The 234,507-nt window shown below is 40.2% G+C and overlaps 2 protein-coding genes and 1 long non-coding RNA gene across 11 annotated transcripts; 1 reads left to right on the top strand and 2 right to left on the bottom strand.

Moving 5' to 3' along the window:
* Window positions 1–2,530: 2,530 nt before the first annotated feature.
* LOC137175471 (uncharacterized) lies at window positions 2,531–4,066 on the bottom strand. The gene is made up of 2 exons (XR_010925618.1): window positions 3,929–4,066; window positions 2,531–3,835 (listed from the first exon to the last, which is right to left on the bottom strand). It is a non-coding gene; the product is annotated as an uncharacterized lncRNA (long non-coding RNA).
* Window positions 3,832–41,865, top strand: acss3 (acyl-CoA synthetase short chain family member 3). The gene is made up of 16 exons (XM_067581080.1): window positions 3,832–4,226; window positions 6,158–6,302; window positions 6,946–7,134; window positions 8,494–8,628; window positions 12,053–12,193; window positions 12,934–13,014; window positions 13,245–13,340; window positions 14,898–15,049; window positions 21,126–21,229; window positions 37,588–37,683; window positions 37,973–38,036; window positions 39,534–39,615; window positions 40,074–40,196; window positions 40,291–40,390; window positions 40,558–40,733; window positions 41,312–41,865. Exons 1-16 carry the CDS (start codon window positions 3,904–3,906, stop codon window positions 41,393–41,395), a joined length of 2,091 nt encoding a protein of 696 aa, XP_067437181.1. The 5' UTR covers window positions 3,832–3,903; the 3' UTR covers window positions 41,396–41,865.
* Window positions 41,866–42,681: 816 nt separating this feature from the next.
* Window positions 42,682–201,141, bottom strand: ppfia2 (PTPRF interacting protein alpha 2). 9 transcript variants are annotated; one of them, XM_067581070.1, is made up of 32 exons: window positions 200,807–201,141; window positions 190,756–191,011; window positions 89,915–90,016; window positions 85,075–85,239; window positions 83,776–83,850; window positions 78,230–78,340; window positions 74,177–74,398; window positions 72,547–72,693; window positions 69,584–69,718; window positions 68,831–68,914; window positions 67,526–67,657; window positions 67,369–67,431; window positions 66,864–66,955; window positions 66,174–66,306; window positions 64,855–65,072; window positions 63,159–63,399; window positions 61,415–61,444; window positions 61,147–61,277; window positions 60,395–60,576; window positions 59,908–59,998; window positions 55,891–55,972; window positions 54,817–55,017; window positions 51,745–51,807; window positions 50,261–50,293; window positions 49,924–50,099; window positions 49,725–49,822; window positions 49,445–49,620; window positions 48,797–48,865; window positions 48,148–48,304; window positions 47,830–47,886; window positions 46,457–46,548; window positions 42,682–43,229 (listed from the first exon to the last, which is right to left on the bottom strand). In XM_067581070.1, exons 2-31 carry the CDS (start codon window positions 191,002–191,004, stop codon window positions 46,490–46,492), a joined length of 3,774 nt encoding a protein of 1,257 aa, XP_067437171.1. In that variant the 5' UTR covers window positions 191,005–191,011; window positions 200,807–201,141; the 3' UTR covers window positions 42,682–43,229; window positions 46,457–46,489. The 9 variants fall into 9 exon arrangements, with proteins under 9 accessions (XP_067437171.1, XP_067437172.1, XP_067437175.1 ...); XM_067581071.1 differs by having other exon boundaries at window positions 46,511–46,548; XM_067581074.1 differs by lacking the exon at window positions 47,830–47,886 and having other exon boundaries at window positions 46,511–46,548.
* Window positions 201,142–234,507: the final 33,366 nt, after the last annotated feature.

Here is a 234,507-nt window from a genome sequence, read left to right as displayed (position 1 = left end):
TCACATGGCTCGCAAAGCATGACTTCGCCATGACAAATGTGAGCTGTAAGCATGAATACACACCTGAGACAAGGACTAATATTTTGGGGGGTTTTTATGTGCACAGCTTCACGCCACATTCCCCGGTATCATATAGACAGTAAAATCATTTGAATCTCATATGTCTTGCCTCGCATGAAAAGAAAAATCACTTAACCTATACCCATTTGGGAAGCAATTACCTCACTCCTGCTTCACTTCAATTCAAATCGGCAGCTACGGGATAAATGAAATTTTAAAAATGTAAAATCGATGCGCCTGCTGATTCCAGTTAGATTTAATTTTCATCATTTATAAGCATTTCGGGGAACGTTCTCTCATCATAATCTTCTCTGTATATGATTGAAACCGCTACTAAACCTGCTCACATCTAATCAACTGCGCACAGTCCATATGTGCTGGTGAATTCCAGCCACCCCTATGGTCCCACCCAGCTGCATGCAGATGTAAACTGGTGGTAAGTGGTGGTGCTGGAGGGACGGATGAAGAGGGAGACGGCTTAGAGAGCGCACAGAAAGAGGGCACAAAGAGATTACAGCCTCCCATCCATATGGGCTGGAATACAGTTCTGCTTTTTTTTTTTTTTTTTTTTTTTAAGAGGTGGGATTACGCTGCAGTGCTCTTAAAGCCCTTTAACTGCAAGTGAATTGATTTCTGAAAGGCGTCCACTCCCGCAGAAGGAGATGCAAGAGGCCATGTAGACAGAGCAAACTGCACTCAAGTATGCTTGTCTATCAGATTAAAGCTCTTACTGTAACATTAGTCAGGTCCAGAGCTCCATTTAAAAGCGGCAATTCCCCATCAACACTCAGGGAAAAATTCAACAGGTAATATCATTTGACGGACAACATGTGTGGGATGCTTTCATTGCCTTTCTGTAATTCTGCAATGAAGGACGGCAGAGTGTTGTTTCACTAAATGAACACATTGGTCCAGGTAATAACTGTTCATCCTGTTCTTGTTAAAAAGGAACATTAGGCAATTCATTTTGATAACTGCTGACTCTAATCCCTGCAGTCTGACGGTTATCTTTGTGGCATGTCACACTGGAAAAGTCCTGGGAAAAAAAAAAAAAAAAAAAAAGCACATGGAAATTTACTGGTGACCTGATAAAGACTTGAAAATCATGTTCTTATGTAAATGTTTGTGTTGTGGTTTTTCTTGCTTGTGACAGACTTTTTCTTCCCCACCACACAGCAGCCCTGTTTTTTTTATTATTATTATTACCGAGCTCCATCAGGCAGCGGCTGACAGATAATGAAAGTACATCATGTAAACATGTGGGAGGCGAACTGGCAGACATTTTAATAAATTGATTCGCAATTAAAAAGGCAACTTGACAAAAAAAATATACTATTTTCTTTGCAGCAGCTGCTAAAGAATTGCAATATTCACTCACTATATTCAAGGCTTTGTCTTTATAGACTGTTATTATGGGTGACTGCCACATACTAATCACTGCTTTGGGATTTAAACCTCTAATACAACTTTCTTTCTAACCATTAGGCTGCTGACGCCCCCTTCAGGGAAACAGCACCCACTTACTTTGTCAAATGGAAATGACCCAAAAGTAATAACACTGCTCATTAGTTTTCTTGTTTTTTGCATCTATCAGCTATCGGTGATTTAATATCATTTTGTTTAAAAAGAAAGCTAACAGGATGGGCAGCATGTTATTTTACTACTGAAAATAAAATGAGAAAATTCACTGATGCTATGCCATAGCTCACTTAGCATTTTAGCTGCTCGTGGACTGATTACAGGACATTTATATTCATATTACATCCTCATATCCCACTATGTCAAATCTTTAAGAAATAACTGTTAGCCTTGAGTAGCATAGATTAAAGGAATAATCAACAAAGCATAATGGCTTTTACCTGGATTTACATCATCAGTGTCCCTATTGTATTTTGCATGTTCAGTTTTAGGCAGTTTTTTAAAATAAATTCAGTCATCTGTAATAACCTGAAATGATGTATCACTTATTTTAAAATAGGGATAATGTTGACTGGAATCACTCAAGAGCTCCTCTGCCAACCGCTGCGTCTAGAAGCCATTCAAAATGTGAAACAGCAATCATTATTTTCAAACTAATTTGATTATAAATCCACATTTAGACACTCTGCAGGGGAAAAAAACATTGACTGGAGATTAATCATTTGTAGATAAACTCTGGTAATTTGCCTCTGACTGTTTCTGAAGGGCAGCTGACTGATTCCTGCTTCAAAAGATTCACACTCATCACATCAAATCAAAGAATAGGGCAGGACGGAGGGTCCTGATCGGCCTTTACAAGCCGCTATTAGTTAATGCTCCGTGCACGTCCGGTGCCAGAGAGCGTAAGAATGATACATATTCTGCCAATAGCATCTGTACTGCTATAAAAAGAGTTATGGCAGCATCTGAGGGGAGTAGTGATTTACAGAGACCTTTTGGCTGAACCAATTACAGTACAGGAGGAGAGGGAGGCATCTTTTTGCTGTCAGAGTTTAATTATAGTTATACATGAAAACAGATTGTAACTTATATGCGCCGTTGAAATGTGATAAAATTCAAATCAGTATGAAGTAAAAAAAACAAAAAAAACAAGCACAATTTCATCATCTCTGAAAAACCATGGAAGACTGGGAGGTGGTGGATTATAGAGAAGACCTTGATCAATAATTCAAAATGTGAAAAAACGTACAAAAAAATGACGTTGTTGTACCTTATTATAGGTGCTGATTTCATGGCTGATATCTTTTAGTCTGTCAGTTTATGGGACATAGGATTTACTGTTTATTCTCCTAATAAACTACTGCAAACGTGCAGCAAAAAATGGTCCATGTCAATTGTGCAATTTCTTTAAAATTCACAAGTTTCCTGAGAAATGTAATGAACTCTGTCTGTACACAAGTCAAAGCAATACAAAGGTGTCCGTAGAGATAGACACGTTTGCATGACGTTGCCAGAACGGGAAACACTGCTCTGCATGTAAAAATAGAAACAGATGACTTGAAATATCAGATGGATGAGTTACTCAACCGGGGGGGCACCAGTGTTCAGGGGTCACCTCCTGGAGGTTCAGCTGGATTATGGGTATTTACCAGCAGCTTGGATGATGGCGGTGACGAGAGATGTACGCCAACACCGTCTGAGAAGACAGAGCTGCTATCCAGGTGGTGTGAGTTGTGCAGATTGCACAAGCTGCTGTTGTGATAAGACCTAACAAGTGACTAAGCTTAAGAAAAGTAGACTCTGAGACCTTTTGTTTCGACATCACACACATTTAAGCATGCCTTTCCTCTTGATAAGAGTTAATGAGCGGTTTGCATTCTTCAGGAGAGAAGTATCATGAAGACTCTGCAAGTTTAATGTTGCTGGTAAACAAAGATTTGAGATGGAGAGGAGCTAAAAGCAGTTCACAAGTAAATATCAACCATATGGATTTCCTCTTGTTTTGCATAGTAAAAGATATGCTATAGGTTAAAGCTATTCCTCAGAAATGTCTTGAGGACTTAAGACTGTTTTTGACTTGTATGCAGAGCCCTCAAAATGAACTTTTAAACATTTTTCCTTATGTGTCATTGCAGCATCCTTTGTTCTTTGCTGATTCACTGTTTGCAGTGCAACCAGTTAATCAGTTGTGAAACAATTCAGACTGTGTCTCAAAGCTCCTCCTGAAACAACTACATCCAGTTCATAGTTCGCATACCAAGAGGATATTGTAAGGATTCGTGTTGCAGGATTTTCTCCCTTTAGCCGGCCTCAGATGACGTCGCCCAGCGTTGAATTGTAGATGCGGGCCCCCCACCTGCAGAGAAACAGGAAGAACGAGAACTCTGTGAAAGTTTAACCTACAAAACAACAACAGCAGCAGCAATGCACTTCCAAATCAAACACTTACTGCGCTTGAATCACTGCGCCCCGGTTCAGCGTAAGGGGACACTCGGGAGGTTATTGTGGACTGTTTCAGCGCAACAACGTGGCGTAAGAGCAGCAGGATCGCATGCATCTGCACACATCAAGAAGTATTTCGCCCTGCAGTGCTGCAGGAACTATGCATCCGACACGGCGTACAGCCGAGCCTTCGCATCGGCGAGGGACAACCCCGAGACATTCTGGGCTGAGATGGGACAGGACATAAACTGGTTTGAACCGTGGAGTAAAACTTTGCACGTTGAGGATCCAGTGTTCCCAAACTGGTAGGTTTCACTGTAACAAACGAGAAACACCACGTGAAATTTGGATCTTAATGCACCATCCCAGTTGTGTATTCAAAGTGAAACTTTATATACAATTTGCGCCTGAACGCCACATATATCCTCAAATAAATCAAAGCCTCCTTATTTGGCATGAGTCTCAATTTCCCATGGACCTCATAATCCTTGGCGAGAATATGAGGAAAATATTGGAAGCCTTGAAAGACTTTCAAAATTAATTTATGGCACTGAAATTTGTATAATTAAATCACGACAATCCCAATTCACCAATAAACTCCGTGGTCCCTCTCTACTGTAGCAATCAGAGGAGCCTAAGGCAGTTTGTTCTCAAACTTCTCACGTCAAGGATCCCTAAACTGACACAAATTACACACCACGGACCCTCATTTGTTGAGATTTTGTCCCAGGGTCCCCCATCTAATAAGATTTCTGCTTTTAGCTGTTTTATTGCAGAAAGTGTATGAAACCTATGACCAAAATAGTCAAACATTATTGTGTTACTCATGGATGTAAGTATATTGAAAATAAATTGTTCCCCTTTTTTCTGGGGACCTCCTGGAAACCCCTCAAGGACCCCTAAGTGTCCCTGGACCCCACTTTGAGAACCACTGGCCTCAGGGTTTAAGGGCTTTGTAGAGTCTTATTTTCACTAAACTCAGTAGGCAGAGTATTTTATATTCAACTCTCATCTGGATGATTAATTAAATTGGAGTTCTAGATAATCTTTTTTTCTGGGAGACATGAAAAATCCCCTCAGAACAAACTAACCAAAAAAAAAACTCAAAAAGTAGATCATGCTTTTTTTGAACTCCCCATCTGGCTGGAATCAGATTTTTTGTTGTGGCACAAAGTCTTAAACCAAAGATAATAAGTGGAAGTGGCTCCTCTGCTAGTTAAAGGATGTAAGATAAATACAAACAAGTTGAAAATATACAGTTTTAATTATAAAATATACATACAAATGACAGTAAGTGAACAAGATAAAACATTCAAATGTAGTGATGAGACCTAAAAGAGGAGCAAGTAGATATGTCACTTCCTGCCACCATCTTTGTTTGGCTAACAAAGCAAATCTTTTGCCTAAGGTTAAAACAAAAAAGGACTATTATTTTAGATATCAGAAGAACACTTACAGCCTTAAGAGTTGCACCAAGTTAACTAAGTCTTACCCAAGTTTTGCAGTTCTTAAATTGTACCAGAGAAGACTAGAAATTAAGTTCTTCAATGCTCAAGGCAAGTGTAGGATGTGTGCAAGATGGATAAAAGTTCTCTTTCTAATATAGCTGTGGGACTTTACATCATGTTTGCGTGTTGCTTTTCGGAAAGCTAACATTATCTAAATGCAAGACAGCCCCTGCACATACTCCTGCACTGAGAATGATGCAAACGCAGAAATTATTTTCTTTTTTTGTTTACTGGTTGGGGTTGTAAATTCCCACAACCACCCTGGTGGGGAAAAGCCAGGGCTGTCAGAGCCTTGTTCAGCTAAGATAAAATGAAGGACACAGCCACCACCTCTCTCTGGCTCCCAAAACACAAGATCCCAGACACCATCTGTTCAACCTGCTTGGTGCTCTTTATCCATATGCAGAGCACCATAATGAGTTTGAAACTGCCCCCTAATCAAGTACATTGATTTGCTGCGTGCTGCTGGCAAAAGCAACTGCATGCATTTTTGTCTGAGTTGGTTTCATCAGGCTGTGTTGTATTTTTAAATGAAAGGAATGAACCCTACCTGCCACAAATAAACACTTCAGAGAAGTATGTTGTTAGGGATGTGCTGATAGAGGTGATGACTGATGATTATATATTTGGAAACATGCATTATGTGTGCATATTTATAAAAGTTACTTTAAATAACAGTGTTCCTGCTTGTTAGTTTTTAGTACAATGATGTTTTCTCATTTTGTCAGGTTTGTTGGAGGGAAGTTGAACATGTGCTACAATGCTGTGGATCGTCATGTAGAGAGCGGACGTGGAGAGCAGCCTGCCATCATTTATGACAGCCCAGTGACTGGAACTAAACAGATCATCACCTTCAGGGAACTTCAGGACCAGGTAAATATTATTAGAGCTGCATTGAGTCATTTTGTTGAAGCCTGATCAGGGCTGCGAGGATGTGTGGTGGTAAAAATGAATTCCGTGAGGCATATAAGCAATTTTTGGTTGGATTTTGAGGACTGAAATTAGAATTTGTGCGTGTTCACATGACAATAAGTACATTTTCCATCCTTCAGCTGAGACATTTGGCCAAGTGTTTTGCCGTGGCAGCTGGATTGAGCTAACATTAGCATTAAGGACAACAAACATAACAATGGAAAGAAGGGAAAATAATTCACTTGACTGACATTTGACTCACTAACTTGACAGATGACATGTACTGCAATGGCAAAGAGGCATATTTAATTTAATTTGATTTATCAAAAGATGTTGAGGTCTTTCATTTGTAAGATAAGGTCCAATTGAAGGTTATCAGTGATGAACTTTGGATAAATTTACATTATATGTTCATATTAATAACCTGATAATGTGTCTTTTTGACCTCACTGCTTTATGTTGGTTAAAGTAGTCAAGAACAATGATCCAAATTATATTTAAGCAGACATTTGAAATGGTACAGTGTTAACTTTGCCCAAATGCATGTTGATATTTAGTACTCTACAGTGTTTTTTGTATTTGCTCATCTGTATCTTTGATTCAGGTGTCAAGGCTAGCAGGAGTGTTGGTGAAGAATGGAGTGCAGAAAGGGGATCTGGTGGTCATCTACATGCCCATGGTGCCCCAGGCCATGTTCACCATGTTGGCTTGTGCACGGATCGGCGCTCCGCACAGCCTCATTTTTGGTGGCTTTGCTTCCAAAGAACTTTCTGTCCGGATCAATCATGCCAAGGTTAGAAAATTTTGTTATTCACCTCTTGTTGACATCAATCTTTTTTTGGAGCAGAACAATTTTTATTGAATCAGTGTCACTCTTTCTTATGGTAGCTTGGCCTCATAAAAAATGAAGGACAGACTGATGCCATGACTCTTTGCTCTTATATGGCAGCTGTGGCTCAAGAGGTAGAGCTGGTCATCCACTAATTGGAAGATCAACGGTTTGATTCCCGACTCCTCCAATCCACATGTTGAAGTGTCCTTGGGCAAGATACTGAAGCCAAGTGTGTGAATGTGTGTGTTAATAATTAGATCCTCCTGATGAGCATGTTGGCACCATGCCATCAGCATATGAATGTGTATGTGAATGGGTGAATGTGGCTTGAGTGGTCGAGAGACTAGAAAGACGTTATATAAGTGCAGCACATTTACCATATGTACATATATGAAGCAAGGCTGCAATATGGCTGCAACCAAATTTCCTGTTTCAATTTTCCATAAAGAATGTGGGCTATTTATCCTGAAAAATATCTGAAAAACTGAATGCCGGAGGTGCCCGAGGCTTCTTTGTTTCTTTAAGTTCAGTATGAATCATTCACAGCGGAAAGCACTTGGCTCGCCTTTTCTCTCTCAACTCAAGAATAATGTTCTTGCCATATGAAATGAGATTTTTAAACGGGGAAACCGGAAGAATTAATAGATAACTCTGACACATTGACAGGGAATGTTTGTGAAGATAATGATTCCTATTGAGTGATGTGTTTATATGAATATAAATCTGAGGAAATTCAGTATTATAAAGTATTGCCGTCACATACTTGATCAAGTGTTAGAGCTCGTGTTGTTGATGTACACTTCAGGGGACAGTAATGTTGAAGTATTGTAGACTCAAATATTTTCGGATGAATAGCGGTAACATTCTTATTTACATACAGTATGAACAAGGACGCTCTTGTCATAGATATCAATCATCCATTGCAATTCAGTGGTGAAGCAGAAAAGAGACCTTATGATGGCCATTAGGGGGAAATGAGCTAACCATGACTGAGTGTGTGCCATTTAAGGGCAATCTCCTTCAAAGTAGGGTGTATGAAGGTATGTGCCTCAGGCTTTAAAATCTATAAAGTTAAATGACATAGTGCTGACAACATATATACGTCTTAGGTGTCTTGTGTGGCAGCCTGCTGCATTTTAACACTGGACGCTGGAGTGCTGCTATACACAACAGATTCTAATATCTTGTTAAAAATGCAGCAAAGCAAATATTTAATTCGAGGGTGGGAGTTCTGGCTGCTGTTTCTGTCAAATGTCATGATGCTGTATGTTTGACCGTTTGACATTTCAACACAATCCAATCCATTTTTGTGTTTTTCAGCCCAAGCTGATGGTTACAGCCTCATTTGGCATCGAACCAGGCAGAAGAGTAGAGTACATCCCTCTGGTGGAGAAGGCCTTGGAGCTGAGCTCTCACAGGCCCTCCAAAGTCCTCATCTACAACCGGCCTAATATGGTAAGTACCACAAAGCACCGTGAAGCTCAATTTGAGAGTGTGGTGTCATTACTAAACCTGCCAAGTTATGTGACAGAATGTAAATATATCTGAAATATGGCAGCCTGCTGTTGTGAGAAATCTCCAAAATGTCAAATTATCCTTGATTCTAACTCGACCACTGTACTGCACATTTTTACTTTATCCAGTGGGGCGTTTAACCTACATTATAAGAGAGCATTTAATTATCCAGATGAATTTAAAGCATTGGATTGTAACATATTCTCGTACATTGACTAAATCCATTTTCTGTCATTGGCAGGGGTGGAGCAGCGATTTTAAAAGCATGGGTGGGTTCTAGGGGTGGGACATGAGCACCGCCACCCCCCTTATATTTCACAAAAATATAAAGATGAGACTTTAATGCTCTTTTATCCTATTTCATCCGCAATACACAACAAGATGAAAACTGAGCTACATTGTCCAACTCAATCATACCCATTATTACTCAAAACCAGTGTCAGTGAGTGAAATTGGCAAGAACACAGCAGCTTTCACATTACAAGTACAGTACTCCACTCAAAACCAGTGTCAGAAATAACAAAGGGCAAAATTGTCCTTATCACCTAGTATTAAATAGCTGTTTCATACCTCTGATCTGTTATTCCCTAATCTGTTATCACAGCCAGCAGCGAGTGACAGAAGCACGCAGGTAACTTTATCGTACTCCAAATGTTTACCCTTCACTGGCCTGGTGGGTTGGTCAAATGGTTATGATAGGCTGGATGGCCGTTCAATCAATCTAACTTGACCAATAGGTTTTCATGTAGCCTATGGGGAACTCAGTTTCATGTCTACCTCAGCAAAAGTGGTGGTGGTGGTGGTGGAGGGGGGATGAGGGGGTGGAATCATGTTTCTGTGAAAGTTCGGGTGTCGCAACACCCATAACACCCATGGCTGCGACGTGCCTGATCAGTGGTGTGACAGCGCTGCAAATCCTGCCACTGTGTCAAATGATAAAAGGATGTATAGCTGGTTCAAGTAGATGAGACAGGCTGAAAATGTGCATAGTAAGTTTGCAGCTGAGGGATGGAGTTTGGTGCCTGTCATAGTCAGCCTGGCATAGATCAAATTTGATGGCAAGTTGAGCTGTTAATAATGATTATAGAGCACACAATAATGCATTAATATGATGACAGCAAGCTAAAAAATACCTCCCTTATACACAGGTGTCATGGACATTCTGTAATAAAAAGGGATTTAGCAAAGAGGGATTGTCTTTCAGAGTTTTATTCAGGAGTCACACACGTACGCATACAGGACACAGTGTCTGAGTTAGACAAAGAGCCCCGAACACAGTCTAGCTGTCATTCTTATACTTGCAGCGTCGCTCCTCACAGGATGCTCTGGAACATTTTGTGACCTGTCAGTTACACACACACTCTCTCCGGCTGCATCCTTGCTTATTGCATCACAGTCACAAGATTAAGTTCCTCTCATCCTAAGCCTCATTTGAGAACATCTTCAGATATGAGAGTACACAATAAGAGCTCAAGTTAAAAATTGTTCATTACGCTTGCACGTCTAGGTACTAAACACAGGTATAGCAAAGTATTTCCATATAAGGAGCTAATTTTCCGTCGCAACATGCGTGAAAGAAAAGCACTCAGTTTGGGGCTTGGGGAAATTATTCTCAAAATTGATAGCATAGTATTGCAATCATTTCTCTTAAATTGGTTTTCTGACCTCCATGTCTCACCCACATTTGTTTTCTGTTACACAATGTACCTCTTTCTGGCTCTGTGGTGTTCTTAAATGAATATTACATTGATGAATTTATCTGGTTTGGCCCCACTAGTCTTATCAGTCAATGAATCATCCAGAGATTGCAGATGGGAAGCAGCATTTTTTTTTTAGGAAGATATACAAGGTGGACACAAAACTGTTATCAGATAAATAGTTTTCATGGGAAATTCACTGTAAACTCAACCCCTTAAAATCATGTGAAGCCCTGCTTTGAAGGTGGTTGCAGCTGCTTTTGTCAATTATTGCATTCAGTAAGCAAGAGGTTGCGGTTCTGTGAACACAGCTTCCAACATGAAAGCCTTGTTGCATCAGCCAGGTTTTGGTCTGGCTTGGCTTTAGTGAGTAAACAAAGATGCTTTTTCAGAAAGATGAAGGTTTAATGGGGATCCTTTGCCTCAAGAGTCTGTCATTTTGAATAAAGTCTTGGTCTTGAGTTCATTATCTGAGACCCAAGAAAGCCAAGAATGAGACTGCAGTCTACAAGGGTGATTAAATATTAATTAAATTAAAGTATCACAGAGATTTACAAAAGTTTGAAATGAGACAGATGTTGGCAGTGGGAGATGTATGGGCTCCAATCTATGACCTGTAATGACCTTGTCTGCCTTCCTTTTAATCAATGACCTTGTCATTACAGGTCCGTAGTTCCGGGTCTGAAAAGTGAGGCAAGTGCGGAAGTGCCTTAAACTCGCAGTTCTCTCTAATGGCCATCAGGGGGCGACTTCACTGGCTCGTAAAAGAAGCCCAATTGTATAGAAGTCTATGAGAAACTGACCCTACTTCTCACCTGATTTATTGCCTCACTAAACCATTTCCTAATGAGTTTATGGTCTCAATTGCTAGTTTCAAGTCTTCCTCAATACTGCATGGTGTACATGTTGTAAATTATGGTCCCATTTAATTTAAATTTTGACGATAAAGCAGGGTATGCTTTAGGGCGTGGCTACGTTGTGATTGACAAGTCAACAACGTTGATTAGGTAAAGTAAACATGGTGTAACTCCATATTCAGGGTATAGGCGTAGCCATAGCTGTCGTTATATCAGTGTGTTTTCAGTTCATGAAAGTTAATTATAACATTTTGGTCACATAAAAAGTCTTTTAAGTCAGCGTTTGGTTGTACTAAAAGACCCTTAAGTTCAGTTTTTCCGGTTAGTACATTTGGTTTTAATTGATGTAAGCCCGCTTTTACTAGCGAAAATTTGCATTAGCATTGTCACAGTCAACCATAGACTGTAAGTGCTAACTGTGCTAACCAAGCTACCAGCTAGCTTTCCACCCTCTTATCCAAATATGGTCACTTCTCATCACTTCTGGCTCAAAAAATCCAAGATGTCGACGGTCAAAATGCCAAATGCCAAACTCGAGGCTTTAAAATGTGAGTCCACAAACCAATGGGTGATGTCACGGTGGCTACATCCATTATTTTTATACAGTCTCTGGTTAGAACAGAGACTACAGTATATCGCTACATGAAAAACTGAAATTGTAATACTGCTTTATCATGTATTATTTTTGTCTTGAAATGAAGTCAACAACTCATATAACCTCCTCAGAGAGCAGTAACACCCTTCACCACTTTAGATAGTTTAATTAGAGTGGAAATAAGTGTATCTTCCTCTTATTACTTTGTGTTTTAGGAGAAGGTATCAATGAGCCCGGAGCTGAGTCTAGACTGGGAGGAAGAGATGGCCACTGCTCGACCACATGACTGTGTTCCTGTTCCCTCCAACCATCCACTCTATGTCCTCTATACATCTGGGACCACTGGAACACCAAAGGTAATTGCATTCCTCCGAGAAAAGATGGTATCAAATAAGAATCAATACATTCATAGACTTGTAGATGCCATGTAAACGCACACAATCTCACATACACAAGTTATACTGTGTGCTTTACTGCTTGCACTGTTTGTCTAAATACTGTCAGTTCTGGCTGGAGCCTCTGTGTGACTCATGTGCTCTTTGACTCTACAAAACAATGCCGGCCCAATCTAAACACCATCACTATGACATACCTGTAAATAAGAAGGAACGTTTCCACTGCAAGGGCTGGAGCTCATGCAGGAGGAATTGCCTGCAGCCAGTATGAAATGGAAAACCCTCGGCTCCTTTCAAATAGCATCATTTTGTCTTTGACCAACAGATGATATAAAATATCCACCTGCCGGCAATTTCCTGAGCTTAATAGTGCTGTTATTGCCAGCTTTTGTTTCTGGGAGCTACTGTGAATTTCTCTGTTATGGCTGTAGGGAGCCCATAACTTTCAGTAAAACTCCATAATTGTGGACGTCAGGACTCTAGGACACACTGCTTTGCTCAAAAATGTTTATACAGCACCATTAACTAATAAAAGCTTGAAATTGGAATCGGTTTGAGAGGCAGTCACTTAAAAACAAAATACCATCCTCTTCAGCACAACCGGCCTGAGTGGCCGACTTTAGATTGATATTGAACCCCTGCTTCTTTGCCTAGTGCAATACTTGTCACCCGTTTAATGTTTTTCTTATCTTGTCCCCCAGGGTGTTGCGCGAGACACTGCAGGCTATGCTGTGATGCTGAAATGGACCATGTCAAATATTTATGGACTCAATCCTGGAGATGTAAGGCAATAAAGCATCCCTCTGAGTTCTGAAAGTTGTATTTTTTTTCTGTTTAATTTATATTTGTAGCACTTTCAAGTACTAGTGTTTTTTTAGTGTTGGTTATATTGTTAATGCAATCTCCACTAATTAAGTTACAATTAATACATTATGTTGTTTGACTAAATAACATTAGATGATTGTGAACAGGTGACTCTGTACATATCCTCACCATATTCCACTTTTTGCAGGTTTGGTGGGCAGCGTCAGACCTGGGCTGGGTGGTTGGCCATTCTTATATCTGTTATGCTCCTCTGCTCCATGGTAACAGCACAATTCTGTACGAGGTATGTTCCTGTAGATCAGGTTTAATCTCAAACTTAACCACTGTGGTATAGCAAACAAGAAGAAATATCAAAAAAATGTGCAACAAGCCTGACTACCAATACACAACGCCCAAAGCTGTACAAGTAAGGAAATGGAAAAAGAAGCTTCTTCATGGTAGTCTGAATGTCTGTCGGATATCTGCCTTTGTTGGCTCTGCAAGCTGAATGCATCCATATTTGGTTAATGACATCAGATTTTGTAGACTGGGACTCGGTTCAAGATGCGGTGAACTGTTTGACACTGTCGCCATGTTTTACTCTGGCTGCCACAGCCTCCTGTCAAGAGACAGACGGCAGGCTGCTTATTCCGGTTGTCTGTCCCTTCTCATTTTTCTTTAGTAATTCTAGTCTGTATTTCACCTTCATGCACTCATTACGGCCTTCCACACTACCATTAAAAAGGGTGAAATGAGTGAATGTATTTTGTAATAGTGCTTAAATGTTGGTTATCAGTGCATCATTAGTTGAAGTACCTAAAAATAGCACTTTAAAAGGGCAAAACACAGTCATGAAACTCACTTAACCTCTTGTAAAGATTAATAGTAAAGGAATAATTAAGCCGTTATGATGTTTTTTCTGCATGAATGTTTGCTTTTAACAGCCACTTGATATTGATGCATCCAATTATTACAAGTGATTTGGCTTTGCTTTGTGAGACCATTACCTATTGGCTAGTGAAGTAGCCTCCATGCAGGCTCTTGTGTATGTAACAAAATCTGTAGGGCTAATCTGCTGTTTTGTTACTGTCTGTTTATCTTTCCGTGTGTGTCCTATAGGGTATTTCTTATGTTGATCTTCATTCGTTACATTAACCCTCTGATATTCTCTCACCGTGGGAAGAATCACAACCGGTCAATGAATTAATCTGCCTTCCTTTTAATCAATGTTTGACTCCAGGCGGCTGGATTTCTCACGTGTACCTTGTTGTAGCAGCCCTTCTATCTTCAAGCATGATGCTGCCAACCTTTTGTCTTTTTCTTTGATCAATACACAGACACAAATATGTATCCAGAGCAAAAAAATGACAGCCAGAACTCACGGCTGCTGTTTACCATTCTCATTCATCTGCAGTTGTCTTCCCACTGCAGGGACATGCTAGTTGAATACCAGTGTAAACTGTGAACCTGAACACATTGGAGATTGTAACTGTCTGAGGTGTTTGCCTGCAGGCCTCTTTTTGTCTATATCTTTTCTTCTAGACAAACAATACTTCTATAGTGCAACTCTGTTTTCTAATCCATGGATTTCTGGGCCCATCTGGCTTGAAGGCATTCTTCCAATATGCCTCTCCCTTGTAAACAGCTGCTCTATGAATACTCATGGAGTGTAGTTTGTAGCTGAAGTGAATTTGTATTGTGGAATAATTTAAAAATATTGCTGTTATGTATATGAGATTCAATAATAATGTTTGTATCTTCTGTTTATGCTGTAGGGAGTCAGATAATATATGATGTACAGTACAGTGCGTCTATGTTTCAGTTTTTCAACTAACCAGTTGTTGTACTGTGTGTTTTACAGGGTAAGCCTGTAGGGACTCCAGACCCCGGGGCATTTTTCCGTGTCCTGTCTGAACACGGAGCCTCCTCCATGTTTACAGCACCCACCGCCATCCGAGCCATTCGCCAGCAGGACCCCCACGCTGCAGTTGGGAAAAAATACCCCCTGTCCAGGTAGACATCATCACAAGAAAATTAGAACCAAGACCGAACAAATTGTTGATAGTGCAGTGCAGGTGAAGGCCGTTTTTATGTTGTACCATTAGTTGATTAATCAATTAGTAAATTGAAATTAATTGGCAACAATTCTGATAATAATTAACAGTCTTTCAAAATGTCAAACATTTGTTGGTCCGAGCATCTCATCACCATGTGAGGATTTGCTGCTTTGCTCTGTTTTATGTTGTTGTTATTTGCAAAACAATTTGAAGTTGTTACCCGGGGCTCTGGGAACGTGTGATGGCCGTTGTTAATTATTTTTTAACTTAAAAATAAAAATTGACAAATTAAAATAATAAAAGGAATTGTTAGTTTAAGCTCTAATGGCGATTGAATTCACCATCAAATGTAAAATGAGCCCATATCCAAGTCTTGTAGGATGTTCAGAAATTAAGATTGACATATATTTGTGATTTGAAATTTTCTTGAAAGATGCTTAAATTTTTTTGAATGCTAAAACCTTAAGTTGATATGGTAAGACATAAAGACAAATTAAAACATTTTTAGCAAACTCTTCAGCCCATAGACCTTTATACCTATGCTCATATCACAAGGATTGACTAATGCGTAGACTGAAAAACAGAGCTTATCTGTCACTATCCAGAGAAACTTGCTGTGAGAAGGAAACAGGTACAGACCTTAACCTTCAAATACAGGTTGAAGGTTGATCTCTGAAACGGCAGGAGTGGTGTGTTAAAGCATCTCATGGCTGACGGTGGTCTGCACAGCCTGTCGAGCCTCTCATTAGTCTCTGACCATCTGTTGATTCGAAGCCCTCTTCCACCTCCACTAGCTCACAGTCAGTACCCTCAACTCGACCCGCATGGGTGTTAATCAGGACGGATAACAAACAGCCTCAAGTCACTGCAACACACCTGGATTAAATCATACTGCATGAACTTGTTTTCCTGGCTGCTATCTCTCTCTTCAGGTAAAGGTCAAGTGTCAAGAGTTAAAAACAAACATTTTTTACAATATTAGTTTGGCCCAGAGAGTGAAATACTTGCTGAGATGATCACAATTGTTAATTTTGATCATCTAAAGGGTTGTGGTGTCAATTCACCTCTTCCAATCTGTTCAGCAGTCTGAAAATGCCTTTAAGCACACAATCATAAAGCAATTCTGAGTGCGGATGACCTATAGCTCCAGTGAATCATTGAGTAACTCTGGTATTATGTGCTGAATTTGACAATCTTTGGCCGTTGGCTGTGCTGAATGCTGAGCACCTTTTTTAAATGCTGTTCTTGCAGAGGGAAATTATTTTCTGTAATATTTTGCCTCAAATATCGGCGCCATTTATCTTCTCAGTTTCGACCCTGCCACAATCCTTCATTTAAGCGACATGCTGTTTCTGTGTACACTTCCTTGTTCCTAATGTGTCTTTTCCCCTTGGAGGAGGCATGGTGGTGAAAGATTACTGCATTTCCCTTCGGCGCTGAACAACACATGTCACCGTGACACACACAGGCAGCGATACAAAGGCAGCGATGAAACATGGATTCATTTTAGCACAGGGTGATTCAATGTCTGGTTGAGGCTTTCGCTTACTAACTTTTGATTTTTACAGTTCCAAAGAGAAGTATTGTGGTATTTTTAAGAATTTTGAGAATGTCTAATATTCTCATAGCTTTTAAAATATTTTCATGTATTGAGCAGGATGATAATGTGTCATCTCTTGTCTCTTAAATGTCTAGTTTTCTACAGACATCGGGAAAGCGTGACGTATCAAGGTACCACTTTCTTTTAAGAAGTTGACATTGTAGTAATTCTGTGCATTGCACTCAATTCAGCCGACCAGAGGGACTTCTACAGGCTGTATGGTGTGGATAAGCAAATTCAATCCAAGCATAGTGTTTGTGACAATATTGCCTTATGGATCTACTCTGTGTATTTTGTCATGACATGGCAGAATACGTCAATACCAATAACGCTGGTTGTAATTAAAACTATGCTGATGAAAATGGCAAAACCTTTCAGAAAACTCCGTTAGCTTTATTATCAAACACATAATTTCATTCAGCTCAACATCCTTGTCTGGGCTTTATTGACGCAGTGGGACATTTACTCCCTCTAGAGCCTGCTCAACTGTAACAGCCCCGGACCCTTATTAATGTGCTTGAGCCATATTACTTGTCACCATGAAAGCTTGCATTGAGAAACTGGCTGCAGGGCTGTCTGCAGCTGTGATGGTAGCAGAGCCCTGCGTTGGTGTAGCATGACAGAAGGGGCACACACCCTTTTCCACAGTAGTGTTTTTAAAGACGGGAGAAAAATCTCAAAGCTGAGAGCCTCAATCAGATGCAAAGTGCATGACTTCAGTCGGTGGTGGTGCTTTTTGGTGCTCAGTGAAACTTGGCACCATTAAAGGTAGCGATGTTTGCACCTGTTTTCCTTTTAATTAAAAGTAACTCCTGAGAATATATATCAGAATATTCTCTGGTGAACTCATCCCATGTTGTGGATATATTTCCATATTGGGCAGTTGCACTAACTAACTCAAACATACACACAGAGTTTCTAAGTTTGGGCACTATTTTTAGAAGGATAATCCATCTGTGTGGACTGGATCTGCTTCACAAAATTTCACTGCAGCCAACTTCAACTGCAGCAATTCTCCTTTGCTTAAACCAGTGACTCATTTATTCTCACATCAACTTTGTTACACTGACCCCAGAGTATCACTTTTAAGTATATTAATAATTTGTAGACTTAAAACATGTGACAAAAGGGCATTATGTGTATAACCTTAACCCCTAAGAGTGCTGTTTTTCCGCTTTATTTGCCCGCTCCAAGGTCTTACTGTTGAGATTAGTGTGGGCTTATCTTTACAAAGCTGTCCAGTTTTTATTGGTCAAAGTTGTGGCTCCTGATTGGACAGAGTTCTTTTTATCACACCGCACCAGTAAAGTTCAGAGTACATATTCTATCACTGTATCACTTCTAACCTAGAAGTGGTGTCAGGATAAACTGTGTGGTACACTTGCTTGTTGAATAATCAAATATTTGCTTGTCCTTATAGTGTATGTGTGTGATGAAGTCAGTTCAATCAGTTGAACTGCATGCAAGCTGTTGAAACATGTTAAAAGAAGTGTTAATACTGTAGCTTTATATAATATAGTTGCTATCTGAAGTTACTGGCTCATCACGATCACTGAAGTATAATATGTTGTTCGTGACACTTTGAGAATGATTTCGGGGAGGTTGGACTCCTGATTTTTTTTTTTTTTTCTTTCTGAAAACAGAACACGGATGTTTACACTGACTATTACTGACTCAGCGCACAGTCTCTGAGCTTGGGCAGCAGCCAAACCGTCGCCCTCCTACTACCGTTTCTGAGGTCACAGTGTCTGCGTGAATCCACCAGATTTGTATTTCCATCAGAAAACTCCATAAAGAATCTGTGCACAAAGAACAGAAGGTCACCGCCAGGGCAGCAAGTCAATCACTCATTTATTCCACAAATTATTTGGTTCAATTCATCCAAGTCAGAATCTATCTGAGAGCTGAATTGGAGGTACATTATTAATCTAGAGCCTTCATCATAGTCTTTGATGTACATCTTTCATATTTTATAGTCTAGACAGTCAAGGCGTTTACTTAAAGCTGTTTATCCAGAGTGCGCTATTATGAGTCAAACAGACCTTTTTAAGTACTTAATCAACACAAATAAGAGCATAAAAGTTTGGAGCCAAATTGCCAGATGGTAGGGCTCAAAGGGTTTCCATGCTACTAAGGATAATGCATATGAAAATTTGTAGTAAAAATAAGTTAAAAATTTACATATTAATCAAATGGGCACAATCATTTGCGTCATCTAAAATGATGTGTTGATCTGGATGGTCAACAGTAACAACCGTCACTTCATCATTTTTGCTTCTATGACTATAAAATGTAATTACCTTACACATAATGATACATTATCATACCAGTGATACTTTTAGATATATATTTGCCTATAAACTGTTTTAATATGCAATAAATGTGAGTAACAAAGTAAATTTAAAGCCCATAATGACTTGCCATGACTTCTCTTAATAATATCTTAAACCAATCACAACTGTTCATGGAAACAAAGACACAAATACCACAATTTGTATGGATGCTGCAATATAGAAGAACAGCTTTTAAACTGACCTAAGGATGTGAAATCACCTAAGATTCTTTATCAAGCCTCTTTGTTTATCAAAACTGGACATGACACATCAAACAAGAGGTTATATCGGATAAAACAACTAAACTACAGTTGCATTATGTTAAAATCTTCCCCATTATTGAAGGGGAAATGAGTTGAAAACTGAACTGACTCAAGGCTGTCAGGCAACCTTCAGCAGCGTCTGTGTGGTGATAAGCAAAAGCAGAGCATTCTTGAGCATTCTGTTTACTAACAGGAATTCACCATTTTTCAGCGGTGAAGTCCATATTCTGCAATCAGAGTGCTGCAGAAAACTAGAGACACCAGGCTATGTAATATTCTGAGGCTGTAGAACAATCAAGTTAGAGAGTATTGAATGAAAAAGAGAATAAAATATCACCCAGGGAGAAAGCAGAAAGGGAAAAGATAATTCAGTGGGGAGAGAGTGACATGATGAAAATGTTCTCGCCTGCAAAAGATAGAATGTGACTTGAAGTTTGATTGGAGTTGGAAGGTCATTTCTACATCGGGGAGGGCTGAGACCGATGAGTGATGACCTGCAGTCGTTTGTGGGAAAATGCAGTGATCAGACTATAATCTACAGCTGCACTGTGGCCTGGGCTTGTAGGGGGTTATAGATCCCTTTACAACCTTGTAGCGAGCAACTGGCAGTGTTTTGAATTAGATATGAGCAGCCATCAGTGGGGGGATTATGTGGGAGAAATCAGGGAAACTGAAGATAGAAACTGTAGTGTTTTGGGTCATTCGTAGGGCATGAAAGGGGAGGTTTCATAAAGTCAGGGAGTAGTGGTTGCCCAAACTAGGATGAGAGTAAAAAAAAACCAAACTAGGAGTGAAGGACAATTTGACAGATTCAGATGTCCTCACAAGAATTTGTTGTCTCCAGCTACATGATTCAAGGTCTCATCAATATGTACATCAATACAATACTGAGATGTCATCGAGAAGATATATTTTTTTCTTTGGAAAAAGAGCAGCTTAGTCTTACCAAGAATGCTTTTTGAGATGAGTGGAGATGCCTGTAGGTTTCAGAGGACATAAAATGTTGAATGGACTGTTTTCTGCAATTAAGTCTATGGAAAGAGGCTAATTACTGAGGTCTTGGAGACTGTAGTGAAGCTGATCCGCAACACAAACAGGGATTAAGGAAGAAAACGATCGTAGTGAGGCCACAGAGCTCCTCTAGTCAGCAAAGATGAGGAGAACTACTACTACTATTACTACTACGACTACTACTTCTGGACATTGTCAGAGGCAGCTGGAAAGGACTGCAGGTACCTCAGTCTCAGCCAGGATTATAGGGAAAGTAAAGTGGAGGGTACTTGCTTAAATGCAAACAGATTTTGGTCCAAAACCATTTTTCTTAAAGATATATTATATGAGATAAGAGTGACACTGAAGAGTGTCAAGAGAAGTTGTCAGCTACAGTGTCTGGTGTGTCAGTTTTGCACATTTGCTATGATTCAGTATTCATAACGCAAGAGTTTCACTTTGCAAAACACTCAAAAAGAGGTAAATCCCAAGCTCACAAGCTACACAGCTTTAAACCCACTCACCTTTAAATAAAATGTTAGTATGCCAAATCCATTAAACTCCCCACACAACAATATTGAATTAAGATGCAATTAAAATGCTGCTCATTCAATAACATACCCATGCACCACTGTTTTGTGTATGTGTAAATGTTTCAGATGTCAATTTAAGTCTTCAGAAATCTAACATAAATGGCTTTGAATAGGTTCGAGCATGTGGACACTGACAAAAAACAGAAAAAGGATACTTCTTTGTGGTTTCCTCTTATCTTGACCATTTCCGTGAGGGAGTAGACATGACATGTTTCGTCACAGTGATTGACAAATGAACTCTGTGTCCTTGCAGGCTGCGGTCGTTATTCTTGGCAGGAGAGCGATGTGATGTGGAGACACTGGAATGGGCAAAGCAGAGCTTTGGGGTTCCTGTCCTGGATCACTGGTGGCAGACTGGTAAGAAAGCTTTTACTCTCCAAAGACAGAAAACACAGACTTCAGAATCAGCAAACATAATGTTGCAATGGTGATCCATTTAAAGCTACACTGAGAAAACCTTTTATATAAATATACACATCTTATCAGATTCTATACATGGTTTCTATTTGCCCAGAGATGCATATTAATCAGAAGGAGGTAAATTAAAACCCTGACTTCTGAATATATCACAGAACCTCTGGTGGTTAAAGCTCAAATTGTTCAAATCCCTGATCATATGCTTTGTGTGAAGTTGCTTTGTGTAGTTTTAATTATGTCAGTTTAGTAGGTTGACAAGCTCTTAAAACTCAAACTTGAGGGATTAAGTTCTTATGATACAGATACTGAGAAAGCTTTTCAAGGACCCCAACTACTTTATTAGCATGAACTGTATATGATGTTTTAATTCAGCTTGATCTTTAAGCCTCAGTCTCATCTTAAGCGTATCGGTGTGAGAAGACTATAAATGTGCTCTTTGCTGTATTTATTAGCCGATTGACATTAACTTGGCCTTGAGATGAGGCATAACTCCAGAAAATCACTATTCCCTAAAAGCCGGCTGTCATTGTAAAGCACATTTTTATCATTCTTCCCTCTTTGATGAATCCCCTAGTGTTTTGTATTGTATACCAGGATATTGGACCCCTTCTACTTTAGTAATTAAGATATTAAAGACCCCCCAGCTTCCCTGGGAATTGATCATCAGGAAGCGATGTGTCATCATTTGCAACAATTATTTGAGCCTCAATGAAAATTAGACAGGAATGTGCAGACATGGACAGACCAAACAATGACTGAGGTCACCGGGGGGATACTTTTGGGGCAAAGACATCGTTCCTTGAATCAAAATGGATGTCAAAAAATGCCATTTAATATGAGTTGTGCCTTCCCAGATGTCTTCACCTTAGAAGGAGAAGTGTGTGCTTGCTGCCGTAGTCAGGTGGGAAAAGTCCCAGAGGGCCTTTCAACCAGTCACATTCGAGGGCAGCATTTAAAAGGCTTTGATTGGCATTGCCTTTCATTGAGTTCACTGATGTTTAATAGACTTTTCGGCCATATGAGACACTGAGTGACTAGCTGAGCTGTGGAGACTAAGTTGTTTGCTTGCTTAGCAAAGAGATAAAGGGAAGAAAACAATCACGGGGGACTTGTCCATCAGTTCAGGAGTGGAAATTGAAATTGCTTCCCCAGCGAAGCATGCACCGAGTCAACTACTTGATGATGAGCCTTAACCGTCTTGTTCCTAACTTTTTGGGGAGTGTAAAATGCACAAAACCAGACTAAACCAGCGGTATGTGAGTTCTGTCGATTTTTCACAAGATTGCAATAATTTGTGGTTAATCAGCCTTCATTTTGATCTGTCTGTTTTTCAGAAAACCCACAAACATCGTCAATATTTCAATGCCACATCGCACCAGTGCACTTTAGATTAATGTTGTCCTCACAGAGGTTGAGTCATGATTATTCTTTAAATACGTCAACTCAACTCACAGTCCAGTGGTAGTACATTAAAAAAGTGAGGGGGAGTTTCCGAGAAAGTGTGTAATCTCCCTTTTTCCACCTAACTATCGACCTATAATACATCATGGCTGTTGCGGGGTGGCATGAGAAGATACAGCACCAGTCAAAAGTTTGGACACACCTTCCAATTCCCTTGAATTAAAAAGTGTGTCCAAACTTTTGGTACCGTATGTAATTGGAATCTCAGGTTCCCAGCTTTTCCCTGAATTGTTTCTCAGGCTGCGGTTCGTAATGATTCTTGAATGGGTAACAGCCTATTAGCTTCTTGGATTGGAGCCTTGAGTCCAGGCAGTGTGCCATCATGGTAATACCATGCCCCCTCCCCCTCTCAGTTTGATCGTTGCCCTCCGCGAGTACTCGTGAACGGTGACAAATGCGCCAGCAGCAGAGAGGGAGCACAATTGGATGTTTCTTTGTTTAGTAATATCCTGCCTAAGCAAATGGACGATCGATGCTGGACAAGGCGACATTTCTGTGTTAAATATGGAATCAATACCGCCGTTGGACCGTTGGAAAGTCATCGACCTTGTGTTTGTGCAGGCGACACACTCTGATATGAGTTGAGATTAGCTCACATGGCTGATTGGTCTGTCCAGGGCTCAATGAGAGTGTGAAGAGCTCAATATTACAAAAATGCTTTTTATCAATTCAGGCTCTTGAGTTTAAATGACTGATTCTACTGTTGGATTGCTGCAACAACAAACAAAGTCTTATGCAAAGTCTTAGTAGTAGCATTCCATCGTTAAAAATACGCATTTCAAGACTGAATACTTGTATAACAAACTGAAAAGACTGTCCTATTTTAGTCAACCATTTCTGACCATCTTAAATCAGCCAGGAAGTAGTTTGGAAGCAGAGGTGCAGGTTCAATCTGGTGTATGGGTCTATTCGTGGACACATCTTCCTGGGTGGTTTCCATCCAGCTCCTGAATTGGGACGCTATCGCTCTACTGCTACACTGTAGCTTTGAGCTGTGTAGCGGTCTCACAGAAACTGACAATTAATCAATTTGCTGAACACCAATTATAAAAGTGAATCCTCTCTCTTTGGTCCTTTTAATACTCGTTTTAAGCCCCCATACACTGATCTTTGGTGATATAATGTGTTTGGATGAGCATTTACTGTTCGTATGAGCAGTGTGGGAGTTGATTGGTTTAGAGTAAGCAACCCGCAAGCAAGCCCTTTGGTGCGGTGTGATTTAGTTGTTTACTCTGTTATGTATAATGCATCCCATTGCTTTCTCTACCTGTACGTCCATCTTAGGTAGAGTCCGACCGCGAGCGCAGATGGTCGGACTAAAACAAACGCTCACCACCCTGGATGTGCTGAACAGAGTTACTGATTCTGATCTACTGTAGCTTCGGTGTTTGTGAGATAACATTTAATTCTTCTTGATTTCAGGGGTGTTTGTATCACAACCAAATTTGATTCTCACTTCACTTCCTTTCTCTCCATCACACACACACGCACCCAAACAAAATCCTTTCACACTTTGTGGCTATCCCAGCCAGGTGATTTATTGAGTTTGGAGAAAAAAAGAACCTCTGGCGCCCTCTTGATTTCTGTCTAGATGTGTAAATCCCATTGGATTTTTCACCCCCTGGTAAACCCAATAACTGGCAGCTTGCGGCCGGCGCTGCAATCCAAATGTGTTCTTCACTTTTTCATGGTAGACCGAGTCACTTCTCGTCTCACTTGCTCTCTCTTTGTATGTCTGTGGCAGCTTTACTTCAAATGTGTGGGTGTGAAAGAGATTCTGCCATGTTACACACACACACACATGCATTACATACAGAGGGAGCAGAGTTTATTTTTAATCAGCTGTTTGAAGTCACACACAACAAACATGGTGAATGCAGTTCCTTCCTGTATAAAACATTTGTAAAGCTGATAACTTCCTGCATCTTTGATATCCATGTTCACTTGTTATCAGTCTTCTTCTTCATTGCCTTTGTGGGTGCGTTTATAGGTTAATTTGTGCATCACCACATATTGATCAGTGGAATAGTATAACGACTGGCAAGAGTGTGTATTGTGCATCGTCATGTGTGTTCATGTGCATCTTTGTGCACTTGCAGGCTACAAACAGAGGGACCCAAACATCACTCCATAGCACTATTAGTGTTCAAAAACTGCAACGGGTACCTTTTAATGGTTGGAGTTTGTGCTATTTTATCTTATTTTTTAATAAGAATTCCCCAAATTACACTAAAACCTACAGTTAATTTATCTTAGTAACAAGTATCGCCACAGCCAGATATAGATACATCGAGTGAGGCGGCTGTGAAAAGCTAGTAGAGCTTGCCTGGGTTTTCCCTGTTAATCCACTTGGTGACCTTGCAGTCACAAAACTACGCCTCTCACCTCCTTATGGGACATTATCCAAAAAAAAAAAGAGTCATGTATTGTGCTTTAGTGCTGCACATATAAACAATAAAGATTTATTGGTATTTTTAAATTGACAAACAGGTGTGAAATGTCAGTAAAAAGATAAAAAGTGCACACACATGCCAGGAAGATTCAGTGTGTATATACAGTTTCCTCCTGCCTGTACTGAGTTCATGTGTGACCCTGCTGGGAGTGCCACAGTGCACTGTTGGACCGTCTCTCCGGAGACAGGACATCGATCAAGCAACTTTTAGCAACGTCTGTACCTTGACAACTCTCTTTCATCTTCCCTCCCAATAGAAGAGAATCAGCTCGGTCAATGGGAAGCCAGTTTAGCATTCAAGGCTCGTTTGCTCCAAAATGGGAATCATATGAAAGGAGAGACAGACTCCTCCTTGAGAAACTCATTATACACAGAACACCTGAAAAGCAGTTTGTTGGCATCTTCTGGCTTTCAACTCGGAGTCAAGTCATATTTCAGACTTCTTCAGACAGTCTTTTTAAGTCCCCCCCTCTCACACACATTTGGTTTTCATCTATAAATATTGATAGATCTCTCCCTCTACTCGTACGGGGCTTTTCACTTTGTAGTCACCTGCAAAATAGATTTTAAAATTGAACAAAATCAATCACCAGCGCGGTTGCTCATAAATCTTTCCAGCTGAATGTTTGTAATCCTGGAATGTAATATTCAGCAGCCAAAAGCTGTAATCGATTGTGAGAAAACAGGCACCGTGAGCAGTGAAGGGAGCAGAAGGTGAAGAGATTGGACAGAACACGGGGCACACTATATATATATAAAAGTACAGTAGGATTAAGGGACCAGGTAAGCAGATTTTTAATGTTGTTGTTTTTAGTCCGTGTCCTGGTGAACAATTTTTAAAACCTGGAGCAAGAGCGAAAGTACAATCGAAATTACAAATCCCTCCTTGTAGCTGAAAGTCTTATTCAAGGTTATTTTCAAATGTATTGTTTATGTTTTTGATTACTGAAAGGAAAAAAACATTTTCTTTTGAGATATAGTACATTAGTATTGCTCAAAACATGCGTGCTAAACAAATAATTTATGAGATAAAGTATTTGGCTCTCGCGGCTACACCCTTAGATGCTTTTGAAGTGTATTTTTCGAGTTCCTCTGTGTAAAGCTGCTGTATCATCACTGTAGGATTCTTTATTCATCAAACAGAGCGTGTGTTTGCCAGCTCCTGTTAAAAGATGCATCATCTAATTCATTATCTTTGACATCATCCCTGTACACTGGAAACAGTTCATCAGCCGTACCTGGTGTAAAAAACGGCTCAGGGTTTGATTCACATCGTTTTCTCATCCATCCCCCTGTAGGCTTCCCTTACCTCGCAGCCAACTGTGTAGCATTACTGATTGGTAAACAGTCACATCACGCAAAGAGCCGGCAGCACTCTCTCCTAGCGGAGCTCTCCTTAGATCTGCACAAGGCCCCGGTTGGAAAAAAATGAAACAAAGTCGGCTAACATGAAACAACCGCTTTGTCGTGATGGTGCCAATGGCGATAGGCGGCATTGACGTACAGCAGAGAGGAGTTCACGTCCCCTTTTGTTGGAAATATTTATGTGTGCTAACAAGCTCACGGATGAGAATTTGACTAATTTGACCAATTTAGATCGTGATTAGTTTTCACTCCGGCGCGCTTGGCTGGTGCAGTGCGAGATTAGTTTTCTGATACAGAGTGGAAGTGATTGGTGTGCTCGTTATTCCCATGTGCAGCGGACTCAATCATTTCTCAGCCGCCCGCTGTCATCTCATGTGCTGATTCATCCTGTCTCATCAACCCCAACATGACACCACAATGCTTTTCTTTTTTTTTTTTCCCAGTTGCACTTTGGCCTACATATTTCCACTTTTACCTTCACCAGTTATGATATTGTTTACATTTACATGCTTTGACATGCATGCAAAATGATATACATGCATTAACACCCCTCAATAACCCCCCCGCTTGTCCAAGATACACATGCACGCATAGTTTGTCACCCCTTGAGGCACCTGAATCCACCGGCTTACTCACTTTGCCTTATGTGCATATGAGAAATGTCTGCCATTTTGAAGCCTGATAATAATCTGTGTGCTATTTTAAGCCCCAAGTGCCATTGGCATGGGGTGGAGGGGGTTGATGATGAAGGTTGCTGATGTCACCGGTGTTGCCTGGCAACAAATGTGTGTTTCCAGTTGGCAGGGTTCGGCTGCCTCGTCAGTGAGTGGTGGCGGATGGACTTACAGTAGTATTTTAGGTGCCCGGGTCTCTCTCTATATCTGTATAGCTGTCTCTTTTCGTTTGTTATTGTTTCTCTTACTCTCTCTGACAGACAGCAGATGCCAGCAGATGCCCTTGTACACAGAGAGAAATTGTCTTAAAAGGTGAACCGGACCTCTTCAAAGGATCTGTCTTGTCAGATAAATGGTAGAATTGACAATTTCTCCCCCTGGCCTTTGCCAAATGCAGTGCTGGCACAGGATTGTTTTCTGAGAATCCCCCCCTCATGGAAAATAGTCTTCAGAAGGTGTGTGAAGGGCAGTTTTACAGCCCCCTTGAAAACAAATCCACTCACTGAAGAAAAATAGAGGCTTTTAACAGCCTGGCATTAACTAACTCTGCAAATAGACAGCACTGCACTGGATTAGGGGTTAATAAGAAATCTTAACCTGAAACTGAAGAGCTCAACAGTAATATTACCTCTGCAGTGTTGATTTAGATCTGAATATACCAGCGCCTGTAGGATGTCTTTACACAAGTCTGCTTATTAACTTCTTGCTTGTAACTCTGTTTTTTTTGAGTCTGTGGAGGTACTGTGATGCAGGAAATAATGAGAAACTATGTTTTGCATTTACTGGATCATCCTTATTTTGAATGAAACAGGTAACAAGTTTTTTCAGTGTTGGGTCTCATGGTTAAATTTGGATAATTAACAAAGAAGATACAATAATTTGTGCTGTATTCATGCCAAGTATTCATTAGAAGATGTGATTTAACGGCTCCTTGTTGAAACCTGTTGGAAAAACTGACAGATGATAATGTTAGATTCAGCCTCCCACATGATAATAGAAAGAACAAAAAGTGAGACCACACCTCTGTGTCTGCTGTTTTTTTATATTTTAATATTCTTTGAAAACAAAACAAAACAAACGCTTGCAGTAAGAAGCGCACATCAAAATGACAAGCATACTGATAATTATTCATGATTTTTGCCATCTTCATTCATATATGCAAACTGATTTCCAGCAAGTGAAGCAAAAAAAAAAAGCGAACAGGCTGATACTCCGTTCATTTATTGAACAGTTGGAACACTTCAGCAACATTTGCGTCGGGTGAACTGGAGTGACTGGAGTAAACACTACATGGCACTTTAGGTCTGAAGCTGTTTTTCATGGTTAAACCTTCATAACATAGCTTAAAGTGTTATTTTAGACAATCATGTGCTTCTAACTTTGTGCCAACAGTTTGGGAAAGGCCCTTTTCCTGTCTCTACATGATTATACCCCTTGTGCACAAATCCAGGTCCATGCAGAAATGGGGTTTTCACAGTCTGGTGTAGAAGAACTTGACCCAACATCAGTGACTGACCCCACTCACTAATGCTCTTGTGGCTGAATGGAGAGGAAAACCATGCAGCTAGCTTACAAACTCGTGTGGAGAGCCTTCCCACATTCTTACTTAATTTGTTTTCATAGTGTGTTAAGTTGGGCTAAAAATATATCTGTGTAGTCAGTAAGTTCTAGATTGATGTTATGGGTCAGTATTATCGAATATATACAGCATATTGTCCATGTAATCTACATTCATAACCTACATTTTAGAATATTTGTCACGTATAAAGGACTCTGCATCAAGCAATATGGGTTTAGTTGTTTGTAATCATATGAGAATACAGAATACAGAAGCGTTTTAGTATAGAGGAGTTTAGTTTTATACAGTGCAGTGTGTGTTTGTCATTGGCTCATGACTTAATTGTCGGCCCTCTTGGGGAAGAAGTTTGTTTATTTCAAATAGACATTACAGCATAATACCAATAGTATACAGTATTTGCTGGTTTAAATGTATAAATTAGAATTGTAAAAAGAACCCACTACTATTTCCCTCATCTTATTAGTATTCCTTCCCACCACTTTACTGCATATAGATCAGTGCCTCATCTTCCCCTTTTAAAAAACAAATCAGAATTAATTTGCCTTTCAGTAGAATTGTTCCTCAGTCATGTCACCCTTGTGCTATGTTGCCCACCCATGGGACACGCCAGGGAGCCTGGACTTTGTACCTCATGTCATTCAGCACCGAACACCAAAAAGCCGCCGTCCCCCACTTGGTCTCATTACATTGCTGCAGAGACAGTAGCGCAGATGTCGTGGCTCCTGTAATTACATCTCCGAGAGCTGAGGTGCCACGTTCGTGTTACCTCGTTGTTTACCGGGGGGGGGGGGGGGCTGCTGTCATCAGCGCTCTAAACTGGGAATTCATCTGGTATTTACTCCGAGCTATTGTAGCATTTGTCTGCTGCGATTTCTAAGGCACAAGACGGGGGTCTTTCATTAGCAAATTAAGTAGCACATTTGTATGCATAAACTTAGCTCTGAGTGAATGAGCCAAGCTGTCTGAAAAGTGATAAGGGAGGCAGTGTTTTTAAACTGATGGAATGAAATTATCCCTTGAAATGGCCGAGTTGTAAATGGGAGAACATATGCAGATTTGTGTGTGTGTGTGTGCACAAGTTATACTTGATTGCTCATCTTTCTTTCATGTGTATCTTTGGCGGGCGGCATCGGCAAACCTTTTGCAGTTGCTGGGACATACGCTGATTCGCCATGTGTTTTACTTTCTCTTGTCTCTCTGAACTTTTCTTCACTTGTTATTTTCCTTCATTTTAACAATGAGCTCAATCAGAAAGGCTTGGTTAACCACCTCTCTGGATTTCACCTGCTCTTGGCTCCTCTGCAGGCTGCCAATGAGATGGTCTTAACCTGAGCAGTCACAGCAAATTCCAACCCAAATTCTCAGAGAAAAAGCAGGAAAGTGAAATGCACTTAAAGTAAATGGGACATTGTAAATAATATTTCTGTGGCATCTAACAGAAATGCATACATAAATACAAAATGTCTCTAGACAGGTGAATACTGTGTTTTTACTTTATTGTCTACTTATGCATGTTTGTTTGGCTTTCATGTGAAGAAATCTGCTGTTAATAAGAGTACATGAAAACACATATCACATCCAGACAGGACACATTAAAACATATTTACATAAAAAAAAACAATAGAAGCTACATTAAAAGGAGCATCAAGTGCTCGATGGTGAAACTGAATCAGGGTTAAATAAATAGATATAAAGTGCTGTGTCGGCTGATTTTGTTGATTTTATTAAGCAAGGATCACACATTGGAAAGCGTTAATGTGGGTAGTGAGAGCCTGCTACTTCTCTTTACCCTGTTTCGTATCCTTCCTCTTGATGCTCTTTTCCTCCCCTTCCTTTCTCTGGGTGCTTTTGTGTTCTGTAGAATACACAAAGGTATACTGGCATCTGGTTTAAATTCGCTGGGCACCCTGAACTGCAGATCCATTAGGTTGCTCCAGGTGTATTGGTGCCTGCTCACGCTTATGTGGCTCAGTGTTACTGCTGCCAGCTGCTGTTCCAGACAAAGCCAGATGACCCAGAGGAGGACAAGAGATTTTATTGTAATGTTGCTTGACTATTGTGACTAGAGAAATATACCTTTAACACACTAGGACATTAAAAGAACAAAAAAAAGCCCAGTCTTTGCACAGTTATAAGTCACCGGTCGCTGACAGCGTTGCGCCCTGGAAGTTGTTTAAATTTTCATGTTTCTCTTTCACTACTTTTTTATATGAGGTGGCTATATTTTAGGTTTTGCCTGAAGCAAGCTGAATTGAAACATGTATTATATTATATATAAGAATGGGGGTAAAAAAACAACAACTTTGTATTTCACAGTCTGGCCAAGCACTTTGCAGTCTACTCTCTCCTATCATCCCCTTATCCTCCTACACTACGTCTTTTCAGATGACCTTGGGTCGTCTATCTTGTTTAGCTCGTGACCGAGTTACCCCAGCAACCACACATCACCAAGACAACCACGAGCACTGCTGTGCATATGTATGTTGTACAGAAAGCCCCCCCTTGGACATTTATGACAGGGCTGTTTATTGCACACGACACAGTGCTGTTTGTTTATGTGTTATAGTGGTTACTGTAGGTGGCTTCAATATTGACATTGGCATCTACGTCCAATCGGTCCCAAACTTAAGCTTTATGGCGCTTGTGTTGTCGTCTCCTGACTAGATCCCTGCTTGTGTTGTATCAGTCTCATATGTACATCGCTTTGGATAACAGCATCTGCTAAATGAAAAAATGTTAATGTAAATTTCAAGCACAGAAATGTCTCTTTGACAAACTAAAGAAACATTTTTTTTTTAAAGTTTTGTTAATATTTTGCATTTGTGCTGTAATGCAAGGTAAACATTGATACAGAAGAATTTACCAACCTGTGCAGGCAGCACCGTTCACCTGACACCTAATTTAAATGTTTCAGTGTGACAGCTACATTCAAAACTGCAATCAGGCCAGCCAATTAAATGGCTTTCTCCAAAGCAGACACAATTGTTTAACATTTGTTATTGTATATTGGCATCTAGTCTAGCACATTAGATTTGAAAGGAAACTTTGGATTGTGGATTTTCAGTTTCAAACCCGTATTAACTGATTTTTGGCTGAACCGCAGTGACCAGTCCTGTAAATGAGAATGTCTGTCCGTCACTGACTCACTGACTGAGTGATGAAGTTACACTATTGGTTGACTGAAGCCTGGGCTTGGGACAGCCAAGTATCCCAGAATGATTTTCGCACCAACTGGCAGAGATGGTGGAGATGAAGCTGTTGTAATTTTCGCCGTAGGGCTGTTAATATGTCACTTTATTAAGTTTTAATATTTTTTCAGGCAAGAAAGTAACCATTTAGATTCCCAGTATGTGGTCATTTTATCCAAATAACGCCTATTTGGAAATTTGCTGGGATGTTTTTGGAGATGTGGGGAGCCGCTGGACGGGTGAGACCAGCCGGTCATCTCAGCTGCTAGCGGCTCGACTCCTGAAAAGATCAGTTGGTCAACGTCCGTCATCATCCCGGGGAGAAAATGATCCGATGAGCTGATCTGTGCAGCTCTTTGGTGATTTACCGCTGGCTCTCATGTCTGTATAGCATTTTGATATATGATATTATTCCTTATGGAAGATAAATGTTGGTCTCACAGATGAAATCTAACAGTTGTAGCTGCCACATCAGATTGTCTGAATGTAAAGTGAAGCTTCATGTTTTTACTGAACAGAACAACAGTACTGCCTCTGGGGCTCTATATGTACAGATATCACTACATTTCAGTAAATATAAATGTATTAAAATGAACAGATCAATCTATATTAAATTTAGTTTTCTTTTATTAAGCTACATAACAGTTTGGACTTTTATTATAGCTACATTACAGACTGAGTAACATAATTTACTGCATCTCTCTGTCAATGAGAAAAAAAGCTCAGAAGTTTGTACTCCAGAAACTTGTCAAGTCCGAACTAGCAAGTACACAAGTCTGAACTTATATCTACTACTACTTATATCTACTAAAACTACCAAACATCTGGCGCTTTAGCTGCTAAATGCTCCACGGTATTCACTAGCTAGTACTGGGCAGGTAGTGTACAGTGAGGTTTCAAGAGCTCAGAAATCAAAGCTATAAGAACAGTGAGATTGAACCAAAACAGCAAAGTCGAGGGCTGTAAAGCCAAAACGATGAGCTGGATGTTATAAAGCTCTGTAGAGCTGAAGGGGAACTGAAGAGTTCAGAGTTAAATCTCAGTGGGATTACCTCTATGAGTGACCCCTTTCACATTACTCATTTGGTCCATTATGAAAAAAAAATTATGATCTGTGATCACATCCATTTTGGATGAACAGTGTTATGTTCAGCTATTTTTGTACTCCAAGTCCTCCAATTTTTGGATAGTGCACAATATTAAACTCTGAAATGAAAGCTGAAAGTTGGCATTTTACCTTCAAAGTGATTGATTGGTTTCAAATCCAGAGTAATGGAGTAGAGAGCCAAAACAACAAAAATGCATGGATGTCAAAACACTTACTGACTGTACTGTACTTATCATCTGAATTGTGGTTTTATTGTTTGAGTTTACTGGTGCATTTTCCCTTTTTTTGTTTGAAAATGTTTTGTGACGTGACACTTGTAGTGCTGCTGTGTTGATTGATGTGTATAGTTTACAGTGTATAGTCTACTGTACCTGAGCTGTACCATTGCCACTTTTCAGATTTCCCAGAACAGAAGTGAAACTAGTGAGGTGCTGGTTTGCAGGTAGACATTTGTGAAGAAGGATAATGAGGTACACTCAGCACTCTAATACCATCTTTTTATTTTAATTCTATGATTCAGCATTTCGGCACATATTGCATGCAGAAAGATGGCAGTGGAGTTATAGGTGTAATAAGAGTGCTGCTTACTCTGTCCTTTTCCAGGTTTTATATTCCAACATTGGTCATTCCTATTCTCACCCCGTTGGCCAATTCCGCCTGGCTTTACTGACCTTGTGTTTCAACCTGTATCGCTTTTTTTTTTAATGTCTCAGTGTGCAGGTTCTACAAATAGGGTAGAAGAGCAGGGTTACATTGTTGAGGGAGAAGACAGATGCTTCTGTTTTACAAAGAAGAAGTGGAAGGCTGGAGGAGTTGCAGAAAGAAAAGCGAGTGCAGGATCAGAGAGCCAAGCTTTGTTTTTCCTGAACAGCAGTTTCCCTCCAAGCTACCAGTAACGAGCACGGCTGTTCGATACCACCTTCTCAGCTGAAAAAGGAGACACCGTTTTTGCCCATCCCGCTCTTCCGGCGTATCCTCCGACAACCCCTTCCCCTCCTTCAACCCATTCATCACACTCAAAATGCATCTCACTGGCCAAGCTCATCTCCAAGAGGTCGAAGGAAGATTGATTTGTTTGTGTACAGAGCCAAAGAGGGCACCAGGGAGCAAGAGTAGATGCAAGAGGAGAGGAAAAGACAAAGATGGGAGAAGAGGGAGACAGACAGCGAAGTGTGTGTCAGTCAGACAAGCGAATAGACAACCGCACAACTGGAGTGTGGGTGTGATCGACCCCCAGCCCACAGACTATGTTTTCACTCCTCCTCGTTCCCCTCTAGCGTTCACCTGTCAGCTTGTGCTATCTACCTTTTTTTTTTTATAATACAGCATATTTAATCCACCGCACAATGTGACCAGAATAGTAGCAGTAAAAGTATTTTGTCTGTTTCAGCTCAGGGACGTTTAAAGGACCCTTAAATAGATGCACATAAGATTGAAGACCCAATTGGATTAGATTTTGTCCCTGTGGGAAGATTTTTATGGTTGATATCGCTATGAGTTATTCAAGTGACAAAACTGTACAGGAGCGTATCATAGTGCTGAGTGTCAGTAGTCATATTTCTACATTAATAGAGATACTGTCTGCTTATTAGACTGTAATGTTATGATCTATTGTGCCTTCATAGTGCGAGCCGAGGACGGAACAACATCTGAGTCAGCTTTTAGAAACTTCTATTCTTGTCAGTTCGCCATCTTTCATGTAAATGTGAGGATAAAACACTTAAGTGATGCATCTAATTGTCATTGAGAAATCTTTGCTTTGTAAAGGTTTGATTTTATGCCCGAAAGCTGCACAGCCAGTTCTCTGGATCTTCCTGTATGGCATGTGAACAGTCGAGGTCTGATTATATCGGTTGTTTTCATTTGGGTTTTGAATGTACTTACTGGGCTTGAATTGCTTGCCAGCAAGCCCCGGCTCCTGCTGTAAACAGCCAGGTTTAAACACTCCACTCATGCTGACACAGTTCAGTGGTTTTGTCGAGCCCTAATCGACGTGCAGTCCAGTAGAGCTGAATCCGTCCTTCAGGGTCAGAACGATGTATTGGTTTGCCAATATTAGCTGTACGGTGGTGCAGTGGTTAGCGCTGTCGCCTCAAAGCAAGAGGGAGCTGGGTTCGGATCCACTGGCCAGCTGCGGCGCTTAAGTGTGGTGTTTGCATAATCTCCAAAAACATAAAGGTTAATTGGTGACACTAAATTATTCGTAGGTGTGAATGTGAGTGTGAATGGTTGTCTGTCTCTATACGATATGTTAGCCCTGTGATTGACCTGTGAGTGACCTGCCCTGGTTGTACCCTGCCTCTCGCCCAATGAGATTGGCTCCAGCTCCCCCGTGGCTCCCTAGAGGATAAGCGGTAAAGAAAATGGATGGATCGATGGATGGATGGATAGACAGTGTCCTCCAGGTTCAATAATGCAATTTGATTACATATTCATCATGTAATTGTATATTAATCTGTAATCAAATTTGATTACTTTTTAATTTTCCACAGAATACAAGTCATTATTTCCTTTTTTCTGAAAATACTGATTATCCAGTGTTTATCTATCAATCCCATACATAGCATGATTCCTGTCCTGTTTACATACAAGCTGCAGAGTGTTTCCTCTTTGCTCTAGCACCAGTCAGATTATATGATTGTCATAATCGTTGGTGATGCAAGGATTAGTCTGTTGCTACACACTTGATGGAAAAGTGAAGGGTGCGATTGGTCAACAGGGCATCTGTCATCACTCTGTCATGACCCTGCTCTCTGACCATGCAGGCAGTGACTAAATACCTGCCTGAAGGCATAAAAATCTTTTTTTTTTTAATCATTGGCAGTGAGCACAGCCTCCACTGACAGTGATGGGCTTTGAACACTGCAGGGAGTGGCAAACCTGCCAATGATGAATGAGGCATATGTGGTTGCCAGTTCAGAGGCCATTGCAGTTGGGTAAAGTGTTCAACTCTAGAATACCCCTTCTCCCTGTTTTCATTTGATAATTTAATCCCCCTCCTCAGCCAACAGCAACCTCCTGCCCCTGATCTCATGTCTTTGAAGCCTGCTGTGCTGAAGTTGGAAGCAGGTCTATAGCTCTTTTGCACTTGTTTGATTAGTTGTAGTCTGTATCCACTTCAGTCCATAGAACTGGTACCTCAGCAAGATGCTTGTGATGATTTTTGCCCTGGTCCATGCTGACCTCATAGTGTCCCATAGTTCCCTAAAATCTTTTAGATGTACATGATGATATGAACAATCTGCTGCTGCTTTTTCCCAATGGATTCTGTTGTGATCTTTGGACTTCATTCATGGATTTCTGCTCTTTACTCCAAATTCTGACTCTGCATTCGTCATATTGCAATTTAACTCTGAATCTAACATAATGTCCCACTGTTTTCATTTAATTTTGGTTAAGTGAAGTGTTCCCTTGGTCTCCTGCTGCTGTGGCTTTCCCTGACAGTTAAATAAGGAGTGTAAGATGCCTTTTTGCACATCACTGTTTTATAGACTAAGCTGTTCTTTCCATATTTGGCCAGCAAGCTAGAATATTTTGCCACTGGCCTTTGCCCTCTCAGAACACAATGCTCCTCTGCCATGAGGACTGCCACCGACTGCATATTTTAGAAAAATACACCATTGGAACTGTTTATTCCCTTGTGCGCAATAAATAATCTGATTCAGTTTTGGTGCACCTTGCTGCATACATTTGCATATTAACATAGGAAAAATGCCACAACACTTGTGGTCACAATAACTCCAGAACGATACATGACAGAAACATCATATTTACACCACAAGCACTCCCTACAGAGTAGATGATCTGATTATCTTTTGGCACAGACATTTGCACATGTGTGAAGAACAATGACAGCACATCAGGTTCCTAAAATGCAGTTACATGTCTGATCTAATGTTTAATTGAACAGCAGGTGAAGCTCTCACTACTGTCTATAAGAAAATAGCTCAAACCAATTAACTTGTACCAAATAAAGTACATATATGGTAGAAAAATGAGAGAGACCATGATGTAGGAGATTAGTTTGTGTTGTCTTTAATCTTAAAACACGACGAAGACAGATTCTGATCTTGGATTGATTTGCTTATGCTTGATTTCGGATGTAATCTTGATTACAGAGCCGGATCAATTCTGTTGTTCCTTCGCTGTGTGGGCTAGTAGGACTGACAAACCGGCAGGTCTTTGCTATAAGTGGAGCACAGTTGGGTGGTGGAGCCGAGGAGAGCCCATAGGAGCTGTCATAGTTTTGTGTAATGTAGGTTAATGTTGCTCAGAGGGAATGCAACTCAATACCACACAAGCTTGTTTGATCAGCCCACCGTTAGAAAGCATATTTGCATAGAAAGAAGAAAAGACAACTAGGAGGCTGTCATAGAATTGAAACGTTACTGTTGTATTTGGACTGAAAATGTAATTGGTTTCCATATGAATGCTCATGAATCTACATCTCTGTCTGTGTCTCTCTAACCAGAAACCGGCTCAGCCATCACCTCCTCATGTATTGGTCTGGGGAACTCACTCACGCCACCTGCAGGCCAGGCTGGCAAACCTGTTCCAGGTTACAATGGTAAGAGTCAGAGTTGTCGATGGACATTAGCTCTTTCATTAAAGCTGAACACAAACCCACCACCCATGTCTATTAACTGACACATGAATAACTATTGGCAATTCATTTTCATTCAAATTTGCTGCCCCTTTTTCCCTTTAAACACATATTGATGAAGCAATATAAACATGAATAAAACTTAGCTTGTGATTCCCTTTTGAGTATTTCAAATTTTTGCTCTTCCAGTTTGCCAGTGGGTGATACACATCCTCTGAATATGAATTGCATGCCTTTTCCCTTTTTCCACTAGTCACAGTGATCGATGATGACATGCAGGAGGTGAAGCCAAAAACCCTGGGAAATATAGTAGTGAGGTAAGCTGAGGGGCCTGTGTTCACAGCCGTGTAAGCAGCTTACTTATTGCTGCAGCTTTCTTCTGTCACTCGTACAGGCACCCACATTAAAAATGTGACATAAAAGCATTTTGCACACACTGATGTATTAAAAATCCAATTTCAGTTCTTAATCTGAATAATACACTGTTGGGCAGTGAACCTCAGTCCTTTCCGTTGCTGTGGTTGGAAAAGGAAGAGTGTGTGTGTGGGAGTACAGTAATGGAGCTGCTTGTGTGAAGTCAACCTTAGCCCTTTGTGCTGCCTTATCTTCAGGCCTGCTACCTATCTGTTATCACTCTCCAACCTCCCTGTTCTATGTAGCCGCTGGTATTGACTCAGTGCCAACAAAAGGGGGGATTTCCAAGGGTTTCACATGTGCGGTGCATCCAGGGATGACGACAGGTAGAGCTGTAAACAGACGGGAACAGCTGTGTTACTGTACTTTCTCCCAGTAGACTGGATCTGTTCCAGCCACTTCTTTGACCAAAAGCTGTATCAGCAATGTCATAAAGTCACATTCAGTTTTTACAAAGAGTGAAATCGTTGGCAGCAAGAAGACCTACCGTCTTAAAATGTTACAGCTCTTAAATACAATGTGTTTTAATGCAAAGTAAAATAAAAAAGAACATTAGTTTGTAACTGAATTATGTTGGTTTTACTACAAATGTGTGGGTTTTGTGCACAGGAAGTGTGTATGTTCTCTTAAAATTAAATGCAGGCAGCCAAACTGGTACATTATTAAATCTCTGTATTATTATTTTTTTCCTCTTGACTGAGAAGTTTTGGAGGAGATTTTGCTGCAGTCACTGACAGCCAGGAGGATGTTTTTTGTTGTTGTTTTTTTTTTTAAATTTTGTGTGTGTTTGTTTTTAACAGCAAAAAAAAGCATCTCTGGTGTGTTTGAATATTCTCTTTGTATTGAACTGAATCTATGCAGAGGCATGTTTAAGGTTCAAACCTGGTAAATGAGACCGTCTTGGTTGAGAACCTGGTTGAGAAGGGGGGGATTACTTGTAGTCTCTGGATAAACAAAGACTGAGTGACCTGCCTACCCTTTCTACCCTGTATGTGTGTGTGTGTATGTGTGTGTGTGTGAAAGACAGAGAGTGAGTGAGTGAGTGTGTTTGCCTGCCAATTCTCAGCATGGGGCAGGCAAGGTGAAGTCCAGCAGAGCCTGGCTGTGTGTCTAGACTATCTGCAATGAGGTGAAATGAAAGAAATCTGTCATCACACACCCTCATAGCTTTATTGAGTGAAATCTGCTCTGAATGCACACTGAATTTAAAATGATTCAAACCTTAAAAGACATTCAACATCTCAAGGTTTTCATGTGTAAAACCAGTGCAATACCTAAGTCACTTAGACTTACCTTATTGTATTGTTTTAAATGTTATACAAAGTGGTAACAAGCAATATAGGGATGGAACTTTTTATGTACTAAAGAACACTGAACTAAATTTCACCTTCATCCTTTAGATTACCTTTACCGCCTGGTGCAGCTTTGTCCCTGTGGCAGAACAAGGATCTCTTCAAAGAGCTCTACTTCACTAAATTCCCAGTAAGTTGTCTCATCATTTTCTCTCAATTTTCTCTCAATCTAGTGTATTTTTTGGGGGGGGGGGGCATGAAATAAGTTGCAGAGTAAACAGTTTGTCTGATGTATGAACAGAAAGTACCAAAGACTAATTATATTTCTTTGAAGTTTCACCCAATTCTCCTCTTGTGGCACTGGCTTAATAATACAGCAGGGTAGGTAGTGGGTATGTATGTGGTAAAAGGTGGCCCTCTAGTGTTTAAATCCGCCATTGCAGAAACACATGGCTTACATGCAGATGAGAATATTGGTGGTTTTTGGTTCCTTAATTGTCTTAAATTCATTTCAAGATCATCCAATGAGAGGTTCCCACTGAATCTCCTCGTGTGTTCAGATGAGCGAAGGATCCGCTACTGACCTCATCCAAACACGATGATGATGTAACCTAATACCAACACATTTCCTTCCTGTTTCACCATCAGGGTTACTATGACACTATGGATGCAGGTTTTGTGGATGAGGAGGGTTTCCTTTACATCATGTCCAGGTCTGACGATGTCATAAATGTGGCAGGCCACAGGCTGTCTGCTGGAGCTTTGGAGGAGGTAAGAGGAAGAAATTACAGAGGAAGTGACATGAAGTTTTCTTTGTGGTATAACCGTGTGTGTATGTGTGTGTGTGTGTGTGTGTGTTTTGCAGTCAGTGCTGCAGCATCCTGCAGTAGGGGACTGTGCTGTAGTGGGTCTAGAGGACACTCTGAAGGGTCACGTTCCCTTGGCTTTATGTGTACTCAAAAATGGTGAGACATCCAAACTGTGTCATCCTTTTATACCTTATAAAGTAAGGTAATTTGCTCACATGCTTGTCCATACATGGTTTAAAAAATTACGCATGTTAATGAAAATTCAATTCCAGGTTTCATTTGAAGTATCTGTGTTTGGTTTCATGTTGCTCTGCGTGTCTCAGGTGTGCAGAAAAGTCAAGAGGAGATCATAAAGGAGATGGTGAAGCTTGTGAGAGACACCATCGGGCCCGTCGCTGCCTTTAAGAAAGTGCTTTTTGTCCGTGGGCTGCCCAAGACACGCTCTGGCAAGATCCCTCGCTCCTCTTTAGCCAACTTGGTCAACGGGAAGCCTTATAAGGTACAACATGACTCTCCGGGAAATATTTTGTGTGTTATTTCCATCACTGCTATTTTTTTTATTTTTTTTTAAAAAGTGTGCACTACAGAAGAAAGTGCTGAGGGGAAACATTGTTTGCACATGTTTATTTTTTGTCCCATGTGTAAAGATTTACAGCCACTCGGGAGACCGTAAAGCTCATTTTGCATTTCAGAATTAAGAGTAATGATGCTGCATTAGTGGGCCCTGCACTCATTAAATAGAAGTGAAGGCTCATTTGGGGTTTCATCTCTTTATAGTTATGACTCAGTTTTCTGCTGATCAGGTGCTAAAAGCCCCAAAAGACAAGTGGATGACAAACTGAGGAAACAATACTCGTTAATAACTGTTCTGTTTACAGATGTAAATACAAGGTTTCCATGGATACACACAAGTCATCAAAATCCAAGAATGTATTTGCATTGCACAGCGGTTGTAGATGTTACTTTAATTAGATATTAATCAGCAGGTTTTTACAGCTGCTTATCTCATTACTTTTAAATTAAGTGTGTTTCTTTCACAACAGCGTAACAAAGGAACTCTTACTTTTCCCCCGACAGATCACTCCAACTATAGAGGACCCTGATGTGTTCAAGGACATAGAGACGCAGATGGGAAAAGCTCTGAGACCTTGCGGAGCCTGAACTCATCTGTCGGATGGAAGAAAACTGAGGTCGGATCAATTTGGGCTTCAAAAAGTCACTCCCCTCAACTGGAAGTGTGCGAGCGTGTGCGCGCCGTTTACAAGGTGCTGCAAATATGAACTGAATAGAGTAAAATTAGTGATTCTTTTCCTTTTTAAACACTCCAATCTTGACTATGTAACGTCGATGTGAAATAATTTTGTCGTCTAGCTGAGAGTAGACGTTTCTTCACCAACGCTACATTTAACCTTCACCTCCTCTGCCTTGCAGCTGGGCTGATTTATCCATTTGTAGTAATTGGGAACAAATTAACACTCTGTTTGTATGTAATCTGAATAATAATGTGAAAGTATACTGCACTACAGGCTTTGTACATTTATAATTCATGTATGGAAGCGAGGTACGGCTACTTTTTATACAAGATAAAGCCCTTGAGCCATAAACATTTTAAATTAAATAATCAAGACTCATTCACTGACAGTAGTTTTTTTTTTATTGACAATGAAAATTTGTTTGCTCACCACTTAGTTTTGACCAAAGTACAAGAAGTAATAAATTAAAAAATGGACACAAAATAAAATGATTCATTGTTCGTGCAAATTGAAGATGTAAAAACAAATCAAAAGCGTAAGACTTGTCTGAGTCGCCCATCAGAAATAACTAAAAGACAGAGAACAGGGCTGTACAATAGTTTACCCTGGAAACTGACAGAAACAAAGAGTTAACAGTTACACCAATGTAAGTCACAGCAAGCAACAGGTTTTTGTCATTAAGTCACCTCACTTCAACATGGTCATATACACTCTATGCACACTATGAGCTAAAGCGGTCTGTCTTTCAGTTATTTCCTCTGTTCTGTTAAACGTAGTGTCTGAAGGGGTGAAGGGGGGGAGAAGGCCAGCTCGGCTGAGTGTGTGGTTGTCCTCGTTGTGTTGACGTATCGCCTGACAAAACATACAGTACAGCAAGTGACAGTTTCTACGACTGACGTCCTGCTTTTTTTTTTTTTTTTTTTTGTTCTCTGAGAGGAAGTTTTGTGCAACTTCGGAGAGCGATGGCGTCTCTTGTTTTGTCCTTGGCTACTAAAGAGTCCGTTGAGTTGATGCGGTTGTATCAAAGTGCTTGTCATGTCTTTCCAGTGCGTCAATGCGTTCGCTTAAAACGCTCTTTTTATGCCAGCGAGTCCATAAGAAAGGATGATGAAGTTTGTCGGTGCCAGAAATGGGGCTCAAAGTGGTTTGTTTTTTTCTGGTAAACCACTAGAGGGCAGATTTTTCACACATCCAGAGTTTTCTTCCTCACTATGGTGCAGCACAGGTCCATCATCATACAGTTATCATCAGCACAATGAAAAAATAAAACCATATGTACAAAATGATCTAGGGGAGCAGGGTAATATGGAGACAGTTTAAAGAGCAGCATATATTAATCTATGGTCCACTAAATGAGGTGGCAGGGACATTTTTTTGCACAAACTCTGAATATCATTTTATACATAGATGTGTGTATATATTAAAAAATGGCATATTTATATTAATTTACAGATAACCTACACGTCTCCTGTAGAAGAAATACACAGTACGTTATGCTTCGACAAGTTACTGTACATGTAAAAGGTAGAAATGGTGACAACGGGGTAGCCTGCAGGACAGTTTAGCACCGGCATCTGGTGCCCACATTTTAGGGATGGATGGTCGTGGGAGGGAGGGAGGGAGGGGGGGTTCAGAGAGGAGAGCAGGGCTTCTTGGCAGTGCGTGTCGTCAGAATGGTTTGTTCCTGGGCGGTTTGGCCCGTCCAGCAGCTCCCCCTAGTTAGTCTCCATTCAGAACTGTATCTAAAGGGAAACAGAGTGAGTAGGTTTTAATAAGAGGTCTGAAATTCTCATAGTTGTTGGAGTTTTAAAAGAAAAGTATAACATGCCAAAAAACCTAATCTGACTCCTGATTGAGTCCATTTAGTACCATGCTGGCTGCTGGGAAAGTAACTACTGACAGCAATAGGTGTGGGTTTAGTCACATAAACCTATTTTTGACATTAAAGCCTTATTTTTGGCTAGACCGGCCACGGACCAGCCCTATAATCGCAGTTGTTTGTGAGTGACTGAGTGAGTGATGAAGTTACACCATTGGTCGGCCAACCAAGTGTTGGAGTTTCCTCATTGGCTGTTGCTATTTCAAAATGAATCTGTGCAAGCTCTAGTGTTAAATGCAGCGAAGTAGGGTAATCTCCTGTTTAAACAGACGCATACCAGCGTCTCTACTGTCCAGTGTCATCGACTCTCCGGCTGACGGCGCTGTCAGCGGCCGGCAGGAGAGACGCTCCGCGGCGCGTTTGGATTTTATAACTCAATACCGGGACGTGAGCTTTTTATTTCTCTGACATTTTCACAAACAATGAACAACAGCATTAAACATCAGTCTTGCAGATAAAACATGCAACTCGTGTAGCTGTTATATCAGTTTATTGTGTAGCGGCTGCTCTGAAGGTGCGCTTGATTTGACTGTAACTGCGGTAACTGGGTGGAGATAAGCCTCCTGAATTTGCACCCAAAATGCTGTCAAAACTTTCATTTACATTTCTCACCGCTAACAGATAATTTGAGTAGTTATAATTAGAGTTAAAATAAGTTCTCTTTCAAATCAAACTTCCTAAGGTATGACTGGGAAGTACTGTTCTTGCAACTGCATTTATAACCTTTTTTTTTTTTTACTCAAACGTAGTTTAACGATGTCATGTGATGCTACTTCAGTCGACCAGCAAATATTACTGGGACCACTACAAAGAGTTGCAGATGAACATTTAATATCTATGAATTCACATTATAGACACAACTGACTATCTCTGTAACAAACTGGTCACAATTCCACACATTGACCGTACACGGTCCATCTATATACTAGGTTTACTAGTCTTGTTGACATTAAAGCGTCTACACCAGTCGTCTGATAGAATAGATACACTTCAGTTTTAAGGCGGCTGTTTACAGCAGCTGCATAACTATTCCTGTTTCCCTCAGCTTTAGACATGTAGATTGTTTTCTTTTGAGTTAGCAGCATAACTACAGTGATTGTGTATCGGGTTGATCGCTGCTGCTGTGAAGCTAATGCTACTTGGCTAGTTCAGACAAGAGATGCTCACTCACTCATTTACTACTCACTTTATAATAGACATTCAGTTTACTATAAATTGAGATTTTGGACATTTATAATCATAATTTTGTATCATCACTGATGGATGTAGTGTCTTTCAACTGTAAATTTAGCATTTATAAAGCACAATGCATTGCATTGTTTGATTGTTAGCACAACAGTGTACATGCATAGACACTACTTTATTATTCCAATGTGGGAATTTCTGAGACTTTATACTGAACATTTCACACTCAGAACAAGGACACTTAATTAAAATTGTTGAAGGTAAGTATAGTGCACTACTGTATATAAATAAGGATAACATAACTTTCAATTTCATATGCTGAGGCTATAATGTAGGAAGGAAGAACGTCGCCACGGTGTTACTTTTTGGGCGCCTCTATGCAAGTCTTGTACTGCATGAATTCATTTGCAATGGCAACTGCTTGTGTGTGTGTGTAGCAAATAGTTCAATAGTTTTTGTTTTCCTGTGCACATGTACAAAAATTCAACTAGCTGCTCCCTGAACTTTGCACTGTATTCTGTCTTTTTGTTGTGTGGGAGTACTTATAAAAATAAGCTGATGAAAGCATTAGAAACAGCCCGCAGGGCGCTCCACGGAATGAGCAAATACTTTTGAAAACAAAAAGTTTCAGTTATGAAGATGAAACTCACATTAACTCTCCCCCACTGAATCAACCTCCTCTGTTTTGTTTTTTTTACTTCCCATTCTCTCCCCCTTTAGCTGTGTTTTTATGTATTTTTCTAACACTCCTGTCTCATATGATCACGCTGCACTCCCAGAATTATACTGTAGCATTATTATCTGTCTACTGCGCCTCAAACCTTATCACACTCTCCAGGCTTGTAAGGATTTTGTTTCAGGATTACAAAGTTTTCTCACCTGTTGTTGTTCTGACTGCAGCCAGACGCTGCAAACCAGCAAATATAAATGTGTGATATTATCAGGGGTGTGAACGATTATGACGATGATACTGTAGAAGCAGTTGGAAGAAACTTCATGATTGTTGACATTTTTTTGCGACTTTTAGTTTGGAGACGTCTGACTTCTAGTCACAGGTGAGCAGAAAATGACTGAAATGATTATTTTGTGTCGATTGTGTGCTCCTTGTGAAGAATTTAGGGACAACTGATAATATATCGATGGCGATCACATGACTGGAATTTGTCATTTGACTTTAAATGCAGTTTACATTTCGAGCTGCGGGAGAAGCTCAGCGTCTTTGCTTAATATATCATCACAAACCAAGTCCTCCTCTCTGTCTCGTCTATCTGGGCTCTTCATGCTAAACAATACATCTGAGGCATGTTGTCTTTGTAGCTTTGGCATCTGGCTGTCATTTGAATTGTGAGGGCATTTCACTACAATACAGATGCAAAGAGACAGTTTTTTTCAGATAGCGTATCAAATCAAAGCAAATCCTTATGAGGAATGACACTTCCACTGCACCTGGCAGTACAAAGCAGACAGTTGGAAAGAAAACTAGGGCGCTTTGTAATCATAGAAAGTCTGGATAACTCTCCAGTCTATTTTTAGGAGCCTTGAACTATCATGATCATGTAAATGAACTTTGTTAACTAATCTCTGTGTAACATACTGCACTCCTTTTATTTGAAGTAGATTTCTAAAGCTCCAATCATGACTACTCATCTTTTTTTGGACGGACATGAAAAGAGGAGACATCAGTGTGAGACCGTGGCTCGCTGCTAGCCCTGCAGTCTCCCATCACCTTATCACAGCTACCTGGCAAAAACACAGCGGAGGCTCGCCAAGCCAACGACACAAACATGCTTATCTTGGGGAAACAATTCGTCCTCGTCTCTTTAATTCAGTCTATTTTTTTTTTTTTTAAAGTGCTTCTGAGGAAATCGGTGTATTTGACAGAGCGAGAGTCTGTGTGTTACATACAGCGTACAGTTTAAGGTCCCTCTCTTCCTCCTCTCAGCAGGAGTAGGTTCTCACCGTGGAGCTGTCCAGCCGCTGCACCGCAGAGGGTCCAACTGTAGGGGGAGACAGCGAGAAAGAGAGTCTGAATATTGAGGCTTAGTGTGTAGCAGATGGACCCAGAGTGAGAAGGAGAACATTTCCTCCACTTGGTTACCACCTCAAACAAGTGCCACAAGATTTAGATGTCCTTCAACAGTATGAGTGAGATCACACACAACTTGTAGTGTCACCCTCAGAAGAAAAAGCCACGGATCACGCACTCAAAGGAAAGTTTTGATTTTGAGTGGATGACATTAGCAAACGAGATTAGTCGTACTGTGGACGTCACAGACCGGGGGGAGCACAGAGATAAGAGACAGAGGGACACAGAGAGAGGCTGCTTCACTGGGAACACCTTTGTTAGAAGAGAACACTGGCTAACATCAGTGCAGTCTGATGGTTTCCAGTCATGTATCACAACTTGTGTCATTTGTCAAGACACAGTTGCTAATACACTCTGCATCACTTTCAAGGATAATTCCAGTTTATTACAACGTGGGTTTAATTCTTATTGTTTCGGCCGTCATTCCTTTTGGTGCTAGAAATAAATGTATTTCCAAAATCTGGGAAAGCAGTAAAATTGCTAAAAATCAGTCAGATCATAATACAGGTTTTAAACAAAGCAAGAGGAAACAAAAGCAAATGAAATTACCAAACATTCATCAGTTTATGTGTTTTCAATTTACAATCCCTTTAAGTTTTATGTCCAAATTAAGTGGTTTAGATCATTTGTTTCTTGTCCCGTCTGACTTTTTTATAGCAATGCTGCTGTGTTCCCAGATCTTCGCGGGTTTTCCCCACAGCATAATAAACCAGAATGATCCTTCAATGAAAGACTGTATCAACCAATGTCCTCTTAACAGCAGAGGGATGAGAAATGACACAAACTGTCCGACTGAGTTATCAAAGCATCCAAGACATACTGTTTACCTCTGTAAATGAACATAGCAGCACTCAACCACCTTTTTGTTTTGCCGCTTAATTACTTCAAGGGTTACATCAGCAAGCATGGGTCCTAATCCATAACTTGACTCCCCAGCTGTTACCGCCGGGGTGAACAAACAACTATTTTGCAACTCTGCAAAACACCACCCTTGGAGTTGGATATTAGATCAGAGATTGAAGAGTAGTAGAGAAACGAGAGAAGAAAAGCGCGGGTGAGAGACCACAAAGAAAAGGAGAATTACAACAGGACAGTGGTTGCCAGAGACCATGTGAAGAGGAGGGAATATATGTATAACCATAATACACGCAGGGGCCAACAAGCCCAGAACCTTCAGAGGGGCATAGCTGACCTTGAAACCAATCCAAATACATGTCGTCAGGACTGTCATCCAGCGCCTCATAGAGGACTGCAGAGCAGCCGTCACAGAGTCAGAGAGAACAAGAGACATGTCAGAAGGCTCCTTCACAAATAGCAACAGCAGCGACTCCTGTGCTCAGGTGTCGCGCTTTGTTCTATCTGTGCAACAGGTGGATTTAAACTCTTTGTTTTGTTGCTGCGTTTTAAAGCCACACTGCAGAAAACATCCAGATTGAACATGTTTCATGTGATATATGACAGGAACAAGCCTTAAAATCTGTGAAATAATAGTGCGGAGGCAGGCTCTTACCCTCAGGGGGCAGTCTCCGGGAGTGACCAGACGTCGCGGTGAGACGGAATCCAGCAGGGAGCGTCTCAGCTGATCCGGGCATCATACTGATACCGTGCACGTCCCGGGGCGGGAACTGCCTCCTCCACGATGGACCTCTGAAGTCTTTGTCGTCACACTGGTGGACAGATCGTTTTTAATCTCATTTTTAATCATGTAAAGGTACTAACAGTGGTTCATAAATGCAGTGGGTCATTGCTTTAAAGGGTAACGTGAAAATTGGGCTTTTCTTTCAAAATATTCTAATTAATCCCCTGATCTAAAGGCTTACTTTATTAATCTAGGGACCTTGTAAATGGTTTTTGTTGCACTGTTGAGGTTAACTTTGACCTTTTTTTGTCTTTTTTCAAAACCTATATTGGCAAAATTTAAAATCTTGGTCAATACTGTTGGGAAAAAGCTTAATTGTTTTTTGTATAGGATTTCAGACTCTTTGATTACAACTGGATTGCAATTATTTTTAACTATTGTTCTGGTTTGAAATATAGGATCAAGGATGTGAAGGCATCAGACATTTAAACACAAAGCTTTTACTAATTATGATTTTAGCTCTTGAATGGAAAGGTGTGATGTACAAAGTTCAGTCTTATAGGTGATAGTTGCCGCTCACCTCATCCAGTCTCCTGTCAGTGCCCAGCGCCAGCAGATTATTGTACTCTCGCTCCAGAATCTGACGTGCCTGAGGGAGGAAAAAAAAACAAACACATTTTGATTTTCACAAGGCCGACTATTTTTAGCAGCATGGTAACAGAGGCAGCTGACACATTACATTATTTGCGCTGCATATTCATTTTACCCGAGTATAGATGAGATAAGCAGTGAAAATTCACAGGGCAACCTGCCAGAGTGACAGTTGGCAAATCTGCATGTTCTGATTTAGATTCGACCAGCTTTGAAGGCTGATACCAACATACCTCTATTTTTGGACTGAAGTTGGTGACAGATGATATATCATTCAGCACCTTTAAATTTGGCTATATCAGTGCTAAAAAGGAAAAAAAAAAACTGAAACATTAAAAATCTTTGTTTTCCTCACAATTAACCCTTCATACAGAATATGGAAAAGCTATCAAGTGGGATTCAGCACATCGGATTCAGACCAGGAAAGTCCTCTTACTGCATATCAGACATTATTCATTGACATCGGATTTACCAAAGTTCAAATTCAAAACACTTTTCTTGCGATCTTCCTGTCTGAGTTGCTGAGGAGGATGTAACTACAGTATACTGTATAATAACAGATCACAAACAGCAGTACCTGAGTGTTTTGGTTGGGGATTTGGAGGAGCAGCGCCAGGCTGCTGTAGTCAAAGTTGTCATCGAGGGCGACCAGGGCTCCGTGCACGCCGCTCTCCAGCAGGATGTTGGCATAGTCCCTCAGGCCTATGCTCTGCACCCAGCGGATGACCCGCTCATTACTCCACACCAGCACGTCTGCAGACACCAGTACAGACATGTCATCTCAAATCTCTTTTTACCACTCATTTGTGACATATTGTTTTCATTTGTTATGATGTATTTTATTCGGGGACGCTTGCCTCTCATTTCATGCTGGCTTTGCTCCCTACGTCTCTCCAGTTCCTTCCTGTCATAGTTGAGCTTCTTCAGACACATGATTCCATACTGTAAACTTGTTCTGGTGTCAGAAAATCACAAACAAAACCATCCATAACAGGGAAATTTACTGAAAATGATCAAGAAATACTCCCTGACAGTCACCATGAGACACCCCAGTACCTGTGGAAGCTGTCCACCATTTTGAGGTGCACCCTCAGGTCCTTCTTTGTGAGGTGGTCCAGCATGCGAGCATCCACCAGGCACTCCATGAAGTAGCTGCGGTACTGAGGTAGTCCTAGACTGGGCAGCCACTCGTTCCCTATCCACTCATGATTCATGTCGCCATAAGCTAGAGTCTGAGAGAAGACAGGTCAGCTCAGTCAGAACGCTGTTAACCTGCAGTTATTCAGTTCCTCACAAAACACAGCTTTTCACATTTTCATGTACAATTGAATCTGTACTAAACCTTAAATAGACAAGAGGAAGAAATGACATAAACAACAACAACAGGGCTTACCTGTGCCCAGCTCCCCTCTTCAGACTCTGATTTCTGATTTAAACACAAGAAAAAGGAACAGGAATAATTGTGAGAGAAAATAAAGATCACTGTCATCTGATTGTTTTATATCAAACCCTCCAGTTGTGTCCAAAAATGTCCCTCAAAATGCGGCTGGCATGTGACTGATAACACAGTACATGAGTCTAATATTGACAGCCCTTGAAATCTGTAAAAAAAAAAAAAAAAATCTCCCACAATCCAAGTTACGCCCATACACAAACATAAAAATACCCGTGACCTTACAAGAAATCCTGCATCCAGGATCCAAATAAACAAAGGAAATATCAGATAATTCAAGCAGCGCCTGTTTCTTTGCTACTTTCACAATCATACTGTAGGTGTCAAAAATAGGTCCTTTTCCAAAGTATGGTAGAGTTTGTGTATAGTTCCACTGCCTCTAAGAGAAACATGCTCTTTCCAACATTTTTGACAAACCCTTTGAACTGACAGCAAGCAGCCTCCAAAAACATGTTGCACTATGAGCTTGAATATTCAAAACATGGTAAAAGGCTCGTGGGAGCAAGTTTGAGGGAAAGAAAGCTCAAACTTAAATGTCACGTGAATTGGTCTCCAGGGAGACTTTTTTTTTTTTTAACCTCAGATGTGATCTGGCCTGACAGTTTCAGCATTCGTTATGGAAATCTGAGTGCAGTCCAGAAAAATGGCACAAGGTTGGTTTTTAACTTTGCATTTCTTAAAGCCAGATCGGAGATAGATACACCGCATCTGTTGTACTTGACTATGTTTGTTTTGACTTGGAAAAGGATAAGATAGGAGCAAAGTCATCTATTTTACTGGTATTTCACTAGTAAGACATAACATTATATGGTTACCTGATGATTATTAGCTTTATTACATTATAAAAAACCTGTCAACCTACCCATCCACAGCTTGGAACAGCTTGATAATGATGTTGAAGTTCAAATATCACTTCACATCAGATCTCTATAAGTTTTTCATTATTTCTGCACATTTCTGTATTTCTGTTTTGTTGTTTGGAAGTAAAAACACATTTCACATGCAGCCTCTTCAGTCTTGCTCATTGATGTGCAAACATGAAGCTTTAATGCAAAATACAATAATATAACTTTATGCGATCTGGCGCGTGGCAAGTTTTTTGTGTGGTGTATTACTGACAGTACCGTGGGGAAATGTACTGGTGATTCCTGCTTCCTTTTATAGCTTGTATACGATCACAAACCAGCATTTGCTATTCATGACAGAGGCTCCTTCATCTAAAACCCAGTTTAAAATTAGTATTGACTAGGAGGTTCAAGGACCAGGGAGTGGGTTAATGGATGCATTCCTTCTCCATCAGTCACCGCTGTCACCACTTTGAGGTCTCCTAATTCCATCCTTCTGATATCCACTCTCATAGACACAGACACACATGACTGACAGAGAAAGAAAAGGGTGACGGTAAAGGACACAAAGGGACTGACCGTTTTGGAAGGGGCTGCCAGGGTCTCCATCTCCTCATGGGTCACCCATACATTGCCTGACGGCTACAAGGGCAGAGCCCAAGAGACAGAGCAGCAGCAGGGTTGGTAGTAGAGGTCCGGTAGGAGGGGCAAGCAGTGTTAAAGAAGAAGAGCAGCACCACTGTAAGCCAATAGTGTTATAGCATCACAGTCAGATGATGAACTGGCCCCGAACCCGCCAGGGGGTCAAAGGGCATATGCAGAGGACAAAAACACAACACAGTACAGCAACAACAACAACAACAACATCCCAATTTCCACATACATGTACAGATAACACAATTAACAGAGACAGTTGCCATGCACAACAAGGAAGACTGAATAAATTAGTACCATTAACACCAACAGGCACAAAACCCCCCACAATACTCATCCCTCTGCACCCGTCAGCTACCAGTCGATTCACTCAAATTACAAAAAGGACACTTATCTCTAGTGTTATCTAACCATGCAGATCATTGCAGCTATCAATTATTTTCTTCAGTGATTGATTTGTTGATTATTTTCTCAATTTATTGACCGTTTTGTGAAATATAGTGCCATAGCACACATTTCCAAACCCAAAGGCGACGTACTAAAGTTTTTAAAAACAAACAAACAAAAAAATGATATATTTACTACCATATAAGACAAAAAACCCAGCAAATTCTCATATTTAATAAGCTGGAACCACAGAATATTTAACATTTTTGCCTGAAAAATGACTCAAACTATTATCAAAATAAATTCATATAATGTTTTCATCCATCAACTAACCAACTGATCAGCTCTAGATCAATGTCCCCATGACTCTGGATAATCTAACATGCCGTCAGCAGTTTTAATCAGACTATTTCTTTGGTAGAAATATGAGGACAGACATCTACTGAACTGTCTGCATTGCAGAGAACCTCTAGAGATTACTGAGAAAATATGTTTTTTTGTAACTTGGGTGACCCGACTCTTTAAATGCTTATTCCAGCATAATTGTTGTCCATTTTGATGCATTGTTCTGCAGTCACAGCAGTAGGTCAGGCTGTCATGACCCAGATAAGAACAGTCAAAGACGCACCCACAAGCAATTTAACAGCGGTCTCTGTTAAAAGCCATGAGACTCCCGACAGTGGACCACTCCTTCCAGTTTTATCACCGGAGGTAAAATGGCGGATGCTTTCCCCCCCTCTCTCTCTATTTTCTGCTCGACATACACGTCGCAGCGTATTTACAAGGTCAATTAACCCCCCTCCGTTAAGTGTGTGGGGTTTTTAAGTGCGACAACAGGCAGGAGGCCCGTCACAGTTGGGGGACTTTGTGATTGGACGTGTAATGAAAGTTTCATGAGGTGTGGAAGTAGAGCTAAGTGGCTGAGGAGAGAGAGTGAGGTAAAGGGGGGGCAGGGGGGGGAACAGGCAGAGGGTAAAGTATTTTACAAAAAGAGAGGACAGAAAAAGTGCAAGATTTATCACTGCTGCATGCATACTAGTTGTGTAGAGCCTAAAAGCATTAATGAATGTACTCAGCAGGGTTTATATAAGGATGCACAACTTCTCACGTCTGTATGATATATGGTCTGCATTCTCTGTGTATGTGTACCTTCAGTGTACAGCATATTAATCCTTGCTCTGCAGCGTTTACAGTCACTATCTTTAATTGTAATGGGACTTTTTACTCCTATGTTACTCTTATACATATACTGCTCTATGATTCACATGTTTATACTTAGATGTGCATGTGATGTGTAAGGTTTTCTCTTGTATATAACCCTTGTATGAGAATACTTGAGAAGTGTTGTTAGGAAGAACTGTGTGGTATGACCTTCAACATTTAGTTCCTGCTGGCAGATTGACGGGGAGGCAGAACTCCCCTAGAAAGAGACTGTGATAAGATATGGACAAAGGACCAACTGTGTACAACTTATGAACTGCCAAGGTGTGTTCTGTAACAATCTGTGGAAGACATGGCTACGACTATAAATCTGAGTGTTTGCCTTCGCTCTGGGTCTCTCTGTCTGATCCAGACTTAAGAGTCCCGTACACATAGATGTGTGATTACGGAATAAAGCTCTGAAAGACAATCCCTCTTTGTGAAATCCATCACTATTACATAAATTTCCATGACATTAAGAAACAGCAGAGTCCTTAGTGACCATATGCCATGACAGCAGGGAGCTACGAAAGCAACTGTGCTCTGGAATAACTGGAAAGCTAAAACACAGAACACACTGGAGCAATCTCTTTAAAAAGCAGCCATCACTGACTCCCACTGTAACATTCACTGAAGTTATCACGAACTGTAGCATTGAAAATTGGCCAGATGTAAAAAAAAAAAAAAAAAAATACTGCTGATAAATTTGCTACGCATGGGCGTGATTTCATCGTCGCTGCTCCACTCGCTTGTTGTCACCCGCCTACACATGTGTCACCCATGTGTGGAGGCGTCGTGCATGTAAGCAGAGAGGACATTCAGTCATACAAACATTTGTCAGAGCTACTCTGGAGGCAGAAATCATGTGAGTATTCTGTTAACACAACCCGTTTTCTGACTAAATAACAAATTAGCATAAAGACTTGAAATGGTGAGCTTTAGAGATGCGGGTAGGTGGATTTTTTTGCCTTTGGACAGAGCTAGACTAGCCTTTTCCCTCAAATTAACACCTGTAAAACCACATATTGTTGCTTTTCCACTTTTGTCTCTGTACAGATTAAACAAACAAGATATAGTGTGTTAACTAGTGAGCTTTACAGGTGCTGGTAGGTGGGTTTTGTTACTGTTAAACAGAGCCAGGCTAGCTGTTTCCCCTCTGTTTCCAGTCTTTATGCTAAACAAAACTGACTGGCTGCTGGCTCCAGCTTCATATTGGTATAAATTTTCTCATCTAACTCGTGCCAGTAATGTAAATAAGCATATTTCCCTGAACTGTTGCTTTAAGTATTCAAATTGTAATCCAAGTACTTCTTCAGTTCTGCCTCCAGATCAGCTCTGCCTTCTGCAAATGTTTGTACAAATAAAATTCCAGTCTGCTTCCATGTCCCCCGTATTTCCTGTATGACTCACGGTTCTGGAGGTTGGCGGGGCGGAGGGGCTGGTGAGGGAGACCATCTCCTGGATGGCCAGGCGAAGTTTGAGCCGGTGAAGAGGGTTACTGATACCGATCTCCCTCTGGATCTCGGTGTCAGATAAAGCTGACATGATGGCTCCGCTCTTCACGTTGGCACGGCACGCCGCCACGTACCAGGCCGGCATTCCCAACCACAGCTTAACCACACAGAGAGAGAGAGAGAGAGAGAGAGAGGAGACGAAGGAGAACAGGATGATGAGCTTGAGATTGAAGGTAAAGCTAGACAGATAAAGCAGCTCAATTCTGTGTTTTTTGCAAAAAAAACAAAAAAAACCCATTTGATTTGGTTCAATTCTACATTTACTGTATAAAAGATCAATACTAATAGTTATATAGAAAAGGCTCCTGACCTTACCTAAGTATAATTTGGCAAGGTACACTGAATACTCTCTAACATTATGTAATTTTAGCACAAAATGCTATCTATCAGCAGCTCAAAAGATAGCATTAACTGAAAAACTGAGGTGTGGGATTGGTGGGGTCATGATTTAGCAGGTGGCTGTGGGTCCTCCACTAAACATTAGGGGGCAGTGGTGTTTCTATATATTGGCTTTTTCTACTTTATATTCCAATACTGTTGTTGGGTAAAAAACCCCTTAAAAATGGTGCAAAAACTATGAAAACCAACCCTTAATTTACACTTTAGCACCTTTATTTTCTTATTCAGGGAAAATTCAGGGGTGTTTTTAATGGGGTTTGGTCCTTTTGAAGCTTTTTTTTTTTACCCTTTTAAAACTCCTTAAAATTGTATGTTTTCAGGGGTTAATTAAGGAGAAATTAATGGTATTTTAAAGGATTCTTGTTTCATCAATTGTTACATCACATGACATGGCATGGTCAATGTTAAAATTTATGAGACTGTAAGTTTAGTAAAGCTCTCAGGTCCTTTACATGCATCTTCAATACCTGGCAGAGTGTAACTACTGTGAAAAACCTAATTAGATTGATATTTTAACACATCTGTGCACACACATGATGTAAAAGTTTCTGTAAAGACAGTGACTGCTCACCTCCAGCCAGGCTACAACCGTGGGGCCGTCCCATTGGGCGAAAGGTAAACCCTTTCTCCTGGCCTCCTCCAATAGTTCGTGTCTGAAGGCGGGGACAGAGGAGATACGGGGGTGAACACATGTACTTATAAATCATGATAAACACACATTTGCTCACTTTGATACAACACCACACCCTCTGAAACTCTCACACTGCTTTTCACAAATCCCTGCAGTAACAGTGATGCCAGTGTGGGTCTGTGTGTGTGTACAGGACTGTGTGTGTGTGTATAGTAAATGAGAGAGAGAGAGAGAGAGAAAGAGAGAGTTCTCATACACATTTTATCTCCAAGTCCAGCCTGTACACCAAGAGTGTTGAAAAGGGCAACATTTTATCATTCATCTCTATGCTGCCAGAGAGCGGAGCAGACACTTCATAACTGTGGCTCCACTCAGAGAGACACACAGTCACACATACAGGCATTCATCCCTGAATCCTAATGTTGACATTTTACCTGTCCTACATGTGAAATAATCCTCAATTTACTGCTTGGAGAAATTAGAATTGGGCCCTTATGCCTTAACGTTTTAGTCTTGTATGTTGTTAGTTAGTGGATATCTTAAATACTCAAAGTGTAAAATGCATGTGTATATGAATGAGGCCTAACAAACATGTTGAATGCATGTCCTTCCTCATAAAACACAGAAACCTGCTTTGTTTATATTCTGTGACCACTGTTGATCATTGGAATACTATTAAAACCACCAAATGGGACCTGCTCATAAAAATCATTGCTCCATAACTAGTGCTCAAAAACTCAACAGGTTACCTTTAACAGACAATGAATTTGGTGGAAATTTATGCTTTTAAATTTTTCATATGTTCTAACTTTTTTGCAAAAACATTTTTTCCCCACTACAAATGTCATCGAATTCTCACCAAATTTGGTGTTCAGCATATTTTAAATGTCCTTTTTTTGCATGCAATTTTCCTACAGTGTGTTGCTAACTTCTTGTTACTTTGGATATTTGGATATCTTCCCTTAGATCTTAAACACACTGGGCAGTTGCAGCCAAGTTTTGATGACATATGGGCGGCGGTACAGCCATAACTCATGAGTCATCAGTCTGACTTGGGTAAAAATTGGAACTATTAATAAATAACAGTACGTTTGTATTCTCTGAAAGCAGCTCATCACAGTGTATTTTGGTGCAGATCTGTAACCAGATGCAAATTAAAACATATTGTTAACTTAAAATACAGGATTGTTCAGCCTTGGTGTATAATAGGTATACACATATGCACCTGGAAGGCACATGACTATAGTACCTGCTCAATCAAGCTCAATGCACAATTCCCAAACTCATCCCAGCCCTGCCAGTCAGAATTTACTGTGCTGAGAAAGATTTTTTTTCGCATGGATACTTTTGTCGATGCGGTTTTTGAATCATGCAGCAAGTCATTTTTAAGAGTTGTTCACATTTTCTGGGCTGTGCTCCGTGGTTTTGTTTCGCAGGTGTTGAGCTGTATTGTATTTTGTTTTTGTCTCACTTTGAGAGCCGCGCCGGGCGCCGGTGTCGACCTCCTCGGCACGATATGAATTGCACCTTATCAACAAGGACCAGCCAATAGATGCTCTTGGTCTGTCATGCATAGAGCTGCGGTTATTTGTATCGGGCTGAATCCTCCCACACTCAGCAAGACATGGAGAACTGATAAAAAAGCCTAAAAATGCCTGACAAACAGGGGACCAAAGAACACACTCGTACTCACACCCACATACAGAAAAAAAACAACAAACAATGCAGTTCTTATTCTATTTACTGTAGTGAACACATTTCATAACAGAAAAACTCTGAATCAACAACCCATTCCCTGAGTATGTTGTCAAAGAACTTGACGAATGGAAAGAGTGGGCTTAGTAATAAACATGATACATGGAGCACTCTCAGCGTTAAAGGCCTCAGTACAGTGAAAGGGCACTTAAACACAGCATAGATGGCATACAAAAGCCTACAGGTGACAGAGGTAATGTGTTCATCCAAACACAACCAGATATATCCACTTTCTTATCTATCCAGCATATGGGAATAGCTCATGTTTTATGTTCAGGTCAGGTCTAATGCATGGAGAAAATACATCCACTGAACATAGCTGGGGAAAGGGAAGTAAGGAAACAGTTATGACAAATCATACAAACAAAAAGAACATTTGACATTCCCATAACCAGATATTGCAGCTGGTTATTTCACACAAATAGATAAGAGACACATAAAAGGAGAGGAAGACATTCCCGGGTATAAAAAATTGAGCCCCAGTTTAGCGGCGGCACATTCTCTGTCCAGCCGTGGATGCAGCTGCCATTGAACTGTAAAAAGGGGGGAAGAAACGTCTTCAGATGATAAATGGAAGAAAGAAAAAAAAAAGAAAAAAGAAAGAAAGCAATGGCGTCGTTAACAGCCATGAGGTATAGAGAGATAAATAGATAGATAAGAGACGTCAGCTTTGGCACTGGTCTTTCAGGAGAGGGACGGATGGCGGACAGACAGGAGAGATGGCAGACACAGGGCATATATGGCTGAGACAATGGTCATATCCAGGAGGTCAGTTATACATCCTCACAACTTACCCGCTTTGTTAGAGTCAAAGGATGATGAGAGGGAGAGGAAGGGTAAGAGAGGAAAGAGTCAGAGAGGAGAGAAGAAGAGAGAGAGAGAGAGAGAGAGAGAGAGCGACGGGGAGACAAAAGTACAACAAATGTTAATGAGTTAATAGGCAATAAACGATACGGCTCTAAACAAAAAAAAACACATGCACGCACGCGCCCGCACACACACACACACACACACACGTATATATCTCACGATGAAGGACATTCGTTAACGGGAGCATCTGTAGATCAGTCAAAAAAAAAAAATAATGTCGTCTTCTACAATGCAGTCTTGACCACATCTCGTGCAGCAGAGAAGATGAGAAATGCACTGAAACACGGCAACAAGACCCCCTTTCCACGGCCTTACATTCAAATGCTCGGCTACATTCAGTTACTTGTCGTTAACCTTCTGAAGAAAATAAATAAATAAATAAATAAATAATAAAAAAAACACACACCGACAATGAGGACCACAGCGGTATTGATCAATCAAGATGCTGAAATGGAAATAGTGCAGGCAGCTTAATGGCATGCAGTGTGGAGGAGGCACCAAGATGCAAGGTGGCGGTGTGGTCTTAATCCTCGACACTGCTATGGAGAAGTCAGTGCGGTGGAAGAAAAAACAACACATTTGTCAACAAACAACGAAACGATTGACTCTCTATTGACCGACTACATGGGAGGCAAAGTTATTCGTCATGACAACTCAATGTGCACTTCGAGCAAATGACATTCATCATTTGGCACTGAGGCATGGCAAATGCACGCACACGCACGCACACACACACACACACATTCTGCAACACTCCTGCTGAAAGATTTGCAAAAAGAGGGGGTTCCCCCTTTTTTTCCTGTAGAGCAGGATACACCCGATCTGACTCAAGAGTGTAATCTATGGGTGGAGTGTTAGGAATTAAAGCCAGCTATGGCTTCCAAATTGACAAAGTAGCTTTGTGAGATTAATTGGCTTTTCGGCCTGGATCGATAATCTGATTTTGGCTCTGCGTCTGAAAACAGTGAGGCTGATCTCTGCTCCTGGATACTGATCCAAGCTTCTGCTTTCTATTGATCCTGTTCTCATTGTGGGTTATGGTTTTATATACTATGCATACAGTAGAGCTAAAGGTAAACACAGGAGGTGGAGGCTACAGCCACTGTCTGTGTCAAAGGGTCATATTGGACTATATACTGTAATGTGAGTGTACATTTTGAACATAGCTTGCAATAAAGGTCTAAAACATACAGTGAGATTACTTCTAAATTGACCATATGCTTTATATAGCCACGAGCACTAGTAGGTATATTAAATGGCTCTTTTTTCCTCACTATGTATGACAAGACTCTACTAAGGAAGTAGTGAGGTGGCGCTCGTATGAAAGCTTACTTCTTTTTCAACCTGCGGTCCTTCTCAGCCTGAGTTCCCAGCTTGCCCACCCCCATGTCCTGGCCCGCCATGTCAGCGTCCATCATGGTGGCTGAGAGTGGAAGATGAACACAAGATATCAGTGAATACAATCTGAAATTAATGTGGTACAGAATTAATAAATACATTTTTTTAAATGTCTGTATTTTTCCCTCTGATTAACGTTGTAATGCCACATGATAGTTTGTTGTAGTGTTAAATTGCTTTAGTGCTCTGCAGGCATATTAGACCATTATTATCTTTTTGTATTAAAATATTTCAGTGTCATTCACCACAGATATGATGCATTTGATGGATTTTTTCCAGCTGTGCGTGTATAACATTAAGTAGCATTTTGATTTGTTTTGTAGAAGCAGTATTACCGCCCTGACAACACGAGTCAATACAAGTCAGTACTCAAATAAGATATTAGTGAAATTATTATAAAACCTCTCGGAGCAGCACCAACCTTGTGGATCGACCATGACTTGTCTGTGTGCCAGATGTGCCAGTCGGCCCTTCTCCTTCTTGCCGAAAAGTCGCCCGATGGAGGATTTGATGCCTTTCTTCTTCGGTTGCTTGTGGAGGGAGTCTTGGCTGCTGGCTACACTACTCAGGGCGCTGGCCTCAGCCTCCAGAGAGGCCACGATCCTGTGGACACAGCACATGAGATAAGATGGAGCTTCGGTGATTGGCGTTACAGTGGGAGTGGGGAAAGAAGCAAACGCTGCCAGGATGCAGCTCAGAAAAAAGCTCAAGAGGAGAGCAAATAAAATAAATTGAATATAAAGTAACAAAGATTATTTTCACTAAATTATTTTGTATTGGTGCAACATTTAAATGTTTTTCTGCTGCTTACTCACCCATTCACACACAACAATGGCAGCAAGCTACCATGCAAGGTGCTGCTGCAACCATCGGGAGCAATTTGGGGTTCAATATTTGCCTAAAGACACTTTGACATGCAGGCAGGAGGAGTCGGGGATCGAACTCCCGACCTTCTGATTAGTGGACGGCCTGTATGGTGTTTAATTAATCTCAAAACCTGTTTGTGGACAGGCTAATTAAACACCATACAATTGAACTAAAAAAACCCTCACATACTGATTGACTGCAGCCTTAATGAGAGTTTAGCCACTAAACATTCAGTAAACAACGCAAACATCTAAACCAATGGGATTACCTCCGACTTTAAGAAATATTTGCACAGCTGACACCTACCCTCGTGCATCATTGTGCGAGGAGGCTGGCAGTGTGTGTGTCATTCGGACGGTGCGTGGCGTTGGAGGGGGGGACGTCTCGCACTTGATGGTGGCCTTGTCCTCGCGGCCATCCTCTTCCACCGCTGCAATCTGAAGGACCAGGATGAGGGGAAGGGACATTAGATGCGATGATAAATCACCTTTTCATCCAGGGTGTAATTATAGCAAACATTAAAACCTTGAATGAATGTGAAATTATGGTTTAATCAACAATTTGCTGTGTGTACCTTTCTCCTGTGTTTCCTCAGATCACTGGGCTGTTCAGAAAAGATGAGAAAATCATCAGTATCCATGAGCTTAAGCATGGACAAAAACATTAACACCATGTTGGCAATAAATGAAAGACTATTGGCTCCTTCATACAAATGTCATTAACATTAGGTGCTCATGAGCCTTTGTCCAATACCAGCGAGCACCGATTCACAATCACAATCAATACTGAGGGGACAAAGAAAGATGCGTAAACAAGACATTTATTGAATCAATAAATTCAAACCCTTATTCCCTTTAAAGCTCCTGGGTAAAAGAGACATTTTCATATTATATCCCTCTTTTGTTGTACCAGATTGTGGGGGCATATATGAATATTTTTAGCATTGTAGTGTTCAGAAAATCCTCTTGATGGGCACATCTGGAATGTTTAAGCCTCAGGTCAACGTTGTGAGAGAGTTAGAGAGAGAGAGACAGCGCGGTAGAAAATACTATTGTCTATTCTGGGTGAGACTATAAACCATCCTTTAGACACCTGGGTTCCATGACAACAGCTGACAGAGGAAGACAGTTTCTGTCACGACTTTCTCTGCACGCTAAGTCTTCAAAAATTAGCAAGTCTAATGTACACAGATACTTTATGCTTCCCTGACAGAATGGCTGCCTAACCTTTATTTCTTCTGCTTCTTTATCTCTTTCTATAAAAGTTTTGTTCAATACTGGACTGTGAGTATATTGTACTGTAACCTGCAAACACCAGCTAAATCAATGCACACAGAGAGGCGCTTTGGACATATACTTTGTACAAGGGAGTGAGCAATATATTACGGGAAAAGACATCTCTCTACACATCTATTTCTTTATGTTCTTCTCCCTGAAAATGCTCAAATGCTTACACTTTAATCACATAGCCTTTTTGATGAAAGCACAGTAAATCCCTCACAGCCTGAAAGGTATTTCAGTCCATCATTCGCAGCAGCACGACAGACACAGAATCAGAATCAGAGAGAGTCAGCGACTTTCATAAAAGGCTGTCTCATAGAAAAACCATGTCACATCTCACACTTGTAGCTCTCATAATGTAATAGTCCTGTGATATCTCAGACAACACTTGTCTGTATGAGATTGAGGCTGGTGACATGTGTCGCGTGTTCCAAACAATACAAAATAAATAAATCATTGTGATACAGTGTAATTAAAGGTCACAATTTTTTTAATGGAAAAATCTGTTGACATCACAGATTTGCCCCATTTCGATCCTGTATGCTGAATGGCCTGATGGTGGCGCTGGAATAGTTAATAACTAAACTTGTTGATTAGTAACCCAACTCTTCAATTTATATCCCACATGAAAATTCCTCTGTAATAGTTAAATGCTCTTAAAATTCCTACTTTAAACAGTATCTCAGAGGTTTTTGGCACCATGTTTTTACTTTTTTTAATGAAATGCATTGACAGACCTAATTAAAAAGCTCTTACTGTCCACAAGTCACAAATGCTGAAAAATTCTGTAATGAAATAATACCACTTGCTTCAAACAAGTCATTTTCAGAAATCTTTCAAATAACTATTACATTTTAAGGAAAACACTCGTTACTCATTTGCATGATTTATTTGGGAGGACAGTTGTTGCAGGGTTTAGCTGTTCCTCTAACAGTTAACATGTGACCTGCTGTATTTAGACTCCCAAGGATGGATATGTGTATGGGGCTGGTTGGTGGTGAGATAGACGATCCGTCTGTAGGTAGTAAAATAACTTACCAGTGTCATGACCCCCATCCGCTCCATGTCACGAGCGGGGCTTCGAGGGTCAAGTTTAGGGGTGGAGTGTCCGCTGGGTGGGGAGGAGGACGCAAGGGACGAAGCGGTGGCTGAGGCAGTGATGGAGGCTCCGTGGTGGTGCATACGGGCCAGGTTGAGGCCCTCAAGGCTGACGCTGGCCACCCGGTTCTCGATCTCCTCCGCCCGTAGCTCTGTCGACTCTTTCTCCTCCTGTATCAGCCTGCGGAAAGGAGGACAGGAGGAGGAGGCGGGATGAAAAGTCAGTTGGAGAAACGGTATCTGCAGAGCTTATATAACAGTAAGATCGAACTGCGATAATTTCTGGCTTGACTTGAATAATAATGGACTCTGGTATACAAATCTGGTGTCAAGTGCTGTAAGTCTTAGGTGACTCAAAAGGATAGCTTGATATGAGTATCACTGTTCCACAATTTAGCCCATGGATTCCTGGACTACCCATTAAATAACTGCAGTATAAGGGGAACTACAGTAATTAGGAGATAAAAGGCTAAAAGTCAGGTCATTAGTTTTAACCATACCCAGGGTTTAACTTTGCAATTAGCTGAGAGCTTGACTCCTAGGATTCATGAACACTATCTGCCATCTGATTTGAATTAACTGTTCCAGAAAGAAATGTGGCGCTGTGTCTATTGATGGGGATGTAAATTAGCAAAGACCAAAAGGCACATTAACAACCTTTGGAATAAAGTGTAGTGGCGCCTGGGGTTATGAATACTCATCAGTACAATATAATTACAACATTAATAAGAGGCAGATCACATTTCCCGAAAAATTCTGTGCGTACAAGAATAGTGTCTGGTTCATAGACAGGAAGAGTAATCCACAGACACGCTGAAAACTGATACCTTTAAAAGGTGCAGTGTGTAGAATTTAGTAGCACGGACTTGGCATAAATGGAATATAATAATCACAAGTATGATTTAATTAGTGTATAGTCCCATGAAAATAAGAATCGTTATGTTTTCGTTAGTTTAGAGTGAGTCCTTTATATCTATATAGGGGGCAGGTACTCTTCCATGGAGCCTGCCATGTTGCACTATGTTTCTACAGTAGCCCAGAACGGACACACCAAACACTGGCTCTAGAGAAGGGGCTGGAGGGTTGGGAGGGTCTGCTGCAATCTGCAACCTCACCACTAGATGCCACTAAATCCTACACATTGCACCTTTAAATGATGCTCCACTAAAATCGATATTTTTAGAATGACCTTGACAGGTCTTTAAATGCACAGATAAAGTGTATTTATCTATATTTTTGTATAATTTTAGGAACATATATGAGTGTCTGGAACATACTGATAACAATATTGGAAAAAAAGCTTCTCAACAGGGTGTTATTTTCTAACACAGAGACAGATTTGATATATTCCGGGTGGAATATCTGAAATATTTCAGAAGCCAAGAATGGTAGTGAGTATCCTTTGTAAACAGGACCCAATCCAAAAGCAGCATATCACCTCTAAGTCAGAAACAGTTTAGGTCATAAAGGCAAAATGAATCTGCAAAAGGGCCAGCTTTCCAGGACATGATCTTAACAACTTGCTAACTGGATTTCAAAATGGATTAAGAAAGCAATAAGTATAGGAAGCAAATCAATATGTCTGGGAATTTGGCCTTTTATATATTCAATTTATACTGCAGGGTGTGTCAGGTACCGAATCTCCTTGTTGATGGCGTCCAGCTGCTCCTGCAACATCATGGCCAGGGTTTGTGCATCAGAGTGGCCGCTGGGTGAGAGGAGGTCCATGGAGCTAAACAACGTTTCCCTGTCGTCATCATCGATGTCTGACATCTCTGTATCGCTCTCGAAGTGGTGGCCTCCCAGAACCCCGAGCTGCTGAGAACGCCATTCGTGCTCCCCGAGCGACTTAGCCTGCACGTGGAGAGAAGAACGGACTATGAAAACCAGACTAGTTAACTATTCTGCACAAGTTAATAAAGTTAAAGTCATCGGGGAAGATGAAGGGATTAGGCCAGTCATGTAAAGAGAATTCTTATGGGAAGCTGTTAGTTTACCGTGTCATTTAAAAACCTTAAAATATTGATCTTATCACAATAACTTTCACGGCAAATCATTATATGTCAATGATTTACATATATTTTGTAACATCTATGTTTTATATTCTATGTGGTGCTGCTATTTTGACCAGGAAACTCCTGTAAAAGACACATTCAAGGTCAGTGAGGCCCTTTTGTGGTTCAATAAAGTTACACATTTGCAAGGCTGTTGTATCTGCTAGTTAATATAATACGCTTTTATTAACTGACTGAAACCCTCTTAATCACCTCAATAAAGAAAAATATACGCATATAAAGACAAAAATTATGAAAGCATTTATTGTACTACAAGCTGCTGAGACATCACTGTCCTCTAAATTAACTTGTAGTGCCTTATTATGCCTGGAAATCATTGGTGACAGTGAGTTTGTTGGCTCCTGAAAGAGACATAGTCTACCTGTGGATCTGTATTTGTTTAACAATATACTCATATTTAATATGTAGTATGATTAGTAGTCTGAACTTCCTGGACAAATTTTATCCTTAGAGAAGCAGGTTTCTACCTTCCTGGCCAATAAAAAAACACTTTTAAAAGAGATGAGAGGGGCTGATCTGATTACTGAAACCCACCTATACTCCCCTGCTGATAATTTGTTCCTCCTACTGTACTAACAATGTATTTAACCTACTTTTCCCTGCTGCACCGAGACAGGAATTGTTCTTTTGTCTCAGGTCATCGAAATTGCACTAACCTAGAATAATCTTAAACATTCAGTTAAAAGTACATACTGATAATAATGCATTCAAGATGTTAATCTGATGCTGCATTACAGCCTCAGGGTCTTCAAGATAGATTTCATACTTAATGGTTAATGGTGTTTTCAACTCAGTGTATTGAAACTGAAAACCAGGGATGATCAGCAGTTATAAAAGTAGAAAACAATAGCAACAGACGAACACATCTTGTGCCTCATACCTTGGTTTCCCGCAGACCCATTCGACCTCTCCTTGGCCGCCGGATGACCTTGGCTGAGCGGTAGTGGTCCGACTGGGTTTCAGCCAGAGATCCCAACGAGAATCGAAGCTCGGCTGATGTGTCCAGATGAGACCTGAGAAAGATCTTTATTTAGTAATGCTGCGGCTAAAGTTCTATATTGTGTATGGCAACATCTCCTTGGTCTCACATTAAAGATGAACAACTGTTAAACACTTCTGTAGCATTAACAGGGATTTTGCCTAAACTGTGAGACAGATCGCAATATTTAAAAAAAAAAAAGTATGTTAATGTTCAGTCACCGTGATGTGGTGTAAAGTGCACTTCTTGAAGGATCAGAGCTCATTATGCATGCCTCTATGGCTGCAAATTGTCTATGGAGGAGATTAAGGCTACTACTGTCAACACATCAGCGCTGTAATATTAGAACTTCATGCAGCATGAAAGGGAAGCCAGAAAACATCCAAGAATAGATACGGAGAGTTCAGTGATACCACTGCTTCTAATAATAGTGAAAAGCAATTGTTTCATCAATGACAGATTAAATAACGACTTCCAAAGCTACTGGAATCAATAGATTGGGTTATCAATTGGTATGGATGCTGAGTTTTTGCATGTATGGTGTTCAGTGTAAAAAAAAAAAGATTACACGCCCACATAGGGACAACCTACCGTGACAGGGTGGGTTCTGTGAGGGAGCCTGCCCTCAATCTGAACTGGTCGAGCTCTGATCTCAGTTTCTCAATCTCCTCCGCCAGCTGCGTCTGGAAAAAAAACAATTTGACAAGATGTCGTTTACAGGACTTGTCTGTGATACTGCACGCCCCAAAGAATTATTATCCCAGTATATCATACCACAGTCATATTGGTGCATGTCAACGCTGCGGAGTGACGTGGCTGAGAGCAAGCGGGACCGATAATCTCCGTGCTGCTGAATACTAACTGACAGAGCGATACCTTCAAGTGTTTTCCATATTGCTCATGAAATTCATCTAATTATCTTTCCCCATGCGGGAAGCTTATGATTATTCAACAGCAAAGCTTTATAAAAAATAAAACTAATGCCAACAACCAACCTCATTATTTCTCTATTAAAAAAATACTTTATTAAGGCAACCTCATGTAAAATGTACAAGATTTTTAAAAAACTGTTAATTTCTCAATTTCTGCAACCTACTTTTTCTTGTATCGACTCCTCGTACTGTTTTCTGTAACCTTCCGAGTCTTGGATTAACAAATTCTGCAAGGAGAAAAAAAGGTTTTTAGGGAAATCCACGTCCTCCTGACATTCATTGGACAGAAGTGATGTTGTATGATATGCTGCCGTCTTTAACCTTCTCTTCTAGAGCTGCCATCCGTTCCTTCAGGTGGAGCTGAAGACGCTCGTTGGACTCTGTGAGGAGCCGGTCCACCGTGTCCGAGAGGCGCTTGTTGTGCTCCTCGTTCATCTTTTCTCTCTGTCGAGCCTGGAGGGATAACGAAGTAGAAGTAGGAGTTTTATTCCAAAGTTGTATATCTACCAACTAAGCCCTTACATGTTTGCAGTAAAGCTATTGGCTACCTTAAAGGGAGGGTATTCTGGAGAATTGTCTAGTCTTAGTATGGATTTTGCAGTTAGAGGTGTTATTTAAGTTGCGTACTCTTCACTGTTTCACCATCTTTTCCCGAACCAATTTGATGATTGTGAATCAGACGTTTTGACCTGATCTAAATTTTCAGACCAGAATTTGACTGATTGAATTAAAGAAATTTGTATCTATTCCTTTGATTTTTGGAATTTTTTGTTTATTTTTATATATAAATTCCTTAAAAGAAGTCAAGTCAAAATAGCACCACTTGAAATGACCTACTAGAACTCCAGTGAGGAGAATTTCAACCATATAAATTCAGATAGCTGCTTCTCAAAGTCAAATATTTTCAGTGCTATAAATTCAGTGGCATTTAAGTATCAAGCAGTGGTTATATTCTCAATTTTGTATTCAATTACTTAAAATATTTAAATTATTACAGCTATTATTTGCTTCCAAACCAAACTGCCTCTTTCAGGTGTTGAACTCTGAACTTACATTTTGTGAAGGCACTTTATAGACATACAGTCTTCATACAAATATCTAGAAATAAACACCTGGTACAATAAGTAATGTATGTCAAAGCTGATTTAAAATTGAATCATATATATTGTAGAAAAACATCATATTTGTGATTCTAAATCCAATTTAGACATGAGACATGAAATTCTTCCTCTTATTTAATGACAGTATTTATCAACTGCTGAGATCTAAGCTCCCGACAACAACAAAGTATTATTTCTCATTATGATATGTTCAATTAAATTCAGTTTAATTCAATACAACTTTAACCCTGTAAGAGCAAATGTATGCAACAGCTCTTTTGGAATCAAATGTGACTTTGAAGATCATTTCATCAATATGGCAATAAAAAGTTTGAGCTACAAATTATTGCGTCTTTTATGAGTGTTTTACAAATCTTCTTATCAGTAATGTGTGTGTAAAACACTAACTGGGTCACGTTTCATTGGTAAATAAGACATCAGTTGCAGTCGCCTCAAGCTGTCATGCTCATGAAGGAGTGGCTGCCTGGGTAACGTCGCCTGGCACGACGCCTCCGCAGTGACTCACCCGTAGCAGCTCCTGGTTCTTCTCCTCCAGCTGGCATTCCAAGTGCCTCATTCGCTCCTCGATGCTTCCGTGACGCTCTTCCGCCTACAGATGGATCACAGCATAGACAGGACAAAAGAGGGCACGATGATCTGGGTTTCTGACAGCCTGAAGGGTGACAAAGAAAAGCAGTGGCGACGACACAAGCCAAAGCCTCTACCCCAAAACTTAAAGATGGAGATCTATTGTTTTCAAGCGTAACGGGACACAAGAGCTGATTGAAACAAAGAGCGACAAGGAAGAAGATGGAGAACGAGGCCACCAAAGGACAGAATGAAAGAGGAAGAGAGCTGCTCCAGCACTGCCAAGTTATGAGCTCCAGCCAGAAGTGCCATGCAGCTGTCCCATGGTGGTAGAACAGCCAGAGCAGAATCCCAGTAAACACACAAAACACTAATAAGATAAATGAATGAAATCTGCTCTCTACAGGAGTTGGCAGTAGCTGTGATGCCCTGTGGGACTACCTTCCTAAGAATGGAGTTCATGTCTTGGAGTTTAGCTTCCATAACAAAGTGATAATCATCAGGGGAGGAAGAGGAGCTGGAGTCAGACTACGTTGGCCGAGGAAGAGGAGAGGGACATGTTGAAACGTCATGACATGACACCACGTGCACACTTACACATAGGTATAGAAACATCTAGAGAGGAGGGCATCTGTGGGAATGTGTCAACAGTACAGTGTAGGTAGGTCTTTATGCGTAGGCGTCTTCCTACCTTAGTGAGGGCCGCTATCCTCTGCGCCAGCTCGGCCTCTACCTCCGGCAGCGTCTCGGCCTTCCTCATGGTCTGCTGGAGCTTCTGCTCGGCGAGCTCCAGCCTCTCCTGTAGCTGCCTGTTCTTCTCCTCCATCTGCACACAAACACACCAATAGAAAGCATTAGATTTAGAGTTAAGAATGAAGAAAAAAAGGTGTTATTTAAGTTGTGTTAAAGCATCACGTTGTTACTTGTCACTGTTTCAGCATCTTTTATGATGTGAAACAAATTAGTTTGCACAAAAGTGGTGATAGTTGTTTCAAATGGCCACACATGAACACATGGTTAAGATCTGACTGTCACGGAGAGGGATGACTCGTTTGTTACAAAAAGTGACAGACATAGTTGAAAGGGGGAGCTTGAAAGAAGTTTTAACTTCAGCTCCTTTCTTCTTCTTTCTCACACCTGGCCAATCACTGAGTGAGGTGGGCGTGAGTGTCTTATTGAAAGTTACAGAAATTGATGGATGCAGCTCCCTCAGTTCACATGTGTGGGTGGAGGGAGTTTCTGAAGCTGTTCGACCATCCTTCAAGCACTTCTAACAAAAGAACTGTGCACCGGCGCCTTAACGCTTTGTTTGGTGTTAAGTTACTGTTAATGAAAGTCAACATTTCCTGCAGATGTTTGACATTAAAAGACTAACAGCAAGGTGAAGGGATCATATACAGCATGTATTATATACATATTTTCATATTGTACTTTTTTGTAGTTATTATTAAGAAAAATCTATGCACTCTGACACAAGACATGTGCCAATGGTTATTAATCAAACTGCTTCACAAAGAAAAAACTATCTGTACTGTACTACTATACTGTATAAATATACTGTATATTGTATACACTCCAAACGCTGAACCCCCACACCGAAAGAAAGATGATATTTCGTACTGCTGGGATGGGTGCTGTGGAAATGTACGTGATCCTGAATTCATCAAGACAACATAGAGGAAGTGCTGAGCTTGCATTAACAGCATACAGCAGCAACAGCAAAATAAAACTGGAGCAGATGAGAAAACAGGGAGTCTTCTTAAAAAAATGTAATTAAAAGTATTTATAAAATAAGGGGAATTAGGAATAAAGGTCTCTAATACCTATTTCAATAGCTTGTTTCAAATAAAGCCTGTGCAGATGTCATTAATAAAGGAGTGTGGACCATATTATGATTTGTCCCAATTTGTCCTGACTATAGACTGTATATGGAGTAGCATATAATGAAAAGCTCTTGTGAATCTCTATGCAAGTGTTTGAGATTATTTTCTTTTTGTTTTTTATGCAGGCGGAGCATCATAACCTGGTAGAAAATAGAAATCACAGCTATCTGTCTTTAGTAGGAGTTCTGGCTCTGGCTGTGTGCCTCAACCCATCTTTAAAATAGCACCATAACAGAGTAAGAATAGCAGCAACTCTGCAATTGCCAAGAGTGACAGTGGCAACTTTTACTCAGCAGATACCGGTAATTGACCTGATTAGGCATTCAGATACAGTACTTTTAGCCTTTATAAATACTGAAATCAAACCTAGTAGTGAAACTGCCACGAGTGACTTATACTTCCTGGTTGCGTGTTAAGATTTTTCTCCCCGCCTTGCTCGGGGGGCTGATCAGTTTTAAGACTTTTTTTTTTGGGGGGGGATGGCTTGGCAGCCTTTGCCATCAGCGACAGATGCTCTGCTCCCCAAAGCATCAGGCCTGGCAGCTCAATATGCAATAATTAGACTGGAGAGGGCCAGGGCTGTGTTGCGTTGTGTGTGTCAGTGATATTTTCTGTCTGTACCCCCTATCACCATCACCATCCGATCGGTGTTTGAGATGACACTAGGGGAAGCATGACAGCATGTTTCTGTTTGCGATATCCTCCCTAGGTGCCCTTCCAGCCATCTTTTTTGCCTTTTTCCTCAACATTTATTCTCATCCCCTGATTTCTCTGTACTATCGGCCAAGCCTACAAACCCCCCCCCTGAACAACTCATCCTCAGACATCAGCAGCCAGATCCCAGGGCTGAGCTGCTGGCACAACAAAAAGTAAACTCATTACACAGCCAGAGAGGAAGAATGTTTGTGTGTGGTAGCAGGAGTCGGCCCTCCAAAGGCTTTAGGGTTAATTTTTAAGGAGGTTTCTGGATGCATGTATGTTTTCTAGAAGAGTGGTCCTGTAGTCACCTTGATGAGGTGCTTATGGTTGGTTGTATATAAGAGGAAAAGTTGACAGAGATTAAATGTTGTTGAAGATAATTTAACAGAGAAATCACTCGGTGTCTCAGCCACTTTCTTCACAGCAAAGCTGAACGGTGCTTTTGTGTCTCATGATGTCTATGTGATTTCTTCTGCTCATATTTGTATGACATTCATTCTATCCTTCCAGAGCTCAGCTGGTGCTAAAGCCTGTACTCATGAAAATGTCACTCAATCTTCTATGGCCAGGCAATTTATCTAATTGGCTGCGATGAATCACAAAGAATCATCAAAAGAGAATAAATCCGTACCATCGTTTGATCGTACAGCATTACATCAATTATGAGGATGACTTTGAGCCATGTGCGTCTGTTCTAAGTAAACTTTTAAAGTAAAACCATCAAAATTCCTTCCCCGGTAATACAGTAATTTCCTCTGACATTATTTGACACAATGTCAAGAGGTTTTTCTCTTTGTCGAACCTCTGTGGAACAGCTGTAAAAGGCTCCGTTGACTGACAGGAACTATCTAGCTTACACAACCAGCTGCAAGCATAGTTCTTCCCTGAATCCAGTTACATTGTTGAAAAAAATGTTTTCAGCAAGGAATGGTTCCATTTCAGTGGCCACCTGGACCTTAAGAGCTCAATTTGAAAAAAAACAACAACGAAAAAACATGAAATCTTTTGAAATCAAAGTTTTTTTTTTAAAGGAAAGCAGAACTGTCAAACACATTCTTTGGATTGTACGAACCTGTCTGAGGAACGCCTCCTTATTGGCCAACTCGTTCTCCAGTTTGTCGTTGATGTCGTGCACCGAGGTGGACTCTCGTTGGGCGCTCAGGTAGCGTTTCTCCAGCGTGACGATCCGTTCCTCCATGTCCTCCTTCTGACACATAGCCTGCACGCAGACACAAAAACAGTAGTCAGAAAACAACAGCAGTAAAACAACAATTAAGACGAGATTGTTCTTATCGAGGCTTTTTTTACCCCCCCTAAATTTCAGCTGTTTCGTTCATGTGCAAGTTTGGCACAACAGCGAAATCATCTGCAGTTCTAATTTCAGTTTGTAAACTCATTAATGTATTTTGCATAAATGAATTTTAATATCCGCACAGGCTTGATTTATATCACTGCATAATTTAATCCTGAAACATGACACAAACTGTAATTAATGTAGAGATGTCTATTAAATGTGTGCAAAATGTCCACATAACAGTGTGCAGTCAAATATAACTCAAACAAGGCAGCTGCATGTTATTAGTACAAAATTTTTGTAACGACTATGGAAGCTACAGCTGCATCTTTTCATCACATGTAGGCCTTAAAACAGTCACTGAACCTGAAATGTGACCACAAAGTAGAGCTCCGAGTCGACTAAATAAAACTCACGCCATGACCGCGGTGTAATCTACACAAGAAACGAGTCAAACACCGAATAAACACGACAAACAATGAAGCCTCATAAAGGAGAAACACACAGCTCTGATCTTCTATCTCGCGCTGCCTCCGCGATACGAGCTTCCCCCCTCGTGACGGCAACATTATCTCTGAAGCTCTGAGAGTTAATTTCCTGCGTGGGGAATCGCTGCAGACGCAAACCCAATGCGAGCACATGTGGTTTCAAAAACGCTCAAAAAAAACCAAACAAACAAAAAAAAAACAGTAGTCACCAGGAGAGCTGAATAAACTGCTGCCCTCAGAGGAGACGGTGCAGCGTATAATAACACACGGTCCGTCCGATAAGGCCGTGTTTGCCAGTCCACAATCATCGCCTCTGCCTGCATTGTTAACAATCAATAGCAATTTCAGCCCAGGGCTATGGGGGAGATCAGCTTATATTCATATACAGTCCACTTCTCTGGCATTCACCTCACACACACCCACACATGTGTTGAATAGGCCTATGATGGGAATCTTAATTGCCAATTTATGACACAAACATTCTCATTTTTTTTCAGAGGAAAGTGGCTGGTTGTGTGCTTTACATGTCGACGCTTGAAAGTCTTCAAGGAGCAACTGGTGGCAGACGCAGAGACAGCTGCTCGTTGTTCCTTGGAGCTTTTCTAACATCGAGTGTTAATGTGTGTCCTTGAGAAGTGTTTATATAGACAACTGGGGTTTGTCTCTATGGTATATTTGTGGGATTCACTGTTGTTTCAGGAAGACATGTTAATAAAGGCTTTTTTAATTTTGTAGCATGTATTTGTGTTTGAGTGATACATACAGTCATAGGGACTGGGAGAGTGTGAGACTGTATGCTAATAGATGCTTTTTTTAGGCCACTGCAAGCCTTCTTTGATGTGTCTCTTGCAACTGTTATTCCCAAATGTGTGCGTGCATGCTTCTCTTTCTATCCTCAGTGTGTATTTGTGTGCTGTAACCTCTTTGATGTCCCTCTGGTACTTGTTGTTCATCTCCTCTGACTTGATGAGGTCCTTGCGGGCGGTTTCCAGCTCCTGCTCCACCTCAGAGACCCGGGAAGAGAGGGAGGACATGCGCTCCTTCATCTGGGCCAGCTCGTAGTTCTGCTTCTCCAGCAGGTCCTGCAGCTCCACCACCTGGCTAGCGTCGTGGGCCGACTCCAGGGAGCCATTGGACAGACGCTGGGGGGAGAGAGAGAGAGAGATGAGTAAAGAAGGGACTGCACCATCAGCTTGAGTTTGATAAATAATTAAACTCCACATCACACATTCTTAGAGATCAGAGATAGCGAGGTTATGGAAGGGTCTGGTTCAAACGGAGGAAAAGCTGACAAAAAAAAGAAAGAAAAGGTTGACCAAAGGTATAAAACTGGGATGGAGCACACAACTATCCTTGATCTAGGGATGCTGCCACAATATTTTTGACTTCCTCACTTTATTTTTTTTATTAATTTCAGGAACAATATGGGTTGAAAAAGACACCCTTTGGTGAAAGACACTTCCAGTAGGGTACATAAAATAAATCAACAATCTAGTGTCTTTAAAATTTGCACTCTCTTATACAAACCTCTCTTTTAAAAAGTGCTTTAACCTAAGGAGGACTAGAAGTTAGAACATTTGGAAGCATCCAATAACATAAACACATCTTGTAGGAAAAGAAATACGTTAGCAAAATTGAAAATGACAGAGATAAATAGACTTATATTTTCTGATTTCCTGTCTTGCCCTGGTTTCCTGAGTGAGCCTTGAAAAATCACTCTTACTCCCACTACAGATATTTACTGTATTTCTCCTTTTGAGAGTTACACACATTAACACTAATAAATTCAAGTTCAGGAGCTCAAGGCTTTGGCTTTGATTTTGGATGGGGACAAAGAGCGGGTGACTGAGAATCACTCCAGACTCCACCGGAGAAATTGCTTTGACACTTGCGTTAGTAATATGATTAGGTTTCGCTGAGTTCTCACTCTGTGCATCTCCCCGGGTCTCCACATGAGGTAGATTAATGATTGCAACTTACATAGAGGGTTCAGAGCCAAGACTAACACATCAGGAAACAACTTAATTATCACAACTAAATAACAAATTCACTCTGACGGACTCTGAATACCACTTAAATAACAAAGTCTGTGCTTTATGTTCAAATGTAATTACTGTAAAACAGGTGGAAGTGAAGATTGAGGAAAAGCGATCTCTTTATTCTCTATCTATCTCTGTCTCTGTGCTGTATCAGGCCCAGCTGCACGTCCTCAGCCATCCATCTGTGAGGACAAACCTAATTGGGCCTCTCAGCCTGGTGCCTGTGATCAATGATTCGCCCGAGCAGGGAACAGGACCCACTAAATCACACCGCTGATTTTAATACCAGTGCTTCGGCACCGGTCCCGTCTCGTACAGTAAAGGACCAACTTCAAGGATGTAGCTCCGCTTTACTCTAAAATGCCTCAACTGTCCCACAGATGATACAATATGCAACTGTGGCTCCAATTATTGTGCTCATTTCTCCGTCCTGAAACACTGAGGTAGCTGCATTTTAAGGACTGGGAGTTTAAATGGGCAATCTTTTATACAGAGAGTTTAGACAAAGTTCATCCGTGCATCTACATAACTAAATATTTTCTTACCTACCCTAAAAGCAGGTATGTTTGGTTTGGTTTTGAGATATGTTTGAAGTCTGTGGCTTGCTCTGAGCAACAAGGACAGTTTTGGGAGTAATGGGAGTACCGCAAACAAAACTACATTCAATCCCTTTGTACTGGGGTGAAAGCAGAAATCTCAGAGAAATATATCTCCAAACTTGGACAAATAAAACCACAACTATCTGCATGGCTAGACTCCTCTTACTAGGATAAGTGAGAAAATATGTTGGGAGTTTTTGGGGTTGTTTTTTTGGCAATTTGGGTGAATAGACCCTTTAAAAAGCATCTATTATGAGACTATCATGCCATGTTTAAGTCATATCATACAGACAATAATTGGAACAAATATTCAGATTAGCCCTTTAGTTTTTACAAGAGGCTGTGGGAAATTTTGGATGGCTATGTTATTAAAAAGAAATACCGAAGAGTTAGTGAACTGGTGCCAAAATGGCAGCACAAGTTGTTTATATCTGTTTTAACTTGTTTGTGCTGGTTTTATTGGGCCAATGACCCAATAAAACCAGTAGTTACCATCTTGGATTAATCTGTGAACATTCCTAATTTGTACCAACAGGAACTGAAAACGTTCACACACACATTCAACTTCTGTTACTGTTTTAAAAAAGTAACCCAGCTTTAGAGTGTTTTTCAGTAAAAGCTTTTCCAACCAGTCCAGTGTTGGATGTTTACCGAATGAAAAATTTAAAACGGTGAAGCAACAGGCCTCGTCTGTCACACTGCATTAGCTGGTTATCAGGCAGATCCGAGTCTACTCTAAAGGTTTGAGAGCTCAATGGGTCAATATGCACTTGGAGAGCCTCGCTCCATCTGACTCTCTCTTCCCCTCTCGCTGACCTCTTTCCACCTGCCACATTAATCGAATACTGTGGAGGGGACCGTGCTTCCTGCAGATCACGGTTTGTCATTCCACCTTGATGGCATGTGTCTGTCTGTCCCTCTGACTGCAGGGACACTGAAAAACTAGCCCTCACTCTCACTACAGTCACCTTACTATGAGAATTATACATTTCAGACGCACGCATGCGATTTCTTTTGCAAATAAAAACAACAAGTGATCATATTCGGTCTTTTTTTATCTTCACAAAACAGAGCGGACTGAGAGCTGTCTCCTCATTAGCCCATCCATCTACACAACACACACTTCATCTCTTTACTGTCGACGTCCCCTCCCCCCCATCCAACTCCACTCCTCCAGCAGACCAGCCTAGTAATAGCATTTCCATTGATCTAGCCAGGTATCCTCTGTGGGATGTAGATGATGCTGTCTGCATGTAAATAGGATTTCTAGGGTCTGCTTTGGGGTTGGGTTTTTTTTTTTTTTTTTTTTTTTTGGGCTCTGATGCTCCTGACATAAAACAGCGTCAGTCTCTGTTTTGTATAATCTAGTACATGTGGATGCAGTTACACCTCGGTCTTTAAATTAATAATCAGAGGGAAATTTGTATTCAGCTATGCCGGTCTATGTGTGCTCCTGCATAATTGGAGGGGCTGAGGTCACAGCGAGAGCTTTCACCTGATTGTGGGTCACCTTCAGAATGCCTGAGGAGCTAAATGTACGATCAAAACCTTTTCATAAGATGTGCAAATATTTCTACGTGTTATAGTGACGATTACATCAGCAGGGAAAACAATACCACCAAACCAAAGGTGTAAACATAATGATTTTTGCCAGTGCTGCAATTCTGGCATTAAGTGCATGAGGATCAATGTTTAAAAGACAGATTGTGTGAATATTTTGAGTATACAAAACTTGAAACTACCCATATAGGATGGCGTAAAAATTATCATGACATTTCAAGATTTTGAGAACGTTTGTTAGAGTTTTAAGATATTACCTGCTAAATCTGAGCAACTTTAACCTGAACTGACTCTCTGACATTGCTTATATGACATTGTATTTATTAAATCTAACTAATTGGAATATTCGGTGTTATTTCTAGTGAGGGAGTTTTTGCAGTGTTGCGAGTTTTTTGAGGCAGATTCTGATATTTTTTAGATACGAAGATGTTATAAAATAATCTTTCTCCACCGACATTATACAGTATTCCTGGCAGTGTGAAGAGGGTTTTGAAACAGCATTTAGACCGCCATGTAAGGAGATAAAATTGATTGAAAATATAACTGAGGATTTATGAAATCAGGACCTAAATTAGTCAGTTCAGTTTTTACCATGCCAATATAAAACGTGTTACATTTGTCCCTAATTAGACTGATGCTGTGCTTGACCACATCCTGCACGTTAAAATGTGTCAAATGCACCCTGCAGAAGATTTAACCAAAGCACATTGATGTGTCCATCCATATAATTAAAAGAAAATCATTTTCAGTTTTTTTTTTAATCGAGGAAGCTCACCTTGCTGTGGACCTTCTGTTGAGCTTCGCTACCCTCCAGTATGTCTTCTCCTCCATCTCCGGATGCCACTTTCCTCTGGATGTGAGCATTTTGTTCCCGTAAGGCCACAATCTGCAGGACGGCAAAAAAGGAAAGAGGTCAGAGTTGAAGATATGATAAGAATACCTCATGCACATAGAAACACACAGAATTAATGTTGGAGGTTGTTGAAAACCTCATTGTTTGAACATGAAATTAGCACAAAGGCATCAACTGCAACCCTCATGTTTCCCTCTTACGCAATACTAGTAAATTACAGTATGTCCCTCTCCCGCAGGAATTTCTGGAACATGGCTTTAACCAACATGAAGCATGTGAGCACTCACTGATACAATCACTATAATTATCTTGTTCTGCGGACCTCGTGTCTCGCTTCGGCACCTTAAGCAACTGTCCTAAAGTCATAATCCTGTCAGACGAGTGACTGACAACAATTATTAGGTTCTTCCTTGACAGACACCATGTGATTATCACTTTCCTCACGGCAGGGAAGGGTAAGGGAGACAGTGTACTTGGCGGCTACTTGTCTCTTATTAACAATGTGAAGCCCCTTTAGACTTGGTGGTGCCTCGTGGTGTGCTTTCCAAAACAAGACATTCCTGAACCATAAAGCTGTGGGCGTAAGATGGTGATTTGCAGCGCACAAACCATTAAAAATGATGAAGATAGCATATTTCTGTGAAACATCCTTCTCATGAAAGCAGTTATTCCGGTGCTGGGCCTCAAGCACAATATTTGTGCTGTAGTTGTAATGACCCTCTGCTCTCTGCAGGAGCATGGAAGACGGCGGAGTTGGGTTATCAGGGAGATTCAGCTCATCTGGATTACTGCCTGATTACTCTCCCTTTCTCCCTTGGCTTTAGTTCTTTTCTCTTGTAGTTATGTGAAGTAAACCTGTTTTAAGTTATAACTCGTGTGGTCTTCTCCTTTTTGTCCAACCTGCTGAATTGGCCATAATTTCTGTTGGTTATAATAACACTGGACTCACCAAACTAATTGTTCATTTGGGAACACAAAGTCAAACAGGTTGTTACAAGTTTATCTTGACCACTTTATTTGGAGGTTAAAAGTTCATGCACCTGAAACACTGATAACTATCAATCATTGCACATGAAAAATGTGTACGTGCACAACTACAGTATGTACGGAAGGTCGAGGCTGAACCAGGAAGTTGGTCTGTAAACTGATTGACATTTAAAATGGACGTTTCGAGTAACAATTTGACTCTCACTTCAAAATAAATTTGGCTATGATCATCTGACAGCATGTGTTTTTTGCCCCATAGATCCCAAATGAAGCCCAAAGCTATGAGAATAAAACTCTATGATAAGTTGTATGAAACTGGAATTTCCTTTTGGAAGTCATCATAAAAAAACAAAACAAAACATATCCAATCACAGAAAGCAGCCTACTGTAACATGCCAGGATGTTTCACCTCAAAATGATTACACTCTTATTCCCTGCTCTAGTAATGAAACATCTACAAAACCAATACATGTCGAGTGCTATTAGCAAGACGCTGTGATTAAAGTTGCACCATGCTGGTTCTACTGTACGAGCATTCAGAGGCTTTGAAAATGATTTAATCTCTGAGTCACCAAGGACTCTTCAATCTGCATGTTTTTCCTCTTTTGTAGTTGTTGTCTTTTAGCTAATTTCACATTTCAAGGCAACCTAGATACCGTGATGCATCATAATATATACTCAACGGTATTCATACAGCTTGTTTTAAGAGGATCTGGAAGACAACTGAATTTCTCTTAACAGATATTTGCTCTGAATTATGCAGGACAGCAAAGGACGCCTGAGGACAATCAATGACGTGACTGTCGATGAAAGGAACAATACTCACAAGTGACTTTGGCTGCCATTGACACTATTAAGCTTAAACTCCAATCCCAACCCGCCCTCTCTGACACCAAAGCAAGAGTCACATTTGATGGCAGGATTTCTTTAAAGTAGGGACAGAGGGCACTAACAGATGATTATCTCCCATCCACAATGGATGGGTTTACCTTACATTAAGCTTAAATCTGCAGCCTGAGACTTCACCAACAACAGCTTGGCTTCTTCGCTGTTGCACGCTGCCTTTAGTACATCTCTGTTCATTATTTTTAACGAGGGCATAATTATGCCTCCGTATGTTTCGGTACCATTATTCTCAGATTGTCTGTAATTTCTCCAGCTCAGAGATCAAACACGAACACAACCCCTGACATAAAGGCACAACAAACGATGAATGGAGCGCTACAGATGCTTCTCCAGCTCTAAAATTAGAGAAAGGAGAAGTTTGCCAGATGCAAAACGAACACGGATCCTATTATTTCTGTTTGATGTTGTCGATCTACCTCTCATCAAAGGCAGACATCTAAAGGAAAGACGAAAAGAGGGATAAGAAGCACAAGATGAGCTTTTTACTGCGTAGGATCATGATTTCCTCATCTTTCTTTAGACACACTCCTGTGTTGGATTGAGAGAACTGCCTGAGTTAATGTGATGAAGGAGAGATTGGACAAATGTGAGGAGGAGTGAGGGGAAGGTTGGCAGGGGGGGGGGGGGGCGGTTCTTAGAGTATAAAAGATTGATGTTGTCAAGGTGAGAGCCAGGGGCATTGAAGTGTCTGCTGCAATGCGCTTAAATTACAATCAATCACATGCCTAGGAGAAAATGCACACGCAAACAAACACGCAATACAAATATATATACACAAAGTTCCTGGAAAAAAACAAAGAGTGAAAAACACATTAATTTTGTGCATTTAAACTTGGCAGTGGTACCTTGGGATTTCTTTAGCAAAGATGAGAGAGCGCAGGATTAGAATAGACAGGATGAAACAGGAACATGTTTCCTCTGACAAAGTCTTCAATCTTACTTTGACCCGACTGGTCCCAAGGTAGATCTCCGTCTTACCTGTTATCTATTATTGAATGTAAAAAGTGAGGTGAAGTGAACAACGATCTTCAGTAGAGTGCGATAATGTTATACTACAAAGTAACAAATTTAGCAGGTATGGTGTTTAACATGTTCACCATCTTAGTTTAGCATGTTAACATGCTAATATTTGACAAGTAGCACTGCTCACAAAGTACAAATGCTGATGAATGTAAATAGTTTTGCAAGTATTTAACCAATGTCGTGGAGAAATTAAAATTTGACCCGATTGTGGTGCCAGTGTTGTTAAAATTCATCCTGATGGGAACATGAATGTCTGTACCATAATGTCTTAGTAATTCATTCAATATTTGTGAAAATATTTCACTTGAAAACCACAAATATTAACCTCATGGTGGCACAAGAGGAAAAGTCAAGGGATCACCAAAGTCTGCAGGCTTCATCCTCTGGGGACCATGAAAGTCTGTACAAAATATTATGGAAATCCACTGTTGAGATATTTCAGCCTGGATCAAAGTGGTGGATCAAGTGATAGACAGATATTGCCATTCTGCTGCTAGTGGGGTCAAAAAAAGGGGAATGTTTGGACTGAAAAATTAACTAATGAATTAATTGAAGTTTTGGTGATTTTTTTGGCATGCTTGTCAACTTTTCATTTATATTGTTGCTTTACTGTGTGTCATTTCTATTTGGTCAGTAAACAGTAAAACAATTTATCCGCAGACAGATTCCAACATAGTCTGTATTACAGTGCAGTGAGTTCCATAACAGCAAATTGCTGTTAGCAATCTCACCAACAGTAATCAGTGTGTGGCCACTTAAAGACCTATGACTGTATGAGGTCAAAGGCCACTGATTTCATCAGGCATGGCTGCGTTGTCCAAACCCCCGCAGGGAGAAGGGACTCATACCAGACCTCCATCCCAAATCAATTACTGGTTCGCTGGCTCTCGGCTCTGCCCGCCTCCCTAGAGCCTCTGAAGTGTGGACATTTCTATTCGGCAAAGCCAGTTTAACAGCCTCTCCCAAAGCCTCAAGGTCCAATCAGTCATCTGTCTACCACACTGACAACTGTAGTGTTAACCATTTATGAGGGACGGCCTCGCAGATGTATTGTACGGTATTTCTAACCTTGGCTGTGTGATGTGAGAAAATTCTTCAAAGTGCTCTACAGAGATGTCTGTCATGGACTTTACAGTTCAGTTAGAAAGCAGAGTTTGTCTGGTGGTTTTTAAAGGCTGTGAAAGAAAAATGAGAGACAGCTTTGGGAACCAGCGACCTGTCACATTATTTTTTTAACTGTTCACCCTTTCTTTTTTATTCTCTCTGCCCGGATCCTACATCACCTATTCTTGGATTCAGACCACAGGCAGCTTTAGCTCGTACTTACCATCCAAAACACATCATTACAGTTTGTCTGTAAAGCCTCACTCTCTCCTCGCCGTCTTGTTTCCACACCTTGTCAGATGCTCTTTGACCAACTGCACCCCTGCACCCTCATTAACACACACACACACCTTCACACACAACCTGTCTCTGCTTCCCACCTGCCATCTCTATTTCTGTCTTCTCCCTCACTTTGCTCTTTTTGCATTCCCTCCTCTCTTCTCTCCAGCTCGATCTTGTTGTCTGTCCGTCCATCCACCCACTCCACACACCTCCCAACCTTTTTCCCCCCTCTGCTTTTCATCCCCCGCCCCTCCTTCTTTTCCTTACCGACTTTTATTCTAGGACTGAGTGTCAGACTGGCATGTCTGACAGGCTGTGAAGTGCCAGCCTGAGGGTTTTTCTCAGCTGGAACAAGACCATCTGCAGTGCGAGAGCTGCTCTGGTACTGCTGTTGGCCTGAGCCAGGAGGTTGAGAAGAAGTTAGACCACCGTAGTATGAGTGACCCGTACTTCTGTCAGAGCTATGCTTCATCCACTCATGTGCACAGTGTTATTTTGTACTACTCCCTGGAAAGATGAGGGCAAATGAAGCCTGCAGAGGTGCTCTGGTTGTATAGGAGTTGATATATAATTCAAGACACATCCTGGTATGAATTAGATGTATAGTTCCAATCAAAAGTTTGGACACACTTTCTCATTCAAGAGAACGGCATCGTACATCCACAAAAAACAAGCAGAGCATAATCATGGGGATTTATTCTATGAGCTGGAACATGTGAATGTGCAGTGTGATACATATACAGCCTTTTAATGTATGATTCATTATTTTTATGGTGTTTTTTGCTTTCATTTTTTCATCATTAGGCTTGCCTCTAGATTTGCAAATAAGTAGCAATGTTTTTTTTTACATGTCTGCTTGTTTCTTTTATGTGAAGCACTTTAAAACAGTATGTGTCAAAACAACATATCTTCCTTTAAATTAATTTCTTATATGTAAAACACTTGCCACACTGTATATGTATGTCATTCCGTTTTACTTTGATGATCAAATTTCCTCATGATAATCTGAAAAGTTTCATCATTAAAAAAAAACAAACAAACCTTGAGAACTATTACTTGTGTCTGTCAGAAGACTCTAATTCATGTTATAACCCATCTGTCCATTCAGGAAGCATGACATAAAGGAGAATGAAATATATCAGAATATGTTAATTGTCATCTCTTACCTCCTGATTGGCTGCTGTCAGCTCCTCCTCCAAGGCAGACACCCTTTCAAGCGACACCCGTAGTCTCTCTCTTACCTGAAAACCAGAACAACCAAACACATATCATGACCTGCCTCCTCTCTGATGAACCACCTTATTAACATGTGAAGGTTTGATTCATAACAAAGGGCCTTGCAGAAAAGTACTTTTTTTCCTTACTACTGATAAATTTAAGTCTAGGCAATAAGCGGTTAACACGGTAGAAAAGATGCTCTCCTGCTGCAGCGGAAAGAGATGTCCTCTTTTCCTCTCTTAGCCTCACAATAACACTTTGCTCTGGCATCAAAGAAGCATTATGAGGCTTTTATTGCTTTTAAAGCACCGGTTACTGGGAGGAGATTCCCCTCCTACGCTTCTCTCTTCCTCTGTGAACTCACAGAAACTCAGAGTGTGTGCTTCTAGGTTTGTCCCAGCTGTGATGGAGCAATTACTTGTGCCGCGTGGTGACTGTGCACCACTGCTGCTGTGGAGCAACAGGACGCCAGATTTCAGAGGAGGTTGATCCTGGATTAAGAAGTTAGCCAGGGTCCGAGTCAGGAGGCCTCCCCCCCCCCCAGCTGCCCAAGACAGCTTTTATTCCCTTGAACAGCACGCTATTGGACATGCTTTTATAAATGATGGCTTTTAGAGGAGAGGATGAATGACAGGGGCGGTGGTGATGTTACACAGGGGGCTAAGGTCATAAATCAGCAAGCTGTGAGGAGGCAGGAGACACGCTAGCTGGGACATTTATAGGCTAAAACAGTAACAGGAAAAAAGATGACACTGCAGCGGCATTGTTTGCATCAACTGGTGTTAGCTGTTCAAGCCATCAATATAATAATACATTGATATATATGTTACTGATCAGATATACAATGTGTCACTGTCTCAGTAATTATATATGATGCCCTTTTGGTTCATAAATTGAACTGAACACTCAATCAAACAGTTGTCAAGGAGGTTGATAGCAACATTATGTTTTTCTTAATTCATTTTGTGAACGTGAATCTCACAACAAGGGGTGCTGATGTACCTGTACAGCATCAGAGTAGTGATCTACATGGACCTCATGCTTTCCAAGAGGTCCCCCATCACTTACATTGTAAGCACATTAGGAAGGGATCTCTTAATGGCCAGTATGAACAGGATGAATGATTACATGTTTCAATGCTCATTTAGACACCTATTCAGGCACATATTCTTGATATAACTGACTGCACGTGTTGCTTAGACAGACACCTTGACAATAAAATGATGTGCTAATGGATGCAGGCTTACCTTCTCGTCTAGGGCTTTATGGTGTTCAAACAAGGACTTGAGTGCTTTGAGGACCTCGACTTCGCTGGAGACTCCCGAAGGAGACTGAGCCTGCCGCTTGACCACTGTCATACGAAGTGACCGCTCATGTCTGGACACCAGGCACTCCAGATGCTCCAGCAGTAGCTAAAGAGACACACATGAGAGGTCATTAACATCATCATGTTTGAGAGCAGAAATCCTCTGCACAGAAGGATAATTCAGTCAGGTGCAGGTATAATGAGAAAAGGGTTTGCAACTCCAGTTATTTGTAGTTGATCAGATGTGTAATAGTCATTTACAGTAATTAAATGTACTTTTTAGTGAAATGTGTAACATGTGTAATGCCTTGACATTTTAAAGTTATGGACAATGTAGAAAGAAAAAGTCAAATCTACTCAAAAGTGACTACAATCCTTTCAACAGTGCACAAAAGGGATTATGCTAATGTAGGTTGCTGCCAGGTTGCTAGTTAGCATGTTAAGTCAACTGCCAGGAGAAAGCTTCACAAGGACAGAAAAGAGATGCAGAGCTGTGGGGTTGACTTCCAGAAATTTAGCTTATACAGCATCCACAACTGGGATAAAAAAAAAAAAAAAACAGTATGTGACTGGGAGGAAGAATATCCATCCGACTGCAGAGATAAAACATTAATCATTGCTGCATCTCGCCCAGTTTCAGCTGTTATATCAGTGTACAAGATCCTCTGCTTTCCTTTCTCTTTGTTTCTAAACTGAATCATAGAGACACTGTGGAAGTTTCATGGTCATACTGATCTCAACACTTCATCCCCTCCTGGGTATCGTCCAAGGATATAATATTATAACCCAAAAATAATGATCTGGTTTGAGGGTGTAGTGCCAGATTTGGAAAGTTACTGTATATGAAATTGATCCCTGCAAACCTCGTTGACTTCATCTCTGGCATACCTTCGCCTCACTAGTCTAAACATCCCCCTTCAGAGCCTGCCAAACAATCTGCAGCTGGATTAAATGTATTGTGCAGCTTGCATTTTAAACAAAGCTCTACAAACATTCTTACTAAGCATCACATACTAAGCATGATATTATTTAATTATTCAAAGAAAAAGAAACAAAAGAAACCAGAAAATATTCACATTTAAGAAGCTGGAACAAGTTTTATACAATATCTCCTCTTTTATATTGATCTTGGTTTATGTAAGTGGTAAAAGAAGACGGCAAAAGCATCACTTTGCTGTGCATAGCCAGCTTACATGTTTTCTCTCTCATCAATAATGACTTCAATAATAACAATAAACTTTATTTATATAGCACCTTTCATACAAGGAACGCAGCTCAAAGTGCTTTACAATAAAGAAATTGCATGCACTGAGTGCTTCACATGAAAACAGACATAAAATCAACATAAAAGCACAGAAAGAACGCCATAACTCGTGTAACAAAGGATGGAAAATAAAACATAGAATGCATAGAATGTACAAATTCAATTAAAATACAACATTTTAGAAGAAGCAGCAGAGCATGAGAGCGAAGCAAAGTGCCAAAATGAATTCCTGTATCAGGAAAGTCATAGCTAGTTAAAGGCTATAGTGAAGAGATAAGTTTTTAACTTTCTTTTTAAAGTATTAAGTGAGCCGCCTTCCTTGATATCTATCGGTAGTGTGTTCAGTAGCTTTGGGGTGTAACTGATAAAGGCTTCATCCCCAATTTTCTTTCGGCTGTTGCTGGGAGCCTTCAGTAAACCAGCAGGAGATGATCGCAGTGTTCTTGAAGGCAGATAGTTAATGAGGGAGTTTGTAATGTAGCTTGGTACTTTGTATGTAAGGAGGAGGACCTTTAAATCAATTCTGAATGTTAGAGGAAGCCGGTGCAGAGCAGCTAAAACTGGACTAATGTGCTCTCTCCTCTTGGTTCTGATTAATAGCCGAGCTGCAGACTTTTGAATGAACTGAAGTCTGTCAGTGGTTTTTCCGGGAGGCCAGTACAAAGTGCATTACAGTAATTGAGTCGGCTTGAAATAAAGGCATGAATCAGTTTTTCGGCATCTTTTTGATTTATAAATGGTCGTACTTTAGCTGTGTTTTTTAAGGTGGAAAAATGATGTTTTCGTCACCTTGTTGATGGGACCTGAAGCGGAGATCTAAGATAACAGCCGACTAGTGGGATTTCAGTTTTGTCCTTGTTTAACTTAAAAAAAATTATTGCTCATCAATTTATTTATTGCAAAAAGACAGGTAGTGATGAGTTTACAGCTGCAGCATCATTTGGTTCAGCAGAGATGTAGTTATGTGTCATCTGCGTAACTATGGAAACATACATTGTGCTCTCTAATGATGTCACCAAGTGGCAACATGTACAGTGAGAATAATAATGGTCCAGGGAAGCTCCCTGGTGCAACCCAAAAGCAGTTGTCATGTTTCTCAGACATTTGATGTATGTTTCGAACCAGTTTAACAAACAGTCAGAAAGACCAGACAACTTTTCAAGACGATTGATTAGGATATCACGGACAATCGTATCAAAGGATGCGCTTAGATCTAAGAGGATAAGAATTGAGACCTTAAGTTTCAGTTTAGTAAGAGCAGTTTCGATGCTGTGGTTTGTTCTAAAACCTGACTGAAATTCATCCAGAATATTGTTTTCAATAAGAACAGAGTTTTGTCTAGATGGTCAGTGTGTTACCATCTAGGTTTGGTTTCTTAAGTAAAGGTTTAACAGCAGTTGTTTTGAAGGCATCTAGGAAGATGGCTGTTTGATGAGACATATTTATAATCTTCAGGACATGACTTGAAACACTGTCGAACACCTGCTTAGAAAAACGCTGTAGGTACAGGGTCCATACATGAGGTGGAGGAGTTTTACACCCAGCGACAGTCTTGCAAAGCTCAGTTAATGTAATATAGGTGAATTTTCCCATGGTTACATCATTTTTACAGGATTTGCTGAGATCATCTGTGTTTACATCAGCAGCGTCTTCGATGATGAGATCTAGCAAGCATGAAATTGAAGACAAGCATTGTATCATGCAGTACAGCCAAAGACTCTGGGGTCTGAAAAAACGGGATGCGAAGTAGTCTAATGTGAAAATAGAGGGCTCTAAATCTATATTTACCTTAATGCTGGTTGGAACAAGTGGTCAGCACCATCATCATGGGATAAAATTTCATAAAAGCTATTATTGAGCTTAACCACGCATGTCCTGTAAATGCATCGTCTTCCAGAAAATGTTATGCATCCATATGAGGTTCCAAATAAAGTAACAAAAGAGAAGCAAAATTGCCATCCCAACCCCAAATCTGATCAATAACATAAAGTCTGCTGCATCTTTTGTATGACTCTAACTTTAAGAGAAACAGAGATGCAATGAATGATATTTCTATCCCCTTTTTTGTTACCACCGTCTCAAGCAAAATCCATTGTTGCCTGTAGGATGAGGCAGACAAATTTTCAATAGAGACCATTTTTAGCCGGCAGAGGTAATCAAAATCTCTGCAGGAGGGGGCGATAATGGTCGGAAGTCCTGCAAGAGCACGAGGGGTTGAAAAAGACCCGGTGCAGACCTCTGCTGTAGTTAAAAGAGACTGAGTGCCGTCTTGTCTGTCATCTGTCTGATTCAACTGTCTCTGAGAGCTCCATCAGCAGCCATCATGTCTGCAGACACACTCCTGCACACTTGACAAAATGCCCACTATTGAATCAATCAGGAAGTGCATGTTTACTCTTGACTTCTGTGTTAGGTAATGCCTCCAGAATAACAACAGACAACAGCCACAGTCTCCTCCTGTTCGGTACATATTTTCATATGCTATCTTGTTCCGTCTTGTCGTGTCTCCGCAACGTTTCTGAGTCTTTGAATTTACATGCATGTTATTTGATTGTGATGCTTTCCGCTGTCATCATATCTGTTGTCAGCTCCTAAGTCCACTAGCTGCCTGCACATGTCTTTTAAGATTTAATTATAAACTGTAAAACCCTACCAGCCACAGAACCAAGCTTAATTAAAGTTTGGTTAGTAATTGCCCATTGGAGGATTTGAGGTGATAATAAAGTGAGAGAGCGAAAATGACTTTTGTCTGTCCCTGTTTCTTGCGCCTCACCTCCCTCTTTTTCTTTTCTTTTTTTTCTCTCTCAGGCGTTGTTGTGCTTCAGCCTTCTGCCTCCATCCAGAGAAAGATAGTGCAAGACTGTAAATCCACACTTAATCAGCACCGGGATGGAAAACAGAGTCTTATCTGTCAACAGCAGAGCATGCCTACTGCTTTATAAAGGAAATGTTGTTTTTTTTTTATTGAAAATACAAGACTTCAGCTCTAATGGTTTTCGTTTTTTCAAATACTTTGAACTGGACACTGCAGGGCATCAGTGCCATTTGGACTTAGTTTTACTGTTGAGCAGCCATCCAAGTGAAGTAAGTGGAAAAATGCTCAGGCAGAATGTGGGGAGCTAATGAGGTATGTCTGGGCATTGGAAACAGAGAGTGCACATGGTTGCTCCAGTGCTTCTACAGCCTTAAGAACCGTACCCACCAGATAGCTTAAGCTTTCTCAGGACGCTGTCTATCACAGGGTGCAGCAGCAGGCTTTGCTTTTTTTGGAGCTGACATGAAAAATTTGAGACAAGTTTTTGAAACTTTGGAGAAACTTGTTGGATGCAAATTTAAGAGGTTGAATATAGAAGACACAAGCATCAGTAGAAACGCAGAGAACTTTCCTGCTGAATCAATGACAAGGTAAAGGCTCCTTAAATCGTGATTAGATGGAGATTCTAATCGATTAGTTGTTGACAGGATGGCGTAAACTGTTAAGTAGATGCTCTGAAGTGTGTGTGGAATCCGCCCTCACCCTGGTGTTGTTCCTCTCGGCTTTGAGTTCAGAGATCTCCTCCTCCTTCTCCAGCAGCTGCTCCCTGCAGGCGTTCAGCTCCTTGGTCAATGCAGCAAATTCCTGAGCAACAACAAAAAAAAAAAGGAGAGAAAGGATGGGGTCAGCATCACACAATATTCTGCAACAGCCTTCCATGTTGTAAGGTACAGTGATGCAATAAAACATAAAGTAGCAAGAATGGTTAGATAGTAGCTGACTGTAAGAACTGAACAATGAAAATATATCAAAGAAGGAATCGTCAGCCTTTAAGTCCAGGTCAAAAATGATTCCAGATAATATTGGACTCCCTTCTGGCAAACATTTAAAATGTGAAAAACCTTTCAAACTACAGCTAATTTGATATTGTACTAAGAATAGGGCGGTCTTGCTACTACATCTGGGTAAAAAGGTTCAATCCATCGGACAATAGGGGGGAAAGGATTGGATGCACTAATGGTAATCTGTGGATAAAAGAGGATTGGCTCTATACAGTGGTGCGGGCGCGGTGCCAGTCGTAGTGGGTTTACACCTACTGACTGACGGCACATGGGAGGGATGAGAGGACGGTGCTTTTCTACTAGCTGTAGAGTCCTACTATAAACCGACCATGACGCTATGAGCTGAGAGGAGAGACATTTTTTTTTTTAGGGGAGGAGGAGAAGAATAGGAAGAAGACAAAGGAGAATGAGTAGGAGGAGCAGAGAAGAAGAAGAAAGAGGAGGAAGAAAAGAAGACTTAAAATCTTTTCTGTTTCCAGAGCAGCTCAGCTCTATTTAGGCACTATTCAGCACTAGCACAGTAGTAGCACTAGTAAAATGTAGCTTAGAGGTTACAAAGAGCAGAAACTAAAGGGCTGTGGCCTCTGTTATGAATGGGGGTTTGCCTAGAATAGTAAAATACCTACAGACAAAGGAATGCAAACTTCTGCTTAATATCTCAGTCAAGTCCAAAACATACAGTTCCAGCCTGCTGCTGCAATGCTTTGGTCTCTTCTGCCAGACCAACAGCTATGCTCTCTGTTTGTCTCAGTCTATTTTTCTGCAGATGGATACTGACAAAAGAATTTAAATACGCCTGAACTACATTTATACAGCAATTACAGCCTGATCACCCTGCCGGTCCCTCTCCCAAACCACAAAAACCAGTCTTCCGGCACTCTTGTTTCACTCTGGAATATTTGTGTTTTATGACAACACTGTAATGTTTTGGATAAATAACCATCAGAGGAGGAGAGGCTGCCTGTCACACAGGAGGGCTTCAAACCTTTGTCCCTGTCATCCTGGTCTAAATTAAGCAAAGACTGAACAGACGTGTCTTCGTACGTGCCTGACGTGACCCACTCCAAAGACATGACTGTCTCCGTTGTGACTCCTGAGTGACAGGAGGGGTTGTGTTACATTTTAATGTCCAATGGGTTGACGTGACGCAATAACCAGCATGCTATATGTTTGATTACATACAATAACCTGAATCTCAGTAGCCAAGGGTTGCAGCGTATATTGATTTTGGTCAATGCAGAAGCAGTAGCACGAGAAACCATTATGAAATCTTAAAATTAACTAAAATAATAAGATTGATTAACACAACAGATTCCACTGATTAATGTTATTGTTTAGAACTGAAACAATAAGTAGATTCATTGGTAAACTGATTGACAAACAGTTAATTGTCAACAACTTTAATAGTTTGTTTAATGTAAGTTGTTTGTCAGGAAAAAATGCCAAAGATCTGCTGGTTCCGGCTTATTAATGTCAGGATTTTCTGCTTTTCTCTAATATTATTTTATTATTAATTTGATATTTGTGGGTTTGGTTCAGACCAACCAAATAAGTAATTAAAATAATTCATGTTCACTATTTTTTGACTGACAAAAGAAATTAATACTAAGACTAATCAGTAATGAAGAAAGTCATTCATTACAGCCGTATTAGTGTCACTTTATTAATATAGTACTTGTCATAACAACGTTACAAACTGTCTGCTTCACATGAAAAAATAAAGTTATAAAAATAATGAATCCTCAGAAGCCGTCAGTTAAATAGAGCTATTGTAGTGATCTGTCTGTCTGACACTGTAATTCAGAATCTGTGCCACATCTGCCCTTCAGGAGACATAGACAATCACTCTGTGTTACAGACAAACTCCAGGGAGTGTGACAATATTGTGTCTCATAGCTACAGCGGCGAAACAAATCCTTATAGACCTTATAGAGCAACAAATCCTCTGCACAAAGAAACCATACTGCTAACTCACGCTGTGTTATGAGTGAAGGCTTTGAAAAGATTTTAAGTAATTTACAACAAGCAGTGCAGCTAGGTGAAGTAAGACGGCCTCTCCAGTCTGTTACAATATGGGATGAATAGTGTGAAATCCCAGAGTTGCAGGCTTCGGTCATGCTCGTCTCAGATCTTTACAAGGACCTGAACTCCTGTAAGTAATAGTGGGACAACCAATCCATCTGCAATATTCAGGATCAGAGGCTTTGGGATCATGCAAAATCTTTCAATCCAATTAATTTCTAAGTGGATTGCTGCAGGCTGCTGTTGCAACTTTCCACTTGGAGTGGCAGGAGGGTGTGAATGCAGGTTTTAAAATATGGAAACCCAGAGCAGCCATAATGGCTCTTAATGTTTCCTGCCGGTTACCTCGGGATCATAACTAAATCATCACATCTGTGTTTGCATGATCAAAACTTAATTATCTCATAATTAATTAACATTTTGTAGTGCTCATGCTTTATTAGATACACATTTACAATCTAAATCAATCCGCACAGCCCTGCAAAAAGTGAAGATTGCAGACAGATGTTGATTTAACTATGTGGCAATTTTTATGGCTGTTAGTGGTGGAGTTGGACTGCATTATTATAGTTTTTCTAATGCTCTGTCCAATCCATTTTGATGATTTTACTTTATAATGTCATCAAATACTGATGAAAAATTCATAATTCTATATAGCAAACTTGCTTTTAAAGATTGTGATGTTTTTTTTTCCTTTCCTTAGCCGACAAGGATCTTTCAATGTGGCCCCTTTATCAAAATATGATTTTCATCTTTGTCCGACACTGACAAAATACAACCTGATGTGTTCAACAGCTGTGGTCTATCCTTGTGATTTTATTCAATTCTGTAAGGCAACTTGAGCAACAACAGTAGGGCAATCAAGTTGGAATCTTTGTGGTGAATCTTTAAAATCAGGATTTTGTTAAAAAGTGAACATTTGTTTGACTTTTTGTCTCAATGCAGTGACAATATTTCCACTAATTTCCAATCCAAAATCGCATAAAGTCTGTATCAAAGTGTTGGAAAACATCAGGGAAAAACACTGGGGGAAAGGTGTGATAAATATTTTTATTTAACTGGGTAAAGCTGTCAAATGACTGTAATATGCCACTTGAGACCACACAGACAAAACCAAGCATTTGGTCCCGACTTCTCTGACAGGAAACACCAATGAAAACCTGATTGCGGTTGGTCCGCAAAAGTCAAGAAACCAAAGGTTAAACTGTCAGGACAAATGTGTCTGTAAAGGCCTGTAGAGTTAACATCTGGATTATCTACAAAGGAGGACCAGGTCAACTGTTGAGGACCCAGCTGGTGCCATGGCAACAAAAGATAGTGGAAAAAAAAGTGTTGGCGTGGTAACCAAGTCATCTCAATCAAGAGTTGACCTACAATGGGCCACAACTGATTGAAGACAGAAAAAACTTTACATATGCAGTTTGTAAGATAATAAGGGCTATTTCATTAGTATTTGTTTTAGATTAGATTACATTTAAATCATTCCCAATGCAAGATTATATCTGTATATTGCTATATATTTAAATTATTATGAGGTTACCACACTAACATTAAAATTACATTTCTTGAAACCTTTTATTATTTTCCTGCTAAAATCATCCAAATTCCCCACAGTGATCATTACGCTTTCATTCTATCCTAAATTATCATGGGAATAATATGTAAATGAAGCCTTTCAGTCATTAAAGTATGCAGTTCTTCTTTGCCTCACTGCATTTTACAAACTTGGTGTGTGCTTTAGGTCAGGCACAAAAAAAGAAGCTTAGAGCTCAAAATCTCTCTCCCAGAGGAATGTAGTTAATCACCCCCTCTTAAGAAAAAAGCCCTTCTGCAAATTGCACCATTTGCTTTAATGCTAGTGAGACCCAACAATCCCTTGGTTGTGCCCCAACAGTGCTGGTAGGCTTCAACTTCCTCAGGATCTGACTATAGTATAGACTACTCTCTCTGCAGCTTCCTCTTTAAACCAGCTGTCTCACAGCAATCATTTCTCTTAAAACCAAATTAAAGAAAAGGCTGTGACCTCAGGGGCGAAGAGATGTTTTTAAGACTGGCTTCCTCAAGGCTACACTGTCAGGACCTTGATAGATTATAAGCTCCACTGAAACAACATTTCACATAGTTAAATTCCTGCCCTTAGTGGAATGATCTTTCCATCGCACAGAAAACCAGTAACGGATGAACAGTGAAAAGACTTCTCCATCAGAATTAAACTGATGTTGGTATTTGTGGCACCGAGAGTAAGGTTTCAGTTCATTTAACAACAATAAAACTAGCATGCACTTTAATTAACTTCACCGTGTTCTATCATCTAGTCATGTCTCAGGCCAAATGTGGTACATACAAACACAAGCATACACACATGGGCTGGCAGGGAGTATATAGCTTTAAAATAATCAAAGGGTGTGCTCAGACAAGTACCAAACAAGATGTAATAAAGCTTTAAGAAGTAACCAGATAATGAGTGCTAATAGCAGCTTTCTGGTTAAAAAAAATAACACAAAAGACTGTGATTAAGTCAAAAAAGGAAGGAAATGTAAGGAAATGTATTTCTATTTCATGGAATAGTTCGATATTTGGCTTTCTCTCTGGGGGTTAGCTTAGCCTAGCAAAAATAAGCTAAAAAAAGTCTGCCTACCAGCCACTCTAAAGCTAATAAATGCAACAATACAATGTCTGTTATCTTTTTTTGTTTAATCCATGCGCATTATTGTAATAAAAAACAACAATTTATGTTTTTTAACTTAGAAAAGAGTCTTGCTTGCTGGTTCCCCACTTCCAGTGTTTATGGTAAGCTAAGCTACTGCGCTCCCAGACATGACGGCAGTATTGCACATCTGGATAAACAATCATGTTCTTACATCACGGCCTTGCAGTATAGTTTAAATGCTCTACTGTGATTGAACTGTTAGCTGATGCATTACAATTTAGCCAAGACAATTTCTTAGTTTTTACCTGCAAATAGTATGAAATATACTGTATTCTGACAGAAAATTATATTAAAAGTTAATCAAACAATAATACATTCTAGAAAAGACTCATTTTTATAAAACTAAGAGTGGTCCTTTCCTTTAATTTTCCAAAAAAATGTTTCTGTAAACTTATATGTGACTTAATATGACACTGTGCTTGTTTGCATGTCTATTACTCTGACATACTGCATCTACAAATTACTGGCAACGCCTGTAACATGTAGACAACCACCAGTATCAACATAATAGAAACCATATGAGGTGTAACATAAACCACAGAGCTGCTTATACGCTGGCCACACTGAATTATTCACAGCATTGAAAATGCAGCAAATGGGAGTTTTTATTTCCATTCAATGATATTTATTTTGCTCTATCGCTCAAGGAAAACACAACCTGGTGATTTTTTTATTCCCAGGAAACACTGCCTCCGAGGCACTGCTCTCATAAATAACCTGAAAATGGGATGGTAGGGCGGAAAGAGAGAGAAGCGAATGGCCAAACGCGTTGTGGTGGAAATATGATTCAGTGAGCAGAGAGACACAGAGAAAAGTACCAGCACATAAATAAAAAAAAGGTGAGGATGCACATGCTGGGCTTGCGTGACAGAGCATCTTCAGCACATCAGGTGGACAAGAGGACTTTCACCTCTGCAAGCCAAGCAGAGATAGAGGATGATTTACAGTATACACACTCACACACACAGTGCACTGTTGGGGGCTCGGGGACATTTGAAATCTCCCTCAGGCGAAGAGATGACAGTAATGCTGACATTCCTGGATGCTGCCAACTGCTGCCCAGCTGTGAACAGCAGCAGAGTTTCCTAACAATAGTAGATCTGCGTTTTTATGATAATTAGGAGGTTTTGATTGCTGTGTCGACTGTTAAATAGGAAAGAAAAAGGAGCATCTGCATAGTTGGCTGAATAGTGTACACAAGCTCTTTAAGGGTTTGTCTGCATTTTCATTCAAAATGTTACACAAGGTCATTTCAGCAGTGGCCAGTTTTGATGAAGTGTTACTGCTTTGTTTTATAGCCCATTCAAACAGCTGGGAAGTATAAAATTCCACTTGGATGAACTAAGGTTTTGCTCCAAGCCTCTCTCTCTAGCACTATTTTACCCATGACCTGCTGGACAACTATCCCCCCACCTCCCTCTTTTTCCCCACTTCTCATTACCAGGGCAAACTGCCTAGCAAGGCAATATGTCAGGTAGAGTGTGTGTGTGTGTATATGTGTGTGAGTATGTCTGGAAGGTGAACTCTAAATGAAATGGTGGACAAGACTTACTCCCTGAGTGGGCTGACTGTCAGCCAAAATTACAGCAGCAGCTCCATCTTTTTTTTTTTTTTTTTTTTTTTTTTAAATAGAGGTGTGTTTCTGCAGGAGAGTCATGCTTCCAGGCTAAAAACAAAACCCGCCAATTGCACATTACTCTCAGGAGAGACTGAGAAATGGTGGTGTGATTGACGGCGTGATGATTCACCGAGTGAAACACGGAGCGCAGCTAGAAAAAAAAAAACTGCCATTCATGTGACGACACTACCTCCATCTCCTGCAGCCCAGCTAAGATAAGAAATATAATATGAAATTAGGCAAATGAAACTGAAAAGAAGTAAATACGACTTTACTGTATAACCTCTAAACTTTCATGGCAAGAAGCTCTCAAACTGTAAAAAGGAGCTGCTTGTGAATGCATCGTGACTCTAATTTGGTGCACTGGAAAAAACACTCCTGGAAAGTACCAGACGATGAGCAATGATCCACAAACAATATTCTGTTTGTGATATTTGTGCTTTCTCAATTATTACATCTGAGTTCCAGAGACGCTTCACTGTAGGTCTTAAATATTTGATAAACAGCGTTATATTTACAATGTGAGACCAAAGAGAGGACATGGACAGAGGGTGCTGGTGAATAAATGATGAGATGAGCCTCCTGCTATCAATGTTGCTTTTCTCACGGTTAACAAAATGTCGACGCTGCACTAAAGCAGACTTATGTCACTGTAATCAAATTTACACATTCAAATAAGTTAATGGAAACCTACAGCCTTGTAATTACACTGTATTTTGTCAGGGCTAGGGTACAGTAAATATGGGAAGATGACTAAGCTGCAAAAGACTTTTTTTTAACTTAAGTATCCAATTTCTTTCCATTTTCAGATTATTCTATATTTTCCCTGTACTTTTTTCTTCTATGTACCATGCTCTACTGTAGGTATCAGGGGGTGGAGGTATGTTTTAATTCCTCTGAGCATTTGAAGGCTGGGACAATGTTGTGAGTATGTCTTTTCAAAAAAATCCCCCACAAATGTAAGTATCCAATCCTTTCCAAAGATTTCTAAACTTATCTGCATTGAACAGCCTCTGAAACAGCATTTAAACCATCCATTTGATGACGGTATGGAAAATAATATTGAGTATAAAGCTGATAGATGACAACAAGCAGGAACAGCTAGCTCATAAGTAAATAAAATAAAGAAACAGGACACTGAAACTCAACACTGAAAAGCATATCCTGACATTTTCAGGTATTTTATTTAGCTTCTAAGCAGGTTTCATATATTTTTTTACAAACTGACAAACTATCTGAAGCTGAGGCACCTCCATCATATCAGACACAACAGCAACTCTGAGCGGTCCACTCAGGACCAGTGCCAGCTGGATTCCTGGCCCACATCTTGCTGATAGAGAAGGATCGGTCACAGAGACTTTAGTTCCGACATCAAGGAGCCAGGGAGACCATGAGGAACAGACTCTGCGCATGAGTTTCAGCTCAGCCAGCAGGCTCGTTTCTTTCAGCTTTAAATATTCAAGAAGGTTATCCGTGCTGATCGAGCATCTCCTCTTCTTCGTGGCGACATGCCGGTGAGTTGAAGGTGGGTGACGAATGTTACAACAGCAGCAAGCACGCTCCTATCGATGAGGCCTCTCCAGGAACTGTGCGGTTATCTTTCATCTGTGTCAAAATAACACACAAGGACACCCACCGACTCAACTGACAATCAAACCCAGCTGTCATACAGTCCCATAATACCTGCAGAACCTATGTGAGAACCTCAAAGGCATGAATATTCCAATATTTGTGGGCCCACTCATCTTGTTATTCTCTGAAGAGAAACTGGCAGGTTGTAAAGCCATCACAACTTCAAAGAGCAGCTCAAACTGAAGAGTATACAGTAGAATGATTCAATGTACACACAGAGGAGCCGTAGGGGGGGAAATTGTAAAAGCATCAATGCAGATTGCATTTTTATTGCTCTCCCAACATAAGAAACACAATACAACCTAATAAAGCAATATGTCTGTCTGATTTTATATCTCTTTGTACATGTCCTCTAAAAAAAAATCCACATAAAATCTAACGACATTTCCTAGAGGTGGATCGTTTATGCATAATGAACCTTGCAGAAATTAATCATTCACAATTAACCATTAACTCAGAGTGAGCCAGCCATGAACAACGTGAAACCACTAAATTCTCACGGTTGAATAATGCATTGATTTTATTCAGCTTGATTGCCTGTGATTATTTTTGGAATTAGACAATCAAACAGTCTGACAAATGAGCTAAAAGAGACAAAAGGGCAAGTGGAATAAACAAACAAGTGCCAATTTCTTGAAAAAGGACAATGAGTGGTTGTGTTCTTGCTGACATTGCGTGACATTGTTGTGATGTGATATCAGGACAGTGTCGGACTGGTCACTGCACTGATGCCTTTAATGGGACTAGGGGTAAAAAAAAACCCCAGCAGAATAAAAAACAGGTGCTTGCAGATGCGAGAGGATTATTTCATGTACAAGGGATGAAAAAAAAGGGAAATGAAACGTTAGGCGTGTTTGTGTGAATAGATGTGTGTATGTGAAAAAGAGTGTGATGGTGGTTGAGGGTAGGAGGGGTGTGATTTACAATAACCTTTAGCTGGCGAGGTAAGAGGGGTCGTCTCTATGCTGTAAAGGCCCCTTCAGGCCAAGTCATAAATCTGAAAGTGGAAATTACAGCCTGGCAATTTACTGCCCTCTGAGCACCTAATAACTAATTTTGATCCCTTTGAACTCCCGTATGAGGACCTGCCACACCTTAACAGCCTTACATCAGCCATAGCCGACAACCTCCAACCACCAAAATCCAAGACAATGAAAGCAGTGCAGGATTTATCGAATTGTGTCTCTTCAAAAGGGACGTATGAGGATTAGTCTCACCACAAATACTAGGATAGAAGAGTTATGAAAAATAGCTTGTATCTTGTTTACTTGTATGTACCAGATATAAAAGTTGTTCATTTTCTGCAGACAATGTTTGATGGCTTGCAGTTGGAGTACTTTCAAAGTTCGAATGGGCATAAAGCACTTTAATCATCAGCACAAATGGTGAGCAACCACATTTGAAAATATCTATTTCTTTGATTAAAAAAAATTTACAAGAGTCAGTGCAAAAAATGTAATCACTGAGCTTAATATTCTTTTGCAAGTGACACCAACGGCAAGCTGAATCTTATGATTATGGTTCGTAGAAACCTGATAAACATTCAGCAGTTTAAATCAGTTCACTATAAGATTCTGGTCTGATAATCAGATATATTCAGCAACTTTAGCGCAGTGTTGTGTTCTGCAATTTGCTCCAGCTCTGACTCGCCCCTCTGACTAGCTACCTCCATAGCAACAGTGGCCCAGAGGATCATGGGTAGCATAGTATTTAGAGAGTTATATGAGAGGATCGATACCGCTCTCATGTCTTTACAGTAAATATGACGCCAGCACCAGCAGTCTGTTAGCTTAGCTTAGTTTAGCACAATACTGGAAACAGGGGGAAACACCAAAGTCTGAAGTTAACCAAATCTGCCCACTAGCATCCCTAAAGTTCATTAATTATAATGATACAGCATATTTTTAAGCTGTTTAACTTGTACAAAAACTAAAGAGTTAAAATGACTCCAAGCTTAACTCACTGGCTGCTGCAGCTCCTTCATAATTATTAATTAATGGACAAATATGAGAGTGGTATCCATCATTTTATCATACTCAGCAAGAAAGCACCAGCACATTTCCTTTAACGTAGACTTCTGGCCTCAACATCATATCTGCCATGGTCAAGACTGAATGGAAAAACACATTATTGCCTCTTCTGTTTTTTCTCTATATTTTAACAGCTGCTCTCTCTTTCGAGTTTTATCATTTGTGCCCTGAAAAAAGTCTTCTCAATCACATTTTTTCTGCATCCACAGCAGCTCATCAACATGTTCTTTATCTGTGTTTTATCTAAATGTAAATACAGTCTGTCCCACAGGTGAGGGGATACCTAGCAAAGCAGTGAACATCCCTGCGTTGTCTGAAATGAATAATAATTCAAATATTATACTTGGGAGAGACCAAATAATACATCCTCTAATCATTTTAGATAGTACACCTCAATCTCCTGGTTTCTAAGGCACAGAACCAATAGGAATAACTGCTACAGTCTGATGTACTGTGGACAATGAACAAAAAGTGCTGTCAGCACTGAGGAGACAGAAGCTCCGCATAAGAGATCCACCTGGCCTTGTGTGTGTGTGTGTGTGTAAGTGCAAGGTCAAGGTCAAGAAGCAACGAACCTCATCTCCAGATGGATTATTTAGCTTTCATCGGGGGAAATGAGAGTGAGGCTATGAAAGAAAGTATCCCAAAGAGATCTCCAATATATGTGCTCTCAGCTTGACACATTCAGCTCCAGTATATGGTACAATGATAAATTGATGGCACTGCAATGCATGGTGATACTGTGCCCATATTAAAAAGGTCAGGGAGGGTGGGGGGGGGTGGGAGTCTGTTTTATTACCCGATGAGAATGCCTACTCTCTGTTTTCCACATGTAATGTTCTGCCACACTCTTCTCATTTGGTCGCAGTAATGTCGGGCATCCAGGCAGCAACGAAGCTGCATATCGCTGTGAAACACCCAAACAAGCATGGCCGGAAATGTCAGGCCATCCATCATCTATTACCCATGGAGAGCAGAACGCAGCAAAGGGGATATATAGTCCATACTGTCTTGTTGGGTTTTTTTTTGTTTTTGTTTTTTTCCAGGGACACAACAGCTGCAAGCTGGATCTTGGTTGATGTGTTGTGACTGACATTCACCTTGTACAGCAGGAGATGATTCCCATGGCTGATGACGCAGTGTCCTCTTCCTTTAGCTATAGCTGAGAAATAGTATTACTGTTTCTTCTAGGTTTCTGTTTCTGCAAGTGATGATTATTATCATTATATATTAACTCCTTGTACCCTAGGCTAGGTCTTTATTTATAGGCTCATGACAAATACTACACTACGAATCTTTTTAGTCCACTCAGAAAGGCCATAATTTGATATATGAGACGTACTATACAGTATAAAATCTTCACACAATTTGAAATTATTTAGGCTTTTGTCCATATCTTCAAATGTTTCCAACACATGGCAAACATCTGCAGATGAATAAATAAAGGCACAGCCGTGTTCTACAGCACAAAACACCTGAAAAAACACCGCAACGGTAGATGAATGGACAGAGCAGAGATGAAAGCCACAGAACACGAGCCTCAGTGTATTATTGTAAATCAAAGTCCGGTTCCCAGATAAACGTGGCAATTTTAGTTAGGCTGATAACCAACTGAGCAACAGAGCTGCTTGGTTGTAGGCGAGATGCCACATTTGGAAAATTCATCACACAAGTGGTGGGATTTGCAAAGATTACAGTGGGGAGAGGGTGGGCTTTGGAGCATTGATGATTCAATCCCTGTCCATGCAGATAACCATGATAAACAAAACACCCTCTGTGCATCAAAGGAGGTCACCGTCTAATGTCCTTATATGAAAAAAAAAAAAGATTTGTAAAATCAGGAAAAAGTTGAAGCTGGTTCAAGAGGAATATGACAGAAAACCACTGGCATACAGAAGCTGCATATAAATACAGAGCTACATCTTGAGAGTAGTCAAAGAGAAGAGATTCCCTCTCAATCTACTAGATTTGGCACCAAATTCAACAGATATGAAATAGGTTGTCCTCTCGTGACCCCCTTCACATTTCCCTCTCCTCTTCTACTTTGTGGCGCGGGAGTTTCGTCTAAAATGGAGATTGAAAAGTGATCTCAGATCCTCGGGGAGTTCTGAACCCGGTGGCCTAAACCTCACTGTCGTTTATCGCAGAACCTTGAAAGGAAAGCACTCTGAAACCCTGATATTAAATTGAAAAATTCTTAAGGCACAGGAGGGTAAAGGTATGCTGCACTAGAAGAAGACAAGATAAAAAATATATCTGAGAAAGTACTGGACAGAGATAGAAAAACTTTTGAGGAAAACTGGTGCAATGTCTTGATTTTCTTGTTTATCCCACCAAACCATACTATTTTTCTTTGTATTATTACAATGTCTCTATAATTTTAAAGGGCTATTTGCTTTGTATTTACACAAGTTACTATTTTATGGCTCCAAAGAGAACATAACATTTTCTAGTCGCATCTCAAACCATCAAGGTGATCATATAATCTCTGTAAAACATTGTGTGTGGTGTAGCGAGCTATTTAGCCCAGGACACGGCATTAAAGCTAAATGGCTTGTAAATATAAAATGGCATGAATTAACAACTATTGTCTCTGTATTTTGAGCCTGAGGATGGCATTTTAGAGCAGCAGAGTGAGCAGCCCACAGGGAGAGATTATAGTACTTGCATCACTGCTATTTCACTCTACTGTATGATGCACATTAACTGCTCTAAAGGATCAGTCCACCCAAATAAAAAAAAAACTAACTAAGCTCCATATTTTCTCACTTACATCTGGTGATATGTGAAGACTTTTTAAGATATCTATCTGTAAATTTTTGGTAGGTGTGGCGCTCACAGCCTTGAAAGATAACATTTCAAAAGCAACGTCACTTCCCAAAAACGAATGTCTCGGTTTCTCTAGATAATCCGCAGACGTCACTGTGATCAGTTTTCATTGGAACATCTTTCTACATCATTGATTTTACTTCTACTGGTCGGCTCAGGTTCAGCCCTCTCAAACCGTGTTGAGAGCTGAGATGTATCAACATTTTTTTGACCCCATCACTTGTTTCGACAGTCGTGATTTCTGACTACTGTGCCCCTAGAAAACTAACAAGCCGGAAAGTGTGTTGTGCTACGATGACATCCACCAACTGTGAGCTGTTGTGTCATTAGGGGAATAACTGCATATCTAAAAGTTAAACATTAAATATAGTTATGTTGCCTTCTTCTTTATGTAGTGGTTATGAGATATGTACAATAAAACAATGAAAACAGGATAAACCAACCCTTTAAAAACTTATCAAGAACATACTTTCGCAGTGAAAGTGATTGAAAAAAAGGTGAGGATTTACTGCACATCATACTGTATTGAGCTGCACTAATAGAGACATCTCAGATATACAAAGCTCATAAGGCACAGTACTGTATGTCTGGGGAATGGGAGAACTATGGTCAGATGTCTTAAGAGGGCTGGTGCCTTTAAGGTCATCATTAAAACCATCTGATATTAAGCTTTGTCTCCTTTCTTGTCTTCTCCAGTCATCTGAGCCGTCTTTGTGAAGACGGTGTTATCGCTCTCCTCCAGCCCTCACTCCTGCGCAGTCCTGTGGACACTTAGCTATGTGGAGGATCACAGGGTTCCTACATGAATTATATGGACTCGAATGAAAATCACAGTCGTGGACGTGAGGTGAGATGGTATCCGAGGCTCCCCGTGGGCTCTCGATGATGCACAGTATGTCAGGTTGGTTTCAAAAACAGATTCAGAAATAGCCATTCATATCATCACCAAACCTTGCTAAATACTCCTGCATCATCCATGCTGGGTTGTAGCTTGGCTTTTAAAGGTCAAACCGCTTGCGATAAGAAGGTTTTCATGTCATACAGCTACTCTTTATAAATCAATAAAGCCAGAATTTCATGGAAAAAGATACCTCAATGTATATTTAATAACATATTCACTTGGACAGACAAGTATGTACATACTCGATTGTCGGGTGAAGATAACAAGAGAAGACACGCTGAGTATTTTCTCCCCTTTCTCTCTGCAGGTAAACACTGAAAGTCAAATGGCCTCTGGCGCTATTCAAAATGAATTAGTGTTGTAGGCGTGGTGCTGTGAATCTCTGGCATTTTATAAAAGGTCTGGAGCACGAAAGAGACCACCTGAGAGTCAGCGTGCATTCAGGAAACAGCGTTCGGAGTGCGCACACTGATCAAAACAATTCTCTCTCTTTTATATGAATGAACAAGTGTTTTGTCCGTTTAAAGTTCACATAAATGCGAGACTCAGGCTGCATGTTTACAAGACAGATCAAGTTTATGATCGGTTCCCGTTTTCTTGCAATGTGTTGCGTGTGTGTGAGCGTCTAGTCAGGCAGGAATCACATACATGAACACAGTCCGAGGGAGAAAGGGATGATGATGCTGTCTGCTGGCAGGCAGACAGAGGTATTGAGATAAGGAAACATGGATGGACCTGCAGGGATGGGAAATGCAACACAAACAACCTGCAGGTGATGAACATGCAGTCCTGACTGCATGCGTCAACTCTTGCAATGATTCAACCGTGCGATCAGTTTTCTGGTTAGGGTGATAAAACAGCTGTGATTGGTTTCCAGCAGGAGATAATGATAAGAGACAATAGTTTTGTAGAATTTAAAAAATAGTTGTTGTTGGTGAGGCAGCTCTCCTTTGCCTGGCCTGGACTGGACTGATTGTACGGGCTGGAGAAAGATGATTGGAAGTACACACACGCACAATCACATCATGGTCACTTCTGGGGACATTACATAGACTTACATTCATTTCCTGGAGACTTAACCTAACCTCTAACCATAACCACTACTTGCCTAACTCTAACCTTAACTGACCCAAAAATCCCACTTGGGGACACGGTGTCCCCAATTAACTGGTCCTAAGTCTGAAATTTGTCCCCAAAAGTAGCCTATGACAGACCACACACACACATACACACACTGTCGTGGAAATTTTGCCTATAAACACTCTGGACTCTGATAAGAAATGAAGTAAAATTACAAAATGCAAAGTACATTACAGTTGGAGACAGCATTACCTGAGATTACCTTCTCTCTCACTAGTTACAAGTCCATTCACAATTTATGCTTAACAGCAAGACACACTTCTTTACAAAGGTTGCTTTGAGATAGCATGATACTGTCCACCTAAGCTACCAGCCTATCTGGATGTAGCACACATGTGCAGCACTCATCATTACACAAGGTCAATGCTTACTCCTAGTCTTGTCTCTAGGTCAGTGTCCTCTTTACATATGGCAACATCAAAGTCCAGCATACGTACACAGTGCATGCAGTCTGACAGGGGTTAATGTATGACAGAGCCATGTAGTCTTTCACAGTAAAGGATTCAGAGCAGAATTAATATATGGTAAATCCATAATGCTTCATGCTACTTTAACAACAGACACACTCACACACGCACTGTCCTTGGGAGGTTAATGTTCCTGAACTCCTTCGAGGCTCAGTGGACAGATGTTTTGCTTTGCCTGCTTGCTTTGGTTTTGGCCCTTGTGTCCCGTTACAAGCAGCATCTATCACACTGAGACACAAAGCTCACATTCTGCAGCATACATCTATCTGATTCGTACAGCAGGTTCAAGTCGTTGATCAGACTATGTTAAATCCTTCTTCAAGGTCATAAAATCGGGATGATTTGGCTTTTTCTGCATCGATTTTGACTCTTGTGAGTCCCCTAACTTTATGGAAATGCAACACTTAACGCTGTAGTACTGAGCGAGCTACCGCCAGCTAGCCTACCTGTATTACTCACAGTGCATTGATGCATACGTGCTTTGTGTCTCCTGTAACATTACTGTAAAATTTAGCTCTTTACAGACTTTGACAAAAGCTGTTCCTGGTACACAACGTGGGATCCTCCAGGAACATAAAAATGTATATTAGCCTACTTTATAACACAAACTCACTACTACTAGAAAGAAAGACAAACGTTACAAAAAGACATGTAGTACACAATAAACAAATAAAGACGTGGTTTAAGCTCCATCTCAGCCTTCAGACGCAACCTAACAAACGGTAAAATACCTCCAAACATGCCCCGGTCATTGCAGTGAAAACGAGCACCAAGGGGTCTTTGTTTGTTTGCTGCAGCTCTGGCCGGAGCTCGGACAGAGCTGTATCGTTGCAGAAGGAAGGATTACCTCACAGCAGCCTCTCTCTCTCTCTCACTCTCTCTCTCTCCTCTCACCTGCCCCACATGCCTACAGAGCACAATCGCTCTCAGTTTCGGTTCGCATCACCGAGCATCTCGGGGCTGCAGTCCTGAGTCACACATTCAGAGGGCAACAGCAAACAAGGGCGACGAATTCACTCACTGAACATTTTGACGCAGCGAATATGCTACCTTGTGTAATGAGCTATGCTGTGAAGCATCATTATTAGCCTTTAAGTGGTAACATCCCTGGTAAGAATGAAAAAGGTAGACATGGGAATAAAGTCCTCAGGAAGGCTAACAGGGTACATGCTACATTACAAGTATGAAAGCATAGTGTGAAAGCTTCTCCAGGTAGATAAATCTCACACATACAGGTGAGAAATCCTGCAAGATATGACTACATTTCAATTCCCCCCTTGTGGGGTATATACACATGTGATGCACAAGCCATATACACTACGCTACTCCAGCATACAGTGTGACGATATAAGACCAGAATACAGAAAGCAAGAAGCACTACAGCATCCTCCCAGGACACAAGCAAGTGCTGAGCCTCCCCAGTGGCATCTTAATGTGACGACGGGGTCATGTCAAGGGTAAAGGACCTGCTGCAGAAGGCGCTGTTGAGGAAATGTATGACAGAAAAACACTTGAAACCTATGTCAATAATTCATGAGTGTGGATCTATAAAAAAGGGGTCAACGTATCTTTTTTTTTTTTCTGTCACTGAAAGCTAAAAGGCATAATTCTACAAATCTGTGCTATAGAACTAATACACACTCTTCCATTATACTGCAAGACAATAGAAGAAGAAAATTCAAAAGTCAGAAAGTTGTATGCCAAACTGCATGATTCTACGAGTCTTCCCTCTTGTCACAGTAGCTCATTGTTTTCTAAGAACTGCTTTTTCAATTCAGCCCTGATCTCGCTTTCTTTATACAAAACCTTCTTAACAGTACAACTAACTCTTAAGAATGAAGTTAAACTCAATAGGTGATTACACAGATATATTTTTTGTTATTTTGTAAAACAAAGGGCGCCTACAAGGATATTCATATGTGCAATTACAGCCGGTATGCCATTAATTGCAAACTACTTTGTTGTAATAGCTTTGTGTGTATACTCCAAAAGGCCAAACGTGCAAGGGCAGAAACTGGCCAATCATGGTAGGTTGCCAGTTCCATCCTCGACGCCAGTCTGCTCCCTGCAGTTCTTGGAGGCTGTTGCGTTGCCAGATCAAGATGCACCATGCGGAGCAAGCCCCGGTGGGATGAAGCGTTGCCAGATATGTGTCTGAAATCTCAAGGGTTACCGACTTTGTCAGATATGTGTCAGAAATCTCCAGGGTTAGAGGGCTGCCAACTCCGCCTCAAACCTCTACGGTTACTGGGTTGCCAGCTCTGTCTCAAAACTGCCAGGTTTGACAGATATGCACCGAAGGCTCTCGTGTGCTGTTGGGTTGCCAGATGTATGCCACGGCAGTTGAAATATGAGCTCTGAAGTATGCCACACATTGTGAGCTCCTGAAGCACCGCCAAGGTTTGTCCCAGCTTTGTACATGAAACAATTATTGATGTGGAGGATTCAAAGCAGCAGATACTTCTTTCACAGTGAATGCTTTGAAGGTTGATATAGCTCCAGTGACAATAAAACATTTTGTTCTAGGATGTAATGTTGTTTAATCGGGCACAGCATCTGAACCACCCACTCGTTGAAAAGCGGAGTTTATACAGTGGAGCATTATTAAGCAATGTGTGGTGTCAGCATTCTTTGATTACGAAACAGCGTTCAATTCAGGATCATTTCATCAAAGTCTTTCATTAACAAACAGTGATTAATGTACAGTATTTGCTTGTTCTGGCAGTTTGCTTTCTTTGGTTTAATTACTGTAGAAGATCCCTCCTGCAGGATGATGACTGATTTTATAAGCTTACATGATGACAGCCAAAAGATCTTTTTCTGCAAAGAGTGGACTTAATTATATCATTAATGGAATTATTTATTTTTTTAATCTTTATAAAAAAGAAACTCAGACAAAATTAGGAGTTTTGTGGCTCCCTCACAGATTTTATTTCCTCAGGAGCAGTCAGCTAACAGATAGACTGATTTAATGTACACAAGTTGTTGCTGGTTTCAGCCTAAAATAGGGGCTCATATTATGAAGACAATGAGCGGTTGAAAAGGATATTTTGAAATGCAAATCGTGCTTCATATTATAAACCATTTCACTTATAATTCAAAAACAGGCAGAGAGAAAAAGCTTTATGTATCTCATTTTATCGTCTCGTTTTTCTTATTTGAAGCACGCTGCGTGTTCCGCACATGCAGAAATAGAAGGTGAAACATAATATCAGTGTAATTCAAGACAAGATAGATGCTTCCAGAAAACTGCTGTCAGAGGGGAAAACAAGCCTACATGTTCCTACAGGTCTCAAATGTGCAGGTTAATCTGATTTGCAGCTCTTATTGTTCTTTTTTAAAACACACGACACCCTCGTTCACCATGCAGACACATAGAGTATACACACTAACACATACCAACACAATGTTAGACACAAAAAAAAGCTGTTGTTGATAAGCCAAAGGATTATTGTGATGATTGACTTTGCAGAGGAACGGACTGACCTTGAGCGGCTGTATTTCCTTCAACTCAAAGAATAAAATCTAGAGAACGTACACGCTTATTAGAGGATGTACACGCTAATTCATTCAATGCAAATCAGCAGGCAGACCTACAAATCACACATCCTGTCAGTCTCCCAACTTATCCTCAGTAAAGAAATGGTATACAGCTTACAGAGCTTATATAGGAGGATAACGTCTGCACACAGAAAAGCTCGCCGTCGTAAGGTGAATACAAATCTTTTGGGAAGCAGCCACAACATATGTCCCAACGCTCGCTCCGTTATCCACACGCTGCGGTGCACTTAATCATTCACTGAACACACGTAATCAGTGACGTTCAGAGAATTCGTCCCTAATCATCTTCCCCTGTAGTAACTCCTCGGCTATAGGAATTCCTGTGTTAACCAGAATGACTTCCCTGCATTATCTTGCTTGCTTCCAGTGAAAGCTTGGTGTAGTCTGGTTTGGCAAGATTCAAGAACTTTATCGTCACATGCACAGCAACACAGCAGGTGGCAATATTGAAGGCAACAAAAAAAAAAAAAGCTCTAGTTCCAATTTAAGTGCTGAGCAAAATATCAACAATTGTAAAAAAAAAAAAAGGAGAAAGGTGAGAGAGAGGAGTAAGTCGAGAAAAAGAGTCGAGAATGATGAAAATATTAGGACACCCTTGTTCTTCACTTCTGAAGGACTTAAAACCTGATGTTACCTGACATTTTCTGCCAGCCGACTGCACTGAAACTGTGCTGAAACATCTCAATATGAAGTTATTAGATTCTATGTTTTGTCAGTTGTCCGCAGTAATAATACAAACAGTATGAATCCTGGGAAAAAACAAGCCAACAGCTGTGCTTTCTACTGTGTTTCAGAGTGGAGTTATATGTATGTTTGTGCATGTGTACATGCAAATAGGAGCCTTGTATTTGTTTCTGTATTAGCATGTTCCTGAGTATATCCTGTCTACAACATCACCGAGGCACATCTGCATCCATAGCCATGGGAGAATGTCTATGCTAATCAGCTGGCGTGATCTGCTATGAGCTTGGCTGCAACCCGACAGGGAATCCTACCCTACAAAAGCTGCTATTTATATCCCTCCCAAGTTCCCCCACTGCCTGTCCCTTTCATTAACGCTGGTGTTGGCTTCCCCAGACAAAAGTCCTTAATTAAAACCGGGAGCTCGGCGGCTAAGCAGCCCGGACATATTACGAGCTCTCGGATCATGTAATCTGGAAGACCTCAGTGTTGAGAAGGTTAAAGAGAAGGAGGCTCTCTGAAATCACTTTGATTCTATATCATCAAAGGAGGGCCATCATCAATGATTCATTAGCAACAGAGTGTCAGCATAAGTAGTGAATATAGACAAGTGGATTGCTTTGGTTCTGAGGTTGAATCCTTTTTAAAGGTATAAGAATTTGTTTTTTTCCATTTGCAAACACGTAATCTTCAGGATCTCTGGATTATAATACTGTACAAAGCATCATTACGATTATGATTGAGATTAAAACTAGAGAAGGATTGCAGGACAAAAACAACTTCATGAATCTGTGTGCTGTGGGGGGATCATCTCTTCCTATATTTGGCTGGATGTTCCTTTTCTACTACACACTACAACAATTTCCTGTATTGAGCTGATTATTGCTGCAGAGAATGAATTCATCTCCCGTCTTTCCTGAGAGAGCTACAATCATATGATAACGCTGCAGATTAAAGATTCACGTTTCAATCCAAAACACTTCAATAACGGATTTTCATTAGGAGAATTTTTTAGGAACAAACCCCCCCCCCCCTCACAATCAGAGACAATGAGTAAGCAGCGTCTCCTAATGACACGACTTGTTGGAGCATGGTTTTTTTTTTGAAAATCGAAGCCGCCCTCGAGGTGGAGCATCTCTTCTTCTCCTACCTACATTTGCAATGTGGCAAGACACATCACCTTGGTAACAAGTATTCTTTTTCCTTGAGCATTGTTACCATAGTAAATCATGTGACCCCTCCTCTCTGAACTGTTTGTCTCCTGCATGGTGCAGAAGATAAAACTGATTATTCTCTCCACTGGCAGTCAATAATCATTGGCCTCGCATTCTCCCAGTTAATGGATGATGGTAACCAGATGATTCATGCTTGAAGTTTTTTTTGGAAATTTATAAAAAGGTAAATGCTTCTGTGTGAGTTTTTTTTTTTAAATCTACCTTCATGGGTGTTAGTTAACTTTATTTCTTAACAATCAAATGCTTCAAAATGACATGAGGTAATCCTGCAGGAAAAACCTTCACAACACACACTTAGATCTGTTCTATGTAAACTGGAGCAATAATACCCAAACTTTCTGGCTTATCACCTTTTAAAATGAAGCAGTGTCTACATCTGATTCATCAACACCTGTTGCACACTGTATGTCTATAGTTTATGACCAGGTCAACCTGAGGGGCAGTGGGGAAAACAATGGTGAACACAACACTGCAATATGATCATCTTTTAGGTTGATATGATGAACTTTTCAGCAAACACTTGCTTATTGACACATCCAGCAGTTATCAAGCAACAATATCATTCATTAAGAGACATGTTTCTGTCCACCTGGTGAATGTAAATCCAATATTCACTCTCCTTTTACTCTGTTTTTTCTCTCTACCAACTCCTAAGGGAAATATCTGACTGTTGACCCTTACCCTTGCTGCTAAATGCACCACTAATGTTCACCAGCTAGTCACCAACTGCATCTGTTTACCATTTGGTGCCAAGCAGGTGGTGTGCAGTGGATTTTTAGAGCTTTATCTCTAAAAACATCTGCCTGCTGAGGCCAAAAACGACACTATAAATGCAGAGTGAACCAAAACAGTAAAGTTGCAGCTGGACAGCTAAACAATTAGCTGAAACTCGCTATAAACTTGATATTATGTTTCATAATCACCCATTTATGTTTCAAATCACAATTATTGGACCATAGTGTTTGAAGTATGTGAATTAAAACCTCAAGCAAACAGGAAACACGAGCCACCATTTGAGGACCACAGAAGTGAAGCCGCCATCTTGGGAAAATCCTAAACTGAGAACAAAGGTATTAATATTCATTAGAGGTTTTGGCAGGAAGAGTCTTGTCCAAACCCAAAACTTTAGAAACTGATAGAAACAAGCCTCAGGGGACTTCACCACCACTTCACCTTCAGGCTGGTTCCTCATCTCTGGGCTCTTAAATTTTCTTCTGTTCGCCTCAAGTATGCACTTTTAACCTTTTTCTCAAAAACGCCTCCGTGCACCTCAGCATTGAACTGAGGGAGCTGTTTTCTTTCGTGTTTTCTATACCAAGAAGCCACATGCTTTAATGTTGTAAAGTTCCCTTTTTGAAGTTTTTCATCCAGCCAATGGAACTAACTGAGCCTAAGTGTCAAAATCACAAGAACTCAACAGAAGCCGCAACTCGCTGTCGGCCCACGTGTGACTGACTCCGAGGACAGCCGCAGTGACACGTCGACCGGGACCTCTGCCGTCTGCCCTGAAGCAAGGCCGCCAGACCGACTAGTAGGCCCCGCTGTCAGTCCCTCATCCGTTTGGCGAATCACTGCATCTTGAATTGCCTGGGAGCTTAGTCGGCAGCAGAGGCTCCTTCACAGCGTAGCCCTGCAGGCGGACTGGCCCGGACCTCACTGGTGACTCAACACTACAGCAACCCCCTGACCTGCTGAAACTGTCTCATCTCTGCACCGAAATTCTTCATCGAGTAGGCGTAATCTGCAACTTTCTGTGATTACGAGTTGATGTTGAATCACATTTATTATCTCTTAGAGAAGATGATCCTCCCCTAGAGTCACTCTGTTCTTTTATAACTTTAAATCACGCCCTTCCATCACTATCTTCAACTCAGCGACCCATTTATCTCGTCATTTAAATCTCTTTTATTCATTTGCTTGATTGTTTCCTTCATCATGTATTCTTTAGACGTTTTGCTATTGATGAATGTCTTCATTTTATCAGCAAGAAGTTATCTGTGTTCTTTGAAGCAGGAGACAGAGGTCAGTGAAACGAAAAGAACTCAAATGTCAGATATAAGACTGATTAATTTAACAATATGTGTTCCTCTGTGGGAGGTGCTGCCCCAATTGTAATGACTTAACCCTACATATATGCTCAGAGAGAGAGCCATTACTTCTTCAGACATTTTATTTAAAATACATCATTACTTTGGGCCAAAATGGTTTAAATAAAGCTTGAGGATATTTTCTACTAGCAGAGGATAAACAGCGCTTTAAATTCTGCCGTCTATCATCATGAAAAACAATCCTTTTTACTCTGCTGATGCACGTTCAATATCACATTTGTTTGTCTCCTTGCAAAAAAAAAACAGCAATCAACTGCATTTGCAAAGTCCTTGATTCTGTCCTTGTACTTGAAGAATCAATTAATTGCAAATTAGATTAAAAAAAAAAAAAAACGATAATCAGGACCAATGACAAGCAGTGTGGTTAATCTCAATGTGAGCTTTAAAGGTGGTGTTAAAGTTAAAAGACCTTCAGTTTTGACAGGTGACTACACTGTTATCATAAAAATTCAAGCAATACAGCAATTCATTACACTGCCAACAGGGAAACGAGGTAGATTCAAACCTTTCTCTCTCAGGTGAGACAGAAGGTGAACATAGATCCTTATCTAGTTAAATATTTTATGCCTGTATTATCTCTGAATAACCATGTTCTAAAACTGGCAACACCGCTGGACCCTTCTTCCTCCAGATCCTTTCACATGTGGGCGACTGGCGAGTGAATTAAGATTTTCTATATTTAGAAATATTGTACCCTGCAGGAAGAGCATTGTATTTTGGTGGTATTTGGGTACATATATGTATATACTCAGATGAGACAACACTGAAAAACCTCCTTATTAGGTATTTCTTGTCTGTAATTGAGCCCTTAAAGTCTCATTTTAAAAGTATATTCACATTTAATCTTTCTCAAATCGAGTGCAGCAACCTGTGTCAACCTTTCTTCTTATTTTTTATTGCTTCAAGATACAGACTCTAATTTCTAGAAAACTATTGAAAACTTTTGATTTGTACTGGAAACAGGTTGAAATTCTTACTGAAATGGCAGTTTTTTTCCTGCTTGTTTTATTAAATAGGGTGTTTATAGACAGAGGGTAAGAAATTCTGTTTTGAAATTAATTAAAAATTACTATCAATTAATGAATATTTTTGAAATGAGCTCCAAACGGATTATGTGCAACCTAACCTGGACTTTCTTCTGTGTTTTTCAAAATGTGATGATTACTTCTCCGAGAGCTCCTGTGTGATTAATTGCTTCCTCAAGTACATCCTGTGGTTGTCTTGTGCAGCAGAATTCAAACTTCAAGCCCCCTAAAGTGAAATCAAATGACTTCAACATTTGATCACCAGCATGAGTGCGGTGAAAGAAAGGAGAAGAAAGAAAAATGACAGTGGAGGGGGTCCTTGAACGCACTCATGTGGCCTTATTTTCAGCGCAGGATCAAACCCTTCAGCTGAAAAAAAGGACACATCCTCCTTGAGAGTGAAGCTGACACTTAATGATCACGCTGTGGCTGTAGCAACAATGACAGGGCGCTGATGTGTGTGTTTATGTGTGCCGCTGACGCTTGCCAAACTAAACCTACTACGCGACTGTTTTGGAGATAATAGAACCACTGAATCGATGTGTGTTAAAACTGAAAAAAAAAGGGAAGCTGTGTACATATAATGAATAGCAATTGTTCACAGAGGCCGCAGAAATCCTGTGAGCTACGACATGCCTGTGTTTCTATCTTCCTCCGTTGGCGAAGTAAAGGTCATGATCAGCTTCAGGGCTTGTACTAAAGGAGGAAGAACGGGGAGAGGGGCCTCAATACTGTGGAGACACACGGTGGAGAAGTCATGCATCAACTTGATGTTTGGTTCCACAGCGGCTGAGAAGTTCCTATCGGCAGCTGCTGCTGCTGCTGCTGCTGTGTGATGTGCAGTCCACCACTCTGCAAACTAGCATCATTTCAACCAGCATACTTGATTATTAATTCATCCTTGTTAGCTGTTTTGCAGAACTGCGGTCAATAATGTTAAATCCTGAGTCTTTTGAGCGTAAGACGGGACAAAGAAACACAGGAAATGTGTAAATATATCATGTTTTTTTTTTTTTTTTTACCCGTAATCCTCAAAAATCAATCTTTGTTCAATCCTGCTTTAAATCCTGCTTAAATAAAAGCGATTCTCTTTTATGCTAAACATGCTCTGCTATTTGTTAGAAGCTGTGTTCACCGCATTTGGATTTTCGGGGGACACAAGGACGTAGCATGAAGGTGGTTTTGAAAATATACATACAGAGAACGCTCACTCCGCTCCATAAAAACATACATCTGCATCAAAATCAGAGGCTGTGCACACGTCTCTACTTAATGTGGAAATCAGTAACCTTCAACTGAAACAAATCCTCAACACAGTGCCCACCTCTATCCTCCATATGTAGTCTACTCTTGCTAATATCAGTGGGGTGGACAAAATATTAGATATCATCAGAATAATGTGATACATTTCAACAGCACTGCAAACCACAGCATTCAAAAAATTCACTCCTCCTGTTACACTAAAAAGTCCAGCGTATATGTGCTCGAGGCTTCAAATTTTCACATCACACTTGTGTAAGTCACGTATTTGGCCCTGACAAACTAGTTGTGATATCACACAAAACATCTCGTGAATGAATTGTGAAAGATTCAGCGAGAGCACAGAGAAATTTGCCCCCTTCGGCAGATGAATGTGAAAACGGCCTTTCAGTGTCAAACTCATACATCATTCTGCACAGTGAAGGTCGAACATAGAAGTGAAACAACAATAAGCAAAATATTGTGAAGGAGGACTTTAAATGTACACAAAATACAATTACACATATATAAAATACAAAATTATGACTTATATCTCTTTCCTGCAAGTAAATTCCAGACTTTTTACCTGATATATTGTTAATTATATACAGCAGTAGAGTCTAACTAAGTACATTACTTGAGTATTTCCATTTCTATCCACTTCATACTTCTACCCCACTACAATTAACAGCTATAGTAACTAGATACTTAACAAATTAAGCATTTGTAGACTAAATATATGATGCACTGTTCTTATAAACTACCCAACAGTACCATACATACAGTATATTAAATAGTATCTACAGTGTACTATTGCTAATTTTACTTCAGGATCTGAATACTTCATCCAGTACTGACTATGCAGATGGTGTTGTGTAATAACCGAGATCCTAAACCTCTCTACCTTTGGGGAAGATTCAGTGATAAAGAGTTCTGGATGGGAAGAGTAACGGCAGATTCCCTTCAGCTGTCTCCCAGAATGAGTTCAAGATTTTAAAGATGCAAGTTTGCGATTAATTTGACAGCAATGTAAAAGCAGTTTAGCCGAGTCAAATCACAAGCAGTAGTTCCTCCAGGACACAGCAGAAGTAGCTCAGTCATGCAGAACCAAGCTGAGCCTGCAAATCCAATATTCCAATAGCTCCTCCTTTCCATAGACAAATCCGTTCAAGCTTCACTGGACCTGCTGCAGTCAAGGTTAGGAGAGACAGACAAATTCTGCAAAGCAAACACATGAACTTCTGATAAACAACACGGGGGTTAGAAAGTACGCAACTTTTCTCAAAGATGTTGGAAAGTGTCGGCGAATCGTCTCCTGAAGGAGCCTCGGAAAAAAGCGAGCGCGACCCGTTTCATCTTTATTCACAAACGCAGCAGCTACTCACACTGAACACAACAAGGAGCGATGACTCACTGATACTGAATTATGGAAATCTGATTCAGTAATTGAAATTCAGCTTCATTTCAATTCTTTTTAACCTTTTTAACTAGGTTGTTTGTTTTTTTTGTTGCTGTTTTTTTTCCCCCCGTGACACTGCATTTGATCTAAACAAGTGTGAGATGAGTCAGAGAGGTTTTCAGAGCATCTGTGTAATGTTGATTATACAGGGTCTCATTATGTGGATCTTTCCAGAACAACATGCTCTCAGGGGCCCCAATGTTGACTGAGGAGATTCCCAAAATTCAGCTTGATGTGGTAAATGCACCACAGATTAATAATTATGAACATGAAAAAAAAATAAAACTATTGACTGCAGACTGGAAGTGTTTGCTGGATTCCTGGAATGAAATGCCCTCTGACATAAATATGCCCATGACAATCAGATAAATCAATAGAAATACACAGTGAAACTTAATGAAATTATACTCTCCTGTTCATACCGTAATGTCTTAAAATGTGCATAATTTTGTTAAGAACTGGTTGTGTTAAAATAAGAATAAATTGTCTGGACTACTGCTGTTACTTTCTAGCTGTGTCCTCCTTTATGGTGGACAAACAAATTAAATTTCTCTGTTCATGCACACAACACATAACAACAATTATCACTGGGAATTACCCACTCCACCATGTGATGTATTTCCAGTCACTGCATGGGCTAAATATGGAAACCAACCTCAGTGGCCTTGTTTAAACTTTGCATGGTGTGTTAATTAATGCACTCGGCAAGCCAAATCCTATTATGTATTGACAGGAATATGAGACTCTATCCTACTCCATTCTAGTCTACTGAACTCTTCCCATTAATCAACAGGGGCTGAAATATGGATTTTACACACGCTGGAACATTTCCGGTTTTAAAGGGATAGTTCACATTTTTTGAAATGGGGTTGCACTTATCCATAGTCAGTGTATTGCCGGCGGTAGATGGCGGTCTGTCAGACAGCCCTTCCCTTTGGTGCTACATTTTCTCAACTGTAGAGCTTCAGTATTCCTATGCATGCCGCACACTCTATTACGCCGCAGACCAGCAGTTTCAAAGTGCTGTTGTAATGTTATGCATTTTTTTTAGGTGGCTAAAATATGTTTTGCTGCAGGCCCCGTCTACAGCAGTACATTGCTTAGCTGACTATGCATAAACACCTCATACAACCCCACAAAAAATGTGAACTATCCCTTTAAATCGTTAACTTCTGTAATGTTTCAGTGCATGATTGACATGAATGACTATACCACACATGCTCCTGCAGGGTCTGATTGTATTTCACTGAATATGAATCAAGTATCTTATCAGATCTACTGTATTTAGGTTAATCTTTCAGCAAAGTAAGTGATAAACATTTAGAAGCTAAAAATCATTCATTCATTGACAATCAAACATAGACATTCAAAGAACTATTACTCAGTTTTTGCCAAATAGAATTTGATTGATTTGTGCACTTTAGATTCAAAATTCAATGAATTTATTAATAATATTATTATTTTTTTTTACCAACTTGGAACCAGATCCAAAACCAGCTATTGAGACTACACCCTACAGTAGTTAATGCATTAATTGTACAGTAAGGTATAATGGCATCACTCACTGATTTTCACAGTATATGGCCAATAGTATACGGACAACCCTGACCACATATTTTTGCTATGCAGCTGAATTCCATGGTTTGGGCTCATCTTCTTAGTACAAATTAAGAGAAATCCTAATGCTGCAGCACACAATCCCATTTCAGACAATGCTGTGCAACATCAGTGTTGGACCTCACTAATGCTCATGTGGCTGAATGGGAACAAATCCCTGTAGTCAGGTTCCAAAATCTGTTGGAAAGCTTTCCCAGAACAGTGGACGCTGTTATGACAAATGATTAATGCTCGTGGTTATAGAATGAGATGTTCAACAATCCCGGGTGGGTGTAATGTTTGGATGTCTACGTACTGTGGGCCTTGTAGTAGAAGTGATTTTATTTGGCTTTTAACATCTGACCAGGGACACAAAATATAAATTAGAGACATGCTTTCTAGGCTAATTCCTCAATGGGCATTTTTCCTTTAAAATAAACGAACATGACTGATTGTTGCATTATTAACGTATCAGGATATCTTCATCTATGTTGCATGAGTGTTCAGACTGACTTCAAGAAAGCACACATACGCACATGCACCCGCACACACACACACGCGCTAACAGTATGGAGTCTCCCCTCCCTGGGTGTTTTGCTCAATCTCGGTACCTTTGAGACTTTGTGGCTTATCACAAGCGTGCCCAAACATCAAAGTGCAAGAGTGAAATATCAGTGCTGTGTGACTGACTGCTAATACTGCCAACTGATGCTCCTATAGATGCGCTTGATGATGCCTGCAGTTGAACTCTGGCTTTCATGTCATATCTCTACTTTACTCAGATAATTACTGCACATATAAAACAATACCATCGCTTTTAGGGTTAATGTAAAATACATGAGAAAGTACTGATCGATTGAGGGCTTAAATAGTTCATTTAAAGAGAGCAAACAGAGGATGCGAGAGGGGCGTTTATGGAAAGAGTGATTTCCTCTAGAGATTAGCTTCACTGGTGTCACGATAAAGTCACTTCAAACACCAAAAAGAAAAAAAAAAACCTCTGCACATCACAAGTGCAGCAGTGGGATCCTGCCACACTGCCGCTTTTGGCTTTGAAGCATCACATTTTCATTGGGTTCAAATGAACAGTGACAGGATCAAATGAAGTTTTAGTAGAAGTGGACTGTTGGAAGCGAGACAACACAGACAAATCATACAGGAGGGGGGAATATTAAACCTGGCTGATGGACAAGCCATTCTAACCAGTGGTTTTCTAACATATGCAGGGAAAACGGCATGAGAAGAACTGACAAATATCAAAACAAAGATGCAAACATGAGAGGACAGACAGATCACAGAGAGACGAATGACTGATGGGAAAAATAGTGGCATGTTATTTCCTGTCTGCTGGATAGCATCATGGATAGCATCATGGAGAACAGACAGGAAGTGGATCTGTTTGGGGAATCTGTGAGGAAATGAATAAAGAGACAGGCGGTCTGCTGCCGAATGCCATACGATAACCAACACAATGCTCACCTTCATCTCCACTCATATGTCCGTATCTGTCCCATCATGCATCGCATCCTGATAGGATGCATAAAATCCTGTATACACTGGCCTTGCTCCACATGTATGGAGCAGTATAACAGAGATGACAGTGCATACATGAACAGGGGCCTCGCTAGGAAGAACTAGTCGAGTGTAATTAGATGGGACTGTATGGGACTATAGGCAGACCTCTGCAATTTCCATCCAGGATTAATCAAATTGACCTTCTGGTTCTGGTTGGTCAAGGGACCCCCGGCCAAACAGACCCCAACCCCCCCCTTCCTGACCACCACCCCGGTCTCCTGGGAGTTGGTTACTGTGGGGTTTTCTACTCATCAGTGTGTCAGAGAAACATAGAACAGAAAGATGTAAATGCATCGTAAATAGAGGAAAAAGGAGTCAGATACAGGAAGCACGTTGAAAAAAAATGCAGATTTTATGCCCCACCATATGTTCAACCTGTTTTCCGATGGACTGCTAAGTCAGTCCCTCAAGGAAATGCAAGTTCAACAGTGTCTGAAATAATTATAGATTTAATTTGTCTGCAATAATTATAGATTTAATTTGCCTGCAATAATTATAGATGTAATTTGAGGGTTTTTTTTCAAATGTCTACAATTTCTCAGCACTAAATAAGGCCTGCCAGTTTTACCAATCATTACAATTTTCCACAAAATCTAATTCTGAATCCTGTTTATGAGCCAATTAAAGTCAAATAGAATTCAAGCCGTATGTTACTCTGGAGCGGGTCTTCTCAGGCAGTGTTTACCCCCAGGCTTTGCATTGCTCTGCCCAAGCTTCTACAATTGCCTGTTTTTAAAGTGACCAAAATTGAAACACCTCTTATCTAATACCTAAAACTAACAGTTTGGTTATGGGTAAGTTTTCAACTTATCTGCCATACAGATGTTTTCTACTTTATAGTAAAAGTCCATTCCTAATGTATGTGGATTGGAGGCTTCAAGTTTCCACATAATACTTGTATAAGATGAATGCAGGAACACAATTGGCTTCCGAACTTTGAGACCTCACAAATGCATCTTAAATACAGATTTTTGGTGAGCACAGAGAAACTTTTCTCCTTCAGCAGATCAATGTGAAAACAGCCTTCTAGTGTCAAACTCATACTGCACATACTGTACATCATTCTGCACGGCGAAAGTCAAACGTCAAAGTGAAGTAACAACAAGCAAAACACACGTTTGAGTGGAGAATAGAAGAGAATATATCACATATATTGGGCCAGAAAATTCATTTTGAGAGACAGAGATACACTAACTGTAGATAGAGAACACTACAGAAAAAAGGTAAGTATATATAGAGACAGAGAAAAAGCCAGGCATTAAAGACAGTACTGTAGGACTGGCAGTAATGGAGGCCAGAGTCATAGGAAAGCTGTTTGGTTGGACTGCAGATCATCAGAATGTGACATAAGGGTTTGATTCCTTGAATGATATAACTTGAGATTCCAGTCACTGAACCCAGAGGCTCCCACTACTGAGAATCTCATAAATGCTTAATCAATCATGCAAAAAACAAAAATTATCCCATAAGCCTCTCAATGTCTTCTCAATTGGCCAGGGGCAGCAAGCAGTAATGGGTTACACATGCAGTTGAACTACCACTTTATGAAGTTATTAAACTTGGTTATTAAAATGAACTGCTGCATCTCTCATAAGACAGAGGTTCGTCTGCTTGTTAAACAATGAAGGGATTGTGCAGGCTGAATGGAACATCTGTGCATTTTTCAAGAGAGATTCACCTAATACAGTTAGCCAATTTAAGCAAGATGTGACAGAATGAATCTCATAATCTGTACTTTTTTTTTTTAAAAAAAAGGCTGTTTTCATGAGAACAGGAGGCAAGGTGAACAATAGTGCTCTTATGAAATAGTGATGTTATCTTCTGGTTTTGGTGTTCCAGGAAATGTGAATTTGTGCTTGTCGAAGTACAGTTAAAAGTAACATTATGTTCTCTTTAAATGGTGGACAGTCTATTCTTGAGAGTCTAGTTATAAATAGGATAAAAATAAACTGCACTACTCTTTAGAAAGCAAGTAAATTGTTATTCTGAGGAACCTTAATTAACTTTTACTGAAAGTTTTCCTGTCACTGATGCAATGACCTCATGTAAAGTTTTCCACATTTTTCACATTTTTTTGCTGAAAATGTTCACAATGCAACAGCAGCATGTGAGGGCGCAACCTGTCTGCACACAGACATACACCCACACAAAAGATGAACAGAAGAATAATGGCCAGAAGGAGAGGCTATGAAAGGGTGAGAGTCACTGAAATCTCCTACAGATGGGACCTATTTGTCACATGTCTGGTGGTCACAGCAGACTGAATGTGTTGAAGGCAGAAATAAAACAAAATTGACTTTGGATCTGATTAGTTTAAATTGTGAAGGTTGTGTCAGCAATCAGCGATCTTGTATTTTAAATTAAGCTTCATCTTTCAAATTCGCACCAAATTCATGCATAGTGAGCAGTTAAAACTGGGCCCTACCAGCAAATATGCACTCTGTTAGGACAAAAGGACGAAGTGCTAGTTGGTGTATCTGTGCACATTCCTGCAGCCTGTTGTTCCTCAGCAAACAAGCAAACAGCATGCAGAGAGATGATATTATCAACAAAAAGAAGGCATCTTATTAAAAACAGGATTTGGAACAAAAATAGGATTCAGCTTTTGAAGAATTTCACACCTCTTATGATAAATTACTGTTGCCAAGAAAGTGCCTGCAAATAATTCTGTAATATTTTTAAATTGCATTTTGGTGCCTGTTCAAATCCCAAAAGCCACTAAATAGGCAAAATTGTAGTTAAATGCTATACCAGCCTGATGATTTTATTTCATTGCTGAGACAATTCAACTGCCACTCAATAGTGACCTTTTGGGATTTTTCAATGACACAAATCAAATCCAGTTTAGAGATCAGTTACAAAGGCCAAGAGTACTGTTAGCTCCAAAAAGCACTGTCAAAGGGTGGTGTGCATTGAGAAGCAACATTTTTTTAAAAAACAGCATAGAGTAAATGTGAGGAAGCCATTCTTTGTGCTGAAATGTCAAGACCACAGAAACTGAGCATTTGTGCTATAAATAGCCGTTGTAAAGACTGTTAAAATGTTCGGTATTCCAAGGACCCAAAGCATACAATGGTTAAAACAAGACTAAGGACAGCTACGCTAATGGCTCTGTAAGGCTGCAAGCTAAATGCTATGAGCTAAATGCTAACTTCAGCATGCTAACATGCTAAAAGCTGATGTTAGCTGGTGTTATGTTTACCATGTTCACCATCTTAGTGTGTTAGCTTTGTAACATTTGCTTATTAGCACTACATGCAGAATACAGCAGCAACCGATGGGAATGGTAGTTTTTCAGGTATTTGGTCAACCAACTGAAGGTTATAATTCATGCTGAGGACAACATGAATGGGTGTACCAAATGTCATGGAAATCTATCAAATAGTTTTGAAGAGGTGTCACTCAAAACCACAAATGCCAACCTCATGGTGGAGGAAAAGTGAGGCGGTCACCAAAGTAAGTAGGATACATCGTTTTAGAACGGTGAACGTCTGTACAAAAATTTGGGCCAATTCATCAAGTAGGTGATGTGATATTTCACAGGTTAAGTAAATTTTGACCTGCTAGTGGTGCTAGATAAAAAGTGAGGGGATCACCAAAGTTATTACAATTTATCATCTGGCCACCTGTACCAAATCTCATGCCCATTCCTCTGATAACTGTTGAGACATGTCACTAAAAACGAAAAATGTCAACTACAACATATTTTAGTTGGGACCAAAGTGGTGGACCAACCAACCAACTGACATTGCCATCCCAAGAGCCATGCTACTACCTTGGCTAAAATGCAAAACATAAGTTTAAAAAACTAATAAGTTTCATTCAGCTAGAGAGTTGGTAAAAGCAATATTCTTCTTCTTCCCTTGGGTACAGGACTATTAAGTCTTGCACCCAAACTAATCTGATAACGTCCCATATATTTACTTCCACCAAGCATTTTAATGAAGATTAACAGAGAGCAAAAAGATAACACTATCACATTGAAGGGTGCCACCAAGGCATAAAAAAGAATGGTGCTGGAAAACTGGGTGCAGCATCTGTGACAAGACGTATGCCAAGCATGAAATCAGCATTACGCAAGGATAACGTAATTGCTGCCGCCACAAGAGTGTGAAATCTCATCAGGGAGGGAACACTGGCAGCAAAACTCACACACACACACACCGGTTGAAAAAGACAGAAGTTCAACGAGAGCAGACTGAAGGATCATTGAAATGCCTGTGACAGACAACAACAGTGCACAGTGCTCTACTGGAGACCGGTCAAAATGTGCTTTTAAGAGAAAAGTGACAGCCACTTGTTGGCAGGAGAAGAGAAGAGCACTCCACCCAACACATTCAGAGAGGCCTGCAGAGGTGTGTGGAAGAATATGAGGTGTGATGCTGACATGCCACACTGCCAGAAAAATGCATCTCAATGAGCCAGTTACTTCAGCATTGAGTCTTGGAAACAAAAATGTCTTTAAAGAAATGCAAAATTCAGCCAGTAAGGTGAGATAATTCCACTTATTTCCAGTGATATTATCCAATCTCCAGCTAAGATTTCTATTTAAACCATCAAGCATGTTGCTTATGAAAAGTATTCTAAAATATGGAAAGAATTTGTAACCCTTTAAAGCAGTTGCAAGGAACTCCCATGTAATGCAACACATGTTGTAGTGACCCAAAAACAAGGCTAGAGAGATGAACAAAACAAGCCTTCCTGTTGAGAAAACCCCAAATCCAAAAGAGATAAACAGTAAATTGAAGGAAAGATATCTGGAAAACATTTATTTCCAAAGTAAAAGGAAACGGTTGATTTAAAATTCTTTGATATCTAAAAATGTGTTCATTATGCAATATTATGTTGAAAAGCCCTTAATTTATTCAAGAACAAAGAAACTGTGGAACTAGACTGTAATTAATATGTACAACCTGCAAGAAACTGAAATGTATTACATGAATGGGTGAGGAGGTGGAAATAAGATGAAAAAGGAAAAAGATGACAATATAGGAGTCAGAAAAAATGAATGTGGTTGTGGGTTTGTTAGAGAAACACGCTAAGGGTAAGGAAAAGAAAGGAGATGGTTGAGGATGAAGCTTTGAAAACAGCCTGCAATTGGAGCAATTCCCATTTCACACAATGGCTGAATAGCCTGTCAACCACCTCTTCAAACATCAGACCATGTCAGCCCACTACGCACCCAAGAGCTCCTGTTTCCACTCACAAACCAGACCCCCTGACACACATAAAAACACTTGGCACAGAGAGCTACCCATCCAACCTCCTAACAAAATAGATCACGTCTCACCCATTCCAAGTACTCGAGTCCATCACTCTCTTGCACAAACTCGCTCTCCTCTCACTGAAACTCTATGACAGCATGTTGAAGTGCACCCAGACTCTAAGTTGAGATACATGGCTGTGTATAGAACAGACTTTTTTTTTTTAGCAACTTATATCAACTGGCCTCCGGCGAACAGTGATGCAACGCCGAGTTCTCACATGACAAGCATCAAGAGCTGCGTTCGTGATCACTGAAAACCGCTAACAACTATGACAGGTCAATGTCAAACTTGGTCAAAGTTTAAAAATCATTTTCAGCTCAGAGCGTCGGGGATGTGCGTTTTGCTCGAGTGGTTCCCTGCGGCAGGCGAAGCGTTTCTGCTAAATCGGGCATCACGCTCCCTTCATAAAAAATGAATGGTTTTACGCGGTGTTAAGCACTTTGATGCTGATCATGTGAAAGTAGCTTAAGTTGTCAGACATGCACACGGTGCAGAAAATCCATCTCAACTCTGGTCTTTTTTAATAAAATCTGGCTTTCTATCAAATATCTAAGAGAATCTGCCAAAAATTAAAGGTGAATCCATTTGTTTCCAATGGAGTTTTTAGAAACTACTGTCAGCTCATTGAAATAAGGTAGAATTATGTTAATATCACTTCATTGAAGAAAGCAGATTTATACAACTGAAGTTATCCTGCCACCATATTCAGACTTCTCAATTATTTGAAGAAAAACACAATTGTAAGACTTCCTTCTTGCACTCAATTACTTGCAAAAACACACACATTAGAGCACTCACTTGAACATACTGTGTATGTTCAACACATGGAGGTCAGATTCAGAGCACGCATCTCACTGTTCCCATGGCACACTAAAAGCCATTAATGCCTACAAATACACACCACATGTGTACAATGCACACATCTTCACCCACCAGCTAAGGGAAGATTTATGTGTTTTAGAGATACGGGAGGTTGACGCAACACACATTGTTTCAGCGCTTTTAAGTGGAAGCACTTGTGTCAACATGACCATGAATAATCCATTAGACTCTGACAGACAACAACATGTCAGAGGATCTGGATCAGGCTCCTCGTTAGTTGAGCCTTAATGAGCTGAACATGTCATATGACTGTAGAGAAATATATCAAATGCATGCAAATACTATGAGGCCCATTCAAGTGCAAGGGAGCAGATCATACTGTACTGTAAATATCTGTACTCTTTGTTTATCTTAGTAATGAATCTCTTTTAAATATAAACTACATAATAAAATGGTCATAAATACTTTTGTCTGATTAAATTATGTTTTGGTATAATCTTGACTGTGTTAGCTGGTCTATGTGTACTTTTTTTGCTCAGAATATTCATTGTTCCCCAATCTTCTTAGTGTGATATGCGATGGACAATATTCTTTATATTGTATATAGAGTGACCAAGAATGACACTTAAAACATAAACTGAGTTGGTCAACTCCAAGCCTGATGTAATGTGGGGTTTAAACCACATTTCATGTAATCTTTGTGGTTCATACTTGGAGAAAAAAATGAAAAAAATCAAGAAATAACATTGGATCTGCCTGTATAAATGAAGCCAGAAGGGCAAATAATGTTAAAAAAAAAGTTAAAATTGTAATTATTTTTGTCATTTTGCCATCAGTCTTCTTCTTGTGTGCAATATAACACATTCATATGTGCAACATCTCTGCCTTTCTTTCCGTGTTTACATTCCTTACACCTCACACCTGTGCAATGTCCAGAAATTATTTATTATTATTTATTATTCAGTTTTTATATAGATTTTTTGATAGAGATCTCTTTTTATATACTGTTTTTCTTTTTATTTATCTGTGTTTTTAACGGGACCATGCTCATAATTTCATTCTGCTTTGCATCTCTGATGTTTTGCTGAATGACAATAAAAGGATCTTGAATCTTGTTCTCAATCTTGTCCTGCACAATATGCCGATTTATATCAACTATTTCAAATATCAAAGCAAACTCAGAAGTGCCACCTCTGGATGGACTCCAGTCTGATGCTATCACATACAGCATCAAGACGCAGTTATGTATGAAGACCATTTAGAGAATATGGATAAAATAATGGCTTGCTGACAGCCACTCTTTCACAACTGTTCTTTCTAAAGCAGTCTTAAGCATTTCTTTAAAAACAGTCATCTACAGAGACGTACTCTAGCTAGTAGGGCTGCACGATGTATCGTTTCATCTCACATTACGACCTGGAAACCTGAAAATGAGCGCTGCCCATTTTGGTTGTTTGATAAACTGATCAAGTGCACCCATTCAACAGAGCACATAGCAAACTGAACACTGTGTAAGCAGAGTCTGAAGTCTGAAGTTTATGAGCAAAGTTCTTGAGATGGAGCAGAAACCTGTCCAGGCTCATTTAAAGTGGACTGGCCTTTAAGGTAGACCAGCTATTCTCATTTTAATGACAATCTCAGCTGCTCCTAAACAGAGAACGGAGAAATGCGGCTGAGTCTCTCCCCAGCTTTGCTACATATGTATATATATATATCGCAGAAAAAAAAGACATCACAATGTCAGTTTTTTCCAAGATCGTGCAGCCCTACTAGCTAGTGTAAAACTGAGCAGTTATATTTGTCAAATCTTTCATAAATAAATTCAATTTCCAACTGGGAAAAACCAACTCACAGCAAAAAGAAGATATTTGAAGAAAAGTCCATCTCAAAGCTTAAAAGATTCTCAGTATTTTAATTATTAAAAATCCCCAAATAAAACACTGTCTTGGCATTTCTTTTCAGGGAAGATGACATATTTATTCTTATAATATTGGTGTATCAGTTATTTTTGTTGATTCATGTACTGATGGACATGCAATACTTGTAGTTAATTGTATATATGTACAATCACAGGCATTTAACTGTTCACCTAACCTTCAGTACAATAGCGCAAGGTTTCCTTCAGAACATACAGGTTGCATGCATGATCTAATGTGAATGCTACCATACCTGGGCCAACTCATAAATAAATACATAAATACACATTAATAATTCACAACATTCTTTAAAATAAACACACAGACTTTATAGTTTGATCTGAATTATTCAAGGCAGTACAACGAATAGGGGAACATGTACACTTGGAGTCACTATGGCATGTCAGGGCATGGGTCATATCAGTGGGCCATATACACTATATATATATGCTGCATTAATCCTGCCCCTGGTATGCTAGGTAACAGTAATATGGTTTAGGCCCACCTGCTCTCTACACACTCTTACACCAGAATTTCAGGGAACTGCAGAAAATTCATTGTTTTGAATTTACATCTAATCCTTAATTTTGTTGTTCTCACAGTCACTGTTTAATTACAGATCAAAGCATTGCAAGCTTTAGCATTAGCATACATGCTAGGCTGTAGTTCTGGCTATTCCCAGGCTGGGCAAGGCCTCCTGGCTTTGTGAATAATGAACTGTGTTGCAGGAAAGTCCCACTTGTAATCATTTGCAGCCTCAGGATCTATTGTTTACTTTTGCACTGGGGGAAATCTACTCCATGTGCAATACTAGCTATTATACAACATATCCAATGCCTGCAGTACTGGTTTGGTTTTTTTTGGATAGTGAATAGGTAGACATGAAACCAGGAGAGAGAGAGATGGTCATGACATGCAACAAAGATCCCTTCCAGGAATTGATTGATCCAGGGATGTTGTGGTTATGTGTCATGCACAGTAACCATTCGGCTACAATGCCATTTTAAACAATATTTGCAAAAGTGACTCCAAGGCTGATGATCAAATCCAAAGCAAATCAACAGATAAACTATGGTTTCAAGATATTTGGAAAAATCTAATGAATGTTGGGACGCCAATGAAAGGCGAGATGGCTGGACAACCAATGACATTGTGATATGTCATGAATCCGAACCTGTCTGTCGAATGCTTCCAAAAACAAATCTTTATGAATCCATTTATTTTTCACAGCTGACTGAACTGAATGCATCACCAACTCCTCATTCCTCCTCCTCCTCCTCCTCCTCGGCTGTTGCTCCTTCAATACCTCACAATCCTGCAGCACCGTCTTCCAGCTGGCCGGTTTGTTTTTAGCACATGTTTTCTTAGCAGCACCATGGGAGAAACCGCCCACCTGATCAGGAACATCCTGACCCTACTGCTCCAAGTAATGTTTGAAATGTTTTGGATTTTCCACAGTAAAAACGTACTTACAAAACTTAAGGAATTAAACAAAAACAAGGAAGGAAGGAATTGCCTGCCTCATCTCTCAATACTATGCAAATCTGCTAATTTTAATTGCTAATCTTTGTAATTGATAGCCCTAGTCTGTACAATTCCTATGGCACATGACAGAATATTTAAAGGACAATAAAATATTCTGTATCATGGCTTAAGGTGGTTATTACAGTAACAGAAAATATGGTATTATCCTTGCTGCTATTCTCTTGCACTTATCTCACACATCCCCTCAATACCCTCCCCTTCTTTCATTCCAGACACCCATGGGTGTGGCAAAGTCGATCCACCAGCTTGAGTCGAGACGAGCCGCAGTCACCGTCTCCACGGCAACCAAGGGTGGATGCTGAGGTCTTTGTAGGGCGGACAGTGCCTCTGTTGCACGTTAAAGTGATCGCCATGAAGCAGGTGGTGCTCCCTCCTCTAGTGGGGGGCTGGAATGGCCTGCAGGGCCACAGGGCCTGGTCAGAGCCATGCCATGCCAGGCTAGCTGTCAGCTCACATTTGCACAGATCACAGAGCTAACGCCAGTCAGTGGCCTGCTTTGTGTCGGCATCGGGGCTTATTACAGAGACAGAGACAGAAGGCATTTCCTGCATGAAGAGGTACTTGACGTTGGGGTCCAGGGACTCCCAGCGTTCCTTCGAGAACACTCCAGAAAAATGAGCCACACTTTAATTTCACTATAATTTACTTCCAAAAAGAATGCATCAGATTCACGATTGTGATCATAATGTTTTGGCATGAATCTAATTTGTACTTCACAGTTTAATACTAAATTACCAAGAACAAAAATTCTTATGGAAAAAGCTTGTTAAAACACAGTCAATGAAATGAACCTTTCTCATGGGTGGAACTCATTGCTGCTTTCTGGCAATTTTACCTCTGAGCTTTGCTTTTATCCCGAATCCTAAAACACCTGCATGCTTTCAACAGACAGAAGACAGTGCAGCTTGTAAAGCCTGTAGCTTGAGTATGGTCGCGGTACAACAAGAAGTACTTGACCACACACTTCACCTTTCATGTTACTGCGAGCGTTTCAGCAGCCTGTCTGCCAACATGGTGCTCATCGCTGTCAGACAGCGACTCTCAGGCTAAACTGCCAAAACTCCTGATAGAGGGACTCTGTAGCCTGCAGCATGTAATCAACCTCTGAATACAAAGGAGCTTTTTAATGGATGGAAAGAGAGGCACTTGTGCCTCACACTCAGACTCTGTGATGGGCCGTACGGGTCCGCTTTTTAGTTCATTATAGAAATGCCAGATAAAGATAACAGTATATCATCTATACTGAATGTGCACATATTCGGTGGTCATTGAACAGTTTAAGGAGAGTAATTTTTCACAACTGATATGCCCCGTCAGGAAGTAAAAGAGGACACTGTAAATCATATCCGAACTAAAACTCTAGCTAACACATTTAAGGAAACTGAAAGCCATCTTTTTAAACATAGACTGGTATAATCACCACATTTTTTACAGCCGAGAGATGAATTGGGATTGTCAGCAGCTGCTACAACTGGGAAACTACATGTAGTTTATGCCACTGATACAGACTCTACACAGTGCAAATATATGTACAAAAGCCGCAAGGCATGCTATAATGACCGAGCAACTAAACAAAACATGTTTTTATTATCATAATATCAAGCTGTGACAATAATAACATCCTGGTAACCATGGATCACAATGTTAGAACCAGCAGCAGCAGAACCACTTCCATAGCTCAGAAAACAATCTGACTAAAATAAAAACAGAAAAAAAATGATAGAAAACTGCCCTTTTTTTCCTCAAAAAAGGGAAGGTGGCCAATCTAATCTGTCCCTCAGTATCTTTCCATGTTAATTGCTGTGCCACTGGTAAGCTGGCTCAAGACTTCCCTAGTGCCCTGTCTGTGAGTTCCCTTCAGTCTAATTGCCAGCTGCGACATTATACACTTTCATTAAAAATCCTAAATGGCCTGACACTCCGAGCTCACCTGCAGGGTTCTTGGCACAAATCATCTTTTTAGGGGGAAAAAAGTGAAAATGTTCTCGGCTCCTCGGTTTGAGCCGGAGCTCGATGCCAGAGAGAGTGAAACTCACCACAGCAGGTGAGGCTGTTTCTACAAACAGAAACCGGATGGGAGAGCTGTGAAGATCTTTTCTAATAAGTTCTCTATTGGCTTTCTAAAAACACACAGATGCTCACTGGTAGCACTTGGTGAACAATCCTTTGTGGGAAAACATTAGGTGCTAGGCTGGTGTTGGCTCAGCAGGGAGTCTCTGTGTCGCTGCTGGATGAACTGATGCAGTTTATCCCATGTGAGCCTGCGAGGATGTATTGATTTTGCAGGGTTTCATTTCAGTGCATGATGGGAGGAAAGTGGTAGTAGCAGGGATACAGGCTCATGCGCTACAAAACAAGTCTGATGAGGTTTTTTACATCTGATTAGATGCTTTGCAGTTTTTCAGTTTGTATATATTGAATATACATTTGAGAAAGACTAAAAACCTCAGATATATAATTCAGATGCAGACGTACATAAACCATGAGCAAAGTCTCTACACGACCTTGTAAACTTTACAACCCTGATGTTTTATAGACCAGATGGATCTGACTTTTATAATCTACTTCTATATTGCGTGACACACACACAAATCAGTGGTCATCATTCATTTGAAAGTATCAGCATTCAAAGCTTAAGGCTATTAAACAGTATTCCCTTCATTTAGGGGGAATGTGGGGCTGTCGTCCATGAAAAGGAAAACCCATTATCTTGTGTTGACTTGGTTATAGACGCTAGGGGTCAGAGGCCAGGTAATTTGTAATGACCACGCATTGACTTCCTCTCTTAGAGAAAGATTTCACTTTCCTTGGCATGTCTTGCTAATTAAGTACACTGTCTCTCATTTGTCCGCGAGACAACATGTTTAAATCTATGTTAAAGGTCACAGCAGAGAGATTGCCAGACTTAATATGACTGGAGAACTACAATGTGACCAGCAAGAGAGAACACGACCCATCAGATGACTTTAAACTGCAGCAATGTTGTTAAAAGATTGTTTCTGTTTATCAAAACTACATTTTATAATAGAACAATCCACTTTAGGTGAACCACTGCAGTGTAATAGAGAACTAAAGGGGGATAAAATTAATGGACAAGCAGTAAAAGAGGATGCAGCCAAAGCTAGTGTAATTGAACATAGCAAAGATTTTATTGCCACTGCATTATTCTCAGAAGCAACTGCATACTGAATCACCTCATGTGAGTGACTGTGGGGGAAACATAATGTTGCAGAGAGACAGCGTGCATGAGAGAAACGCAGAGACATTTTTTGAAGTCTAACACAGCAGGCCGGTGAAAGGAGTTACACAGATAGCAATTTGAAAACACCAAGTCGTCTTGCCTCCAAATGGACTGTGTTTTGCCCATTAATCAATCTGGCACAGAGAAAGGGTAGTGAAATAAATCCAGATGTATGTTACAATCAGAGAGAAGGAGTGGGGGTCGCAAGACAAAGAGACAGAGATGCGGAGTTAATGATAGAACATAGGAAGGCCCATACATCCCCCCCACTACTCCCATCACGGCGCACGTATGAGCTATAAAATAAAACAGCCATGGAGGAGTGCCTTATGGAATGGGCATTCCTGTTTCAGCACCACGGACAGCGAATGACCGTTCTCTCCCGGATGAAAAAAGAGAGGGAGGCAGAAAGAGGAAGACAGAGAGGGAAGAGATAGAAATCAGCTGAGTCCAAGCTACTGCATGTGTGAATGAACAAATGAATGGGATGAGACGATCAATAGTCACTGAAGTGAGAGCTACAAAGTACATGTGTGAGGATGAAAATGACACAGTTACTGAGTTCCCCTGTTCCATCATGTCATCTTTTTTACTCTGATTACATTAAGGGCTTAGAGTCATCTTTAAGCTGACAGCCACAGTGATGCCTGCCCTGGGCCTACACTGTCTGAATATCAATGGACCCTGTCTGCTGATCTACACAACAGGACAAGACCACCAGGAGTTTCATTTGAAGCTTTATTTGAAACTACTGATGAAGTTTGTGGAAAAAATAATCGTTAATAAAAAAATTTGATCTGTAACTACCTGTTTAAATCTAAAATCCACAAGCACAACAAGAAATATAGTTTAGTTTTCCTTATACACCAGCAGGGGGGGAGTAGTCACCCTCATCTATTGTGACCTATTGCCCTATTAATAAACTAGGCTATCATTGTTCTCTTTCTTAAAGGGGACATATCATGCACATTTCCAGGCTCTACTGGTATATCTTTACATGATTCAAAAACACTTATTTATCTTATTCTGGCCCTTTATGCAGCCCCTCAGTTCAGCCTCTGTCTAAAAAAGGCCGTTTTAGCTCCTGTCTCTTTAAGGCCTCCCTCCCGATGAGCCCACTCTGTTTTAATTGGCCAGCTTCCAGAAGCTGCTCCTCGGCAGACATCCGGAGTTCCGGAGGCTACGTAAACAAATAATAGCAGGAGGATTTCACTTCTTTTTCTCGTACAGAACAACCCATGGAGCAACCTTAGCAACAAAAGCTATTTGTGGGCATGTGTGAACAATCTGACGTCATCGGGAGGAGGGAGTAGAGGTAACATTATAGACGGAACCTTCAGAGCAGAACTTTGACCATGTTTAACATAGACATCCGACATCATAACAGAACAAAAAGAACAGAAAATCACAAAAAGCATGATATGTCCCCTTTAAAATAGAGTAAACCGGTAATGATGAAATGATGCAATCCAGCAGATCAGAACTGGCGCTGACACTAACCGATCCACATTAAACGTAAAGTATTATTTCAGGCTCTCCAATCTATGATGGATTGAACTGTGAATTAGTTCTGTAAGAAATAGAGTGTAAGAAATAGACACACAAAGACTAGGAGATGGATGGAAATGATCATTGCCGTTCTACTCTTCTGTGTCGCGGTTGTACATCATTTGCAATGCGATTGGCTATTGGCTCACTTGGTGACTGAGCATTGAATCTAGGGGGAAAGGACATAATGTCGATGGCTGAATGAGTCTCTAGTGAGGTGATCATTGCTGAGGTAGGGCTGGTTTTATTGCTAGCCCTGAATTACTACTCTATCTCCTTCTCTTGTTCTTTTTGCCACCCAAACCAGCCAATATGCATTAAACCTGTCTCATAGCCAGTAGATACTGACTTGTTCTTAGCGAGAATCATTTGGGAAGGTGTCTCTGATTCATAGCAACAGCTCACTTCTTAAATGGGTCAAAGGTTTTCTTGAGGCTCTATGCCCCAGTAAAATGTAACCTTATTTTCTTTGGTCCACGCTGGATGCTCCAGAATTAATGCAGTTATTCACTGAAAAACACATGGGTAACATATCAGGCATTTGACCAGACACACAAAAAGTAGACGAATTCATTCTGCTTAGATTTCACTCCGGAAGAGTTAAATTACCAGCTTTGTATTCTGTCAAGCCACACACTAAAAAACTCTCTACCTTTCAAGTTCACATTATTGGATAAATGAGATCAGATTGCTGCTGCAGTAACCCAGGCAAAGGGTTACACCATAATTGCATCAATGATAAGAGGTTGTTGCCACACTCGAGTCAATTGAAGTGAATGGCTTGGCCTGCGCGTGCACATCACTTTAAAATCTCTGTGGGATCCGTGCTGTTAAAGTGTGCATGTGCGTGAAAGTCTCTGAGGATACCAGCTTTGCATTGTATCAGCTATACTTCACTGTTCTACATGTGCTATATCTGTGGCTGACACTACACCAGGAGATTGAAGGATGATGTGTGATAAAGAGGAAGAAATTTGAGTCTCACATTAAAGAATAAGGCTGGGAGTGTTAATATTTTTGTTACTGTCAACAAATCCCATGAAGAGACTATGATAATCAAATATGTTTCTCAACACTTTTCGGCATCCCTAACGAGCCTGTGGTCCAAAGTCATTCAATTTGGAAGAATAAATCTTAAAATATGAGGTTGAACAATTCCCAAAACAGTTGAGCAGTGTAGTTTTTAGCATACATTACTTAAATAGGAGTAAATAGTGATATCTATTGTTGGGACCACTAACAGCCACAGATTTGGTGTATTATCAAGTATTTACGGTAGCAGGATGATCTGTGTGGGATCCAACACATGACCATGTTAGTTCTGGTCTTTAGATGGGTTTTGTTGACAATAATTTTAAAAAAGAATATCTGTAGTTATAAATAGAAAGTCCAGTCCTCCAGGATTTTTGTGACCATTTCCAACCAAAATAGCTGACTTTGCAGCAGCTTTTTCCAAAAATGTGTGCTTCAATTTGATAAGATTTTTGTGTAATAAAAAAGTAAATAAATTCCAGCGAGACTAAAAATGAGTTTGGTGGGATGAACTCTTCGTGAATGTGCTTATGGAACTTTTTGTTTGCCTGAATTACTACAAGGTACTTTTAGTACCATGTCAAGTAGCGCTGTCAGCAAGCTCCATAAACCAAATGGGTTTTTTTTGGGTTAGGATTATAAAAAGTTTAGTTTTCGTAACTTAATAAATGGACAGTTGGAGATGTTAGGTCAGAGAAATGCATAGCCTGCAGGCAAACATCAAATTCTACAGAAAAGTCCACTGCACCATAGTTACTATAGTAACAAAGACTTTTGTTTGTGGAGACTGAAGCTTGATGACTAATAACATTGTCAAGCATACTTCCAGTAGGACCAATATTTGTGGAGAAACAGCAGGGATCTAACAGATACTGCAAAGTTTGGTTGAATATTTGTTAATTCTTTAGATTGCAAGATCACAGATTCCTAGATGGCTTGAACAAAGCTGCAACATAGTGACCAACAAAGAAGAGGCTTTACAGTAACAAATACACATTGATAGTACACAAATAGACAGTCACCTATTACTTCTCTCTGTCCCTTGCTCTCACACACACAATCACATACATAACAGCAACAGGCACACACACAAACACACACACACACACACAAACACGTACATGGGGCCTCTTGCTTTCGAAAGCTCACTCATCCTTTTAATCGGTGTGGAATCCATCAAAGTGGGTCAAACTCCCTTCCCCATCTGCCCCGGCCAGATTTTAAATGCACGAGGGCTGATTAAAAAAAGACCAAGAAAATAGGGCAAACGCCACCAACACACACACACACACACACACACACACATACACGAGACCAGCGACAGGAAATAGATACAGAGTGGAGGACTGTGTGTATGAGTGTGTGTTGGTGAGGTGTCAGGGGCATTTGTAAGCAATTACCGTTTGCCAGTGTAACAAATAAAAGGTCAAGCACTTCGACTTCAATTTGTCAGCTGTGTATCAATTTGTCGTGTTTGTTCTCATTTGCATATGGCCACCTTTTGTTGCTCCATCAACCATCCCTGAGCACATTACAGAGGGAGGGTGGGACATAGGAGGAGGGGAAGGGGGGGGGAGCATGTGTGTGACAGGGCGCTGGGTAAGACAGCTGGGGGGGATAAGCTTGCTCCCACAACTGGGTGTATTACTCTATGTGTGTGAGTGTACATGCACTGTATGTGTGCCTGCTCTATGCTTGAGTGACACACAGCTTTTCTGTGTAGTTTACATTCCTGGGTGTGACTTTGTCTGTCTTTCTTGTTTGTTTCTTTGCAGTCGTGTATTTTCATGTATAATTAAATGTTGCCATGGATACATCTGACACACTGCTATTCAAATCAGAACAGAAATAGTTCTGTTAATCAAACAGACGCACAGCTAGCAACAGTGGAAAAAGCTCTCGAGCTTCCACATTTCCCTCCGGATCAACCTGCGACACTCTCCTGGAGTCATGTGACCACTGGTGTTAACACAGTCTGCTTTTTATAAATGTGCAAAGATCATCAAAGGGGCGGGACCCTGCATTTAGCCTATCATTACACTGCACCAAATGCGGATTTTGAAGATTACTGTAAGAGTTGACATGCAGTAGATAGTGAGAGGTCACTAATATAGAAAGCCAAGCAAAGATGATAAGAAACAGATTAAACTGTCACAGTGGCTACAACTTTCTTGATGTTTTTTTTGATAGATAATTATAATAATTAATGACTAAAACGTTGCAAAATAGCAAAAAATGCCCATTACAGGTTCCTGCAGCCCAAAATACACCTTCATATTCCTTGTTTTGTCTGACCAACAATCCAAAACCCAAAGATATTTAATTGACAATGATATAAAACAGAGAAAAGCAAAAATCTTCATATTGGGTACGCTGGAAACAAATTTTGGCATTTTAATATAATAAATTACTTAAAGAGGCACTCCACAGATATAACACATGAAGATTAGTTTACTTGTCAGACGGAGTGACCAACGCAGTCACACAGTCATGTCACAGTGTCACAGTGATGTCATCAGGGTTATGTCAGAGTGCATTTGAGACTTCAAATTCTGAAAACAAAGCTTATGTTGCAAACTTGGGGTGTGCAGATTGAGAGATGTGGGTATTTGCAAGGTCTAATAGAAGACACTATTGAGTTGCATAATGGGCATAGTAAGATCCAGTGTTTTTGGAGATTGACCCTGATATCTAATCTCTGCTGCATGGAGTTTGACTTTTCCTTTTCAAGTCTGTCTCTTGTGAGCCCCCCAAATTAATGGAAATGAAATACTAAATTGCTGGAGTGCCCAAAATCGTTGCCAGCTGTCAGCTTTTTCAAACTAGTTTCATACAAAAGGCCAAGGTCACAAAAAAAAGAAACTACTAACAAAGGCAAAAGAATTCAGCTCCGGCCCACGAGACTATGAACTTGAGATTTGCACTACATGGATAAACTGAAAGTTAAGACATCGACAGCCACCTCTGGGAGCGGAGAAAATAGGTGTTTACTTGTCATACACACTGTTGCCTGCTGTCACCTGATGAGTCATCCTGTCTTGCAGGCTTTCCCTGCTCCATGATCCTGATTGAGCTTGTGAGAGTGTTCAGGTGTGAATGCGAAGGTGCCAAAGTGTCTGCAGGAGTCAGCGCTGATTTATATATATGAAGATGTACAGTAGCATTGAATAAGAGGCACTGTGCCATTCCTGCACTCAGCTTTAAGTAGCGTGCAACGGAGCTTCAATCTGAGCCGCAGTCTAAACGTCCCCGCGAAGAGGTAAGCACCACGCTAAATGAAAAGTAGCACTTTTTAATCAGTGTGCGCAGCCGTGTCATCCATCTTTTCTGTCAAGCCCAGAATACAAACCCTCAATCAGACTGTCAGAAGGGTGAGCCAAACGAGGCATGGCTTTAACGGTTTGATTAAGCGGGGTTGGCCTGGGCTGTGGCCGTGCTTACAAACAGAGCCCTGTGGACAGATGCTCGTAGACGAACCCGACCCCAAACAGCAGCTCTTTAGCCAAATTCCCCCTGTGGCCTAGCTGCCATAAACTTCCCAAATGCCAGTTCACTGCATAAGAGAGGATTACTTTGAAGGAGAGCAGTGAGAACAAGCTCATTTCCTTCCCCTCCACTTTAACAGAGGGCCGGAGGGATAGTTTTGTACAAAAAAAGACCGGAGGGACGAGGAAAACTTATCTGACAATCTGTCTGAAAGTTGGCTGCCAACTTCAGTGTGACTTTAGATTCAGTAGTCAGTGTTACCTCATTCTTGTTATCCAATTACTTTCAATTAACTCTACAGTATGAGCCTCTCACCACAGCAGTACTTTCTATTGCTAAAGGTGACAGGCTGTATGGACCATGAGGAAAACAATGCATTTGAGACACAGAGAGAAGAGAGAGAAGCCTTTAGGGCAAGGCTGAAGAGACTAATCACATGCAGCACTAACTTGACAACCAAGGACAAATACTGAGCAACAATTATATCTCATTTTTCAGGTAGCTCAACCCTGACAAAATATTTGGCAGGGTATTATGGGATGGGAACAATGTCATATTAAATACAAGGACATGGACAATGCAACTAATAATCTAACAAAGGAAGAAAAAAGGCTTGAGCTAAATTTGAATGCACCCACTTTTATTTCAGACCACGTAAAAAATGGGAAATTACACCAATGATACTGTTTCATGATTTGAACAAACAACTATCTGACTGTGTCTAGAGTCTGACTCTCAATACTGGATGCAACTTGTTTGAAATGTTACATTCAGTAAACTTACTTCATAAATGTTCAAATCCCAGGACTATATGCATCTTGCCAGAAAATCGTCCAGCGAGCAGAAACATAATGAACCCTATTTCTCCAACTGACTCTACAGCTCTATAAAGTGTTGCTTAATGTGACATTACATTGACTTTTCCTGTTTTTATAATGACTAGAAGGGGTATCTAATACATCTCTTGGATTTTATGAGGTAGCACAACATTCATGGTCATGCTCTGAGCATAAGACGTTGTGTCACATTGAAGAGACTCGTGGTTAAGACTCTGCTCTGAACCCGCTAATATGGTCCTGTGGGTTCTGAGCGCTGCCAGTAAACCTTCTCCCATGGGAAGAATCTTCTTGGATGTCACTCCAACACCCACACATTAGAAAAGCACTGAAAGGGATATACACACCATAATGTACCGACACTCATTCCTCCTTGTCACCTTGTCACTATGCAGAAATAGCATGTTTAAGGAGCAGACACATTAGCAGTGTGGGTCTAGGGATGACAAAGTCCACCACTTGGGTCCAGACTGACATATTTCAACTACTGAATGGAATGCCATAAAACATTTGTGCAGACATTTTCAGTCCCCCAAGGATGAATCCTAATGACTTTGGAAATTCCCCGACTTATCACCTAGTGCCACCAGCGGGTCAAAAGTTTACCCTTACACTGTGAAATATCTAATTTACAAGTTGGGTTGGTGCCAAATTCTACACAGACATTCATGGGTCCCAGATAATGTATCCATATGACTTATGTGATACCTAATGGCTTTGACTGCAGCGCCACCATAACACAATACCACAGTAACATCAGGGTTTTGAATGAAATGTCTTGACAATTATTGGATGGACTGCCATGATGTGTGGTAGAGACATCCATGTCCCCATTAGAATGAATTTAAATAGCTTTCGTTATTCCTTAACCTTTCATTGAGTTCCAACTTCTAAATTAGTCCAGTACTTTGGTTTATGACCAATAACCTGCTAAGCTAATGACATGTCCATTAGCCTCTGTTGTACGTTAAGTTTAGCACTAATTAGCCAAGGTTAGCATGTTAATATGCTAAACTAAGAAGGTTAACAGGGTAAACATTATGCCTGCTACACATCGGCATGTTAGCATTGTCATTGTGAGCATGTTACAAAGCTAGCATTAGAATTTGGCTTAGAGCATCACTTTTCCTAAGTACAGCCTCGATCTGCTGGCTGCAGACTCTTGGTCCTCCATCATTTTCTGACCATTTGTTGACAACAGGTTTCCCAAAAGGGGAGTGCTATTTTATCCTCCTGATGTCTGTGCTTCATGTAAATTTTCCACCTCTATTCCCTCCAAATGTCACTAAGGAGATAACGGTTGAGAGTCGGAGCAAGATACAGAGACTGTAGACACAGCTGTGTAGCAGACTAGCAGGATCCCAAACTAAGCAAACTCTGACAATTCTAGGTACATGTTTGCAGAGCCTGGGTGAATACTAAAGGAACTGAATAACTTCATCACCCTGCTGGAGACGCAGTGGCTTCAAAAGACACCTACTTTGCAATTTAATTCAATTTGCCTCGGCCCATTTATAATTGCAAACTAGGAAGGGCAATCTGATAAAATGAATATCATTAGGAGTTGGTAAACAATCTGAGAGGAACTGTGTTCAAAATGGCTGTACTGAGAGAGCACTGATTTGGCATGGCTCAGTGCAGTGATGCATGTTTTTACCTACCCAAGCATGACAGATCCTATATGACCTCAAGGTAGAAGAGTTTTGATTTATGTGTATTGAAGTGGCCCAGTACTGACTTTCCCTACAATTCCTTTTTATGGGGATTTCCTGGTACTATCATCTGTGAGTTACAGTACGTCTTTAATTTTGTGATATCAGAGGAGCTTCTTCCACCAGGTACAAGCCCTCGGGGGAGCTTTTACTCACTAATGATTTGACATGAAAAGGTAAAGCTGAGGTTTATGACGCTCCAGACAAACACTGAAGGGTAAAATCTTCAAACGCACAAGTCAGAGAGGCCCAGTGGTTAAAGGGCTGACGAACAAGATATTGTATGATGTGATTTAAGAGGCAGAGATAATGATACTGTGCCTTATTGGGCTTTTACAGCTCCAGGCCTTTCCTTGCTGTTTACAATAAAAGCAAGGAGTTATCTTAAATATCGTTATACCAACAAATATGATAAACAGAAGTTAAACTTGCAAGTGAGGATGAGGCTCTCAGCTGTGTTGCCGGCCCAGATCGTGATTAGACTGATGAGGCAGGTGTATTTCTACATAAACATGTCATCTAAAACAGAACTCCCATCAGCACTTCAGCTCACTTGAAAAGCAACCCACAAACCACTTTCCACTCATCTTCAGTAAAGCAGCGGCTTATGAAATCACGCTGACTGCACCGGATGCAAAATCCCCCCCCCACCCCCATCATCATCACCTTTTTTTCCCCCCTTTCATACTGCAAAGGCAACCAGCAGGTTCTTGAATACTGCCATGAGAAATCCTGAGGATGAAATCCTCACTCACTGAAACATTTCCTTCCCTTCTTCCTTACACCCACAGTAAAAACAGAAAGTGCTGGCTTGGTTACAAGAGTCATATGGAACACATTCGATCAATATCCACTGACACTGCTTCATTGCCATGCATGGGCTCTGGGCAGTGCTGAAATATGCACGGGCAGCGTACAGCAATCAGTGTAAGGCACTGTGCACTTTCTCTTTAGAAACAAGGATAATATAGCTAATAGAAGTAGAGCACAATTCAAATATAGATATACAAGGAGTGAGATACAGTGGGCTAAGCATGAATAATTTAACATCATTATACAGTAGCTAGATGGAGATGAACTCTGAATTCTAGTTTCTCACAATACCACCCTCAGATGTTTTATTTAATAAGATGAAGTCTGAAACCATAGAAATCTTTTTTTCTTTTAATCTGTTATTTCTTTATGGAATGACTGAGAGCACGCCCTGAGCATTCACTTTGCTTTAACTTTACTCAATTCAAAAGGACATTATATATAAATATATATATATATATTTCTGGCTACATCTTAATGGAAAACAGTAGGCGTGGGCTGTATTGCAAATGCAATACAAACTCCTGGACAATTAGGATTGAGCTAGTCTGAAAGGGGTCAGTCAACACATGCAGGTAGGAAACACCCAAAAACTCAGCTCTGCAGACAATCTTACACACAAATATGCCACCACACAGCATCCTACTCTTTTCAAAACAGTAAAGCTCTGACAGACACTGAAAGAAGAAAGAAGAAGATCCAAAGACGGTATAAAAGAGGCTAAAAACCCCGCAGTTCACTTGCCTGGAACGTGTAAAACCTCGTCCCATTCGGTGGATGCACCTTGGGGGAGTTGGTCCCCGTACTCATATCTGAGAAAATCATAATCCCTTTGTTGGACAAGCAATCCAGAACTGATCCGTGTATGTGTGTGTGTGTGTTTTTTTTAAATCAACCAAACGTAAAGTGTTCACGGAAACTCGAAAAACGATCCCGAAGCGAGGACTCGGATCAGCCCCTGACCCGACGCTGCGCTCCCGGCATCGGATGGTGAAGCGCTCCGGTAAGATGCGCAACGCTTCCGAGAGAAGGAAAAGAAAAACCGTGATCACAAAAAGAAGTGAAAACAAAAATCAACTCTCTTGTCTCCTTTGCACCTCCCCGCTCGCATGCAAAAATGACTATTCTGTGTGTCCTAATGATTTGTCTGGAGAGTAAAACCCGCGGAGAGACAGCGGATCCATGGTCCCCCGACGCCCGCTGCAAGCAGCTCTGCCAGCGGCTCGGATGGGTCCGTCTGTGCGCGGATTATCGCCTCCCTGCTCCTCTTGGCTTCACCAATAACCAGTCAGAGCATCACAGCCGGGCTCAGCCAGCAACATACTGGGTGTCTCGATTGGCAGCAGAGTCACACGTTTGCTCCGTGTTTGCACTGTAAAAAATGTCCTTTTGTTGCAAAGAAATTCAAAGTCATTTCATGTTCACCCAACAAGCCCAAACAAAATAGCCTATTTGTCAGGGTCTGGTGGTTATCCCCCCCCCCCTTTTTTTTTGTTTGTGTGTGCTGCAATGAAAAATACATACAAAAAAGATTAGATTTTATGAAACAGCGTGTTGAGAATGTAAGTGCTGATGATGCGCATTTTTTTTGCAGTGTAGCTCAGTATTGATTTGAGGAAGAGACTGATGCTTATTTTCTCTGTGGACGAGAAGTTATCACTGTCTAAAACATACAGTGTGAAAGATTGGCCTTGTCTGTTCACTCAGAAGGAAGAAGATTGTGGTGTTTCAAGTGCAGAATTCATCAGCGGTTAAATAAACTGCAAGGAGCAGGTCACATAGGTAAATATAGGTTAAAAAAATGATTAGATGTGTCAGACCAGTGTTGGAATTTGACTAAAAATTAGTTTTTCTTCAGTCACCATGATGGATAGGGTGCAGTTTGGATGACTGACTGTTTCATCAGTGTTGTCTGGATGTATGTGGGAAGTCCTTCACCTTTCATTAAAGCATGCAGTAAAGCTTTCATGTGCTTTTGTCTTAAAGTCGTTTGCCTTGGACCCAAAGTCATCCAGTTAACAACCTGTTTTTATCACCAATTTGCCATTTTTGAGTGTCAGCTAGCACTAATTCAACAAGCTACTTCATTATTTTCATATATGTCACAAGCTCACTTTACTTAAAATGGAGAGCCACCATGTCTTCTTCTTTCCAGTCACATCTCGGGCCAACATCCATTATCGAGCTGTCTCTGAAACATTTCCACCACTTTCACTGTCTTCCTTCTTTCACAGACCTGCCATGTTCCCATGCAGAAAGCCTATATTGATTTTTTTTTTTTTTTTTTTTGCTGACGCACTTCTATAAAATACATCTGCTTCGACCAATTTAAGACAAGGGCATTGACTGGAGGCAGCTTTTAACTGCAATTTTATATGAAGAAAAGCAGTTCCACTTTAACAGACTTCCAACCAAGGGTGACGTGCCTCCACTTTTCATCCAATTTTCTCTCATCAAGTGGCCTTTTCATGAGACTAATCCACATTTGCTGAATGGTCTAATCCAATTCTCGGTCCAAGCTACCAAGAGCCATCAGGAAAAAAAGTTAAAAATGAAATTATTTTCTTTGTTCCATTGAAATGGGTGCCAGCATTCAAGTTAACATTTTGTATCTTGATAAAGACGATTCTGATAATTGGATGAAAAAGCAAAGTATTCAGCCATAATTCAGATATTAAATCAAGATTAGTTACTGTTAGGGACAGCCCAAGCAGTTCATTTTCTGGCTTGATTTTATGTTGTTAGACACAGTTCAGTGAGCTTGATTAAGCCGAGTGGGTTGAACTCACTGCTAGCCTCGCGGTCTTCGGAAAGATTCGGTTCTGGGGGACTTCAAAGTATTTGCTCTTGACATAGCAGGTTAACAGAAATTCCAACTATGGAGCAGCAGATCCCATTAACCAGACTGAGCTGAGGTTGCACTCCTGACCTGGGAATATTCAACTGTGTATTGACTCAAAAATAACACAGACTTGCTCCTCAAATTCACCCTCGACGCTGTTTTGTTGTTTTAATGCCAGATATTCACTGAGGGCTTGACCTTACATGGGTAAATAAGAAGGCGAGAGCAAATGAGATGCATTTACAAGAAAATTAAGACAACAGAAATAATAAATTAGAGGCAGAGATGCTCCAGCAGAGCAGAGATGCTCCAGATGGGGCCTGAGGTCCAGGCATCTGATTGGCTGATAAAACTTGGGCAAAGCTCAGTGGGAGACATCCTGGGGTCAGTCTTGTCAGCAGACATGCCCAGCCCTGTGTCTCGTCGTAACAGCAAGAGCTTACAAAAAATGACTGCTTAGCCTACAGAGATGTCACATCGGGTTGACTAAGGTTTCAACAACAAGCCTACATTATATTTAGCAAATGTTAGTAATTAGATTCCAACATAATAGGAATATATCAGTGCTTTTGCTTGTTTTAGTCAATTTAGTACGAATCATATAGATTTCACAGCTATACCTTACATCATCATTTTGGTAACGCACTTTAGTTGCAGATTGATCTGAAATGTCTACAATACCCTATAATGATAATTTAAGAAAAATGGCAAGACAACATTCTTGCTTTCTACGATATCTGGGCAACTACAGTATGGTTACGAGTGTGAAACGATCACTATAGTCAAGTTTAGGCAACTACAACACTTAATAGCAGGTCTGTGAGGGGACGTAAACTCCACTCTCCCACATGAAAGTCATCCATCCACCTGATCTGCTCATCCTTACTTTAGTCTTTGCTCCATAAAGGAGACACAATTGACTGTGTTGGCACTGCACAATGGACATAACTGGATGTAAATTGTGAATTGTCCAATATGGATGTGCTTCCTAGGCTCACCATGTTCACCATGGTGGTTTGCTAACTTTAGCAAGTCTCAAATTATTTTCATAACATTAAGAAATGAATGGAAAACACATTCAAAAAACTTCACTGAATTATTAAGGAGCTAAAACTGACATTTTTTTCTATCAATTAAGTGTTACACTAGAGAGACATACGGTGATATTTCGGGAAAAATTAGAGGTACATTGTGAAATCATTGTAGAAAAGTGTGTCCTTATAATTTGTGACGACCTGTGTCCAACCTTCTGGAGCATTTCTGCTGAGTAGGACGGTATGGATGTGCAGGATCTTTGCCATCAGGGGCTACTAAGCCCTTCTGCACATCAGTCACATAAAGGGACTTGTCTGTGTTCTGCAGTGCACTGGACTCTGACGTCATCGTACAGATGTGCAGTGGGCATGGCTTAGTGGTTCAGAGTGCTCATTGGCTGGGGTCTCTCAATCCTCTCTGTGTTTTCTCCAGCTCTGATCGACACTATTCTTTGTCTTTCAGCGTTTCCACAGCTGCCAAAGCATCACAGAAGGAAAATTAAATATGAATCAAGAGACTGATACTGTTCAAGAAAGTATTTAAATTAATTAAAGCAAGACATTGTTGTACAAATTAAACAGTTACTAGAATTTTTTATCAAAGTAGGGTATTTAAATAATAATATTTCCAATCAATTTTTCATCAAAGTGCTTATTCGCATGGGCCCACTGAGGCAGTTTGTGCAAACACACAGACTGTGGTTCATTAAAACGGCACCTGAGTGAGTGTGTTTGTATGTGTGTCTGACACATGTGTGTGCGTGTCTGTGTTCATGCGCTTTCATGCGGGCCTGCACGTCTCTTGAAATGCATCCCTCTTTCCATCCAAATCCCTTAAGAAGAAAAACACACATGGTCCTGTTTCATCAATCAAAGCGCTCAAACAAATTGATTTTTGGTTTGAAAACCCGTGTTTGATCAGACCGCTGTCCTAATCTATGAGGCCAGCTACAGCCTTTGACAGATATCAGATAGTAGCGGTGATAATGCACAAACTGGGATTGGAGAGGCATCTGTGTTTTCTGCGGAGCAAAGCTAATATGCATTTAGGTAGGGAAAAAGTGTGATGCTGCTTTGAGAGGTCTTGTTAAGGACAGATAAGAATTCCTCATTAAACCCCCAGCTGTTAAGCAAATACACATGAAACACTTAGCAATGACCCGTAGCAATATTGGTGGGCGTACGAGACCACACATACCAGAGCTGTGGTAACCTGAGGATATGTATGTAAATCACACATTTTCATTTACTCTGAATGTGTGTGTGTGTGTGTGCACTGTATGTCTCTAATAGACATTGTGAGCTTGTGACAGAGCATTTTGCTGCAAGCCTGCTTGGTCAAACAACCACTTAAACTGCAAATGAGCTGCAAACAAGGAACAGAAAAGAGTGACATTTTGTGCATACGTAATGAGGATGTGGCGATCGCAACTTTAGACAAGAAACATGAGATGGACCGGCATTAATGACAGTGGCAGACTTTTGCAGCTTTGAATAAATTCTCCCGTGTTTAAAAAAAATGCAAATCATACTGCACCAACCGGAGATCACCGGAGCCAGGTCTTTTTTAGTGGTAAACACAACAGAAAAGTCACATTAATTGGTTATAGAAAATACTTGTACACAGTCTCCCAACTGGGACAAATGAGCTGACAGAAAGCAATTATTCTGGGAAAGAGAGTCATGAGACTCTGTCCTGACATGCAGTGGAAAAATACACATTTGAAGCCCAAAACTGTAAAAAAAAAAAAAAAGGAATGAAGCTTCGGGGGAAATATGGCAATTTATTTAAAACAAACCTTATGTAAGACAAGACTGCTGTCTTAAAAATTCTTGAATGTCCCACTGGATGAATCTGAATGGTAATGTTCATCCACAGGCTACAACAACCTTGCATGGGTTCAAAATAATGATTATTTTTACCATTAATAAATCTGTCAGTTATTTCTGCTATTGATGGGTGAGTCGTTTAGTCTGTAAAATGCCCATGACAAGTCCAAGATAATGTCTTCAAATTGCTTGCTTTGTCCAACCAACAGTTAAAAATCTGAAATTGTTTAATTTCAATCATATGCAGTCAAATAGAGAAAAGTAGCAAATCCCAACACTTGAGACAAACTAACAATTATTTTCTGTTGCTCAAGCTATAGAATAATTGAATAATTGTTTAAGAACCAGTCATGTACACATATATAGGTGATATTGTTAATTTATAGACAAACAAGACCAAAAGCCTACTGCCACACTAGCTGATTTGTGATGCTGGTTTGACCATCTTAGTTGAGCATGTTAGCATGTTAATGTTTGCTAATTAGCACTAAACACAAAGTACACTAGATAAATAAAATTTTTGACTTGATGATGGTGATGATGCATATGTGAAAGGTTAAAGGATCATCATAATTATTATAATTAATCCTGAGGGAGACATGAATACATGAGTCAAATTTAATGGCAATCCATCCAATAGTTGTTGATATATTTCACCCACAAATGTCAACCTCATGATGGCACCAGATGAAAAGTCAAGGGGTCGCCAAATTTAGTGGGATTCATCCTCTGGGCACCATGAATGTCTGTTCAGATTTTCATGGAAATCCATCCAAAGGTTGTTGAGATATTTCAGTCTGGACCAAAATGGTGAACCGACCGACCACCGACATTGCTATCGTTAGTGCCACATTGCAAAAAATATTCAAAATGTATGGGAATTGGTTTTATGATATGGATCATGAAATGTATTAAAAATAGATCAGTTAATACAACACAGAGCTTTCATTTCAAACTATCAAAAGTTGATATTGCAGTAAATAGCAGTGCTCCAGAGGTAATTCTTCCCTGCTTCAACTAGCAACTGAAGTGCACATTTGATATGTAGCGCATGATAAATCACTGTGGTACTGCAGGACTGGGGACACTCAGGGGAGATGGTGGCATGTTAGAATCCTCATACTCTGTTGTCACCGTGCCTGGCACATGGTGTCAAACACACACTCTTAACAAGCTGACTAGAGACTAGGCCCTTTAAGGAGCTGAAGCTGTGTTGTGATGTACTGTGGTACATATCGTATTATAGAGCTCCCCAAAGAGCTCAACTGTCAGCTGAAGGAACTGGCAAATCTGCAGTCATCCTCTGGGTGTGGAGCCAGATTACAGAAAGAGACAAGGATCTATGAGTGTCAAAAAAACTGGATTCAATCTTCCTCAAATTAGTGAAGAAGAAACAGGACATTTTTCAGGACAAATTGTTGACAAAAAGGCGTTTTTGCTGTTTGCATTTCCATGATAACATTCCTGAAATAAAGTTCTGTGAAGAAAGCTTTTAGTTTTCTTTCTTATTCTCTATGCAATTCCCTGTATGATAGCTCAGTCTCTCGCTGAAGGGCCCCTCCAGGCACCACAACACCGCCACCTTCCATAATCACACTTGCCACTGCCTAATTGGGTCTTCACCTGCTGCCATACTCTACGCCAAATTCCACCGGCTGTTATTATTATCAAAATGTTATTTCAAACTGTTTTGTGGCTTCTCCTCTCTCAAATTAGACCCAAAAATTCTGTAACTGCTCCATCCCTATGACTAGAATACTAATTTCCTTGAGCGCACTCCAAAAATTGAGCCTTTTGATTGCCATTGCTATTGAGTGTTTTTTGATTGCTTTTGCACTGACAATTTAGCAAGTCTCTTTACTGGCTTGTTCTAATATCTGCTGGCTAAAGTCTCTTGCTGAGTTTGTAAGAAACACTCGATCTGCAGGTGTCAGTAAAGGTCATGGGGCCCTCCCTGCATGGAGGCTTCTTGGTTGTCTGAAGCAGAGCAGCAGTAGAGGCATATTGATCGTGTCAACAGTCATGTGTGGGCAGACAGCTGTAATGGACGTTGCCCTGATCATGTCACTGCTGAAACATTAGAGAGCTATTGTCAAGGGTGTAGTGTTGAGTGAATGTGTGTGTGTGTGTGTGTGTGTGTTGGGAACATCATCCAGTGGAGAAGATGTGATTCAAGAAACAAAATGCTGGTGGATAAACGGGGAGAAGAAAAAGATGGCAGGTTTTCAGCAGTGTAAAGCTGTTTGGACAAAAGCCAAACAAAATGCATTTAGAGTAATTTCATAAGATAACAGCTGTTTTACAAATAGCATGTGCTTGTGGAATCATTTATGTACATATATGAAAGTGTTGCTTTATGACCAATGTAATCCATGCACACTATTTTCCTATTTTCCAGTGGGAACTTTTGCAAAAAGAGACACCAAAAAAACCAACTGAAAGCATTGAAATCATTATAAAATACTGTGCTGCAATCATTATATCCAAACATAAAAGCCCTATTGCTGCTTATGTATGTAGGCATGTGCATAAAGAAAGATATTGTGCCTTGAGGCGATATAGTGCACAGTACTGTACATACAGTGGAAGAAAAAAGAAATGGCAGAACAGGAGGTGGATGCATTGGTATGGTTATGGAGAGAAGCACGGGCTACTGTTTGCTGCATATTCAGATTTGTCAATGCATGTCACAGCAGCCGAGCGGAAGTTCTGGGGATAATGAATGTCTGTGCAAAATTTTAAGGCAATCCATCTAATAGTTGTTGAGATATTTCAGTCTGGACTGACAATGCCATCCCTAGAGTCATATCACAAGCGTTGCTAAAAATCACACAACACACGTCCTGCATATCGCTTTCTCTTTCCACTCGTTCTCCAACGCTCCCTCTGACTGCATCTTCCATGCTCTTGTCCCCCGAGACCATTGCCTTCTGTCTTTCATGGTCATTTTAAAGCTCTGACTCATTTGTTGTCTTTTTGGCTGATGTGTGATTTTTTCCGAGCAATGTGTGAATGATGAAATCCAGGGGACCATTATTTTCCATTTTTGATCCGCTTTAAAAGCAGGTTTTTTTTTAAGACATTCAGTGCCAAAGGAAAAAAAACAGAAGATTGATACATTTTAGCTACTGAGGCAGGCTATAACCTATGGTATTGCTTGCCACCCTCTGGGAAATTCCAAGTCTTTTAACGGTCCAGTTGTTTTCACCGAAGCACTGCAGGAAGCTGAAACAGCCTTTGACATTTTTTCCCTTAGAAGTCAGTCTCAAGGAGGAGATTTTGTCAGTAGGTTGTCATTTGAAAATGCTTTTTTTCCCTCTAGTCTATAGCTAAGATAAAGACAAGGCAAAAACAACTGTAAAGCGGCTGCAGGAAATGGAGCTCACAGTTCTTCTCAGTGCTCTTGAGTGCAGTAAGGACTTGAGGTTTCATCCCTGTGGTCGACTAACCTCTTCATCCCACTTCCGTGATTCCTGACAGCGAATACAAAGAAAGGGTCTACTTTCTTAACCACGGTCATTCTTATTTTTTCTGGTCTCTCTTCAGGTCTTCCTGCAGAAGGCTTCTAATTTTATGGAGAATTCAAGTAAGAGGAGTAACTATAGTAATTATTAAAATTATGAATACATTGGATACATTTTGTAAATATAAGCATTTCAGGAGCTAGGCTCATCTGTATTTAAAGCGCATAAACAGGTGAGATCATAGTTATTTTCTGCAAACTTTTTGTTCATAATTTTAAAAAATGCCCCAAAATTCATGTGAAAATGCTGCGCAGACATTTGTTTTGATGTTTCACAAATGGAAAATAGATAATAAAAGCTAGAACACAAAACAAAAACATATCTAACACTCCAGATTTTGCAGGTAAAACTATACTTTGTTAAAAGAGAAAAACAGTCCTTGTTTACCATCAAAATATGTCTGTTTTTCAGTTGGCCTAATCATAGCTGATACTATATATTTAGCTCCACCAACGCTACCACTAGTAACAGGTATTTGTTTACTCATACATAAAATAACACAGACACAGATGATTCCAGGATGCAGTTGGAGTGTCCGTCAGGAAAATAATCAAACCCGGAGCGAGCAGAGAGCAGCGAAGCAGGTTTTCAATCATCTTCGAGCGAACTAACACCGCATTACAAACATATAGCTTCTGACTGTCCTGATCACGTGCGATGTTGTGCTCAGCACTTCTAAAGAAACATGCTGATTCGGGTATATGAACTGTCAATCATTATTTTCAGTATAGTTGTTCATGCGCATATGCTGACTGGCAATATCTTTTATTTTCTACATGGAAACAGAACTTGACAAAAGAACCAGAGGAAGCTGCACTGTAAATGTACATAAATCTGCTCATAGATAACTGTAAAAGTAAGTGGTAAAGCTGTATTGTATCTATAGAATAGAGTTTTGAAGTTATACAGTTGTATTACAACAGGTTGAAGGTGACTTTATCACAGCAAACATCGCTTCAGTATAAATGCACGTGTACTAACAATAAAAATTATATATAACACCGTAGAAGTGTCTGAAACTTCTCAAATGCACCAAATGGTTCTTATTAAGCAGTGAAATAAACTCCTACTTGAAACTGCTATTTTGATATTTCGGGATGCCAAAAATATCTGATCCAAAAGTCATACATAATGGCTGAGTCACAAAATGCAGAGCATTGATGTGAAACCGCCTACACCTCATTCTTGCTTGTTGGCTCTGCAGTCTTATTTGAATGTCATGAGGCTTTTTCTGGATGCACAAACTGCTTGGTAACCACACGTTAGAGGAGGAATTGTAAACTAACTGCTTGCCATGTGTTTTTTATCAAAAGCATAACCTAGATACAACTGTTGCTGGTGAGTTACATATGTGGAATCTATGTACTCTTCACTGTGTGTGGGTTGATGTTAAAAGTCTAAATATACTGATTTTTATTATACATAAGGAGATAATCTGTCAGCAAACAGCTTCAACAGTTGAAGAGCATAAAGAAAGAAAGTGTCAAACATTGCATTCATTCATGCTAAGTACCAGTACACTTTGAATACCCAAAACCTGCAGTTATGTCAGTATTGTCGGTAGGAAATTTAGCCCTGTGTATATTAATCCCCTTTTCCACTGCATGGTACTGGCTCAACTCGACTTGACCCTATTCGCTTTTTTTGGTTTTCCATCGGGCAAAAGTTGTCGACGGGACCTGGTACCCGGTACTTTTTTTGGTATCACCTCCATCGAGGTACCAAGCGAGCTGAGCCGATACTAAAAGGTAATGTGAAAACACTGCAGACCACTGATTGGTCAGAGAGAATCGTCATAGAATCATCACTTGCACGTCTCGAGACATCCTGCGAGGGAATATGAATGAATGGTTATTTATTTGTGCTTTAGAATGTAACCACCATGAAACAATCAGAAAATAAGGTTATATAATATATATAATAATATCATTTATCTCATTCACTGCTTTGTTCTCCCTACCGCCGCTCCCTCTCCTCGCTCGACCACCGCCATGCTGTCTCTCTCTCTCTTTTATTCTTGTTTTTGATAAAATGAGTTGGGAAGCCAACGACAGAGTCTAACTTTACTTTTAACGTTATCAAATGAAACAGCTGCATATGTTTGAACATTCAGCGACAGTCATCCCTGCAAACCCCGCCCCACTGAGGGGTTACTATCTGCAGTGGAAAACGTAACCCAGAAAAGTAAAGCGAGTAGAGTCGAGTTGAGCTGGCACCATGTGGCGGAGGCTTTAGAGTGCACTGTTGCAGGGGCCCTGCTGAGAGTTGCAGGGAGCTTGACTTTGTTTGTTCAATATCATGTTACTGCTGCTTCCGCTTGCAACTTTCAACAGTCAGTTTTATGCACAAAATCCAATCAAAACATTAAAAACAAGGAGATACATTTCAAAATGTAAAAAAGTCACTGTTTACTGGAGTATTTATTGAAGTTTTCCACACTCATTCGGAAAGTATCCTCCCATGATTTATGGACCAAATTACATTTAGACTATATTCTTATTTTATTTTTTTCTCATAACAGATCTTGGGACCTATTGTTTCGAGCTGTATCATGCTGACTGATAAGAATAAAGAGAAAAACAATCAATGCATAACAGGAATACTGCAGAAAAAGACTCCCAGTTTGTGCCTCTCTTGTAATCAAGGCTTTTACTTTTGAGACTTTTTCACTGATAACTACAGTTGAGTTAAAGACATAACTTTCATCAAAAGGTATGTTTGTGAAAAACAGTTTTTGAAGACATGTCCATAATCCTCTTTTTTCTGCCTTGTGCAAATTATATTTCCTCCAGTGTGCAGTGAAGTATAACTGTGTGTAGTTTCTCAAGGTTCCTAACTTTATCTCGACCAAAATAGAGCTGGAAACTCGACAAGAAAGCAACTATTTTTTCCAGCTGCCATTTTTGTTTGGGTCAAGGAATGGAGACACAACTTGAGAAACAGGTCACGATTCCACTTCACTCTGCACCTGAGTAAACAGAAAATCTTTCAAGTTTCTCAATGTCAAACTTTGTTGTGCACTGATACAGATTGGAAAAAGAATCAGATTCTCCCTGAATAAAACTCAGAGCAGATACAAGCTAACTGTGCCTGCGGTGATGTGAAAGATTGTGCTGCAGTCAGATAGACGGGGATTACACTTCCTTTAGACACACTACAATATGATTACTCATGTTTCCTAAAAAAAACCCAACTATGACAACTGAATCATCCTCCACATGCACTCAAAAGCAGTAAACATACATTTGTCATCCACTCTGACAAAAACTATGCTACTCTACAACAATGCTACTGATATCCAAACTGCTCTGTGGCAGCTCTGGAAACATCTATATTGATGTGGGTTGGTTGACAGGTTAACGGAAGTCATTTTGAAGGTTTAATGAGCACTTACGCATGCACATACACACTACTGTCAGTCCACAGAGCTCTGAGTGGGTGGCTGATGCCTCCTAAATGAAGTCCAGAGCAAAAATTGGATGGAGACACTGTGTGTGTACGCATGTGTGTCCATGGTAAAACTAAACAGATAACAGATAATACAATCGTGTATCTCAGGGATTGTTATAAATGGACTTGACATGATTCATGTTAATCTCACAATCCAGGATCAAGTCTTCGATGACCTTCTTGATCTTGGAGGAGAGCCTTGAATATGCGAATATAAACTACTCTTTGTCAAAGCTGAGGCTGTAATCTTAAGGGTTGTCAAGAAACCTTGGTTTTTGATGATGAGCAGGATAATTCAAGATAAAAACACATGAAGATGCTTGACTGCAGGAATTTCATTAATTGTTAAAAAAATAAATCTACCAGAAACATAATTTTATGGTATTTTACACTGGAGTATCTGCTGTTTAATTTGCTATGAGCAAATGTTTCCATAAACTCAAATGTTAATGGAACTGTTTGAAAAGTGACCTCTGCTGTAGAGTAGAAATCCAACAGGGAGATTTGGTCATTTGCTATCAAAATCTATTTTATTCCTGTAAAATCTTAACTAGGCCCATTACTATCACAATTTGATAAGGCTCCAATTCAACTAAGTGGACAAGTTTCAATCACCAGTGGAGTGTCTTTCCTGTAGCTAAAGCCTGAGTATGAAGGAGGGAATTTACGAGGAGACATATTGCACCATAAAAAAATGAAGTGGATATTGACACAATCAATCTTCCATGAGTATACGAGCACATCTCTTTTTATTCGGTGTATGTGTGTGTTGTGTGCGTCTTTCTCCTACCCACCCTCACCCTTGATTGTTTTTACTTTATTTGCAAGTTCGGGCTCATCAGTCTTCTCCAGCAGCGCAGAGGGAAGGAACAATCTCATAACTTTCTCATTACGGCCCCCAGCTTCATGAAGAATACTGCTGCTGCTCATAGATAACAACAAACCTTGCTTTTGGGACACGAAATACCATTTCAACAGCAGTTTTGCTTTCTGACTCTGAAACTCATTAAGAAATCCAATAAAGGGGCAAAGGAAATAAGGTTAAAGTTCTCATGATGATGAAAAAAATTCTTGAACTGAGCAAATGTAATATTTTGGGTGAGTGTTGGATAAAACCTAGAAAAAAAAAATCAGACGAGCACAGGATGAGCATAAATTCACATAATGCACCAAAATGTTATTATAATCTTGTTCAATTAAGCCAGAAAAATCTGTATTTATGAAGTGATTATGCTCCATTGCTGCAGAGAAGCAAAAAAAACCTCCTGAATCAACTTAAAAAAAAGTTTGTGTTCAACTGAATCCCCTAAAATCTCATTAATAGGGCGGATAGACGGGCCCCTTCTCTAAAGGCCAAATCATCACGGCGGAGGTGATGGATGAAAATGAAAGCTGTCATGACTGTTTTACTGAGAGAACACACACTGTCCCCAAACAGACCATCCATCCTCTGCAATGTGGACGCAGAGCACTACGTCTTCTACGCCTGTCGCCGGCAACCAGCAGAGACCTGCACTTGATCACGCGGCTTAATTGGCCTCTTGGCAGTGCAAACAAACTCATAGACGTGCAAACACACCCCAAACACCAGCAAATCAAGCTTCGGGAAACAAATTAACACATGTGCATGTCAAGATCTCATCAACTTCCATTCAGGAGCAAAAAATGGCAGTGTGTTAAAGCTCTAAGACCAAAACAGCCGCTTCAATATGTCAATACTGTGTTCATAAGATCTAACTCCTGCAGTCAGTAAATACAGTGTTCCCAAGTGAAGACACACAGAGTAGAAAACCATCTGTTTCCATCTTTATTGACATTGGCTGCTGCTTTTAACCTGATAAAGACCATTATGAAGTCTGAAGGAGCCCCGCTGACACAAATGACTTGTGATTTATAGCTTAGATTTGCCCTTCGCTGGAAAGCCAATTCATATTCCGCTGGTGGAAGTATCAAGAGAAATGGTCTCAGAAATTATCACAGCTTCCACATCGCTTTGCCAAGATCAATGGATTAGTCTAATGAACGGTTGAGACAGGTTGGAAGATATTGGAGGAGATATATGAGTAGAGAGGTCTGTGAGCAGTAGTGGAGGTATAGAAATAAGGAGATGAATACTGATGAGTTTGTGTTGCATGAGGTGGCAAATTGGAGGTTAGCACTAAAGAGATTAAATAGTGACACAGCACCATCTGCTGGAGAAAAAGAGGTGTTACGTGCCACAGTGGAATCACTCGTGTGTGGATGAGGCCTTTGTAAAATTTTAACTGAGATCATGGTCCTAGATTAATAATCAAAACACTTTATTAAGGAAAAAAGGTGATTGAATTGGGGATATTTCTGTAAACATGAACAATGATGACAAGTTCATCAAAAATGATGAATAGTTGAAGCAATATAATATTATGCACTGTCTTGAGGTAAAATGTCAACATGACCATGTTAAAAAGAAGAATACTTCCACAGAATTTATTTAGAGCTAATCTACACACAACATCTCCTCTATACTGGAAATCAATCAATACCAATTTATGATCTCATCTGGTGACTGACTGGTCCATTAACACTTATTTAGTAACTTCCTTATGGGATTATTAGGATATTTTGAGAGATAATACATCCAAATAAGGTTTGGTGATATGACAAAATAGTGTGAAATCATAGAATTTTATCAACTGTTAGAGATTTTGCGATACCTTACATATCAAGGTACATATCTGTTTCATATTTTTGTAATCGGCCACTGACACCCACATCACAAATCAATAAGAGGGACTGATTTATGGCAATATTGGATTTATAGGATTTTTGCATCAATGTGAGAAAGCACCTCATCTTGTTTGGTATTTAATGCTACCAAAATGATATACAGCAAAATCACAATATGCTGTAATAGGGGTTGGATTATATCCACATCACCAGTGCCTAATTCATATGTTTTTCATAAAGCTTAAAGGTCTCTATGAGAAAAATGTACCAATATCCCAGTAAAACCAGCACTTCTGCTGCCACAAGGTCTCTCTATCTCTCTGCTTTTAATGTTAAGTACAGACTTGATCACATCCACATCATCCACCTCATGAGCTGTACTGTATTATAGAAATAACAAACTTTACTGGATGTTCGGTTAGGGTGGATTTTGTCTTTTATATGACTGTGCAACCTGATTTGGCCACAAGATGGCAGAATCCAACAACAGGAGAAACTAACCTCACTGCAGCAGGTGTACAGATACAAGAGAAACTAATTTCCTAAATGATTTTGTCAAAGGTGGTCTTGCAACAGTTTTAGGCAATGAGTTAAGATCAGAAAATTAATTTGATATACTTTTTCAAGGACAACTCAGTCCACCATTTATATAATATATTCACTGTATAAACTCTGAAACCATTTTCAGATATCAAAATGTTTAGCGACTCCACTTTAAGGAGAGCAGTACTGATTCACTTCCATTTCAACCCAGTTTTTTAATCTAATTTTAATCTAAATCTAAAAAATATTGCTGATATACAATATTTTTCATAATCAGGGATGACTGGGGTGGGGGGGGGGGTGCATCTCAGATCAAAAGGTGTCACTGACATGTATTTATATACTTTCAGTGTTGCTATCTATCATCTCTTGAGCCACAAGTCAGCCTTGAGATTTGAACTGACACTAGGACACTAGGACACCAGGCATCACAAGACCTTGTGTCAGCCACCAGAATGAAGCATCCTCCCACGCTCAAACACACAATCCATATGAGCCGCTCTCGAAGAACCTGCACCCTATCAGAACAGCAAATTATAGCGGCTACCATAATCCCTCCAAGCAACGGGGCTGCTAGGAGCCAGCTGCAGCCGGCGCTCCCAATCATGAATGTACAACCCGGGCTCAAAAAAAATGAGCTCTAGTGATGACTGGCCACTCTCTGACTGAGCAAGGTGTTGGGGATGTGTGTAGTTGTGAATGGGTGTGTAGGGACTAGGGCTGGGTGTCAAATTTTTCAATACCAGGGCCAATATGATACCTGGGTTTTCATACAGATACCAAAATGATTCTTTTTTTTATTTTACACCTCAGTTTGAGGGGTATAAACATTTATTTTTAATTCAAAACTTTTTTTTCATTTAAACATCAGTACTAAATGTTGCCTTAACATAAGCAAGTACAAGAAATTTGATCAAAAAGTGCAGTAAAATACAGTGGAAACTTAGCGTAAGTCTACTGATTTTAGATGAGGAAATATCTGATACAAGAACTGGAAAGCAAGACTACACAACGTTTATTTAGAGGTGGTCTCTATACATATACATATATATATATATATATATATATATATATATATATACATATATATGGGGATAACACAACCAGAACAAAAAACACAAACATGCTCAGCTTGTGAAACATCCAAAATGGGCTAAAATGACAAATTGTCTGTATTGGGGTCTGTATTTGTATATCCTCTCTGCTACTCTACTTCCTCCTCAACAAATGGGAGCCTGTTTAATATCACCTCTATACTCTCCAGCACTTAGCATTCCTCTCACCTTATCACAGACTAACACTGTCCTTGGCCCACTGACCACTGAAACCTGCTCAGTCAGAACATGGGCATCACTGTTTTTCCCCTGGCACTAATGAAGTAGGAAATAACCTTTAGCTGTGTGACATTTCACAGCTCCTGCTATTGTACAGCATGGGCAAAATGTTCTGAAAGGAGCTGCGGGTGCTGCTCTTATGTTCTAGCTGTCCTCCATCTAAATTTACACATTCGCACATGTCCTTTACACTGACCTGAGCTGTTAATCTCTCTGTGTTCCTTATTCAAAAATCCAGATTTAGTCAGAACAGGTGGTTCTAATCAGACGTATATCATGGCAGACATGTTTAATGATATCCAAAATGAATTTTTGGCAGCAAATGTAAAAACAACAAGGTGGTTTTATAGACGGTTATGTGCTGGACTGTAATCTAGCTTCATATTTAACAGATAGATACTATATGAGAGTGGTTTCGATCTTCTCATCTAACTCTTGGCAAGAAAGTATATCCCAAAATATCAAAATATTCTTTTAAAGTTCTTCAAGTAAACTTTACTTACTTAAGACTTGAAAGAAAAACATGAATCAGTGGACGCTTTAGAAAGCCCTCCAATTCATGTCTTTTTAAGCGATCATCACATCATCTTATCATAAGATTTCCAATAAACTAACCATGTCATTCATCATCATGGTCAATTGATTTTGAAACATGAGAAAATTGTATTTTTACTTGGTGTGTGCGAATAAAGACCTGAGACTTTCTCTTAAAGCTTAAAAACAGCTCTAGGGGGAAAAAAAAGCACAGCTAGATCTCCTTCACTGCACTCAACAATTCCTCTTCATCTTTTGGGGTTATCGGCTGCAATTACAGCCCAGTTTTATTTACCTCTGAGCATCCTTCACTGTGTAAGCAGGCCTGTACGCTGTGGCAGAAGCTAATCTTGCGTTTGTTACACGCAGCTCCATTGGTCTTAAAAGGGTAAAACTCCACTTGATATTGGATAAGGAAGTGAACCCCCCCTCCATTCCCATCCCACTTCAAGCTAAGACCGTAATGAGATGCCGAGCCTGCTGCACTCAATTTCCCAAATTAAAGTGTCTCCATGGGGCTTCTGTGGGCTTCTGTGGAAAGAGCTACTGAGCAAACCTCGACTAGGTGAGGTTCTGGCTTGAACTGGAGCGTTTCTGATACAGTGAGCACTGAACTTCTGGTGTGAAAGTGTGCATATAGTGTTTTCTTTTGCACATTGTGGGTATCAGACAATCCATTAAAGCAGGATTTGATAGATCTATGAACCATATTTTGCCACAATTTTCTTTACATTTGGCCATGTTGGTTCACTGTAGAATCCACACACATTCACTTCTTATTCAGCAGCACTTAAAAGGCCTGATTGGCAAAAATGAGATTCTGGGTCCCTATATATCCCCCATTCCTCCATGCTATTTTCAGTGCAATGTGTATTTTTTCTCTGCCCCCAGATTATCTGCAGTATGTGGTGATTTGATTTAACACGTTCATTTAGGGGTATGCAACATAAAAGCAAAAGAACTGGAATAATGATGGTCTTAAAAACTAGATTTTCTCTTCAAAACAAGGCCTCAAGCAGGATTTTAAAGCCCCTATCATTTTTAGTTTTGCTTCATTGCTGCATATTCACAAACAAGTTAGCACAAACCATTTGACACAGCAATCCTGGAGCTTTTAGGGCCGCCGGGAGTTCTGGGTCCCCGGGACAGTTGCCCAGTTCGCCCAGTTGGTAATCCATCCTGACACAAAAGCCACCCATGGCTCGAGGAGACTTTTTCATAAGCTATAAGATCCTCATGTCTTGATACCTGTGCTGCACCATAGCTGTAGGCTCTCAAAACACATCACACAGAGCAAAACAACCACTGCATGAGAGGTTTGACATTCTGTGTTGTATACTCTATACACCCTACAGGAATGAATAAATGAAAGTGGAAAGTTACTGTATTTACCTGTGTGTGGCGCAATAATGGGAACAAGCGAAGAGGTCGTGATCCAAGAGAAAGAGGCAGCAAACAGAGAGAGAAAGACAAAGAGGGAAGAACAAATTAGATTAGGTTAATATTTAAAAACGTCGCTTATGATGGCACAAATTCGAAGAACACAGTGAAAGATCAGTGAGTAAATGAAGTGTAGAACGTGGCACAAACAAAACCACTGCACCGCATGTACTAAGAGGGCTAATTTGAGGATGCTCCACTGATCTATTCTGAATGACAATGTGTTTCTCAGGTTATGCGCTAAAACCAGCTGTTGTTGCTCATGAAGATGTGTTTTAACAACACCCACACACACACTCATCTGCTGGCTATTAAGAGACTTGGGGCCCAACCCCCCCTCCTCTTCCTCCCCCTTCCCTCCCCTCTCTTCCACACAGACATAAATGAATAAAATGACACATATACAAAATGCACATCTATAGAGCTGCCAGCATTCGTGAGCAACAAAACAAACACTTCAAAAGCTCGCTCTGCTCCCGTGCAGCTCCTCAAGCCTCCGATTGAGCGATATCTTTATTTCTCTCATCCATCTGCACCTCTTGTCTCTCTCTCTCTCTCTCTCTCCCTCCTCTTCTCTCCCTCATCTTTTCCCTTCTCTTTTCTTTGAAGCCTGGCACGTGAATGAATCTCATAAAGATCCGTTTTGCCGTTGCAAAACGCTGCGATACCAATGAAAGGCATGTCTCCAGCACGGGAGGGATCAGCTGAGAGGTTGCTATGGATTCTCAAAATAACTCAGGATAAGGCTTCTTAGCTCAGAGATGTAAGACACAGAGAGAAAGTCTCAATTTTCCGCTCTTGTCTTCTGTTTTTTTGGGGTTGTTTTTTTTTTGACAACCAAATTGCTCAGCTTCTTCTTCTTCTTCACAGTAAACTTTGCACTCTGTTTTCCTAACACAGCCAGTCCCCTCCGACACCCCCTCTTTTTTTTTTTTTTTCCACAGTAAATTTGAGTCTTGTAAGTGCTTGTATGTGATGGTGGACAAGAGCAGCCCGTCCACAGGGGACGAGAGTGGAGAAATGGAAAGGGATGGAGAGGACAGAATCACCCAGCGGAAGAAGAACACAAACCCGATTCACCTCTAAGCGCAGAGATATGGGCATGTGGTTTTTGAGCTGCTGTTTGTCACGCAATAACCCCCCCCAACCCCTCTCTTCGTCCTCATCCTCTCGTCTCTTTCTCCGGTTGTTTTGGGAATTTGGGAGAAGAGGAGGAAGAAGAAGACAGTACTGTATGTTTTGTTGTAGAGAAACTGCACACTAGATCTGATGATATAGTGAACAACACAATATATAGTCAAGTTTTTGGCCTGAAGCTGCAGATTATGCAAAAGAAGCATAAAGCACTGCATGATTTTCATTATCTTGTATTATTTTAGATATCAGCTAAAGGTTAAAAATTCAAAACCTCACTACTCATGCTGTGCTGCATCCTAATATCTTCTTCCTGTTCTTATCTCTTATGTCAGGTGAATGCATATAGGCATTTGATACTATTATTTTTGGTTCGAGGCTATTCATACTGCTCATATGCTGCATCAATATTTGATATGTTTAATATCTTTGAATATGGTCGTTTTCATCCCAATTATTCATCAGTATTAAATCTTTTAGGCGTATTTGCATGAAAGGCAATGGGTATTTTAACCCTATTGTGCTGCTTTAATGTGAGTATATTCTTAGCAGGAAGTAGTGGGGAAGTCTATTTTTCTGTCTATTTATCCTGCAGCACTAGTGGAGAAACTATCTCTGTCTCTTCTGCAATAAATATCCCCCCTGTATGACATGAAATGGTGACTCCGTAGATGAGTCATCTGCTCTTTTAGACTCTGAAAGTCAAAGAGATGATCAGTACAGTAGTTGATTTTTAATTTTATCTGCATAAATCAGGCTAATACATCAAAAGAGCTTGAGCCCAAAGATGTTTTTTTGAGTGGATTTTCAAGCTAACAAGCTTAAAAGCGATCACACAAACTATGTCATATGAGTATGTCGTATGTTTTATTTGCTTACAAAAGGCAGACTTGAGAAAAGAAAGCAGCAAAGTGTCAGCTACACTTAATACTGAGTGTGTGATCTTTAGTCACTCAGATATGACATGCGTGACTTCCATAACTGATGACCTCTATTTCTACTGCTCTGTCACATGACGAGCCCTCTTAGTCACTCACACACAAATACACTCATGCGGGCATACACATTCTTTCACATATAAAAAGGCACATATCTCCATAACACTCGAGAAAACACACTCATACACTCTTGCACATACAAGCTCGTATATAAACTCATGTCAGGAGGTTGGCTGTCTCCTCCTTGTCCTCTCATTACCCCCCCGCCCCCCCCCCCCCACCACTCTCTACTGCTCAGAAATGTCAGCCTCCTCACAGATACATCTCTGCACATATGCTGCACCGTTTGGCATTTAAATATCAATGTTGAGGAATATACTCCAGGTGCTTAAGATGCAGAGTTCATACTGTATGAAAGATTTCAGCCTGCAGTACGGTGACAGCATGCAGCAGTGGGTCATGGGTTACCATGCATAAAGTATATGAAATAGAGACGTGGACTCACAGAATGACCAATGTGATCACATGGGCCAGTTTTGAACACTAAGCACTGTTTTTTTTATATATTTCCAGAGTCTTCAGACTCTTCTGCCCATCTGGATTACAAATTAATTCCACCTGCTGCACTATTAAATTGATTTTTAATCTGTTTTTGTTGTTGTTAATTTAGTTTTCTTGCCTCATATGTTAAGGCCAAGCAGACATGTTACATCCAGCTTCCTTCCTTTTTGGTTTAAGAAAAGAGTCACAACTATTGTACAGCGGACAGAATACATACAATATTCAGTCTAGATGAACAGAAGAATCTTTGAGGATGAATTCCAGATGAATCTTTAGGGATTTTGGAAGTAGCTTCAAATCAGCCGTAAGTCTTGTAAAACAACTTTGTGGATTCTTAAAATCCAGGGATTTACATTACAGAAACACTGTTATATGGTGACACAAACATGATAATAATACATGAGAGGCTCAAACTGTGGCTGGGTCGTTTATGAATGATTAAAATTAAAAGTACATGCAACTTATCAGCAGATCTAAGCGGTTGTAGCTGTGTGAAAAAGCAGCAGAAACACTGATGACAACACAGAGTAACAGCAGGAGAAGCGGTGACCTAACTGTGTCTTAGTATCAGTGTACGAGAGCTAATTTGTGGCCACACAGGGCTCCCGACTACAATGACTTCAGTCTTATCTTTCTGGTTGTTAAGCACTTTCACAGGAGCAGTGCAGGTTCAGCTGGCATGCTTGACAACAGTTGCTGTGGGTCGAGGATTTCGCCCGCCCACATTGTACCAGTCGCTCAAACCGGCGACCCTTCAGCAGCAAGGTCACTTCTCTAACCTCTATGCTCCCTCAGACTTGTGCGGCAGCTCGAGTGGTTTGGTATCAGCCTGAGGGTGAAACTGAAGAGTGCTAAATTGAGCTCGGACGGGGCAGCGCACGGATTTGAATGTCTCGTGCGATTCTGGATGTGAAGGAGAATGGATGCACACTTTGTGAGGTGAGACAACATCACCACGGTGATGACCACGTATGCACAAGAGAGAGGACACGCATGTAGCCCAGGCACCTACATCAGTGTGTGAATGTATGTGTGAATACTTGTGTGTGTGTGTGACAAAGACAAAGACAGCCCAGTGCTTTGTGCTTTGCCCTTGTTGAAGGGAGAGATGAGATGTGTCTAAACAGAGATGGTGACATCACTTCTTGGCAGGCAGCTCCAGGGAGACTGTGGTGCCTGGGCCAGAGACATGCTCTCATCCAATCACAAAATGAGCCACTGTGTGTGTATGTGTGTGTGTGTGTGTGTGTGTGTGTGTGTGTGTGTGTGGTGTATGTGTGTGGCACACTGCGACCAGGTCAGTCAGCACATGCCTCCCACAGCCAGTCCTTAATCAAACGGAGGGAGGTCAACCCACAGGGAGTAATGGGTGTACTGTACAGTGTGTGTAACTGTGTGTGTGTGTGTTTTGTACTCTCTCCACCGGGATGCTTGCCCATGTTTATATGCAGATGTAGGTATTTTAATGAGAGAGATAAAAAAAAACAAAGAACAAAGTGTGCTTTTGCATGTGTATGTCATTGAGAGAAAATGATTTATAGTGTATTTGCGCGTCTCCACCTGTATGTGTTTACATGTGGCGAAGAGGCAAAAGTGTGTTTATCTGCAAGACAGAAACGGACCAGCAGGGGGGAAAAAAAGCTAGTATGGAAAGATTTTTAAGAAGTGCAAAAGAAAGAGAAGGTCTGAAAGTGAGGAAGTAGTGTGTGTATGTGTGTGTGTGTGTGTTCGTGGAAGTGAAAGCGAGTGATGTGTGTATGTGAGAGAGAGAGATAGTGCTGGCGGTAAGGTGAAAAGGATAAAGACAAAGCAGAGTAAGGGAAGAATAAAAGCAGAGGGGAAGCTGGGTCATGTTGCTTTATGTAATTTACAGGTCAGTGTTGTGTGATGTGATTGAGAAATTAATGTCTTTTAGCAGTTTTTGAAAGAAAGGCTGATAACAATATGTTTGGATTAAAGTTACTTATCGGATATCGGATATTTTGTTTGGATTTTTTTACCAGATCAAATTTTATAATTCATTTTAATTCACATACATTGAGTGAGGTTATATGCTCTCCTTGTTGCTGCAACTAGCTAATGCTTCAATGGAAGAAATCACAAAAATATAGATGGTAAAGAAAGCAAAATTCCCAAACTGGAGGAAGCAGACTTGCATAAGTGATTTAACATATTTATCTATGATAAGATTATATCATCTGAATTGCTGTGAGATTAATGTCCAGCAAACTCGATCGAAGATGTTCCGTCTTTTTGGCAGCAGCAGAAAATCTTGAGATACTTCAAATGTCAGATAGAATTTGTATACCTTTCAATTAAAACGTTTTCTTACTTCATTTCAAAATCATTTTCTAGTAACACAAAGTTCTGTGGTAGCGAATTAAATCAGTCCGCAGCGTTAATCTACCTGAGATGCAAATGCTCGAGGCGATCCAAGAGTGTAAAATGAAGCACTATGATCAAATAAACAGCTCTCAGACAGGAAAGATAAGAGCTGATATAAGTCGCATTAATCATTGTGTACAGAGACATATTTCTAATTCAGTCCTGACAGAACGGTTCCTTTATAAACTCCACACCAATCACTAATGGGCTGCACTACTTTAAAAAAAAAACAAACTCAGACTGTTAATTTGGGGTTGAGGGAACAAATGACTATAGAATCTAATTCACAGTTTTTATATTACAGAGATTAAACATCCTTTTATGTGTGAAAGAGGAAGAAAAGAGTAGTTTAGCTTATTTCAAGCATCTTTTTTGGTGTTAGATTTAAGATTTTAATATTGACTCTAATTCTGTTTTTAAACATTTTAGTGTATTTCTAACATTTTGACAGAAAAAAAAGGGCTAATAAAGCTTTCTTTTCTCTGTCTCTCTCTTCTCTGTCTCAAAATTAGCTCTTACATATTCAGTGATTGCACATACCTCACATACTTCAATACCTCACACACACACATTGACACCATTCTGCTCATCACACACACACACACACACACACTGTGTCGAGTTAATGTGCCATTAGCTCATCCGGTCTACAACACTTCACAAAGTCACATTTCCCATTTGGTCCTATGGCTCAGCATGGCATCAGAGATATAAAAGGCACAGTGGATTAGATGAACTCATTAGCCTTTCAATATGACTCATCTCCATACAGCACAGAGACCAGTTTTTAAGCAGAGAAAGTGTACAGTAACTCTCCAACTGTGATCACACCCTCTACGTCATCTTGTGTCTGCACAACAGAAGTTTGAATAATTCCAGTTTGTGAGTAGAAATTGCATCCATTAGCCAAATTGGATGTTGTATTGTATAAATAAAACTTGCTACATTAGCTGTTGGCATCTTAAGATACGTCATTTACACAATAGAAGCCTGAAACAGCACTGATAGGTTTTTCCTCCGCTGATTCCATCCGACATAATCAGAGGCTGGATGCGCATAAAATAGAGCCATGGCAACAGAAACAAAAATCAAATGATGGATCAGGTGCGTTTACAGCCTCATAAGAATGTGAAGTCGCTGCAGCGAGAATGAAATAAATAAGCAGAGGAAAAACAAATAGAGGAAAGGAGATTTGTGTGAAGTTAGATTGGTGGGGTTAGACAGGTATATGGGTACCATGTGCATGGGTTTAAATATATGTCTTTGTGTGTGTGTGTGTGTGGGGACTGATTTAGCCTACTTTCAGGCACACGTTTTAGACTCAAGACCAGTTTATTGGGGACAGATTGTCCGATTGGGGACAAAAACCGTGTCCCCAATTGAGAAAAAGCTAATTTTCAGGAAATGAATGTAAGTCTATGTAATGTCCCCAAAAGTGACCAAAGTAAATGTGTGTGTGTGTGTGTGTGTGTGTGTGTGTGTGGAGAGAAATGTTTGGGATTCTTCCTTATGGCGAGAACAGTGTAGCCACCGTCGAGTCAGTATGTGAAGGTCAAGGACATACTCTCTGTCTCTCTCCCTCTCTCTCTCTCTCTCTCATCAGTTACCCACAGGCCATCTGTGCCCCAGTGTGTCTCTGCTTTTCTCTCCGCTGACCACGTAAAAACTCGCACTGTAAAAACAGAAATCGCATCTTCAAAGTGTTGCCACTCTGGAGCTGGCTGTCACAGACAGGGAGGAGGCACCACCCTGCTACAGAAAGGACACGGAGGCGTCACAACATGCAGAGGAGGACAAAAATACACAACTGTGGTTGGAGTTGCTGCACATGGAAAAAAAAAAACTGTGCTCACCAGGCCACCATAGTGTGTATTAGTGCTATTTCAACTAAAAGAGTATCAGTCTATCTTATAAATTAATTAATTTTTAGTTGTCCACATCAGTGTATGATGGCTATGTTTGTTTTTATTTGACTTTATAATTGATTTATAATACTTTGCTGGTTGTAGAAAGGCCGGAACCTCTCATCATATGTTAGTGGGTTCAAAGGGGTTCAAGTTCAAAGCTGCATACATATTCATGCTCCTTGTAGCTTTGTTTTGGTCTCTACCATTTCCTAAGAAAAATATCCTGCTCTTTAGCTCTCTAGATGCTAAGTCAGTCTGTCTGACTTAGCTGACTTTCTAACTAAAAACAGCTACCTGCTGTTGCTGGAATTGAGGTTGATGCGAGTATAATTGGCAAGATACAACCAAAATTGAGCTTAAAAGTCTCGTAGAGCTGAGGGGAACAACAGAGTTGGGTTATAATTCTCTGCGGGGTCATCACTTACACATACATTGTTATTTAAATCCATTGTTAATGTAAAAAATATTGATTAGTGCAGCTTTAAACACTTCACTGAGACACTTGACTAAGCTCACTTAACAGCTCCACAAGGCTCGACACACATCCTCCATCAAAGGAGACAGCCAAACTATTTTATTTTCTTTTCAGCCTGTTTTGTCAGTACATCCATCACATATTCTGCCATCTGTACACTTTTCTGTGCCTTTCTGTGTGATCTGTAACCAAGTCTAAACTTCCCCGGAGTGATCGCCTTCCCGCGGTGGCTCGCTCAGTCGACACAATGTCCAACGATTTCTCATTATGATGATTAGTGCGGAGCTCTTAACATTTAAGCCCTGGGTAAAATCAATGTCTGTGTTGTAGTACAGAAAAAAATTGTTTACAGTGAACGATAGGACACGCAGCACTGCACTTTGAAAAAGTAAAAATATCTCATTGAGACTGCTTTACATTTATTTCACTTTAGCTTGACTTCATTATGTTTCTGTTTGTTCCTGACTCAAAGGAACATGCTCTGCCCAAAAATAACAGGTATCAACATAGCATGGCATTTCATTAAGTCACTGAGAACATTTGGTAATCATTATTAAACATTAGTCGGTTAAACATGTCCAATTAATTGTTTCTTTTTCTGCAAGCATCCATATTTGTTCCACCATGAAAACTCAAATGTACAGGAGGCCAAGAGTGACATGAGTCTAGTGAGTGACACAGCGAGTGTATTTACTCATTTAAGTATGTCTAACAGATAATAAGTACTTCTAGTATTCATGAATAATCATAAATGCTGTTCACTCTAGAGCGTATTGTTACACCCTTGGACACTGGGGTGTCAGAACATGCAGAAAATGATAAAACCTTGTGGTTGGAGCTGCAGCAAAACGACAAAACTGTCCTCTTCACACCACGATAACAGTGTAACAATGTTCTCTTGTGTTTGTTTATTTCTTTCTTCCATTTGCAAGTTTTCCCTTGAGCCCTTTCCCAAGCCTCAATTATCCCCTTCTACATTCCCCTTACATTCATCATCACCATGGAAACCCAGCGTCTCTTCACCCTGCTCATGCTTCTTCCATGTCTGGTCTCTGCGGTAACCTTTAGGTGCTCTCACGGATCCCAGATGGGTCTCCCAAGGTGCCCAAGCAGAGAATGGAAACAAACACATAGATATAAAGATACTGGATTTTAAGGAAACAAAGCCTCAACCCCCCTCCAGGAGTTTCTATTTGGACTCTTGATACTTGAACTAGGACCCAGCATGTCTGTCAAAACCACTCTGAAATCATGCCGGCCTAAAAATACAACAAAGTGTGACCCTGTGAGAAAGTCTGTAGAACTGGTGTGAAAACAGCATGTTCCTCCTCAATGAAGCCCAGAGAACTGACCAGACATGCAGAAACAGACGTGTAGCAAACCACAGAAAATCGTCTGTCAGGTCAGTCTTTAAAAACAAAGCGTTTTAAAACTGCACCTCAGACAGCTCAATACATGTCTGACAGCTCACAAATAAAGGATATCGAGATTTCAAACTCCGAGTGATGAAGTCAGTTCAAAGCAGTGCTATTTTTAGACGTTCCACTCAAGACATGTTAGATGAGAAGAATTATGAAAGAACAAGAGCTATATATATTTATATATATATGTATGTATCTTCCATCATCCTTTGTGTTCACTTTGATTTAGAGACGAGATTTACTTTTCATTAAATTAAAAGAATTACATGTATTATTAGTTTCATTGTGTCTGGCTCTTTACAGAAACTATTCATCCCAGAGCTCCTTTTGCAGGTGTATAATATCATACAGAGAAATCATGAAACTTAAAATTTAAATAATTATAATTCTGTGAATCATTTTGATATAAATAGTCATATAGACTACCAAAAATATAGTGTGTTATTACTATATATGTGTACACAATTATCTCATATCAAAATTATAACTGTTGGATGTATTAATAAGGCTTGGAACTGTTAGCCAGAATAAGTGTGATCAGCTTTTCCAAACAGTAAATCTAGCATCTGTATAAATATCTATCATTAGAACGGTCCTAGTATTCAAAAATTTAACTAAATTAACTTACCGAAACAAAACAAAACACCAGCATTAATATTCAAATTGAGGACTTGAGTTGACTCAGCATGTTACTTTCTCCCTGAAAAATACTATTGGTAAATGTGCAGCAAGTTTAACTTTACATAGGCATGGCATTTGACTCACAAGACTGAACTTACTAAGAGTCATGCTAGCAGCTATGTGAAGCTGTACTTGGGCACAGTGGTGCTTTGAACTAAATGCTAAAACATTTTAGTTTCAGGGTGCTAGTATGCTAGCATTTGCTAAACACAAACTACAGCTGAAGGTGATGAGAAAGTTATTGGTTTTTCAGTTATTTGGCCATAAACCAAAGTACTGGATAAATTAAATCAATTGACCTGATGATGGTGCTAACTGAAAAGTAGAGGGGTCACCAAAGTTTTTCAAATCTATCCTCCACAAGAGATGAATGGGTGTACCAGAGTTCATGGAAATCCATTCAATGATTGTCTAAACATTTATCTTACAACCACAAATGTTAACCTCATGGTGGCTCTAAGAGAAAAGTCGGAGGAGCACCAACATCAGTGGGGTACATCATCTGGAAAACATGAATATCTCTACAGAATTTTGTGCTAATACATCTTGTAGATGTTGAGCTATTTCACCAGATAAATTAACACTAAAAAACAATGCTGGTGGCACAAGTGAGAAAGTCAGGAGATCACCAAAGTCATGAGGATTCCTCCTCTGGGCACCGAGGATATCTGTTAAAATTTAATGGCAATCTATCCAACAGTTGTGAGGTTTTTTCAGTCTCGACCAAAGCAATGGGCCAACAGACCGACAATTACATCCCTAAAGCTAGAATGGCTAAGAATGACAGATACTGTGGTATGAGCTCCATGCAAAGAGGCCTCATTCTCCTCTCATGTTCCTTCTCCTCTCCTGTCATCTTTTCCTTTTTTGTCTTTGTTCCTTTCTCACTTCATCATCTATCTTGAAAATATTTCTCTAATGCCAGGATCAGAATACACAAATTCAGCCTGATTTTGACATATTTGTGGATCATGGTACATGTTTGTGGATTTCAACTATTAAAATCCAATAAAAACAAACATTTAATTTTTGCACCTCACATTTGTGGATTTTTTCTAAAAAAAGGCAAAACCTGTTTCACATGTACAAATATATCCACAAATACATAAATGTTTACAGAATAAGTTATACTTTATTATATTTGCAAATTGCTCTGTATTTTTGTGGATATGACTTTACACAACACAAATAGGGGAATACAAAAAACAATTGTGGATAATGAAATATTTGTGGATCATGGAAACATTTGTGGATTGTCTTCTGTGGGTTACAACTATTATAGTCCAATAAAAACTTCCATAGTTATAGTGATTGTGAAACCACCAGATATTAAAACATGTCTTTGTATCTTCATTTAGTCTCCCAGAGTATACAATTCCCAAAACCAAACATTTTTCCCTCCACAAGACCTTTTGTATACATACACTGAACCTGGTGGCTTTTTGTATTGTTCTTGACATGTTATTTGTTATCTCAAATTCTCTTTGAAGGACAGACAGCCCATATTGTCCTCTTTGTGACACCCAGGAACGGGTCTACATTTGTTTTTTTCTTTCTTTTCTTTTTCTTGACCCCTCTCCACGACGACCTATGAACTCGCGCAAGGTCATGAACGATGATTGGTCGGGGTTGGTCGGGGTCATACTTGTATTGTTGCCAGTCTCCCGACCAAGATATGGCAAGAATTTATGGCAGTATGATAGCCTGATCTGACATGGTGACTATCATGAAAGACAAAAATATTGTGTAGTCTGATCCCAGCATTAGGTCTTTCAAGCCTCGAGGAGGATGGTGATCACATGGTGTATGCAGCCTGTGGAGGTCAAGAGGGGATGAGAGAAGAGTCAACGAGGGCTTCAAATGTAGGTTTATGCAAACAGAGCCACAAGCAATTTCACATCTAAAGCCTATAATAAAGGACAGTGTTTGAACTCTATTCAATAACAGGGTCATTTGACTATCTCTTTTGTGTCATGATTAGGGGAATTATTATCTTTTCTGTGACTGAATCAGGCACCGGCCAAACAAATTACATTTGAAAACAAATGTAAAATTACTTGTGGTTTATCCCAACCATTATCAACAAAAATTAGTTGATATTGTCAGTTTTATGAGCTAATTTGGAGCTTGCACAGAATATTGTTGATATCAAATTAGGTTGAATAAGAAGAAAAACAGCTTCAGTGTGTGTTTCAGGTTATTTAAGATTATAAAATATGTGCTCTGTAGTAATCTAATCAGTCTGTAGGTTTCCTTCATTGGTATACCTCCTCCTGGTTCTATCTATGTCCTTGTGTCTGTCTATCTGCCAGCGTCTCACCAGAGGGGGTAGTTGGCTGCGACCTACTTTGCGAAGCAGAACTGGAGCTGTCAGTCATGCAGCTGTGCGTCACATTGCCTTACCAGCCGTTGAGAGGATACTGCTGCCTCACTCTGGCCCGCTTTCCCCGTCGCACTACAAGCTTCCACACCGGATGATATTTTCAGCCTCCTACTGTTACTCTCCCCTCTGGCTGTCTTTGCCATAAACAAGACACGGGGAGTGGGACTCTTTCTAAGAAGCTAGCAGCTATTGCATAATGCTACAAGCAGGATGTCTGGTGATCGTCAAGTGCCTCCTAGAAGGTAAAACATGATTCAGGCCTCCTTCACGTCCAGTGCCTCCATTAGCACAGGAAGGTGGCGTTTACATCCATTAGCCCAGAATAAATGGCCCCTGAATTATTGAGACCATCAACTTGGTGAACGACTGCCAATCCATTAACTAAACAGGATTTGGCTGGCAGGAGATGGCTTCAACTCAACATTTCTTTTACCTACAGCTGCTTTTACGTCAATAGACTCATCAACGTCTCTAGCAAGCTCAGACGGATGCAGTGACCACTGAATTTTAAAACCATGCAGTCTCACTTCACTAGTACAAAGACTACTGACAACTATCAAGACAGATATAAATCAGAGGGATTGATGGGAAGGATGACAAGCAGAGTCTATCAATGTAAGACTCAATTGACACTTGGTATTGACGTGCAAGCTGTTCTTGTAATTTGAAAGGTCAAACTCAGTCATTTCACTTGATTACTACTAAGTTTAAACTTTTTTTCCTATTCCAATTATTATATCGTCATAGTTCTATGATAAATTCATTATTGTAACTGTGGTTTTGCTTTTGCCATATTACACTGATAAAACAGAAGACTGGAGGCAAAAGCCAATCTGGCAACACCATAGATTATATGGATGTAGCAAGGTGTCACTGGTTTGCTTTAGAGCCATTTTGAAGCCCAGAGTTGCTGCTTATGGTTGGCACCATCTTTTCCATTTGGAGCCAGAACGTTCCAAATAAGGAGTGCAGGGTGTTGCCTTTTCACGCTCTGGAAACACGCCTCACCACCTTGGACCGACGCTAATGCTAGCTTACTGGGAACACTGAGCAGTGCACATAACTGACTTAGTATTTCTATAGAGAAGTTGACAGTGAACGTTGACGTTGAATAGGAGTCAATTGGAGGCAGGGATTTTTTGGAATCAGCACCTAGTGGCAGTCGATGGCATTGCACTATAACGTACTTCTGCACTGGCTTCAGCCTCATGCCGTGGTAGTTGTTGCTTGGGCAAGCAAGTCCAGCAAAAGCGACAAATAGTAGCAATAATCTATCTTAAAATTAATTGATGGCCGTCTTTGGCATTGCTTTTGTTTCACCAAGTCTAACTAATCTTGTATATTTATTGAGATCCCATCACAGTGTAAATAGAATTGAGACAGGATCAATAGGACAGATGGAAATGCAACCACATTCATACAGGTTACCTTCATGTTGGGTAACCTAACTCAAACATCAGTGAAACTATTCAGTTTAACTATGCCACCGCAGGAGTCTCTTGAGAGTGTGACACTTGAATCAATAGATATAGACGTCTATAAACCGAATGTTGAGTACCACAGAAACACACACCTACAATACAGAAAATTGAAGGGATTTTGTGTCTTGCTCGGGAAGTCTATAAACAACAATAGCCACAAAAAAGCATTTTCTCCTCTTGATTAGTTGGAAGTTTGTACTTCCACATAAATTTCATTAATTTCCACAACCATTGTTACTTGATAGAACTGTTATGTAGAACTGTTACGGATTGAATACCAAAAATCATGCCCTGATGCATTCTCATTTCATACTGAAACACTGAACTTGTACAAAAAGTCAATAGCTTTTTATGCCTGTTGTATCCAGCCTGCTGCAAGCCAAGAAGCTGTCTCCCCCTTGAGCAGTAAAACACTGGCTAGAAACAAATCTTCATTCATTTCACTTTAACCTTGAGTTTGGATTGTATTTGTGGGAGTATGTGGGAGTATGGCTCCCCTGGCCAGTTTGTTTGAATGAGTGGTGTCCATGTGTGAATGGGAGACAGAGAGGAGGTTGTAGGGTGAGTTACAGCCTGGATTATCTCATGTCTGAACACAGAGCGATAAAAGTCTGACCCCTGTGTCATTTGCAACACATCACTCTCTCATACTGCTTTATGTTCATTGACATCATTTTCCTGCTCATTCCTCCTTTCTCTCTTACAAAAGAAAAAAATCTATCTGTCCCAATCTTCCCTCCTCTGTCTCCTTTAATTCATTTCTTCCTTGTTCGGTTCATGTGAGAATGAATCGCGTTACCTTTTCACAAACAAGAGGAAATCATCTATTAGCGCTGTCATATTGATGGCCAAATATAGACAAGCATCACAGCCGCAGAGTTAAGTGTCATAACAACTGCACATCACGCTCAATGACAAAATGAGAACACAATTAGTCATCTCAGGGGCTAATTGTATTCTTAGACAACTCCTTCAGTTGATGCACTATGGCTGAGAAAATACAATGTTATTTACACCGCAAAAACAAAAAGAAAGTTGATAAAAGAGCTGATATAGTTGGCCAGTCATGGTGGATTTTTACCACAGCTCAAGAGATAGTGTGTGTATTATACTCAGGGCATCATTACATGATTATTTTATAAAGAAATAGATGCATTTGAATACCGCTGCAGTTTTATATTGCAGTCTTTGCTTTAATTTAAGCTAAGTATTCAATTTTCTGGTTGTCTAAAACTCCATGCTTTGCTTTCATACTGCAATATCAGTGTGAATTTAGTCTTTTTACTTGAATTACTTTCATTACATTTATATTCATAATATTGCTTTTAAATCTAACCGTGAATTATAGTTACCTCAAACAATCACAGCTTTATGTGCATACAGTGCACATCCACTTTATTTATCCAGACACCCACACACTTGCTTCACTGGATCAAACCCCTCCAGCTTCCTGATAACTTTTGAATATACAGTAAATTAAATTCTGTGTATAAACATTCTTGTACCAAACTCAGTTCATCATTTTCTTTCAGATGGAATAAACTGCAGCAGTCACTAGCACTCATATCAGTGAAGAATAACCTCAGCCTCTGTATTATTATGACAAATCTGCTGCTTTTATTGTATCCATACGCAGGTCAGAGGTCATCCTGTATTTCTGCTCCATAAAAAAGTTGATGTCATCGAGTTGGTCATTGAGTTTTGAGGTCTGGGAGAATTGGCAGGCGGTGCTTGGCTGAGTCTGACTTCAGTGATTCAACCTGAAAGAAATGCTTGTCTGGTGGTTGTGTCATTGCACTGCTACACTTATAAAACAGTTTTGAGTCCAACGTCGATAAACAGAGGACGTTGTCATACATCACACTACAAATAAATCAAATGATGAATCAGTCAACCTATCAATCCGTCCAGGATTCATCCAACATAAATACTGCTGAATCTTAACCTTAATCTTAAACAGACACAGTGCTGATTGTAATCTCAACACAAGACAGCCAGAAATATGCCTTTAAATATAAATCATAATATGGACAAAAGGCCTGACATAGAACATACTTAGTTACTAATCCAAACTCCAGGGGATCTCTGATCAGCCGTGCATTCGTCTGCATATTATATGACTAATGCTGTCAGAGATGGAGGGAGATTGCCTCATATTGGCCAATCAAGATGGTAATTAGCTGCATTAGGCATTTCAGCGGCATGGCAGAGCCAACGGCATCAGATTAAAATGAGCTGCTGCTAATCTATATTCTGTGTGCATTTTGTAGAGAGGGAATAATAATATACACTGAGTTATAAACTCTCAAAAGAAAAGGTTCAATAAAAATCCAGTTTACTGTCCCCTGAAGCCATCGGTCTTTTAAAGGCATCCATAAAGCATGAGACCTGTGATCCTCACATGCTGCAGCAGTGCAGCGATGGTCTCCTAGTCAGACTCGAGCCTAATGGGTTAGGTCAAATGCCTCTTTGTTGGAAACAATGGAAACATTTTGCCATAAAGAGAGACAGTCTTGGTAATTCATTTAGCTGTGTGCTGTATGAATAGCTTCAGTTTCTGCAGCATTGCGACACCATATCAACATACTATGTACTCCACTATAATGTGGACAAATCTGCGGAGAGCTGTTTTATGATAAGGCAGTTTAGAGGACACCATGAGATTACAATTTTCCTGAATTTTCTAAAAGAGGCACCAATGTGAAATTCATCCACCGAGAACTAACAGGGGTAAAATTGGCTTTGATTGGGTGCACATCTGCTCTTTCCTCCATCCGTGAAGCGACAGAGAATGCACTCCAGTAATTGTTGGAATTTACTAACTACAAGCATTTAAACTACAATGTTGTCCGTAGAGCATCTCTATGTGTGTTTAGTATAATCTCACAAAAGACATTGATAACAGTGGTTCCCAAGCTGAGGGTCTCGACCTCTCCAAGAGGTCACAGGTTAATGCTGATGGCATTTGAGATGATTTGTAGGATGGTAAAAAAGAAAAAACACAGTTCTTGTATAAAAAAATATATACATTTTCTTTGACATACTAGATACATACAAGTTTAGTTTTACATCATTAGGCTTCCAAAATGATTTAATTTCAATAAAAGAAACTGGGTTGGAAAAATCATGCTTTGTTGGAGCTGTTCACAGCTCATCAGCGTATACCACATGTAACAAGGTATGTTGCCTGCCTATTTGCCTATTTCCCTGCCAATTTCTCTGGTTTTATACCTGACTGTACGCCTGCCTGAGCACTAACAAAACTATCCTAGATTGAATTTGAGCGCAAGTTCCTGCTAACACTATTACAAGATGCTCTGCGCACAGTGATGCTTTTAGTAGGATGCTGGTTAGAGCAAAAACAATGACTCACACAACAAATTAAGTATTCTTCATATCCATTTCATTGCTTTGATGTTTTAAAACTTTATCTAGGGAAAGTTGACTTGGCACTGAGGCATGCATTACATTCACATCTTCTCTGATTCCCAGGGTAAGCACAGTCTTTTACTGTTTAGTTTAATTAGTTCATTTGTCAGGGACAATCCCTATTAATCAACAGTAAAACTGTAAATGAGCTAACACTTGTTTTCAAATGAGCTAAGACTAATTTCCATCTGTTGTTCCTAACTGGGTCTTTAAAAAACACATTGAAAGACATATTTCTTACTAAGAGCTGCATAGTTAAGACAGTTAGGAAAATGGCAATCTAATGTGCGCATCTGAGCCCATCATCTTTAGCTGCAGCTGAAAGCTCCACTGCAGCACCATAGTGGAGTGGACAAGTCTGTGATACAGTACATGATGTGCCCTATTGGATACCTGTGATAGAAACTGGCCGGGCAGCAGCTGGCAACAGGAGGCAGGCACCAGATGACTGCTCTCAGCACTGGGAACAAAACAAGCAGCTGTGGGATCGGTGGGTGGGTTGGCCCTGTCTTTAAAGGAAGCCAGGCTATGATTATCACAGTGCAAATCGGGGCCACAAAATGCTGTTAACATAACCAGGCCAGCTAGCAAACACTTCATGCTAATTAACCACTGCCACCTGCAGCTTACAGCTTAATACCAAGGAGCCATCAATCTATTCTTGCAATGTAAGATATCTATTTTATATACACATTATATACACTATTAGCCAGTATATTCTTTCAGAATTCTAGGATACTCTCCTTGAGACAAACGATATTATACTCAAGTGGGTACTTAGATGTGAAATTAACAATGAACATAAGGTAAAAAACAACACCTCCATTACTTGTACTTTCATAAAACTTACAATAAAGTGTTACAAAAAGATACAAAAATAACAAAATAGTCATATTTACCTCAATATAAATATGCAAAACACTGATGGTGTCATTATACATGTAGGTATACATGTATATTGTAGGTGCACAGCTATGAGCTGTGAGCTAAGCACACTTCTGTTAAAACTGAATGCAGCTGTGAAACAGGATAACAGTATTGGACAACCGATTCCATGATAGAGATTACAAAACAGAAAAAAAAATGAGTGAAAGATCAACATTAAGTCCCCATAAGTTCCACAAGGACATACAACACATTAATAATGTAATAAACATAAGACTAAATGTGTGTAAAACTAGCAACATTCCCATTAGCTTCAGCTGTACTTTGTGTTTAGTACAAATTGCTAAATAATAGCATGCTAACACACTAAACCAATCTAAGATGGTGAAAATGATAAACATTATACCTGCTAAACATCATACTATATATTAGCATCATCATTGTGAGCATGTTAGCATGCTAAAGTTACCATTTAGCTCAATGCATGACATACTGTATATGGCTGTATGACTCTCACAGCGTGGCTGTAGAGTCTTATTTGTCTACAACCTGCTGTTGTGTGCTTTTTGTCTATTTTGTCATCTCCTACAAGTCCAAATATTCCTTTCAGCAGCCTCTAGAGAACGGCCCGGAAACCCGCTGCATTCAGCTGTAAATTATATGTATAGAAAGCAGCAGTGACAGCAATAGTAAAAGTCAGAGCGGACACTTCCATTTGAGAAAAACTCATGCCATGTAGCTCTGTTCTCGTGTATTCAGGCTGCTGTCAGTTGATAACCTGATATCTCTGCTGCTTCAACACATGAATATTAGTGCAAAATGGTTTGTCTGGAAGGACGCCGTTGCTATTTGATTTGGCGAGGCTGACAACACAATGCCATTTACAGTTATCTAAAAGACATTCACAATAGTGTTTCGCATAAGCGGGAAGATTTTCTGCTGTCACAAATATATCTGAAGGTGATGTCACACTGTCTACATTTGTGCCGTTATCTACAAGTAGCCAATGAGATAAAAAAAAAGCAGCAAAGTTTAATGGTTGTTTTTTTCTGCAGCATTTGATTTGCAGCTTTAGAAGCCTTATTTTTAGTCAGTCATGTAACCAGACAGTCAGAGGTTCAATGTCCTGTAACTATACATTCATTTTAAAACTGCAAATACACAAAGCAGTGCAAAAGCCAAGCTTGAATGCAGTATATCATGTAAAAATGGTTTAAATCTGTGACATAACAAGCTATGACTTCATTATATCAAGCAACTCTCAGCTCATCGACTACATAACTATGTCAGGTGTAAGCCCAACCCCCTACAACCCCCTGCAGCACTGCCTAGATATTACTTGGCCATCACACTATATTACCTAACAAAGGACACGTGATTAAGAGTGACATTATAAAAGTGCGATGCTGTGATGCACGCTGTTGGCAGGGGGAGGCATATGGTCCAGCAGGACACCTGAGTCACGTCGGTGGGCTGGATGTAGGCTCTCTGCAGGGGAGCGATAGGAAGCTGCCATATCTGCCACAGAGAGGAGGAAGTTGCGGTGCAGCGTGGACAGATGCAGTTATGGGGAGACACAGAGGATCAACTCCTTGGAGAGTGTGAACAAGTCATTATATTTCACCTTCAAAACCGAGGATTTTAATGTGTCCTTGTCACACAATGCTTTTGGTGTTAGAAGAAAATCATATATAGGTCATTTGTTGATGCTATAAAAAGCTTGACTTGAGTTGAAGCTCATTTAAGTGAATGCATATGTGGCCTTGGAGGTAGCCTTGAGCAGAAGGGGACATCTGCTCTCAGAGACTCACTCAACGGCTTGTGACATGACGACTACAGTTCCTAGTTAATGTCAGCAATATTAGAAATAAAAAAAACACAAATTGTACCACTCAGTTCTCCAAAATATGTTTATTCCCCAATCGTTGTTGTTGGTTGTAGCATATAAACTTGTTTTCTGTTTTTTTAATAGTATATCAATTAGTCATGTGACTTTACAAGAGAAGTATATATTACAAAAAGTACCAGAATCACAAAACGACATTATATCCATAATATCTAAAAAATAACAAGATATAACATTTAATCTGAACCCATCAAAGATAAAAAAAAAAGTTTGAATCTCCCATTTTTTATTACAGAGCTCATTTTGTATTCATTTAACTCCATTACATAGCAAATCCATCCAACAACTGTCAAGACATTTCACTCTGAACCACAAACGTCATCCTGCTGGAGGCGCTAGAGAAAAAGTCAAGGGCTTCATCCTCTGGGGATCATGAATGCCTGAACTTGTGTGAACTTTTATCCCAAAAACTATCAAAAATGGCTTCCAATTCAGTTCTAATTTAATATCTCAGGGTTACAGTGCCTAATTAAATTTTGATGGACTTTTATTTATTTACTTACATTGGTCTGAACATCGCTGTGTGTGCATAGCCTCAACATTAAAAATAGCAGTATTTCAAATAGCGGTCATAAACTGCCAATAAACTACCATAATTATACACCAACATGAGATGTAAATGTGCTGCTTTGAAGAGCAGGCATAACATGTTGAGCACAGATGAGACGTTTAGCAGAAGCGAGTGTAATGATTGTAATCATAATGTTTGCGTATGTGTGATGCACAGGATATTCTAGAGAACTGCCGCACAGTTCATCACAGCATATTATACAGTAGGTTGGGAGCTGTGATGCAGCAAAGTAAGCGGGACATCATGGGTTCAGCTCTCTTAAGAGTCCTTGAACAAGACTCTCAGCTGGCGCCAAGAGCCGGTGACATCATGCTCTATTTCTGGCTTTCAAGTGGAGCATTCAAAAGCTAAAAGGTATCCATTAATGGGGACCAGCTGCATGGTTGAAAACACCAGTTCGTACAGGAGACCTGTTCTGAGGAGTCAAGTTGAGCTGCCAACCTCCCCAAAAAAATTTGTCAGTCTATATTTGCTGCAGTGTGTTGAGAGTTTTGGTTAAATAATCATGTCTTAGCCTGACGTTAAAGGGAAAAGCAGCTGATTCAAGTGTTTCAGTGAAGAGGAACTGGTAAAACAGATATATTCATTCAGGGTGGAGGCAAAATAAACAGAAATAGTGGCTTTTGGAGGGAAGATTACATTTCCAGGTCGGCACTGTGAGACGCACTAAGTATTGGTCATAACCTCATTTCACTCTGCTCACTTAAGTGGCTCTCAAGGGACCAGTTCTCTATTCGGGTAAAGCCAGCAAGCAGCATGAATATATGTGTGTGTGAGTGTGTATTTGGGTGTGTGTTCCTGAGGATGGGACTATGCATGCATGTGTGTGTGAGTGTGTGTGTGTGTGTGGGGAGTAAGATTTGAAAATTTCTGTATTTCTTGCCTCAGGGCCTGAGTCATGCCCAAGTTCTTCCCACCGTGATGCAAACTCTAACACAACCCCCCCCCCCCCCTCCCCTTCTATCCCACCCACACAAATGAACGCTCACACACGCGGAGATGGCATCAAAGTGTTCAGAGGGTGTCTGCCTACGCGTTGTCATTTCCGAAACACAAATAATTCATCATCAAATGTTATTTGGGGACATCTGAAAGGAAAAAAAAAAAAAAAAGAAAACACCTGGAGATTCTGGAAAGTATCTTACTGCTTACTTAGAAGTGGAAAAGGGAGACTTAGTTATATCACCCAGCACAGGACAGATGCTTCATAGAATTGAATAGCAATACATATTTGATGCACCAAAACTAGACTTGGTATAGATGCTGATTTCATTTACATGGCTTAACCTCCTAAACCACTAACCAACATTATAAGGGGATTTATCTTTCAGCTTCCTCCTTGGGGAGATGCATCAAGCAGGGTTCTTTTTTTGTCTTTGCTTCTGTTATTAAGCCAACCCTAGCTGAAACTATCAAAGGCCATCAGTAAATAGCTGGTATCCAACTAGAGAAAGTACCACACATGTCAGAAATCTGCATGATATCATTAATTCTGACCTATTAACGTCACTAAACTATTTTTTTTCATCTTGAAAATTAGGTAAGGAGGAGTAAGAAGATTCTTGTCTCAGGTTGATACAGAACATATTTTGTCATTTAATTTGGAGGACTTGTTGACCTGCACATTACTCATCAATGCATCACATGATGTATTGTAAGATACTCCACTTGCTAGCTATGTTTCCTACAGCAGCTGGTTTTATTTCACTTAAAACACTCTTTTTTATATCATATGACTAATCATCTCTGTTGATATAATTTGGGAATTAGTCCTTGGTTGCCACAATAAATTCAGCATCTTATCAACCGGTTGGACCAAAGGCTCAACTCTTAGGTGACGTACAAAAAATGTGGAAAAAAACCCCCCATTCAATCCTTTCAAACCTGCCTTGTGGTGTGGTAGTGATTTATGTTTTCAGAGGTATTTTGCATTTTGCATGTCTTCAGAGCCTACAGTGGTTACTACAGAGAAAAGAAATCATCTGATGAACTACAGCAAACCAAAGCTGCACTAAAAGCAGCTTGTCTGTGGTTATTCTGGGTGCAAAGCAAACTTCCAGAGTGAATCTTTCTAAGCACATAAAGACGTTGAAGGTATGTAGCAACGTAGAGTGTTAAATTCTCTTTTAAATGTTTGGTTTTGCCTAAACTAAACCGCTACAATTTAAATTCTCAGTGTGATCTTTAAATACATTGACTGGATGAGACGATAATCCTAAAGCAGACTTTGCATGCAAGCAGCTGCTGTCTCCTTGTTCCTGCAACTTCCTGACTTTACAGCACTCTGGTGCCCTACTGCGCTGTTCATTAGAGAGATAATTACATCTGCAGGAGATCCTCCTGCACTGTCTTGTCACCTTGATGTGTCTGATCAGAATCCCTACCTCATCCCTTCCTCTGTTTCCCCTGCCTACCCACTGTCAGACAACGGTCAACCAGCATCCAGCACTTGGCGCTGGCACTAGCAGTGATGATTCATCCGGAGGAGGGCTAGATCTGTCTCCCTAATCAGACCCTAACCTTTCAAGGGTATTGATCAAGCATCTCTGTCAGAGCCATTACAGATACTTGATGCATATGGTGTCTGCCAAGGGCCCATCCCTGCTTCTGTCAATCTGGAGAAGATTAAAGGGAGAGAAGAATTAAGGGAAGAGAGGAAAAACAAGGCTTTGGTGGTAAATTGAGCAGAAAAACGAGAAAAGGATTCAGTTTGCAAATCAACGGTTGCGAGACAGGAAAATTGGAAAACACGCTTTCACTGCCTATCACAGTGTGAGTAAGAATATACCAGACAAAGATGGCCGTGCCAAGGATTTAAATAATTGAATTCTCTACAAGTCTACAAACATATGCTATTCGTGATATATTCTGATGTATTCTGATGTTTAGAACCTTGTCAACTTAAGTAAAGAGGCATCATCACTGCTAACATAACCCGTCTTTGCACAGTTTCCTCCTCTCCTCCTGCCACGCATCAACCACACATCTAGCCTGCAGGCGGCGTGAACTAGGGCACAAAACAATAACAGTAATCATGGAAAATCATGTGCTGCTCTGGCGGAGGAGACCAGCTGACTGGCTGACTGCTGGAGCCCAGAAGGCCTTCAGTACAAGCAACAGAGAGACAGGGAGGGGGTGGAGGGTGGAAGACAGCGAAGAGAAAAAAAAAAAAAAAAAAAAAAAAATCTGAGAGCAAAGAGAAGGATTCACCTCTCATCCTCTCTCCTCGATGAGCTTAGTCATCTTCGTTTCCACACTCTGCCTTTGTCAGGGAACTTCACCGTCTCCCCTCCCTCCTCCCTGTCTCCCACTGCTGTGCCACCTTCTCCTCGTTCATCATTCACCCCCACGAAGGTCCACAGAGTGGTACATTCCATGACTACAAACACCCATTTGGTGATATTGGCTGAAGCTTTAAGAAGGATGGGAGGACATGGCCGTGTGCCTTGTGGCCGGACTCTTTGACAAATGGCCATGTCATGTATGATTAATAAACAGTGGAGTAAAGGGGAGAGGGTCATTCACTTAAAGCAGGGTGCTAATAGTGCTTACAACTGGAAAAATTCACTACCACCCTAATTACTAATCTTTAAATAAAATGGTCTAAAACTAGTCATGTGAAAACCAAGCTTGTTGCTGAGCTCAATCACCGTCTCATATGAAAGACGTTGCAGGAAATTCACTGTTGTAATTTCTACTGAAACCAGTATGACGGTCATGAATGAGAAAAAACCTCAGATCAATCGCCGCTGTGTACAGTAATCTAGTGCAGTCTTAGCTTTCATTACAACATCAGTGTGTGAGTGATCAATTGGCTGGTATCTCATTACTGTCTGGCTGGGCGGAGAGAGCATTTACATCAACGTCTGGGGATCTGAGACCGTGCTGTTGGTCCTGAGCGTCCAATAGGCGAGATTGATACATCCACAGTGACCAACACATTAATTTATGATTTAATTCTATTACAAGGTTTTGAACAAAATCTGAATGAAAACACAGCTTTTTGTGACATAAAAGTGACTAAAAGGAACTTTTAACTAGTTATGAAACAGTCTCATGATGCCTCTGATGCCTCTATATGACCTACATAAGCAAACAAGACCATCAGTAAGAGTTTTGGCTATTTCTCTATAGTTATTCTAAATGTCTGCCACTGGGTCCCCGCGAAATCAGACGAAATGATTTATGGCACGGAGACCAGAAGAGTCTTTGTTTACAGTACATGTAGCATTGTACCATGAGGGAGTACAAAGACGTTACTAGGATGAGAGGAGGACATTTCTCTTTGTTTGATAATGTTAAAAGTAAAGTTAGACTTGTTGTCGGCTTCCTGACTCATTTTGAAGAAGACGGCAGCAGCAGCGGTCGAGCGAGCTACAGAGTGAATGAAGAGAGCAAGAACAAAGGAATGAATAAGAGAAATAAAACGTTTTCTGATTACTACAGTTATATTCTAAAGCACATATAAATACGCCCACACCTCTGCACAACCCTACAGGAAGGTGCCCCATTGCTGGATTTGGTGCGAATGCAGCTTTACGTGTAAACCAGGTGTATGAACGGTACTAAAACAAAGTTTACTTCGTTTCACCATCCTCATATTACAATTATTAATCTTACATAGCCACAAATGGATACATTACCTCATCGCTATGCATCCTTTTACAGCACAAGTCGGTGGTGCTCATGGGAAATGCAGTCTTCATTCTGGGAGACACTATGGCTTTTGTCCACAGGGGCCACGAAAATCAACACAAAATGAAAGTTCCTTGTAGTAATTTTAAATCTTTCAAACTGAAAATCTAATTTAGTCAACCCTACGGAGAGCAGTGACTTTTTGCTATATTCAAAAGCTAGTCACGTAAGATGTCTCATGGTTATGTTCTTATGTAGTTGGGAATCAAAAATGGTGCCCCGCTGCACATTTACATTTTGGTGGAGTCTCTACAATAGTCAATTTATGTGATTTCTTTCCTTCTCCTACATGTAAAGGTCAGCTGAGCTTCTGGCGATCCGTACTTGCTCAAGAATGGCCGCTGACAACCTACGATTAAAAATGTCATGGTTATAGTATTAAAAAAAAACCCCACAGTGAACACACAGAAGATTTTTGCTAATACCATTTGCCAAGTAAAGTGACTCTTGGCTTCACCCACTTAAATTAAAGTCAACAAGTAAAATCATTTCTCTCTCTCCAGAGCATCTCCACCTCTAAGAAACATCTGTACAGCTGAAACATCTGTGTGACTAAAACTCGAAATATTAACGGAGGACTACAGCTTGGTGCGAATGAGCGGAAGATGCTGCAGAGAACATTAGCAGCAGCCTTCCTGGGTCCATGTTTGGCAACAGTAAATAAACAGCATGGGGAGAAGGCTCCCGCAGCCCCTCAGGGCCCTTTGAGTACAGTAACGCACAGCTGAGTGCTCCGGAGAACGCTGCCTGTCTGCCAGCTTGCCTGCATGTGTCACGATACAGGGAGTGTTGGAGGAGGGGAGGAGGGTCACATGTGCGCGGCGCTGCAGGCTTTGGGTTGTCTACACGCTCTACATGTCTTCCCCCTGTCTCTTTCTCTGAACTCCAGCGAGTACTAGTGCGGAGTCTCTCTGCTAGTAGAGTGACTCCAGATTGAGTGTAGCGGAGGAAATACGCCAAATAATGCAAGACACGGAAAAACACCAGGCTTCCGGATGACAGAGGCGCCCCTCGTTTCCCAGAGAGGCTTATAGTTAGAGGCAAGAGCATATTGCTCACCCTGTGCAACGAAACGCATGTTGAATCAGCAGCAGAGATGTAGTTCGGGGTGAATCCATCGCTTTATTTGCTGAACGAAGTTTACCCACCTGTTCATAAGTTAACAGAAACATTAAGGGATGCATCACAGCAAACTGATGATAGGTATATGAGGATACTAGTCTTCATTTTTTATATTGCTGGATGTTTGGCTAAAGACAATCAGACTGGTCATATTTACCCATTTTAAGAGCCATTCACTGTTTTATTAAGATGCAAGGAGATTGAGAGGACTCCAAAAGCAAGCCAAGCACCAATGGCCATTAACCTGGACCGTCATGTTAATAATAATGTATAATGCACACACAGTGGAAACAAATTTCCTCTTTGAGAACAGTGAAATCTATGTCTATAACTTTCCAAACCCATGGGAAGTGACTATTTGATACTCAAAAGACAGATTTTGGTGGAGTATTCCTTTAAATATGATGCTCATGTAAGTCACGTCATGCAGTGATGAGCGTGTGACACATATACAGCTAATGGTTGCCTCTGCCATTCTTCCGTTCTGTAACAAAATGGCCTGATGAAATGAAAAGAAAAGGAAGACGAGGGACAGGGGGGGGGGGGGGGGGGCATGGAGGGGTGGGGGGAACTGTTGGGTTGTTATGCATGTAAGGAAGGGGGGGTTGCGGTGTTGCCTGGAAGCGTCGAGCGGGGACGGCGAGTGTCACTCCGATCAGTCGGAAGTGTCACGACGAGTAGCGGAGCCGTGACCTCTGATGGAGAGAGGGGGGGGGGGAGAACAGAGGAGAAGAGGCAGACACAAGGCAAAGCGCAACACAACAGAAAAGGCAGTGACAGCAAAACCAGAGAGAGAGAGAGAGAGAGAGAAGGAAGAAGAAGAAGAACAAGAGGGAGGGAAGTTTGTGGTGGGCCAACGCCTAATCCTTCCAGTGCTCCGGGCTTCAGGAACAGAGGAGTGATATCAGTAAAGACACATTCACAGCCTGCCTATCGCCTAAACGAGGCCACTTCTGTCTTTAAAAAAGAAGCTCTGCTGCTTCTCTTCTCATTCACCACCTCCTCTGCAATCACACACATAGAGTGGAGAAAGACCTGGAAGCTATCTATTGCCCTCTTTAAGAATCCCACTACGTGATTATCTGAGCATTGTTCCACACTGCTGGTCCCTCTAAAACTGCTGCAAAATTACATCTGTATTAAGAAGTCTTATAAAAGAAGTGTCAGATGCAGTGAAATCATTACAGCCTAATCAAGAAATAATATATTCATGAAACACTAGCACAAAGGTGATGGCTGACTATGTGAAATAAGCTCATTCTTACGCACATGTTGCATAAGAGCATGACTCCTATCTGCTGCACATTAAGGCACAACAGGGCCAATCCCCCCCCCCACTCCCTAGCTAAATGCCTCTGCATAATTACCAAGGTGTAACAAAACCTCTTCATAAACCATTAGAGTAATGTTGATATCATACAGACCAATAAGACGATTAATTAATGGAATCGTTGGTGCCAGGACGCCGCTAGAAGGATCCCGATCACTAGAGTGACATCTGTTTTCGGCGAAGAGCACCCGGAAGAGTGTGTCAGCTCTGTCATTACACAATGACAACCAATACATCACCACAGCGCCACCACAGAGCTTTACTGTCGTTGGACATCAGTGAAATTGTCTGATAATGGAAATGTTATTTCACTTTGGCAGCCCTGGATGCTTCCTCTGGAAATGAAGCGGTGGGAATGTTTAGACGGGAGGGGAAGATAAACTCGGATTTGCTTTTCTTTGCTAGAACGGGGGATATGCAGAAAGGGTTCGGGTTTCAAATATGAGACAAGAGAGGAAGAAGTGAGGTTTTTTTTTTTGTCCTGTTTTATTCGGTGTGTGGTATTTCTGGGTGTCGGAAAAAAAGAAATCTATGAGCAGCACTCTGTAAGTGCTTAAGTTTTCTCTTTTTCGTCCACTGTGTAACTTCAGAGGAGGATAAAAGCCCTGTGGCTAAAGTATGAGCCGGAGACCAAATAACCCCGAGTTCAAACCTACAGTCTGAGTAGAATATGAGAGGAAGGAAGACGCTTGTAAAGGCATATTTATAACATCTCCACACACAGACGTCAGAATGAGGAGGTGTAAGTGGGTTAATTCAAATTATTCTAAAGGCCACGGGGCCAGAAGTAAAAAAAAAAAAAAAAAAAAAAAAAAGCAGATATTGAAATGGTTTTCTGGCTGGATTAATTCAAAATAGGAAGTATCATTTAACACTTCAAACCCCTTTTAAGCCTTAATGTGAGATCACACCAGAGTTAATACAGACACAGTGTGTGCCGCGCCTGTGTCTCTGAAACCATGCGGATTACTGTGCTATCGGCGGGCACCGCCTGCTAACAAAGTCCTCTTCTCTCCACCAGCAAACCTCCAGAGTCTTCTGGAAAGCGAACGGGGAGAGCGTGTGACTAGAATTACTGACACACTTTCAGAAAGTGATAATCTCCGCTTACTGTAGGAATTATTACGTAACACTTTTCTTTTTTTTTCGACATATTGCTGGAAGATGAACAAACCGCTCCATAATTTCAAGCTCACGGTTTCCATTATGTTTCACTGCATCTATTGTAAACAAAAGCAACCTTGCAGTGTCATACAACCAACATGGTTGAATACACACTAAACATCTAATTATGCCTGGTAATTTAAATACTGACTACTTTTCAGTTTATTTTTGTGGATGTCTCAAACACGGTAGTGCAATTAAAGAGATTTTAAGTGGTTAAACACAGCGCCACAGGTATCGCACATAACAAAAGCAAGTGTATGTTTTATCCAGATAGTTTTACAATAACATCCACATGCAACTGGTGATTAGACCCCACTTCTCAAATGTTTAAAGAGAGACAAATTAAACAAATTCACATTTTTAAGACTCCCTTTTTACTACAAACCATATTGCATGATTTCATTTGGACTTGAGTTTGTGAGTCATGTTCATTTAAACCTAATCAAGTGATGTACTGTAAATTAAAAGTTAATTACACAAAATTTCAATGAGGAACAGTGCTAAGGGAACAATATAATTCACACTGCTCATATGCAAGCTCTACCTCATTCGGCAAAAAGGTTTTTTTTAAGTGTTCAAATAAGAAGAAATGCAACTGATAATGCAACCACAATCCTTATGCTACACTAAAGCAACAAGTTCAGGTGTGGTAGGGGTAAAATACACATTTTCTCCTCACAACTTCACCGAAACTTTAAAAAAAATCTTCTTTAAACAGCAATTTTATCACAAAACACATACTTTTCCTTGCAAAATAAGTCGCCAAAAGTGACATTGCTGCGGCTCACCTGTGGCAGGGCGGAGCTGAGCTGGCGCTGCAGTGAGTCACGGTCGTAGATGACGTCCTGCAGGTGCTGCTGGGCCAGTCCGAGGCTTTCTTGGGTCTCCCTCAGCGTGTCCAGCAGCCGGTCCCTCTCGTCCAGCATGTTGACCATCAGCTGCTCAAAGTGGGAGTCCGGGTCCGAGGCGCTGCTCTGAGAGCCGCGCTGGCTCAACGCCGTGTCCTCGCTGATGGTGGGCATCACCTCGCACATCATCTTGGCTCTGCCAGGGAGGAGACAGATCAGAGATTAGATAGATAGATTCACTGTTATTTGAAGTCAAACATGGTGCCGTTGAATTACAAAATGTAGAGTGGTGTCCTGCAGAATTATTGACACAGCTGATACAAATCAGTCTGTGAGGCGCAGTCTGAACTTGAGTATTTATTTTCTTTAAAAGCACATTTTTCATTCACTTACACTGCATCATCTCGATTGCTGCAATGTTAATTTTCCTACATCAATAAAGTTTTCTGTTATTTGCTTTGATAAATCCTGAAAAAAATGCTCACATTAGAAACATCAAGCGTGAACACTATGAAATGATAAGCTTATGTTACATTTTTTTGTAAGGTTTCCTCCTTTCTATTTTTCTGTTGACCCTTTGGAAGAAAATAGGCTCAATATTTGAGCCTCAATGTAAAAAAAAAAGTCAAATTTGATGTGTACATAGGAAGACAAGAGGCAGCATTCGGCAGATTCAATTGATTTACTTGGTATATAGGTTATACGTGTAGCAGATGAAACACATGAAGGAGGACAGATAACCAGTCAATTGGAGGGTGAATAAAGATATTACATTTTGATAGTATATATAATAAAGATTTTCTAATCCAAAACACAATAAAGGGTCTTGCATCGCCTGGGTTTCCGATTTACAGCATACTGAAGCAACATTGACATTAGGTGTGAGCGTGGATCAAAATTCCTTGATTGGATTTGAGCTTACAGTTAGAACGAGGATTACGTTCATGGCAAAGATCTTTACATAAATAGCAAAAGCAAATGTGTGTCCATGCCTGTGTCTACTACATGTGCCTCTGTGTGAATCTCCACTCACTACTGTTTGCATGGCTGTGTGTAAGTGACTGGGCCTGACACAGTTGGAGCTTGGCTCAGTGTCACCCCAGCGTTTCAAAGCTGCAGAGACGTCTTGGGAGGCTGGGCGTTCTGCCCTAGATTTCACGCTTGTGGTGTTTAATGGGCCAGCCCAGATCGTGTTGCATAATACAACATATCTATGCTATAGTGGGTATGTGAAGCCATATTCCAGCTTCCCTGAGGGACTTAAAGTCTTCAGGAGTCATCCTAACCAATGGACCATATTCACACAGTGGCCATTTTCCTTTGACATCATGCTCAAGGTTGGAAGCTCGAACACTATCAATTGGTTGGGTTGTAAAGATTTGAACAGGTATGGTAAATAAAAAGCATGAGGGAAAAACTTGAACCCCATGAAAGGAAAATTACTTTCTTACCTCAATGAGAAAATTACTATTAGTTAAAATAAGTAAGTTAGAGAGATCCTGGTCATTTTTTGCCTATGTAGCTTAGCGCAGTGCAGGTGGGGAACTGTTAACATTAGCTTATCAAAAGACAAAAAATGTTATATTAACAAGCAAGGCAGGTACTTCTAAGAACCACCTAATTTTGTTCAACATTACAAAAGTGTGCAAAGCGAGCGTCGAGAGCACTTCTGACATCCAGCATTCAGTCACTGGACTCAGCTGTTTGACTCAGTAACTAATTAGCTGCTTGTTTAACAACAGTGTCTCAGCTTTGAATTCCTACACATGTTAAAAATATGATATAATATGATTGTTTTTAAGTTGTTGAAAGGCACAGAGCTAGCTACTTGGCTGCTTGTCCTCTGTTCCCAGTTCACTGAGCTAAGCTAACGACATCTTCGACTAATCTCCTCGCTACTTAATACAGAGATAAAATTGATGTAAATCTTCTCATCTTACTCCCACCGCAGCATAAATGTATTCCTCTAATGTTCGAGCGTTTAATTTCAGAATAGCTGGATTTACCACAATGTCACAAAAATAGCATATAGAAGAAGGACAGCCATGAATGTACATACTTTCTCTACACTCTCCTACAAACTTATTAAAACATGTCAGTCAGTCGCTCAATCTACAAGGCAACGATGATTCATTCAAACCACATCATCATAGTAGGAAAAGAAGGTGTAAATAATAAAATTAAAGACACATTAATGTAACAGAGCCATCATTAATCTCATTATTAATACCTGTGCTTGACAAGTCAAGATGCATGCTGTAAATAGGCCTGTACCCTAAAGGCTAATGATCACTTAGAACAAACAGTAGACCTCCAGTGTGTTGACCCAGGCCAGGTTTTAGTATCCCAATGCCCAGACTTGGTTCCCTCTGGGTGGATTATAATGGTAGGTCTGTGTCTCAGCATGTTCTGGCAAGAGGCTAGGGTCTCCCATATCTACTCCAGGCGCCCGGCCAAACTCCCACCAGTTCACCATTCAGCCACCATCCGCTGCCGTTTAGACCTGAGAGACCGAGCCGGTGTGCTGCTTGGCTGGACACTCCACACATGCCAGCCTTCACTTGGAAAGCAGGCCGGCGGACAGACCGGGCCTTCGGTAATGCATTTAAAGTAGAAGGTGACGGTTTATTCCTGCAGTCTTACATGTAAGTTATTCGATCAAGGTGACTTGTATTTATGTCTACAATTTCCAAAACCACTATGAAGCCTCAGAAAAAGGTTCTGCCAGAAACGTTATTGGCACTGTTAATTTGGGGTTATTTCATATCTTCGCCTTTTTTGTAGAATGCAAAATGGTAACTATATACGAAATGCAAAATGGAGACAGTGGTGGCTCTTTGTTTCCAGATTCTTAGGGGTTACTTCTGAAATCTCACCTTTACTGTTGATCTTTCATATCACTCACAACTTCTCAGTGATCGCACTCCACCGTGTTTGTCACGATGCACAGGCGCTGAAATGCGTGCCGGGCACATTAATGGGGTTTTATTTCTCCTTTAAGCTGTGCGGAAGCAAAGTGTATTGAGGATGTTTTTCTGCTTCGTGGCACATACAATTCCCTATTGTCCTGTTCCTGCACCCTTATACTTTGATCTCACTGTGACTGCCCCTTAAATCATCTCTGCTGTCTATGAAAAATCAATAAACGCAGAGGCAAAGTGCACTGATCTGCTTTTGTCTCCTCACTTAGACGTATAAAGAAGCATTCCTGAAAACTGAGAGCAAAGCATAACACTTATTGAAACATTTATCCGCTTAATTGCTCAAAAGACATCAGGCCTGACAGAGAAATATATGCACACCCATTGCTTCCCCCCCCCAAAATTCAGCTCCTCTGCTGCTTGATATTGCCAGCAAGTCATCAGTGTCTCTCTTGTGTGGAGCAGGGAGGCAGTAATGATGACAGGTAAGAGTTAGTCTGATACTTTTGGATAGATAAACACTAGTAATCACGCTCAGTGGGCAGTGTAAAGAACATGGGCTCTTATTGCCATCAGCTGGGATGCAGATGTTATCTAGATTGCACTCGCTGGCTGTGACAATACTACTTTCTCACTGCTGAATAGCCAATTTGATCCCCATTAAAATAGCTATTTGGTCTACAGATATTCATAGAGCCTGTAACAGAATGACTACTGATAGAGTGCCGTTCTATGCACATTTCCTCTGCACTGCAACATCACGGCACATTATGATAATGTACACTAGGAAATATGCCTTCAAAATCCACTAGCGTGTCCGACTTTGGCTTAGCATAAATGCATGTCCAATAACGCATAGGTTAGATTGTATCTGTCATGATAGTTGAGGGGAAAAAATTGTAGCAATAGACTAAGAGTGTTGTATAAACAAGATGAAGTTTAAGTGACTGAGTTTAGCGCGGCTGGTTAAAGATGTTAAATGTGAGGCTGAAATTATGCGGGAATCACAGGAGGGAGAAACAGCAATACGCTCAATTGAACACATTGTGGGCCACAGATGCAATGAGAAATGCACACAGACAGGCAGGGATTATTGGGCTTTTCTCTCCATGCCATATGCCAATCAATGAATTATTCAGGGAGGGGGGAGAGAAGAAGTGAGGTTTTCTTCCCAATCAGTGCAACAAAATCCAGAGCCCTTTTTTTTCTGCCTAGCAGCCTCATTCAACCTCAGACACCTGGCACCAGGCTCGCGTCTAGCTGGCAGCGCAAACTTGCTGAGCAAACTTGCAACAAATAGGAAGGCAGAGAGGCAAAGTTATCAAGATCAAATCAGAAATGGATCTAATCTATCACAGCAAAACTTTAAATGACAATTCAGTTTCGCATTGTCCTTTTAGGGGAAATTCCATGACTCATTCGGATGAAACAAACTGGTAAAAAAAAAAACATTGGTATTGGACATAAAAGAAAACTGGGTGTAATCAAGGATTTTGCAGAATCGTGCCATAACAACGCTCATGTCTGGCGATAAGGTTGACCGCTCCCATGCCCTCCTCAGGTCATCCCATTTTCTAGTTGTAGAAACTGATTTTGTTTGTGTATGACTTGTGATTCCTCACCAAGGCTATTGTTATTCCACCCAGGGCAGCATCTGCAAAGAAGTAATATATCTGCGATGATTATCTAGACTTTCTCTCTCTACAGTGGGATCAATAAACAGGGGAAAGATGACAAAATGAGCAAACCCCTGCAACTCAAGTTTCTCTGAGTAAAACTGAGGCAGGCAGGGAACAATCTATATATGGGACAGATGTAAATATGGCCACTTATGTACAGCCACTCCATTTTTTGCCGAGAACAAATCAGCAAGTCGCGGTTCATTTCCTGAATGTCTTCTGTTAATCTCATTAATGGGAACAATTGGGTGAGTAGATAAGGAGCAGCACACAAAACAGCAGTATGTTTCTGAGCAGTATGGCGACGCGAGGCCAATTCAGCACTATTCACCACCTGGAAAACATCAAAAGACATGTGGCGTACAAGCGTATGCAGAACAGGAAGAGGACTGAACACGACACTGTGGCTTTGGAGATAAGCTGTACTAAAACCCCAAAATACAACTATATTTATTTAAAATAGCTGTTTAAAGCTTTATCATTAAGTATGGAATTCATAACTCATTAGCTAAGAAGAAGGTAATTTAGAAATGAGTAAAACAAAACAAAGTAGGCCCAAAAAAAAGCCCATTAAAGACCTAATCTTTTATCAAATGTGAGGTCAACTTTTCAAACATTTGTAACGCCCTATTAGGTTCATTCAAGCTCAGTTCCTCGCAACATGAGTAGTGAATCTAAGGCCAAATTATTTTGATGATAATGCACTTCACTTACATCACTACCGCAAACACTAGGGCTGATTACACACGTCACTTTTGCGGCTGCCAGGAGAGATGACTACTGGGAAATTGCACTTTTAAATAATGTCTGCGTTTGATTTCTTGGCATGCAGCTGAGCGCAAAGTGCTCCTACAGACTGCATTGATGGGCTTAAAGGGTAATGGAAAAACTGTTGCACGCCACTCTTTCCCATTTTGGCATCCATCGCGGGCCGACAGGTGGGAAAAGTGTGACACAGCATTTTTGTGAATGGAACGGGCCAGACTGCATGGTACACTCATAGTGCTGAGAAATCCCATTCATATGGCTTCCCTGCACCAGAGAGACTTCTGACAACCGAGGGATAGCCTGCCAAGAAAACAACAATTCAATTTAATCACTGCCACAGGAACATACAATAGCGCTCAAGCAGGGATCTACTGAGTGGATGGATCAAACTATTAACTCATATCCAACGCTGCAAGCTGAACTGGGACCGTCAGTGTGATTTTCTGTGGTGATGCAACATGACAAAAGATCAATATTGGTGCCGACTGATGATAAGGTGAAAACCATAATTATTGAAACATAGTGAAAGTCTCTGGGAAACTTAAAAGAGTAATTCGACATCGGCGTGTTCTCATAAAAATGTTGCACAACAGTAACACTGCATCGGGCTGTGATAGCTGCAGTGCCATGTGACTGGTTTCAGGCAGGGCCATGGCCACCACTGAGGTCACATTCTTTGTATTTTTTTCTGGGAATTTGATGGCTTTGAGCAACATGAGGTGCAGTTTATACTCTACAAATAAAAAGTTACACAGGGCAGTTGTCAGCTTAAGAGAGCCAAGGTAACCTTTGCTGAGCAGTTGACACCGTGGCCTCAAGTAGCATTTGCGGCGTAACTGTAAGAGTAGCGCAAGTAGTAGAGTGATTAAAGGATAAGTTCACAAGTTGTCTTTCTTAAAACAAAATTCAGGTGCCCATATGAACACTGAGGTTCATATGGGCACCTGAATTATATGGGTTTTGCTTGCTTTCTTTTTCATCAGCCGTCTGAGTTAGTCAAATAGAATGGTTATCTTCCATAGTTTTTTTTTTTAGTAACAAAAAGAGGACATTTTGCTCTAAAAAGACAGTCACTTTGAAAGATATCGACTTGATTGGACTAATTTGGCAGCTGAAGCCTCATATCAGCTTCAAATAAACTTTTAAATACATCTCTGCACAGAGGGAACACTGGATTTTGTCCCCCATCACTTAGATTGAAGTACATTATGAAGAACAACTTGAAAAATCATCAACCTATCCTTTAAGCCGGCAAACTGACTTAGTAATGCCAGTTACAAAACAGTATGTACTTTATAAAGACTCAACATTTTTGTGTGTTTAAGGTTCATTTACTAGCTTTTTCTAGACTTTTTAACCATATCTCACAGACTTCCTCAGCTAATGTGTGTGTGTGGGGGGGTTTTAAATGGTCTCTGGTGTCAGATGTGAATGGCCTCCTTCATCTTTGTCTGGCCATCCACTGACTCCTGGTCGATGACGTTGTCCCCTTCTCCCAGACCAGTTCTGATCTGGAGTTCGCAGATAGCTGATGTTGTCTGTTTCCTGTGTTCATTCAGTATCTTATCCAGGGATGTCGTCTACTCTACAGCTTCTGCAAGTGATGTCATATACCACCCAAAACTTCCTCTCTGAGGGTTCCTGTCCTCAGGGTGTACAAGCAGAAATCTTAAGGCCCAGCCATGTAAGGGATCAAAGTAGGAAAGTATTAGGTCATGTGATGACACCTGAGTGAGCTCCGTTCCCTGAAGAGGGTTGCAAGATAGGGTTGAAAGCTCCAGGAGAGATTGGTAAATGAACCTTGAATATTTTTTTTTTATCACAGATATGTGTTCTCAAGGTCAAGAATGAACTTTCATGCTTTGTAGCTAACAATAGCCATCATAAACTTGAGCAAGGGTGTATTTTATTGCCTGTGAATTCAACACTTCGTTCAAGGAAGAATTTATTCTTTCAAAAGCAGCGTAGTCTCGCTTTTAGTTTGGGGCATTTTTGTTGGAAATACAAGGTTTCCACTAAATAACGATGGTGGAATTTTCAAAAGCAAATACTGCACTTCAGATTTTTATAGTACAATAAAATTTCACTCTTAAATATTTATATATTTATTTAACTCTAGGAGAGGAAAAATAAATTTGATTAATATTTCCTCGCCAGAATGTCATTCCTTTAACGTGCAGAAGACTCTTTGAAAACAGCATTTAGACATCACATGCAGGGAAACCTTGAGACACATTTTATTAAAACATATAGAATAATCTCCTACACACTCCTGTGAACACTCGCAGTCAATTAGATGGCAACATTTCACCGCAATGACCTTTGATTGGCATTTAAAAGCGAAAGACCACACATATAGAAATATAGGAACATATAGGAACATGGACAACTGGGAACCTATAAAAGCTAAAAGATGATTACCTATAGGCAATGTCCATATGCAAAAAGAAATACAATCATTCATAGAAACAAGAAAATACATCACTCACTCCTAAGAGCTTAATTCAAATTGACCATGAGTGTTGACAGTGTGAAGGAGCTTTGTTTTTTTTTAAATGAAATGAAGAATAAAATTCACATAATCTTATTTTAAAAAGGAACATCTGAGTCGCGTCAACTGAGCTCCTTCATCTGGAACGGATGCCGCAGTCTGAGGACACGCCGCACGTAATGTCATTAGGAGCACACCCAAACTTATTTTAGATATATGCTCTGTCAATAGAATCCCATCTGCCACACTCCAGATATTTACAGTCACTCTTTTGGACTTAAAATCTACTGACAACTGTTGCTTTGTTTGGTTGAATGTTCATTTTTTTCCCCAAGTCAAAAAGTCTGCAAATAGCTCCGCACAGAGGAACACAAGAGGAGATTAGTCAAAACCCCGCTGTGACTGACATCCACAAGTGGACACTGACACACTGAGCAGTAAAAAGTGAATGAGACAAGAGGTGGGATAAAGAGGATGACATAGGTGTAGAGTTACACCCAGCCTGCTGCCATTAGGGAGGCAGGAAAGGGAGAGGAGGAGGTTGTGCATCAAGTGTGTGTGTGTGTGTGTGTGTGCCTCCATTTGTCTGAGTGCGCTTCACCGCTACCTGTGTGTGAGCATCTGTGAGGGGGGCTCTGTGTGTGTCTCCTGATGTGTGTGTGTTTGTGTGTGTGTGTGTGTGCCAGCTGTCTGTTCAACTGAAAATAAGTCTGCATGCACATGAAAGCATGAAAGGACAGCGTGTAGCCTTTAACATTGCCCACAATCCCCTGCAGCAAGGTCATGCAAACCATCAATCGATAGAGATTGAATAAGAGCACGGATGGAGGTGAACAAAAAAAGCAATAAAGCTCGGGTTGTAACAGATTTGAACCGTGCCGGCCACCGCTGCCAACATTTCAGCTGTATTTTACCCTACTCATTATGGAAGGTTTGGCAATAGTCAATCCTCGGCTATAAAAGATGCCTCTAAACCATCATTTTATAAACATAAAAGCTTCTGCCACAGGTAGCCCACCCTTGTGCATGACACCTCAAGGCAATAAAAGCACTGTCTGCACACCAGACGTAAGCAGTGGGGTGTATTTGCATGGTTGAGGTGCATCACCGGAAAGTCACTCTCTTCAATGCAAAACCGTTAAATTAAGCATACTGGCTTTGCATAATGCACCGGTAGTCTATCACACTTGACAACTGTGCATGCCACAACTTAAACAAAGATGTAAATCCACATGCAAATGCAAATATCGCTGTTTTCCTCTACTGTCACAGTTGCAAACGTTAATATTAATTTGCAAGATCAGACGGAGATCACACAGCTTTGCCTGCAGCGATTAACCTTCTAGCCTCAAATTAAGCCAGCACCTCCATGTGTGTGTGTCTTTTCATTCATTCATTCATTCATTCATTCATTCATTCAGTACATCTGTGTCTGTGTGTGTGTGTGTGTGTGTGTGTGTGTGGAGGGGTGGTATGTGATGGAGGAGAGACAGAGAGGCTGTTTCATGATCTCTCCCTCCTTGGATCTCTGTAATAGGGGGTAATAATATTGTTTATAGGAGGGGCAGCTGTTCCTCCTATGACAGCTCCTCTTTTTTACTGACATTAACCACACACACGCGCGCACGCACACACACACACACACACACACACACGCACACACACACACACACACACACACACACACACACACACACACACACGGCCTGACTGCGGCGCTGATCTTGTCTTTACAACGCTCTAACATCTCTTCCTCATTCTCTGAAATGATAATTGGGGAGAATCCTTGGCCATTGTCTCAAGTGCATTACATCATGCCAGCCTCTCAGTCTGCATCCCGCCCCCCTTTAACTCTCTCCTCTGCTCTGTCTCTCCACACTGTGACAGCCGGACGTATTTTCTTTTTTTTTTTCCCCTCCCTGCAGACCCTCGCAATGTCAACCACACACACGAAATGTATATAGCCTACACCATGCATCCATCCACGCAGGAACCATCCTACTCCTCCGATAATCACACATCAGTTGAGAGTTGAGGATGTGAAGAGGGCACCGCAGAAAATCACCTTGAGCCTGCAGGAATAGGGCAATGTAGGTCACCGCAATACCGGCGGCAACAGTGTGCATACTCACAATTTATTCCTTTACTATCACAAGAGGCTCTGGCAGCGGATCAATGACAACTGCAGTCTCTGCGAGCTATACCATCAAGCGGACAATCCTAGGAGGCTTCTTCAGTGCAAACAAGCAGCGACGCCGAGGATCCGATCGTAAAGGTGCGGCTGGTCCCCGCCGCTGGCATTGTCCAAAACCAAAAGAGCAGGAATAATCGCCAAATTGGCCGCGTCGGGTAATGACATTTGATTTCCGGGAGTACACACACCGGTTAAGGAATTATGGCATGTTACAAATTCTGCTGTGATAAGCGGAGCTGGAAAAGACCATTGTTGGAGCTGACGGAGGGGAGGCGTGCGGAGTCTTAAAGTTGCAGCTGTGCAATTCTTCCTCCTCTCTGTGGGTAGACATAATAATAGGTCAATAATTTTAATAATAAATTAGATCTAGCACAGCATTTATCCAAATCTCGTGTACAAACATTCATAGGACTAAGAGTTGTTACATTAGGCCAAAAAAAAAGAACATTAGCCATTAAAAAAATCAATTGTAAAATATCTTATAATGTTGAAAGTATAAGTGCAAAATGTAAAATTGTTCCCTGCAAGAACCAGTATGATCATGCTGTTCTATAGTAACTGTATTTTTCCAGTGAAAGTAAAGCAGCTGTTCACCTTCTCCTGTCACACAGATGGTCTCTGCCAGGTTTCAAGTATTGTAATTGGGATTGCTCTGAGTCGCTGACGGTTGCATTTAGTCCTGTATTTCTCCACATATTTGGGAAAAAGAGAGAAACCCCCCCTGTATGCATACTTATGATGGGTAACAGTAGTCCCATGCAGGGGAGGAGGGGAGTTTCACATCAAGGATCCTCAAACAGAATCTGATCCTTTTTGACAAAATGTAGTCGAAGAGATTATGATAATAGACTATCTTACTGAATTTTAGATGTGTCTCAAGATAATACACACAAAATGGCAAAAAAGCTTGTTTCGTCTAGGGCTGTTTTTATGGTTTGGGTTAAACATCATAGTTCTAATGAAGGAAAATCTGAATGCTACAACATACAATCATATTGGACAATAGTGTGATTCCAACTTTATACAGTAACAGTTTAGGGAAGGTTCTCTCCTTGCCAGGTTGAAATAGAAATGTTATCCCAGTTTGATGTGGAGGAAATTGACTGGCCTGCACAGAGCCTTGATCTCAACACCTTAGTGATGAACTGGAATGCCGACTGCGAGCCAGGCCTTATCGCCCAGCGTCAGTATCTGACCTCCCTAACGCTCTTGTGGCTGAATGGGAGTAAATCCCTGCAGCCAGGTTCCAACATCTTGTAGAAAGCCATCCCAGAAGAGTTGAAGGCTGATATAGCAGCATATTGACATCTATGGTGTCGATACTTTTGTAGATAATGACACCTGTCAGTTGTTATAAAATTCTTAAAAAAAAGAAATCTTTCCAGTGAATTGAATGATGGTGGCGTTGTTAAAATTCTTCTTCTCAGAACCACCTCACAGACCGTCGGGGGTCACTGTATCCATAGGGTGCGAGGCACTGGTCCGGTAGAGCTATAGAGCAGAAAGAATGAAATGAAATGGTAATATATTCAAACTCACATTTTCATAAATAAATATTTCTCATGGGAACAGCTGTGCGTGGAGGTAAGCAGCATCACTGAACACTGAGTTGCAATCTTGCATTGGCCATCTTTATTTCCAGCACCTGTGGATACTTCTCAGAGCAATACAGTTGAAAGAGGCATTGAAAGACATTAATATTTCTTCAAATCAAGGAGTGAATTCAATTTATTTCAGTGTAAGTTTTAGTTTCCAGATGATTTGTCTGATATAAGAAACGCTGAGGAGACTGTACTTGAAAGGCTGCTGATAACTGACAGAAAGATTCATGATGAATATTTGGACAGCGGCTCAGTCACTCAGTCTTTTTCTCCCTTCTAAATAGATTGTGTTGGCCCATGTAGGCAATAAAACACTGAAATATCACCAATTAAAGAGTCCATACTTAATCTTATGGAAGAACCAATTTCCTCCCGGGAAGTTTTTTAGGTTTTGTCGTGATTGAACATATACAAGTCAGTTTGAATGCTCAGAATTTATAACAGTGCTTAGAAAAATCAATACGGTAAAATATATTAAAACAAACAAACAAACAAAGGAACAAACTGACATCTCCCCTATGTTGCTTTTTATTACTAAATTGAATTGAATACTACATTATTTTGTGAATAATACTTCAGGAAGGCCCAATCAAAACTGTTAAATCAGCCTTTACTCTAATGGTCACTTTGGGCGAAATTGTACAACACTAATGTCACTCTGTACAATTCAGCTATTGAGCCACGATAAAATATTACCTTATGCCTCTCTAACAGTGTTATCAGTCAAAGTTAATGGTGAAAGTGAAAGAATAGCACCCTGTTTCTGCTCATCAAATATTAAAGAATCTGAATAAGTTGTGTCTGGGTGTCCCAGAGCTCAGTATTATTTTGATTTATAAAACAAGGATTCTCACAATGTTTTAGTGCATTCAGAGTGCTCTGTGTGCCTTCAGGAAGCTGGAGATTGTTTAGAAGTGACATAATCATGCAAGTTTTCTTCTCCATGTTTTTACTTCAGATATACAACAATAAAATTATGTATTTTAAATGCAAAAAAAAGGGCTTAAATCGACTACAAGCTGGACAAAAAGCATAACTCTGCCCACAAGATCTGACTGTGGGGGTGTTAATCAATGTAAAGTGAGTTAGGTTACACTCACACTACAAGCCCAAAGCATCTATTCAAATTCATCTGACCCTTTATGGCCAATATTTGATATTACTCTGAACAACCCACATATGCAAAAACTTAAAAGACCTCTATTCATGTAGAAGTATGGAATACAAAAATGGACTATGCTGATTAAAGTACCTGGGTGTTTTCACACTAGTTACTCATATTGGGTTTATCAAGTTTAGCTAATGAAATTATAAAATTATGAATTGATTAATCACTTAGGAAATCTGCAGAAAATTAGATAACAGTTTTGATTAGTTGATTAATTATTCATATCATTAATTAAACAAAAATGCCAAACATATGTTGCTTCTTAAATGTGAGGATTTTGCTGCTTTTCTCTGTTTTATATCCTTGTAAACTGAATATATCTTTGGATATTGTATTATACAGACAAAACAAGTGATTTGAATACATCACTTTGGGCTTAAAGAACTGATAATAGGCCTTTGTTGCTATTTTCTGACAATTTATGAACTAAATAATTCCTTAATTTGCCCAAAAGAAACAATAAGTAATAAAAATAACCATTAAAAGCCATGCTGCGTACAGTACTAGTGCATACTAGTGCTTCTTTAGTGTCTTTGCCTTTGCCTTGATGTTGCAGCCATCTTTCCCTGTGACCAAGTGTAGCCACATCTTTTTATATGCTCGCAAACACACTGCGTACCTCAACTTTTGCTTTCTCTCTCAATGTTACTTTATCCAATTGCTTTCAACACTATTAGATAATACATCCATGGGACCAAGAGCATACACATAAAGATAAAGACAAAACCACATATATGTCAATCCCTCCCTCCCTCCCTCCCTCCCTCCATCCATCCATCCATCCATCCATCCATTCTGTATATACTGAGAGGAAGGAAAAAAAATATCCCAATGAATCCCTAAATACATCAAAACATCATGTTGACTGGACACAAGCAAATAAGTATAGAACTCAACCAATACAAATAAATAAGAAAAGCGAAAATGAAAAATAACCTACTTTTCCTCACTCACTCCTTCTATTTTCTCGGACCATTTACATAACATCACAGATTTAGCTTTCATTGAAGCAACACACAGCAGCAATGTGGGGCTCGTGACAAATTGTTGCCTGCAGACTAACCAGCGATTGATGTCACTGTCCATGGTGCTGAAGTTGGTATGCTTTGTGTATGTGCTGCACTGCACTGCTGCCCATTGGGGAGGGTATGTTGAAAATATTGACATTTCTCCACAAATTATTGCAACCAACTCTTTTGTGTTGCCAATTTATATCATTACATTAGATCTACTATCCCTGGATTCTGGGAATTCATCCAATCTGGAGGATTTATCTTCCTTCTGTTTGTCGCTGGCTAAGATATTTAATTAGCATACATTATGCACTACTTTGGTGTTTCCTGCCTCACTCTTCTCTTTACCCGGGACTGAATCCCACCTGGGAAAATGCTTTCAAATGCCTCTTTTTCTCTGTCACAGCCCCAGCTTGCTTCCCCTTCTTCTTTCTCTCTCGTCTGATAAATCACCAAAACAAACGCGGCACTAAGTGGTGGAGTGGATTCTCTCTCAAGTGAAAAAATACTCCCGCTTGTAGTTAATAAAGCCTGCATGAAGACACTGGGTAGGTACTGACACGCCCAGAACTTGACGCTAAAGGCAGCAGGACCTTCCTCATTATACATAATGCTTGGTTCAATCTGGAGGATTCAAGCGTGATGAGTGAAGAATCTTTGTGTGCTTGCTTATAAAACACACAAAAATGGTTTGGTTTATGTGGAGATTATTCAAGCATGAACTATCAGATCATTCCTCATGACTATTACAATGAAGACCTCATTACAGTTGCCCATTTATAATGCAAGTGACTGTTCCTGTACCATCCCACCCACAATATTGACCTACCATGTGCCTGCTCTGCTACTACTAGTGTCATATCACTCAATTGTTCCATATTAATTTCCCTAGAGGAGCTAATATGAGCCTCTGCATATGAATGGTTGTAATGCATGCCAGGTGATGAAAACCTTCTCATATCTGAATGCCTTAAAGCTAAAACAGTCACATTTACTGACTGGTTTGTCTCAGAGACATTTGCACAGGAAAAACTGAAACCTTGGTTTTGTGTAATAGCTCTTTTGACTGTGCTATCACTGAATGTGATACTAAATCGGGCACCAGTTAAAAGGCGATGATCAAAGTGATAACAGAATCAAAAGGATGCTATAAAAAGAGACCTATAAAAAGAAAAGAGACCTGTGACGCTGCTCAAATCTAATCCTCCTCCTCATAGCTTGACACGTTAAATGTGTGAATGTCATTAAACGAGTCACTCCCCCCCCCCCTCGTCATGCAAATGGCCCACTTTCAGATGCAGGGTTAGTGCATGCAAATCTCACATCAAAATCTCAATGATCTCAAAGGCTAAGCAGTTGAGCTCCTCACGGCCAATTAAAAAGACACACACGCTCACTCACCAGCGCCAGGCTACTGTACAGCAGAAATGCTGATGCAAATGTTTGCCCAGGATGATGGACTTTGTGCGCTGGTTAATATTAATGACTAAATGTTAATGTAAACAGCCATCCATCCGACGTGACAGCTGAGAAAAATACTCTCGTGAATGTGTTTCCTGGCAGGACGCCCTGCCTCTCCAGGTTGTTTCAGAAAAGATCAAAGAAAACGTGTATTATCAAGCCTGACATTTTCCACATCTGTTAACATGTTTTTTTTACAGGCTTCCCTATTTGAAGGTCCATCATCTCAGCCTCCATTCCCCCTCTCACCCTCCTGTCCTACCTTTGTAGAGGCTGAGAAAGCCTCTTATGATTTACCCCCCCAAAAAATACACACTTTGACACATATCAGCTACTGCCTGTACAAAGCCAGAGCTGCCAGAGGTCTGCTATCTTTCTGACTTTCTTGAACCTCTGTTTTAAATCCTGGCTAGAATCATAAACGAAGGGGGCTGCCAACCTCTTGCTGCTTGATACACTGATAACAGAGATGAGCTCGAGCCGGGGTGTGAGATGCATTAGAGAAACAGAACTGAGAGGGATTACAGGTGTCTGGACTCCTGTAAATCTTTTTATCTGCCTGGCCCACCCCCTGAGAAAGCAATGTTATTGCACCTTAACACACATCCTCTGTCTGACAGTATCAAAACACAAAACACAGAACCCATATCCCTACATTAAACAGTTTTAATAATCTTTTTCATGCTCTGAACAGGTTACACCCCTTAAATGTAGAGAATGCTTCTTATTTATCCTTAAACTACACTGTAAAAAAAAGTTATTTCACAGAAATTTACTGTATTATTTTAGTTTTTTTTCTACATTAATTGTAAATGCCATAAAAACACAGTCAATTATTTTCATTAAAAATATTCACCATAAAATAAAGGCTTTAATCTGTAAATCAATATAATTGAATATTATAGTTTTTTAACAGGATTATTCAATTACTCAATGTCTTGAATGATAAATTATGTTGAATTCTATGTAAAAATACAAAAAATACACATCCTATTACTGAATGTAATGTAAAAAAAAAAGTTAAAAAAAAAAAAAAAGTCTGGCAGCAAAAGTTGCCAAACACTTATAACACTTATAAATAACGGTAAAAAAAACTTTAGCTATTCTACAGAGATTTTTAAAAAAAAAACAAAAAAAAAAAAAAACCACAGATATTTACTGTAGACATTATCTGCATTTTTACAGTCCAACTGCTGTAAAATAAAAATAAATAAAAATATAAAATATTGCTAGAATGTTAAACAAATGTATAATTCTGCACAAAAAATGAAAAACATTGAAGAAATACGTTAAAATTACCTAATTTAAATAAAGGCTTGTTTTATACAGTATTCTTTTTTAAATTCATAGAATTTAAAATTTAATTTAATTTATCCTTTAAACTGCCCCATCAACGCAAGAATTTCTGGATGTAAAACACAATTAATTGTATGTGATTATCTCATCTATTTACAGTAAATTCCTGGTAAATATTGGTTTTATACTGTACAAAAAATAGGATCATGCAAACATGGCTTACAAAAACAATTTTAATAATCATTACTTTATATAAACATTATTTGAAAGTAATTACCAGCAACTATCCAATATATCTACAGACTTTTCCAATGAATGTATGATACATACTGTATGTAAACAGTATTTGACAGTAATTACAAGCAACTATCCAATATATCGGTCTAACAGGGGGATATTTTCTATATATTGTGTGTACACTGCCATCATTCTTCAGAACCTGCCACTTATAGGCTATTTGAGGCTAAAGAGAGCTATTGTATTTAGGTCTTGATGCACAGCATATTGGTGTTGGGGCTACATCTCAAAATCAAATGGTGATAAAATGTGTGTTTGTTGTATCCTATGTTCCATCCTGACACCGAGGAAAGCCTAGGGCTGAAACCTGTCTGTTTTTTGCTGCTGTGCATCATTTAGGTAGAGATGCATGCCCAAAAGAAAAGCCCACATTTCTGGTCGGAAAAAGAAACACATCTACTTTTAAACATTTTGACAGACTCGGATATCAACAGGTTATCAGATATGTGTAAATATCACAATACCAACGCTTTCAAGAAGGTGGTTGAACCAATGAAAGAAGGAGGCTGTGTTTGCATAGTTGAACAAGTCTGCCACTGGTGGAAAACTTTCAGAAAACCCTGTTTTGATCTGATTTACACAGCTGTATGTAAAAAGGAATATTTGTGGAATATTAATTTTCATTAGCCATGTACACAGCTTAGTAGGAGTGTTGTCCTTTTTGGAAAAAAACTGAATATTTTGTGCATGTAAACGTAGTCAATGTTATACAGATCACGTTAATGGCAGCAGCATGGGTCTCGTTCCAAAAACCCCAGTTCCTACACTTCCCATAATGCAACTTGATAGCATCTTTTGTTAGACCCTCCTGCTTGGTAAACACTCACATCTTTAAAACTCCACATTCCCAGTTTGTAATGAAGGCTTTCTGTTAATAAATTCTGCTCTCAAGCTGAGATTTACACAAGTGACATCACATGTCAGATTTGGCAAAGCTCCTCCAAAGCAGAGAGGACAATATGTTTTCACAGGCTGATTAGTCCTCCCTGTGACTAGTAAAATGGATTTGACATGTAAATAGGTGAAGTTAATCAGATAAGCTGTTAATCCGATAAATATAAAATCACACCCTGCCAGAGTTCAGATTTTCATCTCAGTCTGCAGTCACTCAAGAATTCATTTCCTACATGCTGAAAACAAATGACTCAGGCAGGCATTAAGACTTGGCCTGTGCTCTTTGCTGTATAACAGCTCATACCATAACAATTATTACCCTGCTGCAACCATATGCTTGCATTTCTTATCAGGTTATATGATCATCTCATTAGCATTCACCGTTAATGTGGGTGGGAGAGAGCAAAGTTATGGCCATGTTCACATTTACATCCCTTATGAGTGGTCCTTTATTTTTTATGGCAAGCACTCTTCCTGCTGAGGACAATATGGAAAAAATGTCTCTAAGGAGGATGTTAAACTGTTTAAATAAAGAACAGACAGGAGGAATGAATGGGCTCATTGTTAGAGAGCATCTAAGGATAAATGGTTTGCTGACTAAGCGAGAGAATGTAATTTTCATACCCGAAAAATATTCACTGAAAGCTTCGCCCAGCAAGCAATTACCACTCTACTTTGAAATGCGCGAGGTGGTGCCTGTTTTTTACTGAGTGTGCATGTGTGTGTGTGAGTGCAGAAGTTTGTTTTTGCATGTGCATGTGCAAAGATTAGTGAAGTGTGTTCAGGTATTTAAGTAACTGAAAAAAATGTGAAACAACTAAGGGTAATGCAAGCAAGAAAGAAAAGATTATAATAAAGATAATAATAAGATACTGATCCTGGTAGACAGTGACAAGTTCTGCACCTTAAATTCTTCATAGAGGGAATAGAAATGAAAGAGAGAGAAAGCCAGCTGGCAGCCTGAGTTAACTGAAGCAACACCTGTATCAGGATACAGCAACATCAGGCCTGTTGATAGATATCACACATTTTACTCAGACTGACTGAGCCGTAACAAAGATAGCTTCTCTCTCTCTCTCCCCCCACCTTTTTCTGCCTCTTCCCATCTCTTAATGTCCAACCCATCTTGACCTAAACACTGTCCTCATGACAAAATCTTTTCAGATGGAAAATGTCACAAATGTCACAGACAAATGTGTGACAGGGTTGAGTTTTTATTCCAAAACATAGTGTGAGCATGAGTGTGAATGTGAGTTAATAAAGTCAGAAACCACCTCTTTTGAGGCAACAGTGAGTCACTACTATTGATCCATATACTTATTAAAGCTCCACGAATACATTATAGTCATACTATGCTATAAAAATCAAATTTACTGCACTTTTCACCATTTCCACCTCCACCAGGCACTTAGAAGAATAAAATTAAGGTCAAAGAAGTCTTAACTGAAGCCACATTACATCAAGCAGTGATGGCAAACGTCTGTAGAATATAAATACAAAGGATTAAGGATGGAAATATCAGTTGGTCAGTCCACCACTTTGCTCCAGACTGAAATATCTTAACAACTATCAGAAGGATTGCCATGAAATTTTGTACAGACATTTGTGGGGCCCAGAGGATGAATCCTGATGACGTTGGTGATCACCTGACCTTTCATTTAGCGCCACTAGAATGTTTTAGTTGTAATTAATTATCTTGGCAGCTACTGTATGAACTGTCTCAGAATTTGGTGCAGACGTTCATACTCCCTAGAGGGTGAATCATGATGATTTTGGTGATCCCCTAACGCTGCCATCACACCAAACACCTGCAAATTAATTAGGTTCTCATCAGCCTCAGCTGTACTTTGTGTTTAATGCTAATTAGCAAATGCAAACATGCTTCTGTGATTCTCAGTAGAACACATCTCCCCCATTACTGGGAGTCATTTGATTTAGCGCAGCTTCAAATTTGTCTTTTGTTTTTTGCATCGTTTTCTGCTCTTTAATTAAACTTTCTATTGAATATGAATCTAGATTTTTGACATCCTGGTAAAAGGATCTCTTGTCTATAGAGGGCAAAGACCCACCTTACCTAGAGAGAGGTGCCTGGGTGTTTTTCACATTTCCCTGCCTCTGGGTGCCACCAAAGTGCAGACTCACTGTACCAGGAGCAGGGTTGAGGGACACTCTGTACACAGCTGTGGCATTTCTGAAGAATGAAAGTATGGATAAACAAAATGCATCGGAAAAAAGAAAAGGCTCTGTAAAAGGACAGATTAGTAAACTTTTCTTGGTTGGCGCTTGTTATCCACCGTCAAAAACCTTAACTCTGCTAACATTTTAGCATTTCATCATTTCATCATACACTTTGTCCCTCCCTCTACAGCTTTATGATATCTTGTTTCTGCCATTTATTTGACAAAAGTGGTCATGGAAACGATACCATCGGAAAATTAAACTCACTGTCAGAGGTCGGTGTCAGGGCTCCAGGGCCACATATGTCACTCTCATCATACATTGCACGGACAGAGAGACAAGCGCGGCTGCTGTAGCCATTAAGTATTAATCAAGTGTGATCCTCCACAATTTGAAATCCAATTGACTTTTTGTAGCAGGGTGGCAGGAAGAGGGAGATGGAGGGAGCTCTGGCTGTTAGGAGAGATAGCTCTGCCTTGAACCGCAGCAGAGATCAGTGGAGCTTTGAGATGACAGCAACCCCTGGCGTGATGTAGTATTCGCCAAGAGCAATTACAGTCTTATATGCCACCACATTTCTGTTCAAACTCTTATCAATTTTTAATGCTGCCGAGCTTTCAACGTTGATACATCGTGTTGATGCAGGGAAGTAACTGTTCATATCTCAAATGCGCTAAATAAGACGCTGTGAACCATGCTGTTGTATATTAAAAAAGAAGAGGGCTTCAATGTGGCTTTAAATAATCTGTAAAATGAAATTTAAATAAGCAAAATTGACTATAATTTAAATGCTACTGCAGAACCTGTGGTCCTGGAGGTGAGATAGTGATGAGCACATCATACAAAGAAGCAGAGGAGACATTTATAGACATTAGATGAACCCTAAATCCTGCCGATGACAAATACATCACACCTATCCTTAAATGATAAAATATTTTTATCATTTCTTCTTCTTTATAGTGAACAGCAGCTTATTCCCTCCTCTTTACGTCAGTATGTCGATGAATATACTTTTTTTGAGTACACTTTTTTATGTAAAGTGTATAAGTCTAATTTGTTTAGACAGAAAAAGGGTGGATGTAGTGTAAACACAGAGAAAATAAAATCTGTCTAGTGGAAAGGATGGTAAAATAATCCTCATCTGTTTGCAGTTTGTGTCACAGAATACAACCCAAATTTTGATCACACATTTCCATGTTTTTCCATGACTTCACAGGGATGAACATTCCAGAGAATGAAGGTCAAAGTGAAAGGAGAATCCACATAGTCAAAAAAACCCCAAAATAAAACAAAAAAGTTGATGTAGCTTTGAATCCCACGTCATTATACAGTGTATATGACTTGTCCTCAGCTTTCTTTAAAAACACAACATATATAAGACATATAAGACTTAAGTGTAGTGTACTACAGTATATCTTGTACCAGGTAGACATGTAAGTCTGTTCTGCAAATATACTTGGTTTACACTACAAGCTATTAATGACAGCCAACTTAAAACTGGACTCTAAAAGCAACAGAAGAGAGCATCAAAAAGCAATAATTACAATTAGTAAGCAACGATTAAAAAAATATAGAAAAGGATAGGAATATGTATATATGTGCAAACATCTCAAACACTAAAAATACAATTTCAGCGGGGGAAATTATATTATTATTATGATTATCATTATTATGTTTATAGAGCAAAATCATCCAACAATATGAAGTGAAAAAAAAGCAAATGTAACTAGAAAACGTGATTTTGGAAGAAACTGTGTGTGATTGCTGGGAGCTGGAGTTGCACAGCATGATGATAGATAATAAACATGTAAAGCAACTCTGTTCATAAGAACAAAAATATGAAGAGCGCTGCCAGAACCTTGTAATCTAATGGAGAAACTGACCATATACAGTGTTTAACCACTGTGCCGGCAAAGATCCCTGAAACAAAGATTCACACTTCATTGAGGAGAAATTGATTTGTGTAAAATGAAGCTTCTGGCTCAGAGATCTGAACATTATTAGTGGTAGCAGGACTAGCTGAGCATGAAAATGTATAATATGTGTACAGAGCGTTTGAAGGAAGAGAGAATCTGTAAGTTAAATAAACAGGAGAGGGAGGAGGCACACAGCCTGCGTGACAGCACTCTCGCTTTCAATTAAGGCTTAGATCTCAAAAACTATAACTCTTATGGGAAATATATTTGCATTCTGAGAGAAATGAGGCTTGTGGCAACATTTTAAGGTATGATATGTGCTTGAGGAGTTAAAACTGTGGTAGTGAGACATGTTTTTTTTTTCTGGTCTAAAAAAAATCTTTGCTTTCCAACTTATGATGTCAACACTGGGGAGATCTGAAAACTGCTGGAAAAGCCCTCAAATTTCTCCAAAAGTACAGAAGGTATCACAACACAGAATACAGCTTTGGAAATTCAAAGTTTTGTGAGCATTTTAAAAGTTTGAATGGAGTCTGTAGACCAACGTATGTCAGAGCAGTTGAGTTTCAAAGTGACAAAGGTTCCAACTCAGTTGGATCATTCATCCCATAGACTGCCATTGTAAATTTTGATATTTAAAAATTAGATAAAATCACTGGGATATGTTATATGCTTTCTGAAATCACACAGTAAAGAGCAAGAGGAACAGAGTGTGGTACCACAGGCATTTTAGACAAACAGGAGGATCCAGTGAAAACCTGCCAGTCTCTTAGCAACATCAGCACTGGTAGACCTTTAAAACAATGAAGATCCATGGGTCTGGTCTATACGTAATTGTAATATATGATGTAGCAGCCCTGGGAAAGATCCACCATCGTTTTGCATGAGCGAGAAAGAGTAACAATATGGCAGAGAACAGAATATGTTGAATCAATGAACTGAGTGGCAAGAAATCTTTAAAAAAGTTTTCTTAAAAGTGTCATGATGTTGGTCCTCAGAACAATGATGCACTATGTGTGTTCCTCCACTCGGGCCATTAGAAATGATTCGCCGAGCACAGGGACAGTTTCTCTAATGGTCATCTTTACCATCTTATCTACAGGTGCATTATCTGGAGCAAATGGCCTCAGGCGCTTATTTATTACCAGAAGTCACAGATGAATACTGCGGTGATGCTTTGCCCTTTGCTTTGCTTTGCTTCTGCTGTTGTGCATCACAAGACTGATGAGGAGCGGGGCTGCTTCTGTGCATGTCTCACATCTGACTGGTGAGAAGAGCAGCCGAGGGATTCGCAGCTTTTCCTCCCTGCCTTTTAGGACATAGCTGTTTCTCGAAGATGTGCTCATGAAGGTTACAGGAATGCTTGTAACAGCGCCGACTCTACTGGAAAATAGAAAACCGCCCCTGTTAACACAACTTTGTCCGCTGAAATCTGAGCCTGACTCACTTGCTTCGTAGTAGGACCCCGTGTCTGCTCTGCCCTTGAAGTGAATGACACTGAAGCAAAATCAATTGAATTGGAGGGGAACTCAGTCTCTCTCTTTTATGTGTCAAGGAGAGAACTCCTGTTGCATCCGGTCCTGATTGGCCGAGCAGGGTCCCAGTTGCCAGGCAACCATCCAGCGGTGTATGGGGCCTAGCTGACAGACAGCGGCTAATGAAGCCGGGGCAGCATGTAGAGGGAGTGTGTTGCAGAAAAGGGCTATCCGACCTCCTTTCTCATGCCTCACACGTCCTGGAGTCCTGCTACACAGGTACATGGATGGACATCTATACCACCCACACCCCACCACACACACACACTCACATGTATATGTGTGTGAGTCCTCTCACTAGGGGCCAGAGTCAGCTACTTGAATGCAATCATGTCTTAGACAGCCCTCACCTCTTATACCATCACCATCCCCCTCATCACCCAATGACTAATATTTACACAGCCAAGGACGGAATTTCACGCGTAATCACTACACATGTTCTGAAGGTTTCGGAGAGAGCAGATGAAGTCTCGTTTGCACTCGACCATGTCAGAGATTTTGGAAATAGAGGAATCAGAGGTGTAAAGGCACAGATGGCATCCACACAAACATGACAACCGCAGAGCAGAGTGTTGATTGCTTTGTATGAGTCATGCTCAGGTCACACATACAGATCCTGCACAGCTAGCACCCTGTTAACTCCGCTTGGACACACTGGAAATTTAAAACAGACAGAAGCTACAGAAATTTACAGTTAACAGATGACAAATATTAGCCAAGAGGGATGTTTTCAGTGGTTTGTGTGCATGTTTTTAGGCCGACAATTTCCTAAAAGTGTTTCTTAGTGCTTTAAGCCTTGTGATATTGAAATGCCTAATAAAACACACTGTTCGTGTGCTCTCTTCATGTAGCCTCACAACATCCCTTTGCAGAGCACTTTAGCAGTCAGTCTGTGCCGCCACCTGAACAGTGATGCTGGGCTGCCAGGCCCCCAGTGACTCCCTGCCTCGCCTGTTCGTGGTGCAAATGGAGCAAAGCTCAGATCTCTGGGCATTTCCCACTTTTCCAAAAAGATTTTTCTCTGGTAAGCTGAAAAATTTTTAAATAACGTTAGTGTTCACCATCTTTCCAGTGGTGAACACATTGGAAAGATGAATGGGAAACAGTCAAGGCAGACATCGTGCAACAGTCTTGGAAGTACCACAATAGCTATAGTAGAGTAGCAGCACAAAGAAAATTTGAAAAAAGTTTGTTTACTTCTACTTTTATTTCCAAAAAACTCCAGAAAAGAACATGAGATATAACATTTTAGATTGGAGGGGAAAATACCTACTTTTGTATTTCCTTGCAAAAGGTTGGAGATGAGATAGTTTGTGGACTAACATCTCTCGCCAAAGCGTTAGCGTGTTATCTATCTAGCGTGACTATCTACAGAGTGACACTGTGAGTAGGTGTCAGTTGTATAAATGGCCATATAGTTTGATGCATTCTGTCAGCACTCGCACACCACACACCTTCAAAGTTCAACTTAGCTGTCATTTCCCTGCAAGTGTGTGTGTGTGTGTGCATAAAATACCTCACATGCATCATTTTAAACTGTGGCGGCTAATTGACTGGCAATATTCTGTTCACTAAATGACTATCTGAGATAAAGTACAAGTGAGAATGATTATTTTTTGATACATGAATTGTGCATGAACAATCAAAGTCTCACTTTTGTTGGCTAAAGTAGCTTTCTTTCACAGCCAGGCTAAATTGTAGTGTGTGGATAAAATATCGGTCGCAAGGAGTATTTTGATGAATAATTTGTGCTGTTTTTGTGCCAAATTTAGGATTTCTGCTCATTTGACTTTTATAGAGATGGTGCTTTTACTCAGAAGTATTTGGACTGTCTTATGTAGTCTTATTGCCATAGCTGCTGGGTGAAAATGTTTCTTTAGATAATATAAAAGTTTTGTTGGGATAATGTAAAAGTTTTACAAGAGAAAGTAGGTCTTTTTGTCCAAAAATAGCATATTTTCCTACATCTCCTTTCATCTGCTCTGTATATTTCTGCGCAATGTCTTTGGCCCAAATATAAGAAAATGAAGTAATGTAATTAATATGCAACGTAAATATTTGGAATCCAATAAAAAATGGGTTAACCTCCTCTTTATATAGGTTCAAATCTAGCCATATTGCATGCCATTCTCATTTCTCTTACTCTTTATTCTTTTTCTCTTCATAAAAAAGAAAAAAATATCTTCAAAAAGTAATATAAGTGAAACATAATAATAACTGTTTGTACATCATTGTGTCTTATGTCCATCTGTCCAGCCTTCTTCCCCAATTCATAGTCCGTGCTGCAGACATCCAGGAGCAGCTATTCACATCATGTCTGACATCTTCCATATGCAATGAATCTTGTTATGTGGGATAAACAAGATCGCTGGGTCTCTTGATAGATAAGAGCCTTCCCTGAAGGTCTTTCGGCACTCTCTCAGGCAATAGCTGATTGATGGTATCCCATAAAGGTTTTATGAGGCCAATGTCAAAGGGCCTTGTACTCTCACCTGCAGTAATTCCTATGTTTCGGAGAAATGATGTACCACCCGTCTGGTTTATCATGGGAATATGAAGTGATGGAATGAATAGTTATCCACTGAAGTCACTCCATTTATTTTCAAAGCCATCAAAAATCCATGCGACATATTTCAGGGTCTTTAATATCCTACTACAAAAATTATCCTCCTGATTGTCTTTTAATAACTTCACTGCTATTACGTCTGCTTAAACTGCCTATAAATGTTTATCTAACTGACAGGAAATTACTTTTTCAATAGAGGGCATGTGTAAAATGCCCAAGTGGCTCCATCCTGCTGTCTTCTGAACAATGCATTATTTCCTCCTGAATGTTGTCTGCTCTCTATTTCAAAGGCAAAGTGTCTTGGGTCTGCTGAGAGGCCAGATAGGCAACAGACATAAATAATTCAAGGGGTAGCAAGGGCAGGATACACATAGGGTCCTGAGAGACTGGGAACCAGCAACTCTCGCCAGTGCTAGACTGGTTATTTAGGCTGGTGCGGGGGAAGAAGCTTTGGCGTCTTCCTATGAGGCCTTTGGGAGGTTTTGACGCAAGGATGGTGCTTGGGATGAAAATTATACTGAGGAGAATCTCTGGAGTTTATTAATGGAATAAAAGCTGTAGCTACTGTTGAGGCTGTAATTGGCTGGGGTTAAAGACCCGAATGGAGAATAGGTTGTTTAAAACAGAAAAAGATGCCTGCAGAGAGGTGATTACCTATATGAGCGTGAGTGCTGCTTGAGGGAAAAGAGGCGCAGTGTTTTGATGAGAAACTTGCTGCCGGTCGGTTTGCTAAAACGCCTTTGTCTGTCCAGAGGGACTGTTGAAAATAACTTCAAATGAAGGTGGGTCAAGACATTAAAACATCATCTGAGAACGAAAAAATAAAATGAAGAAACATAAGGAAAAACTGATGGAGTGATGAATGAATCACCAAATTAATTAATGAGTTTTTATGACTCATCTATAACACCAGGGACGCGTTCCTCGAATCTGCTGCCAAGGAGCGTCCATTCCCCTCCAATGGACCTAAAAAGTACATCCCTCCTCCAGCATCGGCAGTACTGGACACTCTATATTTAGTCCTCTCAGCGGAAGTATAAATAACACACGCAGGCAGGCTGATTAAGTCTTCTGGAGAGTGGAAAAGTTTAGAATTAAACAGAAAGGCTAATTAGCTAAAGCCTTCAGGCATGAAATGAGACTGAAGCCCTGTACAGTCTGTAACTCAGTACATGCATGCATACAAAACTACTGTCGACATGTAATCAAGAGATATCACTTCAGAGGGTGATCAGCAGTGGCAGTGAGCAAACAAGCAAGTCAGCACTTATTGATGTTTGGTTTGTAAAGGCCGCTAGACTTCTGGGTAAATATCAGACCAGTTTTTCAGTTTCATTTGGGTTTGAGAGTTTTTAAAGGATAAGTTCATCCAAGTGAGAAAAACATATTTTCTCAACGTGTAAATAGTTTTGGTTTTATTGTCCCAGGTTTTGAGATATCTGTCCCTCGACTCTTCTGCTTCCACCGCAATACAACGGAAGCGAAAGGAGTTTTGTTGATGGTGCTCACAACAAAAATTATATTTAAAAATTCAACAGTTTTCACAGACTACTGTTAAAAATATACAGGTTCTAAGGTCAGTAGAATATGTAGTGAGTACAAATGAAGCTATGGGTTTGTGATTCATTACTTATTGTTTGGTCAAAGGGGAAAAGTTATGTCTGAAAATCCTTTACTTTGTTAGTGACTATCTACAGTACTTTAAGTTAACATGATATGCAAAAAATAGACTGAACTACTAAACATATGAATATATTTGAGCTGCAAAGATTAGTCAATTAATTGATAAGATTGATTGACAGAAAATGAATCACCAACTATTTTGATAATTGGTCAGCTGTTTTAAGTCATTTTTTTAAAAGAAAAAACGTCCACATTTTCTGATTCCAGCTTCTTAAATGTGAATCTTTTCTGGTTTATTTAGTCCTCTATGATAGTAAACTGAATATCTTTGGGTTGTGGACTGTTGGCCAGGACAAAAAAAAAGACACTGGAGGACATCAGCTTGGACTTTGGGAAACAGTGATTAACATTTTTTACCATTTTCTGACATTTTATAGACCAAATGACTGATCGATTAATTGTGAAAATAATTGTCTGATTAATTAATGATGAATATAACAGTTAGTTGCACTCCTAAATGGAAATATTGCCAAAACCTTCAGAAATCAATTAGTGAAGTTAAATTTTTTTTTTGACATTTTGGAAAATACGCTTATTCACTTTCTTCCTAAGAGTTAGATGAAGATCAATGCCTGTCTGCAGGTTAAGCAGCCTGTAGAACTGCAGTGTAGAGCCAGGGATCAATTAGCTTAGCTTAGCATGAAGACTGGAAGAAGGGGGGAAAACAGGGAGCCTGTCTCTGTCCAAATTTCCGAAATACTAGCATCTCTAAATTTCAAGTTGTATTGTGTTTGTTTAGTCCTTTTGCATACAGAAATTTAAAAACAGCAATTTGTGGTTTTACAGGGAGCTACAGGCTATGTGATGTAGCAAACTATTTCTTGGCAACGAACAGTAACAAACACAGTAAAGATGGTACAAGGAAAAAAGAAATACACTATATAGAGCTGTTGTTTTTACATTTTAATTGTGTACAGATTAAACAAAAGAGATACACTGTGTAAATTAGTGCATTTTAGCAGCATTAGGAGGATTTTTAACTTTAGAGAGAGCAAGGCTGGCAGCTATTTGTTAGCTACAACTAGTTTAGATGTAATCCTAATTGTAACACTTCAGTCCGTGGCCGTAGCCTGAAACAAACATTGGTCTTGTTTTGGTGTTTTGTTAGATAGTGTACACAGGGTACACAGACTTTCCAATTGTTACAATCAAGTAACCAAGACTTTTAAATGTCTCTCTTACACAAATCAAGACAAAAAGTGGTGGTTCTGATTCCCCTGATTGAAGCACTTCCTGTTGTTCATGTTCTGTGACTTCATGTATATGCATGACTATTGTGTGACTGCCATTTTGTCTGCAGTAAGCTCCTCTTGGATGCTGTAGCTGTCTAGCCGACAACTGTGATTCTGTCACTCCAGCAGTCTCCAGAGCTCTCCTTGCTGTCTGTGCCAAGAATCTGTCAGGTACCCTGGGCTTAGATTACTGCCTAGGACTCCATGCTATCAGTCACTTCCCAGTCTAAACCCTAAGTTTCCCCCCTCTGCTATAAGCCTGGTGCAGCTCCATGGAAGAATGTTTGAGCTTGATTGAGTAGAAATTGAGTTTTCCTTTCATGGTCACCTAGAACCAACTTTGTGATTTTATACCCTTCAAAACAGACACCTCACCACAGTACATGATTTTAACTCGTGGTATAAATCTTAGCTCAGCCCAGACGTTGAACATATTCAACAGCATTCGAGAAAACCGCATCACAAGCCGTGTATCCCAATGGATGCAATAATTCAGAAGAGAGATACAATTAAGGAGACGATGACAGTGACAGCAGCCTGCATCTGATTTTCTTCATTTTACGAGCAGGATGCGTTCAAGTTGTTTAACATCACATGAATGTTATATGCCATGATGACACACATGCACGTATAGTCTCATCCTCACAGTGTTGTTGCTGCATGTCTCCTTACTCATTCGTATCAACACATTCACACCCTGCCACACTTTCCTTTAATCTCGCCCCTTATCCTCATGCCCAACTTGGTCTGTACATTTAATTTAATCTCCCACCAACAGGAGACTTTCCCTTTTCTTTTCTCTCTCCTGTGTGATTAAATGGGGAGAGGGGTATATGAGGATGCGGAAAGGTCTGGAGGCACCATTTAGAGAACAAGAAACACTTAGGGTTTCTGTTGAATTGGAAACCAAGACACAGCCCATCACTGTCTGCACGCTTTGTTGTGGTTTGAAGAGGCTATAGTAGCTTCACAGATATAACACTGCTGCTTAGAAACATAAAAAAGGACAAATTAATTGACAATTGATTCATATTGCTTGAAGGAATAGTTTGATTTTTTCACTTTTTCACCTTCTGAGTTAGATGAGAAGATCAATACCGCTCTCTATGAGAGTGGTATCTATCTTCTCATCTAACTCTCTGCAAGAAAGCGCATTAGCTTATTTCCCAAAATGTCAAACTATCTCTGTTAGTAATTGCAGATTTTATGCAATTTGATTTAATACCCACTAAATGCTAAACTAATCCACGGGGGGGAAGAAAAAGCAAATTGCAAACCAGGATGCTGCCATTTGAATAATGGGCAACAACATCTGGTACTATTCCCTTTCTCAATCAGGAAGGCTATGATTTCCAACGATAAATTAAAAAATCCGAATTGAGGCCTTTAAAGCCAAATCTTCAGGACAACCACGGGCTTCAAAGTCATCTCCCCTAGAGGTGGAAGGTCGTTCAGTGGTCCCTCCCTTGAGAGCATCCAGGAACACAGCAGGCAGAACGCTAAATGCATTTTAAAGCCCTGAACATTTTCCACTTAATCATAGCCGGTCAGACTCCATCGACCCGTGGTGGCTTTCGACCAGGGTCGGGCTTGTTCCAGTGGATTTACACTCTGGACTATTGGCTTTGTATCTCCCACCCAGTCCCACTGTGACCAGACTACATATATGATTAGATACTGACTGGCATTGATAAAGGAGGTGTATTGAGTTAATATATTAAGGGGGATGTATAATGCACATTTCCAGGTCTATATTTATACTCTGGGGCTCTACTGGAATATTTTGATTTACAGTTCAAAAACTCCTTATGTATCTTATACTGGTCCTTTATGCAGCCCCTCAGTTCAGCCTCAGTCTGAAACAGGCTGTTTTAGCTTCTGTCTCTTTAAGCCCCCCCTCCCAATGAGCCCACTCTAATTGTTTAGCAGTTCTGGAGGCTACATAAACAAACAATAGTAGTCGAATTTCACTTATTTTTCTCATTCTTTACCCAAAATGGGAACTTCTTAAATACATCTGTACATGTTTGAGCTCGAATCCAATCCGAAATATGCGAGTGGACAATGTGAACAACCCGTGGAGCAACCTTAGCAACGACTTTAGCAACAAAGGCTACAGAACAGACAGACCTTTGTGGGCATGTGCAAACATCTGATATCATCATGAAGAAGAAGTAGAGGAAACAGTGTTCACTTTCAGGGAGACTTTTTACATATGTTCGCCTCATGTCTTGGACCTTTAACCATGTTTAACATAGACATCTTATATCACAACAGTATACAAATAACAGAAATAAGCCTAATATGTCCCCTTTAAGATTGTATTTCAGCATCTCACCATGGCACCATTTTTTATACCAAAGCATTTCGTTTGGAGCCACATATGACATTAAACTATCAACTTCTTGATCTCCAGTTTTGGTTGATAGAGATCCTGGACTGTGTGCTGATCCATGCTTTCTGGTCAAAGTTATGCAGGGATTCGCTTCTCACTAAGTGAAAACACATAGCTGTGGGAATGAAATCGCCTTCCTCGTCATTAACAGCAGAATAACGTATGGAGAAGCAAAGGTCAGCTGCAGTGGCCAAGCTGAATGTCAATAACCCACCAGCATGCTCCAGCCCCAAACGCTTATTGAAGCCGCCAGTTGAATACATTCATATAGCACACCTGCTGAGATTGCCTCAGAAGACGCAACTGTAGCTCAAGTGCAACCCAAGTCAATCAACCCTTCAATACAAACCATATGGCAGGCTCCATGGACATATATCTCACCAGGTGAATCAGGAAGAACAAAACTGTAGCAGCCCTGTGGGAAATCCATGTTTGGTACTTGAAGTCTTCTTAGGGTGAACAGTAGAGAAAGAGAAGTTAGCAGATCTTGCACTGCCTGTTCACCTTTAGACATTTGAGTCCTCATTTCAATTTTTTCTTTCATGCTTTGCTGCACCATGATTTATTCATGACTACTTTCTGGTGGGACCATCCTCACAGGAAGGCCTGGAGGAGAATCAATAGAAGCTGGCAAGAAGAAAAGCTCTCTATTTACTCAACATATTATTCTTCTCTCTTTTCCGTGGATGACATTTCCTATTATGTCAGCTATCAGATTCAGAATTCCTCATCCCCTACCTGTGAGAGCGATTTGGCCCATTTCGTGATAAGACTTATGTTTCAAGTGTTACAGTGAAAAGAAATTCCAAAGCAACTAATAAAGATAGAAGATTTTTAGTCTGATGTTGGCTTGCACAGTCAAAATAATTGAGTTTACAGTGTTTGGTAATTTTATCCTTTGGGCTCTTCTGGTTTGGGTTTTTACAGATTTTCACCAAAGAATTACTCAGATGTTTTTTTTTTAAAGGAACAGATGAAAGTTGAAAGTGATGAGATTATACTGATCTTCCCCAGATATCCAAATGTGAAAGAAGACAACTGCTTCAACTACAGAGTACGACTGTAAGTGGCATTTTTATAATTCAGTTTTCATTGTGTGTGTCAATGATTTTCTTTTTATAAACATTTTTTTTTCGCAGGGTGTAGCTGATGTGTAGTTTAGAATATTCTGAATTCTTCATGGCATCCCCAAACAAGTGCATATAAGCTCTCTCTTTTTTACATATCCCCAGTGCAATGCTGTAGGAACTGCTGCTGTCAGTGCGGATTCATAGCAGTCCTTTGATGCTTAAGCGTATTCTGCTGTTTCACAGAAACATGAAGAAATGCTGACTTCAAGGTGGATCAACTTGAGGGAAGTAACCGAATGATCAACATGAAAAAGAGACAATTCACATTTTGTAAAAAGTTGGCATCAGTTGTCGGGTGGGTCCAAGGCAACATGACGGTTATATTGGATAACAATATAAATGAAGACGACAAAGGCGATCAGTCAGTTCATTCCAACTACCCCACACCTCACATTAAGTATTGATTGTCGATACGTCTCGCCATCTGTCTGTGTGCTTTATTTTCGCGCACTGACACTTAAACACAGTGAAGATGGACAGGTAGACAGACAGAGCGTCCATCAACCAAGGCACCAGCAGACAGAGATGGAGTTCAAACAGCTGTGTTATTGATCTGAAACTATGGGGTTGATGACAGCTTGTCAACTTGTGAGACCAAATCTAAGATGGGCAGCAAGGACACTCCACTCTATGTCAGTCTAAGTGTTTGATTATAAGATGCTTGCGGGAGGCTGACATAATCAAAAATATCCTTTGTAGCTCCCCATCTGGTCTCATTCTTGTCTTATCATGCACGATTACTTTTATGGGGGTATTACTCCATGTAATTGGATGATCTCATATATTAGCATACACTGAGGTCACAGGGGCCATTTTAGTAATTCCATTTAATTATAATTTGGAGATATTTACAAAGTAAAGGTCTATATGAAATAATATGATTTGTTTTAATCAATAAGATCATATTTGACCAGACACGAATTTCAATATGATGTAAATTTATAAACTTTGGTAACTTTTTGCTTGTTTTTCATAACAAAAGACTGTGTAATTCAAGCATTTTGCAATCATAGTTACTCTTGTTCAAATAATACATGAACTTATCCAAAAACAAGTGGTAAAATTTCAATTTAATTAACTTCAAAACCAGAATTAAATGATTTTTGGCCACTTGGGGGCAGCAGAAGCAAGCTATAAACACCACATTAATACAGTATATCATCACAAATGTGTTTGAAATGTGCTTATTTACACATCCAGCAGATGTGGAACACCATTAGGATTAGATTAAAATCATGTTTCTGGATGCCTGATAAGTCTGATATTCACTCTCCTTTTAGATCTGTTTTGGTCTTCACCAATTCCTGAGGGAAACATCTGGCTGTTTTGCTGCAAAATGCTCCACTATTTTCACCAGTTAGTTACTAAAGTTGTCTTTTTGCCATTTGGTGTTGGGCAGGTAGTGTACTGTGAGCTTTTAGAAGTTTTTTCACTGAAATAGCTGCTTGCTGCATCTGGAATCGATGATGACGAGAGTGGTGAGAGAACAAAAACAGAAAAGTTTCTGGCCGTAAAACCAAAACAATGAGCTAAAAGACGCTGGAAATCTCTGTATAGAGCTGAAGGGAACAGCAGAGTCAGGCGATAATTCTTGGTAAATCCCACAGTAAATTTATTACTACGACTGATACCTTTCACATGCACATAGTCATTTGATCCATTGTTAATATAAAAACATTGATTATAGCAGCTATGACCAATAAATACCATATACTGTAGGTATGTAGAATTTATTTGATCTTAATCTGTGTCTTCTTATGGTTTATTAACAGTTCTATATGCTTTCAGCTTTGGGAACAGAAAGGTTATAAACATGGGTCAAACACAACATACAGGCTAAATGCTGTTTTCCTGTTGATTATTTGATAGCATTTAGTATTTGACGTGATAGCGAAGGTGAGGTGGATGACTTCGACTGAGTGTAATCTGTGTTTTGTTGTTGTGAGCTTCACCATAGAAACTGTGATTTAATCTCTGTTATGAACTGTGTGTTTGATAATGGTGCTCTCCAGCTTTTTATGAGCTGAGTCCTCTACATCCCAAACAGATTTCATAAACAATCTCGGCTGTGTCTCATTCAAATAATAGATCATTCAAGCCCCTTCGCCAGTCGATGTAATCAAGATAAGGGGCTGCGGCAGTGGGAACACAGTAGATATGAATATGACCCGTACTGCAGACCATGTTCAAAGATCAGGTTGTTTTATTTCACTCTTATGTGTGGTTGGAAGTATTTAATCTGTGCTGTGAGTCCCACAGAAATATAATTGTGGTAAATATTTAAAAGAAACATAGAAAAGCATTTTCTGGTATCAGTATAATCAATAATCAGTTTAATTACCTCGAAATCAGAGAGGATGTGTGCTGATGGGAAACATCAGTTTCTTTGTAGGATAAGACTGAATCAAGAGGTCACATATGACGACAACAACAGCCCACACGCACTTCTGCATCTCCTCCTACCACCCATATGCACTCTTTGGGCGAGTTGACTTCAGACCTCGCAAACTGCAGGGTTGTTTTTACTGCAGTTAATCCAGCAGAGACCATTTGTTAGAGTAAACCTCTACTTCGCAGCACAGCAGAAGAAAAAAGACGCTGCGTATGAACACATAGATATGAATTCGGAGATGCACAAGGGACAAGTAACAAGTTCAGATAGATCTCAGATGTCACATGAGAGGCATGTGTGAGCGTATCAAGATAATAGTGAAAAAAAATGGCAGTTTTTTCAAACCAAATTTCTGATAACATGCAAAACATTGTTAAAGGAGAGCCTGAATAATGAGAATTGTGCATTACTGTACGATATATTGTATTTAGTATCATGCAGGCTGCTCTAAATAATGTTGATGACATACAACATGGTGTGTTGGTAGCTATGTTATGTAGCTGACCACATGAGAGAAATAATTTAGCATCCATAATTCATCATTGAGCAAACAATATTGAATCTCTCATCAAGATCAAATTAGATCCAACAAGGCGGATCTGTGGGTTTAGTCTTGCACATTGTTTGGTATGTACACAATGTGCCGTTGGTTATTCACCACCAGTACAGTTTCTGATAGATCAAACTTTCAAATCCAGTAGTGAAAATAAAGCTTCTGCTCAAATTAAAATGGTGTGGCATCAGCATACATCAACATATTTGTTCTTTAATGCATGTATGCTGTTGAATTTTGACAGGACAATGGATTTGGCTCCAGATGTTTTTTTCACTTCTGCTGTTGATTTGTTCTCTTTTGATCTTCCATAACTGTGACTGGACCGTCCACTTTGAGGTTGGACTTCTCTTATTCCTGACTAACCACAGTGAGCACCCAGACATGTCTTGCGGTGTTCAAGGATAAGGCTGCTACATATCACAAGCTCTCGACTTTATACTACATCGTAAATGTATCAAAGAATTTCAGTACAAAGTCAAAAGGTTGTGATATGTAGCAACAAGCTAGCAAAGCTCTGTAAACAGACCTGCATTCCCGCTGAGCGGCGTCTGCCTTACACAGAACTACTCTCTGGAGACTGAAAACGTGATTGCTTTTATAAGTCTTTGGAGCCGTTTCTAAACAAACTAACATGCACAAATCTCTTTGTGGCAAAGGAACATGTCACCCAGTGCAGCAGTGTGGCTCACTGACATGTTTTTAATAGTTTTGGACAACAACAGAGGAAAAGGAAAAAGATATATCAGGCTTTGCATACACACACAATACTTGTAAATAGATCAATTCATTGTTGATTTGGCTCTGTATTTGTTGACAATAAAAAAAATATAGAAAATTGCCATCCATATCCTTTAAATAACATATGTCTGGCTTGCAAATGGATCCTTTTACAAGATGAATAAATAGGAGGGTACTGTTTGAAGCTATAGTTTTTACAACAATCTCAACTGCTGTGAGACAGAGATGACATTTCAGCTGTAGTGTTATTTGTTTATAGTATTGCAATTTAGCAATAGGATATTGATACTTATATATACATATATATGTAGTAAACGGTAGGCTACACAGTATATAGTACTTATAAATCAGCCAAGGCCATTTTATTGTTACTCAATGTGAATACAGAATCTAAACTGTCTCTCTCTCTCAAACACACCCACAAACACACACACACATGCACTCGTTTTTACAATGGGCAACCCAGACATCCGCTGGGCAGGGAGGAGGCGTCTCCTAGCAACTGGTTCTTAGCTGAAGCATTTGGTCAGCCAGTGTTTTCAGGAGCAGAGTGCACTGGCACAGCACTGTGGTGGGTCTGGTGAACTGACACGAGGCTGGAGATAAATTCAACAAATGTGAGAAGAAAGAAAAATAAAAAAATAAATACTTTAATATTAGCAAACACACGTCATACAGAGTGCTGAAAGGAGACACTGAAGGACTGGACAAATTATGTTGTTTTGAATGACTTGAACGTCTCACTTATTATTCTTGACAATGAGAGAAAATGGTGCCGTTGACTACATCGCAGCCCCGTCAAATTAATGCAGCACGGTAAAGCAAAGCTCTTCATCATGTGGGACATAAGTTCCCAGGCTAGACAGATTTACATTGATTGAGCACACTGGGATGAGCTGAATACGCCCCTTTAGGTAATAAAGTGCCACAGTCAATCATCCATCAGGCTCTCATCACAGCTGTACCCCTGCCATCCCCGGCCCATCAGGCAGGTTTCTCTGCAAGCTGTACAGCAATATGTGGAGCCTATATGAAGTGATTGGAATGCAAAGCCGGGGTGTCTTTAGTTTACTGGCGCCACATATAATACGATGTGGTTAGAAAGGAAGGGCTCAGCAAACTTTAGGGATACATCTGAGGCTTGAAAAAGTTGACCTCCATTATTAGAGTCAAATTCCAATATGCAGGATTTCATGTTTCTTTAATTTATGATGTTCAGTATATTCCAGAAATTATTAAGTATTACAGTGTGACTTTTTGCATATTATACCAAACTATCTTACTCAGGCATTTCCTCATAAGTAAGAAAAACCCTAAATCACTTTAACATTCTCAATAAGGCAAATTACCCAAAAAACAGCTCTACAATATAACTTTGCTCAACAGTATTTAATAATTCTTCTTTTTTTCTGGACAGGGATGGTATTAAAAAATACATGATTCTTCCCAAAAGTTAAAAAAAAAAAGATCTGCCAACCAGCCTCTCTAAAGCTTGTCTCCTGGCTCAGTATGAGAGTGGTATTGATCTTCTTCACAAAAACAAGTAAGTGTATTTCTTATTAACTATTCCTTTGATGAAACCAATAAGCAATTACAGCGACAGTAAAAAGTTGGAAGGATGACATTCGAAGTGAACAAGGGTTATGATGATTCATGACACATTTTAAATTCTAGCAGCAACTGCTGTAGTAGATACTCATTTATCTTTTAATACGGATATAAACCTCTGCAGAAACCCCCAGATGAGAGATTGCATCGAGTTACAGAAGTTATAGAAGCGTTGTTAGGATTCTGACTCTTTATGCCAGTAAAGTAAATTATCTTCAAATTACATTAAATAGTCAGTCAAAGACATTTCACAGTGCTTCATAGCTGAATCAAACAAAGGCAACACTGACAATTGACACCAACATCACGTTAAAAGTTGCAAATGTCTTTAATGATGTAAGAACAGCAGATTTATCCTTTATGTACGTATAAAATCTGCTTTTCTCATGAGGTGAAGGGTAGATTTTTGCAAAAGGGTGTTAAGAGAAGTGTTAGCTTATTGAGATTCTGAGCAGAACAGAGTGTTATTTGGGTGTAATCCAGAGTGAAAGAACAACTATGTCCTGAGAACTCCATTCATAGGAGCCAAAATGAACTTTCTCTCTCTCTCTCCTTCTTTGTCTCTCTCTCAGCAGTCCATCTCCCAGCAGTTTGGTCTTACTTATATGTGGTGCCTGGGCAGATAAGGTCGGTCATAAGCATAAGCAGTCATAAGCAGACAGGAGCAGACAGCTCCGGCGGAGGCTGTTCACTCCTGCTGAGCTGGACAGCAGCCCAGTCGGCTGCATCTCCCCCGGTGGGAGAGACAGACATCCCGCGATTGTTATCCATCAGAGGGATGTGCTGGGTTGCCCAGATGAATGCAATAACAGCGCTCTCATGTAAACAATCGGCTCAACAACACTTCCAGAGGGCACTCCCACATTAGGGAGTGTATTGTTGTGTTGGTCTGCATGGCAGGGGCTGGTTTTAGTCCTGGCAGGCCTCTATCAACTCATTAGAAAAGTTAAAAAGGAAAAGTGTTGGCTGCATTATTCAAAACCACAGCCACATCACCATGGCGACTCCTTCCTATAGAAACTTTTGAGAATGAGACATTGATTAATCTTATCTAACAAAAAAGAGTTAAATAATCTTCAGTGTATATAGATTTTAAAAATGTTGCCCTTTCTGGTGAGCATCATATCTGTTCTTGAGGTGTGAGTCATGTGTCACACTTGTGGTGCTCAGGGTATTTACAAGGTGAAAGGGACCCAATATGTTTTACAGCACTCTGAAAAAATCTATACGTGTTGTGAATCACATACATACAGTGCAGTGTAAAATGCTTGCACAGTACATAACATCCATGTAGCCATGGTTGTTTCTGACATATATATGATGTCTGGCTTCTCCGGGGCTTCTGCAAGCAGTCATTTATCACCATCACATGCTGGACTTGTAGTTGCTGTAAAATGGGGATAATGGTGATAAATGACCCATTTTAATGCATCGCTGTGGGGTTTTTTTTTTTTTATGGACAGCAGGAAAGGTCAGTAGTAAACCACATAGAATATTATGTAATAAGATTCTGTTGCTTTTCAGATGTGCTTGAACTTGATTTAAAATTAAATTCCCTCAGTTTCTCTTCATCTCAGTTAAGGGATTATGAAAGTCTGGAATTTGCTTCAGTACCTGCAACTGTAGGAAGACACATACATACTGTAGAGGTTTGAGAAGTGAGAATACCTCTAACTTGAACCCCCATCAAGTCCATGAACATTATTCTGATCTGCCGCCCCTTCCAGCAGAACGACGTCCTTTGTCGGTGCTTTATGATAGCACTGTTACATATGGCCGTTACAGAAATTATTCATATGACCATTTTCTGAATGCTTTATCTGTCTGCCTTAAGCGTGGTGGTTAAAGTTTATAGCCTTTAGGCATTACGCAGAGGCTAAAAAAAATCTGCTTGGTTAAGGTTAGGGGAAGATGAATGAGGAAGAAAATGAACATGCTTTCCAAGTCACATGCTTTATCAGCCCTTCAATTAACTCTGACCTCTTCTGATAAGGTTTTGCTGCACTAATAACATCACTTTATTGTTCTTCCGCTTTTGTTACTAACAGATGGATAATTGTAAACATGGGTAAGTACTGACTATTTAATTCACTTGAAGAGACACTTAGAGTTGAAATCTGTGATCTTCCGCAAGGTTAAATTACAAGAGAGGAGATGTGCAATGTACTGTTGTGTTTGTGAAATTGTCTCATGTTGTTGTTGCTGATTTTGAATGCAGAGTCTCGAGAGCATCACAGTGAGTTTTTTCTGCATCTCACTCTGGTTTTAGAGACATGAATGACTGACTAGGGATCTAGGTAGGCTGTCAATGGTTCCGACAGGAAAATAAAGTCTGGTCTAGCGCCTTGGCTCCTCTGCACTTGTGTTGCCTCACCTCTGTCCCTCTCAGGTTTACTCATCTCGTCAGTAAGGGGGTCCAGCTGTTGTCTTGGCACCAAGGACGCTGCAGTCCTTGGCCTGGTAATTAACTGACAAGTCATCTCTGGGAATTGCAGTGCAAAAAACATACCAGCAATAAATTCTTAACACCAAAGATGCCAGAATCACAAATACAGGATCTTGGAGAGTGTTTCTGTTGTAGATCAACTGACTTCTGAAGCAAATTACAAAGTAAATAAAATTATACAAAAGGCTGCTTTTGCACTAAAATCTATAAGTGTGTACTAAACTTTTTGGTATGTTACAGGAAAATCTATACATTTGTTTAAACACACAGATTTTATCCCTCCACTTCATTAACAAACAGCTAATTGCAGCACTTTCGGTCCATTTTTATTACAGTGCTTTACAGTGTGTGTGCACACCTTGAACTCTAGCCAGATGACTTAACATTACTTGCAGCTTATCGCTATACGGCATTGGCAGCACAAGAAGAGGTCAGCAGAGAGACGAAATGTACTACCCCACACTCCATCACAGTGTAAGTAATACGATGTAATTACAGTTTTACTCCGACCAAATCAATATCTGTTGAATGAGAATTGGCTTTAACGAGCAATTAATTGCTTTACGATGGAACAGACACAGTGGGTTCATTCCTGCTGTAATGCTCTCGTAAATTCATATAGGAGTCCTCTGAGGAATACAATGCATAATGGGAACAATTCCCTCACATATAGAAGCACTAAAAGAAAATGTGCTCTAATTTATTTTTAGTATATTTCACATCTCATATCAGACAGAGAAATACTGAAGCAAAGTCACTTTGTGTGTAAAATAACAATTAAAAGCAGAAAATCAAGTAATAATGACTAAATGGAAATATGTATGTGAGCCTCAAAGGTCCAAAAGGTTATCAGCAGATTGAAAACAGTCAAAAATCTGCTGTGAAATTTGATTCTTATCCCTGTGACCTATCTTTTGGCGATATTCCATTTTGACCACCTGATTTAGCATTGATATCCAAAAAATTAATAAATCAAGGCTGCTGCCCAAGTGCTCCCTCAAATCTAATTTCACAAAACATAAATTTTATTTAAAAAAAACCTGAACTGGACAAACAAGCTTCAAGTAACTTAAAATTTATGAATGTCATGTCTTAACCAAAGATATTTATGTAACGGCTTATAATTAATAATTTCTACTATGTGGTATAAAGTGTCTATTAACTATTTATAAACCAGTGGTGGTTGCTTCACAGGAGGGGTTATAGTTAAGGGGGCGGCTGTGGTAGAGGGTAGAGGGGTCAGAGGGGTCGTCCGCTAATTGGAAGATGGGTGGTTCGATCCCTGGCTCCTCCAGTCCGCATGTGAAAGTGTCCTTGGGCAAGATACTGAACCCCAAATGCTATTCCATCGGTGTGTGAGTGTGTGTGTGTGAATGAGCATTAGAAACTCTACCTGATGAGCAGGTTGGCACCTTGCATGGCAGCTCTTGCCATCAATGTATGCATGCGTGTGTGAAAATTGGCACGTAGAATAAAGTGCGTGAGTGGCCATGTTGTTGCCATGATCCACTGGCTGTTGGAAGATCAGAGGAGCAGAGCTTCCAGAGGGCGTGGACGTTTAAGCCGCCTTTTAGCGTTGATGCACCAGAGAAAGGTACTTAGGTCTTTTTTTTTGTTGCTAACGCATTTTGTAACAGTAGTATATTCATATCTAATCTTTATGTAGAATCTTATTCCTATTTAGTAAGTTCTATTAATTATTTATTGTAGATTAACAATGGAATTGTGTAGATTTGACTGTTATGTGATAACACGGTTTGTCCTCAATTAAGACAAAGACGAGGAGAATATTGTTGAAGAATGTCAGAGCAGCAACATGATTTCTACAGGCCTATACATATGCTATTACCTAAGTGGATGAAGTGTCCAAAGGACAATGAATGTGTTCAAGGTATTCCAATAACATTTAGTCTGTTATTCTTTTTTTTCCAGACGGACAGAGGGCTGTACATGCAGTTAAATGATGCCACCCCTATCATGCTGTTGTATGGTAATCCAGAGGTGTGCCTCAAGAAGGACTTTCGTCTAAATCAAACAACTGTGGCATACTTGCTTCGGTTAATTAACTCACCAAGGGACCCCGGTCGGGGCCTAGGAGATGGAGGTTCTTGTGTTCCAGTCCATGGGCTTTCACTCTCTGTGGTAAGCTCTGCATTTGGAATTCACAGGACTACTGTGCACAATATGATCCAGAGTTAGCAGGGACATAAAAGCCAAACTCTCAACTGTAATTTCACTGCCATCGCCACAGAGGCTTCCCACCATTGCCCAAGGCGTCAGTGAACTTGCACAGAGTCCTGCTTTTGCCCATACTGCTGGTGCCATAGATGGATGCCACATTCGGATTAGAGCTCCAGGGAACCTGCACCATACTGACAACCTAAATTATAAGCTTTTTCCATCTATACAAATGCAGGCCATCTGTGATGCAAGAGGCAGATTCCTCGATGTGTTTGTGGGCTATCCAGGCTCTGTACATGATGCCAGGGTTCTGCATAACAGTTCCATCTTCTGCTGAGCCCTATGCCCTCCAGCTGGCTACTACCTCCTTGGGGATGGTGCCTATCCTTGCCTGGAAAAGCCAATTGGCATCCTAACACCATACAAGTGCCCTCTGCAAGGTCCAGGAGAGGTATAACTTGCATCATTCCAGGGCTCGTTCTGTTGTTGATCGAGTTTTTGGAATGATGAAAACACGCTGGCAAGCCACACTCTCTAAGGCCCTGGAGGTCCATCCAAATTTTGCACCAGATATCATTGCTTGCTGTGCATTCCTTCACAATCATTGCATCCACATGAATGAAGGACCTCAGAAGGACCTGAAGAAGATCCCCAGAATGCTCCCCCCATTGGTGCAGGTGGACAGGAAAGGCCCGGAAACCACATCAGGGACAGGATTGCTGCCTATCTGTCTGTGCCTGTCCAGGTGCCACAGCACTTGCATGAGCATGATTTTTTGTGAATTTTGTGCATGGGGCCCTTGAACCTCACTACATAACAAAAGTGAAACATCACCACATGTTAACTTTTACCACTTCTGTGTAACCCCAAACAACATAAATGCAATTGTCAGGCATGACTGTTGTCTTACACTGCAATTTGTACGTGGTTTATAAGTGTGATACACAGATAATATATTTAAAATGCTAGCATGCAATTGTTCCTCTTCATAGCCTTCTCACCTGGGATATGATGACATTTCCTATGTTGGAAAATACTTTCCTTTAGAACTGCATCTGTTAAATATTTGGGGGATAGACCACATCAGTGCACTCCCTGCATACTGATCTTTTGCACAATTGAAGATGAGCAATTTTTCAGACATGCCATTGTCAAGATCCATTTTTAAAGAACACTTGGGAGGGAAACAGGATCTGATGTGGTTTGGGGGTCATTGGGGCTGGAATCGGAAAGTCCAAAGGTAGAAGGACGTGGGAGTATAGTAGGGCTTGACATGCATGAGGCAAAGAGGACAGGAGGAGTTACAGATGGCTTGCACCCCATTGCATCATTTCAAGATAAAATGGCCATGTG

The sequence above is a fragment of the Thunnus thynnus genome, chromosome 23, assembly GCF_963924715.1.
Source record: "Thunnus thynnus chromosome 23, fThuThy2.1, whole genome shotgun sequence".
Lineage (NCBI taxonomy): Eukaryota > Metazoa > Chordata > Actinopteri > Scombriformes > Scombridae > Thunnus > Thunnus thynnus.
This window is presented reverse-complemented; position numbering and strand designations above follow the sequence as displayed.

What these genes read in the sequence shown, in the direction of transcription:
- ppfia2 (XM_067581070.1), bottom strand. Translation starts at nt 191,004, where the DNA reads ATGATGTGCGAGGTGATGCCCACCATCAGCGAGGACACGGCGTTGAGC. An exon ending in AGAACCAGGAGCTGCTACGG is followed by an intron (nt 67,658 to 68,830) that starts GTGAGTCACTGC and finishes TTATCCCTCCAG; the next exon opens with GCTCGACAGAGAGAAAAGAT. An exon ending in TGAGGAAACACAGGAGAAAG is followed by an intron (nt 61,278 to 61,414) that starts GTACACACAGCA and finishes CTGGTCCTTCAG; the next exon opens with ATTGCAGCGGTGGAAGAGGA.
- acss3 (XM_067581080.1), top strand. Translation starts at nt 3,904, where the DNA reads ATGCACTTCCAAATCAAACACTTACTGCGCTTGAATCACTGCGCCCCG. An exon ending in GATCCAGTGTTCCCAAACTG is followed by an intron (nt 4,227 to 6,157) that starts GTAGGTTTCACT and finishes TCATTTTGTCAG; the next exon opens with GTTTGTTGGAGGGAAGTTGA. An exon ending in GGATCACTGGTGGCAGACTG is followed by an intron (nt 21,230 to 37,587) that starts GTAAGAAAGCTT and finishes CTCTCTAACCAG; the next exon opens with AAACCGGCTCAGCCATCACC.